A 286,107-nucleotide genomic window follows, 5' to 3' on the forward strand; every position below is an offset into this window, starting at 1 on the left:
AAATAATTTGAGGTAGTGCTAATCCCCACCCTTATTGCAGCCTTGAGTCCATTATAGATAATCTTAATTCCTATGGTGGAGGCAGGCAATCCACAGGATAACCACTGTTGACTTGCCCACGTGGACATGACTGCCACCTTGTGGGCGATTCCAGGCCTCCCATTCATGGCGCTTGTCTGCCAAGCAAACGAACCCACAGCGAGATAATTACCCACAGCCACCCGCAAAGTTAGCGGAAATTACCCGCAAATCACCAAACTGTGAGAACACAAAGCAATCATCGGCCCCTGGGGCGAAGCGACTGCAGACTGAGCCTGTGAAGCACAGCCAGGACCGGACTGGCCAGAGGGCAGCAGTCCATAGGGACAATGCCCGGTGGGCCGGTCCATTCAGGGGCCGGTTGGCCGGTCTAATGTGCACGCTTCGTTGCTTATTTACGCTCTCAGTGAGCGTTCAGTCCCCATATTCGGCAGCCACACAGATTCTTCCTTACCGGCCCCCATTTGTGTTTTTTGGACCCGGCTCCAAATGGCCCAACGAAATCGCACGACAACGTCACGCCAGCACGTCGCCACGTTGCAAATCGAGTTACTCCACAGACTGCCTTGCTCTTTTAGGATGAGGGGATTCTCACCATTGAGGAGGTAGACGTCGGAGAACGTCCGACGGAGCTTCCCCAGCAGCACGGACACGAAGCCGTGGGGCGGCAGCGATGCAGCGGACGGCGAGCGCTGGTCGTACACCACCACCACGACGCGCCCACCGGCCTCCACCTGCGTGACCACAAACACCGCTCGGCCAACGCTGCACACTCCGCACACTCTGCACACTCTACACATCCACCAAGATGCGGCTCTTTGGCTGACCCCTTACAGCTCTTTTGCTGCCCCCTTGCGGGAAGCCATTTAAAAAGCGTTTCAACTTCATTCAGTTTTTAAATCCTTTATATTAAGTTCGCTTGCTTGCTTGCTTAGGACCGTGCAAATCTTTCGGTCGTTTTTTTAACCCACTTCCCGTGATCCAATCGAGCTGACATTTTGCACACAGACTCGTTGTGCGTGACAATGCATTTTCGTGAAAAAAATTCCAAAATTTTACACTGTTTAGGGAAAAGAAAATTAAATATTTAATTACCAATTGTTTAATGCTGCCAGACAATCATCTGACCCATAGGTGGCAGCCATCTCAAGCCAGAGGACGAGAGGACTCTAGCCGCCCCGATGCCACGCATATAAAGGATTTATAGTGAAAAACTTTGTTTTTACGGGTTTACTTGTTTACACTTTCAAGCAGGGCACGGCAACCTCTCGGCTCCAGAGCCGCATGCGGCTCATTAAGGACCGCTTCGTGACGTTATTTATTAAGCAGCACACCGTCTCGTAATCACCACTTGCATTGCGGCTCTTGAAATATTGAGGTTTTGTTTGACCAAATTCTAAAAAAGTAGTCTCCTTGTTACTTTGGTTGCCGACCCCCTACACTCAGAGGAGACAGAGCGACCGTGCATCCGTAGGCGCGAAGAGTTCTTCAACACAAGGGGAGCACGAAAGCTCCGTCAGCGCACCTGAGACCCGCTCGTTGCCGCGTGCTGCACGAGCTCCAACACGGACACCTTGTCCTGCTGCAGCCGCCGCTGCACCAGCTTGGAGCAGCACACGTTGAGCGCCGACGCCACGTGGCAGCTGTTGAACTCGGCGAAAGTTCGCCCGTCGATCACGAGCAGGGTTGGCACGCTATTTGCGCGATTGGCAACACGTTCGGCATGACCATCGGCAACGTCAGCGGGACTATTAACGCCGTCAGCTGCAGGATCGTCGCCGCCGCCGCCGCCGCCACCGGCATCGCCGAAAACACCAAAAAAATCAACCCCCGCTATTGTTGACGTCGGCAATGTCGTCGTTGCCGGCGCCGCCAACGTCGCCGCATTCGCAAGCGCCGCCGCCCCCGCCGCCACAACCGCGGCCGCTTGAGTCCACCACCTTGCCACCAAGAACCGCCCTCTCCAGCATGGACGCGAGCATCTCCACGCTCATCCCCCGCACGCCCTCCCCCGACATCGCTGTCGCTCCTCTCTCTCTCTCGTCGCAGCGAACGTTTCCCTTGATGTCACCACTTCGATTGCAGTTAACGATTGCACATTAGGCTGCTGCTGCTGCTGCTGTTAATGGGGTCAATGCCGTCGACGGTAACTGATGTTTTTGGGGCTGAAAGTACTGCTGCCGTTTGCGATGCCGGTCCGACTTGTTGATGCTGACGATGATGATGATGAATGCTGCTGCAATTGCTGATATCGCTGCCGTTACAGTTCTGCTGTTGCATTGGCGGCGGATGGTGCTGTTGCTGCCACTACTGTTGCATTCACCGCTGCTGAGGCTGCAGCGACACTGCCGAAGATGCAATTGTCAATGTTGACGATGCTGCTGCTGCTGTTGTCAGTGATGTTGTTGGTATTGCTGCTAATTGCTGTTACTGTTAACGCTGCAACCAATGTTGCTGCTGCTCGTGTTCTGTTGTGGGTTGCTATTGATTATTATATTTAAATGGAATATGTCCATTGAAGAGGCTGATACATCGTAAATGCAATTTAACTAATTTGATGACATCTTGAGTTAAGATTCCATCAAATGAAGGAAATTGAAAAAGCTGCATCTGGAAAAATGTTTTTTTACACCAAGATATTTCAAATAAAATTCATATTTAATCAAAAGTATGTGCTGTTTAAAACAATTACATGTTGTATATGCATTGTATACAAATGCCATTTAATTATTGCAATTATAAAATGTTAGACATCTTTATTAATGGTTTTTATTTAAAAAACTAAGTTATCCCTTATGTCTTCAACATTTTCGAATAGCGATTGTAGTTTTTGTTATTTAAAACATGTGCAATAGGCTGAACAGAAGAAAAAAAAAACTCAGATGAGTCGCAAAAGGAATCTACAAACACTTTGATAAGGTGATAGATTTTTTTTTTGAAAAACCACAATTCACGCGAATGTCAAAGAGCGGGACTTTCAAGATGTTATATTTGAGGGGGAGAGAAGCGAAGATATCAAATCAACTAATAAAATGTTAATTTAGATTAATTATACACTTTTTCTTTTGAAGGTCGGTATTATTGACTGTGTTGAATGTTTAGTTAATTGTGCTTGTTCAGCGCTGCCAATGTAATAGCAGCGGCGGCAGCAACGCCAAATAATTTGTTAAATTTTCGGTTGCAAAATATTTGACGTTTGGGGAAAAACGTGAGATTGACAAGGTAACTTTCCTTCTTTTTTGGGTCGCAAACATCGTGTTGCTCAAGGTGGTGCACTGTGGAGACGCAACGGGAGACCGCTCCCGACGTCACTCCCACGAGCCGCTGTCCCTGGGGGTGGCCCCGTCTCCCCCCGTCACCGTGTCACCGTGTCACCGTGCCACCGGGCCCACCGCGTGCAACTCCGCTACGATCGCTGCTCCTCGTCCGCACATTCTGCAATGCGAGAACCGGTGGCAGATCGCTTCTGTCGGTCAAACATTCGCGCCGACCCGCAAACATTTTTTGTAAAGGATCCCAGCCTATCCTGATTTAAACGCAAGCACCATGCATTCATATTCTTAGGTTTTTTTCGGTAAAGTCACGTAGGTAAAAAAATATTATAATAAATGAAAATAACTAAATTAAATCACGACGTTTCGGAAGCAACACAAGCCTCCGTCATCAGGTGTAACTGCTCCAGTAAAATTACTGTAGCGTGGTACAATTTTTACTGAAGCAGTTACACCTGATGATTATTATTATTTTTACCTACGTGACTTTACCAAAAAACCTAAGGGTATGAATCCTTGCAGTCACGAAAGCCTCAAATCTAGAACCATGCATTCATTCCATCCATTCGGCGGTGGCCGTTCTACTCGTACCAGAGGGATGATGCGCACAGCGGTGATAACAAGCCCGAGTCAACTCTGTTGCCGGATTTGAACCCCATTGCAAGACCAGAAGCCAGAGGTCGCAATTGGGTACCCGATACCCGTACCCTACCCGATACCCGGCTACCCGTACCCGGCCGGGTACGGGTACGGGTAAGCCGTGAGTAACTGGTGAGTCACCGTTTGTCACTCATTTCCCAACGTCTTGTCTCTTCTCACAATTCTAGTTCCTAGAATCAACCCACCCGCGCCTGCAACATGGCTTCATCCCAGAGGTCGCAATCGGTACCCGTAACCGTACCCTACACGATACCCGGCCGGGTACGGGTAGCCGGGTAGGGTACGGGTACCCGTTTGCGACCCTGGTGCGGCCGGGTACGGGTACGGGTAAGGAATCAAAACCCGTTTGCGACCTCTGCCAGAAGCCCCTACACTTGTTTTGGCAATGGAGCTGCATCACTTCTCAGCACTGGCGGCAGGCCCCAAGCCAGTGGTGAAAAGTCAACATTTTCCGAGGGCCATTCTCTCTACACGTTGAAGAATGACCACCGCTGACTTCCCACACAAAGTGGTGCTCACTCCAATGACCCCAGAGGAATGATACCAAGCCAAGTCAACCTTCAGAGTATCATGCCAAACCTAAGGTGATTAGTTGAACACAGACCACAGCACATCATATATTTATTTAAAGACTCCTATAGTAAAGCTTCACAGAGGTAAAGTGATGCAATTGCTTGCTCCTGCCACTAACAGCGGAAAAGCCTTCGCTGGAGAAAGCTCTAGAGCCCCTCTAGACTGTAGTTGGCCTACTCTTCCATATCAGCCACACGTGTTGGCAGAGGTGGGAGTAACCGACACCAATCGACCAACTGTGCTGTAACCGTTTTTTTACTGCTGGGTGTGGAGATGTTGGGGTATAATTTGTGTCTTATTTCAGGATGGGAATAACTATTACTATTTTCAATTTTTTATTTGACCAGGTAAGGTCCACCGAGCTTTTAGCTCTTTTTCAGAAGCGACCTGGCCATAAATGATAGCTCGAGAAAGTGGTTTATTATGTGGAAATTTATAGCAGCCAATTACTAATCTCAATGCATGTTTTTAAATGCGGAGGGAAAGCCCAGAGGACCCAGAGAAAAATCCTCGCAAACACAGCTAAACCTACACCCACAGTGGAACAGGAAGTGGACAAATCGCATGGAAATGCCGAGAGACATCGTCTGCAAATGACTCTAATTGGGATAGCTCAACGCAGTGGCATATCACGTGGGAATTTATAGCAGCCAAATACTCAAAGCGCACGTTTGTAAATGTGGAGGAAAACCCGGAGAAAAATCCACGCGACCAGGGGTAGAGAGAGAGACACGCAAACTACAAATATACAGCAGCAGCAGCAGGCGTCAGGGTCGGGATAGAACCCACTACCCCCTGTATACCAGGCGAGGTAGTTAATATCTCGCCACCGAGAACTGGAGGAACACCATGGATGTGAATCAAGGCAGGGACATGCTCCCAATTTTTTGATTAATTCACGAAATCCGAAAGTTAGGCCCAGACACGAAATTTAGGATGATACCAAAAAAAAGTTTAATTGATCCAAAAACCATCAGTTAATTTAATAACGGCGTCACTTTCGCGAATTTCCTGCCACAAGTGGTGTCAAGTGGCCTTGGGCGACGTCACTATTGTTGGCAAGAAGATATTTTTCATTACAATCTAACGGAAATAATGCGAACAAGACCCGAAATTGTATTTGAAAATTCAAAACATTGAAAACCGAAACTCAGTCGTGCACGTGCTGTGCTAACAAGACAGTGGCAAGCTTGCAGCATTGAACTCACGTGTTCACCCCATCTGCGTCTGATCGGGTTCACGAATTCTGATCCCTGCCCTCTTCCTTAATTGCTCATCCCGGATGGGTTTTTAAATCCTTTATATTAAGTTCGCTTGCTTGATTGCTTGCGTGCTTGCTTACGACCGTGCAAATCTTTCGGTCGTTTTTAACCCACTTCCCGTGATCCAATCGAGCTGACATTTTCCACACAAACTCGTTTTGCGTGACAATTAATTTTAGTGAAAAAAAATTCCAAAATGTTACACTGTTCAGGGAATTTTTTAAAATATTTAATTACCAATTGCTTAATGCTGGCAGACAATCATCTGACCCATAGGTGGCAGCCATCTCAAGCCAGAGGACGAGAGGACTCTAGCCGCCCGTTTCAAAGACCAATGTGGGCTGGGTTGTGGCCCATTGAACACGCATATAAAGGATTTATAGTGAAAAACTTTGTTTTTACGGGTTAATTTTTTTACGTTCCCTCTTCGCGTCAGGATAACCTTGCCGCCACGCGACCCCGATTTGACGGCTTGCGAGACGTAAGAATCGGCTTAGCCAACTTTTTTTACAGCCACCAAGAGCCCCCAACCACGTTGTGTGTAGATGGCGAGATGTTGACTACCTCGCCTGGTACACAGGAGGTCACGGGGTTCGCTCCCGACCCTGACTGCTGCTGCTTGTGTATTTGGAGTTTGAATTTTTCTCCGTGGTCGCTTGGATTTTTCTCCCGGGTCCTCAGGTTTCTCCTTCCACATTTAGAATCAACATCACAACGCGTTTAAGATTATTTGGCTGCCGCTAAACATTTTTTGCTGTTTTTTCCTGGATTTTTCTGTTTTCGCAGCCACTTTAAAATTCTAGATTTGAAGCTGTCGTGACTGCAAGGATTCATACTCTTAGGTTTTTTTGGTAAAGTCACGTAGGTAAAAATAAAAAAATATATAATAGAAATAATAATAGAAATAAAATAACAAATCAGTGATTTTTTTTATTTCTATTATTATTTCTATTATCTTTTTATTTATCTTTAAGATTTATTTTTAAGATGTTTCTTTTTCATATTTTAGTTTTTTTGTTTGTTTGCGGTTGCACCCGATTCAAGATGCCGAATGGCTCACAGGGCTATACCTAATAAATGAAACTGAAAACTGAAATGAAACATGATAAGCCACTTCGTTGAGCTATTATTTGTGGCCAGGTCGCTTCTGAAAAATATCTACACAGCTCAGAGGGCCTTGCCCGCGGGGTTTAAGCGACAACAACGCGGTTGGGACATGACCAGCGAATTATTTCTTTTTAAACAAAAGTTGCTTATTCCATAGCTGTCAACCCCTTATTAATGCCCTACCTTATTACAGACCAGATTCAGACCTTATTGATCACCCCGTGCACCTTATACATCTCAACGTTCACCCTACAAAGTCCATCACCACAAGGTAGAAACACAAATAGACAGCTTGTATTGAAACGTCTGTACGTCGTCTGGACCTGAAAACGCAATGTCCCTGTTACAAGAATAAGGGGGTTAACCCCTGTGAGGCATTCCCCACCATCGCCCTCGTTATCGATAATCGATAATCACGCGTCGACAGCACCCCCCCCCCCATCGATCCGACTGCTCCTCCGTGCGATGAAGCCAAGGAGGATGATGAGGATGAGGATGGAGGAGGAGGCGGAGGATGAGGAGGATGAAGGAGGATGATGATGATGGAGGAGGAGGATGGAGGATTGAGGATGAGGATGATGGAGGATGAGGAGGATGATGTAGGAGGAGGTTGGAGGATGATGATGATGATGGAGGATTATGATGATGATGGAGGAGGAGGTTGGAGGAGGATGATGATGATGGAGGAGGAGGTTGGAGGAGGATGATGATGATGGAGGAGGTTGGAGGAGGATGATGATGATGGAGGAGGAAGAGGAGGAGGATGGAGGAGGATGATAGAGGAGGAGGATGATGGAGGATGATGATGATGAGGGAGGAGGAGGAGGATGAGGACGAGGAAGATGATGATGTGGGATGAGGGGGAGGATGATGAGGGGGGGGGGGGACAACAGCCGAGCTGAGGGAGACGAGAAGATAAAAAGGCGACACGGACGTAACCGAACTCACGACGCGAATAATCGATCTCTTATTGTTAAGCCCCAATCGATTAGAATCGATCGCGGTGGTGGTGGGTGGTGGGTGGGGGGGGCGGTGATCGACATCTCCTCACCTCTGGAGTAAAACATCGATTTGAAAAAAAAAAAAGTTTCGTGAAGAAATCAAAAGTTTCTAAAGAAGTCGACGATCGTTCCGGCAAACGTGTGACGGCTGTGGGCAGGGTCTGTGGGGTCCGCGGGAGAGGATTTTGACGTCGGACACGAAGCGGACTTATTTTCGCGAGCACCGCGGAACGATGGCGGTGGCCGCGCAAGTACACGGGCACACTCGGGAGGTGAAGCGGCCGCGCCCCGGGGGGGGGGTGGTGGTGGAGGGGGGGGACAATCACCGCGCATTTATTTGGTGACGTCACCCTCGGTGACGCACTTCGGTCGCCATCTTGCGTAGGGAGGAAAGAGGGTGGGGGTAGAAGTGTGGGGGGGGGGGCAAATCTTTCTGGGGGGGGGGGGGGCCCCAGAAAAAAAATCTAAATTTGAAAACTAATTTCCTGACTAAAATATAAAAAAAATTCACTAACACATGGGATGGATTTTTTTAATTTATTTTTTTACAATAATGTCTAACAGTGTATTGTATGACATTGCTGTGTTTTTACTTTTTCCCCCCCCCCCATTTTTTGATTCATTGTATGTAATGGCAGAGATTAGGGATTGGTAAAGTACAACCATAACTACAATCATATGAACAGAAATCTATGCGTTGATTTATATGAAGACAAGTCCAGATATTGTGGCCAATGTTTAGCAAATTGTTGTTTGTATTTACATAGCATTGCGAAAAAAAATTATAGCAATGTATTGGGGGGGGGCATTTTGAGGATATTTGAATATGGGGGGAATGTGACCCCCCCCCCCCCAACATTAAAATTATAATTACGGCCTTGATAAGGACGATTATTTGGGTCTTTCGTTGAAGCCACGTAGTTAGGAATAAGGATTGGTTTTAACCTTTGTGGCAATAAAACAGGAAGGTGTGAAAATGTTCAAACATCAGTCTGCATTAAACCACACGCGGTACTGGTGATGAACATGTAAACAAAAACATGCTCTGGTAATATATATTTGGCATTATATATGCAGGTCAAGCGTATACTGTACAATAATGTGCCGTATTCGTATATACAATAGTAACTAATCTTAACACGTTTGTCAAAAGCACTACATTATATGTAAATCGCACATTATTTTAAAATAGTTTTAAGGCCGCACACACCGGTGTTATTTTGAGAGGGAACGTGTTGAGTTTTGTTTGTGCTTATGTGCTACCACTGCATTATGATAAGCCACTTCATTGAGCTATAACTTGTGATAGGCAGGTCGCTACTAAAAACACATTCCTGCGGAGGGAGCTGGTAGGAACGTTGGGTTGCTCGGTCAATGGCCAGGGTCAACGGCGGCGTGGTGTATTCCGCAAATATGCCCGACTGTGAGGGCGGGCACAAGCCGGCGTGAGTAGGTTAAACGTTGAGTTTTATATAGGCACCACGGGGTGACCAGCCCCTCCCCACCCAGCCCCTCCCCTCCCACCCCCCACCCAGCCCCACCCTCCCCACCCAACCCCTCCCCACCTCCCCACCCAGCCCCTCCCCACCCTCCCCACCCAGCCCCACCCTCCCCACCCAGCCCCTCCCAACCCTCCCCACCCAGCCCCACCCTCCCCACCCAGCCCCTCCCAACCCTCCCCACCCAGCCCCACCCTCCCCACCCAGCCCCTCCCAACCCTCCCCACCCTCCCCACCCAGCCCCTCCCAACCCTCCCCACCCTCCCCACCCAGCCCCTCCCCACCCAGCCCCACCCTCCCCACCCAGCCCCTCCCCACCCTCCCCACCCAGCCCCACCCTCCCCACCCAGCCCCTCCCCACCCAGCCCCACCCTCCCCACCCAGCCCCTCCCAACCCTCCCCACCCTCCCCACCCAGCCCCTCCCAACCCTCCCCACCCTCCCCACCCAGCCCCTCCCCACCCAGCCCCACCCTCCCCACCCAGCCCCTCCCCACCCTCCCCACCCAGCCCCACCCTCCCCACCCAGCCCCTCCCAACCCTCCCCACCCAGCCCCACCCTCTTAATAGCCTTAACAGACTGTTGGGGCAAGGGCTGTTAGCGAGCACCTATGAAGGTCGACATAGGTACTCGCGAACATTTGCCCCAACAGCCGAAGGCTATGCGGGGGATCGTTGTCTTTGTTTGTGATTGTGTGAGAGTGATTGTGTGATTGTGTGCGATTATGTCGGTCATCTCAGTCAGTCGACCCGTGGCACCTGCTGGGTCTGCCCCGTGACCTCCTGCCAGCGGGCGTTCGACACTTCACGTGACCTCAAGGTGCACATGGCCTGGCACAAGCGTCGTGGTGACGTCACCGCCACTTAGTGGCGAATGGCCGTTGTTGTTGTTGTTGAACGTGATTGTGTGTATGAGTGTGATTTTACGTGTGATTGTGAGTGCTTGTGTATGATTTTGTGTGTGAGCGTGATTATGTGTGTGAATGATTGTGTATTATTGTGTGTGAATGATTGTGTATTATTGTGTGTGTGTGGGCGTGATTGTGTGTGGAATGGAGTTTGTATGCTTTCATCCCCTTCGGTAGACATGTGTGTGAGCAAAAGAGTTTGATTTTAAGCGAGTGTGGAGTCTGTGAATTCCTGCAGTCACGAAAGCTTTAAGTCAAGATTTTCTCACGTCTGTTGTTTGTTCATGTTTGTTCATGTTTTTTTTGTTGTGGCTGCACCCGAGTCAAGAGCCGCATGGCTCACAGGGCTATCTCCATAAATATACAAGGCAACGTTGTGAATGTGTCTGTTCAAAATGTTTAGCGTACTTCCCGACATGCGACAAACTTGAAATTTGCCATGTGGGTACTTTCCAGACTGTACACCATGCAAACATTATAAAATTATACTTTTTTTGGGGGGGGGGGGGGGAGCTAAATAATGCATATAATTTTGCACAGCAAGTGAGTTGTGACGTCACATCTGTCACGTGACCCGCGCACGTGGAAGCGTAACGCATTGTAGTGTAGTGGGTAGCGCGCCGCGCTACGAACCCGGCGACCCGAGTTCGAATCCCGCTCACGGCCACCACCGGTGACGATTATTTTAACCGCTCCTGGGCCTCCCCTAGGTCGACTCAGCCTCAAACGAGTAGCTGGTGTGGTGTGTGAACATTGCCACTGCGGAGTACAGCTAGTACCTAATAGATGAATCGGAGTCTTCCTCTTGGTTCTTTTGGTAAAGTCATCACGTAGAAGGGAAATAATAAAATAATAAAAATAAAAACATTATAAAATAATTCTCACGACGTTTCGGCCACAATGCAAGCAGCCGTCCTCAGGTGAAGAACAGGTCTGTCGGAAAGACAGCATTGTGGCCGAAACGTCGTGAGAATGATTTTATAATGTTTTATTTTTATTATTTTATTATTTCCCTTCTACGTGACTTTACCGAAAGAACCAAGAAGATGAATCCCTGCAGTCACGAAAGCTTTAAATCGGAACTGGAGTCTGTGCGTTCTCTCCACCTGTTCTGCATGGTCCTCTGGTTTCCTCCTCCCATAGCGAATCCCACACCCCACAGTGTTAACTGGTAGTGGTCAAACCACAGCTAAACCCTCACCCACAGTGGAACAGGAAGTGGACAAATCGCATGGGAATGCCGAGAGACATCGTCTGCAAATGACTCTAATTGGGATAGCTCAACGCAGTGGCATATCACGTGGGAATTTATAGCAACCAAATGCTCTAAGCGCACGTTTGTAAATGTGGAGGGAAAACTCGTAGAAAAATCCAAGAGACCAGGGGTAGAGAGAGAGAGACACGCAAACTCAAAATACACAGCAGCAGGCGTCAGGGTCGGGATCGAACCCACGATCTCCTGTATACCAGGCGAGGTAGTTAACAGCTCGCCACCACGGCGCCCACACACACACATAGGGACCGTCCATAAATGACGTCATGCGATTTTGGACGATTTTTGCCCCCCCCCCGCCCGCTCGTCACACGGCGTCACAAAAAAGTCAGACCCCCCCCTCAAATATGACGTCACAAAGCTCTGCCCCCCCCCCCCCCCAAAAAAAATAAAACATGGTTCAAATCGCTTTAAACCATTGTCATTGTAGTGCGTATTTAATGCGGCTCTGCACTCTGATGTTGTAGGAGAAAACATTTATTAGAAAGTCTATTTAATTAAGTAGAACGTGTTGTCTATATTTATTTAAAGTTGCGCATTTTGATGTGACGTCACATTTAACCCTCCCCCCCCCCCCCCTCGTCACACATCGTCACAAATGTCTGACCCCCCCCCCCCCCCTAGGTGCGTGACGTCATTTATGGACGGCCCAATAGCAGCAGCAGCAACGTCTCCGAGTGCGAAAACTCTTGAGGCTCTGTGATGCTTTCGTGGGTAAACGAGCACAATCATAAAGTAACTAATATAGACGTTAGCAGATCGTACAACTTTTCGATTTAAAGCTTTCGTAACTGCAGGGATTCATATTCTTGGTTCTTTCGGTAAAGACACGTAGAAGGGAAATAATAATAAAAAAACAATAAAATTCTCACGAAAACCACACCTGATGACGATTGCTTGTGTTGCAATCGAAACGTCGTGAGAATTTTATCATCCATCAGGTGTGGTTTTCGTGAGAATTTGATTGTTTTTTTTTAATGATTTCCCTTCTATGTGACTTTACCGAAAGAACCAGGAATACGTGTATTTTATTGTTTTATTTTTATTATATTATTTTCCTTCTACGTGACTTTACCGAAAGAACCAAGAATACGTGTATTTTACTGTTTTATTATTTTTATTATTTTACTATTTCCCTTCTACGTAACTTTACCGAAAGAATCAAGAATACGTGTATTTTATTGTTTTATTTTAAATATTTTATTATTTCCCTTCTATGTGACTTTACCGAAAGAACCCAGAATACGTGTATTTGATTGTTTGAATTTTCATTATTTTATTATTTCCCTTCTACGTGACTTTACCGAAAGAACCAAGAATACGTGTATTTTATTGTTTTATTTTCATTATTTTATTATTTCCCTTCTACGTGACTTTACCGAAAGAACCAAGAATACGTGTATTTAATTGTTTTATTTCCATTATTTTATTATTTCCCTTCTACGTGACTTTACCGAAAGAACCAAGAATACGTGTATTTTATTGTTTTAATTTTATTATTTTATTATTTCCCTTCTACGTGACCTTACCGAAAGAACCAAGAATAAGATCCAAACAACATTAATAATAAATAATTATACGTAGCGCTGAAACCAACACTCGCGTGCTCGAAAACAACGTCACGTGACCGATCAGCTGCTCGCGAGTCACGCGCCCACGGACTGAACCATCGATCACCGCGGGTTCGACTAAAGGGGGGGTGTACACGCGTGTGTAAATGTCTAAAATTCGACAACTATTGCCACCGAAGCGCATTGCTCTCCTTTCGATTTAAACAAACAGTCAACTCTTCACCTCATCTCCTTTTAATTCATCCACGTTGTAGTTATCCTCCTCGTTAGTTGAGTTTTTACGCGGTTGTTACTAAACCACCCCCCTCCCCCTCTTTACCCGTCGTTCGGGCCCAGATGGTCTCGCCCGTTCCGCTGAGTCGGCGCTCCGTCGGTGATCCGCGTCTCGCCTCCAATTCGGCGTGGCGGAGGCTTTATTATTTTATTATTCTTCGCATTATTGCGATCTCGGAACAAAGTCCGCCGCGACGATAAGGAAAAGTAGGAACGGTTTTTAAAAAAAAAACATTTTAAAGACGCGGTGGTTTTCGTTATTTATTTATTTAACAGCGCGACCGCGGACTTTCGACTCCCGTTCACTGGGGCAGAGCGCGGCGGCGAGGTTGAAACCAAAGGAACCTGCTCACAGCGGTAACGCGTGTGTCTCTGTGTGTCTCTCTGTGTGTCCCTGTGTGTCTCTGTGTGTCTCTGTGTCTTTGTGTCTCTGTGTGTGTCCCTGTGTGTCTCTGTGTCTTTGTGTCTCTGTGTGTATCTGTGTCTTTGTGGGTCTCTGTGTCTCTGTGTGTGTCCCTGTGTGTCTCTCAGTGGGTCTGTGTGTCTCTGTGTGTCCCTGTGTGTCTCTCTGTGTATCTCTGTGTGTCCCTGTGTGTCTCTCAGTGGGTCTGTGTGTCTCTGTGTGTCCCTGTATGTCTCTCTGTGGGTCTCTGTGTGTCTCGGTGGGTCTGTGTGTGTCTCTGTGTGTCCCTGGTGTCTCTGTGTGTCCCTGTGTGTCTCTGTGTGTGTCCCTGTGTGTCTCTGTGTCTTTGTGTGTCTCTCTGTGTGTGTCTCTGCGTGTCTCCCACGTGTCTCTGTGTCTCTCTGTGTGTCTCCGCGTGTCCCCGTCACCTTGCCTGCCTGTCTCTTTGCCACTGTGTCTGTCTGTGTCTATCTCTGCCCCCGTGTCTGTGTCTGCCCGCTGGTCTCCGTGTCTGTCTGTGTGTGCGTGTCAGTCCACGTGTCTCTGCATCTCGGTGTCTGCTCGTCTCTGACCCTCTTGTCTACCTGCCCCTGTCCCCGTGTCTCCCCCTCTAGAGATGACGTCGGCGAAGTTGTCAGAGCTGTACCTGGACCACGTGACGCAGGTGTGCAGGGCACGTGCTGTCAAGGTAAGAGGGGTGGGTGGGGGGGGTGTCAAGGTCACGGGGGGTCACAGTCAAGGTCACCTTGGTGGTAAGGTCAGAGAAGAGGTTTCAGAAGGAGTCGGTGCTAGGGGGGTAGGTTTAGGGCTGGAGGGTTTAAGCTTAAAGCTCGTGCCATTGTTAGGGTCAAGGTTGGAGTTTTGTATGGTATGTGCGTGTGCTGAACTTCTTTCGCACCGTACGTAGCCAACCGAGTTGGCGTTATGGTTTGAGTTGGGGGCCAGGTATAATGTTCGAGCTGGGTAAGGGTTACGGACTTTGGTTCGGGTTGTTATGAGGGTAGTAGGAGTTGGGGTTAGGGAATGGGGTCAGGGTTTGTGTCAGGGTTACAGTTAGAGGCTAGGGTTAGTGGTTAAGTCCTGATTTGAAGCTTTCGTGACTGCAGGAATCCATACTCTTTGGTTCTTTCGGTAAAGTCACGTAGGTAGAAATAAAATAAAATAAATCACGACGTTTCGGGCGCAACACAAGGTTGGCGTTATTGTTTGGGTTGTGGCGAGGACTAGAGTTCAGGCTCGGGGTAAGTGTTAGGATCAGACTCGAGTTCAAGTGTTAGGATTCGGCCTCTGCCATATAGTCGGGGTTATGAGTCTGGGTTTGGCGTCAACGGTTGCGTCAACGTTATCCATCACGCTCTCTCCCAAATGGTTAACGTCACGTCTATTGGTGCCGGTGTGGTGACTGTGACGTGGCCTTCGTGAACGTTTCATCTAAATTATCTCTGACCATTATGAACCCCCCCCCGCCCCCACCGCGGCTTTTCCTGCACCCAGACGTTCGTGCGTGCCCAGTTCAACTTTGACCCAAAGTCGCAGGGCGTCCTGAACCGTCCCCACGACGGTCTCGCCTTCCGCAGCGGCGACGTCCTCCGCGTGAAGTCGCGCGCCAAGTGGGACTGGTGAGCCTCGCGACCTTGTCTCCACTGCTGGATGAAGGTCTCCCCGCGTCGTCGCTGCCGACGCCGCCATCCGTCGGGCTCTCGCGCGTACAAACCGAATCTGTGGCTTCCGTCGGCCACGGTGGCTCGGAGATGTTAACTACCTCACCTGGTATACAGGAGGTCGTGTGTTCGATCCCGTCCCTGACGCCTCCTGTATATTGGGAGTTTGCATGTCTCTCCCTGTAATCGCGTGGATTTTTCTCCAGGTCCTCCGGTTTGTCCCTACGCATTTAGAATCATCATGCCTTTAGAGTTTTAGATTTGAAGCTTTCGTGATTGCAAGGATTCATATTCTTAGGTTTTTTTCGGTAAAGTCACGTAGGTAAAAAATGTAAATTAATAAAAGTAAAATAAAAAATAAAATAAAAATCAAGACGTTTCGGAGGCAACACAAGCTTCCGTCTTCAGGTGGAACCGTCACAGCACGACTGCTGTATCAAGTGACGGTTCCACCTGAAGACGGAAGCTTGTGTTGCCTCCGAAACGTCGTGATTTTTATTTAATTTTTTATTTTACTTTTATTAATTTTAATTTTTTACCTACGTGACTTTACCGAAAAAAACAAAGAATATGAATGCCTTTAGAGTGTTTGGCTGCTATAAATGTCCGCATGATGAGTCACTTCGTTGGGCTATCATTTATGGCCAGGTCAATTTTAAAGAAGAGCTATATAGCTCAGTGGGCCTTACCTGGTTAAAAAAAAAGTAGTTTAAAAAAAAAATTGTGCTTTGCGCACTTTCACACTTTTGCTCCGTTTTCTTTGGTCGCTGTCTGTCAGAATTTTGATCCAAATTTCATAGCTTGTCAATCCACTTGCCTGCTCACCTGCGTATCTGCGCGCTCACCTGTTCACTTGTTCCTTAATCTGCATGTCTACTCACCTGCTCAAGCACTTCCTTATCTGTGTGTTTACTCACTCACCTGACTCACCCCCTCACTGCTTGTCTGAACTTTCACGGCAACGTTCAAAGATGTTTTCCCAACATTGGATTGGAGAAGCCAAAGGCGTAAACTTAGCAGCGAAAACATTGGCTGTCTTCAGGTTTTGCTTGAGATCTGGCCATCGCGACCTGGCTATCGCGAAGTCCGTGGGAGACGAACGGCAGCACACGAGAGAGGAGCTCGACAATGAGGGCTGGGGAGCGTGACATAAATCTGAGCAAATTTCAAGTACAACGAGTTCGCTATCCAAATGGAGACATTTGATCACCTGCAATGTAAATTTAAACCGGATCTGCTGGCCTGCCTGGTAGGTGGTTCCTTTGGGTGTTTCTGTAATGGAGCTGCCTAATGGCTACGATCGGTGTAACTATACACGTGGTAACTTTTTTTAACTTGTCACCACGGAACATTTCTAAAATTGTGATTCTCATCAGGGCTCCATGGTGTTAACAAGTGCAGTCTCCAACTCGTGTCATCCACACCTCTGTGTTTTAGCTCTGAAAAATTTAACCCGTAAAAACAAAGTTTTTCACTGTAAATCCTTTATATGCGTGGCATCGGTTTTATTTTATTATTCATTTCTGTTTTTCTTGAGTAAGAGTTTCATTTTTATCACATTGGTATTTTAAATTAAATCTGAAATTTTTTTTTTCCTAAAAAGTGGAAAATTTTGGAAAAAATTTTTTCACGAAAAAAAATTGTCACGCACAACGAGTCTGTGTGCAAAATTTCAGCTCGATTGGATCACGGGAAGTGGGTTAAACGACCGAAAGATTTGCACGGTCGTAAGCGCACAAGCAAGCAAGTGAACTTAATATAAAGGATTTAAAAATGACCATTGCCTGAAACATCGCCTATTCGTATAATTTAAGGCCGCAATGTTGTTGACGATGTCTTTGAGTGTTGTTGTATAATCTGGGTAATTTTCGCATCGGATCACTGAAAACAAATATGTGACCAAGTCCAATCGTGAATAAATTTGGCATGGTTGTGGGTAACAGGGAGACACGATACAGCTTCAGAATGGGGGGGTCACTGCGTCCAACGGCTTACAAGTTATGGGTCATTGCAAACAAAATATGTTTTCAAGTTCAACATTACAGGCCATTGGAGGTGGTCAGGTTTTGGGCCCCGAGTGAGTTGACATGAAACGACCCAAATGTGCCTCTACTCCAGGTTGGCAGAGAGTATCCCCAAGGGGCAGATGAAAGCAGTTACTATTTTGTGGATCGTCTAACAGTGGTTGTGTGTGTACGGACCTCGGCGCTTGTCGTGGGCATATGAAAATACCAGCAATGGGCGTTGAGTGTGACCTGACATGTATAGACACGCAGACAAGGACACAGAGACACTTGGACGCACGCACGAGAGAATAGAGACACATCTGAATAAATATTAAATTTCGATTTAAAGCTTTCTTGACTGCAGGGATTCATCTTCTTGGTTCTTTCGGTAAAGTCACATGTTTCGGACGTCTTTCCGACAGCCCTGTTCTTCACCTGAGGGCGGCTGCTTGCGTTGTGGCCGAAACGTGGTGAGAATTGTATTTTATTAAGTTTAATTTTATTATTTTATTATTTCCCTTCTACGTGACTTTACCGAAAGAACCAAGAAGATGAATAAATATTATACCTCGCTAACCTCGTCAGACTGTTGGGGCAGGTGCTGTTAGCGAGCACCTATGAAGGCTGGCACGGCACACGTGGGGGTGGGTACCCAGCACCATGCCCAGCCGCCTTTGTCTCCCTGGTAGCGATGTTTGCACACTGCACATGGTACTCATTTGAGGCTGAGTCGTCCTAGGACCGGTTCAGATAATCATCACTGTTACACACAATCACGTGCACATACACACATACACGAACGGACAGACACACACACACACAGATGTGAGGACTCTTATAACGAATGTTCTCAATCAACTTGTTTTGCAGGTGGGAGGGTGAGAAGGAAGATGGTTCGACCGGGATGATACCCTCCCGAGACCTGGTGGAATGGTACAGTCCAACAGATTCAGACTTGCACACAGACAGATCCCCCCCCCCCACCCACCATTGCCTTCTATAAACTTTTGAGCCAAGTACTGTTAACATTTGCCTATAAAGACTGCATGGACTATGAGTGGGGTGGTAGAAACACTCTTCCCAGTACTGATGTTTACACACATCGCACCGGATACTCATCGAAGGCTGCGTCGACCTAGGGGAGGTCCCAGGACTGGGTTGGTATATCACTGGCTTCTGTTGTGTTAGTGTACGCGTGTGTATGCATGTTTGTGTGTGAATGCGGGGAGTGGTGGTGCAACGATTTGCACACTGTACTACTGAACCCCACAGTAGCACAGTAGCTAACATCAGTGTCGTGAAATATCTGAACCGGACCTGGGCACAATCCAGGTCAACTCAGTCTTAAAATAAGTACCTGGTATGGGGTGAAAACATCAGCATTGGGGACACTAAACCAATTTTTTTGGCTTGTACCAGGTAAGACCCACTGAGCACAAATGATAGCTCCAGACCTTCAGCTCAAAGGAGGTGACTGACTGTGTGGTGGTTATGTTGTCGTGGCTTTGTCATAATTGGGACTCGTCAGTACAAGGACGTCCAGCAAAGTTCGTTGCTGCCGTATTAAAAAAAACGAAAAACAATATTTATTTTACCCGGTAAGGCCCACTGAGCTATATAGCTCTTTTTCATAAGCGATCTAGCCACAAATTATAGCCCAACTAAGTGGCTTATCACGTGGCAATTTATAGCAGCCAAATAATCTAAAAGACATGTTTATAAATGTGGAGGGAAAAACCAGAGGACCCGGAAAAAAATCCACGCAACCACGGGGAGAGAGACACGCAAACTCCAAATATACAGCAGCAGGCGTCAGGGTCGGGATCAAACCCACGGCCTCCTGCATACCAGGCGAGGGAGTTAACATCTCGCCACTGCGGCACCCCGAAGGCGGCCGTACTGGCCTTTCGAGGCGCTCGCTCACAGCACTTGGCCCGATGGTCCATTAAAGGCTACACGGGGGGTCTTTGTCTTGTTTGTCTCTCTCAGTCACAGCGTGAGCTCCAAACCTGTCGAGCCTCAGCCCAAGTCCAGCTTCCTGGGTTTGATCCGGGCCAAAGGCTTGCGTGGACCCTACATGGCCCAGCACTGCTCGGGTACAACTGCCCTTGCCCACCCACTTGCTCACCCACTCACCTCCGTGTCTACCCACCCACTCACCTGCGTGTCTACCCACCCACTCACCTCCGTGTCGACCCACCCACTCGCTCACCCACTCACCTCCGTGTCTACCCACTCACCAGCGAGTCGACTCACCCACTCGCCAGCGTGTCCACACACCCACTCGCCTCCATGTCTACCTGCCCACTCACCTCCGTGTCTACCCACCCACTCACCTTCGTGTCTACCCACCCACTCACCAGCGAGTCGACTCGCCCACTCACCAGCGTATCCACCCACCCATTCACCTCCATGTCTACCCACCCACTCACCTCCGTGTCTACCCACCCACTCACCAGCGTGTAGTCACCCACTCACCTTCGTGTCTACCCACCCACTCACCTCCGTGTCTACCCACCCACTCACCTCCGTGTCTACCCACCCACTCACCAGCGTGTAGTCACCCACTCACCTCCGTGTCTACCCACCCACTCACCTCCGTGTCTACCCACCCACTCACCTCCGTGTCTACCCACCCACTCACCTTCGTGTCTACCCACCCACTCACCAGCAAGTCGACTCACCCACCCACCAGCGTGTAGTCACCCACTCGCCAGCGAGTCTACTCCCGCACTTGCTTACGCACCTAGTCCTCGCTGTACGTAGCCGACCGATTAGCACGGTTGGTTACGTGCTGTGCATACATCATACATCATTTGCTCGCTCACCTGCGTGTTTACTCGCTCACCTACTCGTTTATTCACTTGCTGTCTCGCCTGCGCGTCTCCTCGCCTGCTTGCCTGCTCGCTCACCCACTCGATATTTGCTTTCTGCCCGTGCGGTGCGCGTGCGGTGCGCAGTGTTCGACGATCTGGACACGCTGTCGTACGAGGAAGTCGTCAAGCTTCCTCCGTTCCCACGGAGAACCCTCGTGCTGCTGGGTGAGATGAGCACAGCCCACGGATATTTCGCTTGCTGCGACGTCAGGCTCAGAAACCCTTCCTCTGTTCCTCTCTGCCTATGCCTGACTGCCTCCCACCCTCTCTCTTTCCCCCTCCCCACTCCCCCCAGGAGCTCCCGGTGTCGGCAGGAGTCATATTAAGACCGTACTGCTCTCCACCGACCCTGACACGTTCAAGACTCCGGTGCTCTGTGAGTAATGTGCCTTGCCTACAGATACAGTAGTCCCTCGGTTAACGTTTTTAATTCGTTCCACGAAAGCTACTTTTAACTGAAATTACTATGAATCGAATAGAGGAATTGCATGTTGATAGCATTAATCCATTCAAAGCCAGAGAGCCGTTTCTGCTGCCAACGCACAAAACGTAATGTCAATAAAACCAGTCTCAAGGCCTAAAGCTCATAAATGGGTGTCGCTGATTGGCTGAGGGCATGGCTCAGCCCACTTACGAGCGCTCTGATTGGCTGAAATTGGCACCCGCGTATCGTAAAGTAAACATGCCGTTAATCAAAATGTTAAAATTTGTCGAAACCATGGAGTCCTATGGGAGGCGGAAACAAAACCCGAAAAACTGTGAACCGATGTCGCTTTTAACTGAGGGACTACTCTACCAAACTAAACTTAATATTTATTTATTTTACCAGGTAAGGCCCCACTGAGCTATGTAGCTCGTTTTCAGATGCGACCTGGCCACAAATGATAGCTCAACAAAGTGGCTTATCACGTGGACATTTATAGCAGCCAAATACTCTAAATGCACGTTGATTCTTAATGCGGAGGGAAAAAACGGAGGGCCCGTAGAAAAATCCGCGAGACCACGGGGAGAGTGAACATGCAAACTCCAATTATATAGCCGTCGTGAGTTGGGATCAATCCCACGACTTCCTGCATATCAGGCCGCGGGTGAGTTAACATCTCGCCACCGTGGCGGTGAGGAACGCGAGGTTATGGGTTGGTTTGAGGGCAACGCCGAGTGAGGCCCGGTTGCTCAGGAGATGTGGAGCCGGCACTGCTGAGATGCCGAGTTTGGATTCCGATTTCATCGGCCCCCAGCTGATTTAGACAGTCAGGTGTTGTCAGACCGGTCGCCTACGACTGCACAAAAGAACCGTCACATTCATTTTTTTATTTGAACATGCATCTCACAGGGTGTGGAACGGATGTCACATGACGAAAGGATAATGGTGGAAGCTCTGTGACGTCCACTTCCACGGGCTGTTTCACTAACGCCAAAGGGTCGCGCTGCCCTCTGCGAGCGTTCCAAATGGATTCGTTGGCTCGCGAAGACGCACTGCTCATTGCGCAATCGGGATAAATCTGGAGAAGGGAGATCACTCCGCAAGTGGACAGGCGGCATTCTCTATCTCGGCTGCAGAGCCCATCGGCGACCAGCCTGTAACTGTCAAAGAACCGCCAACGGGCTCGCTGCGTTGACGCCAGCGGGATCGGTCAAGTTTATTTTTTTCCCCCGAACTCCCTCAGACACGACGGAGCACCCGACCTCTCCGAACGGCGACGCTGCCCCCAACTCCGGGGCAGGGGCGGCACCGGGGACAGCGGGTGGGGCTGCGCAAGATTCCGGCCCGTATCAGCTGGTGTCGGACGTGGAGATGCGTGGGTGGGTGACGCGTGGGGAGATGGTGGAGTACGGGAACCACGGGGAGGCCATGCTGGGACTGCGCCTCCAGTGTGTGCGTGACATCATGCAGGGAGACGCCGTGTGCGTGCTCGATGTGCAACCGCAGGTGAGCGCTGCCCTGCGCACCAGCCGTGAGCTCACTTCCTATGGGTGCCGTGTGAGGTCACTTCCTGCGCGCGCAGTGAGGTCACTTCCTGCGCGCGCAGTGGGGTCACTTCCTGCGTGCGCAGTGAGGTCACTTCCTGCGCGCGCAGTGAGGTCACTTCCTGCGCGCGCAGTGAGGTCACTTCCTGCGTGCGCGCAGTGAGGTCACTTCCTGCGTGCGCGCAGTGAGGTCACTTCCTGCGTGCGCGCAGTGAGGTCACTTTCTGCGCGCGCAGTCAGGTCACTTCCTGCGCGCGCAGTGAGGTCACTTCCTGCGTGCGCTGTGTGAGGTCACTTCCTGCGTGCGCAGTGAGGTCACTTCCTGCGTGCGCAGTGAGGTCACTTCCTGCGTGCGCTGTGTGAGGTCACTTCCTGCTTGCGCTGTGTGAGGTCACTTCCTGCTTGCGCTGTGTGAGGTCACTTCCTGTGCACGGTGTGTGAGGTCACTTTCTTTGTGGACCATGTGAAGTGAATGTGCGTGGTGTGAGGTAATTTCCTGTGCATAGCATGCAAGGTCACTTCCTGTGTGCTTCGTGAGATTCCTTAAAGTATGACATCACTTCCTGTATGTGATGATGTAGTGTCACTTGCTGCGAGCATTAAATAGAAGGTGCGTATGTAGGAGATGGAGTGCCTGTGTGCGCTATGAATCTGAAGCCATGTGCATCTTTATTGCATGGAATTCCATGAACCAGTTCCCTTGGATGCTGCGTGTTGTCCTAGGTGGTCTCTAATAAAAAAAATTGCATTTATGTCACAAAAGAAAATAAAGTACTCTCCCCGCGCGTTTGTCATTCATATACAGATGATTCTTGGTTCGAACCCAGCGGCCGTCCTGGTTAATAGTGCCACTGTTTCATAGTTGACGTTCAGAATTCCGTGACGTTACTCGAAGCCACTGTGTGCTGAGGTCATGGTCTAGACACGAAAACTCTCATTTTACCTCATTGGGTCAAAGCCCCATACCAACATTGCCCCGCTACTGTGAAACTACAGCAGACTAATACTCTCCTGTGAAACACAGCACCTTCGTGATAGCCTCGTGCTGTAAGAAAGCGCAAATTCAATTGAATTTAATTCCAGAGGTTCTGCTTGACTTTGTGAGGTGAGCAAGCGAGCGAGTGAGGGTCAGTCGACCCCCTGGTCCATGACCTGGAGTTGCGTGTCATGTCCCCAGGCCCTGAAGGTTCTACGCTCGCCCGACTTTGCGCCCTTCGTCGTGTTCGTGGCTCCGCCAGCCAGCATCGGCGAGGCCTTCCAGGTACCGGCGTCACGTGACCAGTCCCCCGACGGGTCACACGATCGCACCTCGTGAGCCGCCGTTCGTTGACGTGGCATCACACGACATAGGGAGAGGCCGAGACTTTTAGCCTGGGTGCGTAGCTGCTAGAGAGGAGTTCTTGCAGGTTTGCATTGTGTGTGTGTGTGTTGGGTGAAAGGGACATTGTAGTTGCTCCAGGGCAAACGAGGGTTAAGTAAATATCGAACATTGCATCTCGTGTTTCAAATGACTCAAGAACTGCATAGTATGGTATTATTTTACCAGGTAAGGCCCACTGAGCTCTATAGGTCTTTTTCACAAACGACCTGGCTATGTATATTCTTGGTTCTTAATATAAATATAAAACATTGTTTTATATTTATATTATTTTATATTATTTTTATTATTTTATTATTTCTCTTCTACGTGACTTTACCGAAAGAACCAAGAATATGAATCCCTGCAGTCACGAAAGCTTTAAATCAAGACCTGGCTATGATAAATGATAGCTCAACGAAGTGGCTTATCATGTGGAAATTTATAAAAGCCAAATACTCTAAGGGCATGTTTCTAAATGTGGAGCGAAAAACCGGAGGACCCAGAGAAAATTCCATGCCACCACGGGGAGAGAAACATGCAAACTCCAAATACACAGCAGGCGTCAGGGTTTAAACCGAACCCACGACCTCCTGCATACCATGCGAGGGAGATAGCATCTTGCCACTGTGGCATCAAAATACTTTTGCACGAATGCGACACCAGCGACCGACACCAGCAGTGACACAGCTAGACAAGAGGACCATAGTGCACTGGGTCAGGAACTGCTGATGGCTTTTACATAATGCACAGAGGTCGTGTGTGCGTTACGCATGTCTGTGCACTATTATTCCATTATGATTATGGCTTTTTCTCGTCATTTACAGATTTCATTACTGATTCTTGTCCGCGAGAATAGATTATTCAGAGTCTAGCCAAATGATACCCATCGGCTAATGGAGCTAGCGAGATCGACGGTACAAACGGAACGGCGCGAGATGGACAGCACAAACCAGGCAGAACAGATGTACAGCAGGAACGGTGCAAACGTTTCTATACGGTAGAAACAGCGGATTAAAGGTCCGTGCGGTGATCGATTCAAGTTCTCTGGCGGTTAAATACAGGTGGCCGCGGTGCAGAGGTCGCAAACGGGTTTTGATTCCTTACCCGTACCCGGCCGCACCAGGGTCGCAAATGGGTACCCGTACCCTACCCGATACCCGGCTACCCGTACCCGGCTGGGTATCGGGTAGGGTACGGGTACCCGATTGCGACCTCTGGGATGAAGCCATGTTGCAGGCGCGGGTGGGTTGATTCTAGAAACTTGAAATGTGAGAAGAGACAAGACGTTGGCAAATGAGTGACAAACGGTTACTCACCAGTGACTCACGGCCTACGAGTAGCCGAGTATCGGTTAGGGTACAGGTATCGGGTACCCGATTTCGACCTCTGCCACGGTGGTGAATTCTGGGCGTCCACCCCCCCCACCCACCCACCACGCGCGCGTGCAGGCGGAGTCCCGGGAGCTGCAGGCCTCGGTGATGCACCTCGTCGACCTCGTCGTGGTGAACGAGGTGACGCACGACAGCGCCACCCTCATCGCCAGCGCCGTGCGCACCGCCGGGGAGACGCACAACTGGGTGCCACTCTCCTGGCTCCTGTGAGGGGCACCCAGCCTGGCACGACACCACCCGGCACTGCTCAGTACCGCCTCGCACTACCTGGTATTGCCCAGCAATGCCTAGCAAATGCATGGCATTGCCTAGTAATGCCAAACAATGCCTAGTATTGCAAAGTAGCGCATGGTATTATCTAGGAATGCGTTACATGGCCTAGCAATGCCTGGCATTGCCCCGTTGGCACTGCGTGACATTGCTGGGGCGGTAAGCGTCGCTCCGCTGGGTGGTACCGCACCGTCTGCCTCCGCACCACGCCGCGCGCTTCTCCTGCACGCTCGGAAACTCGGCTCTCTGCTCCGGCAATCCCCCCAGCCGGCAAACCCCCGGGGGCGACGCTGCAATCGCCCCAGCGCCGACGGCCACTGTTCTCCCCGCACCCCCCACCCCCCACCAGCACTGCTCTGCGTTGTTGTGTCCCATGTTCTGGGGCGTTTAGCGGCCAGCCGCGTTCGTTCTCACGGTCTCTTTCACGCCGCTTCGTTCCCAAATCGCATTTCAAAAATGTTCGTTTCTCATGGCTTGTCTGATGTCGTTGTTTTTTGTTGCGCAAGTTTCAAATGTTTAACATTACTGCCGTTGTTGTTGTTGTTGTTGTTGCCGAATTTGATATCTCTCGCTCCCGCCATGGGAATGTGGAAATTTCCACAGCTGGCTCAGGGTCACAGACAGGGGGAGAGAAGACGGGCGTTTAGCTGTTCAAACACCAAATAGGTGCCTTTCGCAAGGCATCAGGTCTGCATTAACCACACGTACTTGTGGAAAAACATTATCTCGTAATATAGTAATTGTCTTTGAAACTGATTGGCCTACACCAGAGGCAGCATTCTTTATGGCAGGGGTGGGGAACGTCCGGCCCGCGGACCGTATAAGGCCCGCAAAATCATTTGGTCTGGCCCTGCCAAGGCAACTGCACGACTCGAAATTCAATAAATCTAGGAGCTTTTTTCATAGCAACATGATGTTATAAATATCCAAATTGCCCTTGGCAGAAAAAAGGTTCCCCACCCCTGTTTATGGCCTTGTCTCACCAGTGTTAGACCAGAGAACGCCAAAAGACAGTAAAAAGTAATCATTTTGGATACTGGAAAAAAGCTCCCATAGACATAGGGGAGGGAAGATTTGACATTTCACTTTAAAGAAACACCAAAAAAAGACGTGGTCCAGAGTTTCACAGCTGAAAGCAATGCCGCGGCGGGTTTCGAGTCCTTAACGGGAACTCGTGGTGCCGTGCCGATTCGGGCTTCTGTTCTGCTTGGTTTGGCACGGACTCGCGCACCACCACTTTACTTACTCCCTCAAACGAGGATCCAATCAAACTCTGTATATCAAAATTTCAAAAGTGCAATTTGCGCGCAATGTTTTACACGGCACGCGCACAGCGCGTAATGTCGCTCTTTATCCGAAGCTGTTTTGTCCGTCGAACTTTGAGGAACTAGAGGGGGCACTGGGACAGGCGAGTCTTCATCGCAAGATCTATGAACTACATTCGAATTTTCCCGTTTCCAAAATGCACGCGTGTTTGTATCATTTGAGAGTGCATACAACGTGATCTGGAGCGGGGACAATAAGCGTTTAGCGGGTTTTTTTTGTCTCCCAAGCACGTAGCGCGAAACGCCGGACATCGTGCTGAACAGCACGTGGTGATGGCTTGCTGAAGCCATTCCGCGAACGCCTCACGCGGCGGTGAAATTAGCGCCGAGTGGAGGGTCGGGTATCGACGGACGGTCGAATTAGTGCGTAAACGAACTCCGTGTCGCCACAGTGGTTGTAACCGATCCGATCCATTTGGGGCTAAAATCCAGGTCGTGGGGGTTGACTTGCCTCTGCCCATCGCCCCTTTGGGGGGTCAATAAACCCGTACCACAGTCTGGCCCCCACCATAGGAATGTGGAATATCCACTCTTGGCTCAGGGATGTAAACAGGAGAAGGGGTCGCCCTCTCGGCACTTGTTTTTTGTTGTTGTTGCTGCAGACTCCGTTCCTCGTGCTCCCACCACTCGAAACTGAACTTGTCGAACACGCCGCGCGCGTCAGATGATTGGTAAATTGACGAGTCTGGGGGGGTGGGCTGACGAGTTACCTCTTGAGGTCTGAAGTACGTAAACCCTTTTCACGATCTACCACACATTTCCACCTCGACGTTATCAAACGCGGAATATGATTCGCTCTCACCTTTTACGGGTGACCGAGGCGCGCCGAAATTTCGATACGCGACCCTCTTCTTCGCGATCGGCGCACCCACGCTGCTTGGTGGTGACGTCGCTGTCGTCGTTTGCAGGGGGGGGCCATTTGCAACGTAAGTCGTGTAGTCCCCTCCGTGGCCCGTGGGCCGTAGCAGGTTACCCCACCCCCTCCCGGCGCAAAAACTCACGTGGGCTTCACCGACAAGCCTCAACGTTTATAGCACAAAACTGCGGCCGACTTTATGAACTTAAGCACAAAACGTTTCTATGGCAGTTGGTTGACGGTGGTCAGGAGTTTGTGGCGGCGGCGGCGCATGGCAAAAGCACGCTCCCCGTTCGGCCCAATAGACCCTGCGTGCGTGATGCAGTAGCGTGGCCTTTCATTGGCCTGTCGGTGTTACCACCGCTAGCAACGCTTCAAAAGGGGAAAGCCAAACGCGACGTCGAGCCGCGCCCGACGCCTTGAACTGCCTTTGCGTTTCACCGTTGTTAGCGATCATCAGCATGGCAGAATGGGCCTTTGCCTGTCTGCCACCTTGTTCACGTGGCGTCCACCTGCCGAATCTGGGGGGGGGGGTGTGATTCAATTTAAGAATCAACATTTTTTTCTCGGCATCGCTGTGAATGTAGCGGTCTCGAGTGGCTGCGGTGAGTTGACGTGTTGGACCTATTTCGTAGGACGAATCGACAAAACGTCGACTTGACGCACGCGCGCGCCGTCCATTGCAGGCAAGCGAACGCCGTGAGCTTAAGACAATCGATATATTGATCCACACCAGTGCATCGCGAACTCTCCCAGCCGACGTGTTCACACCCAGCGCCCCCTTGACTTTGGCGTCTCACGATGCCTTGTTTGGCCCCGTGCGCTCGTGTCGAGTGCGGGGAGCTGCGTTCTTGCTGCCGACTCGAGCCTGGTGGTGGTGGTGGTGAACGCGTTGTGAACGCTCGCGGCTCGCGTCGATCAAGGGCCTGGGTTCAATTCCCGTCTCGGTGCGCCTTCCCGCTTGGGGTTTGTGCATTCTTCACTAACCGCCCCCCCCCCCCCCCCCCGCGCCTGCTCTGCGTGGGTTTCCTCCTCGTTCTCCGATTTCCCCCCGACCATCGCGAAAAGAAAATGAACAATGCAACCGGTATCGGCCAAACATCCCAATGCTGAAACATTGCCTGCATATTTACTGGCAGGCAACATCGTCCCCTTTTTGCAAAAAACTTTACAGCTGATTTTTTTTATGTCTGTGTATGTTGAACTTCTTTTGCACCATACGTAGCCAACCGTGCTAATCGTAGGTGCGGGGGGGAAGGACAAAAAACGTAAGCACAAAACGCCGTTCTAAAGGAATGAGTGTCAATCTAAAATCTAGATGATGATTTCAAAGTGCACCGCTCCAGTGGCCCCTAATATAGGAAGGAAGAGCGTTCCAGACGGCCGCAGAAGCACATCTGAAAGCGCCGCGCGATGCGGTGACCGTCTTTTGTTTCAATGGTTCGCCAAAAGCCGCCGCTGTTCCGAGGATGACCGGAGTCTTTGAGACTCGGGGGGGTGGGTTCCTGGAAAACAAAAAAACACTGTTGTGTCTTTAAAAGTTCTCGATCTGACATCTCGTTTTGATTGGGGACAGACAGATGACTCGCTGCTCCTCGAGAGGGGTGGCCTGAACTCCGCACTTTTATCTCACGGAGCTCTCGCGTTTTTCTTTTTTCTAAGGACACGGGTCGCGGTTACCAATGAGTGGCATCTGCGATTTCTCCCAGAGGCACTCCGAGCGGCAGCTGCTCTTTCACAGAAATGCTTCCGAGTAATCGGTCAAGACAGCGCCGCGGACAAAGTAAAGTTTCGGTGTTTCTACCGACCGAGCGAACGTTTCTTATTGCACGTGCGCATCGCTCGCGTGAAAGTGTTGGCAGGGCCTTGGCTTCCAATGCTTTATGTTGGAACCAAATGTTCTCGAAAAGAAAACGCAGTTTCCACTAACGCTAAGCAGGCCCCACGCGTCCAGTGATGAGAATTGCATTGAATTGCTTGCGGAAGAGGGAGGCGGTAGTGATGGTGGCAGTGGTGGCTGCGATACTGGTGATGTCGACATTGATGGGTGTTGGAGGTTGACGGTGGAGTAGATGGGGGTGGTGATGATGATGGTGGTGGTGGTGACATCACCGCTCCAGTGACCAAAGACGGGTGGCCGTTTCTGCCCACTGCGACGTGTTTGAGGAAATAATTTTTAACCGAATCTGAAACCGCAAACTGCCACTTGTGTAATTTTAAGAGCGGCAGATTTGTTGTTTTGCTTCTGTATCTTTTGTGTTGTAAACCGCTCGCTTAACGATCGTATTTTCTCACTTGATCATTTTAGAGACGGGCGTTATATACTTGTGATTGTACTGGCGTGGGGGGTTCATTTGGTGGGGGGGAGTGGGGTAGCTTCTGAAATTGCCCCCCCCCTCCTCATTCCTGATTAGCCCCCCCACCGTCCCTGGTTCTTTAACTTAACCACTGGTGTTGCGACAAGAAATGATATCACTTTATAAACCAAAAAAAAGTAAAAAATCAATGTTTTTTGTTCAAAACTTTAATGTGCATTTCGTTGTGTTTTAGTCCGTGGTTGTCGTCATGCATCTAGGATTTCCTCTGCCTTAATACGAGAGACCTGCAACGAGAGACAGAATGAGAACGCCCTCGCTCCGTGGGAGGTTACTCCTGCTCTTCTGCTGCCCCCACTGTCTGGAAATGCCCCCGCCCCCCACCAGCCATCCGTGCTGACGACTCCCTGCTCGAGATTTTCCTCTTCTACTTTGCCTACAATTGATGGCCACTCTCTACAAAATAAATATGGCCACTGCTTGTGTACGACATCTTCAGATCAGAATGAGAATATTTATCTTGGAGGAATCTGATGAACTATGAAGATCTTTTAAACAGATGTCCAGACGCGGTCGCATTTAGACACCGCTCTATACGTCCGTGTTGTTATTGACTCGGAGACAGCCAAAGAATCGTAGTTCCGTAGACTCACCATGGAGACCCGACCCTTACACACACAGACCCACAGAGACACGGCGAGAACCTCAGACATACATATGACTACCTCTGGAATAAAACACATTTCTGCGGAGGGAGCTGGTAGGAACGTTGGGTTGCTCGGTCAATGGCCAGGGTCAACGGCGGCGTGGTGTATTCCGCAAATATGCCCGACTGTGAGGGCGGGCACAAGCCGGCGTGAGTAGGTTAAACGTTGAGTTTTATAAGGGCACCACGGGGTGACCAGCCCCTCCCCACCCAGCCCCCACCCAGCCCCACCCTCCCCACCCAGCCCCTCCCCACCCTCCCCTCTCCACCCAGCCCCACCCCTCCCATTTTTGGATGCACGACGGACAGACGGACACAATAATCCCCTGTGGGCTGGTGTAACCAAGAGGTTCCTACCAGTATAATCCCACCACAGTGGACTAAGATTCCGTTGTATTTTAGACACCAGACTCAGACGATTTATTCTGGAGGAATCCGATGAGCTACAAAGCGAATTTTTCACAGATGTCCAGTCGACGCCACCGTGTAAATCCAAACTGTAAATGTTGCTGAGAAAAGTCCGGGGGCTTGAGCCGGTCATGGCTACAGGGAATGGCGGCCAATGAGTACGTCCGCTGCAGAGATGGAGCAATGAAATCGGTTTGTCTGCAGGAAGGAGAGAGTGCGATGCATTGTGGCATATCAGGACTGAGGGATGGTGAGTGGTGACTGTGTTGGGGATGCCTGCATCCGGCAGTAGAAAGACCACACGGCTCACTGAATCTACAGCCGTTTAAATCTGTAGAGTCGTGTCAGTGCGCTGTACGTGCAAACGGACAAAACATCGCATTTCCATCGATTCTGATACAATTCAACGCATCTCTTAGAAGCGATTTTAATGAACGAATTGCACAATTAGAAAAGGATGGCAATGTTAAATGTGTTTCGGCCCCCCCCTCACCAAAAACAGACACAGCGACGCGTACAAAACACTTTGCCTTTGTGCACTATGCAAAAACCATCAAGAGTTCCTGAAGAACTGCATTGTGGTCCTCTTGTCTTACGTCACCATCAAAATATATTCGAGCAAACGTGACCGCCGCGACAGACAGCGATGAGACGGAGAGAGACGACTGTGGATTGCCAGCACGGTAAAGTCACCGATGCTCACAGCTGCAAAGTCTGCCTCTGGGAGCCATGTATATGGAGACTACACTCTGGGGGCCATTAGCGAGACTAATGCCAAACACAAACAATAACATCTGTAACTGACGAGAGAAAAAGCCCCCACCCTAACAGAGTAACAGTACAGGCCAGAAAGCCATATGTTTTGAAAACCACAAAAGAATAAAACCACTCGACCCTATGTGCATTACTGTCAGCAGTTCCTGAAGAAGTGCACTTGTTCAAAATCATTTCGTACAATTCCATGGAAACTTCAGAACCTAAATCTGGCATCGACCACCTTTCCTCAAATGCGGGTAAAACTACCACCCCCCCCCCCCCCCCTTTTTAAAATATAAAATGAAACTTAAACCTAAAACCCACGGCAAACAGTCCTTTCCGCCAAGACTCATTTAACCTCATTGACCGATGTAAACGGAAACCATGGCTCCCTTTCACCTAAAACCCACGGCAAACAGTCCTTTCCGCCAAAACTCATTTAACCTCATTCACCGATGTAAACAGAAACGGTGGCTAACAAAAAAAAACGGTCTTTCCTCCTTAACTCACTCCAGAAATTAAACCTCACAAAATCGGCAGAATCCGCATTTGCATCGAAAACAAACCACGGAAAAAAAATCCCCCAACTCTTCCTCCACCAAAAGCATGACAAAAGAAACCATCCGCTCTCCACCAAAAAAACACATTTCAACCGCCGTTCCACCAAGCAACGAGCAGGGAAAAAAACTGCGATTTCCTGCCGGCACGCCAGCGAGCGGGCGCAGATCAATTCGCTGGGACGGCCTCCGGTGCCGGGAGCGCAAGCTGCTGTGCGTCGTTTATGTCGCTGTTGTCGTTGCGTTGGCGTCGTCGCCGCAGCTGCAGCTGCAGGTGGAGCTTGCTGGAGAAGAAGACTTTCTTCCAGCCGATGTCCGCAGCCAAGGCGCGCAGAGACTCGCGATGCGAGGACGACGACGACGAGCAGGAGCCATCGCAGCCGCAGCACACAGCCTCCCACAGCGCGTCACTCTCACACAGCTGATGGACACACACGCGCACACACACGGGACACGCGTGCCCCATTGTATTGTGTGTCCCATTGTATTGTGTGTCCCATTGTATTGTGTGTCCCATTGTGCCTTCCCCCTTTTGTCTCCCTTTGCTCCCCGTGTGCCTTCCCGCATCCCCTCTGTGAGTCTCTCGCTGTGTATGATTTTGCCCCCTAAAATATAAACTTTTTAGTTTGACAGATAAGGCCCAACTTAGCTGTGCAGCTCTTTCAGAGGCGGCCTGGCCACAAATGATAGTTCAACGAAGTGGCTCTTGTGGAAATGTATAGCAGACAAATACTACAAACGCATGTTAAGTCTGAATGTGGAGGGGAAAAAACCGGATGACCCGGAAAAAAATCCACGCGACCACGGCAGAGTGACACGCAAACTCCAAATATACAGCAGCAGGCGTCAGGGTCGGGATCGAACCCACGAACTCCTGAATACCAGGCGAGGTAGTTAACATCTCCTAGCCACCGTGATGATGATGAGAGACACACGCAAACTCCAAATATACAGCAGCAGGCGTCAGGGTCGAATCCACGACCTCCTGTATAGCAGGCGAGGTAGTTAACATTTAACCACCGTGATGATCGAGATGCACGCAAATTCCAAATATACAGTGGGCACCGTCAGAGTCGGGATCGAACCCACGACCTCCTGTATAGCAGGCGAGGTAGTTAACATCTGGCCGACCGCAGTGCCCATGTCTTCCCTCGTCTGCTTGTCTCCACCGTGTCCCCCCCGTGCAACCCCCCTCCCCGTGCCCCCCACACCACCCTCGAACCCCCCTCCCCGTGCCCCCCAAACCACCCTCGAACCCCCCTCCCCGTGCCCCACACACCACCCTCGAACCCCCCTCCCCGTGCCCCCCAAACCACCCTCGAACCCCCCTCCCCGTGCCCCAAACACCACCCTCCAACCCCCCTCCCCGTGCCCCCCACGCCACCCTCGAACCCCCCTCCCTGTGCCCCCCACACCACCCTCGCACCGCGTGCAGGCGCGTGCACGTGCGCGCCACGCTCTGCAGGTCCTCGAGGCGAAGCAGCGCGAGCACGCGTACGCCGAGCGGCGCGGGGAGGCGCGACAGGAAGTCGTGGCGGCCCGAGCACGCGTCCTGGGCTCTCGACAGCAGCTCGGGCCCGAACACGGCGAGCACGCGGCCTGAGGGACACACATGTCAGGGCGTTACGGGAGGACAAACAAACACACGGGGTGGTTACGCCCGCACGCGTAAGGGTGCCTACATCCACGTCCGCATCGGTTAGCCCTGGGGGGCTGTAACGGCGCTGTGATCCCCCACGGCCCCACCCCTCGGGGAGGAGTTGCTATATAAGGCGGAGAGCCGGTGGTATTCAGCTTAACCAGTGAAGACTGGCTAGATAGGCCCTGGTACTCCCCTGGCTCGCTGTCCTTCTCAGGACCGACCAGGGCAAGCCAGTGGCGTGGCCCCGAGAGCCCAGAGCCGATGCTCTTGTAAGAGCCGGTCTGGTTGGCTAAGGGTGCCGTGATCCCAGCTTGGCCAGAGCTGGATCAGCGAGCCTCCCCTAGCTCTCGAGTGGAGGACCTGGGAGCAGGCTAGCCGGGCTAGTGTTAGTGGGGTCTCCCTGTTAGACGGGTGAAGGGGCCGTTACCCCTTCAAGTGTTGTATACATTGGCCTGCGTTGAGTGTAAAGTTATAATAAATAAGTGTGCCTCAGAGAGAGAGAGAGGAGAAGAAGACAAAGACCGCCCATTGCCGTTGATGAACTGTTGGGGAAAGTTGCCGTTAGCCGAACACCGATTATGAAGGCCGGCGCGGCGCACGAGGGGGCTGGTGTGGCCAGCAACCACGCGCGGCCGCACTTTGTCTCCCGATCGCCAAGTACTCGTTTGAGGCCGAATCGACGTTGAAACGCATCGCCCGCTTTCAGACGCGCTTCTGCGGCCGTCTGGAACGCTCTTCCTTCCGATGTTAGGAAGCCACTGGAGCTGCGCACTTTGAAATCTACATTGAAGACTCACTTCTTTCGAACTACTCTCTGCGTTTAATTTGTTGTTTTTTCTTTGCCGCACCTCCAATTAGCACGGTTGGCTACGTACGATGCGAAAGAAGTTCAACATACACGGTACATACTAAGGGAGGTTCAGGACCGGTTAAAAATTTATTTGCAACTGGTGTTGGCCGTGAGCGGGAATCGACGGATTCGGCGCCCACCACTACTCACGCACACAAAGATACTCCGCCCGTATAACCTACTATACGGTTCACCTAGGAGGGAGGTGGTTTGGTCAGCAGCTACCACGACCAGCCGCCTTTGTCTCCCCTATGCTGATGCCTGTGTCTCCCTCCGTGTTCCCTCGTTTTGTCACCTGATTGCGTATCTCTGCATCTCATCGTCTCTCGCTCGTCTCCCGCCATGTCTCTACCTCAAGTAGTCCCACGTCTCCTCGTGTCCCACCGCTTCTCGCAACGTGTCTCACAACGTGTCTCACGAAATGTGTCTCCCCGTATTGCGCTGTGTCTCCCCCGGTGTTTCACCTCCCCCCATGTCTCCCCGTGTGTCCTCACCCTGCAGGACTCTGTCCTCCAGAAACTCCGCGTGAGTCTCTTTCGTCTCCCCGGGTCTTGTGCTCCGACCCACGTGACGCAGAGAGACCTGCCACCACCTCCATATCACCTGCACCACCATCACCAACCACCATCACCACCACCATCTAATATTTGTATTACCTGCACCACCTCCATCTAATATTCATATTACCCGCATCACCACCAATTAATATTCATATCACCTGCACCACCATCACCACCACCATCTTATATTCATATCACCTGCACCACCATCTAATATTCATATCACCTGGACCATTTCCATCGTCACCACCATCAACACCATCTAATATTAATATCACCTGCGCCGTCACCACCATCAACACCACCATCTAATATTCATATCACCTGCACCATCAACACCACCATCTAATATTCATATCACCTGCAACAACAGCCCACAGACGCGGTGACGTCATCACTGCGATTGTGCCAGGCTAGGTTGCACTCTGAGGACGTGACGTGAATTCATAGGGACAGAACCACCCAGGTGTTATGGGTTTAGCGAGGTTTCCATATGGTAATAATGTGGTGTGTTAAGAACTATGACATTGGGTGGGGGGGGGGTCGGCTGATTGATGTGTATCATCTGTTACCCTCATGGTGCTCAAGTATATCAGGATAAAAAGACAGATATAACCACATCACCTTCACCATCAGACAGATATCCACCGTACATCCTAAATACACTGTTGGGGCAAGTTCTGTTAGCGAGTAGCACACCTATGAAAGCCGGCACCACGCCCGGCCGCCTTTGTCTTCCTAGTGTCAATATTTATATATATAGCACCAGGTACTCATTGGAGGCTGAGTCGACCTAGTGGTGGCCCAGGATCGGTTGAAATATATCGTCACCGGTGTTGGCCGTGAGAGGGAATCGAACTCGGATCGCCAATTCGCAGCGCAGCGCGCTAACCGTTGCACCACCGCTCCCCCCATCGCCGGCACCATCAACATCACCGCTATGAACACAATCCCCTCAATCACACACTGATCGACAAGATAATATCAACATCACGACGACATGGCATCATTGTCATCATGTCAACACAATTACAATTAAGTTGTTAGAACAATCATCACAAGGCACCTCGTCACCACCCCACCCCCCACCCCCTACGCGTCGTCTCCTCTTCACCACAACCATCGCGGTCACCACAACGACAACAACCCACCTCGTTAACTCCTCCTCTCGTCAACACGATCTGACAGAAACTTCTCATCACCACCAACAACAACGACAACAACAACAACACGGTAAAGATCCCGTTACAAATCATCACAAACCACTCTCCTCCGTCTCCTCTCTCCATCGTCTTCGTCCCCCCCCCCTCCTCCTCTACCCTGTCTCCCCGCCTCGTCACCCCCCTCGTTCACCTCGCTCCTCGTCACCACGATCTGGTAGAAGTCTTTGAGGGGAGCCCGCGCCTGGTCCCGCGCCTCCAGCAGCGGATCGGGCAGCAGCGCCGCCATGAGACACACGCCAACAAGACGCCGCCCGCGTCTCCAGGGGCAACCGTGGAGACGCCGGGGGGCGGGGCGGGGGGAGGAGACGTTGGGGGGCGGGGGGAGGGGCGGGGGGAGGAGACGTTGGGGGGCTGGGGGAGGGGCGGGGGGAGGAGACGTTGGGGGGCGGGGGGAGGGGGGAGGAGACGCCGGGGGGCGGGGCGGGGGGCGAGGGGAGGAGACGTTGGGGGGCTGGGGGAGGGGCGGGGGGAGGAGACGTTGGGGGGCGGGGGGAGGGGGGAGGAGACGTTGGGGGGCGGGGCGGGGGGCGGGGGGAGGAGACGTTGGGGGGCTGGGGGAGGGGCGGGGGGGAGGAGACGCCGGGGGGCGGGGCGGGGGGCGGGGGGAGGAGACGTTGGGGGGCTGGGGGAGGGGCGGGGGGAGGAGACGTTGGGGGGCGGGGGGAGGGGGGAGGAGACATTGGGGGGGGCGGGGGAGGAGGACGTTGGGGGGCGGGGGGAGGAGACGTTGGGGGGCGGGGGGCGGGGGGAGGAGACGTTGGGGGGAGGGGGGCGGGGGGAGGAGACGTTGGGGGGCGGGGGGAGGAGACGTTGGGGGGAGGGGAGGGGGGGAGGAGACGTTGGGGGGCGGGGGGAGGAGACGTTGGGGAGGGGGCGGGGGGGAGGAGATGTTGGGGGGCGGGGGGAGGAGACGTTGGGGAGGGGGCGGGGGGAGGAGATGTTGGGGGGCGGGGGGAGGAGACGTTGGGGAGGGGGCGGGGGGAGGAGACGTTGGGGGGAGGGGAGGGGGGAGGAGACGTTGGGGGCGGGGGGAGGAGACGTTGGGGGGAGGGGGGCGGGGGGAGGAGACGTTGGGGGGCGGGGGGAGGAGACGTTGGGGGGAGGGGAGGGGGGAGGAGACGTTGGGGGGCGGGGGGAGGAGACGTTGGGGGGCGGGGGGAGGAGACGTTTGGGGGGAGGGGGCGGGGGGAGGAGACGTTGGGGGGCGGGGGGAGGAGACGTTAAGGGGCGGGGGGAGGAGACGTTGGGGGGAGGGGGGCGGGGGGAGGAGACGTTGGGGGGCGGGGAGAGGAGACGTTGGGGGAGGGGGGAGGAGACGTTGGGGGGAGGGGAGGGGGGAGGAGACGTTGGGGGGAGGGGAGGGGGGAGGAGACGTTGGGGGGGCGGGGGGAGGAGACGTTGGGGGGCGGGGGGAGGAGACGTTGGGGGGAGGAGACGTTGGGGGGAGGGGCGGGGGGAGGAGACGTTGGGGGGAGGAGACGTTGGGGGAGGGGCGGGGGGAGGAGACGTTGGGGGGAGGGGCGGGGGGAGGAGACGTTGGGGGGAGGGGCGGGGGGAGGAGACGTTGGGGGGAGGGGCGGGGGGAGGAGACGTTGGGGGGAGGGGCGGGGGGAGGAGATGTTGGGGGGAGGAGACGTTGGGGGGAGGGGCGGGGGGAGGAGACGTTGGGGGGAGGGGGGAGGAGACGTTGAGGGGAGGGGCGGGGGGAGGAGGAGACGTTGGGGGGAGGGGCGGGGGGAGGAGACGTTGGCGGGAGGGGCGGGGGGAGGAGACGTTGGGGGGAGGGGCGGGGGGAGGAGACGTTGGGGGGGAGGGGCGGGGGGAGGAGACGTTGGGGGGAAGGGGGAGGAGACGTTGGGGGGAGGGGCGGGGGGAGGAGACGTTGGGGGGCGGGGGGAGGAGACGTTGGGGGGAGGGGCGGGGGGAGGAGACGTTGGGGGGAGGGGCGGGGGGGAGGAGACGTTGGGGGGAGGGGGGAGGAGACGTTAAGGGGCGGGGGGAGGAGACGTTGGGGGGAGGGGGGCGGGGGGAGGAGACGTTGGGGGGCGGGGGGGAGGAGACGTTAAGGGGCGGGGGGAGGAGACGTTGGGGAGGGGGCGGGGGGAGGAGACGTTGGGGGGAGGGGGCGGGGGAGGAGACGTTGGGGGGCGGGGGGAGGAGACGTTAAGGGGCGGGGGGAGGAGACGTTGGGGAGGGGGCGGGGGGAGGAGACGTTGGGGGGAGGGGGGCGGGGGGAGGAGACGTTGGGGGGCGGGGGGAGGAGACGTTGGGGGAGGGGGGAGGAGACGTTGGGGGGAGGGGAGGGGGGAGGAGACGTTGGGGGAGGGGAGGGGGGAGGAGACGTTGGGGGGGCGGGGGGAGGAGACGTTGGGGGGCGGGGGGAGGAGACGTTGGGGGGCGGGGGGAGGAGACGTTGGGGGGCGGGGCGGGGGGAGGAGACGTTGGGGGGAGGAGACGTTGGGGGGAGGGGAGGGGGGAGGAGACGTTGGGGGGAGGAGACGTTGGGTGGAGGGGGGAGGAGACGTTGGGGGGAGGGGCGGGGGGAGGAGACGTTGGGGGGAGGGGCGGGGGGAGGAGACGTTGGGGGGAGGAGACGTTGGGGGGAGGAGCGGGGGGAGGAGACGTTGGGGGGAGGGGGAGGAGACGTTGGCGGGAGGGGCGGGGGGAGGAGACGTTGGGGGGAGGGGCGGGGGGAGGAGACGTTGGGGGGAGGGGCGGGGGGAGGAGACGTTGGGGGGAGGGGCGGGGGGAGGAGACGTTGGGGGGAGGGGCGGGGGGAGGAGACGTTGGCGGGAGGGGGGAGGAGACGTTGGGGGGAGGGGCGGGGGGAGGAGACGTTGGGGGGCGGGGGGAGGAGACGTTGGGGGGAGGGGCGGGGGGAGGAGACGTTGGGGGGCGGGGCGGGGGGAGGAGACGTTGGGGGGAGGGGGGAGGGGAGGGGCGGGGGGAGGAGACGTTGGGGGGAGGGGCGGGGGGAGGAGACGTTGGGGGGAGGAGACGTTGGGGGGAGGGGCGGGGGGAGGAGACGTTGGGGGGCGGGGGGAGGAGACGTTGGGGGGAGGGGCGGGGGGAGGAGACGTTGGGGGGAGGGGCGGGGGGAGGAGACGTTGGGGGGAGGGGCGGGGGGAGGAGACGTTGGGGGGAGGGGCGGGGAGAGGAGACGTTGGGGGGAGGGGGGAGGAGACGTTGAGGGGAGGGGCGGGGGGAGGAGACGTTGGGGGGAGGGGGGAGGAGGGGGGGGGGCGGAGGGAAGAGACGCCGAGGCGGGGGGGGCAGGGGAGACGCAGGGGGGGAGGGGTTGAATTCTCGAGTGTTCTGTGACCAGCCTAAAACTCCAGAGTCGTCTAATTTTGCAAGAACAATCTGAGATCACCGCAATGACAAATTAAATGAAGAACAAAGTCGAGCATTTCTTCTACATTTGAAGTTTTTCGTGACTGCAAGGATTCATACTCTTTGGTTTTTTTTGTGAAGTCACTTAGGTAAAAAGCTTTTGTTGACTCCGAAACGTCGTGATTTAATTTATTTTAATTTTTTACCTACGTGACTTTACCGAAAAAACCAAAGAGTACAAAGTCGAGCAATGAAGCAAATTTAAATCAGAGCAAAAACAACCGCGTTACGGAGGAAATCGGACACAGTGCACAAACTTAACCTTAATTACCGTATTACATTTTCAAAAGTTTTGCTGGCTGGTTGTTGCGCGGGTGGGCCGTCTGGAACACTCTTCCTTCCGATATTAAGAAGCCACTGGATCTGTGCGCTTTTAAATCATCACCTCGATCAGGGGTTGATAGCCTGCGGCGCCGAATCCGCATACGGCTCGTTGGCTTCTCCCTTGCGGGCAGCCATGAAAAAAAAATCTAAAATCTTAATAATAATTTAACGTGAACATGATTGACTAAATATGGCATGTCTTGGTGACAACAGCATGCACAATCAAACTGTATTGTTAACCATAACTAAGGGGAGGGAAACAAACGAAATAGACGCCGTTTATTGAGATTAAAGACCATTGTTTATCCAGGCGGGATCCCATTCAGACTTAGTTCTTTCGGTAAAGTCACGTAGGTAAAAAATGAAATTAAGATTAGTAAAAATTAAATAAAAATCACGACGTTTCGGAGGCAACACAAGTCTCCGTCATCAGGTGGGACCGTCACAACCAGATTTGCTGCATCAAGTGAAGAGATCTCTAAGAGAAACGAGATTATACTGGTAGGAACGAAGTGAACCAGCCTACAATAGATTATATCGTCCGTCCGTCCGATGTCCGATTAGGTGTAGCAACATCGCCCCCTACTGCAAACACTTGGCAGGACCCTACAAAAACCTTTAGACTCAGTGAGGCTTTCCTGGCTAAACAAGTGTAACATTCCCTTATAATTCCCTGAGATATTTTTTAAATAATTCCCTGAGATAGTTTTTAATTAAAACATTTAAATTTAAAATTAACTCACAGCGGCCTAAAGCCTACAGCTCGGCCTAAAGCCTAGAACTAGGCCTCAAACTCTCCCTTCGTATCGTACCCCAGCCATTTAGTTTTATTATAGCCATTCATTTGTTCGTTGTTACCAGCCCACCCCGCAGGGACCTGTTTTGTACACAGGTTAAGAAGGGGGCGGGGGGGGGGTGAGCCAGGATGTACCTCGTGTGCAACAAATCTGGCTGTGACGGTCCCCACCTGATGACGGAGACTTGTGTTGCCTCCGAAACGTCGTGGTTTTTATTTTATTTTTTACTAATTTTAATTTCATTTTTTACCTACGTGACTTTACCGAAATAACTAAGAGTATGAATCCTTGCAGTCACGAAAGCTTCACATCTAGAACCCTGAGTGTCACCTACGCGTGAGCATGTTCAGGTTTGATGTCCTTTCTTTCACCACGTGGGAGCAGCAACACTGAGATTGCACTTTCGTGTCGCACGGTGTCCGTCATTCATTTTCAGAGGGGAGGGGGGGGGGGGTCCACTTTTCGCTAAGGGGCCGTCCATAAATGACGTCACGCACCTAGGAGGGGGTGGGGTCAGACATTTGTGACGATGTGTGACGAGGGGGGTGGGGGGGGTGAGAAATGTGACGTCACATCAAAATGCGCAACTTTTAATAAATATAGAATTGTTATAACAACACTAATAGTTATAACAACACTCCTACAACATCAGAGTGCAGCATCACATGAAATACGCACTACAATGACAATAGTTTAAAGCGATTTGAAGCATGTTTTATTTTCAAAATGGAAATATGTTTTTTTTTTGGGGGGGGGGGGCAGAGCTTTGTGACGTCATATTTGAGGGGGGGGGTTCTGACTTTTTGTGACGAGGGGGAGGTCAAAAATCGTCCAAAATCGCGTGACGTCATTTATGGACGGCCCCTAAGACATCATCAGCTGCGTGAGGGCCGCCACACCGTTTGAAACCATTGTTGGGTTTGTGACAGCAGCAGCGACGATGATGGTGATGGTGGTGGGATGCGTCAGGGGCCGCACGAAAGGCCACCAGGAACTTCACACAACGGAGAACGTCATGAACAGTCGCCCCCCCCCACCCCCTCCCCCCCCTGGTGGGACAACGAAAGTTCATTCACATCCGATGATGATGATGTTGATGATCGTGATGTTGACCGGATACCCACGGAAATGTTTTCGTGTTACTAGAAAATAGAAGACGTTACTCTTACACTCAGCCCGAACCCCGCCACTCGCCTTACCTCGAACCCTACCGATACCCATTACACTACCCCGACTGCTAGCACAAGCCATACCTCTAATACTAACCCCTAACCATAACACTACCCATACCCCAAACCATAACACTACCCATATCCCTAACCATAACAACTACCCCTCTCTATAACCCTACCACTAACATCACTAACTACCCATAACACTACCCATACCACTACCCATAACACTACCCACACCACTACCCATACCCCTAACCATAACACTACCCCTCTCTATAACCCTACCACTAACATCACTAACTACCCATAACACTACCCATACCTCTAACACTAACCCCTAACCATACCACTACCCATACCCCTAACACTACCACTACCTCCTAACACTACCCATACCCCTACCACTACCCATTCCCCTAACACTACCCATTCCCCTAACACTACCCATAACTAGAACGCTACCCATACTCCTAAAACTACCACTACCCCTCTCTATAACCCTACCACTAACATCACTAACTACCCATAACACTACCCATTCCTCTAACACTACCTATACCCCTAACACTACCACTACCCACACCCCTAACACCACCCATACCACTACCCACACCCCTAACACGACGTGGCACAGGTGACCTTCAATGCACCTGTCCGCATTCCCACGCCCCCCCCCCCTCTCTCCCCCCTCGCTCTCCCCCCCTCTCTTTCCTCCACCCGTGAACTCTATCCACTCTGCTACCCCCACCCACCTCCATAATCACATTTCTCCTCCCCCTCTACTCACTTATATACCCAATAACTACGCCCCCACCTTCTCTCTCTGCCCCCCCTCCCTCTCCTTTATCTCCCCTCCTCTCCCTCCACTCTCCTCCCCCCCTCACCGCTGCCCCCCTCTCTCTCTTGGACTCTCGCCTCCATCTCCCGCTCCTCTCTCTCTTTCCTTCTGTCTCTCCGTGTTTCTACAATTCTCTTCTCGCGCCAACTCACGTGTCTCCACGTGTCTCCCCCCTTGTCTCCTGTCTCCCCCGTATCTCCACGTCTCCCCTAGTACCCCCCCCCCCCCCAACCCCTTGCGTCTTCTCTATCTCCACGTGTCTCCTCCGCCTCCCGGTGTCTCTCCGCGTGTCTCCGCTCCGGGCTTTTCCATCCCCATTGTGCGTCCATCCTCTCGTCGCCCTCGTCAGCCCGTCACCTCATCACCTCACCCCCACCCCCCTCAATCTCCCCACCACCTCGGCACCATGTCTCTGAACGTGTGCTTGGGCTCCCTGCTCGTGGTCGTGGCGTCCTGCGCGCTGCTGCTGCGCGCGCTCTCGCTCCTGTGCCGCCTCTGCTGCCCCTCCTCCTCATCCTCCTCGTCCTCGTTGCTCCGCTGGGCGCTGCTGGCGACGCGCGAGTCGCTGGTGGCCGCGCAGTGGGCCGCGTGCGCCCTGGAGGTGCGCGCCCTGGCGGGCCCCGCCGAGGGCAGCGGGGCCCGCGGGGTGCGCGCCGTTCTCGAGCTCGCCACGGGGGCCGCGGGGGCCCTGGCCGTGGCGCACGCGGGATCGCACCCCCTCACCCAGGTGAGCGGAGCGGAGGGGAGGGGGAAGGTGAGGGAGGGGGAAGGTGAGGGAGGGGAGGTGAGCAGAGGGGAGGGGGAAGGTGAGGGAGGGGAAGGGAGGTGAGCGGAGCGGAGGGGCGAGGTGAGGGAGGGGAGGTGAAGGAAGTTGGTGGGGGGGATTAAAGGAAGTGTGGAAGTTGAGTGGAAGGAGGTGAGGGGAGAGGTGGGAGGGTAGGTGAGGAGAGCGGAGGGGAGGCGAGGGGCAAGAAAGGTGAGGGGAGTGGAGGTGTAGGAAGTTGGTGGGGGGAATTAAAGGAAGTGTGGAAGTTGAGGGGAAGTAGGTGAGGGGAGAGGTGGGAGGGGGGGAGCGCTACGAGGCAGGGTTGTCACGCATGGAGGAGCTGTAGCCGAGGATAGAAATTTCACGTGGGTCGGAGAAAACTCCACGCGACCACGGGGAGAGAGAGACTTGCAATCTCCACATATACAGGCGTCAGGGTTGGGATCGAACCCACGGCCTCCTGCATACCGGGCAACTTGAGTAAACATCACTGCGCCACCGCTCCCCTCACCGCCCCCCCCTTCCCCCCCAGGGTCATCCAGTGCTGGCCCTGGTGTCCACCCTGGACGCATCCCTCCCGTGTCTCCACCTCGCGGTGCTGCTCGTGGCCCAGGCAGTGGGCGCCCTGGTGGGGCGACTCTGCGTGTTGCGCCTCTGGGCGACACAATTCTCCTTCCACCACGTCATCCGCCACATGCTGGCGCGCGCCGGCGAGTGCGTGGTGACGCCGCCGCCGGCTGTGGTGGTGGCGGCGGTGGTGCCAACCACCACAACCACCACAACCACAGCCGACGGCGGCCACCAGGCGCTGATTGAAGCCATGCTCACAGAGGCGGCGCTGTCCATGGTGCTAGCGCTGGTGGTGTTGAGGCTCGGGGTGCCCTCCTCCACCTCCTCGGCCAAGGCTGGTGGAGCATCTACCACCGCTACCACCAGCAGCAGCGGTGACGTCGGCACAATCACAAGCACTAGCAGCAGGAGCAGCAGGAGCAGCAGCGGCAGCGGTAGTGTCGACGTGGTTCCCGTGTCACGCACGCGCGCCCTGCTCGTCGCGGCCTGCGTGGCGACGCTCAGCTGCATCGGTGAGTCTGGTGCAGCGTCACCCGTTCAGCCGCCAAACTCCCCGTTTATCCGCAAATCGACTCGTGAATGTCTTTGTGTTGAACTTCTTTGGCACCGTACGTAGCCAACCGTGCTAATTGGAGGCGCGGGGGAAGGACACGGTTCGCGTGCTTGCGATTTGGATTGGCAGCTATGTGATCATGTATATATGTCTCTTTTTTAACATCTGAGAATCTTCATAATAAACGTTTTTGGGTTAGATCGCGTTATTTATAAATGTGTCGTAACCCTCCACCACCCGACACGGCCAATCAGCAAAAAAATTGTCATGTTGACAAAAAACAAATAGTTCACTACTTTAGCCCACCGGTGTGTTAAGAGTGAATCCACAACTTTACAATTTTTGAGTAGTATGACGTTTCGCTGGTAATTACATCCAGCATCATCGGGCAGATCGTCATCATTGAACTCATTCAGGTGCAAGGATTTGAGGCGGGGGGAGGGGGGGGGTATTGTAATTATATAAGATATTGGTAATCAGTCAATTGTTACGATTAGTAATGAGTTGTAGATTAGTAATTAGTTGTAATGTGTGTTATTGTAATTATATGATACGTTAGTAATCAATTAATTAGTATGTTTCCCCTATAAGGAATTGTAATCTGCCATTTCACAAAGCTGTTCATCCGCAAATTGATTTACCGAGTATTCAAACCCGGGTCTATCTGCAAAGCAGGAAGAAGCCGTGCTCAACATATACAGCTGCGGCTCTGCGTGTGCGCTGTGCAGTCCATACGGTGTACATCCGTTTCAATACGGGCAACATAAAAAAACGTGTTTTTTAAAATCCTTTATATTAAGTTCACTTGCTTGCTTGCTTGCTTACGACCGTGCAAATCTTTCGGTCGTTTTTTAACCCACTTCCCGTGATCCAATCGAGCTGACATTTTGCACACAGACTCGTTGTGCGTGACAATTTATTTTCGTGAAAACATTTTTCCGTAACTTTACACTTTTTTGCAATTTTTTTTATATTTAATTACCAATTGCTTAATGGTGGCAGGCAATCATCTGACCCATAGGTGGCAGCCATCTCAAGCCAGAGGACGAGAGGACTCTAGCCACCACGCATATAAAGGATTTATAGTGAAAAACTTTGTTTTTAGGGGTTAATTGTTTTAATTATTAGTTTGTGTTTCTCCCTTGTGATGGGACTTTGTAGGATGAACGCTGAGATTTATAAGAGGGCACGGGGTGACCAATAAGGTCTGAATTTGGTCTGTAATAAGGTAGGGCACTGACAAGGGGTTGACGGGTATGGCAACTCAAAGACTGACTGATGAATGTGGTGGTGCGATGTTGTGGTCTTGCTGTGCGCTGCGCAGTGGAGTCAACGTCTCTGGGCGTCTTGAACCCCGCGGTGGCGCTGGCCCTGATGTGGGGATGCTCCACTCCGTCCCCGTCCAGGCTGGGACTCGTCTACCTGCTCGCACCTGTGCTAGGTACTCAACCACTGAGAGAGAGAGAGAGAGACAGCGATCGCCAACCCACTCCACTGTAATCAGCCTCGCATGGATTGCTGGGGCAAGTGCTGTTAAGTATGTCTATGACGGCACAGTAGGGGGCACGCCTGGTGCATCTGCCAGTCATCTCAGTCAATCCACGGCACCTCAGTCTGTTCCGTGGCGTCCCGTCCGCGAGACTTAAGACACTTTACGTGGCCTCAAAGTGCACCTTACCTGGCACAGGTGCCGTGGTGACGTCACCGTTATTTCGTGGCAAATGGCGAGTATTGGAATTGCGTGGCTGGATTAGAGGCTTTTGCTGACATGGGACGCCACGGTGTTGAGATGGTCTCTCGCCCGGTGTGCAGGAGGTTGTGGGATTTTTTCCGGGTCCTCCGGTTTTTTCCCCTCCACATTTAGAATCAACATCACGCGTTGCATATATTTGTCTGCTCGAAACTTCCACGCGAAAAGCCGCTCTGTTGAGCTTTCATTTGTGGCCAGGTCGCTTCGGAACAAAAATGAGCTACATAGCCCAGTGGGGCCTTACCTGGTAAAATAAAGTCTTTTAGTTTCAGTTCACAGGTGTCTTCTCCCCACCACCCGTGTCCCCACGCCCCACGCAGGCGCACTCCTCGCCGTGTTCCTCTACCGGGGCCGCGTCCCTCTGCTCTTCTCGCGCCAGCTGCTCTACCGCACCAAGCCGCGTCCCGGCCCTCCGCCCCGGCCAGCACTGCCCGCGGCGCCGGCCGCGACGCAGCTCCGGGCCAGGCCACAGGGAGCAGGCAAGAAGGCGGCGGCGGCGGCACCGGCGGTGACACCGGCGGTGACACCGGCGGTGACGCCGACAGGCAAAGTCGCGTCGCTCAATGCGGGCAAGCGGGGTAAAGCGCAGTGAGGCGGCGGAAAACGACCTACCCAGCACGATGCAGCGGGCACACGACCCCACTCGCACCACGACCGCCAATCGAGGTCCAGGACCGACTATCGAGTTCTGTCCGCAACCCTGTGTGCTGCTGCGACGACGCAGCGATCCACCCACCGAGCGCTCCTGCACGCGATCCCATTCCGGCGCTCCGTCTCTTGCGGCGGACGCAGCCCCTCTCCGGGCACGTCTCCCCCTACCCCTTGGCTGCCACTCGGTTTGCCGGTGTGAGAATCGGTGTCGGTCGACGGATCGTTACGACCGCGGCTTCGTCGTTGCAACTATTGGCCAGAGGGGTAACCGCGCAGGTGGGTAGAGTTTAACGTTGCACGCGCTCGCTCGCTCGCTCTCTCGTATGCCCACATGCACGCATCCGCCACAGCTCGCGACAAGACCTCTCGAGTGCGAATGTGAGAATTTATTACGAGGTCACAGTCCCCCCCCACCCCCAAATAAACGCCTCCGTGCCCTTGCTGCAGAGCTGCTCCTCCTTGCTTCCTGTGTGCGCCGAGTGCGAGCAGCACTGCGGCACTGCATCAGTGCGCCTGTGTGCGCCTGTGTGCGAACGCGTTCGTGTCACAGTTGGGATTGCGAAGGGCGTGGTGCACGTGGGTTTTGTGTGTTTCGTGTGTGGAGTGTGCATACGTGTGCAGTACGTGTGTGGTGTCTGCTGTGTGGTGTATCTGCGGTGTGTGCACACGTGTTGTACGTGTGTGTGTGGAGTGTGCACGTATAGTTGCGTGTGTGCGGAGCGTGCGTCTGGTGTGTGTGCACATGTGGTGCGCGTGCTGAGTGTGCGTGTGGTGTGTGCGCGCATGTGTGTGGTGTGTCTGAGGTGTGTGCATGTGTGGTGAGCGTGTGTGGAGAGTCCTCGTGTGGTGCGTCCTCACGGTGTGACATGTGGGACGTGTGACGTGAGTGGTATTTGTGCGGTGTGTGCGGTGTGTGCGGTGTGTGCGGTGTGTGCGGTGTGTGCGGTGTTTGCGGTGTGTGCGGTGTTTGCGGCGTGTGCGGTGTGTGCGGCGTGTGCGGTGTGTGCGGTGTGTGCGGTGTGTGCGGTGTTTGCGGCGTGTGCGGTGTGTGCGGTGTGTGTGCGGTGTTTGCGGTGTGTGCGGTGCGTGCGGTGCGTGCGGCGTGTGCGGTGCGTGCGGTGTGTGTGCGGTGTGTGCGGTGTGTGCGGTGTGTGCAGTGTTTGCGGTGTTTGCGGTGTGTGCGGTGTTTGCGGTGTGTGCGGTGTTTGCGGTGTGTGCGGTGTGTGCGGTGTGTGCGGTGTGTGCGGTGTTTGCGGTGTGTGCGGTGTGTGCGGTGTTTGCGGTGTGTGCGGTGTGTGCAGTGTTTGCGGTGTGTGTGCGGTGTTTGCGGTGTGTGCGGTGTGTGCGGTGTGTGCGGTGTGTGCGGTGTGTGCGGTGTGTGCGGTGTGTGCGGTGTGTGCGGTGTGTGCGGTGTTTGCGGTGTGTGCAGTGTTTGCGGTGTGTGTGCGGTGTTTGCGGTGTGTGCGGTGTGTGCGGTGTTTGCGGTGTGTGTGCGGTGTTTGCGGTGTGTGCGGTGTTTGCGGCGTGTGCGGTGTGTGCGCGCCTCCCGCGTTCTCAGAAGAACAGCCCCCGCATGCGCCGCCCCACGCCCTGCCGGTCGTACAGGGTGTTGAACTTGTTCACAAAGAGGTTTCCTGTGTTGCAGCTGCGAGTCACAGCTCCGAGGTACGCCATGAGTGCCACGTCGTTGCATTGCTGCTCACGCAGAGAGACAAAGAAACCCCATGTAGCCTATACACACTGTCGGGGCAAGTGCTGTTAGCGAGAAGCTAATTAAGACTGGTGCGACGCACTATGAACAACATCTGGTGGTGGTGCACTGGTCGTGGTGGTGTTAACTACCTCGCCAGGTATACAGGTGGTCGTGGGTTTTATCTCAACCCTGACGCCTGCTGCTGTATATTTGGAGTTTTCATGTCTCTCCCACTCTCCCCGTGGTGAAGTGGATTTTTCTCCGGGTCCTCCAGTTTTCCCCTCCACATTTTGAATCACAGTGCGTTCCAGAGTATTTTCGCTGCTGCTATTAATTTTCACGTGATGATGAGCCACTTCGTTGAGCTATCATTTAAGACAGTCAGATCGCTTTTGAAAAACAGCTATGTAACTCGGTGAGCCTTACCTGTTAAAACAACAAGTTAAGCCTATCGTTAAGTATCAGTGACTGCGGATTGAACTCCTCAACGTCATCTTCCGGGGCATATCCCCTGACGGCCGGCCCGCTGCGGTGAAACCAGCGTTGTGACCGAAAGGGTTCCAACAAAGGACGGTTTCTGCCCGTGGCGATGGCGCGGCTGACGAAGACACAATTGTGCGAAGACGACTTACGTCGAAGAAGTCCTCCTGGAAGGAGGTGGTGCTGATGACAGGCAGACGGTGGCACAGGCTGTTCGCATCGCGCAGAATCTCGTGAACTACTGGGAGCTCACCTGCGAGGGCAGACACGCGGACACACGGACACGCGGACATGTGGAGACACGGACACGTGGAGACACGTGCACGCAAACAACGCAAAACAAAGGTTCCACGGTATGGCCGTGAACAGACGTATGGCAAAATGAGTTGTTAGCGAGCAGCTATGAACACCGGCAAATGTGTCCGTGTGTGTGTTTATTTACGTATGAGGAGCGCGAGTGTAGCAGTTAGCGCGCTGTGCTACGAACCCGGTGAGCCGAATTCGATTCCCGCTCACGGCCACCGATGCCACCAGGGAGACAAAGGCGGTCGGGCGTGGTGCTGGCCACCCACCCCCTCGTGTGAATTTTTACACACAAGGAGGTGTCGGGCAGAACTTGCCCTAACAGTCTGTTAATGGCGATATGGGAGGGATATTTGTCTTTGTGATTTTTATGGCAACCATCTTAATTAACCCATAATGCCTGGCTCTGTCTGGTGACCTGATCATTGAGCCTTTCTCACTTCACGTGACAGCATCAGTGTGCATCTAGCCTGGCACAAGTGCCGTGGTGATGTCACGACCACTTAGTGGGGAATGTTGTTGTTGTTGTGTGTGTGTGCACGCACGAGTACCGGCTTGAATGGCGCGCATGTGCTGGAGGATGACCCTCACTCGGTTGTGCAGCATCTTGATGGCGCTGTGCTGTGCCAACAGGTGCTCAGCCACTACCGCGCAAACCACAACAACAAACACAGCAACGACAACTACAACCACCACCACCACTGTGCACTGCAGAAGCCAACAGACATTCAACAATAAATTAATCTTCCGACCAGCAATTATATAGACTCTGTGTGGGTGAGCGTGTAGATGAGTATGTGAGTGAGTGAGTAAGTGAGGTAAGTAGGTGAGTGAGTGTGTGAATGAGTGTCGTCTCAGTCAGTCGACCCGTGGCACCTGGGTCTGCCCCGTGACCTCCTGCCAGCGGGCTTTCGACACTTCACGTGGCCTCAAGGTGCACACAGCCTGGCACAAGCGTCGTGGTGACGTCACCGCCACTTAGTGGTGAATGGCGGTTGTTGTTGAATGAGTGAATGAGCGGGTGATTGAGTTCGTGAGCGGTTTTGACTTGTGTGTGGTGAGTGAGCGAGTGAGGAGCGAGCTTGCGGGTGAGTGAGTGATGAATATGAGGGTGAGTGATGAGTGCGGGTGAGCGAGTGGGCTAGTGGGCAAGTGAGTGATGAGTGTGAGGGTGAGTGAGTGATGAGTGTGAGTGAGTGATGAGTGTGAGTGAGTGAGTGATGAGTGTGCGGGTGAGTGAGTGATGAGTCTGCGGGTGAGTGAGTGATGAGTGTGCGGGTGAATGAGCGAGTGAAGAATGTGAGGGTGAGTGAGTGATGAGTGTGTGGGTGAGTGAGTGATGAGCGTGCGGGTGAGTGAGTGATGAGCGTGCGGATCAGTGAGTGATGAGTGTGCGGGTGAATGAGCGAGTGAAGAATGTGAGGGTGAGTGAGAGAGTAACGAGTGTGAGTGATGACTAGCGTGCGGGCGAGTGGACTAGCGTGCGGGCGGGCGGGCGAGCGAGTCGGCTAGCGGGCGAGAGGAGCTTGCATTACCCGTGGAGCCGTCCCCCGAGTCGGTGCTGCTCATGCGCGCGACGTGGTCGACACCGATCCTCTCGGCCTCCTCGGTGGCGAGTGTGTATGGCAGCTCCACCAGCAGCATCGTCGCCTGGTCCGCATGACGCGCAGCACGGTGACGATACGCAGGCGATACACACGCGCACACCGCATGGTTGCGCACGGAGAACAATTAGATACGCGATACATGCACATGACGATACAGTATAAGAAACGCGGTGTGACGTACACACACAATATGTCTGCGTGTGTGTGGTGTTGTGTCTGTGCGCGGGGTGTGTGTGATGTGTGGTGTCTGTGTGTGATGTCTGTGTGATGTGCGGTGTCTGTGTGGTGGATGTGTACAAGGTGTGTGTGGTGTCTGTGTGTGATGTCTGTGTGATGTGCAGTGTCTGTGTGCAGTGTCTGTATGCGGTGTCTGTGTGCGGTGTCTGTGTGCGGTGTCTCTGTGCGGTGTCTCTGTGCGGTGTCTGTGTGCGGTGTCTGTGTGCGGTGTCTGTGTGCGGTGTCTGTGTGCGGTGTTTGTGTGCGGTGTCTGTGTGCGGTGTCTCTGTGCGGTGTCTCTGTGCGGTGTCTGTGTGTGATGTCTGTGTGCGGTGTTTGTATGTGGTGTCTGTGTGTGATGTCTGTGTGATGTGCGGTGTCTTGTGCGGTGTCTGCGTGCGGTGTCTGTGTGCGTTGTCTATTTGTGGTATCCGTGTGCAGGCTGTGTTCAAGGTGTGCTGCGCACAGGTCTCTCTCACCTCTCCGTTCACGAGGTCAATCACCGACTCATAGACACTGACCGGCAACTGTGGCATTAAGACAGACACACACACACACGTGTAAACACATACACATAGACACATAACAACAACGGCAACCATTCGCCAACTTAGTAGCAGTGACGTCACCACGCCGCTTGTGCCAGGCTCGGTGAACTTTGAGGCCATGTGAAGTGTGGAAGGTTCACTGCTGTCGGCAAGAGGTCACAAGATGTTAACTGCCTCGCCTGGTGTGCAGGAGGTCATGGGTTCGATCCCGACCGTGATGCCTGTATATTTGGAGTGTTTTCCCCGTGGTCGTGTGGATTATTCTCCGGGTCTTCCGTTTTTTTCCTCCACATTTACAAACAATGCCTTTAGAGTATTTGGCTGCTATGAATGTCCACGTGATAATCCACTTCGTTGACCTGTCATTTGCGGCCAAGTCGCTTCTGAAAAAGAGCTGTATAGCTCAGTGGGCCTTACCTGGTATAATAAACTATTTTAATTTTATTAGGTAAGGCCCAACTGAGCTATGTAGCTCTTTTCAGAAGCGACCTGGCCACAATTGGTAACTCAACTAAAGTGGCTTATCGCGTGGAAGTGCATAGCAGCCAAGGGGCGGTTTCATCTTCTTGGTTCTTTCGGTAAAGTCACGTAGAAGGGAAATAATAAAATAACAAAAATAAAACATAATAAAATACAATTCCCACGACGTTTCGGCCACAACGCAAGCAGCCGTCCTCAGGTGAAAAACAGGGCTGTCGGAAAGACAGCGTCTGAATGAACACCACCAAGCTTAAGGGGCGGTTTGTCAACCAAAATAACAAGGAGAGCCATTTTTCGTTCTTCAGAATTTCGGTTAAAAAAATCAACGTGTCAAGAGCCGCCACAATGCAATGTGAATACGAGACGGTGGTCATTCGTAAATAAACATCACGGAGCAGAAACCCCTAAAGAGAGCCGCCGCATGTGGCTCCGAAGCTGCAGGTTTGCCGACCAATGCTCTAAACCCCGGTGCCATGGGTTGACTAAAAAAAACGTAACCTCTGTTATGAATGAATGAGACGACTGGCAGATGCACCACCAGTGCTGTTCGACTCGCTGTGTGTGTTTGTGTCTTTGCCTTGTCGCTGTTGTGCGAGACTCCGGGTTGTTGTTTGAGTATCCCTGTACGTGGGGGGAGCGGCAGCGAAGCGGGTTAGCGCACGGCGTGACGAACCTGCGACGACCCGAGTTCGATTCTCGCTCAAGGCCAACGTCGGTGACGATTATCCTCGCTGGTTCTGGACCTCTCCCTGGTCGACTCAGTCTCAATCGAGTACATCATATGCGGAGGGGAAATACAAACGCACATCGGCCGTATGTACGCCGATTGTTTTTAGGGGCGTTTATATGGAAGTACGTTGAACTTCTTTCGCACCGTACGTAGCTAACTGCATTAATCGGAGGTGCGGGGTTCCCCATGTTATCCCCCCCCCCCCGCCCATTCAAATAACGCACCCTCTCTCTGTCGTGATGCCTCCCGTTTACGGCGGCCACGGACCCCATTCTCCATAACGCCCCCCCCCCCTCCTATTAAATGGTTCAGCTGCCTTGGGATTGTATCACGCGAACAATATCGTCGGTGCGGCGTGTAAACATCAGTACAGGGAGACAAAGGTGGCCAGGCGCGGTGCCCTACCCCCTCGTGTGCCGTGTCGGCCTTCGTAGCTGCTCACAAACAGCACAGGCTGTTAATGCTATATATGGTATCTTTGTCTCTGTGTGCACGTATATACCTGTGTGTGTATGCGAGTGCGTTTATGTACACCTGTGCACGTGTGTGCGTGCGTATCTGTACTCACGTCCGTGTGTTTGGTTTGAGGGTTGAGCTTCAGGAATATCGGGCTTTCGTTGATTTCACAAATCTGTGCACAAACACAACACAAAGTGTTCGGGTGGTTGGGGATTATAGTTAGAGCATACACACATACAAACAAGATAGACAGGACAAACGAGAGGGAGAGTACAAACGACACAAACAGTACAGACGAGACAGAAACAACGTCTGACAAGGGACACCTGAAATGTATATTGGACACTGCGTGACTGTTTGTGAATATAGATGTAATGGGTGAGTGAGTGGGTGGGTGAATGAGTGGGTGAGTTAGTGGGTGAGTGGATGAGTGGGCGAGTGGGCGAGTGGAGGGTGAGTGAGCCCCACGTGCCTGCTTGTGGATGTAATGGGCGAGTAGGTGAGTAAGTGGATGAGTGAGTAGGTGAGTGTGTAGGATGTAGTTGAGTGGGTGAGTGAGTGGGTGAGTGGATGAGTGAGTGGGTGAGTGGAGTTGTTAGTGGGCCTCACGCACCTGCTTGTGGATGTAGATGTAACGGACGAGTAGATGAGTCAGTAGGTGAGTGAGTGGGTGAGTGAGTGGGTGAGTGAGTGGGTGAGTGGAGTTGTTACTGGGCCTCACGCACCTGCTTTTGGATGTAGATTTAATAGACGATTAGATGAGTCAGTAGGTGAGTGAGTGGGTGAGTGAGTGGGTGGGTGAGTGAGTGGATGAGTGGAGGGTGAGTGAGCCCCATGCACCTGCTTGTGGATGTAACGGGCGAGTAGATGAGTCAGTAGGTGAGTGAGTGGGTGAGTGAGTGGGTGGGTGAGTGAGTGGATGAGTGGAGGGTGAGTGAGCCCCATGCACCTGCTTGTGGATGTAACGGACGAGTAGATGAGTCAGTAGGTGAGTGAGTGAGTGGGTGAGTGAGTGGGTGGGTGAGTGAGTGGGTGAGTGGAGGGTGAGTGAGCCCCATGCACCTGCTTGTGGATGTAGATGTCGGAGGGGTTTGGTGTCTCCCCCGTCGTGTACCAGCCCAAGAAGTCCAGGTCCTTGAACACCTGCTTGACTTCACAAAGAGAGATGCACGCGGCACTCATTACACACACTCACTACCACTGTGTACATGGGTGCGTGTGTGTGCTAGGGGAGAGGTGCGCGCAGTGGTTGGCACACTGTGCTATGACATCAGGGAACCGAGTGCGATTCATGGCCATGGATAATATCAGTGGCGATCATCTGAACTGGCATTGGGCCTCGACTCAGCCTCAAATGAGGACCTGGTGCGGTGTGTAAACATCGCCATGGGGAGACAAAAGCGACAGGGCTTCGTGCTGGCCACCCACCCGCTTGTGTGCGGTGCTGGCCTTCATAGGTGCTTGCTAACAGCACTTGCCCCAACGGTCTGTTAAGACTATAGGGTGATCATTTGGGTGTGTGTGTACATTTACATGTGTGTGTCCGCATACATATGTATATGTCTGTATACATATGTGTGTGTGTGTCCATGTGTGTGTTTGTCTGTATACATGTGCGTGTCCGTATATGTATGTGTGTCCATATACGTGTGTGTCCGTATACATATGGGTGTGTGATGCCCTACACTGTTCCTCCTTGGTGTAGTAGTACTCCTTGTCGATGTCCGTGCGTCCGTCCGTCTCGGTGAAGAGGAGCTCGAACGAGTTCATCACCTCGATGTTTCTCCCCTCCTGCTTCCCGATCAGCGCTCCCACGACTGACCCCACGCACAAAGCACAACGGATCACCCGCGCGCAAGCGGACTCCGTAACGCTCGCCAATGCACGGCTCTGACCCCGGCAAGCCACTCAGTCGTGGGTAGCGATCGTTACGTCTCAAGCCACGCGAGATGACGACATGCAGCGCACGATATCATCGCGATGAAAGATGACGTCACACTGATCCGTATATGCTTCTGGGGTCAGGCCACGTGGTAGTTTTACACCGAAACTCTTGTCATTAACCCTCCACCACCCGACAAGATTGTCTCGTTTACACATATATTGGCCAATGTGGCGATCGGATTCTTACCAATGAAGTGGTTCCTCCACACCGGTGGTGGTGGTGGCGCTGTTGGCTTAAGACTTTTCCCGACTGAATCCAACATAAACACACGGTGACTTTTCACCGAAACTGCTTGGAGCTTCATCATGTACGGTAGAAAGCTTGAAAATCGAGTGGCCTCGCACGTAATGACGGCACAGAGAGTGGGCCTGACAAGGGTGAGGTTGAGGAGAAGCTACGAAGAGGAGTGCGAGAAGAAAAATACGAAATTATGAAGAGGGAGAGATCATCAGGAAGGAGGGATGAAGGAAAGATAGGATTAGAAGAAAAAGGAAGATGAGGAAGTTGATGTGTAAAACTAAACTTGTTTTTATTTTACCAGGTAAGACCCACTGAGCGAAACAGCTATTTTTCAGAAGCGACCTGGCCACAAACGATAGCTCAACGAAGTGGCTTATCGCGTGGAAATTTCCTCGTGGCCAAATACTCTAAACGCGTGTTGATTCTAAATGCGGAGGGGAAAAACCGCGGGACCTGGACAAAAAGCCACGCGATCACGAGGAGAACATGCAAACTCCAAATAAACAGTCATCAGGGTCAGGATAAAACCCACGACCTCCTGCACATCCCAGGTGAGGTAGTTAACATCTCGCCGCCGGGGCACAAGTACGAGGAGGAAGATTATGATTTTAAGGTTAACAATTCTGAGAAGATTGAGGATCAAAAAGGATGACGTTAAGCATAGAGAGGAGGATGAGGAGCAGGATGATGAAGCGGAGCAGGCACCTTGCATAGGCCGCCCCTCCTGGGCTCGAAGTCGGGTCCAGTGCTCGGAGATGTTGAGGATGACGAGGGGGTGGAGAGACACGGAGACGCTGCCCGTAACCGCAGCCACTGCCATCACGCTCACCCCTGCAGCCATCACCAACATCACCACCGACATCATCTTCAACATCAACAGCGCCGACATCACAACAGTCGCATCGCCGACGGCACCATCTGCACACTGCCGCAATCAGTGTTATCACCCTGACATCACGATCACTGCCATCGTGCTACCAAGTGTACCATCACCATCACCACCATCACCATCGACATCATCACCATCACCAACAACAACATCACCACTCTGGTAACTCAGGGTTTGCACACTCACAACATTGACATCACCATCAACATGATCATCACATCACCAAGAGCACTACCATAACCACGATCAGCACTACCACCAACATCACCACCCACGATACTGCCATAACCACCATCACCACCACAAACAGTACTACCATAACCACTACCAGCATCACTACTCTAACCACAATCAGCATTGCCAACACCACCACCACCACCACAAACAGTACTACCATAACCACTACCAACATCACTGATATAACCACCATCCACATCACTACCATACCCACATTCATCCACAGCACTAGCATAACCACCACCAGTACTACCATAACCACCACCAGTACTACCACAACCACCACCAGCACTACCACAACCACCACCAGTACTACCACAACCACCACCAGCACTACCACAACCACCAGCAGTACTACCACAACCACCACCAGTACTACCACAACCACCACCAGCACTACCATAATCACCACCAGTAACTACCATAACCACCACCAGTACTACCACAATCACCACCAGTACTACCACAACCACCACCAGTACTACCACAACCACCACCAGTACTACCACAACCACCACCAGTACTACCACAACCACCACCAGTACTACCACAACCACCACCAGTACTACCACAACCACCACCAGCACAACCATAACCACCACCAGTACTACCACAACCACCACCAGCAACATCACTACCACAACCACCACCAGTACTACCACAACCACCACCAGCAACATCACTACCACAACCACCACCAGTACTACCACAACCACCACCAGCAACATCACTACCACAACCACCACCAGTACTACCACAACCACCACCAGCAACATCACTACCACAACCACCACCAGTACTACCACAACCACCACCAGCAACATCACTACCATAACCACCACCAGTACTACCACAACCACCACCAGTACTACCACAACCACCACCAGTACTACCATAACCACCACCATCCACAGCACTACCATAATCACCACCATCCACAGCACTACCATAATCACCACCAGTAACTACCACAACCAGCACTACCACAACCACCACCAGTACTACCACAACCACCACCAGTACTACCACAACCACCACCAGTACTACCACAACCACCACCAGCACTACCACAACCACCACCACAACGACCACCGCCACAGCGCGCACGTTCAACCCACTATTTGAGTGAACAAAACCTCGTCACAAATCACTCCACGGATCCCTGCGGCGCCTCCTCCGCCTCCTCCCCTGTCGGTGTAAACAACAACAACAACAGCCCCGCCGCGAAGTGACTGCGACGTCACCGCGGCGCCCGTGCCAGGCTGGGTGCACCTCTGAGGCCACACCGGGGGAAGCGTCGGGGGCTCGCTCGCCGGCGGCGGGAGGTGACGGGACAGACGCGGTGCCATTGGTTGACCGAGTGAGTTCACGGAGCGAGTTGACGAGTTGACGGAGCGAGATGACGGAGCGAGTTGTGAGTTGCGAGTTGAGACGGAGCGAGTTGACGGAGATGACGGAGCGAGATGCGAGTTGACGGAGTTGACGGAGCGAGTTGACGGAGCGAGATGACGAGTTGACGGAGCGAGATGACGGAGCGAGTTGTGAGTTGCGAGTTGAGACGGAGCGAGTTGACGGAGATGACGGAGCGAGTTGACGGAGCGAGATGACGAGTTGACGGAGCGAGTTGACGGAGTTGACGGAGCGAGTTGACGGAGATGACGGAGTTGACGGAGCGAGTTGACGGAGTTGACGGAGATGACGGAGCGAGTTGACGAGTTGACGGAGCGAGTTGACGGAGATGACGGAGTTGACGGAGCGAGTTGACGAGTTGACGGAGCGAGTTGACGGAGATGACGGAGTTGACGGAGCGAGTTGACGGAGATGACGGAGCGAGTTGACGGAGATGACGGAGTTGACGGAGCGAGTTGACGGAGATGACGGAGTTGACGGAGCGAGTTGACGGAGTTGACGGAGCGAGTTGACGGAGATGACGGAGTTGACGGAGCGAGTTGACGGAGATGACGGAGTTGACGGAGCGAGTTGACGAGTTGACGGAGCGAGTTGACGGAGATGACGGAGTTGACGGAGCGAGTTGACGGAGATGACGGAGCGAGTTGACGGAGATGACGGAGTTGACGGAGCGAGTTGACGGAGTTGACGGAGCGAGTTGACGGAGATGACGGAGTTGACGGAGCGAGTTGACGGAGATGACGGAGTTGACGGAGCGAGTTGACGAGTTGACGGAGCGAGTTGACGGAGATGACGGAGTTGACGGAGCGAGTTGACGGAGTTGACGGAGCGAGTTGACGGAGATGACGGAGTTGACGGAGCGAGTTGACGGAGTTGACGGAGTTGACGGAGCGAGTTGACGAGTTGACGGAGCGAGTTGACGGAGATGACGGAGTTGACGGAGCGAGTTGACGGAGATGACGGAGTTGACGGAGCGAGTTGAGACGGAGCGAGTTGACGGAGATGACGGAGTTGACGGAGCGAGATGACGAGTTGAGACGGAGCGAGTTGACGGAGATGACGGAGTTGACGGAGCGAGATGACGAGTTGAGACGGAGCGAGTTGACGGAGATGACGGAGCGAGTTGAGACGGAGCGAGTTGTGAGTTGACGGAGTTGACGGAGCGAGTTGACGAGTTGACGGAGCGAGTTGAGACGGAGCGAGTTGACGGAGATGACGGAGCGAGTTGACGGAGATGACGGAGTTGACGGAGCGAGTTGACGAGTTGACGGAGCGAGTTGACGGAGATGACGGAGTTGACGGAGCGAGATGACGGAGATGACGGAGTTGACGGAGCGAGATGACGAGTTGAGACGGAGCGAGTTGACGGAGATGACGGAGTTGACGGAGCGAGATGACGAGTTGAGACGGAGCGAGTTGACGGAGATGACGGAGTTGACGGAGCGAGATGACGAGTTGAGACGGAGCGAGTTGACGGAGATGACGGAGCGAGTTGAGACGGAGCGAGTTGTGAGTTGACGGAGTTGACGGAGCGAGTTGACGAGTTGACGGAGCGAGTTGAGACGGAGCGAGTTGACGGAGATGACGGAGCGAGTTGACGGAGATGACGGAGTTGACGGAGCGAGTTGACGAGTTGACGGAGCGAGTTGACGGAGATGACGGAGTTGACGGAGCGAGATGACGGAGATGACGGAGTTGACGGAGCGAGATGACGAGTTGAGACGGAGCGAGTTGACGGAGATGACGGAGTTGACGGAGCGAGATGACGAGTTGAGACGGAGCGAGTTGACGGAGATGACGGAGTTGACGGAGCGAGTTGACGGAGCGAGATGACGAGTTGACGGAGCGAGTTGAGACGGAGCGAGTTGACGGAGATGACGGAGTTGACGGAGCGAGTTGACGGAGCGAGATGACGAGTTGACGGAGCGAGTTGAGACGGAGCGAGTTGACGGAGATGACGGAGTTGACGGAGCGAGTTGACGGAGATGACGGAGTTGACGGAGCGAGATGACGAGTTGAGACGGAGCGAGTTGACGGAGATGACGGAGCGAGTTGAGACGGAGCGAGTTGTGAGTTGACGGAGATGACGGAGCGAGATGACGGAGCGAGATGACGAGTTGACGGAGCGAGTTGAGACGGAGCGAGTTGTGAGTTGACGAGATGACGGAGCGAGTTGAGACGGAGCGAGTTAACGGAGATGACGGAGTTGACGGAGCGAGATGTGAGTTGACGAGATGACGGAGCGAGTTGTTAGTTGAGACGGAGCGAGTTGACGAGTTGAGACGGAGCGAGTTGACCGACTGAGTTGACCCGCGGATGCAGCGGCCGCCGGGCGTGATAAACACGACAGCATCGAGCCCGAACATCGCCCGCCTCTCATCGAGCCTCTCCCGTCTGTGCCCGGTGTGCTCGTGGTGGTTATTGTTGTTGTTGTTGTTCTCTGCTTGTTGTTGTTGTTGTGGTGGTTGTTGTTGTTGTTGTTACCCGGGGTGCCCGTGTCGACTTCCATGCTGACGGGAGCCGCCATCGCTGCTGCCGCTGCTGCCATCGTTGACCTCTCGAATGTCTCCCGATTGGGCGGCTTCACATTCGCCACTGATGAATTGGTCCATTGGGGTGGTACAGATACTTGTAAATCTTTACAACTTCATTGCTGTCTTGTGTTTAAATATTTTTTTTAAATGAGGTTGTTATTTAAAACAAGTTACTGTGCAAAGGAACAATTAAAATCGTGTGGGTGGTTGATTAATTGGTGGGGTCACAAGACATCTGGACATTGCTATCCTGGATGGATTGTACTTACTCGGGTGGAGGGCCATTGCCCGAAACGTCGCCTGTTATATTTTTTTTACTTTTAAGGAGGCCACACACACGTTGTTGTTGTTGTTGTTGAAGAATGTGTTGAGGTTTTTTTTGTGTTTTTGTGCGAACCACTGTCAAAGCAGCATCACCAAAATGATGTTACCGTATAAATAGTATTAATATTAACATTATTCCCCAAAAAAATTAAGCGAGCTTTGTTGGCCGCTTGCACGCGTAATATATTCCATAACTTTAATCGATAAACGCATCGATCTTAAAAATTATGGGGGCGCAAGAGTGCGAATCTGTCAACAACGGAAAGCGGTAATGCGTTTACGCAGCGAGGTGATTGTATTTGGTAGCTTCGATAAACGCACTGACTGGGAGAGCTTTTGTAATTGCTACTGCTGACAAGTATATGATTCGTGAGTTTGTGAAACTGTTGGTTCGAATCCAAAAAAGGTTGTTTGTGATCGCCTTTACCTAACCCTCATCCTCATCATCGTCTCTTCTTGGTCGGTAAAATGAGTACCACCTACCGTGGGCTGCTTAACGCAATTGCATTACGCGTCAACCCATACGGTTTAAAACCCCGTATTTGTATACAGTACATGGGAAATAAAAAAATAAAACTACGTGAATTTACCGAAAGAACCAACGAGTATGGATTGCTGCAGTCACGAAAGCTTCAAATCAAGATCGTACATGGGAATTTTAGTTTTCGGGTCCATACTAAGTACAGTTTCAATATGGGCAAGAAAAAAAATATAAATGTTTCGTCTATTTGTGATTCTCGCTTGTCATGGGACTTGTAGGATGAACGTTGAGATGTGTAAGGGACACGGGGTGACCGGTCAGGTCTGAATTGGGATGTAATACTGGAAGGAACCTCCTGGTTACACCAGCCCACAGGGGATTATTGTGTCCGTCCGTCGTGCAGGGAGGGGCTGGGTGGGGAGGGGCTGGGTGGGGTGGGGCTGGGTGGGGTGGGGGCTGGGTGGGGAGGGGCTGGGTGGGGAGGGTGGGGAGGGGCTGGGTGGGCTGGGTGGGGAGGGGCTGGGTGGGGTGGGTGGGGAGGGGCTGGGTGGGGAGGGTGGGGAGGGGCTGGGTGGGGTGGGTGGGGAGGGGCTGGGTGGGGAGGGTGGGGAGGGGCTGGGTGGGGAGGGTGGGGAGGGGCTGGGTGGGGTGGGTGGGGAGGGGCTGGGTGGGGAGGGGCTGGGTGGGGAGGGTGGGGAGGGGCTGGGTGGGGAGGGGCTGGTCACCCCGTGGTGCCCTTATAAAACTCAACGTTTCACCTACTCACGCCGGCTTGTGCCCGCCCTCACAGTCGGGCATATTTGCGGAATACACCACGCCGCCGTTGACCCTGGCCATTGACCTAGCAACCCAACGTTCCTACCAGCTCCCTCCGCAGGAGAAATGTGTTAAGGCAAAGCACTGATCAGAGGTTGGCAATTGCGAAGTAGGAAACGACTGTGACTCAACATTGACATGGATTCATCCTCCTCCTCCCCACTACTAGCTCGCAATCAGTCGGCATCAGCCACGATCTATCCACTGCTGGGTGAAGGACCTCACGATCTCCCGTGACCCTGCAATTAATCAATCTCGCTCCTGCACGCACGAGCCTAACGCATCGCTCCATCTCCCTTTGATCGCACCGTCCTCGTGGACGTTTCGACACCTTTGGCTGCTGCTCCGTCGTCTATCTCGGCCATCGCACCTGCTGGCGACCCAATTGCGTCCGAGCCCATTCGCACGCTGCTTTTCTGAACAGACGACGCGTTGATGCTTCTAGTTCTGTTCAAATCTCCCGTAAATATTAAAAAAACACTCGAGTCGTGTGACCACCTCCATTCTAAATCCCTCCACTAGCCCCGCCCACTGCAAAAACCGACGCCATTCGGTGCAAGCTCACTTCCCATTCTCCGGTCTGTCATTCATTCTCCTCGTTCCCCCAGCGGCTCTTCCTGATGCTCGTCTTGTGCCATCCCCCCACTGTGTCCATCTTAAACACATTGTCCTGCGGAGGGAGCTGGTAGGAACGTTGGGTTGCTCGGTCAATGGCCAGGGTCAACGGCGGCGTGGTGTATTCCGCAAATATGGCCGACTGAGGGCGGGCACAAGCCGGCGTGAGTAGGTTAAACGTCGAGTTTTATAAGGGCACCACGGGGTGACCAGCCCCTCCCCAACCCACCCCACCCTCCCCACCCAGCCCCAACCCTCTCATTTTTGGATGCACGATGGACGGACACAATAATCCCGTGGGCTGGTGTAACCAGGTTCCTACCAGTAGACTTCCATTCCCCTTTCCAACTCGCCTGTCTGCCTCTACTCCCCTTCTCGTAGTGTGCCACAAATAAATGGTTTAGTTTCTCGAATCCCCGTCCCGTGTAAATTACAAGCCTGGCATATCTTCTGGCCTCTTTGTAGTTTACACAGATCGTTTTCTTGGTCAATGTGCATTTATCCGATCCATGTCGTAGCAGGGAGTATCGCCCAAATTGATAACGTTAATTTGAGCGAATTGGCATGTTGCTGTTATTGTAGCTCAGGCGTGACTCACCCTTGTACTCTTACTGGTGTGTAACGCCAGCACAGTGGTGAGCGCACTGAACTTTGAAGCCACAAATCGGAGTTAAATTCCAAGTCACATGAGCAGCAGCGACGTCTTAACCGAACCTGGACCACCATCCGTTGCCAACCCCACACCATGTAGTCAGTCTGAAGTGTGGTAAAAAAAAAGACTGACGCAGCATGGAGAGGCCTTCATCCTGCAGTGGACTGACAAAAGGCTATTACAAAGTATTCTTGGCGCTAGATGGACTGTTGAAATGCAGGATTGGAGGGTGGCGACAGCTTCGTAAAATTCAACAGAGAATAGATCCTTCGATCCGCACAATATCATACCTCACGTACTGTTGAGGGAAGTGCCGTTAGCAAACACCTATAAAGGCCAGCCAAGGCACACATTAGGGTGGTTAGCAGTACATGACTTTGTCGAATGGTGAAGTTTATACATTGCATCGGGTACTCATTTGAGACCAGTTAAGCCTAGGGGAGAGTGTTGTGCATTTAGGGAATCCGACTCGTGACGCCGGGTTTGTAGTGTAGCACGCTAACCCCTGCACCACCGCTCTCCATATCTAGACATTAACCCTGGGTCGGCAACCTACAGATCCAGAGCTACATGCGGCTCTATAAAGACTTAAGCGACGTTATTTAAGGACCGTCTTGTATTCACATGCTCTTATAATAGCTTTAACGTGATTAAAAAAAATGCTCTTCTTGTTGTTTTGGTTGCCAACCTCTGTACTAGCCCAAACACCACCACCAGAAACCCACAAAGAACACCACACCACTCAAGCACTCCTCTTTTCCAAAAACGTGGAAGTCTTTATTGACGGCACCACATGCAGACGCACGCAAATGCCGGCGGTGACCGTGACGACGGTGGTGATGCTGGCGGTCGCGTGGACTGTCCCGCCGGCACACGGTCGCATGGCGGTGGCGCTTAGCTCTCCTTGTCCAGCACCACCTTGGTTCCGCGCAGTCGACCCGTGCGCCGCGCAGCGATGAGACCCACTTTGCGACCCGCCGGCGCATCCCTGCGGATGGTGGACGGCTTGCCAATGTGCTGGTGGTTTCCTCCACCGAATGGATGCTCCACGGGCTGTGGTGGTGGTGGACAATACAAGCGTTGAGTGAGCACAGATCGATGGTTTGGTAAACAACCAACCAATATTGAATTGAACATTTTTATTTTGGCTGTTCAATAAATAATTTGATATTTCAGCTGCGTTCAGTGTGTTCGTTTCCGCGCTGACTTATTGAGAATGTGCTAATGTGACAGTGGGGAGCGGGAGTGCAAAGGTTAGCGCACTGTGCTACGAATCGGTTCTGGACCTCCCCTAAGTTAACTCAGACTAAATTGAGTACGTATGTTGAACTTCTGTCGCAGCGTACGTAGCCAACCGTGATAATTGGAGTACCTGGTATGGTGTGTAAACATCGCCAATGGGGAGATAAAAGCGGCCAGGCATGGTGCCGCCCACTCACCCCCTTGTGTGCCGTGCCAGCCTGCAAAGATGTTCACTAACAGCACTTGCCCCCCCAGTCTGTTGAGACTGAACTGTGGATTTTTGTACGTGTGCTCACCTGTTTGTATATACGAATGTATATGCAAGTGATTGTGCTTGTGTTTCAATGCGCACGTGCACGAGTGCTCGTGTGCAAGTACGTACGTTCATGGCCACACCCCTCACGCGAGGCCAGCAGTTCCTCTTGGCCTTGTACTTGTGGTAGGCCCGACCGGCCTTCAGGATCGGCTTGTCAATGCGACCACCCCCGGCCACAACACCTGGAAGCAACAACGGAGACCACACCACCAAACACATCACACCCAACATCATCAGTGACACCGCAACATGGACTTACCACACACATCACACCCCAAATCAGACGACACAAAATACGCACCACACAGTACACAAACCATAACAGAGGTAAATTAATTTCAGGTAAGGGCCGTTGATTTAAGATTCAATTTTGAGACACAAACACGTACCCATAAAAACACATGTACACACTCTACACAGACATGAAAAAAGACACCACCCTCACCCCACAGACAAAAATCCCTCGTACATCCTTAAGCTTTTGGGGCAAGTGCTGTTTGTGAGCACCTATGAAGGCCGGCACAGCATGCGAGGGGGTGGGTCGCCAGCAACACGCCCGGCCGACTGCCTGCCTAGTGGCGATGTCTACACACCGCACCAAGTACTCGTTTGAGGCTCAGTCGACCTAGGAGAGGCCCAGAACTTGTTCTGATAATCGCCACTTGTGTTGGTCGTGAGTGGATTCGAACTCGGGTCGCCGGGCTCGTAGTGCAGCGCACAAACTGCTACACTACCGCTCCCCACGCACACCACAACCGGCACACACACAAGACATCACATACACAAAACCTAGTGCCCACAAACTCCACAAACACCTCGCTCCGTGCACATCACACCAGCCCCCCCCCACGTACCCACGACGGCGCGGTTGGCAGAGGAGATGACCTTCTTGGCGCCCGAGGGCAGCTTCACGCGGGACTTGTGCGTGTCGGGGTTGTGTGAGATGACGGTGGCGTAGTTCCCCGAGGCGCGCGCCAACTTGCCCCGGTCTCCACTCTTCTCCTCCACGCAGCACACAATGGTGCCCTCGGGCATCGCGCCCACAGGCAGCACGTTCCCCACACTTAGCTGGGCTGCAGGTGGCAAGAAACAACCACAGTAATCACCGCATTGGCAATAACCACCGCATTGGCAATAACCACCGCATTGGCAATAACCACAACATTGGCAATAACCACCGCATTGGCAATAACCACCGCATTGGCAATAACCACCGCATTGGCAATAACCACCGCATTGGCAATAACCACCGCATTGGCAATAACCACCGCATTGGCAATAACCACCATTATTCACAGTACTCACCGCATTTAGTGTCAACTATATTCAGAGAAACCATCACATTCACAATTACCAACCAAGACAAATATCTCCCATATCAGCCTTCAACAAATTACCCTTATGGCGGTACCCCGGCGTACCATAGTACCCCGGCTCTCGCATAATGTCCGTGATGCAGTAATTTTTATAGTATGTTGATGGTCGGCGATGCGGCGATCGACTCATCTCGACGAGCTGTACACGATGCACCACCACAGTGCGTACGAGCGTTCAGGGTTTCAGCGCAATCGTCCTCACTGCGTTTCGATATCGCAGCGTAGCACTGATTTCGGAGTTAAGTACACCCCTGGAAAAAATTGTGCCCCAGAAATAAAATATCTAATTGCCTCGTCCATCATGTATTATTTGGTCCCGCCATAATGATCAAATGGGCAAGTGCTGTTAGCGAGCATCTATAAAGGCCGAGACAGCACACAGCGGGCCGTCTTTCTCTCCCCAGTGTTGATGTTTACACAACACACACACCTAGTACTCATTTAAGGTTGAGTCGATCTAGGGGAAGACCAGAACCGGTTCAGATATTCGCTGTTGTTGGCCGTAAATGGAAATCGAACAGTTGCCATCACAGTAACAGACGTAACCAACCCAAGCACGATAACCCCATTCATAGAGCGCATCAGCATCCATCACATCCACAGTAACCACTGCGCTGACAGCGTCCAATCACAGACCGCATACTGCCCACCCAGCTGGGCTAACTGATGGACCAAACGACAACCCCATTTACTAAAGCTACTGATGTAGCTCTTCATAAGAGCAACCATGCTCAGCTGGGCTAGTGGGCAACACGTACATTACAGGGCTGGTACTGCTACTATAGGGCGAGAACTACTGTCACACAGTCGGACCTCCGCTTAGGACGGGTTGGCTACGTACGGTAGTTCAAAATTCACGCTCCCCACGTAGCACTACAGTGTATGGTAACATTTAATTTGCACAAACGTGCAATTGAATATGCCACAATCACCATCCCAGTGTGGGTGAAAGTCAAGTTTGTCCCGAGTACGTACAGCAGCATGGTATTTAGAGACATTAAATTAGTGAGGTGAGCGTCGTGATGAGTGATATAGCAAGCCTCGTGATGAGTGATATATTGAGCCTTGTCACGAGCAATGGAATGAGTGACAGGGTGAGAGGCACAGCGAGTGGTTTCGTGAGCATTGTGGTGAAGCAGTATAGTGAACGTCGTGGGGAGTATAGCGAGTCATGAGTTTAATGGTGAGTAGGAGAGTGAGTGGTAGAGTGAGTGGTAGAGTGAGTGGTAGAGTGAGTGGTCGAGTGAGTGGTCGAGTGAGTGGTCGAGTGAGTGGTCGAGTGAGTGGTCGAGTGAGTGGTCGAGTGAGTGGTCGAGTGAGTGGTCGAGTGAGTGGTCGAGTGAGTGGTCGAGTGAGTGGTCGAGTGAGTGGTCGAGTGAGTGGTCGAGTGAGTGGTCGAGTGAGTGGTCGAGTGAGTGGTAGAGTGAGTGGTAGAGTGAGTGGTAGAGTGAGTGGTAGAGTGAGTGGTAGAGTGAGTGGTAGAGTGAGTGGTAGAGTGAGTGGTAGAGTGAGTGGTAGAGTGAGTGGTAGAGTGAGTGGTAGAGTGAGTGGTAGAGTGAGTGGTAGAGTGAGTGGTAGAGTGAGTGGTAGAGTGAGTGGTAGAGTGAGTGGTAGAGTGAGTGGTAGAGTGAGTGGTAGAGTGAGTGGTAGAGTGAGTGGTAGAGTGAGTGGTAGAGTGAGTGGTAGAGTGAGTGGTAGAGTGAGTGGTAGAGTGAGTGGTAGAGTGAGTGGTAGAGTGAGTGGTAGAGTGAGTGGTAGAGTGAGTGGTAGAGTGAGTGGTAGAGTGAGTGGTAGAGTGAGTGGTAGAGTGAGTGGTAGAGTGAGTGGTAGAGTGAGTGGTAGAGTGAGTGGTAGAGTGAGTGGTAGAGTGAGTGGTAGAGTGAGTGGTAGAGTGAGTGGTAGAGTGAGTGGTAGAGTGAGTGGTAGAGTGAGTGGTAGAGTGAGTGGTAGAGTGAGTGGTAGAGTGAGTGGTAGAGTGAGTGGTAGAGTGAGTGGTAGAGTGAGTGGTAGAGTGAGTGGTAGAGTGAGTGGTAGAGTGAGTGGTAGAGTGAGTGGTAGAGTGAGTGGTAGAGTGAGTGGTAGAGTGAGTGGTAGAGTGAGTGGTAGAGTGAGTGGTAGAGTGAGTGGTAGAGTGAGTGGTAGAGTGAGTGGTAGAGTGAGTGGTAGAGTGAGTGGTAGAGTGAGTGGTAGAGTGAGTGGTAGAGTGAGTGGTAGAGTGAGTGGTAGAGTGAGTGGTAGAGTGAGTGGTAGAGTGAGTGGTAGTGTGAGTGGTAGAGTGAGTGGTAGAGTGAGTGGTAGAGTGAGTGGTAGAGTGAGTGGTAGAGTGAGTGGTAGAGTGAGTGGTAGAGTGAGTGGTAGAGTGAGTGGTAGAGTGAGTGGTAGAGTGAGTGGTAGAGTGAGTGGTAGAGTGAGTGGTAGAGTGAGTGGTAGAGTCAGTGGTCGAGTCAGTGGTCGAGCGAGTGGTCGAGCGAGTGGTCGAGCGAGTGGTAGAGCGAGTGGTAGAGCGAGTGGTAGAGCGAGTGGTAGAGCGAGTGGTAGAGCGAGTGGTAGAGCGAGTGTCGTGGCGAGTGTCGTGGCGAGTGTCGTGGCGAGTGTCGTGGCGAGTGTCGTGGCGAGTGTCGTGGCGAGTGTCGTGGCGAGTGTCGTGGCGAGTGTCGTGGCGAGTGTCGTGGCGAGTGTCGTGGCGAGTGCCGTGGCGAGTGCCGTGGCGAGTGCCGTGGCGAGTGCCGTGGCGAGTGCCGTGGCGAGTGCCGTGGCGAGTGCCGTGGCGAGTGCCGTGGCGAGTGCCGTGGCGAGTGCCGTGGCGAGTGCCGTGGCGAGTGCCGTGGCGAGTGCCGTGGCGAGTGCCGTGGCGAGTGCCGTGGCGAGTGCCGTGGCGAGTGCCGTGGCGAGTGCCGTGGCGAGTGCCGTGGCGAGTGCCGTGGCGAGTGCCGTGGCGAGTGCCGTGGCGAGTGCCGTGGCGAGTGCCGTGGCGAGTGCCGTGGCGAGTGCCGTGGCGAGTGCCGTGGCGAGTGCCGTGGCGAGTGTCGTGGCGAGTGTCGTGGCGAGTGCCGTGGCGAGTGCCGTGGCGAGTGCCGTGGCGAGTGCCGTGGCGAGTGCCGTGGCGAGTGCCGTGGCGAGTGCCGTGGCGAGTGCCGTGGCGAGTGCCGTGGCGAGTGTCGTGGCGAGTGTCGTGGCGAGTGTCGTGGCGAGTGTCGTGGCGAGTGTCGTGGCGAGTGTCGTGGCGAGTGTCGTGGCGAGTGTCGTGGCGAGTGTCGTGGCGAGTGTCGTGGCGAGTGTCGTGGCGAGGCCGTACCCTTCTTGCCGCAGTAGACGAACTGCCCCGTGTGGATGCCCTCGGCCGCGATGAAGAGCTCCGTGCGCTTCTTGAAGCGGTACGGGTCCCGGAACATGACCTTAGCCAGGGGAGCTCCGCGGCCAGGGTCGTGGATGATATCCTTTGGTTAGACACACAGAAAATTTACAGCTTTAAAACATTTTTCGATTTAAAGCTTTCGTGACTGCAGGGATTCATCTTCTTGGTTCTTTCGGTAAAGTCACGTAGAAGAAAAATAATAAAACATAATATAATACAATATAATAATATATAATACTTATTTTATTATGTTTTATGTTTATTATTTTATTATTTCCCTTCTACATGACTTTACCGAAAGAACCAAGAAGCTTTAAACACTTTCCAAAGAATATTTAATGCGTTCATGCGTAGGCTCCATTCGGCTGCAAAAGGGGGGACAATAAATTCAGTCAAGAGGATTCAAATTGAATGAAACGAGAGTGTAAAGTTCTGTTGCTATTAGGGACTTATCCCATTCAAGCTGAAACAGAGCGCCAAGAGGATTCATTGGATATTTGTAAACACATTTTTCCCAACAGCTTCTGTACTGCCAGTGAAAAACTTTCGAAGACAAAAGCGTTTTGGAAAGCATCACATGTCCTCATGGAAAGTTTTTCCAAACCTATTTTCTGCGCGGCACCAACTCCTACAGGCTCCACCTCATAGCACCACTGAGTGACAACACATCACCATCAGTGACAAGCCTTACCCTCGCCGTGTGGATGTATGCCGTGTGCCAGTATTAGTGGTGTATTAATTATGGTGCGTTTTGGCCACTGTATGACTAATTGGGGTTGCTGTGGTTGTGCACGGTGGTGTTGTAGTGCAGGGGTGGGGAACGTCCGGCCCGCGGGTCGTACGAGGCCCGCGAAATCATTTGGTGTGGCCCTGCCAAGGCAACCGCAGGCGGGACTCGAAATTCAATAAATCTCTAGGAGCAAACTTGGAAAAGCAGTTGCGAATAGCAGCAACATCAATACCAGCTAACATCACATGCCTCACCAAAGAGAAGGAATTCCAGCCATCACATTAGGGGCGAGTTAATTAAATTTTTAACCTAATATAACAGGCACATTTTTAAGCTGATAATTTTGTATGGCCCGCAAATGATGTTATACATATCCAAATGGCCCTTGGCAGGAAAAAGGTTCCCCACCCCTAGTGTAGAGGCTCGTGAAGAACGCTACTGGGTAGTTGGGAGGCTGTCGCCCTCAAGCAACAACAGAGGACGAAGGGGCGATGCTCACAACAACGAATAGAACGCCGGGCAGCTAAAATACAGCGAGGAGCACAGGTGGTGGATCTGCCAGTCATTTAAATTAGTCAACCCCGAACACCTGGGTCTGTCCTGTCACCTGTAAGCAGTGAGCCTTCCTAACTTCGCGTGGCCATAAACCGCACCTGGTGCATGCGTTTCGAGTCGTTAGTGCGGTTGCGTTCAATGTGGAGCGTGCAGCAGCCGTGCGCCCACCTTGACGATGCCCTTGATGTATCCGTGCCTCTCGGCGTAGTCGATGGCGCGGAGGCGCGCAGGCCCCTTCTTGTGTTTGTTGTGAGCTCGGAACACGGACCCGGCGCCCTTGCGCTGACTGCGAATCACGCGCCCCATGGCTCCTACAACACACAGCAGAGAGAGAACACTTGTTACAGCCGGCGTGAGGTACGAGTCTTCATCGCCGTAGAATGTTCTCCAATCCACCGCCCACAGAAAGTTTAGTCGTGACTCTATATCCTAGTTTTCACTGGCACACAACGGGGTCCTTCACGGTGAAGGCGATTTCCCACTGGGTAGATGTCTCTTCATTGAGGATGTTTATACACACTGCACCGGGTTACTTAATTTAAGTGCCCAGTGGGACCAAGCGGGAGGTCTGGGCCCAGACACGACGACTTGCTGCTAAGCACTGCGCCACCAATCCCCACACACACGTGCACGTACACAGAACAAGATCCCCCGTATAGCCTTAACAGACTGTTGGGGCAAGTGCTGTTAGCGAGCACCTATGAAGGCCGGCACGGCACACGAGGGTTTTCTGGCCAGCACCACGCCAGGCCGCCCATGCACGTACAGTCAAACGAACACACGCGTACGGCAAAAACACCATGAGATCAAAGTAGTGCAAGTACTCGGAATGGGAGACTGCCTGGGAGTATATAAATGTGCATGTTTGGGGCTGCGAGGTGGCATGGAAATACCAGTGCGGCAATATTCCTTAATCCATCTGTGCAGATTTATGTTTGTTAAAGCCTTCAACCCCTCGTTGGATGCCGGGTGCGATATCCCAATGTGTCGCAGAGCCCTTCAAGCGAGGCTCTCATGGGCAAGTACGCACAAGCCGTTCTTACATGTGGTATTTAACCACTCAATCGCTTAATGTAGAATTCAAAGACTGTAGCCATCAATTCAGCCTGGTGTGTACTCTGTCTCGTTTGTCTCTTTAGTTCGGAGGCAATGGACAAGACAATTCACCGTCTCAATTCACTCCTGGGCGAGAGGGCCTCTCTGTGGTGGTTATACGATCAATAATTCACCACTGCCGGACAGTAAAGAGAGGGGAACATTGGATGTGGGCGCATAGGAGGTACTGCACAACTGAACTTGCTGCACTGCGCTCCCATGCCGACAACTTAATGTGGGCCACCTAAAACACCCTGTTATGCACAGCAGTCGCCCATACAACTACTCTCCAGAATCAACCCCGCTTAGCTTTAATAACATCCGATGAGGCCTGGTGCACTGCCCAGTGATGTCGTCGCAGGCGTTTGAGTAAGAATCGACACATTTAACCAAAGTGCAGTACTATATAGAAATCTATGAAGCGATAGGCCGAGCGTGGCCTACCGGTAAAACACTCTTAAAACTAATGATCAAATAAGCCAATTGTGTACCAAATCAGAAGAACATTAACAGCCGAAACTAAACCACAAAGTGCAAACATTAATAACTCGGGCTCTAACGAAGACTGAAGCCTCGCTGACATAGGCCCGAAATTCACAGGCCTCCCAACACAACGAAGTCGCGTTAAGTGGGTTCGTGTCCAAAATCGCTCATCGCTGAAACAAGAGCGAGAAGAAAGGTCCCCCTCGCCATCGCCGAGCGATTCGCGCGCAAACGTCGCCCCGATGGGGGCGGATGGCAGAGATTGACAACGGATTGAGGGCGCCGAGCGAGGCGACACACAGCCATTACCTGTAGATCCCGGAGGAGAAAGGGAATCTCGTTGGAAATCTCGCGATATTTCGAGCCTGTGACCCCCGCCCCCTCCCCCCCCCCGCGAACTCTCGCGAGATCTCGAACCCCTCCCACTCAGCCCCGCCCCCCACCAAACTTCCCACGACTCGCGAAAACGGAAGTGACGTCATTAGCCGCGCGCCGTAACCGGACGTTATTACAATTTACACCAAAAACCTTCATTAAACATTATAGATTAATTATGATTTATTATAAGCACTTGGATATCTTTTAAGGGTGAAAACCTCGTAATTTAAAAATAATTGTGGTTAGAATGTTATTGTGCGCGCGCTATGACGTCAACTTCCCCTCGCCACGTGAGCCCGGATGTCGTAAAACTTCTGTTGATAAAAAAATTCAACATTGGCTTTATTTGATCATTCAAAAGTATCTACAAAACCAATACCAATTATATGTACACCGCGGCACGAGTTACAAAAGATAGAGAGAGAACAAAAAAACATGTTTATGCAAAAAAAAAAATGAGTCCACGTTTCACGAACGGTAGTGACGTCATTGGGCTTCTGTTGCCCCGGGAGACGCCCGCTTTACATTTCGTAGTACGCATGGGCGCGCGGCTAGGAGCACGTGACCAGCAACGGGTGGCTCGACCAATCAGCTTCGTGCTGGCGCCTATACGGACTGGGAAAAGCAAGCGGACGGTAAGGATGTTTAAATGAATTGTTAGCGTCAACGTCGTCCATAAAAGAGGTTTTTTTGGGGTTAAATCGCGTAAATATATAAATGTGTCGTTAAAACTCGCCACGAATTGCCACGTTCTGTTTACGCGACAACCCTTACTAGTTGGCTATGTTAAAAAACGTCTACGTCGTGAGTAGTTTGGGCTGTTATCGAAACGTCAGCTAAAGCCGTAGACGAACGCGCAAGCTTTGGCGAGTGTGAAGTTACGTAGAAGGGAAATAATAAAATAAAACAATAAAATACACGTATTCTTGGTTCTTTCGGTAAAGTCACGTAGAAGGGAAATAATAAAATAAAACAATAAAATACACGTATTCTTGGTTCTTTCGGTAAAGTCACGTAGAAGGGAAATAATAAAATAAAACAATAAATACACGTATTCTTGGTTCTTTCGGTAAAGTCACGTAGAAGGGAAATAATACAAATATAAAAATAAAACAATAAAATACACGTATTTTTGGTTCTTTCGGTAAAGTCACGTAGAATGGAAATATTAAAATAATACAAATTTTACAATAAAATATACGTATTCTTGGTTCTTTCGGTAAAGTCACGTAGAAGGGAAATAATAAAATAATACTAATTTTACAATAAAATATACGTATTCTTGGTTCTTTGAGTAAAGTCACGTAGAAGGGAAATAATAAAAACAATTAAACTAAAACAATAAAATACACGTATTCTTGGTTCTTTGAGTAAAGTCACGTAGAAAGGAAATAATAAAATTAGAAAAATAAAACAATAAAATACACGTATTCTTGGTTCTTTCGGTAAAGTCACGTAGAAGGGAAATAATAAAATAATAAAAATAAAACAATAAAATACACGTATTCTTGGTTCTTTCGGTAATTGTCGAAATTAATTTAAAGTTGCGCATTTTGATGTGACGTCACATTTCTCACCCCCCCCCCTCGTCACACATCGTCACAAATGTCTGACCCCCCCCCCCCAGGTGCGTGACGTCATTTATGGACGGCCCCTATGGGGGGGGGCGTCTACTGACAATGCACGCTATGCCTGTGGCGAATACGAGATGTTAATAAATAACGTCACGAAACATTCCTTAATGAGCCGCGTGCGGCTCCGAAGCCACAGGTTGCTGACCCCTACCCATGGTGAACTGAACTTCCATGGTGAACTGAATTTCCATGGTGAACTGAATCTCCATGGTGAACTGAATCTCCATGGTGAACTGAATTTCCATGGTGAACTGAATCTCCATGGTGAACTGAATTCCATGGTGAACTGAATTCCCATGGTGAACTGAATTTCCATGGTGAACTGAATTCCATGGTGAACTGAATCTCCATGGTGAAATGAATCTCCATGGTGAAATGAATTCCCATGGTGAACTGAATCTCCATGGTGAACTGAACTTCCATGGTGAACTGAATCTCCATGGTGAACTGAACTCCCATGGTGAACTGAATTCCATGGTGAACTGAATCTCCATGGTGAACTGAATTCCCATGGTGAACTGAATCTCCATGGTGAACTGAATTCCATGGTGAACTGAATCTCCATGGTGAACTGAACTTCCATGGTGAACTGAATCTCCATGGTGAACTGAATTTCCATGGTGAACTGAATTCCATGGTGAACTGAATCTCCATGGTGAACTGAATTCCCATGGTGAACTGAATCTCCATGGTGAACTGAATTCCATGGTGAACTGAATCTCCATGGTGAACTGAACTTCCATGGTGAACTGAACTTCCATGGTGAACTGGACTCCCATGGTGAACTGGACTTCCATGGTAAACTGGACTCCCATGGTGAACTGAACTCCCATGGTGAACTGGACTTCCATGGTGAACTGAACTCCCATGGTGAACTGGACTCCCATGGTGAACTGGACTCCCATGGTGAACTGGACTTCCATGGTGAACTGAACACCCATGGTGAACTGAACTTCCATGGTGAACTGAACTCCCATGGTGAACTGGACTCCCATGGTGAACTGAACACCCATGGTGAACTGAACTCCCATGGTGAACTGAACTCCCATGGTGAACTGAACTCCCATGGTGAACTGGATTCCCGTGGTGAACTGAACTCCCATGGTGAACTGAACTCCCATGGTGAACTGAACTCCCATGGTGAACTGGACTCCCGTGGTGAACTGAACTCCCATGGTGAACTGAACTCCCATGGTGAACTGAACTCCCATGGTGAACTGAACTCCCATGGTGAACTGAACTTCCATGGTGAACTGAATTACCATGGTGAACTGAACTCCCATGGTGAACTGGATTCCCGTGGTGAACTGAACTCCCATGGTGAACTGAACTCCCATGGTGAACTGAACTCCCATGGTGAACTGAACTCCCATGGTGAACTGAACTCCCATGGTGAACTGAACTCCCATGGTGAACTGGACTCCCATGGTGAACTGAACTCCCATGGTGAACTGAACTCCCATGGTGAACTGAACTCCCATGGTGAACTGAACTCCCATGGTGAACTGAACTCCCATGGTGAACTGGACTCCCATGGTGAACTGAACTCCCATGGTGAACTGAACTCCCATGGTGAACTGGACTCCCATGGTGAACTGAACTCCCATGGTGAACTGAACTCCCATGGTGAGCTGGACTCCCATGGTGAGCTGAACTCCCATGGTGAACTGAACTCCCATGGTGAACTGGACTCCCGTGGTGAACTGAACTCCCGTGGTGAACTGAACTCCCATGGTGAACTGAACTCCCATGGTGAACTGAACTCCCATGGTGAACTGAACTTCCATGGTGAACTGAATTACCATGGTGAGCTGGACTCCCATGGTGAACTGAATTCCCATGGTGAACTGAACTCCCATGGTGAACTGAATTCCCATGGTAAACTGAACTTCTATGCCGAATTAAAAACAGATCAAACATTTCTAACCAGGCCCCGTGGTGTAAACAAATGCAATTAAGTATCTAACTCTTCTCCACTTTATCTGGTGCTGTGAAGAGCTATGAAGGACAATTGCCCGAAACGTCGTCTGCTTAATGTTTTCTTTTAAAGCCACCGTGTTGTGCACGAATATTGAGCTGTGTTACGAGTGTACGTGTGTCTGTATGTGTCCACCCCCAGTCTGTAGTGTAGCAGTAAGCGACCCGCGCTACACTGCGAACCTGGTGACCCGCGTTCGATTCCCGCTCACGGCCAACACCAATGGCGATTATCTGATCCAGACCTGGGCGTCCCTTAGGTCGACTCAGCCTCAAATTAGTACATTGTGCGGTGTGTAAAAACATCGCCACTGGGGACACAAAGGCTGTCGGGCAAGGTGCTGGCCACCCACTCCCTCGTGTACCGTGCCGGCCTTGAAAGGTGCTCGCTAACAGCACTTTCTCCAACGTTCTATTATGGCTATACGGGGGATTTTGAAGAAAAAAAATGTCTTTGCCCTCCCCACCCCATCACAGCCCATGCCCCCCCACGTGCCGCTGCGCTGTGGGGTGCGGCTGAGCCCCCCCGCGCTCGTTCTCGACTACGCGGAGCACGACTCGAGCCGCGTGCGGCGCAGAATCGTCCCGCTCCGCGCGTTCTCCGCGTTCTCCGGTGAGATTTTAAAAAACACACAAAACACCCCCCTCCCTCCTCATTCGACATCGCACCTCATCCTGGCTTTTGACACTCCTCCTCCTCGAAGGCGACGGTGGTCACAATTGTCAAGCGCATCAGAAAGAACATCAACGGGCCGATGCGCACATCTCCTTCGCGAGTGGAATCATCTGTAGAATGACGAGCGTGGGGGTCTGGGGGTCCCTTGCCCTGCCCCCCCCCCCCCCGGTTGGAACCGCCTTGACAACCACCGTGAGATTCGTTGTCAACAAAAGTGTAAAAGAACAAAAACTTACTTCGCGAAGATGGAGCGCCCCTACAGCGTTGAATGTTCGAGACCGTGAGCAGTAAAGATTGTGGTTAGGCAAGAGGAGCCGCGATATAAAATAGTCTCTAGGTGCGACCCAGCGAGACAACTCAGATATTGGGGCTCCACCTCATCGATTGCCGCACCCCCTGAGCTGATAGTGTTGTTACCACACTGGGAATCATACACGGAAAATTAAAGACACAAGTCAGAGTAGTACGATTGTGGCCATGCAACCCAGACGAGACAACTCTCTAATGAAGCCGTCTCGTGGCTAGCAGACCTCGCATTTGGCATTTCGCTGCGCATATTGCCTGTACGCAAGAGTAGAATCCGGTGAGGATTATGAGTGAGTCCTCCCTGGTTACGTCACTCCTCTTACCCTCAGCTTAACTTAGCTTATCCCTCCCCTCCTCTTACCCTATATAATCATGTGTCTTCTTCTTGGTTCTTTCAGTAAAGTCACGTAGAATGGAAATAATAAAATAATAAAAATAAAACATAATAAAATAATTCTCACGACGTTTTGGCCACAACGCAAGCAGCCGTCCTCAGGTGAAGAACAGGACGGCTGCTTGCGTTGTGGCCGAAACGTCGTGAGAATTGTATTTTATTATGTTTTATTTTTATTATTTTATTATTTCCCTTCTACGTGACTTTACCGAAAGAACCAAGATGATACCTGAAAATTACTCAATTGGAATTGCACAGTGAGGCTTTCCTCGGTAAACAAGCGGCATGATAGTGAGTTGTTAAGATGCTGATGTTGTGTGTGTGTGTGTGAGGTAGATGTCCCTCAAACCGTGGAGAGACTCAAGGAGAGTGAGCGACATGGAGAGTTGATCCGACAGCTGTCCACCACTCAACTCACTCGCCTGCTGCTGAAAATACGGGTGAGCACACATCGACACACACTCAGCGATCCGATGTGCATTCGAGACGTTGCAGTTCGCCCAGAGTTTGTCTCCAGTCTTCTATCGCGTGGGATCCAGAGCTGCCGAGAACCTCCAGATCGGCTCGCATATGTAATGCGAGCGTAAGCGAGGTTTCGCTGCTCAGCTCTGGGGCAATCGGACGCCCGGAGTATTGGGGGCGGGGCACAGTAAGGTAGGCGTATGGGGAGGTCCGCCGCCCACCTCCGGTCCAATCGGATGCCCGGATGATCAGGGGCGGAGCCTAGGGGCGGAGCCGGGGGGGGGGCGCTAAGTAGGCCTCGGCAAGGTAAGGTAATTGTACCCTTTTTACCGGGTAAAAGGGTAAAGGTGTCGACATGCCAAGGGGTAAGGGTAAAGGGTAGGGTAAAAGGTAGGCTCGTTGATTTTTACCTTTTACCTTACCTGCTAAAGGGTAAAAGGTAGGGTAGAGTGATTGTATTGTGGTAAGGTAAAAGGTAGCGTAAAGGTAGGCTCGTTGTTTTTACACTTTTACCTTACCTTGCCGAGGCCTAGCGCTAAGTGAAGGGCGTGATCTGGAAGGTTCGGAAAGGACGTGGTGGAAGGTGGAGACGGGATGACGAGAGAGGGGAATATAAGGGGGGATCCGGAAGAGGCTCGGGGCAGTTGGTATAGACTCGAAGCGGGACCACGTCGAGCCGTGGGAGGTCTCCAGCGCCATCGGCCACGTGGCGGCTGGAGACGGCTCCAAGCACACCGTCAGCCAACGGTGTGCGGGAGTGCAACTGACAGAAAGAGCGCGCGGGTCGCGCCAATGGAACAGCCGGTCCACGGTCGGGTCCGGCGGAGTGTGAGCGGCATAACAAGAATAAAGACAGAGACGGAGACCAAGCTGTGTGTCGTCAACGTCCTTTATTACACATGGACGGGATTCACACTGTTACCGCGTGGCCGGCAGGAATCGCTGGGCGGGTGCGGCGAGGACCTCAATGCCGTGAGCGACGCGGCGCTGGTGCTGAGCAAGCGCGAGATGGACCACGGCTTTGAGCGGCGGCGCTTGAAGCCCGGCGACGCAGGCTACGAGTACGACGTGTCGCGCGACTTCATGCCGCTTGCACCCAGCGAGTGGGACAGCGACTGAGCTGTTGCCAATGCCCCCCCCCCCTCCCCCCGCACGGTTCTATCGAGCATCGGCAGATTTATCTTGCGAATGCGTTTTGTAATCACTGTATCCGCGGTGGGGAGATGTTAACTACCTCACCTGGTGTACAGGAGGTTGTGGGTTCGATCCCGACCCTGACGCCTGCTGTATATTTGGAGTTTGCGTGTCTCTCCCCGTGGTCACGTGAATTTTTCTCTGGGTCCTCTGGTTTTTCCCCTCCACATTTAGAATCGTGCATTCAAGAGTATTTGGCTGCTACAAATTTCGACAGAAGCCACTTCATTGCTTTATAATTCTGGTTAGGTCGCTTCTGAAAAAGAGTTAAATAGCTCAGTTTAGTTTTAGTATCCGTGCAGGACAGGAGGACAGACACAAACTCCACGCAGGAACTCCTTGCTGTGAGGCGCGAGCGTTACCACTGCGTCACGCTGCACATGCAATGGCTCTCGACCATTGGCAGTCGCACGATCGGCTGTCGAGGCTGGTGGCCTAGGCGAGCAAAGCGTGCTGCTAAATCCACTTGTTTGGTTGTGCGGTGCCGCTCGCTCTCCGATGTGGTTTCAGGTCGCACCGAGTGTTTCTGCAACAAATCCAGTTGTGTCGGGGGGGAAAAATGTTGAAAAGTAACTACTGATTATTGTCAATGTTGTTGGATCCTGTGTTAATCTGTTGGAAGTTACAAAGTTTACATCAATTATAATGCACATAAAATGTAACACAGAGTTGAAACACTCTGGTTCTTTCGGTAAAGTCACGTATAAAGAGAAAATAATAATAAGAAAATAATAAATTAAATATTATTTTCTCTTTATACGTGACTTTACCGAAAAAACCAAAGAGTAATTCCTGCAGTCACGAAAGCTCCAAATTAAGTTTGAGTTGAAACAGGCGATTTCTGAGGTATAGCCAGTCCTCCCAGGTTGTGTTGTTGATGAGGCCAAGTTTCCAAACCAGGGTCTCGTTTTTGTTGCTCCGCAACCTGAAAGTAGACATGGCAGCATCCACTGATGCTGTAAGCACCTTCCTCCTTGATGTCTCTGCCCAGTGGCCGGTGTTTGGCCCAATCTCCGTCGATCTCGTCCGATCTTAAACTTTTCTCCATGTGACCGTAGGTTCCCCCCCCCCCACGCCCACACACATCCTCCCACTTCCTTCAAATCGAGCAGCATGTCTGCTCCTGCCTCTTTGCCAAGTTCCTTCATCAGGCCTCCACTTTGCAAAATGTGCCCAGACCACATCGCTTGCCTGGTCGAGATGTTCTCATGAGGCTTCTCCGAGTCAGATCTCAAACTCCCTCAATTCTCTTCTTGGTTCTTTCGGTAAAGTCACGTAGAAGGGAAGTAATAAAATAATAAAAATAAAATAATAAAATAATTCTCACGACGTTTCGGCCACAACGCAAGCAGCCGTCCTCCAGGTTTTATTTTTATTATTTTATTACTTCCCTCCTACGTGACTTTACCGAAAGAACCAAGAAGATGAATCCCTGCAGTCACGAAAGCTTTAAATCGAAATTTCCCTGATTCCTCTTTCTATTGCTTTTTCTCATGCGGTGGCACACAATCCCCACATCTTAGATGTTCCAGTCTGATAATTGTTTTTTTTTACCCTTTTATCTGGCAACAAAACTGACACCTTTTTTTTACAAGGAGTCATGTTTGCATAGACCACAATACCTGCAGTCATAATGCAAACAAAAAACATAACTCTGATAATGTATGCACTGTCCTTGAAGTTGATTGGTCCACACCCGAGACAGCTTTCCTTAGAGCCTAGTCTCACATGGTGTTGGACCAGATGACGCCAAAAGGCGCAATCAACTTCAAGGACAGTGCATACATTATCAGAGTTATGGTTTTTTTTGCATGACTGCAGGTATTGTGGTCTATGCAAACATGACTCCTTGTAAAAAAAGTGTCAGTTTTGTTGCCAGATAAAAGGGTAAAAAACCAATTATATTTTTTACTGACAAATGAGGTTCCAAAGATGTTCCAGTCTCTTAACGTCTGCCCTTTTTCACGGGTCAACGGTTCTGAGCATATTACACTATACTCCGTACCAGCCTTCACGAGTCTTTTCTTCAACTCAGTCCTTGTATTTGAGTTGCGCGACTTCCATGTTTTAGTTGTGCAATTCATGTAGTTGATGTGACAGATGGGGGGGGGGGGGGTTAACAGCCTCAAGAATCTCGACCTCGAGAGGCTGCCCCAAACAGGCTGTCAAAAATTTGGCAGGAGTTGGGCAGCAGGGTGGGACTATGGGAACACTTGCACATCGCTGCAAGAAGGGCCTGCGCGTTTGATTCCTGACTCTGGTGCCCTTCCGCGTGGAGTTGGTATGTTATCCCCCTGTTGTGCATGGGTTCCTCACACAGCTAAAACATATATACTGTGTAAATGGTATTGACCAAACATCTCAATGCTGAAAGGTTAACTGCAACATTCAAGTTGTGATTACACAAAGCAAAATGGCACCCGACTGTGAAAACATGGCAGGAGTCTTCTGAAAGACAGCCTGAAGAACTCCGCGAGGCTTTCTTGAATAAACAATAACAAAATGAGCTCCAGGCTGTTCTTCGTGTTTCTGGTCCAATGGAGCAGGACGCGTGGAGCTGTATTCTCCAGATTACTCCAATAAACAAAACTCACCCCAGACCTGTTCCCATTACCAATAAAAAATGATAAAAAAAAAATCTGTCTATACACGCACGCTGCTACCTGAATAAAAGACACACTCCCAACTTTTTCTTTAAAATACAGGGTGAAGTGTCTTATAATCCAGAGAATACATGTAACTGTGAAGTTCAATAAAATACAATATAAAAAAAATACCTAAATGTTTACTTTGGATACCACTTTTTTTCCGGAGCGTCCACATAGTTTAATTCGGCAAGTAGTACGAACTTAACTCAAACAGCTGTAGATGGTTTGATAAATCACATCGTGCTATTCGTTGCAAGTATTGTGACAGGGTTGCCGAGCATATATGGAAATATTTTTTTGGATTCTACAACTGCTAAAACACACTTGTATAACAATCAACTCAACTTTTTATTTTACCAGCTAAGGCCCACTGAGCTACGTAGCGCTTTTTCACAAGCGACCTGGCCACAAATGATAGCTCAACGAATTGGCTCTTAACGTGGAAATTTATAGCAGCCAAATACTCTAAATGCATGTTGGTTCTAATCAATTGGAAATCCAGATTTCCAATTCATCAGCCACATGACAACCAGCTAACTCAGCAGATAAGACAACAGATTTGTTAATTAACTAGATTAAAATCATTTATGCAGAACACACGTGTTTTAATTAATTACATTCAATATAATAATAGTCGATGGACAACCCCAAGTTGATCCGATATATTATTAGCGTGTGCTTGAAACGAGCCGTGCGTGTGAGCGTGCATGCATGGCCAACAAAAATGTGTCCACGTGTGCATACGCATCGACATGGGAGTCTCTTTTTTTTCCAGCGTCTTTATTAACTTGGGGAGGGGGCGGGCAAAAAAACAATGCGCGTTTCAACAGCACAACACGGAAAAGGGAGGGTGGGTGGGTGGGTAGGTGGGGGAACGAAAACGTAAAGAGTAAGAAAAAACAAACTCCACCTGCGGCCACGGTTGCCGGAACGGTGCATTGCGCGTGACTCTGCGGGCGTTTGCACCACGAAACCCACCCCCCCCCCACCCTCGTTGGCGCCTCACACAATTATCAATCGGTCGATTGTGTTTTTTTTTAGCTATTCGCCGACCCGCAACAAACCGCGCGTACGTGGCTCTCGCAGAGCGTGCGCGCCTCGATAGTGAAACAGTGGGAAGGAGTTGGGTGAATAATCCATTCATTCGTTCCATTGTTCATGCATCAGTTCAGTAATCGGTTAATTCCGCCTTTTTGCGCGACTACATTTTTTGTTGGTCAACCTCCCGAGTTTAGTTGGGCCAGCCTCTATAAACTTAAATGGGAACGCACCGTGAGATAGCCATAACGAAACACCACACACACTCCCCCCCCCCCACCCCTTTGGGTTAACTGAAGTTGCTGCGGTCCTGCGTGTATACTCACCACACAGCGGGAGGGTGTCGTCTTACTTGACCCACACGCTTAGGATTAATAACATCAGCAACGTCGTCGCCATTATCGCCGCCGTGTGAAATTCAAGTAAAAAAAAATGTCAGGCGTACACGGTATCAATTTTTCCACTGTGAGGGTGCGATCAACAAATAACGATTCTTAATATTACTTTAGTTTTTCCTTTTAAAAGACGACTGCATGGGGACTTTGCTACGTTTATTATTATTTTTCTTTAAACTCTGTGCGTGCGTACGTACGTGCGTGCATACGTGCGTGCATGCGTGAGTGACGTGTTCACACACTGAACAAGGAGGAGCGCCTTGCCCTGGCCTGGCGATTTTGAGCCAGATCGAAGAGGGCCCATCTTTTGTGCTGAACGTGAGACCGAGTGATAGAAGCTGCCGATCAGGAAATTGATCCTGTAGCCAGGCAACTTACTAAATAACTAACTAACCAGCCAACCAGCGATACTATTGCACTAACCAACAGCTAAACCAGCCATATAGCTCACCAAATAGCTAACTAATCAACGAGTTAACCAACCAGTAATAGTCACACAACTTAATCCAGCTAACCAATTGACTAAGGTAACTGACCAGTCCACCAGCCACATGACCAACCAGCTCGCTCGGCAGACAGACAACCAATTGGTTAATCGACCAGATTACTTACCAACCAACTTAATCAAACAACAGATGTATCAGAGCCAGACGGCTCGCAAATCCAGATAACAGCCAACCTGCTTACCAGTCGGTTTAACGAGCTCGATAAACAAACCAACCGGCAAGTTACCAGACAACCAATTCGCTTGGCCAATCCACATCAAAGAACCAATTACCCTCGGTAGCTATCCAAGCAACTCGGCAGCCAGCTAAACAACCGGACAATTTCCCAAGCAGAAAACCATATAACCATCCGGTCGACCAGACAGCTACCCCCTCCTGCAGCTGTTTCAAGAGCTATCCATCTAGTGAGCCAACCAGCCAGTTTTTGCAAGCCAGCCAGCCAGCCAGTCAGCCAAGCCGTTAGCCAGCAAAACCAACCATCGGCTAAAATGGCCTGCCTAGAGGCAAGTTTGTCTTTCTGGCAGTTTTCCTGTCTGGGAAGCAGCTTTGTCTGCCCGCCCGTGTGCCCGTGTGCCTGACAGACCGACCACATGTGCGTGAGGGAGGGGAGGCTCTCGCTTCGCTACTGGGTTTACGCGGCCGTGGCACGGCGCACGGCGCTGCCACGGACGGGCGCGGACGACTCTTACCGTCGCGTACCGAACGGATTGCTGCTGCTGGCGCGGAGGGCGTCGAGAGAAACTCCAGTGAGGTGGGAGAATCCCAAGCGAGAGGGCTGCGTGGAGGCACTGGAGCACTGTTTGGGCTAGGGCCAGCTGTAATTGGCTATTATTAATAATTGGTTCATGTGGTTAGGGGAGGATCAGGGCGATGCTCCGCTGGGCCAATGAGGGTTAGGGATAGTTTCAGGGCGAGGGATTTGGTTGACTAGTGTGGTTATGGCATCGATTTGGTTATCGTTGGAATTAACCCTAACCGGGTTATGGCCAGGCTCTGCTTGAAAGCAGTGAGGCTCCTCCCCTAAGAGTGCCCAATCGCTGCCCTTTTCACTTGTCGATTCCCCCCTCCAACTCAAGGAGTTTACACAGCTCCCCACACTGCCTTAAAATCTCCTACGCCGTCGTAATCTGGTGCACAATCATCAATATGTGCACGAGACCCCCAAACTACGGGGGGGGGGGGCAGGAGGGGGGCGGGGGGCGGCGAGGTGGCCGAAGGCGGTACAATAAACAGGATATTTCTGTCATATCCGATTGCCTTGGCCTAACGTCCGAATGTAGCAGGACCCTCCTGGAAGCGAGTCACAGCTCAGTGAGGCTTTCCTGGGTAAATGAACGACGGACTGCGGTTTTATTGTCGTCATTGCAGGAGTCGCACAGGCGACCTCGCTCACTCGCCCGCCCGCCCGCACACTTAAGCGTGTTGTTTTTACGTGATCCGTCTCAAGTTACGACAAACGCGCAAATAATAGTTTTGCATTTTTTTTTCCTTTTTAAATTAAGTCACAACTCCGTAGACGTTCGAGCCATCTCGCTTTCGTTTGTCTCGCGCACCAAGTTGAACGAGTCCGTTAAAACTGAAATGAACTTATCCTCGCTCGCGGTCCTTTCCCATTTCCGCTGTTACCGTCGACGAACCGAGCGACAGAAATTTGTGGAAAATAAAAAAAATCACCGTCCTTACGATAATCGCCACCAAATTGTCTCGCTGTCTCTGCCCAATTCCAGTCAACGTTTATGTGTGCCACCGTTTGCATATTAAATGCACGTAAAAAGCACCTGGCGAACAAAGGTTCTTCTGTTAAACGGCATCCATGGATTTCTGCACAACTGCTGAGGATTTATTTTATACCTTATATATTTATGTGTATTTATAGAGAGGTGTCTTACATAGGGCCTGAACTCTTTAATTCAAACGCAAGTCTGGACAGGGACTGGGCTGTGAATCTCGCACTTGCCTCACATACTTACTCTACACCAGCCCAGCACGAAAGGTAAAACCGGGTTGTGGTTTACAGCAATAGCCCTTTCCCTGACTCTAAACCTGACCCAGCTCAACACCAGGTTAAACCAGGTCAGGGATTATGGTAATATCCCTAACCCTGCCTAACCCTGACATAGTTTACCAATATTGCTGCACCACGTCAGGGTTAGGGGTCGTAGCCCTAACCCCGACTAACCAACACCAGCCCCATTCAAGTCTCTAATTAGCCAAATTGTCTGCAGGGTTGGGGGCTCGGTGGGTGGCCCAGTGGCAATCAGACAGCCACTGCTGCCATTGAGCATGGTTCGACTACAGGTATAGCCATACGTCGTTCGGTTCACGAGGGAAAATTTTCTGTTTTGCCGAAGCCCGCAGCCGGCTGTAACGTAGATGTTTCGGAACCCCGTGACACCATTCGCAAGAGCTGGCCATTGTGTAGCCTGTGCGTTAATGTAGCCCTCGACTGGGGCTAAGAATTAAAACGTCAGTAACCGTCCTTCTTTAAGCGTCTCCAACCCATCAGTGCCTCCCCTTGCAAAAAAAAAAGATAAATCCAAAAGGGCTCTCACCTAATTAAACAAAGGATGCCATCCACATGTTAGGCAATCGCTGCACGCATGCACGCACTCACGCACGCAGGTACACACCGCTGGGCCGTTTGTCCAGACTTGAGTGTGTGTGGAAAAGGGATGCGGGAATAATAATAACTTAACTTGCCCGATGTGAACTTTCGTGCCAGCTTCTTTAATTTCATCTTTAAACACCCAACCTCAACTGTTTACCCTGAACCTTTGAGCTCATGGGAACCCGACCTCATGAAATAAATTAACATTTTCTCGTTCAGATGACGTGAAACACAGGAGCCGCAACAACGTCTGTAAATGAGCAATCGCGCAGTTGAACAAAGTTTGCATGTGGCCCACGGTGGATTGCCGATGAGCCACTTAACTGTGCCCAGTGTATCGCCGATTGTAAGCCAAATCAAAACACTTTTTCGAAGCCAAACCAAACTTTTTCACAAAGTTGGCAACGTCTCAAGATTTTGCATGAGGATGACGACTCATTAATTCAGCCAAACCAGCGGTATAACTTGTGGGCTGAGCTAAGGCAGACTAATGAGATGAGGAGGGATACTGTAGTAGATTATGATGCAGGGTTCTGTATTTGATGCGACCTGGATTCTGTAGCAGATAGGTCAAGGATTCACTATTTCATTTGATGATGGTGCTAAATTTTAAGGGCTAAGAGTTCTATATTCGATGGATCAAACGTTATGAATCGGATGAGATGAAGGCTCTGAATTTCATGGGGCTAGAGAATCTGTCCTGGATGAGATGAGGATTCTGTGTCTGATAAGGGTTCCGTTTTTGGAGTTCAATATTGTACGTGATTAGGGTTCTGTATTAGATGTGGTGAGGATTATGTATCGGATGAAATGAGGGCATCAGAAGTGACGAAGCTTCTAAAATCAACGGAATTAGGCTCCTGCACCAATTCTCGACTACGACTTAAACTCGACAAGCATTCTATCATACGCTCCGTTGATTCTATTCCGGGGTGGGTTCTCGCGCTGGGATAGCTCTGGTCGTTAGAGACGCCACTCTCGCTTCCAACAACGACAACTACAAAAGCTCAGCCTTAGCAAAGCATTTTGATGCCGACGGATTAAATTTGTTTGAAGGCAAAATCGTCGCAGCCGAGCTTAACGTGGAACGAGGCAGCGCTGCTCTGCGTTACAAAAACACACGACGCGGGTTCCACGGTGGCGACTGTGGCCGTGAGGTCACGGCAAGGTCACGCGCACGCAGAAGAGGTCGTGGGTAGCCTGACCCAAACCCCGCCCCCCCCAAGCCGCTTCTCTCCAGTTATTGGGTTTTTTTTTTCATATAAAAATAAAATACCACACTCGCAACGCCCAAACCACCCCACGTCGGCTTCTCAGCTTAGGTGCAAAAAAATAAATTACAATCTTTGTGTTTCATCGTACAAAAAACGGCAGCTTAAAAAAAGGAGGTTAATTGTCTTTATCGTTCTCCATACGTTTTTTTGTTTTAAAATTTAGAAAAAGTATGAAGTGTCTCCCCCCTCCTCCCCCCCTCCCCGATTGAATGAGCATTGGGTGGCGCTCACTTTCTGTTGGTCAAACCCTGAGCCAGTAATGCAAATTCCACATTCCTATGGCAAAAACCTGTCTTCCCCATCGACTACCCAATGAGCGGTGTGCGCTCGTTTTATCCGCTCGTTTTATCCGCCACGGCAGAGACGATGATGATAATTAGGCCGAGTCGATCCGACAGGGCGTTTTGGTTGTGATAACTCGTAATGCCCTGCTAACAATCGGGACTGCACGGGATACAAATGCAGCATGGAGGAGTGGGGAGGTAAATGAGAGTTAATGCAAGGGGCTTGGTCCCAAGGCTCAAACGCAGAGATAAGAAATCCGACCTCAAAGGTAAAACTCCCTATGGGGCACAGATTGGCTGCACGGCAGCTCAGGCCTCAATGTTAATGCACACGCTTGTACGCACACACCAAAGTGTATGCACCACGCACAGTGCACACCACACTCCCCCGAGTGTATGCAATACACACCACACAGTGCACGCACACTCGTACACACGTGCACACACCATGGCGTATGCACGATGCACAGCGCGCGCACACTCTTACTACACCTCGTAGTGCACAGACGGCACCACACCAGACACCATACAGCTTACGCAGCCACCCACACGACCTCACACTCAGCGTATTGCACACACTGCTACGCGCACGCGCGCAAACACACCCGTGTACGTGTGTGTGTATAAACACATGCACTGGGCTGTGCAAATGTACACACGCGTGCACATGTCATGTGCAGTGAATTGTTTTGCATGTTGGAGTGTTGACCACTTAAGTCTCGACTATACGGACTCCCCAGTTAGCGAGTTAAATGACTTTCGTGTTAAAATGTCAACGATCTTGGCAGTCCTAACGTGAAGTCTTTACATTCGGGCACTGCTCTAATGCTCAACCATAACCTCTACCCTGAATATAACCCTAACGACGCAAGTCCTAGTCATAATACTAACACTAGTAACATTATAGTTAACCAATACCCCAAGTCCTAACACTATTAAAACATTGAGCTTACCCTCGTGTAATAATCCTAACACTCATACTATAGGTCCTAAATCATAACCCAAACACCTTCATATCACCAGGTAATAAGTATTAACTCTAACTTGAATGTCAATCCTAATCATATCCCTTACAATACAACCCTTCCCCCAACATGACCATTCACAAAAACGCTCCTCCTATTTTCTCCAATCTTAACGCCAATTGACTCCTACCCTATGAATACTATTCTCAACACCAATAACTTTAATCTGAACACTACCATCATACGAATCAACAACGATAAGCCTATCCCCTACCCTTAAAACTAAAAACCCTATCCTTCCATACAACCATCAGCGCCAACTCTCCCCCAACAATTATCGGCACTGACCTTGCTAATCATACATTAAGACTATGAACTCTAACCCTAAGACTAACAACGCCAACAACCCTAACCTAGAGATCATTGCCGTCACGAGCTGTCAATCATCCCGAGGTGGCAACACAGCAAGTTGGTTCGCCAAACCCGTCCGTATAGCGGAGCTTTTTCAAGCGTCATTACCCCCCCCCCCCCCCATCGTGTGCACACGCGGGTGGGGATTTCTCCGGGCTCTCCGATTTCATAACGCATCTTGAAGCCAAACCACTCGTCCAATTAAACATACATTACAATAACGTTAAATCGGCAAAAACATCCCAACATCGCAGGACAACTCCTATGAAGAAGGGGAGAGCCTTGAGACTCGGTGAGGCTTTTTCAGATAAAACAAATGAAATTATAATTATCACTACTCTTAAATACCCTCCACAGAGAGGCTTTCAAGAGCTCCCGTGAGCGGAGGTCCTTGTACAGCCAAGCAGTGGCGTGAGCACCTTTTAAGCCTTTTTTTAAAATTACCTTTTGTAACGATTGGCACCACATTAATCTTTCGTCGCTCTCCGATGACGCAGTCTGGCAGGAAACTTCTATCGAACGCAAGGTCGGGCCCGCAAGCTTAAACAACGGTGTGTGCGCACATAATAAAAGGTCACTTCTCGAAGCAGCGCAAGGTCGAAGGTTAAAGGTTAAACCCAATTCAAGTAAGTTGACGTCTTCCTCCACTTTAGCTTCCAATAAAAAAAACATTCCGCGACGATATAAATACTCGCGCTCTTAAAACAAAATGTGGTTGCTGGTTTTGGAAATAGTCAACGCTCGATTATCCGGGATAAGGGGGAGGGGGGGCCGGGGAATCCAGGATAAGGCGGCGGTTGCCAAAGGTATGGAGATTAGGCTGTTCCGAGTGTTTACCGATGTCGAATGAGGGGGGTTCTTAAAAGTAATCCGTTTATGTGCGTGCTTTGCGGTCACGTGGGTGCCAATTCTCCTGAACCCCCCCCCCCCATCATGCGAAAGCAGGTAATGGTTAAACCAGGCCAAACTTGTAAGCGCATTTTAATCTGGCGCCTCAATAATGTGCCCACGGATAATCGAGGTTTAACTCCGCGTAAAAATTACCACTGCGGAGGATTTATTTCTTTTGGCCAAGAAATAAACTAAACGGCTCAGGTGATGATGAACCCCGCTTGTCCCACTTACGTCTAGCCGCCAATTTTTTTTGTTACGAAGTTTCAGATAAATTTTTGCATCTAAACACAAAATATGACATCATCACCATTCTTATTATTGCTTCGACTAACTACACTAACGTTGCCGACTTGGAGAGACATTCACATCTCTACCCCCACGCACCGCCGACGAATCGATGAATTGTCGCGATTCGATGACCGGTTATTTTTGTAAACATTGCGGTGAACGCGTCCTCAGGAGGTTGCAGGGGAATCACGTCATCCCAGAACGTACAAAGCATACGGATCGAGACGCATCGATCATCTACAACAGACTCGGCACGTGTATTTATCGCGACGGCGAGAATCGATTTGTATTGGTGCATCGTTTACACCTCCCGCCTCCTGGTCGTGCTTTTTGGAATTTGTTTTAAATTATCGCGCAATTTATTAATTATATTGTCACATTTCAGTTTTCGCTATATAAACAGGGAAGGGGGGTGGGAAGGGATGAACGCAAGTTCACGCATTAGGCCGAGTGTAACAAAAAAAAATCGCTAACATTTCCAGCTAGATTTTATTTCCACGATATTAACGAAAAAAAAACAGACGGCGCCTCTGCGTCAAACCCACAGCAGCTATCATAGTTTAGCATTAATAGCCTCTTTAAACCTTTTACACAAACTTAACGCAAAGTAAACTAATTCAAAACAGGCAGGCCCTTTCGTTGACACGTTTCAGAAATGGAAGTGCATTTTTGTTTTGTACGTGCCAAGTCATCGGTGACCGGGCTGAGACACATCGACTCACTACACTCCTACAATCGATGACGATGATGACAAAGGACATAATTTCTCGCTCAACATTTTCCGAGTCGCTGGTAGGCTGGAGCGGGTGGCACGTGACTAGTAGTAGCGAAGCATACTCCACGTGTTACAAGGGAAAGAGCAAAGGTCAAAATGTCACTACAGTGCCCCCCCCATTCTAGCGAGTAGCATTATGCAGTCGCATATGTACAACAAGCATTCGCGACTCAGGAGATAAGAACCTGTCAGCATACTGATTTGACACAGACCCTACTCCCAAGATATCTAGCGGTCCCGAGAACTCCAGACCCACAGGTGCAAACCTAATAATTACACGGAACCGCTATCGATGCTCACTTTTGTAAACCGAGACTAATCGCGTGTTCTGTAGCAAATCGCAATAAGTCACAAACGACGGGGAAAAAAACCCCCATCTCTCACGGGCACATTTGCTTAGGGCCCGGGTTGATTACCGCCGCTCACCGGAGACAATCGGAGAACTCCTCAAGCCAAGCTAAGGCACCTAAAGCATGAGGATGGGAGGTGTCAGTTGTCCCATATGAGCAGGGTCGATTGGTTCTTCAGCTCGCTGTAATTTTAACCCTTTCGACCAAAGATGCAAAACAGGCCAAGCATTAAGCCTGTCACGGAATAAGGCAACTTCCACCCGTCACGTTAGTTCTGGGTTTCTCCGAGCACCAACAGTCCATGGCTCAGAAAAATTGGCGCTTTTGTAAAACCGTCAGGACTAAAGGGTGACGTTCAGCTATAACCAAAACTAATGCTAGAAAACAGAATCTAAAATGACCAGAATTGTCTAAAATGACCAGAATCTTGCCAGAATTAATGACTTCATGGGGTCAACCGGTGGGAAGGGATGGGGGGGGGTCTCTGTCGTCATCATCGTCATCGTTAATATTAATTATTCTATTCACTCGCACGTTTGTTCGCGGTGAACGCGGGTGCTCCGAGTCGCTTGTTAATCTTTTCCCCACCGACGCAGCAGAGCGGCAGACGGAGAAAACGGAGGGGATGCGGTTCGCGTGGTAACACTTCCATTAAATAGGTTTTCCTTCCGTGGTTTGAGTTTTGCGGAAAGAAACGTTGCGGACACTCGATAGTCTCCGACGGTCCCTGCCCTCGGATCGCATTTCATTCCCACCGCCTTGCGTTTACATGTCGCGTTTTAATTCCACATTGTATTATTCCGCGCACTTTTCCGTTAGGTTTTGCTTACATGTTTTTTCGTAAAATTATTTTTACCTATTATTTGCGGATGCATTTAAAGCGTCCATTCCAACACCACATGTGGTATTTTCCCGTCTTGACCCTTGTTTGTTTAAGACACCTAACTATAGCCCCGTGTGTGTGTGTGTGTGTCTAAACCTGTCTGTGCATACATGTGTTAGTGCCATCACCTAAGACACGCCCCCTTTCTCTCTCTTTAACGACCAAACACGGTGAAACTCTTACAAATGAACACAGCCGCTCTCTGGCAAGGTCATCGGCCGCAACATCGGCCCGAAAAGTTCAAACACATACCCTTACGACGCCACACGCAGCGTCACAGCTTTGGACTCTTTTTAAAAACAGAACAAAAACTTGACGACATACAGAAAAAAACCATCGCACCATTAAGAGTTGTGATCAAAGTTCCCATTAAAAGAATCGATTATCATTTTTCTTTTCTTTTAAAAGCTCTGTGTAATATGGAGGTGCCGTTAAGTCGCGCTGGCAGCAAAGTGCGCACGTTTTATCTCGCCCAAGAAAGTAAAAAAAAAAACACATCCGCGGATCTAAACCGCGGACGGATACAACTTGACCGCGAACCCAAATCCTCCGGCGATTCGACTCGCCTTGCCCGATAGACAACTCCACGGACAAGAGACACGCACACACCTCGGCGGAGACAGCCGGCATGTCGACAGCGGCAGACAGACACTTGCCTGACCGCATACCAACTATTCTCACTGACAAAAAAACGCCCAAGCGGGGCCTGCCGACCAAAAACCGTCGGCACAAGCATAAACTCACTTCGCTAACCAATCAGAAAATCACCACCACCACCTCCTCACCCGCTGTGGCACAGGCTGTCCACCACGCACCTCACCTGGAACTGCAAAATGCAAGACAGCTTGAGATACAAACGAGTGCCTGGAAAACTCCCCACTCAGTCACCTGCACGTATTACCCACACACCCAAACATCGTGAACGTCCTGTCCTGCTTGACGGCGTTCCTGGTGTGAGTACAGGGTGTGCATGTGTGTGCGTAGGTGGATGCGGAGAATTCCGAGGGAGACGAGAGTGTGTGCGTGCGTCGGCACGAATTGGCGCCCGATCGCACCACCACCATCACCTCAATGCTACCGCCGCATAAGCGCGGCAGAGGAGTTTTTTCCGGGAATTTTTAGAGTTCACGGGTGTTTGTTCCTGCCGCCTGTTTACCGTTTCAACAAAACCCAACATTGGTAACGTGTGAGAGGAGAGAGAGGTGCTAGCAGAGCAGTAAGAATGGCTATTCATATATATAAAAAAAATCTTCACATAGCCAATATTTGCAATCGACAGTTGCACTCGCACAGAATTGTGGATGGACGTGCTGTGTGTGTGGCGTGTCCCATGTGCTCTTTGTGTGCGTTTATCTTTAGTGAGTGTTTGTGTAGTATGTGTGAGTGCCGTTTGCGTTATCCTGTATCTAATTCTATGCGTGTGTGTTTGTGCATGCCCAGGTCAGTGCATGTGTGTGTGGTCAGTGCATTTATGCCTTGTGTGTGTGTGTGTGCTCCACGCTATGTCACGTGCCTGTGCATCCTGTATGTCTGTAGAGTGCAACTGCCTCGGACTCTCTCTCTCTGGTTTGTCTTTCCCTTCTCATTAACGCGAGCAAACGAAAACCCTTTGCTGAATTTTGTTTTTAATTCAGAGCCGCTGGGTCAGACCCAGTGTAGAGGATGTGGGCCTGTTTGCCGCTATAATCATACGAGACCAAACCAGCTCCGTGTTAGACAATGAGGCTAAGCTGGTTCGGGCTGCTTTGGGTTTAGGATTAGAGATACACAGGTTAGGGCTTTGTGGGGACAGGGAAAGGTCAGGAGGTCAAGATATCAAGACATCCCCGACCAACGAGGAACATCAGTGGGAGCGACGCTAAATCCCGGCGCCTCTCTACGTCAATCGAACTTTTAGACAGGCGGAACGACGCTGAAAATTGTTTCCCCGTAACGTGACGTGGTGTGGGTGTGGTGGTGCTTTGGCCCATTCGGTCCACTCTGCGTCGTGTCGTGGTGCCGGGCTAAACCCTCTCCCCCGAGGTGCGAGTGCATCGGTTGGATTCCCATGCAAAACCTTTTTCGACGTTTCATCGAAGAGAAAAGAATCTAAGAAGAAAATAAAAATTCTGTCCCCTCGTCGTTATGCCGCTAGCGAAACGCGTTTTTTTTTGTAATCACTTAAGGAACCGCTACTCTAACCTCAAACGCAGCTAAGTCAATGTAACACTTTAATAAGCAAATCAGAATTAATCATCAAGAAGAAGAGAAGAAGATTAGGAGTCGGTACTTGTTATACGTTTAAACTATGTCTTGTTAAACACGAGTACAAGGTCGGAGGGGAGCCTGTGTGCGCGCGTACATGCAAGTATTTGTAAAGGTGTGTGTACGTGCGAGTGCGTACGCGTGTACGCAAGTGTGTACGTGTGTGTAAATGTGCACAAATGCGTGGACACGTGTGTGTGTGTGTACTTGCGTGCGTGCGCGTGTACACAAGCGAGTACGCATGTAAGCTAGTAAGCTTGTGAGAACGTGTGTACAAGCCTGTGTTTACACATGCGTACATACACACGTGTGCGTCTGCTGCACTCGTGCGTCAGCCTCGTATACCTGCACTGCGTGCCCATGTCCTACTACGCAACTTGTGCTTGCACTACCACCTGTGAGTGTGTACTCACGTTATATGATCGTATACTCATCCCACCGTGCACACAATATTAATCCTGCTGTGCTAGCTTGCGTACTCGAGCTATGTACAAGCTGTTGCTGTGTGCTCATCTCGCTGTGTACTTGTGTTGTTGAGGCGGTGTGCTCGTGTTGTTGTCATGTGTGTCACTACTGTGTACGCACGACGTGTGCTCGTGAAATTCATCTCTCTCGTGTACTCTGGCTGTGTACTCGTGCCATGTACCGGGCCGGCCTAACTGGTCCACCAATCCATGGGGGCTCCGTACGCCATAGGGAAACCGCCTGGCATAGGCTGGGGGGCAAAGTGGCCAAAGTTCCCATAGCCACCTGCACACACAGATACACAGACACATGTATTATACTCCTTTACACACGAGCGCATGTATGGACACAAGCACACATTTAAAAAAACACGGCGACACAAACAACAACAAATGCCATTCAACACTGAATGCCAGCGACGGTCAACAATGCACTTGTGCCAGGTTAGGTTCACTCTGAGGGCACGTCAAGTGTTATGGGTGAAGTGAGATAGACAGCTGGCAAACGCACGCATAAAAATTAACCCGTAAAAACAAAGTTTTTCACTATAAATCCTTTATATGCGTGGCGGCTAGAGTCCTCTCGTCCTCTGGCTTGAGATGGCTGCCACCTATGGGTCAGATGATTGCCTGGCAGCATTAAGCAATTGGTAATTAAATATAAAAATAAATTCCTAAAAAGTGTAAAATTTTGCAAAAAAAATTTCACGAAAATTAATTGTCACGCACAACGAGTCTGTGTGGAAAATGTCAGCTCGATTGGATCACGGGAAGTGGGTTAAAAAACGACCGAAAGATTTGCACGGTCGTAACGCGCAAGCAAGCAAGCAAGCGAACTTAATATAAAGGATTTAAATAAAAAACGACCGAAAGATTTGCACGGTCGTAAGCGCGCAAGCAAGCAAGCGAACTTAATATAAAGGATTTAAAAATGCATGTAAACGCACATGCACGCACATGTCTGTGTATGTTCCTGTATTGTCCATGCATGTGCGTGTGTGTGTGTGCGTGGGGAGCGGTTAGTGCACTGCGCTACAAACACGGCGGCCTGAGTTCAAATTCCACTGATGGCCAACACCAGTGACAATTATCTGATTCGGTCCTGGGTCTTCCCTAGGTCTACTCAGCCTCCAACGAGTACCCGGTGCAGTATGTAAACATCGCCACTGGGGTGACAAAGCACAGTGGATGTGGTGCTGTGGCCACCTACGCCCTCATTTGCCGTTCGGGCCTTCATAAATGCTTGCTTATAGCACTTGCCCCAACAGTCTGTTAAGCCTAAAAAAGGGATCTTTGTGTGGACGTGGGCCTGCCCTCCCGCCTCACACAACAATTAATCCCTCAAACGTCCCTGTATGTGTCTTTATCTTGGTCCCCGTGTCTCTGTCCCTGTACAGCAAGTCCTCGTTGAACACGCTAAATGTGTTCCTGAAAAGTGCCAGGTAAAGCGAAAAACAATTCCCCATAAATAATGTCGCGATAAAGTTTGGCGCGATACAATATAAGCACACACGTTAAGATGGTGGGACAAATAACGGAGGGTACGCGCTGTTACTGTATCATTCCCCATACTGTGTCGTACTGCTCAGCTGAGCAGCTCAAGAAAATAGTCCATCGTTGGACCGCTCAGAAACCGCGTGATAACGGTGTGCGCGTTCCGCGTTATAACGGTGCGTTTTCCGCATTGTGCGAAAAGTGTTCCCCAAATGGAAGAACCGCGTTTTAGCGAAAACGCGTTGCGTGAACGCCACACGTTAAAGTGAGGACTTACCGCACGTGTGTCTGTATGTCCGTGTGTCGATCTCGATCGCTGTTCTCTGTACCAGTGTGTGAATATATGTGAATGTGTTTCTGTCCGCTGTTCCCCCACCACCAACTCTCCCCCCTTCTCTCACCGCGGTTGAACCCCCGTGTGGGCTGCCCAGCCCCGACCCCGCGCACCATGCCCGGGTTGCACACGGTCGTGGTCCCTGGCGCCCCCCGCGGGCCCCCGCGCTGGTGAGCGTTGTACGTCCCTCCGCCACTACCGGCGCTCGTCTGCCGGTAGTCTCGCCCACCAAATCCTCCGGCAAAGCTGGTGGTGGTGGAGGAAGAATTGTCAAAACAAGAAGGGGAGGACACATGGGTTGGTGATGACACCGGGCACCGTGTATCACAGTTCACGCACGCCACCACCATCAGCGGACATTCAGTGAATTGTCATGCGAGCGAGCTGTGAGTAATGCATTATATTGCGAGCACAACGGCTGATGTTGCGAGTGTTGCGGTGTCGGTGGTTGGCTGTTTGGTGTGGTGGTCACCGCTTGGGGCGCCCGCGTGCCGGCTTGCTGCGGTGCTCCTGAGCCATCGTCTCGAGCCACGAGGGGACCTCCTGGTGCGCCTCTACCAGCAGGTGCAGCAGCTCCCGCGTCATGTTCTCATTCTTCTCGTTATAGAACGACGTCGCTTGGCCTGCACGGGGTGGCGGAGGTGTGTGCGTGAGTTTACAGCAGCTGTGTGCATGTACCTGTGCACGCCAGTGCAGCGCGTGCAGGAGCTGTGGATGTGTGTGCACGTGCGCGTACCCAGGTTGCCGACTCGTCCCGTGCGTCCGATGCGATGCACATACTCCTCAATGTCGCTCGGGAGGTCAAAGTTGATGACGTGCTTCACGTTCGGGATGTCCAACCCACGTGCTGCCACCTGGGGGAGAGCAGGTGGGTGAGGTAAAGCGGAAGTCATGTGACCATTCATTTCCTCAGCGATTGGACAATTTGTCACGATTTGGAGGGTCTCGATTTAAAGCTTTCGTGACTGCAGGGATTCATCTTCTTGGTTCTTTCGGTAAAGTCACGTAGAAGGGAAGTAATAAAATAATAAAACATAATAAAATAATTCTCACGACGTTTCGGCCACAACGCAAGCAGACTGTCTACTTGACGGACCTGTTCTCCACCTGAGGACGGCTGCTTGCGTTGTGGCCGAAACGTCGTGAGAATTATTTTATCATGTTTTATTTTTATTATTTTATTACTTCCCTTCTACGTGACTCTACCGAAAGAACCAAGAAGATTTGGAGGGTCCTCGATTCAATTCAAGGATGGATTCTTTTTGTTAATCTCGTTTTGTTCGAGTTGCTTGTACTGTCGCATCTCGTTTTCAATGGCTGCCTCGTTTGCAAAAACGCTGACTCATTTAATCCATCCAGGAAGGCCCGTGCCCCGTGCCCCACGGACACGGCGGCTGGAATGTTTACCGCAGTGGCGACGAGGATGGGCCGGCGGCCTGTGCGGAAGAGGCTGAGCGCCTCCTCGCGGTCGCGCTGCGAGCGGTCCCCGTGGATGCTCGTGCAGGAGTAGCCCTCCGAGCACAGGAAGCCCTGCAGCGCGTCCGCTCCCTTCTTCGTCTCCACAAACACCAGTGTGAGCGAGTCCCGCCCTGAGCAACGGAATAACGACGACAATGATGATGATAGCGGGACCGGTAGGTTTTACAGCAGCAGTGACGGCTACGATGCTGGCGATAATGGTTGCTACATTAGCAGCTGTTAGAGCAGCAACATCAATTACGGGAAACAACAGCAGTGGTAGCGGATGCAGCTACAGCAGGTGAGAGATTAAATAAATCCGAAGTGAGAACGGCGTGGCGAGGAGTGAGTGGCGGTGCGCGCTGAGAGGGGCGCGAGTGATTTGCATCACAAGCGGGCGGCAGCATCACCAGTGAGTGTATCAGTGAGACGCGAGAGTCGTGGGAAGGGGTGAGCAGTGATTGGCGAACAGCAGCGAGGAATGCGAGCAGCGAGAGCAGCACCATCACCGGTGGCGTTGAGGAGGTCGAGCAGGAACGAGCGCTTGTCCATCTCCTCCACCCACACGACCTTCTGAGTGATGTTCTCCGAGGCCGATCCCACTCGCCCCACCGCCAGGAAGATGTAGTCTTCCAGGAAATCACGGGCCAGGATCTTGGTGGGGGGGACGGGGGGGGCAAAGCAATGGCGGCAGTCAAAAACGTGGGCGGCGCAATGGCAACGCGTGGAGGGGTGTGGAAGGGGACAGCCCGGTTTATTGTTATCGTCAAAAGCTGTGAACATTCCATGAGAGCTACCTCTGAGATCCTTCGAGTAACCACTGTTCCAAAAAGTAGGGCTGGGCAGCACTTTCCCCCACCGAGAGTAAATGTTCTTTCACATGACAGTAAATCCAACATCGTTAGAAGCTCCAAGCACGTGGAGCGAAATGAAGGACGCAGTGCCGAACAACACTCGGTAACAAACCCCCAAAACACATCAGAAGAGCTGCAGAGCAGTCAAGAAATCCTGCGCATCGAAATTGATGATTCTCAACAACTGGAATTTAGCCATATTAAGTGCAAAAGCAAAATTAGTGGTGCAAGTGCTGTGTGCCTTACGGACATATAGATATGTTCAACGCATAAAACTCCTGCAAGCAGCCGTCCTGAGGACGGCTGCTTGCATTGTGGCCGAAACGTCGTGAGAATTGTTTTATTATGTTTTATTTTTATTATTTTATTACTTCCCTTCTACGTGACTTTACCGAAAGAACCAAGAAGATGAATCCCTGCAGTCACGAAAGCTTTAAATCGAAATCTATTTCTGTTATTTTGGGATTAAATGTTCTTTAAGCCCAAAGCTTAAAGACATTTCATCTGCTCTCCGCCACCTCCTCTAACCGTAGACTTTCAACCGTGTCCCACCTGGATCTCCTTGGGGAAGGTGGCGCTGAACATCAGGGTCTGGCGATCGCCCTTGGTCGGCATCACGTCCTGCTCCACGATACGGCGGATCTGCGGCTCAAATCCCATGTCCAGCATCCGGTCAGCTTCATCCAGGACCAGGTACCTGAGGGGAAGGGGTGGTAGCAACAACCACAATCAATCACGCGCACACTGGGATCGTTGTAAACAATAATTTATTAAATAAAAAAAACTAAAATTATTTACCTGGACAATCCCTCGACATGGAATATTTCATTTGCAAGGTTGTCCAAAATTGATTATCGACTTTTTGATAATCAATTTGGAAATTATTATGTTCACGAAATGTGCGATGAAAATAACCATCAACGACGTGCTTCGTTTTAGTCAACGTACAACTACAAGTGGATGAAAACCACCAAAGCGGGATGATGACTATGACTGCTGCCCACCAGACATCTTAGCGTGGCTGACTCGTGACGAGACGCAGTTCAAGAGTCGAGTGAAGATTGCACATTAAGATAGTTTAGAAACGCTTTAAAGAGACTGCGGGGCACACCGAGGAATACCAAACATGGCAATCTCCATATATATAAAAAGCAAAGTTGTGAATGTGTGTCTGTTCCAAATGCTTAGCGTACTTCCCGACATGCAACAAACTGGAAATTTGCCATGTGGGTACTTTCCAGACTGTACATAATGCAAAAATTATCAAATAATACTTTTGTTTTTTTTTGGGGGGGGGGGAGCTCAATAATGCATTTATTTTTTGCACGGCAAGTGAGCTGTGACGTCACATCTGTCACGCGACCCGCGCACGTGGAAGCGTAACGCATTGTAGTGTAGTGGTTAGCGCGCTGCGCTACGAACCCGGCGACCCGAGTTCGATTCCCGCTCACGGCCACCACCAGTGAAGATTATTTAAGACTACCGAGTGTGCACATTGGCTTCCGAGTGTGTAGGTGGGCTACTGAGTGTGTAGGTGGGCTACTGAGTGTGTAGGTGGGCTACTGAGTGTGTAGGTGGGCTACTGAGTGTGTAGGTGGGCTACTGAGTGTGTAGGTGGGCTACTGAGTGTATAGGTGGGCTACTGAGTGTGTAGGTGGGCTACTGAGTGTGCAGGTGGGCTACTGAGTGTGTAGGAGGCTACGGAGTGTGTAGGTGGGCTACTGAGTGTGTAGGTGGGCTACTGAGTGTGTAGGTGGGCTTCTGAGTGTGTAGGTGGGCTACTGAGTGTGTAGGTGGGCTACTGAGTGTGTAGATGGGCTACTGAGTGTGTAGGTGGGCTACTGAGTGTGTAGGTGGGCTACTGAGTGTGTAGGTGGGCTACTGAGTGTGTAGGTGGGCTACTGAGTGTGTAGGTGGGCTTCTGAGTGTGTAGGTGGGCTACTGAGTGTGTAGGTGGGCTACTGAGTGTGTAGGTGGGCTACTGAGTGTGTAGGTGGGCTACTGAGTGTGTAGGTGGGCTACTGAGTGTGTAGGTGGGCTACAGAGAGTGTAGGTGGGCTACTGAGTGTGTAGGTGGGCTACTGAGTGTGTAGGTGGGCTAGTGAGTGTGTAGGTGGGCTAGTGAGTGTGTAGATGGGCTACTGAATGTGCAGGTGGGCTACTGAATGTGTAGGTGGGCTACTGAGTGTGTAGGTGGGCTAGTGAGTGTGTAGATGGGCTACTGAGTGTGTAGGTGGGCTACTGAGTGTGTAGGTGGGCTACTGAGTGTGTAGGTGGGCTACTGAGTGTGTAGGTGGGCTACTGAGTGTGTAGGTGGGCTACTGAGTGTGCAGGTGGGCTACTGAGTGTGTAGGTGGGCTACTGAGTGTGCAGGTGGGCTACTGAGTGTGTAGGTGGGCTACTGAGTGTGCAGGTGGGCTACTGAGTGTGTAGGTGGGCTACTGAGTGTGTAGGTGGGCTACTGAGTGTGTAGGTGGGCTACCGAGTGTGTAGGTGGGCTACCGAGTGTGCAGGTGGGCTACCGAGTGTGTAGGTGGGCTACCGAGTGTGTAGGTGGGCTACCGAGTGTGTAGGTGGGCTACTGAGTGTGTAGGTGGGCTACTGAGTGTGTAGGTGGGCTACTGAGTGTGTAGGTGGGCTACTGAGTGTGTAGGTGGATTTACTGACCGACAGTGGTCGAGGCCGACCTTGCCGCGTTCCATCATGTCGACGAGGCGGCCCGGCGTGGCCACGAGCAGGTGGCAGCCCTTCTGCAGTTCACGCACCTGGTTCCCAATGTCCGCTCCCCCGTAGACCACGCAAGGGCGCACGCACGAGCGGTACGCAAACTACGCGCGCACGCATACACACACGTGTGTAAGACTCATCTTCTTGGTTGTTTCGGTAAAGTCACGTAGAAGGGAAGTAATAAAAATTAACCCGTAAAAACAAAGTTTTTCACTATAAATCCTTTATATGCGTGGCATCAGTTTTATTGTATTAATTTCAGTTTTTCTTGAGTAAGAGATTCATTTTTATCACATTGGTATTTTATATTAAATATGAAATTTATTTTTTTCTTAAAAAGTGGAAAATTTAGGAAAAAAAATTTCACGAAAATAAATTGTCACGCACAACGAGTCTGTGTGCAAAATGTCAGCTCGATTGGATCACGGGAAGTGGGTTAAAAAACGACCGAAAATTTTGCACGGTCGTAAGCAAGCAAGCAAGTGAACTTAATATAAAGGATTTAAAAAGAGACGCTGTCTCCCCGACAGACCTGGTCTTCACCTGAGGACGGCTGCTTGCGTTGTGGCCGAAACGTCGTTTATTATTTTATTATTTCCCTTCTACGTGACTTTACCGAAAGAACCAAGAAGATGAATCCCTGCAGTCACGAAAGCTTTAAATCGAAGTGTAAGACTATCCGGTAAGCACAAAGACGCACACACAATGTACATGCGTATAAAATGACACAATTACAAAGATCCCCAGACTGTTGGGGTAAGTGCTGTTAGCGAGCACCTATGAAGGCTGGCATGGCTCACAATGGGGGTGACCAGCACCATGTTTCCCTCATGGCGATGTTTACACATCTCACCAGGTTCTCATATGAGACAGAGTCGAGTTACGAGAGGCCCAGAACCGGTTCAGATGATCGTCACTGATGTAGCCTGTGAGCAGGACTCAAACTCGGGTCTACGGGTCATAGCGCAGCACGCTAAAAACCGCTACACGACCACTCCCCTCAAAATGACACGTACACATACAAAGACCCCCTGTATAGCCTTAACAGACTGTGGGGGCAAGCGCTGTTAGCGAGCACCTATGAAGGCCGGCACGGCACACGGGGGGGTGGGTGGCCAGCACCACGCCCGACCGCCTTTGTCTCCCTAGTGGCAATGTTTACACACCGCACCAGGTACTCATTTGAGGCTGAGTCGACCTAGGGGAGGCCCGGGACCGGTTCAGATAATCGTCACTGGTGTTGGCCGTGAGCGGGAATCGAACCTGTGCCACTGGGTTCATAGCGCAGCACACTAACCGCTACACTACCGCTCCCCACACGTACACATACATACGCACTCCCACACACAACGTACATGTACCAAGTGTAGGTTTTAAGCACAAGTCCACATGCACAATATTCTCTACGGTGCTGGCTTTCTCTCTATGGCCATTATGAACCTCCTGACAAAGAAATTTAGAGATCCAAAGGGCTCAAGGCCAGACCCTCAGAAGTGTCAAGCTCAGTGTCTCTGACACAGCGATTATAACCCCCCCTAACCTCTTATAGAGGCACCCAGACCCAGGTCCCAAGCCCAGTTCCTCAGTTTCTCCGGTCCCCGTACCTTGCGAGCTTCGTCGTAAATCTGCAGTGCCAGCTCCCGAGTTGGCGCCAGCACAAGCGACATGGGGTACTGTTTCCTTTGCCCATACTTCACCGTCTCCTGTGGCAGAAGCTAGACGTTGTGATGAAAACAATTTAACAGTGTCCTTGGTTTACAATGTAACAGTCTCAAGATTTTGTCGGCAGTGTCCTGCTACACCGGGATTGCTTGGCCACGATTTGCGTTAACGTGCGCTTGGCTTTGTGTGGGATTAACTGAAGAAACCCACCACACTTAAAAGATAACAAAGCTCTGCACAGATAGATTTCAAGAATCCACTTGCTGTAGTCGTATATCCTGGGCCACCTTGCAGTCCAATTGGTTTTGAGGTTCCACAATTATATGTTCAAATTGTGTTAGGGGCATTATTAAAATGTCAAATATTTGCATTTTTAACTCTTGCAGACAGCAGCGTACTACCATGTGTCATAGGACAGCCTGCTCGCGTTTCAATTAATGATCATGCTTCATGGTTGAGATTCTGATAATTAGCAGTATTTTTGCATTATGGTGAATCTAACACGTCCAGAGGCTCTACTGGGAAGGTAAAACAATTAACAGAACATATACAAACCAAATATTAATTATATAAACTATTATTACATTTGACTTGATTATTGTATGGTGAGCATAAGCATTCATTTTAATACCTGGCGAAGGGTCTGAGACCATCAGCTCAATACACTTCAGAATCCGGTTCAATCACAGATGCACGGCTGAAATTTAGGATTTTAATCCAGAGCTCTGAACCACCCAGCAGCCAAATTTAGATTTAAAGCTTTCGTGACTGCAGGGATTCATCTTCTTGGTTCTTTCAGTAAAGTCACGTAGAAGGGAAACAATAAAATAATAAAAATAAAACATAATAAAATAATTCTCACGACGTTTCGGCCACAACGCAAGCAGCCGTCTTCAGGTGAAAACCAGGTCTGTCGGAAAGACAGGTTTGTCGGAAAGACAGCGTTTTTCCTTCACCTGAGGACGGCTGCTTGCGTTGTGGCCGAAACATCGTGAGAATTGTATTTTATTATTTTATTATTTCCCTTCTACGTGACTTTACCGAAAGAACCAAGAAGATGCACCCAGCAGCCACTTAAGGACCTGTTCAACAGCAGGGGCATCTGTAACTGGGATTCCAAACCAGAATCACAGTCGTCCTGGGTTCAGTGTCTCCGACCTCTTAGTCACTCGCCAATCTCGTTAACTTGGTCTAATGTTGGGGCGGCGGCTTAAACAGAGTCCAACCGAGGGTTGAAGCAGTGCTGGCTCAGGGCTTCTGATCTCTAGGCCACGTGACGAATTCCTTTACCTGCGGGTTCTTGGTGTCTTCCACCACCTTGCCTGGCCCTCCGGTGTAGATCTGACTTAGGATCGGGAGGAGGAAAGCAGCCGTTTTTCCAGAGCCTGTGGACGAGTGTTCACCAACAGAGTTAGCGCCACTAAACGTTTGAGAAAATATGATACAGACCATTATTTTTCTTTGTCTTTTCTTTCTCCAAATATATTACACCTTGGCCACATTACAAGACTAAGAATCAAATTGAAATCCCTCAGAGCAGTGTGTCACAATGGCTGCGGAAGAGATTTTTCACGAGATTTCAACAAATAAATTATTTCAAGTGGCCTCTGTATCCTTCACACACTAAGGGGCACACTTTCCCCCACTCTGCTATGAGACTGTTTACATCACAAGTCAAGCAGATTTTATATTTTAGTGCAAAATCAAATTTAACATCATGGTTTTCTTGTGCAGTCCATTTGCAACACTCGAGAACCGGGATTCAAAACCAGGATGTCAGCGGAGCCGGCTCAAACGTTCTGCACAATGATGCATGTTCCCTCTGAGTAGAGACACACGATAATCTGGCTAAATGCAAAGCCCTCTGGGTAGAGACACCGAGAGCTTTGCCTGCGTGACGACACGGCTTGAGTCACACGGGGTAATTATGGCGATGTGAGAAACGGCCACGCACCGGTCTGTGCACACGCCATGAGGTCACGCTTGGCCTTGATGATAGGGATGGCGTACTTCTGCACGGGCGTGGGGCGCTCGTAGCGGCACAGCGTCACGCTGCTCATGATGATCTCTCCCAGCTCCAGCTCGTGGAACTGACACGTGTGCACACAGGCACACATCAACAGCCGCTCTATGCGCATACACGGCCACGTGTAAACACATGCCTCCACAAACATGCTCACACTAAGATAAAATATCTATCAAGGCCGGAAGGATGCAGCATCAGCCCAAGGGTGGGCCTTAGCCCACAGCCAGAAAAACAATTCGAGATCAGCCATCTAGCTCTGAGGCTGATACCTACCGACCAGCACGGCAAATACAATGGATTACTATTATTGCACATCGACAGAACATGGCCAAAAACGTTTGGGAATAAAATTCTGGTCGGCAAGAATTGTTGCGAAGATTGCGTAGTGTGGATTGCGCTGCGTAGACTGAACGGTGTGAACTGCACTGTGACGATTGTGATAAGGATTGTACTGTGAGCATTGCACGGTTTAGATATATGTATGTTGATGAATGTATGTATACAGAGACAAAGGCGGCCGGGTGTGGTGCTGGCCACCCACCTCCTCGTGTGCCGTGCCGGCCTTCATAGGTGCTCGCTAACAGCACTTGCCCCAACAGTCAATGTTAAGGCTATAGGAGGGATAGGTGCGAATGGCACGGAGAGGAATGCATTGTGAGAAGCAATGGTCACATGGTGAGCTACTCACACTCTCGATGTGCGGAGGGCAGTCGTTACCCGTAGCCTCCACCGGGATGTCGTCATATTTCTCAAAGTTTATTCCTGTGTTGCTGCCGGCAAACAGCTCCCTGTGGTGGGGGGGGGGGGGTTGTAACACGCACAGAAGCAAGTAAGGAGAAGTGCGATGGAAATAATCTATACCAAGGACCAACAACCGTCTCCTACCAGGCGTTGTTTCTCCATGACAGCTCTTCCATCTCGAAAGCCACCCCCCACTGCACAAATGCAGCAGCGTTCAATCAACACCTCTTAAAAGAGACACTTACATGCCCCGCCTCGTTGGCCAGGCTTTCCGAGTGACGCTGAGCTTGTTTCCGTACCTCAAAGTTATGGTTATTTAGATCTGTTAAATATTTTGTGTGCTATAAATTGCAAACAGTTCTGCGACATCTGCTTCTGTGGGCCCCTAACACGGGGTAATGTACTCCTTTGTGAGACTCTCAATGGACAATCTGGTATCGGGATATAAATCCCAACAGCAGGATCAGGATAAGTTGTTGAGAGTTGGGTAGAGGGCACAAATCTTTCAATAAATCAATAGAAGCACGATGACAAATTATCGATTTGTACAGGCACGGTTCTATAAATATCCGACGAACATAATAATCAATGTTATGCATCACTGAAATCCCTAAAACAGTGTCCGTCACTCTAACACTAACCTTATTCCAAATTTTAATACTAACCCTTCACCCGAGCCCCTAACGCAAGCCCCAAGTCTAACCCCAACACCTAACACCGAAGCTCTAACCGTGTCGCTATCCCATAACTCCAGCCCAAGCAATTAACCCCCTAATCCTTAACCTGAACCCAAACAATAACCCAATGCTTAACCTTATCCCCACCCCTCAACCCTACCCCTAGTTGGGGATCTCACTTCTCAATACGGTCATTGCGAGGGAGAGGCTTGGTCCAGTCGTCCCCTCCGGGGCCGCCCCCTCCTCCTCCACCGCCGCCCCCACCGGCCGCCGTGGCGGTGTCACGAGGCAGCGGCGGCTGGAAGGAGCTCACTCCGTCACGGGCTGGTGGCTGGTACGAGCTTCCACTGCTAGCCTGAACCACAAGGGATACGCGGCACAGGGAGGCAATGTTAGAATGGAGGAAGACGCACGAGGGATAAGTTGGGAGAGACAGGCAGAGACAGTGAGAGATACTGGGATGCATGCAGAGTATCACAGGTAGAGATGGACACAGTGAGAAATGGAGACACGGGGCAACACAGGGAGGGATACAGCGGGAGACACTAGAATGAGTGGAGAGAAACATGGGTACAGATGGAGACACAGGGAGAGATGGGAGGGAACATAAGGAGAGGTGCGTAGAACACACGAGAGGCAAGGAGTGAAACAAGTAGGAAACACACGCAGAGACATGGAGAGACACACGGAAAGCGACGGAGAGCCACACAGGGCGAATAATTCTATGCCGACATGACGGGCTGTACCTGCGGGGGCTGATATGTGTTTCCATCTCTCGCCGGTGGTGGCTGGTACGTGTTGCAGTCCAGGTGCTGCGCCGGCTGCTGCTGTTGTTGCTGCTGCGCCGCCGCGCTGCGGTCGAAGCGATTTCCGGGGAAGGAGCCACGGTAGACGCGCTGCTGGTCGCCCACTCCACCACGCGAGCCCTCGTAGCTGCAGGCCAAGCGACACGGCCGCTTAAAGATCACTTACAGCTGTTCCGTACCTCTTTTGCACTGGAACATCGGCGAACCGCTGGGGTGGCTCGGAATGGTCCCGGCCAAAGGTTGGATGTCTATTTAACTACTCTGTACATGCGAACGCGTGTGTATACATGTGTGCGCGTCCCTCTCACCGTGTGGGGCGCCCTACTCCCCCACGTCCGCCGCGCGGGGCACCGCCAACCCCCATGCCCCCTCCCATGCCCCCTCCCATGCCCCCACCCATTCCCGCGCCCATGCCACCTCCCATGCCACCTCCCATGCCGCCACCGATGCCTCCGCCGACGCCGGGGTAGTTTGCGAAGGGCTCGTTAGGAGCGCCCCACGCGGCCGTGCCGTTATCACGTCGCTCGTACACCATGTAGCCTGCAAAAGACAAACACAGACACGGTTACACACCATCATTGCCAGCCACGACCTAACCACTGTTGAAGGACTTTCCCCGGTTGACAGCATCCCTCAGTCACGCGATGCAACGATATACACCTTGCACCTGCACAGGAGATTATCTACATCGCTCAACCTCCACAGTCCATGTTCTATTTGGTGGGCTGCCTCTTTCACGGAGTGGCAGGTGTAGAAGTGGGGGTGTGGTAGGTGCGGTTGGGGAGTGTATGGAGAGTGACGACTGCAGTGTGTGGATATGGTTTTGTAAAGTGGATTCAGTGATTCTTCTGGGCGTGGTTGTAGTATGGTGGGTGTGGTGTCTTTGCTGTGTGTAGTGTGCTGTGTGGCGGTGTCTGTGCGTGACAGAGATGTGGCTGGGTGTAGTTGCCATGTGGCTGCATGTGGTATGGATGTGTGTTGTTGTGGTGAGGTTGCGTGTGGTTGTGGCTGACACTGGTGTGGCAAGCCTTACCGGTGTTGGCGGGCGCTCCGTGCTGGTATGCCACACGGCCACGGAAACCCCCACGGCCCCGATCCCCTCCGCGCCCCCCACGCCCGCCATATACAGCTCCCCGCTCGAAGCCGTTGGTCAGCATCGTTACGTCCGGGCCATAGCCGTTGATGTATATGCCACCACTGCCCGCGTCGCCCTTCGCTTCCCAACTACCATCTGGTAAGGGGGGAGGGGTAAGGGGGTGTGTGGTTAGTGTGACATTGTACATACAAATATATGAACAGAGAACCACAACAAAGACAAAGATCCCCCGTATAGCCTTAACACCTTTGAAGGCCAGAATGGCACACGAGGGGGTTGGTGGCTAGCACCACGCCCGGCCGCCTTTGTCTCCCCAGTGGTGATGATTACACACACCAGGTACTCATTTTGAGGCTGAGTCGACCTAGGAGACGAACATGACCAGTTTTGATAATCATCACTGGCGTTGGTCGTGAGCGGTAATCAAACTCGGGTAGCCAGATTCATAGCGCAGCGTACTAACCACTGCGCCACCACTCCCCACCACACAAACATAACCATACACCCACCCACACACAAAGATCCCCTTATTACCTTCAACAGACTGTAGGGACAAGTGCTGTTAGCGAGCACCTTTAAAGGCCGGCACAGCAGACGAGGGAGAGATGTGGCCAACCCCACACCCGCAACCTTTGTCTCCCCAATGCTGATGTTTACACATTGCACCAGGTACTCATTTAAGGCCGAGTCGACCTAGAGGAGGTCCAGGACCGATTAAAATATTCTCCACTCTTATTGGTCGTAAGAAGGAAATTGTGCTTACGTCACCACTACATTACCACTCCCCAAGAGACACAACATACACAGAGCCATCTTAATACATACACTCACACAACAGGAAAAAAAACTTCATCCAGCCTTTATCAGACACAGACACTTGGACATTTGCACACTTATTATGTACAGACATGCATATACCGAAAAATCTGCACACAAAAGGATACGCATACACATACATGAAGACAGACACACACATGCATACATACATACCTACACATGCCCATCTACACACAAAGTTACATAACCACCGCATGCACACACACACACAATCCAAGGCAGTGCTTACCTTGTCTCGGCCCGTCACGTCCGCGGTAGTGCGTAGCCATGTAGCGCCCGCCTGCAGGAGGGAAAGGGGAGATAGGGGGTGGGAGGGGAGGAGGAGTCAGAGGTAGAGAGAGGAAGGAGTGGGAAGATTTGAGAGGGTGGAGGGATTGGGTGAAGTAGGGGGTAGAAGGGAGAGGAAATGGAGGAAAAGGATTGGGGATGGGGAAGAGGGGAACAAGGAATGAGAGGGGGTGGGGGAGCACAGCAGGGAGGGAGGAGGATAGGGGGGGGGGAGAGGGGAGGGGAAAGGAAGGGGAGGGTAAGCAAGAGAAAGATGTGCATTAGACAATGACTCACACTCCCCCGATCCTAAGGACTTGACGTATCAGGGGGAAGAGGAATCATGGTGAGGACGTGAATGGGGTGTAATCAGGATAAGAGGTATCTGGAAGGGGCGGCGATAGAAGGAAGAGGGAGATGTGGAACCACAATGCGGTGGAAATCAGAAAGAGGATTTAATGGACGATGCGACATCAGGGTGAGGATGTATTACAATAGGGTGATAGATGAGGAGGTATTATGATGAGGTGGTAGTGGAAGCGATGTTGAGCGCCACTCACGGGGAGGCCCTCCTCGGCCACGTTGGTCTCCCATCTCTGCCACTGACATCGCCATGAACTGTGGAGAGACACAGAACACGGTGAGCGATCAACAGACGTGGCCGCCCCACCACAGGACTCCATTGTGCACCCAGTGGCCCATAACAAAAGTTCCACTGTACCTCGAACTGGCACTGATATTGATGTGATACACTAAAATAACAAAGATTCCCCCGTATAGCCTTAAAAGACTGTTGTGGAAAGTGCTGTTAGCGAGCAGCACCTATGAAGGCTGGCATGGCACACGAGGGGGTGGGTGGCCAGCATCACGCATTTGTATCCCTAGTGATGAGTTTCACACACAGCACAAGAGAAAATTTGAGGCTAAGTCGACGAAGGGGAGGCTCAGGACTAACTGTTTCAGATAATCATCACTGGTATTGGCCGTGAGCTGGAATTTAACTCGGGTCGCCGGGTTCGTAGCACAGCGCCAAACACTGCACTATCACTCACCCCATCCACTGAAATAGACAGTGTAGCACATACACTTACATACACATAATAGTTAATCATTTACAGTCTCCTCGATGAAGGCCTCCGAACGCCGTGTCGATCATTGGGGTTGATTGACCATACTTCACCACACTTATCACGAGGAAGGTTTATGGTCGTGGCATGGGGTGGGGGTGGTGATATTGGCCAGGACAGATTCAGTGAAGACTCGGCACTGATGTTAGCCTGAGTCGGAAATAGAATTTGGGTTACCGGTTTCGTAGCACAGTGGTTTTGTGCCACAGCTCTCTGTCCAAGCCTTTTAAGGTAATCCGAGATTAAAGCTGTTTAATCATATTAATGCAAGGTGCAGTTCCCTGGAGGTGAACTGGTCTACTCAATGCAGGCCTGACACCTTAAACGAGCTAGGAGTACCCACACTTTACTCCAACACACACGACGTGTACAATGTATTTCAGAATTAAAGCTCAACCCCAGGCAGCTGATATATTAAAAAGCTTTGGTCAAAACTATTATAATAAAACATGAACATTCTGTCTTGTAAAAAAAAGCACCTGCAGTTATAATTTTGTTTTAACACTTTAAAGTTTAAGCAAACTGTTGATAACATTCATCAGGACCCATAAGGACTAATACACCAAATACAGGGTGATCGATCCATTTATAGAGAACACAAAATAATAATTAAAAGAACAAAATAAATAGGCTGAAATATATCTACTTCATTTATCTGTCCGTCCACATTAAAAAAGAAAACAGTATTTTAACGAGAGTCCTTGCCGATTACCATCTGGTAGTTCATTGATCATTGATTTAAGCAAGCCGACTGCTGATGAAACCCGGTACGAATGCTGCTGAAATTAGGCTGTGGGCTGCGTATATTACTTTTATATGTGGAGGAACGTATACAAATTCAGAAGTGGCTTATTTTTTTCGTAATTTATAGATTCCCCCGACAGAGTTCGACTACTTTAAGCTAAATCAATAATCGAAACGCTTGCAGGCAAATGCACAACCCACTGCTAGACGAAGCGCATCAGAGAGAGCAGAAAGTGAAGTGTTGACATTGGCGAACTTTGATAAATGTAGACGATTTGAATTAAAAAAGGTTGCCCATATACATTAGTAACTGGACTATTCTAGTGGGGCATCTATAAATGGATGGCTCTGTATTAAAAAAAATAGGTGTTGACACGTTATGGCAATAAAACATTTGTTAAGAGGTTCAAACACCAAATAGAAACCTTTAGTAAGGAATCAAGTAGTACATGAACCACACGTGCTTGTGTTGAACATGCTGTGATACACTACAAGGCATCGTCTTTGAAACTGATTGTCCGACAACAGAGACGTTAGCCTTTTCTAATGGCTTAGTCTCACTAGCAGTGCAAGATCCAGAGAACACTTTAAGATGTTTTCTTGTTCACGTTCATGTTTTTTGTTCGTTGCGGAGCCGAATGTCTCACAGGGCTACACCAAATTAATGAAACTAAACCAAAGTACAAAGACAATGGCACTTTACGAGCATTCATAGCTCGGGGTAAGCAACACAACGAATGGGACCTTATTGCCAGTATCATAAAAGGGTCACAATTTAGTAGAATGTAGTTAGTTTACGTTGCAATATCAGTAAGCCTAAACGCCGCGTTTAAGGTTGGTTGAGGTCTTGTTACAACTGAAGCCTCCGCGTCCATTTTGTGCTCCCACCCCCCTCCACCTCCTCCTCCATCTCTCGCTCTCACAAACACAAGGGAGATGTCACCCTGCCCACCCCGACGATGTTTCTTCTTCTTTGTCGTCGTCGTCAACCCTCCCCCACCGAGCGTCTCTTCCCTTCGATATGAAACGCGGCGATTTTCTTAGGCCCGATGCGCTTGTGCTGGCAATGGGTGCCGAGATCGAACAATGAACGCCACGCACATTCGTCAATAACGACAGGTGTGTGCGCGCGTTTGTGGGGGGCCTTAATATTATAATTAAATATGTTTACGTGCCTCTTATCCCCTTTAGTTATTTTAAGACAGGTGCTCTTGACGAATGTGAGGAGTTTATTTGAATTGATGATGTCTACCCCCCCCCCTCACCGCTTCAGCCCCAGCTACACCCCCAACGCGACCACGTGACACGCCCCGATCCCCCCGCCCCCTTCCCCCTGGTCACGTGACGCCGTCGCCGTCCAATCGCAGCGCGCGAGGGGGGGGGGAGCAACTTGGGCGGCAAAACCCAAATGGGTCAAGTGGGCGGAGCCAAACCAACAACGGGGCGGAGCTAAAGTAATTTAGGGGCGGAGCTAAAAAAAAGTAGGCGTGGCAACAAGCGCGAGAGAGAGGGGGGGGGGGCTCCCTGAGCCGGTCCCCCTCCCCCCGCCCCTCCACCCCCCCCCGCCCCTCCCCCCTCCCTCCCTCCCGCCCGCAACCCTCGAGGCCTCAGCCGCCATCTTAGAGGCCCAGGCCCCGGCTCGGCTTTCGGCAGCCGTCGCCGCCTCGCCGCTCCCCTCCCCGTCGGAACGCCGCGCGCCGCGCGACCGCACTCGCCTGCTGCTCCAGACTCATCGCGGCGAAGGGTTGTGGCCCGGTTGGGCGGGCGCGTAGCTTGTGAAAAAGATGTAAAACGTCACGAGTTAGACGGAAGCTGCGGAGGCCAGCCCTGCTCTCCGCGTCTTGGCAGCCGGAGGGGAGGGGCTGTAGAAGAGGGGGAGGGGCCATAGGGGGGAGGGGGGAGGGGTCATGTGACCACTCCTCCTCCCCCCTCCTCCCCCGGAAGTCTCGCGAGAGTTGGGGGGGGGGGGGCTACAGAGCACGAGATTTGGTGATTAGACGTGGGTTTGGATTTCATAGACTGGATTAGTTGCTGGAGGGTGAGAGGTGTTTTTAATTCGTAGACGAGATTGGATGTGGGTTAATTTCTAAGTATGGGGTGATCTTTATTTTATTTTTATTAATTTTGATGTTTTACCTACGTGACTTTGCCGACAAAACCTAAGAATATAAAAAAAACAACCACAACACATCTTCTTCTTGGTTCTTTCGGTAAAGTCACGTAGAAGGAAAGTAATAAAATAATAAAAATAAAACATAATAAAATAATTCTCACGACAGACCTGTTCTCCACCTGAAGACGGCTGCCTGCGTTGTGGCCGAAACGTCGTGAGAATTATTTTATTATGTTTTATTTTTATTATTTTATTATTTCCCTTCTACGTGACTTTACCGAAAGAACCAAGAAGATGAATCCCTGCAGTCACGAAAGCTTTAAATCGAAATTTAACCACAACACATTCATCAATGGTAATGTCTTAAGGAATATATAATAGGCTAAGCTTAGGGCTGTGTGACACTCTTCACTGCACATCAAGTTCAAGTTCATTTATTAGCTATAGCCCTGTGAGCCATTCAGCTCTTGAAATGGGTGCAACCGCAACAAACAAAAACATGAACAAAAAACATCTTAAAGTGAATATGTGACTAAGTGCAAACAGAAAATTCAAGAAAAGACAGCAAAATATTGCATAGAGAGACCAAAGAGGTAGAGTCATTTATGTCTTTTTAAGAACCATTGCCCGAAACGTCGCCTATGTTTTTTTTTCTTCCCATTTTAAAGCCACATCCGTTGTTATTGACGAACATTTCGGCTTTTTTGGGTTGCACACAACTGCCCTTACCCAAGCAACGTCATGCAAATGTGTTTCCATAATGCACCAGGGATACTGGATGTTGTTGTACCGGGTTCTGAAGAATATTCTTCGTGTTGGTATCCGGCTGAAATGAATCCTCGCCGCGCACACACAAACAAAAACACACAATACGTGACTTTACCGAAATAACCAAATACTATACAATACGTGGTTTGAAATTCGTAGTCGTGATAGGACGAGATAAGAATTCGTACACCTGATAGGCGTAACTTGATTTTGCAGTGCGCTTAAGCGTCATTAATAGGACTTTTGATTGCACTGACCGGCGGGGTGAAGTATGGTTGTTCAACAACGACTCCTCATCCAACCGTGGATTGACACGTGGCTGGAGAAGTATCGATCCGCACAGCAGATAACTGATGGAAACCGGGCTGTTTCAAAATGCTAGACTGGATAGGACCCAACGACTTAAATTCCCACATCGGATAAGCGTAGCCTTTGTATTTCGACGCGTGGTCAAGCTTGTTTAGATTCCACACACCGGATAAGCTACGGAAGACGGATGCAATTGGAATTCATAGACCGCATGCGCTCCATCCACGATCACTGTACAACTTTGGACGCGACGCTGAACGTGGCCCAATGTGGCTGCGACATCTCTGAAGCTAAGCAGGGATAATAAGTAAACCCGTAAAAACAAAGTTTTTCACTATAAATCCTTTATATGCGTGGCGGCTAGAGTCCTCTCGTCCTCTGGCTTGAGATGGCTGCCACCTATGGGTCAGATGATTGTCTGCAGTATTAAAACAATTGGTAATTAAATATAATATTTTTGTCCTATAAAGTGTAAAATTTTGGAAAAAAATTTTCACGAACATTAATTGTCACGCACAACGAGTCTGTGTGGAAAATGTCAACTCGATTGGATCATGGGAAGTGGGTTAAAAAACGACCGAAAGATTTGCACGGTCGTAAGCAAGCAAGCAAGCACGCAAGCGAACTTAATATAAAGGATTTAAAAAAAAACCGAGCCTGATTTTAAACATTTCTGTTTATAACCACCGTGTTATTGTACGGGGAAATTTAGTTTTCAGGTTCATACGGGGTACAGGACCTTTCAATAGTCAATGTGGGCAAAAGAAAGCCCTCCCACCCACATAGTTTGTGTTATTCGTTTGGTGACCAGTAAGGTTTCTAATAAGATAGGGCATTGATAATTGGTGTGGGTTTAGGAGTGACTACCACGCAGTCCAAAGCGATGTCCCTCCCCACATCCATTGAGCAGCATTGAGGCATTGGTGCCCATCTCCCGCATACGGCCTCGAGGCAGTGTTGGAAATTCCACATTCCTATGGCGGGGACGATGCGTCCATCACAACCCACCGATGATTGGGCAGTCAACCGCTGAGCCATCTGCTATCCGTAGTGATAATAGCAGGTCGTATAGGTTGACCAGCGTGGTGAAGTATGGTGAAATAACTCATCCCGCGACTTGGCACGGCGTGGGTCGTCATCCAGCAGCGGATTAACGAATGAAGCGTTAATACCATCGATTCCAAACTTTTCTTCTCTCTCTCTTCTCTCGACTATACACACAGCAACGAGGTTAATCGTGAACGCAGTGATCGAATGCATACTCTTAGGGGTTTTTTTCGGTAAAGTCGCGTAGGTAAAAAGAATAATGAAATAATAATAATAAATTAGAAATAACTAAATTTAATCACGTGACTTTACCGAAAAAACCTAAGAGTATGAATCCTTGCAGTCACGAAAGCTTCAAATCTGATGGAATGCAATCGCGGTCCAGTAAACATTCTTTTCACAATCCACTGCTGGATGAAAGGACCTCCCTCCCCACGCCGTTTTGACCATACTTCACCACACCGGTCAAAGGGGAGGGCAAGCGTAGCAACCGGTCCAGGCTTTTCACCCGCCACTGATGTTGGCCGTGGCTGGGAATGGAGGAGTTGTACACCCCTAGCTGCCACTGCTATTACTGGTAGGAGCCTCCTGGTTACACCAGCCCACAGGGCATTATTGTGTCCGTCGTGCAGGGTGGGGCTGGGTGGGGAGGGGCTGGGTGGGGAGGGGCTGGGAGGGGAGAGTGGGGAGGGGCTGGGTGGGGAGGGGCTGGGTGGGGAAGATGGGGAGGGGCTGGGTGGGGAGGGTGGGGCTAGGTGGAGAGGGGAGGGTGGGGAGGGGCTGAGTGGGGAAGATGGGGAGGGGCTGGGTGGTGAAGGTGGGGAGGGGCTGGGTGGGGAGGGTGGGGCTGAGTGTGGGGTGGGGAGGGGAGGGTGGGGCTGGGTGGGGTGGGGTGGGAGGGGTGGGGCTGGGTGGGGAGGGGCTGGTCACCCTGTGGTGCCCTTATAAAACTCAACGTTTAACCTACTCACGCCGGCTTGTGCCCGCCCTCACAGTCGGCCATATTTGCGGAATACACCACGCCGCCGTTGACCCTGGCCATTGACCGAGCAACCCGACGTTCCTACCAGCTCCCTCCACAGGAATGTGTTCAGTGGCCTAAAATAAAATGTTTTGCTCCGGATGACCGCTGCAAAGTATGATCTGTGTTTTGATTTAGTGTGCTGATCTTAAAGGTGCATTGAACATTTTTGATACTCCGACTGATGCTCCTGCTGTTGTAGAGTGACTCATGCAGCCAGCTATGGCTGCAAGGTTTGGTGGTAAATGTTGTTTATGTCGTTTATTGTGAAAATTCGGTCACAGTTCCTATGATCACTGTTACATTTCTTTTATGGCTTTATTTTGGTGATTTCGAAAACTTTTTTGTTTGGCCATGTTTGTTTGTTGTAGTATGGAGTTAGGCTGATGGCCTTAATCTAAGTTGTCTTGTGGTTGTTGTTGTTGTTGTTTGACTTGCATCCCACTGGGATTTTTGCACACAGCGTTGCTTTTTATCTGGAATTTTTGCTGTTTTTTTCCTGGATTTTCTGTTTGCACATAGCCACATAGTCACTTTAAGATGTATTCTTGTTCATGTTTTAGTTTTTTTGTTCGTTGCGGTTGCACCCGATTCAAGAGCCGAATGGCTCACAGGGCTATACATATCAAATAAATGAAACTAAAATCGGGTTTTGTTTTTGCTTGGCGGGTTTTAATAGTGTGGCGCGCTAACCATTGCGCTCACCGCTCCCTACGTTGAGACTGCTCTCCGTTTTTATTTCGTAACGCGGATAAGCGCGGCGGGATCGTCGACTTTAACATTTCCCAATACACACGCGTACGACGGGAGAGCTTTGGAATTCGCAACGCGCAAGCGACAGCGTGCCGCGTATTTTCTAAATCGGATAAGCGTGGCATACATTTAAATAAATAAAAAATACTTCCAACCAAGGCTGTAATTATAATGCATATTGGGGGGACACACCCCACCCCCCCAATAATCAAATATTCTCAAAATGTCCCCCCTTAATATATTTCTATAATTTTTGTTTAAAATAATAATTGCGATGCTATGGAAATAAAAAGAACAATTTGCTAAACATTGGCCACAATATCTGGACTTGTTTTCATATAACAATGCATAGATTTCTGTTTATATGATTGTGGTTATGGTTGTACTTTATATCTGTGCCATTACATACAATGAAACAAGAAAAGGTAAAAAAGAGAAAAAACAGCAATCTAATACAATACACTATTAGACATTATTGTAAAATATAAATAAAAAGTCCATCCCATGTGTTAGTGATTTTTTTTATTTTAAGCAGGAAATGGCAGAAAATTCGTTTTCAAATTTAGATTTTTTTTTTTCTTCTGGGGGGAGGGCCCCCAGACCCCCTGGAAGATTTGGTCCTCCCCAATGTTGACTCCATGGCTACGGCAAAAGCGGTGCGAGGAGCGGTTAGTGAAGTGTTTAGCGCGCCGCGGCTACGACTCGGCCTCAAATGAGTACCTGGCGCGGTGTGTAAACATCGCACACGAGGGAAACAAAGACGGGCCGGGCGTGGTGCTGACTGACCAACCCACCCCTTCATGTGCCGTGCCACTTGCTAAACAGCACTTGCCCCAATAGTCTGTTAAGGCTACACGGGGGGATCTTTGTCTGTGTTCAGGACACTCACACCTGTCAACCCCTTACCAGTGTCTACATTATAGACCAATTCAGACCTCATTGGTCACCCCGTATGCCTTATAAATGTCAACATTCAACCTACGAAGTCCCACCACATGACGTCACGCGATTTTGGAAGATTTTTTGACCCCCCCCCCCCCCCATCGTCATACGACGTCACAAAAAGTCAGACCCCCCCTCAAATATGACGTCACAAAGCTGTACCCCCCCCCCAAAAAATATAAAACATGCTTTAAATTGCTTAAACTATTGTCATTGTAGTGCGTATTTAATGTGGCGCTGCACTCTGATGTTGTAGAAGAACACATTAATTAAAAAGTATATTTAATTAAGTAGAACGTGTTGTCTATATTTATTTAAAGTTGCGCATTTTTATGTGACGTCACATTTCTCAACCCTCCCCCCCATCATCACAAATGTCTGACCCCTTCCCCCCCCCCCTAGGTGCGTGACGTCATTTATGGACGGCCCCTTATCGGCGAAAGTTGGCCCTGAAAATGAGTGAAGGACGCCGTGCTGCATGAATGTATAATCTCAATGTTGCTGCTGCCACGTGTTTAAATAAAGAAGATCAACCGCATTGTGCTCAAGCCTGGTTGAATAAAGGACTTCCATCTGAACGCACTCACGCGTGGTTAATGTCTAAATGGAATCCGAATTAGACATCGTGGTCATTAATCTCAACGGCCTTTCCACATGGTTAAATGCAATACATTGCTGGACCAGTGTGATCCAGATGTCTCGTGACCCTCAATTAATTGACCCCTAACATTTTTGTTCCTTTTCATATTCATTCCTGTTTTTAAATCTTGCTTTAAAAAAAAAATCTACACATTACATTTTAGAGAATTAAATGGGGGGGGGGGGGGGGGTCACAAGACATTTGAACCACGCTGTACAATAGGCACTCACCAGGTTGGACACGTGCGAGCCTTTGCGTCCCAATCTAATGCTGGATGAACTCGTTCCCGCACCCAGGGAGAACCCGGCTCAGTCTCATTGCCCTTGTTCAGCAGCAGGGGGCGATGATTCATCCGGGCAATGGTGGCTACTACACACGTGGCCTGGAATCCAGCTGCTTGCCGGCAACGGGGTTGGTGGATCACAACCACGCAGACGTTGTAAAACTCCCTTCCTCGTTGGGCGTCGAAGAGGTGCCGAACTATCGGAATATGTATTTGTACTGGAGGAATCCGATGAGCTATAAAGCTCTTTTTTTATTACTCTTTGGTTCTTTCGGTAAAGTCACGTATAAAGATAAAATAATAAATTAAATAATTAAATAACTGCATACTACTATTATTTAATTTCTTGATTAAATTTTTATACGTGACTTTACCGAAAGAACCAAATAGTATTTCCTGCAGTCACGAAAGCTCCAAATTAAGACTCTTTTTTTTATTATTACCCTGCCTCGCCAGGAGTTCAAGTTCAAGTTCATGTATTATGTATAGCTCTGTGAGCCATTCGGCTCTTGAATCGGGTGCAACTGCAACAAAAAAAAACAAAAACATGAACAAAAAAACATCTTAAAGTGAGTATGTGACTGAGTGCAAACCGAAAATCCAAGAAAAGACAGCAAAATATTGCAGAAAGAACACCGTACACCAACGCTGTGTGCAAAAATCCCAGTGGGATGCAGAAGGCGGTACAGCGGATGTGTGGACTACGCCTGTTCCGTCTCGAAGGGATAGAGTGGTGCTTTTCTTGTGAGTCCATGAGTCTACATCTACTCGCTTGGTTAATAAAGGAGATCAATCTCAATCTTAATTTTGGAGCTTTCGTGACTGCAGGAATTATTATTTGGTTTTTTCGGTAAAGTCACGTATAAAGATAAAATAATAAATTAAATAATAGCATACGACGTTTCGATTGCAACACAAGCAATCATCATCAGGTATAATGAAATAGCGACATAGAATCTAACCAGAAAACTATAGACAGACATATAAGCAGACAGACATCACCAAGATACACAGAGAGAGCAATCCAGGTACAGAGAGAGGTGATCGTCTCTGTGGGGTGGCCTTAAATAGACAGAGGGGGGCGGAGGCAGAGAGAGGGAGGGGGTAGGGAAAAATTTACATGTCAATGAGTACGAAGGGAGAGGAGTAAGGTAAGCAGGCTTAGAGGGAGACAGAACACACTAAATTAAACAACCCAGCAAAGTATCGAAATGTTATGTAATACGACACAGAGAGTCGGTCAACACACAATTAACGCATAGCCTGGTCGATTACGTATTTCAAAGATTGCTAAGTTAGAATTTAAGTGTGAAAATTCCAAAGAAAGACAAAACATAAAAAAAACAAGAGGAACGGAGACACACAGACAGAGCAGAACCTAAGAACGATAAAAAAACGAGTGTAGACAGAAAAAATTACACTAAATATACAGGCAGAGAGAGAGAACAAAAACCCAGAGAGAGAGAGAAAAAGGTAAACTTGGAACTTCCCCGTAGAAGTGGTTCAATCTTAATTTTGGAGCCTTCGTGACTGCAGGAATTATTCTTTGTTTTTTTCGGTAAAGTCACGTATAAAGATAAAATAATAAATTGGTTCGTTCGGTAAAGTCACGTAGGACGCTTGTGTTGCGCCCGAAACGTCGTGATTTATTATATTTTCTACCTACGTGACTTTACCGAAAAAACCAAAGAGTATGGATTCCTGCAGTCACGAAAGCTTCAAATGAAGATGAAAGGAGATAAATCTCATTACTTGAGCCCGGTTAAATCAGGTCAATCAGGAAAGCGGATAAGCTGGAGGAATCGGAAAAAGAGTTAGGCCTAACGGAGAATGGCTTGATGACGACATCAGAGATTGGTGACAGAAATATGTGCGCACTAATTCGGCACACTGGATTGGCACAAGGCAAGAGGAAAGTGGAAATAAATGACGAAATTTCGATTTAAAGCTTTCGTGACTGCAGTGATTCATCTTCTTGGTTCTTTCGTTAAAGTCACGTATAAGGGAAATAATAAAATAATAAAATATAAAACAATAAAAATTCTCACGACGTTTCGACTACAACTCAAGCAATTATCATCAGGTGTGAATTCCACAGCAAGAAAATTGTTGCAGTCGAAACGTCGTGAGAATTTTTATTGTTTTATATTTTTATTATTTCCCTTATACGTGACTTTACCGAAAGAACCAAGGATATAACTTAGCTGCGTGTTAGTTCACCGGTCTATCCATTCAAAACCTGTTAATTTTTCACAGTGTTTATTAACATGGCCAGATTTTCGCAGGGCCCCACAGAGTTGAAACAAAGCGACTTGGAACTACTGTAAGTGAGCCAATTTATAATTCCCTCTCTCCTCTGTGAATTTGGGCTATTGCCCGAAACGTCAGCCTATTCCAGATTGATCTGTAGTACCTCTGACTGTCGGAACAAGTGCTGTAAGCGAACACCTATGAAGGCCGGCACGGGACACGAGGGGGTGGGTGGCCAGCACCACGCCCGGCCGCCTTTGTCTCCTTTGTGGCGGTGTTTACACACCACACCAGGTACTCATTTGATGCTGAATCGACCTAGAGAGAGACCAAAGTCCGGCACAAATATTTGCTACTATTGGTCGAAATCCGAAATCGAACTCGTCGTAGCGCAGTGTGCGAAACACTACACGACCGCTCCCCACACACTCACACATGCTCACTCACACACCATGCATGCATGTTGAACTTCGTTCTCACCGTACGTAGCCAAGCGCGCTAATCGAATGTGCGGGGAAACCATTCCATACTTTCACACACTGCAGATCGGGGAGAGGACATACAAACTCCACAAGTCGGAAATCGAACCCAGGAGAGACCATCAACTCACTGGATACGAAGACCCGATTTTATCATGGGCAGCTGAAACTTGAAACCAAGTTCAATGCAAACTATGTGATTGTATGGGATGTTTGTGACTATGGGTCTCTGTGTAAGTCGATGGATTTCTCTGCGAGTCCATGAGTCTCTATGCGAATCACTGGTGACCGGGCTGGGATCACCAACTCACTACACTTGAAACCCGGGTTTAAGAACAACTCAGTTTTTGTCAACCGATGAGTCTCTAAGTAATTCTGTGTGGGTCTCTATATGAAACTATGGGTCTCTGCGTTTCAGTTTTTCAGTTTCATTTATTTGGAATAGCCCTGTGAGCCATTCGGCTCTTAAATCGGGTGCAACCGCAACAAACAAAAAACAAAAACATGAACAAGAAAACATCTTAAAGTGACTACGCGCAAACAGAAAAATCCAGGAAAAAAACTGCAAAGTCTTCTAGAAAAAAGCACCGTACACCAACGCTGTGCAAAAATCCCAGTGGGATGCAAGTTAAACAACAACAATAACAACAACCACAAGACAACTTAGATTAAAGCCATCATTCTAACTCCGTACTACAGCAAGCAAACAAACATGGCCAAACCAAAACACTTTTCGAAATCACCAAAATAAAGCCATAAGCAATGTAACAGTGATCGTAGGAACTGCGACCGTGAGTCGTTGGTGTGTGGGCTGCGGTGTCACGGCGGCGAGATGTTAACTACTTCGTCTGTATTCTTTGTTTATTTCGGTAAAGTCACGTAGATAGAAACATAATAATACAAAAATTAAGTGAATTAAATTATTAAAATAAAATAAAAAACACCAAAAAACACTAAAGGAGACTGTAGCCTGGTTCTTAATCGGAGTGAATGTACTGGCAGTCTATAATGTAGACTGTAGCCTGGGTATTAAGTTTGGTGAGTGTACTGGCAGTCTAAAATGTAGACTGTAGCAATGGCTATTAAGCTGGGTGAGTCTACTGACAGTCTATAATATAGACTGTAGCAATGGTTATTAAGCCGGGTGAGTGTATTGGCAGTCTACAATGTAGACTGTAGCCAGGACATTAATTCCGATTAAGAACCAGGCTACAGTCTACATTAGTGTTTTTTGTTGTTTACTATTTTATTATTCTTTTTATTCACTTTATTTGTTATTATTATTTTTTTCTACGTGACTTTACCGAAAGAACCAAAGAATATTAATTCCTGCAGTCACGAAAGTTTTAAGTCAATACTTCGTCTGTATATTTTGAGTTTGCGTCTCTCTTTCTCTTTCCCCCCGTGGTCGCGTGAATTTGTCTCCGGGTTCTCCGGGTTTTCCCTTACACATTTAAACACAGTCCTGCGGAGGGAGCTGGTAGGAACGTTGGGTTGCTCGGTCAATGGCCAGGGTCAACGGCGGCGTGGTGTATTCCGCAAATATGCCCGACTGTGAGGGCGGGCACAAGCCGGCGTGAGTAGGTCAAACGTTGAGTTTTATAAGGGCACCACGTGGTGACCAGCCCCTCCCCTCCCCTCCCACCCCCCACCCAGCCCCACCCTCCCCACCCAGCCCCTCCCCACCCTCCCCACCCAGCCCCTCCCCACCCTCGCCACCCAGCCCCGCCCCATTCTCCCCTCTCCACCCAGCCCCACCCCTCCCATTTTTGGATGCACGACGGACGGACGGACACAATAATCCCCTGTGGGCTGGTGGAACCAGGAGGTTCCTACCAGTAAAACATGTTTCGTTTAGTTGTATCGACTCGTCAAACTTTAGAACCCTGTATAACCACGGGCGGTGAACGGGAATTCTAACCCAGACGATCTCGACCAATGTTGGCTGATTGTCCCAGGTATAGCCATTAGTAACTCCCTAGAGTCACTCAATTACCTCAAAGATGGAACTATTAAAAATATATTTAAATAAGTGTCACTTTTCTTTTAAAATATCTGAGGGGGCTCGTGAGGAGGAGTGGTGGGGGGAGTTGATGGCAGGTGATAATTGGGCGACTCATAATTAACGAGACATTTTTTTTGAACGGGAAATGGAGCCATAATTTGGCTGTCATCGCCTTTTGACGAGAAATGGTCCCAGGAGACTGGGTTCCTTGTCCAACTCGTGCCATATAAGCGTGGGTAAGGCCGGGCGATGCTTCTGTGGCGAGAGAGAGAGAGAGGGGGACAGACACAGAGAGGGACAAAGGCGGACGAGGTATTTAAGTGGGAGGTTTGAGGGTGAACGCTGTCGCATAAGGCGCGGGGGAAGAGGTTGAGAAGAAATCCGAGGGAATTTGCAGAGGTGGAAGGTGAGGAATGGTGAGAGAGAGAGAGAGAGGAGATGAGGGATGGTGAGATAGAAAAGAGGTGAGGGAGTGAGGTGAGAGATTTTGAGAGCTGTGCGATGGCGAGAGCGAGGAGGTGAGGGATGATGCGTGGGAGGAGGTGAAGGATGGTAAGAGAGATGAGGTTAGGGATTTTGACAGAGCGAGGGCTGGTGAGATAAAGAGGTGAGGCGATTGAGAGAGGAGGTGGGGGTGAGAGAGAGAAAGAGGGGTGAGGGATGGTGAGAAGGAGAGGTGAGGGATAGAGAGAGGATGTGAGCGATGGTGGCAAAGAGGCGTGGGATGGCGAGAAAGAGAGTAGGTGAGAGATGGTGAGAGAGATAGGGGTGTGGGATGGTGATAGAGAGAGGAGGTGAGGGATGGGTGACGAAGAGGTATGGGTGGGAGGAGGTGAGGGATGGTGAGAGAGAGGGGTGTGGGATGGTGGTAAAGAGTGGAGGTGAGGGATGGGTGACGAAGAGGTATGGGTGGGAGGAGGTGAGGGATGGTGAGAGAGAGGGGTGTGGGATGGTGATAAAGAGAGGAGGTGAGGGATGAAGAGAGAGCAATGAGGTGAGGGATGGTGACAGAAAGAGAGAGAGAGAGTAGGTGAGATATAGAGGACATGAGGGATGGGGAGGGTGAAAGGGGATTCGGGGTATTGAAAGAGGTGAGGAGTACATAGTTTTGGTTCTTTCGGTAAAGTCACGTAGAAGGGAAATAATAAAAAAAAATAATAAAAAATTCTCACGACGAAAGATTTTCTTGCAGTGGTTTTCACACCTGATGATGATTCCTTGTGTTGCAAACGAAACGTCGTGAGAATTTGATTGTTGAATTTTTATTATTTTATTATTTCCCTTCTACGTGATTTTACTGAAACAACCAAGAATATGAATCCGTGCAGTCACGAAAGCTTTAAATCGAAAAAAGGTGAGGGGTAGTGATGCGGTGATGGTTGTGGTGATAAGAGTGGTAATGTAACAATTGTGTTTTGCTGATACAGGTGATGTCCATCGTATTGGTAGTGGTGATGATGATCGTGTTGTTGATGATACTGCTGCTGCTGATGATTGTGACGATGATGGTGATTGCGAGGACGTGATGCTGATGCAACCGTTACTGCTGCTGAGCAGAATATTACTGATAGAGATAACGCAGTTGTTGAAGTAGATGATGACTGATGAGGATGAAAACGATGACGATCATAATAAGGGGCGCCTGGTATGTCGGAGGTCATGGGTTCGACCCCGACGCCTGTATATTTGGAGATTGAATGTTCTCGCCGTGGTCGCGTGGATTTTCATCCGGGTCCTCCGGTTTTCCCACCACATTTAGAAGCATGCGTTTAGAGTAGTTTGTCTGATGTAAATATCCACGTGATAAGCCACTCTGTTGAGCTGTCATTTGTGGCCAGGTTGCTTCTGAAACAGCTCAATGGACCTTATCTGGTAAAATACAATTTGTATCTAGTTTAGTTTATAAAATAATGATGATGACTATAAGGATTTTGATGATGACGATGTCGATGATGCGAATGATGTTGGATTAGTAGTTCCCAACGTTTCTGCACCGCGGGCCAATGCCATCCCTCGACACACATCCGCGTGGCATCACCACGCAGGAAAAAACAATCTAGGAACTCAACACAACCGTCAATAACGTGGCCGTCAGTACACACATATGCATGCTATGGGATGTTGGCTACCAACAACAAGGCAACTCCTATGACTAATTGGGAATGGGACGCAAGCGTAGGATTGATCACCCTGTCGCTGGCCGCCTTTGGGGAGGGTGTATAGTATGAAAGGCCGAAACACCCTAGGAACCAAAGGGTCACTACTTACGATGCGCTCCCCAAATTTCACCAGGCTCACTGTTCATGAACTCTTGGAAGTGCTTGCACAAAGGATAGTAACATCTCATCCTGTGTTCTTTGGAATCTGAAAAAAGCTTAAGCCTTCCGTAAATCACGTGGATTGGGTGTGGCAACTCCTACTCCGATCCTATCCCCTCTCATCGCCGCCCCCTTTAAAAACAGACGCCGCTCCGTGCAGCAGCGTCGGGGCCATTTCTAGCCTCTTGTCCCGATTCTCAACTTTCCTAAACCCTTTGCTCCCGTTTCTCCGTTCCATTTCCACAATGCTCATCTTCTCTCTTCCCTCTGCGTAACTTGATTATAATATTTTTTTCATGCGTTACATCCTTGACTCTACGGGTACAGCAGTTGATAGTAAACATATGACGAATATAATGATGCTTATACAGGGTGTTTAAAAGATTGACCCAAATTCAAAGTAGGATATTTCACGATGGCGACATGTTACAATTAATCTTAATTTTAGAGCTTTCGTGACTGCAGGAATTACTCTTTGGTTCTTTCGGTTAAGTCACATATAAAGATAAAATAATAAATTAAATAATAGCATACGACATTTCGATTGCAACACAAGCAATCATCATCAGGTATAAATGAAATAGCAACAATAAATCTAACCAGAAAACCATAGACAGACATATAAGCAGACAGATATCACCACTCTCTCTCTGTGTATCTTGGTGATATCTGTCTGCTTATATGTCTGTCTATAGTTTTCTGGTTAGATTTTTTGTTGCTATTTCATTTATACCTGATGATAATTGCTTGTGTTGCAATCGAAACGTCGTATGCTATTATTTAATTTATTAATTTATCCTTATACGTGACTTAACCGAAAGAACCAAAGAGATGTTACAATTACACAAAAAGTTGCAAATGGTTTAATGAGTTATCACGTTTTACTAACCATTTTATAAATGCTCTATGTGCCCTTCACCTGCTGTACGGACAACATCGAGACGATAGTTGAATTGGTCCCAAACGCCTCTCAAAGTGGCTTCTTCCACTGAAGTCACCGCTGCCGTGATTCTGTTTTTGAGGTCATCCAGATTAGTCGCTAATGGTGGCAAAAAAACACGGTCTTTGACGTATCCCCACAAGAAAAAGTCGCAGGGTGTGATGATGTCTGGGGATCTTGGGGGCCAAGAGTATAGCGCCAAGGCTTGAGGTCCCGTGCGACCTATCCAACGTTTAGGCAGTGTTGTCTTGCGAATGACTGAGGCTAGGGGCTGTTTGTGCGCTGGGAAAGGCATCGAACGGTAATCATTTGAAACTCTATGCGCCGCCCTTTCAAGTGGTAAGAGTTTCATTCATGGGCAGTTTGTGGTTGCAGAGATATAGCGATTTCAAATCGGGTCTATCATTTTTAAACACAATGTACTATGACGATGATGATAATTATTAAGTGACGTTTCGGGCAACCGCCCTTCTTGACAGCACATACATTCTCGACAGGACACAGATCCTCTGTGTGCTACGAAGGAGGACCGTAGTCCGAAACGTCGCCTATTATACACACAGTGGCATTTACGAATGTGTTGAGTGTTTTTGTTGTTGTTGTTAATTGTACTTGCGCGCCTTTGCTATCGCAGCAGCAGCATCACCGAGGAATTTGGGAACAGCATTTGGTACGTAGTAACATTAATTTGCATCTGCAACAGTTCCCCAGAACCACTGGTGTGTATTATTCTGATGGCCACTGCACTGATGATGGATAACGATCATGCGTATGGTGATGCTGATGCTGCTGATGATGATGCTAATGTCGATTATAAAAGTGATGATGATCGTGTCGATGCTGCAGCCGATAATGATCCTGATGCTACAGCCGATTACAATGTTAACAACGTATGCTGATGTCGCTGCTGTTGATGCTATCGTTGCTGATGCTGCTGCTGAGGGTGCTATACTGATTCTGCTGTCGATGATAACGCTGATGACGATCCTGATGCTACTGCTGACAATGATTCGAATAAATGATTTTGCTACTGCTCATGGTGGTGATTCTGCTACTGCTGATTCTAGCCGGGCGGATGGCGGCTATGCACGTGGGTTTAAATCCAGCACTGGGGGCTGCGACGGTGGGTGGATCTCACAAATGTGAAACTCACTTCCACTTTGCGCGTCGAAGGGGTGCCATACCCTGGCTCGCCAGGAGAAGGCGGTAGCGCAAAACTGCGAATTCCACCTGTTCCGTTGGTATGGGATAGAGCGTTTCTCCGTCGCGCGCGTTGGTTTTTCTCAGAGTGTTCCGGTTTTCTCCCACATGTAAGCGCTCACGAATTGGCCGGTAACACCTTTCATACCTCCCGCACCTCCGATCAGCACGGTTGGCCACGTATGGTGCAGGAGAAGTTCAACCAGTTACTCAATTGAGGCTGAGTGGACCTAGGGGAGGCCCTAGGTTGCTTTCCCTCTCGTCTGTGACTCCTCCTCGCGTCTCAGAGTCGTTCTCTCTCTCTCTCTCTTCGAGAGCGAAGACTGTATGCGTGTGTTTAATTTCTGTGCACATTTTTACGTCTTATTATTATTATTATTATGGTTTTCACCTGAGGACGGCTGCTTGCGTTGTGGCCGAAACGTCGTGAGAATTATTTTATTATGTTTAATTTTTATTATTTTATTACTTCCCTTCTACGTGACTTTACCGAAAACCCAAGAAGATGAATCCCTGCAGTCACGAAAGCTTTAAATCGAAATTATTATTATTTTTTGCTGATAGAGGAGAGATGAACGGGTCCAGGCCAGACCCCCCGTGGCTCCCACCGGCCGCGATTTGCGAGGTCGGGGACTTCTTCCTCAACTGCTCGGTCGCCTCCTCGCCGGCTCAGGTCCGCGCCGTCATCCAGGGCCTCCTCACTCTCCTCATCACCGCCACCGTCGCGGGCAACCTCCTCATCATCATCGCCGTGGCCACGTCGCGCCAGCTGAGGACCCAGACCAACGCGTTCATCGCCTCCATGGCCGTGGCGGACTTCCTCGTGGGGCTGACGGTGATGCCCTACAGCATGATGCGCTCCGTGCACCAGTGCTGGTGAGTGTGCACACCCACGAAGTGACGGTGACGTCACCACGGCTCCTGTGCCAGGCCAGGTGCACTTTGAGGCCACGTGAAATGTCGAAGGCTGGCTGACAGGAGGTCACGGGGCAGAGCCAGGTGCCATGGGTTGACCCCACTGAGATGACTGGCTGATGTGCCAGCTGTGCCCCCTGCTGTTCCAACTTGCTGCATTTGATCCGCCCGGTGCTCCACTCGTCGTTGTGAGCGTCGCTCCTCTGCCCTCGGTTGTTGTTGGAGGGCCACTGCCTCCAACTGACCAGTAGCGGCGTCCTTCAATAGCCTCACCCATAGAGGCCGATCTTGACACGGCTGGTAACAAAGAGCGATACATACATATAGTTACTAACACCATATAGATACACTTAGATAGATATATATCGATACACACATAGAGGTGAAGATACATATAGATAGAACATGATGCACTCCGTGCACAAGTGTTTACGTGTCTACGTAAACCAAACCAAAGATAAAGATCCCCCGTATAGCCACAGGGTGTCGTGGCAAGTGTTGAAAGCGAGTCACAGCTATGTAGGGGGCCGTCCATAAATGACGTCACGCACCTAGGGGGGTCAGACATTTGTGACGATGCGTGACGAGGGGGGGGGGGGTGAGAAATGTGACGTCACATGAAAATACGCAACTTTAAATAAATATAGACAACACGTTCTACTTAATTAAATAAACCTTTTAACAAATGTTTTCTCCTACAACATCAGAGTGCAGCGACACATTAAATACGCACTACAATGACAATAGTTTAAAGCGATTTGAAGCATGTTTTATATTTTTTTTGGGGGGGGGGGGCAGAGCTTTGTGACGTCATATTTGAGGGGGGGGGTCAAAAATCGTCCAAAATCGCGTGACATCATTTATGGACGGCCCCTACTACCAAACAAAAAAACAAACTTCAACACATTTGTCAATAACAATGTGGCCTTAAGAATATCATAAATATATAATTCGAACAAACACATACACATAATAGGTTACGTTTCGGTCAATAGCCCTGCTCATAGCCACATGGAACGCATCATCGCCCAATGATGTCCTCGCCAGGTACTACGGGCGCACGTTCTGCAAGGCGCACACGTGCCTGGAGTACGTGTTCACCACCGCCTCCATCCTGCACCTGGGCGCCATCGCCTTTGACCGCCACACGGCCATCTGCGACCCGCTGCGCTACCGCCAGAGGATCACTCCACGCCGCGTGGCCCACCTCCTGGCCGCCTCGTGGCTGCCTGCCGTTCCTCTACGTGCCGCCCGTGTCGCTGGGCTGGAACGTGGTCGGCGTGGAGGAGGCGGCGCGTCGCCTCTCGTGCCCCGACAGCTGCGTGGTGCTCAAGAACGTCGGCTTCGCCCTCGTCGACACGTGCTGCGCGTTCTTCGCGCCCACCGCGCTCATGCTCGTTGCCTACGCCAGGATCTACCGGGTGGCGCGCAGGCAGGCGAGGCAGATCGCCGCGTCGAGTACCGGCACCGTGTCGGTGGTGGCCGCCAGCGTGAAGCTGCAGCAGCAACAGCAGCAGCAAAACCACCTCCAACAGCAGGGCAATGAGCAGCAGGCGACGTTTAGGAGGACCATGAGGCGCGAGCACAACGCCACCAAGACGCTGGCCATCATCCTGGGCGCCTTCGTAGTCTGCTGGTGCCCGTACTTCGTGGCGAGCGCCGTCGACCCGTTCGTGGGCTTCAGCACGGAGCCGACGCTGCTGAGCGCCACGCTGTGGCTCTGCTACGCCAACTCGGCGCTCAATCCCGTGCTCTACGCCGCCTTCAACCGCCGCTTCAGGGCCGCCTTCAGCCGCATCTTCTGCCGAGGGAAAGGGAACGCGGCGGTGGTGGTGATGGTGGCCGCGGCGTGGAGGGACAGACGCCGGCCTCGACCTCCTCCGCCCGCGTGCCTGGAGGAAGAGAGCGACTCCTGATGGAGACGGGGGGGGGTTCCGGTGTCAGGAGGCCTGCTTCGGGAATGAGTTTCCGATGGTCAACATTTCAGAATGTCGGAATAATTTCGTATTGGGTCATCTCAGTTTCGGATTTTCCGGATTCGGAAAAAAAAAACAGATCCTTCTTTTTTCTTGTATGTATGTATGTATGTACGTTGAACTTCTTTCGCACAGTACGTGGCCAATCCTGTTAATCGGAAGTGCGGGGTGAAGGACAACAAACTTGACGCAAATAGGTGTGTGTGGTCAAATGTTGCGTGTGGTAAAATGTTTTCAGGAACTCGAGGCCAACGTCGAGATCTTGCTGGTCACGACGAGAGGGCTTCAGGAGAGAGTTGATGTAGTTTTGCTTTCCCTCCTCCTCCTTCTCCGTTGAAAGAGCCCAGACTACTATCGTTTTATTATATGGGCCATGGTTTGGGGTGCGTGGCCACCATCGCCCGACTTTGGTTTACCTTCAATTTTCCGTCACGTAAACTGATGTCAACAGTGTTTCTGTGCGACCATTAGCGACGTCACCGATGCCACGCGCCACAAACTTATGTCCAGAAAAACGTGGTCATGACTTCATTTTCGTGAAATCACTCCCAGTTTTCCGATCGATCCAAAAAAAACAACGTTCTTCGGATCGTCCGAAATCTAGTTAAATGTAAGCCTGATGCTGCATTGGGATGTTTTTCCTATTCATCCCAAAAACTTGGGAGCGTATCCGGAGGGCCGACCCACATATTGCTGAAGCGGAATAACCTTGGGCAACATCAACGCCCACTCACAGACCGGTGCTGAGTGACCCTTGTGATGCACATGGACAGCTGCCATCAGGGAGTCCTCGAGGCTAAAATAACAACACCCCCCCCTCCTCACTCAACTAAAGTTGCGGTATTCGAATGAATGAGATGAGGAGTTATATAACTGCTTGATTATGCTGCTTGTTAACTATCAATGAAACATCGATCCAGATTATTACGCGCGTGTATGGGTCGCTTTCCGGGATAACACCGGTGGTGCTGATGAAGCGGTAATACATTGGCGCCGTGGTGACGAGATGCTAACTACCTCGCCTGGTATACAGGAGGTCGTGGGTTCAATCCCGACCCTGACGCCTGCTGCTGTATATTTGGAGTTTGCATGTTCTCCCCGTGGTCGCGTGGAGTGTTTGGCTGCTATACATTTTCACGTGATAAGCCACTTCGTTGGACTATAATATGTGACCAGGTCGCTTCTAAAAAAGAGCCATATAGCTCAATGGGCCTTAGCTCGTAAAAAATAATAGTCACGACCAGTGAAACGTCGAACCAGACTGTTATGTGTGTGTGGATCGCTTTCCGGGATCACACCGGTGGTGCTGATGAAGCGTTTATACATTGGCACGTTTTTTCATCAGATGACAACTTTATTAATTGGTGGAGGAGGGGTTTAAGACGCAACATTTTACTTAAGCGGCGAGCTTGCACTAACATCAGTGACGAATGTTGTTAAGCACTTTGAGATATAAAGGAGGCGTTTACGCACCCTATGAATGCAAACCTTATCCTTGAAATCGCCATCCTTACTCAGGACTAGATTATATATACAGGATAGAGAGATTGTGTGGAAATACTGCTTTCTAATAGGTGACACGCAATACCGGTGGCCTGTAGCACTCATAAGTCATAGAGATTAAAGCTGAAGCATCATTACTATGCGTGGTGTTGCCCGAGCTTAATTTCAGCCGGAGTTGTTTGGGGCTGAACTCCGGAAAATATCCACGCCGACCACCCCCTCCCCCTCCTCCTCCCTCTCCACGTGGGCGTGTTGGTCGGCATGGCTCCAATCGTGGCGTATGAGAAGAGGAACAGTCGTGGATGTTTGAATGCTCTCTGGATAATACAAAACTACACTTTAAAAAATATATCTATACCAGGTAAGGCTCACCGAGCTATATACTCTCTCAATTATCCACCAAACTACACCGCCCACCTGAGACCATCGCCTCTCCTCTCACCTGGGCGATTTCCTCCCTGTGAGCCGCCCACACCACCAACACCCACCCCCACATGTCCCACCTGTCTGTCCCACGTCGCCAGTGACTAGAGGCGTGAACTCGCCAGGGGCGTCCCTCTAATTAGTGCTAATTGCCTATTAGCGCATGGATGCAGGGTGGAGGAGAAGGGTGGGCGTTAGAGGGTCGGATGGTAACTGTGGTGGGGGGGTGGGGTCTGTTTATGCATAAATAAGAGTGACCTAATAGTCACTCGCAAACATCAGGACAAGGTGAGTGGGAGTTTAAGAAGGATTTTGACGGGGGAAGTTTGTGTCTGTTTGTAATGCTTCAGGGTTTATCAATGCGTGTTGAACGTATATCACGGGTAGAATACAAAGATGCATGGTACAAATAAAAGCATACCTAAGTTAATGAAAAAAAAATGAACAGTACGAGATGTTAACTACCTCGCCTGGTATGCAGGAGGCCGTGGGTTCGATCCAGACCCTGACGCTTGCTGTATATTTGCGTGTTCTCTCTCCCCGTGGTCGCGTGGATTTTTCTCCGGATCCTCTGGTTTTCCCTCTACATTTAGAAACATGCATTTAGAATATTTAGCTGCTATGAATTTCCACGTGATGAGCCGCTTCGCTGAGCTAATATTTGTGGCCAGGTCGCTTCTGAAAAAGAGCTGTGTAACTCAGTGTGCCTTACCTGGTAAGAAAAAAAGAGAAATAAAATAAGCGTTAATGATCAGATTATACTGATGCGTGTGCCGGTTATGGGACTCAATCAGTGACTGAGCACTCTCAGTTTATGAATTTCACAGAAATGCAATGACCCAAAGCCTTCAACGCTGCTGCTGCGGCAATTGCTGAAAGCGAACACCTCTTAAAGGCCGCAACCGCTAGCATCACGACAAGCCGCATGTGTCTCCCCGCCGCCAATGTTTTAACCACCACACCAGCCACTCATTGACACACATCCGATGAGCACGGTTGGCCACGCACGGTGAAAACGAAGTTCAACATCGAGTACATTTAAGGCTGAGTCGACCTATCGGAAGCCCAGGACCGATTCGGTTATAAACTCGCCATTGATTTTTATCTGTGGCCGAGAAACGAATTCAGGCGACGGGATTCGTAGTGCAACGCACCCAACCCTTGGGCCACCGCTCCGCAACATGAATAACAAAGCCAAAGATCTCCCGTATAGCCTTATCAGACTGTTGGGGCAAGTGCTGTTAGCGAGTAGCCCCTATAAAGGCTAACACGGCACACGAGGGGTGGTGAGAGTAGCACCACACCCGGCCGCCTTTGGCTCTCCAGTGTTTTTTTAAACACCGCACCAGATACTTATTTAAGGCTGAGTTGACCTAGACAAAGATCTCCCGTATAGCCTTAACATACTATTGGGGCAAGTGCTGCTAGCGAGTACCTATGAAGGCCGGGACGGCACACGATGGTGGCGATGTTTACACATCTCACCAGGTGCTCATTTAAGGCTGAGTCGACCTAGACAAAGATCTCCCGTATAGCCTTAACAGACTGTTGGAGCAAGTGCTGCTAGCGAGTACCTATGAAGGCCGGGACGGCACACGAGGGTGGCGATGTTTACACATCTCACCAGGTGCTCATTTAAGGCTGAGTCGACCTAGGGGAACTCGCACACCCGCATACTCCTTCATGGACCCAGGCTCACGGCCCGCTCTCCCACCCCGCCTGGACGCCGTCTCGTCGTTTGACCGTTGAGCGGTTGTAACCTCCTCCGGGTAAATGCTGCCAGCACCGAATCGCTCCTCCAGGTTCACGCTAAGTGACGGCTCAAGCTGCCAGCACGCGGCAGAGAGGGCGCACGAAAGCCCGGAGCCGTCACGAATCCCGAGCGCTCGTTCTCGCCCCACGTGTCTCAACACCCGCAGGGCCTGCGCGCTGGCTACCTCCTTCCTCCAGCTGCCGCTGAGAACCTCGTCCATTCCTCCATCACGTCCCTCACCTCCCCGCGTCCCTGGCCAACGAATGATAGCTCAATGAAGCGGCTTTTCATCCGGAAATTTACAGCAGTCAAATAGATTTGAAGTTTTCGTGAGCGCAGGGATCCATACTCTTTGGTTCTTTCGGTAAATTCTAGATTTGAAGCTTTCGTGACTGCAATGATTTATATTCTAAGGTTTTTTAATTTTACTTTTATAAATTTTCATTTTCATTTTTTACCTACGTGACTTTACCGAAAAAACCTAAGAATATCTTTCGGTAAAGTCACGTAGGTATAAAAAATAAAATAAATTGTTTCTTGCTGTGGTTGTCCCACCTGATTGACGGACGCTTGTGTTGCGCCCGAAACGTCGTGATTAAATTGATTTTATTTTTTATACCTACGTGACTTTACCGAAAGAATCAAAGAGTATAGCAGTCAAATACTCTACTAACCTGGTGACCCGAGTTAAATTTCCGACAGCGACCAACATCAGTGGATAGTCATATATACAAATCGATCATTGGCCTCCCCTAGGTCGGCTCAGTCTTGCATGAGCGCCCGTAAGGTGTATAACACATTAGCAATGGGGAGACAAAGGCGGCTGGGCGTGGTGGTGCTGATCGCGCCACCCGATAGAATGTGCGGTATTCTAGAGAGGAGAAATGAAGACGCGAGATATAGCGGGATACGTTCAACGAAGACACACATACAGCATGTAGGTAGGGAGATGAGAGAACAGAGATGCTGGGCAAAATTGGAGCTCGTGTTAATTTGCTGTCACGTTCGTTTGTGTTTGACTTTGAGTGAGATGACAGATGATAGATAGTGGAGCTCTATTTTAATAAAATAAATCTGGAACTCACACTTGAGCCGCGCACTTTTATGTATGTACGTATGTTGAAGCCTCTTTCAATAATGTTTTTTTTCATTAGGTCGCGTAAAACTGAATGTGTCGCAAACCCGCCACCACTCGACACAGCCACTAAGTAAGGTTTGTCACGGAAACAAAACGTGCCAATTTGTTACAACCGGTGTGTTGGAAGAGTACACCCACAACATCTATAATTTGAGTACGACGTTTCGCTGGTGATTGCAACCAACTTCATCAGGCGATTTGCCAGAATTGTTTATGCAATCTAACCCCCCCCCCCCCAAGAACACATTTTACGGATAATATTTCTTGCGAAAGCCTACGTGTTAAATTTATTTCGCACCATACGTAACCAACTGTGCTAATTGGAGGTGCGAACGATACTGTGCACTAGGAGGTAGGGAAATTACAGATTAAAGGATTTAGTTTAATTTTTTTTACAATTTTGGATTTTAGTTTTTGGGATATTTACATTTTGTGCCACGTTCAAATGTATTTGTGCTAGCAGTAGTGAGGTCACCCGATGCCACGTGACGCATGTATGTTTTTTAAATACTCTTTAATCACAATTTTCAAATTAATATAGGGAAGCGCTTGTCATTTTTTTGACCAACACGAAGGCTGATCTGTTCTTTTCCCTTCCTTTTTATCGTCTTAATGACTTGTTTTAAAATGTTTTTATTGTTAAAGCTTTTATGTAACAACTTTTGAGAGCCCATGACTGCCAGTCGCGCGTTATCGATTGAAGGATCTTCCTCACAAAGAGCTGACCCAACGCGACGAATGCATGCGCGTGTGTATGCTGAACTTCTTTCGCACCGTACGTAGCCAACCGTGCAAATATGGAGGTTGCGGGGAAGCAAAGGACAAGGAACCAACACGCCGGCCGCACTTGGTGGTGCTGGGGGTGGGGATCGGTTGCCGTAATCGTTTGCTCGCTCGGTGTGTGCCGACTCATATAGCGCCTCCTCTCCTCGGGTTCAACCATGAGCTCGGAGGAGCACCCCACGGGCCCCGCGTGCTCCCTCTCGCACGGCCTCAACTGCTCGCTGCCCGCCCACTCCGCGCACGTGGCCGCCGCCGTGGCCGCTCTGCTCGCCGCGACCACGTGTTGCACGGTGCTGGGCAACGCCGTCGTGGTGACCGCTGTGGTCACCTTCAGGTAGCCACAGAAAAGGTTCATTAGAGGGGGCACGTGCCACCACACCCCCCAACTGGCTCCGCCAGTGACGGTGGGGATGGTTTAGTTGTATTTTGTTTGGGTAATTTGTTTAGCTTTCTTGTACTCTGCACGACTATCATGTTTTTGTATTGTTCTATGTTGGAACATTCTTATTCTCCCCTACTGGACATCTATGAAAGATATCTTAATAGCTCATCGGATTTCTCCAGTATAAATACGTATTCTGATTCAGTGTTTGTGTATGTTGAACTTCTTTTACACCGTACGTAGCCAACCGTGTTAATCGGAGGTGTGTATGTTGAACTTATTCCGCACCGTACTTAGCCAACCTTGATAATCGAATGTATGTAGAACTTCTTTTACACCGTACAGAGCCAACCTTATAGGCGTTAATAGACTGGTGGGGCAAGTGCTGTTCTTGAGCACCTATGGAGGGCCGCCTTTGTCTCCCCAGTGGCGATGTTTCCACATCGCACCAGGTATTAATTTGAGGCTGAGTCTACCTAGGGAAGGCCCAGGACCGGTTCAGATTATTGTTACTGTGGTGTTGGTCGTGAGCGGGAATCTAACCCGGGTCGTCGGGTTCGTAGCGCAGCGCGCTAGCCGTTGCACTACCGCTCCCCACCAGACAAAGACAAAGATCTCCCGTATAGCCTGAACAGATTGTTGGGGCAAGTGTTGTTAGCGAAGATAACTTATGAAGGCCGGCACGGCACACGAGGGTGTGGGTGGCCAGCACTACGCCCGGCCGCCTTTGTCTCCCCAGTAGCGATGTTTACACATCGCACTAGGTAGTCGTGAGGCTGAGTCGACCTAGGGGAGGACCGTTCACAGGTGTTGGTCGTGAGCGGGAATCGAACCCGGGTCGCCGGGTTCGTAGAGCGGTGCGCTAACTGCTGCACAACACACACGGTGCCTGGTCCGGCCAGAGCTTTGCAGAAGCTCCCCAGAACGTGAAGCGAAACGTCGGACTTTGTGCCCGAACAATACTCGCTCCACGGGGTAGAGCTACAGGGATAGGCTTTGCCGCGACGTAGTTTGTTCACGATACGATATGAGATCGCGATGTCAGTTTCCCATCGCTCTCCAAGAACAACTTTGGATGAGGAGTGTGTGTCCAGCGAGGAATTCAGCTCCGTGTTTGCGGGCCCCGGGCGGGAGGATTGGGGCCATCGCACGATCGCGATAGGCGGTGACAGCGGGGGCTTTGGGGGAGAGGGATTCATCCAACGATTAACCAGGGCGGCCGCTGGGTCCCGATCCGCAAACCTCTACAACAGGGGTCGGCAACCTGCGGCTCCGTAAGGGTTGCTTAGTGACGTTTTTATTAACGACCATCTCGTATTTACATGCGTTGCGGCTCTTGAAATAGAGTTTATTTTTACCAAATTCGATTTTTTTTAATCTTGCTAAAACAAGCGGCAAACGCCCCAGCGTTCGTCCACGTGCGGTCAAACCGGACAATCGTCTGGATGGGTAACCACCACCCGCAAAAGCCGGGTGGCAGTCGGCGCCGTGGAGAGCAGAGTGACATCCTCCACCCCTTGCTCTGGGCTACCCTCCCCCAAACCCCCTGACCCTCCCCACCGACCTCTAGGCAACTCCAGACGCGCACCAACGCCTTCACGCTGTCTCTGGCCGTGGCCGACCTTCTGGTGGGCCTCCTGGTCATGCCGTTCAGCGCCACGCGCTCGCTGTACGGCTGCTGGTTCTTCGGGGCGACCTTCTGCAAGGTGCACACGTGCATGGACTTCCTGTTCACCACCTCGTCCATCTTCCACCTGTGCGCCATCGCCTTCGACCGCCACGTGGCGATCTGCGACCCCCTGCGCTACGGCGCCCGCGTGAGCCGCCGCACGGTGGCTCTGCTCGTGGCGCTGTGCTGGCTCGTGGCTCTTCTCTACGTGGTGCCCATCATGCTCGGCTGGAACCTGGTGGGGATCGAGGAGGAGGTGGCGCGCTCATCCTGCCCGGGCAACTGCGATCTCTACCTGAACACCGCCTTCGCGCTCACGTCCGCCGCGTGCGGCTACTACGCGCCCATGGTGGGGATGGTGGTGGCCTACGCAAGGGTCTACTCCGTGGCGAGGGCGCAGTCGCGACGCGTCCGCGCGGAGGCCAACAGAGACCGCGGCGTGGGTGAGTGTCAGCATGGCGATGATGCTGCTGAGAATAAAAACACAATAGCGTGTGCAGGGATGTTTCGGTATACGCTTTGGTTCTTTCGGTAAAGTCACGTAGGTGAAAAATGAAAATAAATAAAAGTTAATTTATTTTTTATAAATAAAAGTTTATTTATTTTTTATTTTTCACCTACGTGACTTTACCGAAAGAACCAAAGAGTGTGTGGATCCTTGCAGTCACGAAAACTTCAAATCTAGAATTTTTCGGTACAGTGAACTCTGGATTTTTTTTACCATTATTTTACACGTAAAGATAAACATAAATAAAATATTAATTACATACACTGAAATTAACAAGTAAATAATACATTGGGCAATATAAATATTCTCCAGGTCCTCCGGGTTTTCCCTCCACATTTATAAATACGCATTCATAGTATAAATTTCCACACTATTAACCACTTCGTTGAGCTATAATTTGTGATAGAGATGTATAGCTCAGTGGGCCTTACCTGGTAAAATAAAAAAAAAATCAGTCTTATTTATATATATATATATAATAACTGATTAATTTACCTTTCCTAACTTCAAACTAGATTCGAAGCTTCCGTGACTGCAGGAATTATTCTCCGGTTCTTTCTGTAAAGAAATTAAATAACAATAGAATACGACGTTTCCTACCTTATCGTGTTTTTGGTATTGTTTGTTGTTGCAACGTTCTGACCCCCGGTGCCCTCCACTGGACGTCTATGATAAAGAACTTCACGTCAGATTCCTCCTCCAGTATAAAAATACAGATTTCCGATTCTCATCAGACGAGCGGGCTGGAGGCAAACGAAAGGCGAGGACGTCACTCAAGCGCGAGCACAACGCCACCAAGACGCTGGGCATCATCATGGGCGTCTTCCTCGTCCTCTGGCTCCCGTACTACGCCTCGAGCATCGCGAGCGCCTTCTCCGCGAGCAGCGCCATCGACCCCGTGGCGTGGGACGCCTTCTTCTGGATGGGCTACTCCAACTCGGCCATCAACCCCGTCCTCTACGCGTGCTTCAACCGCAGCTTCCGCGCTGCCTTCCGCCTCCTGTTCAGCCGACGCGCCTTCAAGGCGAGCGCCAGGCGGCTAGACCTGAGCGAGTCGTGAGCAGAGATCACAACCGGGTACCCGATACCCGGCTACCCGTACCCGGCCGGGTACGGGTATTCGTTTGCGACCCTGGTGAGGCCGGGTACGGGTAGACCGTGAGTCACTGGTGAGTAACTTCTTCTTGGTTCTTTTGGTAAAGTCACGTAGAAGGGAAGTAATAAAATAATAAAAATAAAACATAATAAAATAATTCTCACGACGTTTCGGCCACAACGCAAGCAGCCGTCCTCAGGTGAAAACCAGGTCTGTCGAGGCGACAGCGTCTGAATGAAACAGCACACGTGCTTGGAGCATATATATAAGCTGGGTTGGAAGGGGGGAAAAGGGCGCCTTGACAAAAGAATATGCATATCAAGAGGCATTTAGCATATTTATGGGAAATGCAGGTATGTGATTAGTACTACTCATGCCTGTGCATTATGCAGGATTAGCAGCATCAAAGGGAGGGGATATGGGAAATGCAGGTATGTGATTTGTACTACTTATGCCCGTGCATTATGCAGGATTAGCAACATCAAAGGGTGGGGATATGGGAAATGCAGGTATGTGAATAACTGTTTGTCACTCATTTCCCAACGTCTTGTCTCTTCTCACAATTCAAGTTCCTAGAATCAACCCACCCGTGCCTGCAACATGGCTTCATCCCAGAGGTCGCAATCAGGTACCCGATACCCGTACCCTACCCGGCCGGGTACGGGTAGGGTACGGGTACGGCCGGGTACGGGTACCCGTTTGCGACCCTGGTGTGGCCGGGTACGGGTAAGGAATCAAAAACCGTTTGCGACCTCTGGTCGTGAGACGGCATGTGGTAATGATGGGGTATGGGGGCGGGGGTTTCGGCTCCCAGGTTGACTTTGTTCAACCTGCGGCTGAAGAACTCAGAATCAGATTATTTTATTCATACTGGAGGAATCCGATGAGCAACGAAGCTTTTTTTCCACTAAACTCACAATTTGTATTTTGCGAGGTAAGGCCCACTGACCTGTTGGCTTCTTATCCAGAAGCGATAGAGGTCACTTCTGAAAATGAAGTGATGAAGGTTCATGGTGGTGGTGATTGTGGTGAGTGAGAGGTCTCTCAATCTCCGCTACTGCCCCCTTCGTGTTTAAAAAAATAATCTGCGTGAATTGAGCACTTTTATGCCCCAGCATCGCCAAGCTCCTTACATCTCAATAATTCCAAACAGTCGGTTTGATCATTTTATCGCGAAACTAAACTTTTTCTTTTACCAGGTAAGACCCACTGGGCTATGCTTTTTTTCAGAACCGACCTGGCCACAAATTATAGCCCAACAAAGTGGCTTATCGCATGGGAATTTATAGCAGCCAAATACTCTATAAACGCATGTTTCTTCTAAATGTGGAGGGAAAAAAACCGGAGGCACCAGAGAAAACTCCACGCGACCACGGTGAAAGAGAGACACCGCAAACTCCAAATATACAGCAGCCGTCAGGGTCGGGATCGAACCCACGCCCTGCTGCATACCAGGCGAAGTAGTCAACATCTCGCCACTGCGGCGACGACCTCCCGATGACAGCTGTCCCCGTGTGCACAGAACCGGCCTGCAAGTGGACATCAGTCTGGCGGTAGAGGGCGATGTCGATATTTGTGAATTGCAATTCGTTTGCGAGTTCTTTTTTTCCAAAATTGGAAAACTTGGACCACGACACCGGCTAACAAAAATGGCGCCTCCTCCTCTCTCCTGAACAATGTGACGAGACCGTCTATGTAGGGTATGTTGAACTTCTTTCGCACTGTATACATGTACAAATGATGGGCCACTTTGTTGAGCTATCATTTGTGGCCAGGTCGCTTCTGAAAAGTAAGCTAATACCTCAGTGGGCTTTGTCTTTTACGGTGGGCGATGGCGGAGCCAGAATTTTCAGGTAGGCGGGGCAATGCCTCCAGCAAAGAAAAATGATAGGAGTTGTTAGTAAGTGAGGACTTGTCCCTTGCTTTTTATTCGACGCGTGTGCGGCGATGGCGCAGCCGTCGATCGAGGGTCGAATTCGACTGTGTGTGATCGACATCGCGCTCGCTGAAGATATGCCTTCAGGAAAGTCATGTACTGTACAATTCTGCGAGTCACTTATAACTGCTTTGCCATTACTTATTGCCAGTTATGGACTCAGACTATTGTTCTATCATCTCATAGAGTCCCTGGCACATAATAATATGCTACACAGTGGCAGTGGGGGTCGCAAAATGCCGATTTATTACTAATAAACCCCAATGATCCGATCGAAATTAGGAATTTCGATCGGATCATTGGAGGGGGCACGTCCACCCCACCCCCACTGGCTCCGCCAGTGACGGTGGGGATGGTTTAGTTGTATTTGTTTGTGTAATTTGTTTACCTTTCTTGTGCTTTGCACGCCTATCATGTTTTTGTATTGTTCGTTGTTGTAACATTCTTATCCACCCCTAATGGACATCTATGAAAGATATCCTAATAGCTCATCGGATTTCTCCAGTATAAATACGCATTCTGATTCAGTGTTTGTGTAAGTTGAACTTCTTTTACACCGTACGTAGCCAACCGTGTTAATCGGAGGTATGTATGTTGAAGTTCTTCCGCACCGTACTTAGCCAACCGTGATAATCGAATGTATGTAGAACTTCTTTCACACCGTACAAAGCCAACCCTGCTAATAGGAGGATCATACTCCCTCCCATACATCAAAAAGAAGGGAGAGTAGCCGGTGGACACGTGAGTGATCATCCCATAAGCAGCGAGAACCGCAGGAATATGCAGTCCCAATCGAATTGTGACTCGCTGACAAAGTGACTCAACATGGAGGTCAGAGTCCGGTGTAGGCGCTCGACCATGCCATCTGTTTGCGGGTGGTATGGCGACATGCGTACCTTTTTCGTCCCCAGCAAATCGCAAACCTCACGCAGCAGCTTGGACGATTTATTTTGCCTTAATCCGTCAAGAGGCGCTCGGGGACACCCTTATCCAGAACATAGCCATTGAGGAACGCCTCTGTAATAGTCACCGCCAATTGATTCGGGAGCAGCCAGGGCATAGGCCAGCGTGAGTACCTATTTCCACGCGTGGAAGTAGGAAACGGCCCGAGAATATCGAGGGCAACAATTTAATTTACATGCGACACCTGGATAGATTGCAGTGGAGGGCAACAGGATCTCGCTGGGCACATTGTACGCAACCCTTAAGCAGATCCTCGACGTCGGAGGCCATGGCTGGCCAATAAAAATCCAATTTAAGAGCGGTCAGCGTCTTTTGCACTCCGAGATGCAACAACCGTTTATGCACAGCCCATACAACCTCGCCACGCAAGGCGGTAGGGACAACATTTGCATAACGGCGCAATCCTCCATCCCAATACAGGAGCAGCCCGCCCCCCAGGACAAACGAGGCGTACCATCGGCAGTCTCCCTGACACGCTGGCGCAACTTAAGGAGGGACGCGTCCTCTGCCTGCCAGAGTCCCCATATCTCGTAATCCAACCCCAAAATCGCATCCCGTACATCAGGGACGTCGCCCGTCCCTCCCATCATGTCCACGGCGGACGCAACGAGAGGGGAGGGGGAGATCGAGCCAGCCGGTCGACAATGACCGGAACCCGAAAAACAAGCAAACTCCCCGCCCGCTGGCAATCGTGATGGGGCATCGGCGTTCTTATGGCGAGAACCCTTACGATACGTGACATTGAACGAAAAATCCTGCAGGATTTTGAGCTAGCGTGATAACTGACCGGAGGGCTGATCCACACGCAGCGCGAACTGGAGCGCTGCGTGATCGGAGCGCACCTCGAAATGTCGCCCGTACAAGTAAGTCCGATATTGTTGCACAAAAACCACAATGGCCAATAGCTACCGGCGCGTTACGCAGTACCGCTGCACGGCCGGAGACAGCACCCAGCTGCCATACGTGACCACGTGCTGTTGTATACTAACCCTTCTTCCAAAATTGAGATTAATAATATTTGATGATATTTTTATATATTATCTTTTTACTTGTTTTTTTTAATGAATGAAACACACCAAAGCGCAGCAAACTGCAAAACACCAGGTGTTGTTAAGTAATGAACTGGAGGAGGGCTAGGATGGCAGAATTTGCAACCTTGCTTCAAGGAAAGATAAGGCCTGATGAACGGGCACATGTCACCCGTGCAGGCGGCAGAGACAGTGGGAGTGTCAGCCAGACATAGTTAAGGCAAAAAGCCCAACCATCCTGCATGGTTTTAAAGTAACGTCAAAATTCGAAATTCAACAACAGAGTAGGCTAAATTATCGATCCTCGCGCTCGCTCAAATTGGAGACCAGGCTGCGAGCTACATCAATGAACCATTGCCCATTTGCTAATCCAATACTGAATGTTAATATTACTGAAGTCAAAACGAATTCTATGACCTCAGCACATGGGCAAATAATAGGGCAGTGTCGACTCAAAGGCAATGGAAGAAAACAGAGGCGCCTTTGTCTAAATCACAACCACAGAAAGCCAGGAATCATCACTGATTGTGTGTTTAGGGATTCCGAGCTAGTTAGAACACGTGCACACAGGGGGGAGGTAGAAGTACGCCTTGTCCTCCTGCAGCTGAGGGAGCAAAGATAAACCCAAGAAGGCCAAGGAATTAAAATAAGTGGGTCAGCTCAAGGCTGTGTGCACAGGGGAGGGAGCTGATTTAAACAACCCTGCACGTCTGAACGTGAGGGGGCCTTGGACCTGAAATTAAGAATAACACTCCCAGAGCAGAAGGTTGGATGGCCACAGTGAGACAAGAATAAGAGGGTTGTATATCTCTCAAGGAGGCAGACCCAGCTGAACAACAAGGCTGCGGGGGTCACCAGAAGTTCGCGTTCGCCTAGTTAAGACAAAAAGCTCAATTATTCTGTATTGCTATTAAAGTAACGTTAAAGTCGGAATTTAACAACAGGGTAGGCTAAAGTTTGATATTCACACCCACTCCAATTAAACCAGGTCACAAGTTACGCCTACTGAACCATCACCATCATTAAGTCAATATGAAATGTTATTTCCATACTTTAATACTTTCTATACAACTCGACCCGAAGCATATGCATGAAAAGACAAAAGTAAAACTTATGGAAAAGCCAGGATAACGGGATGAATCACCACCAGGTCGAATATAAATACATAATAAAAAACGATGTTAAACCCAGGGTCGGAGAGGAAGGGAGATCCCGGCCGTCTTTGTATCTCCGCAGCGCGGGATAGGAGTGTGTATACGCTCGGGGAAACACCTCCACTTGAGTCAAGCACCACGATGGGAAACGACAGACCTTAGGTTACATACAGAATCATAACTGTGAAATAGTAAGGGACAAATGTTAACTTAAAACTTCTTAACCATTTCTTTGTGCGCCGGGTCGGAGAGAGTGTTGCCCCTCCCTCCAGGTGGTGCAACACGAACAAAGACGCCTATGAGACGATTTGTAACGTCTGTGTTTTGGGTTCATGAAGAAGGCCAGACAAGAGATAATATTGCACCCAGACAGAGAGACGACCTCGAGGCAATTTGTAACATCTGATTGTTTGCTCGTGGGTTTTATGGAGGGAGTGTGACAACGGAATATACAGTGGGTGATGCACACAAGGACATACGGACATACGGACACACACATGGACACACCTGCCTACGGACAAATCCTGACAGCAAAAATCGAAAGAAGCCCCGCCTTGTGGGCGGAATCCAGGGGGATTTTTCGGCATAAAGGAAAGGATCCTGAGCATTGGAAACTAGTGCGACCAGCGGGTCGACTCAGGAGTGCGACCAGCGGGTCGACTCAGGAGTGCGACCAGCGGGTCGGCTCAGGAGCGAGCTCGACCGGGAGGGTCGGCTCAGGAGCGAGTGCGACCAGCGGGTCGGCTCAGGAGCGAGCTCGACTGGGAGGGTCGGCTCAGGAGCGAGTGCGACCAGCGGGTCGACTCAGGAGCGAGCCCGACCGGGAGGGTCGGCTCAGGAGCGAGCTGCGACCAGCGGGTCGGCTCGACTCATCTTCAGCTCGTCTGGGACTCAGCCGAGTTCGATCGGCTTACCAAAGCCGGCTCTCGGGGCTCGACTCAAGCGGCTCCCCATCTCCTCTGCAGGCGGGCAAGACCCGCTTGACAGCTCAACTCGGCCTGCGTGGGTCAACCTCTGCCGAGTCGGAGGTCTCTGCTGCCGCCGGAGTGGTGAGGGTCGCGGTTTGGCGACGAGGCTCCGTGCACACCCTAGTCGACGACCCAACACTGCACGCTGCGAGCGAGTTGTGGGCGCCACCTACCGACCGGGTTCCGAACTGCGACAGCGTATCAACGGGCATCCGAACCAGTTCACCACGGTGACAGGGGAGCGACTGATACGTATGACGCGCACCGCCCCCTCACCACACGACCACCAGGCGTCTGTTTGACATAAAGAATCGACTCCGAACACTGACTATTCAAGACAACTCTTACCACTCAAACACACTCGAACCCATAAGCCATCCGTGGCTGGGAAGGCATCACAACGAGACCGAGTGATGGCCATCCGTCGTTTATAAAAGTATTCGTAATTTTTATCTTTAATATTTAGTGGGCTGTACTCTTAATCGCATAAATTCCCAACAGATCCATCAATACGAACTGATTCTTGGCACCTCCTTCCGCCGAGCCACGCTCACGTGGGGAGTGGTGGCCCACCGGATCCTTATCAGGTGATCTGGTCCCCAATTAGTAAACTTGGTATAAGATAACGATCTTCGGAAAAGGAGCACCGTCGCAGGCCCTTACTCCGAGCCGTTCTGTTGTCAGATAACCTGCCGATGTATCTGTTGAGATTGATGCCTTTAAGAATAATAACTGTTTTTGATTGTGTTTTTTTTATCGCCGTATAATCTTTCAAGTATCTCTCAGTCATAATCGCCGCACGTACTCGCATCCTCTACAGAATATTCAACTGTCCCGTGACCCAAGGTGCTAACAACGTGATAAGGGTTGCGTATGATCAATAAGGAGTGCGGTACTGCGTGAACAATATTGAGTATAATCATTCATTAACGTTAAGGTTTTCTTAGCATAGTATTTGCATATTTTAACGACTCTCTCTCTCACTAACAACCATAGCGTTATGCGGGATCCATGTGCCGTTGTCAAAGTGAAATCAGACAATCGTTGATGATACTGTATTGATGCCGTGTTGACGTTCCGGGATTGAGAGTTCGCATACTATATCATAGTTAAGGTTGAATTAGTAATAAATTGATCAATACAGAAGTGGTTGTGTGATTCTTTCCTGAAATCTATGCATAAGATCTGCTTCTGCGTTGAGATCTGAACTTGGTGACCTTAATAAACACACTAATACATACTCAGTAAATGTTAAAGCGATAACGGGGTGAACCGGGGACCTAAAATATAACCACGAATACACACTCTGGGAATGTTAAAGCGAGAATGAGACGAACCTAGACAACGATGCCGAGTTAATCTAAGTTAATCTTGCATACTTACACCACACCTGCATAACTGCATACGATTAATTGCCTTATTCCGATCGATAACCCACCCTCGTCACCGAGGCGGGGTCTGGTTATCATAACGACTTGCATTATCATAATTACACCCACTCGCATAATTAATACGATTACCTCTCGAATTGGCATAATTAAAATGTGCATAATTACATAAATTAACATATTTCCGGATAATTACACATTTGGCCAAATTTCATTTAATTATTATTATTTTCACTGAATATTCATAACCCACATATACAACATAATAATTTCACCCACGCACGCATACAACATAACAAATTTTGATAACCAACATATACAACATAATGGGTGGCGTCGTCCGGGATCTCTCGCAGACAGTTTATGCATGAATTCAGGAACGAATCACTGTTGTGTTAATCAAAGTGTTGTGAACTAACGTTGCCTTGTGATTGTAAACGGGGGTATACAAACAAAACGCGCTCTGAAGGGAAATACCAGAGTAGCAGAGTAACAAAGACAGCTGGGCTGAGATTATTTGCTCGAGTTGAACTGACGCATCCTGTGATACAATTGTTTATATGTGCTCTGAAGGGGAATTCTAGAGTAACTCACGACGCACATGAGATGTTAGAATTAAGATACACTCTTAAGTCTATTAACCACACTACATAATAGAGATGGCACAGGATCCACAACATTCTGAGTTTGACACACCAACGCATAACACTGATACAGAGTGGACCTCTGAGGAGGAGATGGAATCTATGGAAAAACAATATCGGGAATTTGTGTTAAAACGTACTGGACGGACTGCTAGCCAGCAGACGGAGCAGAGAGATATATGGGAGGGGAGCCATACAGAAGATGTTAAGGCCCATAGAAGGAAACTACTTAAGGACGTGATGAAATGTGGCAAAGCCAAACGTGACGTAAAAATTGCAGAAATAGCGAGGGTAGACTCGTATCTCCTCGCACAGACAGACAGAGAAAGATTATGGAATGAGGAAAAATTTGAAAGGGAGAGACAAGAGAAACTGTCCTTAATGGTGCAGGTAGAGCGTCTGCACGCCCTCGTGAGAGAGAAAGAATCCGCACTAAATGCACCAGTGAAACACCCAGACGTTGATATACAGAACACATACGGGAGTAACAATTTACCACACTCCGAGCCACGTGGACGTAGCCCAGGGCCAGATCTCACAACGAGTATGGCTACTATGCAAAGCAATTTTGATAAAGTAACACCCTCGCAAATCGAGGAGAGAGAAGAGGAAATAATAATACAAACGGGAAAACATGAGGCCGACCACCCCAACGTTAGAGAGAGACAAATAATTAACCCTAAGTCATCAGGATACACTGTAATGATAGAGCGGAAAAGGGCGGAGCTGGTGCAAGACGGGAAACATGACATAAACAGCACACCAGGCAGACGCACGCTACGCAAGTATGGCCGACATGATGCAGATGACAAAGACAGCTCACCAGAGAAACGCACCTCGCACAAACACGACCAACACGACACGGGTAACAGGAGCTCACCAGAGAAACGCACCTCGCACAAACACGACCAACACGACACGGGTAACAGGAGCTCACCAGAGAGGCGCACATCACACAAGCATGAGCCTTGGGTTAAGCAGAAATCACCGAGCCAAGTTGACCCACGTAACAGGTGCAAAAGGCACTACAAAAGTTATGTTAAGCAGAGCCACCGTGATGGTGACGGCTCATCTGACACTGACTCCTCTGACGATGACCAACACGACATGGGTAACAGAGAGAGCTCACCAGAGGGACGCATGACATGTAAAAATCACCCACGCAAAACCACCCGCACCACAGATGACAGAGACAGGAATCCCGATAACCATGAAGCACGAGACAAACATAAATACAACACCTCACCTAGCAGGCACCACACACGTAGTAGGCAGCATGAAGGTCAAGGACAAAAACACTCACCACATAGACACCGCTCAAGGAGATCACGCACACCAACCCACAAGCACGAATCACAAGACCCACATAAGGAAAACAAGAGACACAAGCAACGGGACAGATACGAATCCTCGGACAGAGGGAGATCACGACACAGACACGGGACACATGACAACAGTGATAGTGGAGACAAGGGTAGCTCAAGGGAGCACTCCTCAGGAACCGACACCACTGATGACGAACAACACACTTTTAACAGTAAGACACTAAAACTAATGGACAAAGCACTCGTGAGAATTCCCTATTTCGATCCACATAACAAGAACAGGGATATACACACTCACATAGCTACAGTAGAACAGGAGGCTAAGATCCGGGGTCTGGGTAAATCAGCAGAAAAGGCATGTTTATTATCAAGGAGCCTACATGAACCCGCCAGACCATGGGTAGCCTCCCTGCCAAATAGGGTGAAGAGTGACTTTAAACAATTGAGCCGAGCAGTAGTTAAGAGATTTGGGGAATACTCCACACTATCCGAAGGATTGAACGCGGCAAAGTTGATGACCCAGCGTGTAGACGAAGACCCACGAGATTATCTCCTACGCCTTAAGAAAGCATATTACGCAGGGGACGTGGACAATGCCCAGGGAGATAAGACAGTCTTAAAAGTGATGTTCTTCCAATCATTGAGACCTGAAATAGTGAGAATAGTAGGAATGATGTTGGACCCCGAGACTGCCTCCCTACGCCAGATTGAAAGCAAGGCCCACACGGCCTGGGTGAACGGACGGAAAACCACTGGCATAGCCAAAACCCACATCGTCACCAGAGATAAAGAATGCCTCGATCTGGAGGGAAGCGAATCTCCAAGGAATAATATTAGCGCCACACGGGGTGGACATGAATTCCCCCAGGAGAGGGCGCCTAACCCAATAGAATCAACACCCGTCCACAACACGCTGAATAACGTTCCACGTGGGGGGAGGAACGAGGCCAGAGGAACCTGGCACCCACAGCCGCCACCACCATGGAATGCAGAAGAGGGCGGAGGCTGGAATTATGGAGGAGGAAGAGCGAGTGACGGGCCATACCTACCCCGCGGAGGCCGACGCCCACCAAACCAGTTACCATATCGTCCCCCACTGCCGCCTCCACTAACAATAGAGCATAGACCACCGTTAGCTAACAGGAATCGATATGCTCACCACATTAGGATGGAAAAAGAGCTCCTAGGGAGTATGAAGACTCCCATGCAAGTAGCGAAGGGAAGAATACCAACTATACCCACACAGGAGGAGGACACACCCAGCGCAAAGGTAGCCCAAGTGAACGTAGGGAAGACAAGAAGCCTCGAAGCAATCACCGAAGTGGTACCAGAGGGAAAAGGGTACCATCTGGGGGAATTGATTCCCGTAGGACCAGTCGGACGAGTCCACGTGGAAGTAATACTGCAAGACACCCTGACCAGCCAGGGCCTTTGTGATACTGGAGCAGAAATATCCATGATATCCAGAGAATTATTTGACGAACTCCAGACTGCCCTCCAGAGGAAGAATGAAACACTACAAATGATGCCAAGTAAACTTACCTACTCAGGATGTGAAGGGACCCACATGCGACCATTGGGCAAAGTTATGACGAAGTTGACGTTCAACAAAATCAACATGAACCATCCCCTATATGTCGTACGGAACCCCGGAAAAGAGCTGATCATTGGGATAGAACTACTGAATCGCCTGAAACCCATTATGAACCTTGAATCCCGACAAATTTGGGCACAGTCAATGCCGGAGCAACAAAGGGACTCAGAAGATGAAGACGTTATGAGAGACTCCACGGGAATCCAAGTGATAACACAAGAGCTCGACGACCTATCAACGACAATCAGGAACGAAGACGAGCTCCCAGCAGGAATTCGAATCACTCAGCTAATGACTAACAGACTGAGAGAAGACCGAAAGGAAGCCGACTTAGAGTCAGTATCACCAAATGACCGTCCCCTCATGGAGTATATACCGCCCCCTGGAGGCCAAACCGACGAACTGCAAACTGATGAAGGAGAACACAAGGGCAAGAGCGTATTACCCTCGGATGAAGCCAAGGCAACTCAACCGATAGTAACGCAAAAGGAACTTTCAACCGAGCCGCCCGAAACCACGAAGGCCTTGGACCCAGACCCAGGACAAGGAGTCTCCCTAATAGAAGAACAAATCGAACAACAAATTGAAGCAGCAGACGCCCTCGAGAACGACACTCAACGAAATGAGCTTCGTCAACTGCTCCACAAATACCACTTCCTGTTCTCAGAAGACCCCTATGATTGCGGCAAAACCGGCCTACACGTGGTATCTATTCCCACACTGGAAGGAGCGCCAGCGGTATATGTGAAACAATACAAGATTCCACTGGCTGCCTACGAATCAATCCAAGAAACCTTGGAGAACCTACTCAAGAAGAATATAATTCGAGAATGCAACTCAACCTACAACTCACCGATTTGGCCTGTATTGAAACCCACAGGCAAGTGGCGACTCACCATCGACTATAGGCAACTCAACAAAACGGTTCCCCTATCTCGATGGCCAATGGCAGAAATCGACCAGAATCTCAACCAAATAAAAGGCGCAAAAATTCTCACCACCATGGATCTATCAAATGGCTTCTGGACCATGCCCGTGAAAGAAGCGGATCAATACAAGTTGGCATTTACATTCAATGGAATACAGTATACTTGGAACCGATGTCCATTTGGATACTCAAATTCACCTGCGGACTTTAACATATTCCTACACAAGGCAATGGACGACGCAAAAGAGCGAGGTACCATCGTCTATGTCGACGACATACTAGTCAAGGACTCCTCATGGGAAGAACACCTCGAGAGCCTCCAGCATACCCTCGAGCAGTTAAAGGAAGCAGGCGCAAAGATTTCAATACAAAAAGGACAGTGGGCACGCAAAAGGGTGGACTACCTCGGGCTCCAGGTCGGCACTGAGGGAATGTTACCCCAAACCAAAAGACTTGAAGCCCTCCTCGCACTCAAATCGCCCACCACAGTCACGACCCTTCGGAGCTTCTTAGGGATTTGCAACTACCTTCGACAGTTCGTGGACGACTACGCAGGAATCGTTCGACCCTTAGTCAAACTACTGCAAAAAGACGAACCATGGGAGTGGGGACAGGAACAGGAAGCCGCAGAAAAAGAATTAAAACGACAGATCACAGATGCATCCTGCCTAGCATACCCAGAGAAAGGGAAAGAATACTACCTGGAGACCGCATACTCAGATCATAGTATCAGCTCGGTATTGTACCAGAGACAGGAAGCAGAGAAACGAGTTATTGCCTATGCCAGCAAAGCCCTCCGGGGAGTGGAGATGAAGTTCTCCGAGTGTGAGAAGGCGATATTTGGAAACATCTGGGCCATACAACATTTTCGGAACTTGTTGAACGGAGAGAAGATCATCCTGGAAACGAATCCTGAATCCTTGGCATACCTCAACAGTAAGAAGATTCGAGAGGGCCGCGTAACCAGCAGCCGAATAGCCAGCTGGGCACTGACACTCCAAGGCCTACCAATCACAGTGAAATACGCAAAAAACAAGAAAAGTCCAATGGCCCAAGGTCTTGCCGATTTACATGATTGTACCTTTGACAGCATAGAAGCAGAGGACGAAAAGATACCTCCGGAGGACAACAGGTACCTGCCCTTCAGGAAGGAGACATGTGCCGACCTACCGGTGGTATACATCGATGGATGCTCCAAGATGAAGGAGAACAAGCTTCACGCTGGGTCAGGAGTCATTTGGGAAACTGGCCCACTCACAGGGATTCAAGAGGGATTTCAGCTGGGACCAAAGTCAAACCAGTATGCAGAGTTGGTTGGGGTACACATCGCTGTCCAAATGGCATCCGATAACCAAATACGGACCATGGTGGTGTGCACTGATTCCAACTACGTACAGCACAGCTTCCTGCACCACCTACCCATATGGAAAAAAACGAGATGAAGAACCATAGGAATAAACCAATTCACCATCGAGAACTATTCGAGGCCATAGATAAGATGGTTCAGAACAAGGATATGAAGATATTTTGGAAGAAAGTCAAAGGGCACTCCAAGATACCTGGTCAAGAGAAAACTGGGAACGACCAAGCAGATGCCATAGCAAAAGTGGGAAGCCTGGAAGGCACCCCGTGGAAGCTAGAAGACCAAACCGACAGAGACGGACAACAAGAGTCGACGAACCAAGACATCGCCGTGATAAGACTGGTCACAAGAAGTGGGAAGAACCCGGCAGAAGCTGGAACCAGAGCCCAATTGAACAGTGCCCATCCTTCCGAAGACCTGGTCACAATACCAAGAGGAACATTCGTACGCATAGGGGACAAGGTATTATATAACCTAGACAAAAGCCTACACCAAGCGGAGGTAGAAATAGTAGACACATTCCGAGGCCACAAGTTTGAGATAAGCAGCACTCTGTCCAACTTGTTGAACAGTAAAGAATTCCATATGGTGAAATTATCTCTCAGCGAATCAGAGATTAACATAACAGATCTTACTTGGGCGACCGAAGAGGCTGGATATCAGCGAAATCAACAGATGGGGATGGGAATCACAGGGGCAACAGGGATGATCATACTAGTCCTGGCTATTCTAACCTTAACATACCATGTGGCCAAAATGAATGCCGAACTTAAAAGACTAATCGCAGGCACAAGCCACCTACCATTCAAGCCCAGGAACAGGGATAGAGCCAAGGCCTGATGATGCCACCCAAGAATAACCGTAGAAACTATCTTTTTAACGATATCTCCTATAACACGTAGTCAATAGAATAATTTTTCCCTCCCTTATCGTTTTACCTTCCTTTAGAATTTTTTTCTTTTTTTTTTCCTCTCTCTTGTCACATATAACCATGTTAAGTTGTGACACGTACGCGCGCGTTGTAAGGAATAGCAGCAAAACTTGAGGACAATCGATGGTTCATGATGGAAGAAGGGTATACATATTTTTTTTAAAAATAACCCGTGGCCATTTGACCACTGGTCATTTTTAAAAGGGCGGAATGTTGTATACTAACCCTTCTTCCAAAATTGAGATTAATACTATTTGATGATATTTTTATATATTATCTTTTTACTTGTTTTTTTTAATGAATGAAACACACCAAAGCGCAGCAAACTGCAAAACACCAGGTGTTGTTAAGTAATGAACTGGAGGAGGGCTAGGATGGCAGAATTTGCAACCTTGCTTCAAGGAAAGATAAGGCCTGATGAAGGCACATGTCACCCGTGCAGGCGGCAGAGACAGTGGGAGTGTCAGCCAGACATAGTTAAGGCAAAAAGCCCAACCATCCTGCATGGTTTTAAAGTAACGTCAAAATTCGAAATTCAACAACAGAGTAGGCTAAATTATCGATCCTCGCGCTCGCTCAAATTGGAGACCAGGCTGCGAGCTACATCAATGAACCATTGCCCATTTGCTAATCCAATACTGAATGTTAATATTACTGAAGTCAAAACGAATTCTATGACCTCAGCACATGGGCAAATAATAGGGCAGTGTCGACTCAAAGGCAATGGAAGAAAACAGAGGCGCCTTTGTCTAAATCACAACCACAGAAAGCCAGGAATCATCACTGATTGTGTGTTTAGGGATTCCGAGCTAGTTAGAACACGTGCACACAGGGGGGAGGTAGAAGTACGCCTTGTCCTCCTGCAGCTGAGGGAGCAAAGATAAACCCAAGAAGGCCAAGGAATTAAAATAAGTGGGTCAGCTCAAGGCTGTGTGCACAGGGGAGGGAGCTGATTTAAACAACCCTGCACGTCTGAACGTGAGGGGGCCTTGGACCTGAAATTAAGAATAACACTCCCAGAGCAGAAGGTTGGATGGCCACAGTGAGACAAGAATAAGAGGGTTGTATATCTCTCAAGGAGGCAGACCCAGCTGAACAACAAGGCTGCGGGGGTCACCAGAAGTTCGCGTTCGCCTAGTTAAGACAAAAAGCTCAATTATTCTGTATTGCTATTAAAGTAACGTTAAAGTCGGAATTTAACAACAGGGTAGGCTAAAGTTTGATATTCACACCCACTCCAATTAAACCAGGTCACAAGTTACGCCTACTGAACCATCACCATCATTAAGTCAATATGAAATGGTATTTCCATACTTTAATACTTTTTATACAACTCGACCCGAAGCATATGCATGAAAAGACAAAAGTAAAACTTATGGAAAAGCCAGGATAACGGGATGAATCACCACCAGGTCGAATATAAATACATAATAAAAAACGATGTTAAACCCAGGGTCGGAGAGGAAGGGAGATCCCGGCCGTCTTTGTATCTCCGCAGCGCGGGATAGGAGTGTGTATACGCTCGGGGAAACACCTCCACTTGAGTCAAGCACCACGATGGGAAACGACAGACCTTAGGTTACATACAGAATCATAACTGTGAAATAGTAAGGGACAAATGTTAACTTAAAACTTCTTAACCATTTCTTTGTGCGCCGGGTCGGAGAGAGTGTTGCCCCTCCCTCCAGGTGGTGCAACACGAACAAAGACGCCTATGAGACGATTTGTAACGTCTGTGTTTTGGGTTCATGAAGAAGGCCAGACAAGAGATAATATTGCACCCAGACAGAGAGACGACCTCGAGGCAATTTGTAACATCTGATTGTTTGCTCGTGGGTTTTATGGAGGGAGTGTGACAACGGAATATACAGTGGGTGATGCACACAAGGACATACGGACATACGGACACACACATGGACACACCTGCCTACGGACAAATCCTGACAGCAAAAATCGAAAGAAGCCCCGCCTTGTGGGCGGGATCCAGGGGGATTTTTCGGCATAAAGGAAAGGATCCTGAGCATTGGAAACTAGTGCGACCAGCGGGTCGACTCAGGAGTGCGACCAGCGGGTCGACTCAGGAGTGCGACCAGCGGGTCGGCTCAGGAGCGAGCTCGACCGGGAGGGTCGGCTCAGGAGCGAGCTGCGACCAGCGGGTCGGCTCGACTCATCTTCAGCTCGTCTGGGACTCAGCCGAGTTCGATCGGCTTACCAAAGCCGGCTCTCGGGGCTCGACTCAAGCGGCTCCCCATCTCCTCTGCAGGCGGGCAAGACCCGCTTGACAGCTCAACTCGGCCTGCGTGGGTCAACCTCTGCCGAGTCGGAGGTCTCTGCTGCCGCCGGAGTGGTGAGGGTCGCGGTTTGGCGACGAGGCTCCGTGCACACCCTAGTCGACGACCCAACACTGCACGCTGCGAGCGAGTTGTGGGCGCCACCTACCGACCGGGTTCCGAACTGCGACAGCGTATCAACGGGCATCCGAACCAGTTCACCACGGTGACAGGGGAGCGACTGATACGTATGACGCGCACCGCCCCCTCACCACACGACCACCAGGCGTCTGTTTGACATAAAGAATCGACTCCGAACACTGACTATTCAAGACAACTCTTACCACTCAAACACACTCGAACCCATAAGCCATCCGTGGCTGGGAAGGCATCACAACGAGACCGAGTGATGGCCATCCGTCGTTTATAAAAGTATTCGTAATTTTTATCTTTAATATTTAGTGGGCTGTACTCTTAATCGCATAAATTCCCAACAGATCCATCAATACGAACTGATTCTTGGCACCTCCTTCCGCCGAGCCACGCTCACGTGGGGAGTGGTGGCCCACCGGATCCTTATCAGGTGATCTGGTCCCCAATTAGTAAACTTGGTATAAGATAACGATCTTCGGAAAAGGAAGCACCGTCGCAGGCCCTTACTCCGAGCCGTTCTGTTGTCAGATAACCTGCCGATGTATCTGTTGAGATTGATGCCTTTAAGAATAATAACTGTTTTTGATTGTGTTTTTTTTATCGCCGTATAATCTTTCAAGTATCTCTCAGTCATAATCGCCGCACGTACTCGCATCCTCTACAGAATATTCAACTGTCCCGTGACCCAAGGTGCTAACAACGTGATAAGGGTTGCGTATGATCAATAAGGAGTGCGGTACTGCGTGAACAATATTGAGTATAATCATTCATTAACGTTAAGGTTTTCTTAGCATAGTATTTGCATATTTTAACGATTCTCTCTCTCACTAACAACCATCGCGTTATGCGGGATCCATGTGCCGTTGTCAAAGTGAAATCAGACAATCGTTGATGATACTGTATTGATGCCGTGTTGACGTTCCGGGATTGAGAGTTCGCATACTATATCATAGTTAAGGTTGAATTAGTAATAAATTGATCAATACAGAAGTGGTTGTGTGATTCTTTCCTGAAATCTATGCATAAGATCTGCTTCTGCGTTGAGATCTGAACTTGGTGACCTTAATAAACACACTAATACATACTCAGTAAATGTTAAAGCGATAACGGGGTGAACCGGGGACCTAAAATATAACCACGAATACACACTCTGGGAATGTTAAAGCGAGAATGAGACGAACCTAGACAACGATGCCGAGTTAATCTAAGTTAATCTTGCATACTTACACCACACCTGCATAACTGCATACGATTAATTGCCTTATTCCGATCGATAACCCACCCTCGTCACCGAGGCGGGGTCTGGTTATCATAACGACTTGCATTATCATAATTACACCCACTCGCATAATTAATACGATTACCTCTCGAATTGGCATAATAAAAATGTGCATAATTACATAAATTAACATATTTCCGGATAATTACACATTTGGCCAAATTTCATTTAATTATTATTATTTTCACTGAATATTCATAACCCACATATACAACATAATAATTTCACCCACGCACGCATACAACATAACAAATTTTGATAACCAACATATACAACATAATGGGTGGCGTCGTCCGGGATCTCTCGCAGACAGTTTATGCATGAATTCAGGAACGAATCACTGTTGTGTTAATCAAAGTGTTGTGAACTAACGTTGCCTTGTGATTGTAAACGGGGGTATACAAACAAAACGCGCTCTGAAGGGAAATACCAGAGTAGCAGAGTAACAAAGACAGCTGGGCTGAGATTATTTGCTCGAGTTGAACTGACGCATCCTGTGATACAATTGTTTATATGTGCTCTGAAGGGGAATTCTAGAGTAACTCACGACGCACATGAGATGTTAGAATTAAGATACACTCTTAAGTCTATTAACCACACTACATAATAGAGATGGCACAGGATCCACAACATTCTGAGTTTGACACACCAACGCATAACACTGATACAGAGTGGACCTCTGAGGAGGAGATGGAATCTATGGAAAAACAATATCGGGAATTTGTGTTAAAACGTACTGGACGGACTGCTAGCCAGCAGACGGAGCAGAGAGATATATGGGAGGGGAGCCACAACATAATAATTTCACCCACGCACGCATACAACATAACAAATTTTGATAACCAACATATACAACAGTGCTCCACGCCATTTACGACTTTGGATAATACCGCACCAATGCCGGTATTACTGGCGTCCATGTTCAACACAAATGGCAACGAAAAGTCAGGATAACGCAAGGGAGGGGCATTAACCAGCCCATCACGAATAGAAAGGAACGCAGCTTCATCCTTCTCCCCCCAATGCAATTTTTGGCCCTTAGCTGTCAAGGCGTGGAGAGGTTTTGCTATAGATGCGAACCCCGCGACAAATCAGCGATAATAAAAGGCAAAGCTGATAAAACGGTGCACCTTGCTGGCCGAGGTGGGGGTCAGCCACGTCCGAATGCAAGCAGTTTTCTCCGGATCTGTCGCAATTCCCGATTTGCTGACAATATGGCCCAAGTATCGAACCAATTTTTGGAGTAGGTGACATTTTTGGGACTTGAATTTCAGGTCAGCCACACTTATCTTAAGGAAAACAGCCCGCAGGCGATCCAAATGCTCATCGAACATGCGACCGAAAACAATGACGTCGTCGAAATATATTAGGTACGAATCCCACTGGAGGCCCACTAAAACCAACTCCATCATACGCTGAAAGGTGGTCGGCACGGAATGGAGCCTCATCAGAAGCCGGTTAAACTCGAACAACCCTTGTGGTGTTCGAAAAGCCGTCTTGGGCCTTGGAAGCCTCATCAAGCGGCAACTGCCAAAAGCCCGACAGAAGGTCAAGAGTGGAAAAGAACTGCGCGCCCGCCAAAGCGTCCAACGAATTGTCCAGGCTAGGGGTATGTTATCCGCAACGGAAACCTAGTTAAGCTTGCGGAAATTGACACAAAACTGCAAACTGCCGTTGTGCTTCTTAACAAGGACGATCGGAGCACCCCATGGACTGGTGGATGGCGAGATGATATCTGCAGCCAACATCTCATCAACCGCTGCCCAAACGTGCTCCTTTTTGGCTGGGCTCAGGCGGTAAGGATTCTGCCGAATGGGGGCGGCATTTCTCATATCGATATGGTGGCTCAAAAGGGACGTATGACTGATATAAAATTAACTTTTAATAAAAATGTCGGAAAACTCCCGCAGGAGCGCTCTCAGATTCCCCATTTGTCCTGCGGATAAATCGCCGCATTCAGAGCACAGTCTATCCATCAAGCCCTCATCCACATCCCGAGGTCCGTGAGCCCGAACGACGACCCCGACATTTCCAACGACATCCGCCTCCGGACACACCAGAGACGCATGTGCGATCACGGAACCCTCCTGAATGACCGTCGTGTCCGACCGGCTTAAGGACTTGGATAAATGATGCCTGGTCCCGGGACACCAGTGTCTGAGCCGCTACGAGTGATATCCCCCGACTAAGCTTATTGGAGGGACCCAACACAATACTGTCCACCACAGCGTGCACATCGAGCGGTTTACGCAACCGAAGGGGCACCAACATTTGCACGCTGGGCGGAATTCGCACCGTTCGGCATGCAAGCGCTTGCACCGTGGCGTTAGCAGGATACATGCGGGTCGGAGACGGGAAAAATGCCATACGCCGTCCCGATGGCAATTCCAAACAGCCCTGGTCGATACAAATCTTCAGAGACATTTTACCGAGAAAATAAATCCCCAGCAAGCGTGGAACAGCCAGGGCTGTAGAAACCAAAACACGGCCCGACAATGTGACGCAACAGTTATCCAACCGATTATCCCCAACGATCTGCCGTTGGCGGCGAAACACGGAGCATCCATCAGCTCTAAAACCTGACACCGGGGGGGGGGCAAAATATTGTAAATGAGGTCGTAAATAATGGTTGAAGACGCGCTGGTGTCAACTAGCATGCGAATTCCAACCCCCTCAATGAACCCAAGAACAGCCGACGAGCCCGCAGCGGCCGCAACCACTCAATGTGCCAGCTAGAGGCTTAATTCTAGATTTGAAGCTTTTGTGACTGCAAGGATTCATACTCTTAGGTTTTTTCGGTAAAGTCACGTAGGAAAAAAAAAGAATAATAATAAATAATTGAAATAAAAGAAATAATAATAGAAATAAAATAATAAATCACGACGTTTCGGAGGCAACACAAGTCTCCGTCATCAGGTGGGACCGTCACAGCTAAATTTACTGTATCAAGTTAGGAAAAATCCAAGAGACAAGCTCCTAAATACAAGTTAAGGGGGAGGGGGGGGGGCTTATCTGAATGTGGTAGCCAGAGAATGGCGCGGTGGGGGGGGGGGGGGGCGCGAGACTAAAAGAGAACAATGGTGCACATCGACTCAGGGTTGTGGCCGGTGTTGGCTGATAATAAGCATAAAAGAAAGCGGTACTGTTAAACGCTGGAGATGTCAACACTCGGTAAAGTAGAATAGTACCTGTCAAATAAGATCGTACAAATGTGTAGTTAAATCTTTTTTACATGGTTAATAATATCTTTCCAATGATTACTCAGTTTGTACCCATCATCACGGTTGAAGTTATGTCCGTGTTTGTATATCTGGACTAGCTGTACTACCCGGCTTCGCCCGGGACTTGTATCTACCACGGCCGGCCGCCTTTGTCTCCCCAGTGGCGATGTTAATACGCTACAGCAGTTACTCGTTTGAGGCAGAGTCGACCTAGGGGAGGTTAAAATAATCGTCACCGGTGGTGGCCGTGAGCGGGAATCGAACTGGGTTTGCCGTGTTGGTAGCGCAGCGTAGCGTTAAGCACTACACCCACCGCTCCTCACACACCACACACGCACACACACAGACACACACACAGACACACACACAGACACACACACACAGACACAGGCAGCACGCTAAGCACTACACTACCGTTCCCCCTACACAACACACGCGCGCGCGTCCATAGGTACACATACACGCGCTTGCTGCAGACACACACGACTTTCAGGGTGCGTACGGCAGTAAACGACTGAAATAATAAAGCGGCAATGCTGTGTAAGGAACGCCTTAGACCCGCATTACACATTTGTGTAATGCGAGCGTAAACACACAAACACACACGAACACATACACAATACACACACACATACATGCAGACACACAGACAGACACATAACACACATACATACACACACATACAAACACAGAAACACATACACACACATACATAGACACACACATACACATCCACAGACGTACATACACACATACATACAGGCACGCAGACATACACATAAACACATACAAAAAAAACCCACATACATACACACACACATACATACACACAAACACATGCACACACATACATACACACATGCATACAGACACACAGACATACACATAAACACATACACACATACACATGACCCGGCTTCGCCCGGGACTTGGATCCACCACGCCCGGCCGCCTTTGTCTCCCCAGTGCCGATGTTAATACGCAACACCAGTTACTCGTTTGAGGCTGAGTCGACCTAGGGGAGGTTCAAATAATCGTCACCGGTGGTGGCCGTGAGCGGGAATCGAACTCGGTTCGCCGGGTTGGTAGCGCAGCGTAGCGTTAAGCACTACACCCACCGCTCCTCACACACCACACACGCACAGACACACACACAGACACACACACAGACACACGCAGACACACACAGACAGACACAGACAGACACACACACACACAGACACACAGACAGCACGCTAAGCACTACACTATCGCTCCCCACACACCACACACGCACACACACAGACACACACACAGACACACAGACACAGACAGCACGCTAAGCACTACACTACCGTTCCCCCTACACAACACACGCGCGCGCGTCCATAGGAACACATACACGCGCTTGCTGCAGACACACACGACTTTCAGGGTGCGCACGGCAGTAAACGACTGCAATAATAAAGCGGCAATGCTGCGCGAGGAACGCCTTAGACCTGCAACACATTTGTGTAATGCGAGCGTAAACACACAAAGACATACAAACACATACACACACACACATACACACAAACACACACACACACATACACACACATACATACACACAGACATACACATACACACAAACACACACATACATACACACAAACACATACACAATACACACAGACATACATGCAGACACACAGAGACACACATAACACACATACATACACACACATACATACACAGAAACACATACACACATACATACACACACACATACACACATACATACACACACACATACACACAAACACATACACACACGTACATACACACATACAGACACACAGACATAGACATAAACACATACAAAAAAACCCACATACATACACACACAGACATACACACAAACACATACATACACACATGCATACAGACACACAGACATACACATAAACACATACACATGACCCGGCTTCGCCCGGGACTTGGATCTACCACGCCCGGCCGCCTTTGTCTCCCAAGTGCCGATGTTAATACGCCACACCAGTTACTCGTTTGAGGCTGAGTGGACCTAGGGGAGGTTCAAATAATCGTCACCGGTGGTGGCCGTGAGCGGGAATCGAACTCGGTTCGCCGGGTTGGTAGCGCAGCGTAGCGTTAAGCACTACACCCACCGCTCCTCACACACCACACACGCACAGACACACACACAGACACACGCAGACACACACAGACAGACACAGACAGACACACACACACACAGACACACAGACAGCACGCTAAGCACTACACTACCGCTCCCCACACACCACACACGCACACACACAGACACACACACAGACACACGCAGACACACACAGACAGACACACACACACAGACACAGACAGCACGCTAAGCACTACACTACCGTTCCCCCTACACAACACACGCGCGCGCGTCCATAGGTACACATACACGCGCTTGCTGCAGACACACACGACTTTCAGGGTGCGTAAGGCAGTAAACGACTGAAAAAATAAAGCGGCAATGCTGTGCGAGGAACGCCTTAGACCAGCAACACATTTGTGTAATGCGAGCGTAAACACACAAACACATACAAACACATACACACACATACACACAAACACATACACACACATACACACACATACATACACACAGACATACACACAAACACACACATACATGCACACAAACACATACACAATACACACACACATACATGCAGACACAGACAGACACATAACACACATACATACACACACATACATACACAAAAACACATACACACACATACATACACACAAACACATGCACACACGTACATACACACATACATAGAGACACGCAGACCTACACATAAAGACATAAAAAAACCCACATACATACACACACACATACACACAAACACATACATACACATACATACACACATACATAGAGACACACAGACATACACATAAACACAAACACACATACACATGACCCGGCTTCGCCCGGGACTTGGATCCACGATGCCCCGCCGCCTTTGTCTCCCCAGTGACGATGTTCACACACGACAGCAGTTACGCGTTTGAGGCTGAGTGGACCTAGGGGAGGGCCAGGTCCGTTTCAAATAATCGTCAGCGGTGGTGGGCGTGAGTTGGAATCGAACTGGGGTCGCTCAAGCAGCTTAATGACTGTTTGTACAAAGAACATATAAAGAATCGATTATAATAACCAGGCTACAGTCCACATTATAGACTGCCAGTACACGCAGTCAGCTTCATAAGCAGGCTAGAGTGTACATGATAGAGTGGCAGTACGCTCACCGAGCTTAATAAGCAGGCTACAGTGTACATGATAGACTGGCAGTACGCTCACCCAGCTTAATGAGTATTTGTACAGTGAACATTAAAGTAATCGATTGTTGGCGCGTTGGGTTTAAAAGTAATATTAATAGCACACATTGTGGTGGGGGTGTAGTGAAGAGTAGGAAAAACTTTGATGAATTTACCTCAGAGTGGCGTGGTGGGTGTCGAGGCCTAGTAGCGTGCAAAGCCTGCGGCCTCGCCTAAAATTGTCGGCTTGGAAGAGGCAGGGTACGGGTGGTGTTCCTTCCCCCCCCCCTCAGCGCTCCAACAATACTGTGTAATGGCTATTATTTAATTAAATACGGAGCTTATGAAAGTGGCGAAGGCGTGGCTAGCCGTTGGCAGAAGCAACCGCCGTCCAATGAAACTGCAGCCCTTGGCGAAGGCGTCGCTAGCCGTTGCCAGGTCCAATGAAAGCGGCGAAGGCGTGGCTAGCCGTTGCCAGGGGCAACCGCCGTCCAATGAAAGTGCGTATGGGCCGAAATACACACACACACACACAGACAGACAGACATGAACGATTTTATATATATAGATGGCTTCGTGTACAAACCTTTGATGGTAGCCAGAAGGTTTGCAGAGAACCTTGGTCTCGGAAAAGACAATATCATGAGAGCCCACAGCGTTGTAGCAATGATCGGCAACGGCGGAAGACTCAAGCTAGAAGCTTGTTAATCGCTACCAATGCCAACTCATTACTGGTTGAGTCATAGCCCCCTCGTCAATCCACTGCTGTATGAAGGCATCCCCACGGCGTATCGTTCGTGCGGGTTGTCCGACCATACTTCACCAAGCTGGTCAATGCATGTGGTGAGGGGGTGGGGCAAGGGTTTGTGGTCCAGTACCGGTTCAGATATCACGCGCCACTGATGTTAGCCGTGATCGGGAATCGAACTTGCGTCGTTGGGTTTACAGAGCAGTGCACTAACCGCGTCCCTGTCCACTCGTATGTTAAACAAATTTGATGTGAATTTAAATCGAGCATTTTCGTTTTATGTTAATACAAAGATAAAGACCCCCCGTATAGCCTTCACATACTGTTGGGGCAAGTGCTCTTAGCAAACATCTTTGAAGGCCTGCACGTTATGCGAGAGGGTGGACCACGCCCGGTCGCGTTTGTCTCCCTAGTGATGATGAGCACCAGGTATTCATTTGAGGTTGAGTCGACCGAGAGGGAGGCCCAGGTCCGGTTCAGATAATCGTCACTGGTGTTGGCCGTGGGCAGGAATCGATCTCGGGTCGCCGGGTTCGTAACGCAAAGCCCTAACCACTAAACTACCACTCACGTAAACATACCGTGTACTCGAGGTTGGGGGAGATTTCAGATAAAAATAATATATTTTTTAACAGTTTAAGATTTTATTTGGGATACACCCACGTTAAAATGTCTTCGTGCTAACCTGAGTGACGTCGACCGATGCCACGTGACACCACTTTTGGCGGGAAAGTGCGGTCGGGGACATCACTATTATGACGTCACTTGCCATGGGGAAATTTCGTATCTCGCTCCCCATTCTCGGATTATTCCGAAAATCGGGAAGACGCTCACACAATACAGAACACCCGTATGATACAGACAAAGCCGCTCCTTGTGAAACCGATGTAGAATGTGTATTGAAAGTGCCGTAAATGAGCACAGCGCATGAGGGAAGGTGGGGTGGCCAACAGAACACCCAGATGCCTTTGTCTCCCCAGGGCAAATGTTTACACACACACACATGCACATGGCACCCGGGATTCATTTAAGCCGAAGTCGACATAGGGGGAGGCTTAGTAGTAAAGCACTCGCCACTGATGACATTAAGCATCGCCGGGAATCAAATCTCGGTTGTCAAGTTCGTGGCTCTTTGCGCTAAGGGGCCGTCCATAAATGATGTCACGCGATTTTGGACGATTTTTGACCTCCCCCCCATCGTCACACGACGTCACAAAAAGTCAGACCCCCCCTCAAATATGACGTCACAAAGCTCTGCCCCCCCACCCAAATAAAACATGCTTCAAATCGCTTTAAGTTATTGTCATTGTAGTGCGTATTTAATGTGGCGCTGCACTCTGATGTTGTAGGAGAAAACATTTATTAAAACGTCTATTTAATTAAGTAGAACGTGTTGTCTATATTTATTTCAAGTTGCGCATTTTGATGTGACGTCACATTTCTCAACCCCCCCTCCCCCGTCGTCACACATCGTCACAAATGTCTGACCCCCCCCCCTCCCCTAGGTGCGTGACGTCATTTATGGACGGCCCCTAACCACTTCGCGTGGGCCAGGCTAGGTGCACCTACAAAGACAAATATACCCCGCTTGTTTGCCCGTTCACGGACGGAAGCTGTAATATTTACGAAAAAATTGAGCAGAGTATAATTGTATCTTGTGTAAATGTAATGGCAGTGAATCTTGCACAAAAAGTACGTCACCAAACACTTCACTGCAGTTCACTGTAGCACTGTATATAAGTGACCTTCAATTTGTTCAAATTCACCGCTCTGATACTTTATTCTCTTCTGCTTTCAGTCGCTGGAGTTGAGATAAATTGGAATTCGATATAATATCTGGAAAATCACCGAGAAATCTCTATTTTACCATAACGTAGAAGCAAAAAAATTGACTTACCTTTTGTCTCAAGTGCTGAAGACATAAGTAAAGACACCAACTCCACTTTGTTGCAGCTTAGAATAAGAGAAACATTTTTTCTTTCCGCTCGACCTTCTGCGTGAGTGGAAAAAGCCACCCGCTCATGAATATTAATGACGGGGCGGGGGGGGGGGCATGTGGAGTGACGTCACGCGCGTTACACACAAACAGAAATTCTTGGCTCATTATAGTACTGTAGTAATAGCCTTAACAGACTGTAAGGGCAAGTGCTGTTAGCGAACACCCATGAAGGCCTGCACGGCACACGACGGGGTGGGTGGCCAGCACCACGCCCGGCCGCCTTTGTCTCCCCAGTGGCGATGTTTACACACCGCACCAGGTACTAATTTTTTGAGGCTGCGTCGACCTAGGGGAGGCCCGGAACCGGTTCAGATAATCGTCACTGGTGTGGGTGGCCGTGAGCGGGAATCCAACTCGGGTAGCCGGGTTCGTAGCGCGCACCTACCACACACACACGTACAAGGGGTGCATAGAGAGGTATAGTGACCTGCGCCCGTCACCTGTTGCGCTCACCGATGCGCGCCTTGCGGGGTTTCGGTGCAAGTTGGTGGAGGGTGGGAAGGGCGAGGGGGGAGGAGAAGAGGGGAGGGGCCCAACAGTGGGGTGGGGGGGGGGGCTTTTAAGGCACTTTAGCGCCCCTGCCCCACAGAAGCTTCTCGCCACGTTAATTGGAAGCAACAGATACTGTTTCCCCGCTGGTAACACTATGTAACACGATTTTTGTTCCTGGGTAGTAAGTGTTATTTCGTAATTGCTTATGCCTTAAAAGTATAGAAAATGGCTATTATTCCCCAAAAACTTTGCTTTTGTGACCAGGACAGTGATATTTTGAAATTGACCTATTGTCAATGAAAAAACGGGCGAATTTTTGTCTGTTCGTTCACATAAAGTCAGAAAAAACAACATATGAATCAAAATTAACATGTATTTATACTAAAGTAATACAAAAATGACTGCAAAACATTTAAAAGTGAGTAGTTTTTCGAGATTTACGATTATACTGTAAATCACTTTCACGAATCAGCCCCCAAATGTAGTCTCCCATCATGTTCTCGTTATACTGTCCTTGGTAGCAAAGTTCAAAGTCCAGTATATCCTGGTGGAAGCGCTCGCCATGCTCCTCCGAGTACGCTCCCATGTTCTCCTTGAATTTATCAAGATGAGAATCAAGGATATGGACGTTGAGGGACATCCTACAGCCCAATGTGCCATAGTTCTTCACCAGAGCCTCAACCAGCTCCACATAGTTTTCGACCTTGTGATTGCCCAGGAAGCCACGAACCACTGCGGCAAAGCTGTCCCAAGCCACGTTTTCCTTACTAGTGAGCTTCTTGGGGAATTCATTGCACTCCAGGATCTGTGGTCTTGGGGAATTCATTGCACTCCAGGATCTGTGGTCCGACGAAGACACCGGCTTTGACCTTTGCCTCAGACAGCTTAGGGAAGTAGTCTTGAAGGTACTTGAAGGCTGCCGACTCCTTATCTACATCTCTGACAAATTGTTTCATAAGGCCAAATTTGATGTGCAGTGGTGGCATCACCACCTTCCGGGGGTCCACCAGTGGCTCCCACTTGAAGTTGTTCCTCCCCACAGAGAACTCAGTCCGCTGTGGCCAGTCCCGCCTGTGGTAGTGCGCCTTGGTGTCCCTGCTGTCCCAAAGGCAAAGATAGCAGGGAAACTTGTTAAACCGCCTTGGAGACCCATCAGGAATGCCACCATTTTGAAGTCTCTGATGACCTCCCTGCCACACTCATCATACTTCAAGGCGTCCAGCAAGGTCTTGATGCTGTTGTAATCCTCTTTGCACCGAGTGAGCCAGGGGAAGAGACAGGTACTTGTTACCATTATGGAGCAGCATGGCTTTGAGGCTCCTGGATGAGCTGTCATTGAAAAGGCGCCACTCATTCTGGTTACAGGCAATTCTGATTGCCTCGAACAGACTGGTCACATTGTGGCAGAAGCAGAGCCCATCTTGACGGGTGAAGAAGCTGCAAAAAGGTTGGTGACGCTTCATTCTGATCTGCGACTGTTACACTTTCATCCAACAAGTTCCACTGCTTGAGCCTAGACATCAATAGCTCGGCATTGGACTTGGTGAGACCAAGATCTCTGAGCAAGTCGTTGAGGTCTTTTTGGTTGGGGTAGTATGGGTTTCTTTCTTCAGCTCCACCTCTGAAATTGTCGTTTTCCTCGCTCTCTGACTTTCTGCTCTCTTCTAAAGACGGCTGCTTTCTTTCCGGAGGAGTGGGTACGGGGAGCTCATGGCAGTATGACAACGGGGTGATGGATGAAGGAAGGTCCGGATACGTGATAGCAGGTGCATTCTTGCCAGTCCGTTGTTTGGAAGGGTCCACTATGCAGAAGTAGCAGTTGCTTGAGTGGTCAGTGGGTTCCCGCCAAATTCTTGGGATAGCGAACTTCATGGCTCTTTTTTCCCCTCTGTACCATCCTACAAAAATACATTTATTTCACCCATGACTAATGTGTAAGAGATTCTCGCAACATTTTTCATATATGATAGATTTTTTCAACAACATTGAAAATTATAAAACATTTTAAAATTAAAAACTTTAACAATTGTAAAATTTTTGACAAATTTAATAACATAAAATTCTGAGCAACAATTGTCTATCTTACCTTCCAGAGTTTTTTTGCATTGCTCGTATGTGAAATTAGGTGCCCAGGGTTTGTCTTGATCCCCAACAGGCATGCCGAAATATGCATTGTCGGCCTCACACATCTTAGCAGATGCTTTCACAGAGTACTTTTTTGTTCTTGTCTTGATAAATTGGACGCAGACATAGCAAAATGCATCTGCTGGATGCTTGCAGCCTCGTGATGCCATCTCAGAAAAATGCAGATATGTATCCCCTTAGGCAGCTGGAACTAAACTGAACTGGTGGGCTTTAGACCTCTGTATTTATACTACTATTTATATTACTGGAAAGTAAAAAAATTTTCTATAAGTTACTCCAAGTGTACTCAGCACTGAATCTATCTGGAATGTTCTGGAAAATAGGTACATTTCTAAATATCAATGTCCTGGTCACAAAAGCAAAGTTTGTGGGGAATAATAGCCATTTTCTGTACTTTTGAGGCATAAGCAATGAGGAAATCACACTTACTACCCAGAAACTATAAATAATTATAATAAAGAGCAATAATTCCATTAGCAAATATTCTCCACGCACCTCCCCCCACCCCCACTCTCTCCCCCCATCCCTCCTCCTACCTCTCCCCCCACCTCCCTGGAGGTGGGGGGGGGGCGGTCCCTTTGGGGAGGGGGATAATTAATTGCGTCACGTGGGACTACTTTGGTTAGGAGGCGTGTGCACTTGTGTGTATGTAGAGATGTGTGTATGTAGAGATGTGTATGTATATGTTTACACATGTGCGTCTGTGTGTGTATATATAGATACGTGCTATCTTTGGGTGTGCGTGCGTGTGCAGAGAGAGATATAGATTTATAATATATTTATAAAATAACGATTATTATTTCCATTGTCAATCTATGTTTTTGGTTGATATGCTGTTGCGTGTGTATGTGTGACGCGTGTGTGTGTATTTTGGGATGCGGTAACGGAGTGGTTAGTGCCCTCAGCGCGCTCGTGTGAACAGCCTATTAAAGGCTATACGGGGGATCTTTGTCTTTTGTATATAGGTGCAGGTACTATGTGTATAAATAGCGGTGTGTAGGAGTGCGTTGGGATCACAAAGCGATGCAGGTAAGTACGTTGCAAATACTAACACGGACAAAGACGCCCACTCGTAGAGACCATCACATACTGTTGGGGCAAGTGCTGTTAGCGAGAACCTATTATGGCAGGCACGGCGCACGAGTGGGTGGTCTGGCCAACACCACGCTCGGCCGCCTTTGTCTGCCCAGTGCTGACGGTTACATATTACAGCAGGTGCTAATTTAAAGGCTGAGCCGACATGGGCAGACCCAGATCCAGTCGGATATTTCACTGAAGCTGGTTGTGAGAGGGAATCAGACCTGGGACGCCGTTTGTCCTAACGCAGTGCGCTAACCACTACGCCACCGCTCCCAACTACAACAAAGACAACTATCCCCCGTAGAGCCTTTCAAAGACTGTTGGGGCAAGTGCTGGTAGTGAGTAGCACCTATGAAGGCCGGAATGGCACACGAGGGGGTGGGTGGCCAGCACCACGCTGGCCGCCTTATAAACGCTAACATACATCAAGATCGTCAACCATGCTGAATCCACTGCTGGATGAAGGCCTCCCGAAGGCGCCCCTACCGCCTCTCGCGATCGTGCAATTTATGATTATCCACCCAGAACATGCACACGAGCGGGTTGCATCGCTCCATCTCCTCGGTAGACGTTCTCTGGAACGCGATCCATTCCTTGACTACATCCTACTGGAGATCTGTGAAAAAATAGCTTTATAGCTCATCGGATTCCTCCAGTGTAAATAAATATTCTGATTCTGATCATTGTTCTAGGTCACCGTCTATCATCCCTGTGTAGCAAGTGCCCGTCAGAGTGTTGCTCTTCTCTTCATTAACCCCCCCTACCGCCCTCTCTAACCAGATTCTCTCTCTGTCTCGTGCACCTCTTCTCCATCCCTGATGTGACAAGGTTCCAGCCACGACCAGAATCTCAACAAGATCTCAACAACCATCAACCACTACCAAGATCCTAACAAGATCTCAACAACCTTCAACCACGACCAGGATCCTAAAAAGATCTCAACAACCTTCAACCACGACCAGCTACCCAACAATATCTCAACAACCATCAACCACGACCTCAACAAGATCTCAATAACCTTCAACCACGACAACTTTCAACCACAACCTCAACAAGATCTCAATAACCTTCAACCACGATCTCAACAACGTGGCTATCACCACCCCAGCCACAACCACGACGTCCACCATTGCTCCAACCACAACCCCTCTATCCGCACCACCTTAGCCGCAACCACCAACTTAAATTGACCAAAACGACCCACGATGGACACTCCATCCTCCAGTGCCGCCGCGCCCCCGTCGCCTGCCAGCAGCAACTCGAGCTGGGAGGCACCTCCTCCTCTTCCTCACTGCGCACTGGTGCAGGGCTCCTTCTCGTGCCGCGGCTCGGCGCTCAGCTCCGCGCAGAGGGCCGCGTGTTTGGCCACGATGAGCGTCGCCATGGCGTCTGCCATCCTGGGCAACCTCCTCGTTATCGCCTCCGTGTTGCACTTCAGGCGGCTGCAGACTCGCACCAACGCGTTCGCGGTGTCGCTCGCCGTCGCCGACCTACTGGTGGGTCTTCTGGTCATGCCCTTCAAGATGACGCGCTCGGCCTACGGCTGCTGGTTCTACGGGACGGCCTTCTGCGTGGCGCACACGTGCCTGGACATCGCACTGTGCACCGCCTCCATCCTGCACCTCGCCTGCATCGCCTTTGACCGGCACGTGGCCGTGTGCGACCCGTTGCGTTACGCGCAGCGGGTAGCGGCGCGCCACGTCACCGCGATGGTCGCTCTCTCGTGGTGCTGCGGGGCCGTCATCTCGGTGGTGACCGTGTCGCTGGGCTGGAACGTGATCGGAGTGCCCGACGAGGTGGTGGCGGCGTCGTGCGCCGACAGCTGCGACTTCCTGCTGGGAGCGCCCTACGCCGTAAGCTCTTCATTCTGTAGCTTCTTCGGGCCCGCGGCCTTTGTGGTGGTGGCGTATGCGCGGATCCTGCGGGAGGCGCGCCGGCAGGGGAGAGCCATCGCCTGTGAGCAGCAGAGGCATCAGAGGCAACAGGGGAAGCAGCAGCAGCAGCAACAGAATGAAGATCAGCAGCAGGGGCGACAGGAGGATCGGGCTGGAGGAGGACGAGGAGGGGCGAGAAGAGAAATAACGGGAAGTGGAGGAATCGTAGGAAAAAGAGATGAAATTGGAGGACTAGAAGAAAGACGAGGAGGAAGAGCAGAAGGAGTAAGAACTGTTGGAAAAATAGGATTGGAACTCGAAGAAGGAATACCAACAGCAGCAGCAGGAAAATCGACCCGGGCAGTAGGACGGGCGGTGGACGCGAAGAGCGAACGCAACGCCACGAAGACGCTGAGCATCGTGGTGGGCGTCTTCCTCGCCTCGTGGCTTCCCTTCTTCCTCATGAACGTGTCCGACCCTCTCCTCGGCTACTCCATCGACCTACGCGCCTGGGAGGCCGTCACGTGGCTTGGATACGCGAACTCGGCCGCGAACCCCGTCATCTATGGGATGTTTAGCCCGAACTTCAGGGCCGCGTTCAGGGCCATCGCGGCCAGGAGCACTTTTCGGGCCGGCTCGAGAGACGCGCAGCTCGGCTTCTGATGATCATGACCATGATGCTGATGATCATGGCCATGATGCTGATGATCACCATGATGCTGATGATCATCATAATGCTGATGGTCATCATGTTGGTGATCATGATGCTAATGTTCTTGATGATGGTGATGATCATGATGATGCTGATGGTCATCATATTGGTGATCATGATGCTAATTTTCTTGATGATGGTGATGATCATGATGATGCTGATGGCCATCATGTTGGTGATCATGATGCTAATGTTCTTGATGATGGTGATGATCATAATGATGCTGTTGTATATTGGGAGTCCGCGTGTTCTCTCTCTCTCCCTGTAGTGGTTGCGTGGAAATTATTTCTGTTCCTCCGGTTTTGCCCTGCTCATCACACGCTTAGATTATTAGGCTGTGACTATACATGAGCCACTTCGATGATCTATATACAATGAGGGAAAACGTATTTGATCCCCTGCTGATTTTGTACGTTTGCCCACTGACAAAGAAATGATCAGTCTATAATTTTAATGGTAGGTTTACTTGAACAGTGAGAGACAGAATAACAACAAAAAAATCCAGAAAAACGCATGTCAAAAATGTTATAAATTGATTTGCATTTTAATGAGGGAAATAAGTATTTGACCCCTCTGCAAAACATTACTTAGTACTTGGTGGCAAAACCCTTGTTGGCAATCACAGAGGTCAGACGTTTCTTGTAGTTGGCCACCAGGTTTGCACACATCTCAGGAGGGATTTTGTCCCACTCCTCTTTGCAGATCTTCTCCAAGTCATTAAGGTTTCGAGGCTGACGTTTGGCAACTCGAACCTTCAGCTCCCTCCACAGATTTTCTATGGGATTAAGGTCTGGAGACTGGCTAGGCCACTCCAGGACCTTAATGTTCTTCTACTTGAGCCACTCCTTTGTTGCCTTGGCCGTGTGTTTTGGGTCATTGTCATGCTGGAATACCCATCCACGACCCATTTTCAATGCCCTGGCTGAGGGAAGGAGGTTCTCACCCAAGATTTGATGGTACATGGCCCCGTCCATCGTCCCTTTGATACGGTGAAGTTGTCCTGTCCCCTTAGCAGAAAAACACCCCCAAAGCATAATGTTTCCACCTCCATGTTTGACGGTGGGGATGGTGTTCTTGGGGTCATAGGCAGCATTCCTCCTCCTCCAAAGACGGCGAGTTTAGTTGATGCCAAAGAGCTCCATTTTGGTCTCATCTGACCACAACACTTTCACCCAGTTGTCCTCTGAATCATTCAAATGTTCATTGGCAAACTTCAGACAGGCATGTATATGTGCTTTCTTAAGCAAGGGGACCTTGCGGGTGCTGCAGGATTTCAGTCCTTCACGGCGTAGTGTGCTACCAACTGTTTTCTTGGTGACTATGGTTCCAGCTGCCTTGAGATCATTGACAATATCCTCCCATGTAGTTCTGGGCTGATTCCTCACCGTTCTCATGATCATTGCAATTCCACGAGGTGAGATCTTGCATGGAGCCCCAGGCCGAGGGAGATTCACAGTTATTTTGTGTTTCTTCCATTTGCGAATAATCGCACCAACTGTTGTCACCTTCTCACCAAGCTGCTTGGCGATGGTCTTGTAGCCCATTCCAGCCTTGTGTAAGTCTACAATCTTGTCCCTGACATCCTTGGAGAGCTCTTTGGTCTTGGCCATGGTGGAGAGTTTGGAATCTGATTGATTGATTGCTTTTGTGAACAGGTGTCTGTTATACAGGTAACAAGCTGAGATTAGGAGCACTCCCTTTAAGAGTGTGCTCCTAATCGCAGCTCGTTACCTGTATTAAAGACACCTCGGAGCCAGAAACCTTTCTGATTGAGAGGGGGTCAAATACTTATTAACCTTATTAAAATGCAAATCAATTTATACATTTTTTGACATGTGTTTTTCTGGATTTTGTTGTTATTCTGTCTCCCACTGTTCAAATAAACCTACCATTAAAATTATAGACTGATAATTTCTTTGTCAGTGGGCAAACGTACAAAATCAGCAGGGGATCAAAAACTTTTTTCCCTCACTGTATATAAGTTTCACCCTTTCTGGCAATCCTTGTTTGGTGTTTTAACATTTCACCTATTGTTATATTTTGATACTGGCAAGAAAGGTCCCATGTTGTAGCTGCTCACCCCGAGCTATAAATGCCCTGATAGTGCATTGTCTATTTGCTGTTCGCCCTTTTGCATTCTCTGGTCTAACACTTTGAGACTAGATTGAGAGGCTAGGCTGAAAAGAAATCTGTCTTTGGTGTGGAACAATCAGTTTCAAAGACAATGCTTATATTATCGGAGAATGTTTTTTGTTTGCATTTTTACCACAAGTACGTGCGGTGAATGCATGTAGGATTCCTTGGGGGGAAAAAAAGGATGATCTTTGGTGTTTTAACATCTTAACAACTGGTTTATTTCCAGAATGGGTAAAACCTATTGTTATATTGTGACTGATGTTGATAAGGCTTTGGATGTCGAAACCGATCCAGAGTTTTTTTTTTACTTGAGTTGAAACCAACTAAACTTATGCACTCCCAGGCGTCCGTGTGGCGGTTAATGGGATGTGTAAACATTTTATTGGTACGTGGAGAAACATAGATGTGAAGGAGACGTCGTCTGATCGTGTATTTTGTTCAATAAAATAGTAATATTAAAACAAACTTTTTTAAAAACACGCTTTAGTGAAATGCAATGTACGAGTAATGGCAGAACTCCACGACTCCAGGAAGTGGCCCCGAAGCTTGCCATAATGTAAGGGGCCGTGGCCAAATACAGCCAACGTCAGTTGATCGTGGACAATTAGACCCAAGCTGAAACATAACATGTAAAATAGAATGTTTAAAAATATATATGATAGAATATAGTATTGTCATCAGTATGACATAAGTATACCAAGTTTGCAGTCGATACCACATTGGTAAGTGGGTTAAAATTGAGTTACAAAATTTGAGGATACAACAACGACAATAACAACGACAACAACAGACAGAGTTAATAAAAAAAAGCGTGTAATCAGACTCGCCCTTGAACTCCGATTCTCTGTGTCACGAAAGTGAAACCATTCCACTCCCATGCTGTCCGCATAGTTAACGAGCCAGAGGGTGGTCCGTATGTCTTGTGACCCCTACATTGAATTCTCTAGAAGGTAAACTATCTTTATTTACATAAGGTTGATTTAAAACATAAATGAACATGCAAAGGAACTTTTTTTAAGGGGTCAATTAATTGGGGTTCACGGGACATGTGGACCACCCTGTTGTACAGGAGTTGCTCACGAAGGTAATTTTGTTATTAGCTACATCAATATTCAAACACATATAAATCTTCATCCTCAACTGCATAACCATCGTCGTGCTCACAAATCGTAGTGGCATTATTATCAGCAGCAGCCGCAGCATGATGATTTGTACGGTTGGCTACGTACGGTGCAATAGAAGTTCGACATCATAGTACATTTCATTACCATCATCAACATCAACTTCATGAATATCCTGGTCATCATCAGGAACATCAGCATCATCAGCATCATCATTGATTTCATTACTATTGTAAAGACAGTGCAGAGCATAGCGGGACAGTATGGTTCCCCCGGACCATAGTTACTAATTGACGTGCTAATGATGATTGATGGGACGAGCGTTGACAGGGTCACGTGAGGGGGAGCACGGGATCCAATGGCAGGAAAGTGTAATTAGGGCGGTGATTGACAAGAGCAGGTGTGGCGAGGAGAATTCGGGAATAAGGGCGTGGCCGGACCGGGCGAGGATGAGAACCAACACCAGCCGGAGCTGTGGGCTGTTTGGTGTGGGAAACCATCGTCGTCGTCGCCTTGGATCGGGTCGTCTCCATCGTCTGCGAGTTGTCTTGAGACTAGAAGCTATGTGGTCTCTGAATAGAGTTGTTTCATTACCCAAGTGTACAGAGTCACTCGCGGTTACTTGTTGAGTTGTCAGTGGACTTTATTCATAATAAATATACAGAAGACAAGACGGCGTCTCTGAGAGCTACATTACACTATCATAACATAAATTTCTATATTATGAACATTGGCAGCGTTAGCGATAAGGGAAATAAGAGGGTGGAAGCAGTGGGGGGGATTGGCGGGAGTGGTGATGGGAGATGGAATAATTCCCCCTTCACCCCACACTTAGCCCCCCCTCCCTTTTCCTCCCCCCCTCCCTCCTCCTCCCTCTCCTCAAGGCCTCCCCCACGAGGCTGGTAATGGGTGAGTGATAATTGAAGGTGTGACGCTCAGGGATTATGAGTATCGCGAACCAATTAGGAGTTAATTGGTTTGTGTTAGAATACAATATGGGCTATATTTATATCTGTGTGTGTATTTATCGGTGTGTGTGTGTCAGTGTGTATTATAAGGACAGTAAGGAGTCGAGTGGTCTTAAATAATAATTTAAGCAACAGGGACAGGAAGGGTCAAATGAAGCGAGAGAGAGTTTGGGAAAAGGGGCATGGCTGAGTCGAGGGGCGTGGCTGAGCCGGAGGGGGAGATAAAAGGCAGCACGGAGCGGGGCTCAGGGCTGCTGTGGGGATTCAAAGTTGGACTGTCGTCGTTGTCGTCATCTTGGAGTGGATCGTCCTCACTGTCTAGGAGCGGGTCGCCTTATCATCTTGGAAGACATACGGGGAGATCTTATACCGTCGCCATAGCTGCTACTCCATCGGCTCCTATATAGTCAGCCAGCTTTATAGGTGAACGTCGTGTCTCAGTTAGATATAGTTACCCACTGTACATAGTCGACTCGTGTCTACCCATTAACATATCATCGAGTCGGGCGGACTGTAATAGACAATATATATAAACATACTTGAACAAGACAGTGTCTCTGGGTGCTACATTACAGTGGTGTCAGAAGTGGCCATTATAAAATGCCGAAGAGAGGGAAGCGCGGGAACCCACCTGTAGCATCTTCAGAGGAGGAGGAAGAGGACGACCAAAGTGATCCCCCAAGCAGCCCCGGGAACCGGGGTCCCGGTGACAAACCCCGCGGGCGCGGGAAAGAGAGCGCCCGTGACGGAGGTGGTGGCCACCACTCCGCCCAAGCAACAAGTTTTAGAGAAGTTGTGGGTGCCACCGGCAATGGGGAAGGCGGGAACCCCTCCTCCCCAGCAAAAAGCCACGGAGGGATGGCCGCAGCTGGTGGCGGAGGTAGACTTGCTCCGCTCGCCCATCGCTCAGCTCGTGGCAGTGATGGGAGTGGCGACATCAAAAGCTGATGCGTCCGAGGACAAGCCGCAGATTTGGCTGGGGATGGAGGAATTGTCACCTGCGGTCGTGGTTCCCGCACTGGGAGCCACGCGGTCATCAGCCACCATTTTGCAGGCGGCAACGCGACCTTTGGTCGCCATTTTGTGACCTGCGCGAGAAGCAGCGGAGGTGGTGTCAATTCCTGCGGCGAGGATTTACGGCGGTGTGGGGCGGGGGGGGGGGATTGGAGTGCCTTCACTCGCCAGTTTGAAGCGGCATACCTCTCCGTCGACTGGACGGAAGAAGAGGCATTGCCGGCATTACCCACGGCTCTTGACGGCAATGGCCTCGCAGTGTTCCTGGCCATTTCTGAGGAGAAGAGGGCCACGCTCCGGGATGCCTACAAGGAGATGGCTGCAGTGTATGACCCACCATCTGCTACATGTGGCAAGTTTCTCCAGTGGAGTCGAAGGGAGGCTGAGATGCCTCTTGCCTACCGCGGTGCACTAATGGCACTGGGGCTGGTGGCCTACCCATGGTTGGATCAAGCGGCGCTCGACTCCCTCGTGATGGAGAAGATGTTGAAGCTGGCATCCGAAATGGGAGTCATGCTGCCGGTGATCTATGAGGACGCGCAGACGTCCTTGTGGGCCGCCAGGTGCCTGCAGGCACACAAAACCCTATGGAAGCGGACTCGGGTGGCGGCGTGGACCGGGAAACCTCGGTCGGGGGATGGTTCTGCCGGCCAACCAACTTGGTGGACATGGGTGCCTCGGCTACCATCGAATCCGAAGTGATTTTTGAAACGTTGCCCTTTAAGAATCGTTGTGTATCGCCGGTGGGGAACGCGTGCTTGGCGGCCAATGGGGAGAGTTTGGGAATTGTAGGGCAGGTAGAAGCTTGCATCAGATTTGGGGAGATTGAGATGTCAGGGCCAGTATTGATTTCAAAGATGCTGGCTGTGCCCTGCCTATTGAGCAGGATGTCCCTGCAAATTTTTACTGACAAGGGATGTGTTCAGATGCCAACGGGGCAACAAGTGTTTTTCTTGGGTTCCCCGCATCAGCGCGCAGCGCAGAACATCCCGATTCAGGCTCTTGTGAGGGAATCTCTAGAGATCCCGCCCAGCACGCAAGCATTGGTCCCATTGCGTTATCGCAGGCTTTTGGACCTAGCAGACCCGGAGGCAGAGGTCCTCCTTACCCCATCTAAGGCAGTGAAACGGAGGCTTATGCTAGTCGGGGCGCAATCACTGTTGAGGAGAAATCAAGAACCGTTCTTGCAAGTCCTTAATGTGGGTGTTGGAACAGTGGTGGTTTCGGCCCATGCGAATGCAGCAGGGAGCAAGGTGCAGAAACGGTAGTAGGAGGGGTGGTGCATGCTGTTGAGGCTTACGAGGCATGGATTGGATTGATAAACTGTGTGAGAAGAACCATAAGTTGTCCCAAGCGCAGCGGGCTGAGTTGTGATCTCTTTGCTGCAACACCATATTGACACGTGCACTGCAGCTTCTATTCGACAGAATCCGTATAGGTTGAGCCCGCGGGAAAAATAAAGTGTACAACTGGCGGTCGAAGAAATCTTAGCGGCGGACATTATTTTTCCCTCCCCTAGACCTTGGGGTGCTCCTGTAGTATTGGTAAAGAAAGCTGATGGCACGCTGTGGTTTTGTGTCGACTTCCGGAAATGAAATAAAGTATCAGTCGCGGACGCATACCCACTCCTGCGAATGGACGACTCCCTGGACGCATTTTGGCAACTTCCCCTGGATGAGTCATCCAAGCCAAAAACAGCATTCCGTATGCTGCAAGGGTTGTACCACTTTAATTGCTTTCCTATGGGCTTACATTCAGCCCCCGACACTTTTTAATGGTTAATGGAATTAGTTCTAGCAGGCTTGCAGTGGGACTCATGTCTCATTTACCTTGACGATGTTATTGTGTTTGGCCGCACTTATGAGGAGCACTTGTAATGGTTGCGTTCAGTGTTATTTAGGGTGCGGTCATCTAATCCTGAATTCAAACCTGCCAAGTGCCACCTGTTGCAAACATCAGTGCGGTACTATGGCCACATCATGAGTGATTCCAGGATAGCGATGGACCCCGACAAAACGGTGTGTGCGCGTAACTGGCCAACTTCTAAAATGGTGGGGGAGGTGCACAGTTTGTTCGGGTTCGCGTCCTATTACCGAAGGCTTGTTCCGCATTTTGCGACAGTTGCCAAGCCTCTCCATGCTTTGACGGCAAAGGGCCAGAAGTTTAGATGGGAGGAGGCGGAGGAGGCTGCATTTGTTGCATTGCGCGAGTGCCTTACCAACGCACCTCCCCTGGAGTATCCGGATTTTTCCTTGCCATTCATTTTAGACACATGCTAGTGACACAGGCATAGGGGCTTGTCCTGTCACAGGTTAAAAACGGTATCTAAAGAGTAGTGGCATACAGGAGTCGCGTCTTGTCAACCACAGAGCAGCGTTACTGCGTAACCCGGAGGGAACTATTGGCTATGGTGCACTTCGTGCAACAATACAGGCCCTACCTTTACGGAAGGATCTTCGTGGTCTGTATGGATTACGTGGCCCCCCAGTGTTCCCTGCAGGTAGACCAGCCTAACCGGCCAGTTCTCACGCTGGCTGGAGTATTCATTCCGGGTGGTTTACCGGAAGGGGTTACGGCACAGTAATGTGGCCACGCTATCCCGATTGCTGTGGGACGAATGTTGTCTTCATTCGTCTCGTGCGGGGTGGTGTAAACTGCCGGGAGCGAAGCTGCCCTATATTGTGGCAATGGTGGATGATACTACACCTGTCCAGGAGGTCTGGCAAGGGGACAAAACGTTGGGCCTCACGCATGCCGAGTGGGGGCAGCTACAAACGAAAGATACCTCCTTATTCAGGTTGCGGGGGCACGCAGAGTTGGAATAGACGAACCCTGCCCCTGCGAGGGTCTTGCGGATAATTCTTAAGGAGGGTCTGCCTATGAGGTGGGATGTGGGGTTGCAACGTCATGACATGGTGGTTCCCTCAGCCCTGCGAGGTACGTTAACTCGGGTGGTACACGAGGATAAACTGTTACACCTCTGGGTTCGGAAAACGTTGCTAACCCTGCAAAGGGACTTTTTTTGGCCAGAAATGTCAGAGGACGTGTACCACCTTGTTAAGGGCTGCACCGATTGTGTGCGCCGCAAACCACCGGCTAGAAAGTCTCAACCCCCCTTGCAGTCCATCACCGCGTCCCGAGTTAATGAGCTATTCACGCTTGACATTCTGGGGCCCTTCCCCACTACACAGAAAGGCAATAAATTCCTTCTGGTCGGGGTAGAGTATTTCTTCCGGTGGCCAGTGGCTTGGCCACTACCCGACCAGACAGCAGCGTCTATAGCCGATGGGTTTTTGCACGGCTATGTGATGGATGAGGGGGCTCCTGAGCAGCTCCTTACGGACCAGGGCAGGAACTTCTCTTCTAAGTTGTTGTGCAAGGTATGCGACATGCTAGGCACAAAGAAGATTCGGACGTCGCCTTACCATCCTCAGATGGCATGGGAGAATGCCTCCACAAGACCCTGACATCAATGCTTTGCCAAGCAGTCGATGAGGTGAAAACAAATTGAGACTTGCACATCCATGGGGTCCTGGCGGCATATAGGATGGCCCCTCATGCCTCCACGGGATTTTCCCCGTTTTTCTTAATGTTTTTGCCGGGTAAATGAACCCCCAATTGATACCCAATTGGTTCTGACCTCCAGGAAAAAGAGGCCTACCCTGCCAGTAACCCTGCAGGTCACGCTGAATCGGGTATCAGAAGCACTCGAAGCAGCCAAGGAAAACACTGTCAGGGGGCAAGCCGCAAATGAAAAAAACGTGTGCCACCATGTGCACGTGCTGCCATGGGCGGTAGGGGACAGAACATGGTTGCACTGCCCGCAAGGGCCGTTGCATACGTCTCCCAAATTGCACCGGCCGTGACAAGGGCCGGTGGAAATGATAGAAGCTCGGTAGCCACAGTGTGTGCGAGTGCAGATGGGACGTCACCACTGGTTTGTCCACCGGTCGTGCTTAAAACCTTATGTGCATCCCCAACTAGATAACTCATCTCCAGTGTCTGTGCGGCCGGGGTCTTGTGTGTCTGACAAGTCAGGGCGGTTGGCCAAAGTAATCGGATGCCGAGGAAAATGTGTTGTGCCACCCGCAGTTCTCGAGTCTCTGATGTCAGGGGAGCCCCAAAAGTCCACCATGTATGATGGACCGCCGGCAGAAGACCTTTCAGGCACTTCCGAGAGAGGCTCTTCAGAGAGGACCGCCGATGAGCCCACCCCTCCCGGGCTTCAGTGCGAGCCCCCGTTGGCCAGAGAAGGACAGGAACCCACCCGGAATGAAGGACCGGCATTGAGAACTCGATCAAAGTGCTCAACATTCCGTTGACGGACCACCAGAAATGTTGTCGTGTTAAATTACGATCGGTTGTTCAAAAATGTTTGTGAGTTCTTGTAGGTATTGGATGTGTTCACATCGCGTGCGTTGTAAGAACGCCTTGGTGTTTACCAAGGTGCGGGTGATCAATCTTAAATTCAAACCGCAGAAGTGTCATCTTTTGCAGACATCGGTTTGCTACTTGGGTCACATTGTCAGCGATTCTAGGATAGCCACGGACCCCAACAAAACTGCATGCGTGTGCACATGGCCAACCCCTATGTCGGTGGGTGAAGTTCGCAGTTTTGTCAGATTCGCGTCATATTACCGCCATTTTGTACCCAAGTTTGCGACAATCACGAAACTGCTGCACGCTCTCACCGTAAAAGGCCAAAAATTTCGGTGGGGGGAGGAGGAGGAGGCTGCGTTTGTCGCGCTGCGCGACGGCCTCGTTAACGCACCTCCCCTTGTGTACCCCGAATTTTCTTTACCATTTGTGATGGAAACAGACGCCAGCGACACCGGAATCAGCGCTGTGCTATCACAGGCGGTAACAAGGGTAGAGAGGATTGTTGCTTATGGGAGCCATGTACTGTCGCCCGCAGAGCAGCGTTATTGTGACGCGCAGTGAATTATTGGCTATTGTAAATTTCGTACAACATTAGCGTCCGTACCTTTATGGTAAACAGTTTGTTGTATGAACGGATAACGCGGCTCTTCAAAATGCGCTACGGGTTGACCAGCCGTCCGGCCAGCTCTCCTGCTGGTTGGAAATTTTACAAGATTATTCCTTTACGGTCACCTACAAGAAAGGTACTTGTCAATGTAATGCGGACACATTGTCGCGATTGCCGCCGAGGAGTCAAGGTGCGTGTTTGATGGGTGACAGCCGATGTAAACCTGTGGTTGCAGGATTACCATGCACTGTCATAGCGTCGGTTGACGTTTCACCGTCTGCAGCAACCGTTCCCTGTGACAACCCAATTGTACTCACGCTTGCGGAATGGGGACGCCTCCAGATGGAGGAAGCCTCCCTCTTAAAATGGTGGCATCCTGTCGGAATGAAGGGCGGTAGAAAGGGTCCAGCGGGAATGTCCCTCGTGGTCCTCCGTAATGGGTTGCTGATGAGGTGGGATGAGGAGGTGCAGCGTTATTGCATCGTTGTGCCAACTGCTCTGTGGGGTAGAGTTACGCGGGCTGTCCATGTACCTTGGGTTGCAGAAAACTTTGACCCTGAAGCGCAACTTATTTTGGCCCGGAATGTCAGAGGATGTACACAACATGTTTAAGAGTTGTTTTGAGTGCGCTCACCAAAAGCCAATGCCGAGGCAGGCCCGACTACCGTTGCAATCCATCAAGGTATCCCGTGTGAACGAGCTCGTTGCTCTTGACATCCTCAGCCCATTTCCCATTACTCCGAGGGGAAACAAATTTTTGCTCGCACCTGTCTCAGTAGCCGGTGGCATGGCCTTTGCCGGATCAGTCGGCCGCATCCATCACGGTCGCATTCTTACACGGCAATGTTTTAGATAAGGGAGCCCCGGAACGTCTCCTTACAGACCAAGGTCGGAATTTTTCTTCCAAATTATTAAAAGTGTGCGACTCCCTGGGTACTAAAAAGATCCGGATGTCACCCTACCATCCCCAGAATGACGAGATGGTAGAGTGCTTGCACGTAACTCTTACGTTCATGCTCTGCCAACAGGTCAACGAGGCGCAGTCCGATTGGGATTTGCACGTTCCGTGTGTTCTCACTGCATACAGAATGGCCCCTAACGCCTCAACTGGGTTCGCCCGCTTTTTCCTCATGTATAGGAGGGAATGTGACCCCCCCCCCCCCCATGGAGGCTCAATTGAATATAGATCCGGGCAAAAAGAAGGTCGCTGTGCCCATGCCCATGCAGGTTTCAATCAGGCGGCTGATGGAAGCACAGAAGGCAGCTTGGGATAATTTAGACAAACGGAAAGACGCCAATGAAAAGCTTGCAGCATTCCATGAATCCGGAAACCCATGGAACCCTGGGGACAAGGCATAGCTGCATTGCCCCCAGGTGCCCTGGGCATGTCCCCTAAATTGCACAAGTCATGGCAGGGCCCGGTTGAGGTGATTGAAGTCAGGAGGCAGCAGTGCGTGTGAATCCAGGTCGTTTGCAGGCGTTGGTATGTGCACCTGTCACGGCTGAAACCCTATTTCCCACCTTGTGATATCGCTTCATCCCCACTATCTGAAGGCCGGGTGTCTGATGTGTCCCACGAGCCCAGGCGTACGGTCGCGGAGGATGCGCCTCGGTGGGACTCTTTTGCCTACAGGATCCCAACGCCTGACACCCGAGGAACCACCGGCGGCGCCGTCCACAAACGGACCAGGGATGAGGAACGGTCACCATCCGCTTCTGCTTCTTTTTCCTCTTCATCTTCTTCCCGGGAGGGGCCGGGCCGTTAGGCCATTTACAAATCTTGTCCCGCCTTTGGGCCCGGTGACGAGGACCCGTTCCAAAACTGTTCGGTTTAAATAACCTGCCCGATCCCGTTATTCTATTTATTCCGACGCCGTCTGGCGGGTGGCCGCAGACGCGAGCCGGACTGTGGTTGTCTGTTGATTTGAGGTCCTTCCTGTGCTCGCGGGCTGTGACACGCTGATGGTCGTCGGGTATTGTTGTATCCCTGGGGGGCAGGTTTATTGCCATGCATTTCACGATTGTAAATTGTTCCGGTTATCATTGTTTTTGCGATTCGTGGGTGGGATGGAGGTTGTTGTTTTCGTTGTCCCGCTACGTGAGGTATGTAGGTCAGCCGGGACGGCTGCATTTTTTTTCACAGGGGGGGGGGGGGTGATATAGTGACATTTAATGGGTCACTATGGTGCATAGCGCTGGTTGCTGGCAGAGAAGGGGATCTGCAGTTGGAGCAGCCCTGTCTGCCAGCAGGTCATGTGATAAGCCAGACAGAGGGATGTGGGGCAAAGGCGATAGAGGGGGCATGTGAGGTAAAGACCGGAAACCTTCTAGTAGGTTCTAGAAGGGGATGTGGCTGAAGGTAGAGCAAGGCCATGCTGGGTGGATCAAAGGGGACTTCGAGCGAAGCTTCGGGGCTGTTGATTGGAGTGGATCCTGTCGTGCTGCTGGAGTCTTCATCACCGTCTTCACCTCCTCGGCATTGTTAGACAGGAAGCCTGTTAGCTGTCCTGACCATAGTGTAGTTACCAGAGGTGGGACAAAGTCATTGTTATGCAAGTCCAAGTCGAGTCTCAAGTCATCAAATTCATGACTCGAGTCTGACTCGAGTCCAAGTCACATGACTCGAGTCCACACCTCAGAGGTGGGACAAAGTCATTGTTATGCAAGTCCAAGTCGAGTCTCAAGTCATCAAATTCATGACTCGAGTCTGACTCGAGTCCAAGTCACATGACTCGAGTCCACACCTCTGGTAGTTACCCCATGTACCTGTGAAGGCTGTAATAAATAGAGTTCTTCCTACTACCAGTGTCTCTGAGTGACTCACTACACAGGTGTAATGACTCACGGACAACTTCTTATATTGCCCCTTGCTTGGCCTCGCCCCGCCCCCGGCAACGCCCTATTTCCCAAACTGGCTCAGCCAAACCCAAACATGCCCCCATGGTTCTCTCCTGTACTTATCCCTCGTGACGACCTGGCCACGCACTGTCCATATCCTCTCATTGTCTCCACTCACGCACTGTCTCTCTCTTTCCACGCTGTCCCTACACAGGTATCGTGACCAGCGCCGTCACCTGTTGAACTCACCGATGCGTGCCTTGGGGCGTTGTGGTGAAAGTTGTTGGAGGGTGGAAGGGGGGAAGGGCGAGGGAGAAGGGGGAAAGAGAAGAGGGGAGGGGCCCAACAGTGGGGTGGGAGGGGTTTTAAGGGACTTTTGTGCTCTCCCCACCTGCCCCACCAAACCTCCTTGCCACGTTAATTGGAAGCAACAGGTACTGTTTCCCCGCTGGTAATTAGACAAATTATTCCATTAGAAAATATTCTCCACGCACCTCCCCCTACCCCCCCATCCCGCCTACCCCTACCCCTCCCTCCTCACTGGAGGTGGAGGGGTCCCTTTGAGGAGGGGGATAATTAATTGGGTCACGTGGGACTGCTTTGGTTAGGAGGCGTGTGCACTTGTGTGTATGTAGAGATGTGTATGTTTATGTTTACACACGTGTGTGTATATATAGATAAGTGATATCTTTGGGTGTGCGTGTGCAGAGAGAGAGAGATGTTATTTTATAAATATATTATAAATATGATTATTATTTTCATTTTCACGTTATGTGTTTGGTTGATATGCTGTTGCGTGTGTATGTGTGACGCGTGTGTGTGTGTGTATTTTGGGATGCGGTAACGGAGTGGTTAGTGCCCTGCGCACGCTCGTGTGAACAGCCTATTGAAGGCTATACGGGGGATCTTTGTCTTTTGTATATAGGTGCAGGTACTATGTGTATAAATAGCGGTGTGTAGGAGTGCGTTGGGATCACAAAGCGATGCAGGTAAGTACGTTGCAAATACTGACACGTACAAAGACGCCCACTCGTAGAGACTATCACATACTGTTGGGGCAAGTGCTGTTAGAGAGGACCTATTATGTCTGGCACATCGCATGAGTGGGTGGTCTGGCCAACACCACGCTCGGCCGCCTTTGTCTGCCCAGTGCTGACGGTTACATACTACAGCAGGTGCTAAGTTAAAGGCGGAGCCGACATGGGCAGATCCAGAACCAGTCGGATATTCACTGAAGCTGGTTGTGAGGGAATCGAACTCGGGTCGACGTTTGTCCTAACGCAGTGCGCTAACCACTACGCCACCACTCTCAGCTACAACAAAGACAACTATCCCCGTAGACGTAGAGCATTTCAGAGACTGTTGGGGCAAGTGCTGGTAGTGAGAATTACCTATAAAGGTCGGAATGGCACACGAGGGGGTGGGTGGCCAGCACCACGCCGGCCGCCTTATAAACGCTAACATGCATCATGATCGTCAACCATGCTGAATCTACTGCTGGATGAAGGCGCCCCTACCGCCTCTCGCGATCGTGTAATTTATTATTAATCCACCCAGAACATGCACACGAGCGGGTTGCGTCGCTCCATCTCCTCGGTAGACGCTCTCTGGAACGCGTTCCATTCCTTGACTGCAGCTCCATACATATTCTGATTCTGATCATTGTTCTAGGTCACCGTCCATCATCCCTGTGTAGCAAGCGCCCGCCAGAGTGTTGCTCTTCTCTTCATTAACCCCTTCACTGCCCTCTCTAACCAGATGCTCTCTCCGTCTTCTGCACCTCCTCTCCATCCCTGACGCGACAAGGTTCCAGCAACGACCAGAATCTCAACAAGATCTCAACAACCGTCAACCACTACCAGGATCCAACAAGATCTCAACAAGCTTCAATCATTACCAGGATCCAACAAGATCTCAACAAGCTTCAACCACTACCAGGATCCCAACAAGATCTCAACAACCATCAACCACGACCAGGATCCTAACAAGATCTCAACAACCATCAACCACGACCAGGATCCTAACAAAATCTCAACAACCTTCAACCACGACCAGCTACCCAACAAGATCCCAACAACCTTCAACCACAACCTCAACAAGATCTCAATAACCTTCAACCACGACAACCTTCAACCACAATCTCAACAAAATCTCAATAACCTTCAACCACGATCTCAACAACGTGGCTATCACCACCCCAGCCACAACCACGACGTCCACCATTGCTCCAACCACAACCCCTCTATCCGCACAACTCTAGCCGCAACCGCCAACTCAACTTGACCAAAACGACCCACGATGGACACTCCTACCTCCAGTGTCGCCGCGCCCTCGTCGCCTGCCAGCAGCAACTCGAGCTGGGAGGCACCTCCTCCTCTTCCTCACTGCGCACTGGTGGAGGGCTCCTTCTCGTGCCCCGGCTCGGCGCTCAGCTCCGCGCAGAGGGCCGCGTGGTTAGCCACAATGAGCATCGCCGTGGGGTCCGCCGTGCTGGGCAACCTCCTCGTGGTCGCCTCCGTGTTGCACTTCAGGCGGCTGCAGACTCGCACCAACGCGTTCGCGGCGTCGCTCGCCGTCGCCGACCTCCTGGTGGGTCTCCTGGTCATGCCCTTCAAGATGACGCGCTCGGCCTACGGTTGCTGGTTCTACGGGACGGCCTTCTGCGCAGCGCACACGTGCCTGGACATCGCGCTGTGCACCGCCTCCATCCTGCACCTCGCCTGCATCGCCTTTGACCGGCACGTGGCCGTGTGCGACCCGTTGCGTTACGCGCAGCGGGTCACGGCACGCCACGTCACTGCGATGGTCGCTCTCTCGTGGTGCTGTGCGGCCGTCATCTCGGTGGTGCCTGTGTCGCTGGGCTGGAACACCATCGGCGTTCCCGACGAGGTGGTGGCGGCGTCGTGCGCCGACAGCTGCGACTTCCTGCTGGGAGCGCCCTACGCCGTCGGCTCTTCGGTGATCAGCTTCTTCGGGCCCGCGGCCTTCGTGGTGGTGGCGTACGCGCGGATCCTGCGGGAGGCGCGCCGGCAGGGGAAGGCCATCGCCGGCGAGCAGCGGAGGCACCAGCGGCAACAGGAGAAGCAGCAACAGAATGAAGATCAGCAGCAGGGGCGACAGGAGGATACGGCGGGCGAAGGAGGACTAGGAGGAGCGAGAGGAGAAATGACGGGAAGTGAAGGAATCATTGGAAAAGGGGATGGAATTGGAGGAATAGACGAAAGAATAGGAGGAAGAGCAGAAGGAATAGGAACTGTAGGAAAAATAGGATCGGTACACGAAGGAGGAAGACCAACAACAGCAGCAGCAGGAAAATCGACCCGGGCAGGAGGACGGGCGGCGGACGCGAAGAGCGAACGCAACGCCACGAAGACGCTGAGCATCGTGGTGGGCGTCTTCCTCGCCTCGTGGCTTCCCTTCTTCCTTGTGAACGTGTCCGACCCTCTCCTCGGCTACTCCATCGACCCGCGCGTCTGGGAGGCCGTGACGTGGCTGGGATACGCGAACTCGGCCGCGAACCCCGTCATCTACGGGATCTTTAGCCCGAACTTCAGGGCCGCGTTCAGGGCCATCGCGGCCAGGAGCGCGTTCCGGGCCGGCTCGAGAGACGCGCAGCTCGGCTTATGATGATCTTGACCATGATGCTGATGGTCACCATGACGCTGATGGTCACCATGATTCTGATGGTCATCATGATGCTGATGATCATGACCATGATTCCGATGATCACTATGATGCTGATGGTCACCATGACGCTGATGGTCACCATGATGTTGATGGTCATCATAATGGTGATGATCATGACCATGATTCTGATGATCATGACCATGATTCCGATGATCATGACCATGATGCTAGTGTTCTTGATGATGGTGATGATCATCATAAAGCTGATGGTTATCATGATGCTGATGATCATGACCATGATGCTGATGATCATGACCATGATGCTGATGATCATGACCATGATTCTGATGATCATAACCATGATGCTAGTGTTCTTGATGATGGTGATGATCATCATAATGCTGATGGTCATCATGATGCTGATGATCATGACCATGATGCTGATGATCATGACCATGATGCTGATGATCACCATGATTCTGATGATCATCATAATGCTGATGGCCATCATGATGCTGATGGTCATCATGATGCTGATGGTGATAATGATGCTAGTGTTCTTGATGATGGTCATGATCATCATGATGCTGTTGTATATTGGCAGTCCGCGTGTTCTCGCTCTCTCCCTGTAGTGTTCGCGTGGAAATTCTTTCGGTTCCTCCGGTTTGCCCTCATCACACGCTTCGATCATTGGGCTGCGACTATACATCCCCCACGTGTGATGATATAAGCCACTTCGATGAGCTATGATCTGTGGCCAAGTTGCCTCTGAAAAAGAGCTAAGAACTCAGTGGGTTTTACCTGCTAAATACAATAGTAGTTTCGTTGATTGATGATGATGCTGTTGATATTGTTGCTGATGCTGCTGATAATTCTGTTGCTGATTATTGTGCTGCTGATGATGCTGCTGATGATCCTGCCGAGGATTCTGCTGCTGATAATTGCAATGCTGCTGATGCTTTTTCTGCTGCTGATAATGCTGCTGCTGATGATTACAGCGGCGGTCGTAGCATGTATGTATGTTCAACTTCTTTTGCACCGTACGTAGCCAACCGTGCTAATCGGAGGTGCGGCTAAAGGACAACACGTAGCAGCAGCAGAAACAGCAGGAAACAGAAGCAGCAGTTGTTTAACAATCACCAATGCGGTACCGTATTCTCCCGATCGTAAGATGCCGCGTGGAAGAATACAACGCAAAGCGTTGCCGTGGTTGTGTAGAGAATATGATTAATGAGATATAGGGACGCACACAATAACTTTGTGTGTGAAAAACACATTTATTTTGTATGTGGAGAGAAGGAGACATTGCGGATATATTGTGTCATTTAACCAGCAGCCAGCCAGCGAGCAATCATTTAAAACAGATATTTATAACGCGCCAGATTTTGCAGACAGATCAACAACTCAGAGGCGCGGAGCCAAGCTCACGACTCCTCGAAAGCCTGCCTCAAACAGGAGGTGTTTCTTAAAAGTCAGAGTGCATTCGATGTTACGGATGTACAACGGGACAGAGTTCCACACCGAGAGGGCGACAGCAGAGAAGTGACGTGAGGCTGTAACAGTTCGAGCCCTTGGTGTTCGAAGCAGATGTTGAGTGATGCTGCGTAGGGTTCTACAACATAGCATGATTCTTCACCACGACCCGAGTGGTAATTTTAATTTGTGTATTACGTTTCTAGTTTCGCGTGGATCTAGGACCCATATCTAATACATAGAGAGAGATAGAGAGACGTGGAAAGGGAGAATGTGTCCTTGCCTATAAACATCTGGAAGATCACTCGCATTGACCCGAGCAAACGTGACTTATGCTACAATATGGGACCTTTCTTGTCAGTATCAAAATATAACAATACTGTATGTTTCGATTTGAAGCTTTCGTGACTGCAGGGATTCATATTCTTGGTTCTTTCGGTAAAGTCACTTTACCGAAAGAACCAAGAAGATAACAATAGGTTTCACCCTTTCTGGCAATCCTTGTTTGGTGTTTTAACATATAACCTATTGTTATATTTTGATACTTGCAAGAAAGGTCCCATGTTGTAGCTGCTCACTCCGAGCTATAAATGCCCTAATAGTGGCATTGTACTTGTGCTGTTCGCCTTTTGGCGTTCTCTAGCCTAAAACGTTGAGACGAGGCTGAGAGGCTAGGCTCAAAAGAAAGCTGTCTTTGGTGTGCAACAATCAGCTTCAAAGACAATGCATATATTATTAGAGCATGTTTTTTGTTTGCATGTTCATGCAGGATTCATTGGGAAATAAAAAGGATTCTGCTTCGTGTTTTAACATCTTCACATTTGTTTTATTGCCAGAAAGGGTAAACCTATTGTTGTGACTGATGTTGATGAGCCATTGGATGTCGAAACCGGTCCAAAGTTTTTTTTTTAACTTGAGTTGAAGCCATCTGAACGTAGACACTCCCAGGCCTCCGTGTGGCGGCTGATGGAATGTGCAAACATTGTTTTAATATGTGGAGAGACAGAGATGTGAAGTAGACGTCGTCTGCTCGTGTATTTTGTTAATTAAAATCAGACTCGCCGTCGAACTCCGATTCTCTGTGTCACAAATGTGAAACCATTCCACTCCCATGCTGACCACGTAGTTAACGAGCCAGAGGATGTCCGGATGTCTTGTGACCCCTACATTGAATTCTCTAGAACGTAATCTATTTTTTATTTTACATAAGGTTGATTTAAAACATAAATTAATACGCAAAGGAATTATTTTTAGGGGGAAATTAATTTGGGGTTCACGAGATATGTGGACCACCCTGTTGTACTGGAGCTGCTCACGAAGGCAATTTTGTCATCAGCTACATCAACTGCAGAACCATCACGTAGGTATAAAAGGAAATAAATTAAGACGTTTCGGGCGCACCTAATGATGTGTTGCGCCCGAATCGTCGTGATTTATTTTATTTTATACCTACGTGACTTTACCGAAAGAACCAAAGAGTATGGATTACTGCAGTCACGAAAGCTTCAAATCAAGATTGCATAACCATCGTCGTAATCACAAATCGCCCTGACATTATTATCAGCAGCAGCAGCAGCAGCAATTTCATGAATTTCCTGATCATCATCAGAAACATCAGCATGATGGTGATTTGCACGGTAAGCTACGTACGGTGCGATAGAAATTCGACATTCATCATCATCATGAATTTAATAACCATCATCAACATCAATTTCATGAACACCCTGATCATCATCAGGAACATCAGCATCATCATGGATTCCATTACCATCATAACGTAAAATTCTATATTATGAACATCGGCAGCATTATCATGATTGCTATCGCTTAGCGATGAGGGAAATAGGAGGGTGGGAGGAGTGGGGGGGGGAGGATTGGGGAGAGTGGTGATGGGAGTCGGAATAATTCCCCCCTCGCCCCACACTTAGCCCCCCCCTCCCTCCTCCTCCCTCTCTTCACGGACCCCCCCTCCCCCCCGAGGCTGGTAATCGGTGAGTGATAATTGAAGGTGTGACGCTTGGGGATTACGAGTATCGCGAACCAATTAGGAGTTAATTGGTTTGTGTTAGAATACAAATTGGGCTATATTTATAACTGTGTGTGTGTGTGTTTATTTATAGGTGTGTGTCAGTGTGTATGTATGGGGAGCGGTAGTGTAGCGGTTAGCGCGCTGCGCTATGAACCTGGCGACCCGGGTTCGATTCCCGCTCACGGCCAACACCAGTGACGATCATCTGAACCGGTCCTGGGCCTCCCCTAGGTCGACTCAGCCTTAAATGAGTACCTGGTGCGGTGTGTAAACATCGCCACTAGGGAGACAAAGGCGGCCGGGCGTGGTGCTGGCCACCCACCCCCTCGCGTACCGTTCCGGCCTTCATAGGTGCTTGCTAACAGCACTTGCCCCTACAGTCTATTAAGGCTATACGGGGGATTTTTGTATAGTGGTAGTGGAGCGGTTCGCGCGCTGCGCTACGAACCTGGCGACCCGAGTTCGATTCTCGCTCACGGCCACCAACACCAGTGACGATTATCTGAACCGGTCCTGGCCCTACCCTAAGTCGACTCAGCCTCAAATGAGTACCTGGTGCGGTGTGTAAACATCGCCACTAGGGAGACAAAGGCGGCCGGGCGTGGTTGCTGGCCACTCACTCTCTCGTGTGCCGTGCCGGCCTTCATAGGTAATCGCTAACAGCTCTTGCCCCAACAGTCTGTTAAGGCTAAACGGGTGATCATTGTCTTTTGTAAAGAATCTGTGCTTGTTATGGAGGGCGGTGGCGGAGCGCAGTGCGCTTTGAACCCAGCCTTCCGAGTTGGATTCCCGGTCACGGCTAAAATCAGTGGCGAATGTGACATCTGCGTCCGACAGGGGCTTTGGGAGACCTTCACCCAGCAGTGGATTGATAAAGGGGCTGGTAGGTTATTACGAAATCGATGTCCAAATCAACTGCAAATGTTACATTCAGGCCGATGGCGAGCAAGACGAATTATCCGGCGATGCGGCTGCTGCTGCTACGTCGGCAGACTACAACACAACTCCACACCTTCCCTGTCAATAACGCTTCGTGCGTGTGATTTAAAAACGAATCATCTCTAATAGGCGACGTTTCGGGAAATGGTCCTTCTTGACCCTTCGTGTGCTAAAAATAATGCCTATTCACCAACACGTCGCCTGTTGTATATATTTTTCTCTTTTAAGGCCACACTTTGTATTATTTCCAAACGGTATTGATTTTATTTTGTTGCGAATAACATCAGTGTAGTTTTTCACCACATGGTACGATCTTAATTTATACGATATGACGATTATCACGATACCAGTCTTCCCACACGTTTGTAATCGAAATTCACGTATTTTGTATCATATTTTTTCTGCAGCCGGTAATGCAAAGCCTCACCGAGTAGCTATTTAAACACATTCCTGCGGAGGGAGCTGGTAGGAACGTTGGGTTGCTCGGTCAATGGCCAGGGTCAACGGCGGCGTGGTGTATTCCGCAAATATGCCCGACTGTGAGGGCGGGCACAAGCCGGCGTGAGTAGGTTAAACGTTGAGTTTTATAAGGGCACCACGGGGTGACCAGCCCCTTCCCCACCCAGCCCCACCCCTCCCACCCCCCACCCAGCCTCTCCCCTCCCCACCCAGCCCCTCTCTGCACGACGGACAAAATAATCCCCTGTGGACTGATGTAACCAAGAGGTTCCTACCAGTATTACACATTTAACAATTGACTGTTATCACATAAATGTTCCGGTCAGGAAAGAACACACTTCATTTTCTTAACGGACGATAATGTATTTACGTTGAACTTCTTCATAATCTCGATATGACGATATTTACGATTATTTTGCGTCTTGTACCATCTATTATTTTATTGCTTTAACTACTACTATCATACAGCCGCTCTATTGACCCCCCCCCTCCACTGACCCCACCCCTGCCTCTACTTCGCACCCCCTCCCCCACATTCCACAACCCCCACCTCTACCCAAACCGACCCGACCCCGTGTCCAGAGGAAGGGGCGAAACCTAACCAGAAAGAGGCAGGGCCTAACATAGAAGGGGGCGGGGCATAAACATGAAAGGCGCAGAACCGAGAGGCTCCACCCCGGAAATAATGTATAAGGGGCGGGCCCAAAAGAGGAAGGGGCAGGCCTATAGAGGTTGAGATTCCCTGTTGATAGTAATAGGTTTTTACCCTTTCAACTGGTACAAAAACTGACACCTTAATACAAGGCATCATGTTTGGAATAACCACAACACAAGCAGTCAAAATGCAAACAAAAAGAAAGATGATGATAATGATATGCACTGTCCTTGAAGTTGATTGGTCCACACCCGACACAGCTTTTCTTAGAGCCTAGTCTTCATTGGTGTTGGACCAGATGACGCCAAAAGGTATACAAAAGGTATACAACTTTTGGCGTCATCTGGTCCAACACCAATGGAGACTAGGCTCTAAGAAAAGCTGTCTCGGGTGTGGACCAATCAACTTCAAGGACAATGCATATCATTATCATCATCAGAGTTGTTTCGCATTTTGACTGCTTGTGTTGTGGTTGTTGTGGTTATTGCAAACATGATGCCTTGTATAAAGGTCTTCTTGGTTCTTTCGGTAAAGTCACGTAGAATGGAAATAATAAAATAATAAAAATAAAACATAATAAAATAATTCTCACGACGTTTCGGCCACAACGCAAGCAGCCGTCCTCAGGTGGAGAACAGGTCTGTCTTATTATTTCCATTCTACGTGACTTTACCGAAAGAACCAAAAAGATGAATCCCTGCAGTCACGAAAGCTTTAAATCTAAATTGTATAAAGGTGTCAGTTTTTGTACCAGTTGAAAGGGTAAAAACCTATTACTATATTTTGCCACTGGTAAAGGAGGTCTCATAGTGTAAATGCATACCCTGTTGATTTCAACAAAGAACGTGTAGAAGGCACAATACCTTTCGTGCCGGAGATGCAAACTTGCCCCAGTGTATTGGGAAAGAAACCGTGGCCTTTTCTGTGACACGAAGACACGTGTACACACACTGCTCACATTACGTCGTGTGCTCTTCCATAGGCGAATAGATAAACCAGGCGGAGTAGACACATACACACGCGTAACCAACAGCATTACTACTCTTTGTTTTTTTCGGTAAAAAGTCACGTAGGTAAATTTTTTAAATAAAGTAAATAAAAACAACTAAATTAAATCACCACGTTTCGGAGGCAACACAAGCTTCCGTCTTCAGGTGGAACCGTTACAGCCAAAATCACTGTTGTAAGTGAAGAGAGCTTACTTGAAGATGGAAGCTTGTGTTGCCTCCGAAACGTCTTGATTTAATTTAGTTGTTTCCATTTATTTTATCTTATTTTTTACCTACGTGACTTTACCGAAAACACCAAAGAGTATGAATCATTGCAGTCACGAAAGCTTCAAATCTAGAATCAACAGCATACTATCACAAACCAAGAGCTATCCGTTGCTGAATGACATAAGACTGAAAAATTGTCATCATCTGGCATGGTCTTGTGATGCAACAATCCATATCGCGCCTACATACGCTCTGATTGTATCGCTCCATCTCCTCGGTGGATGTGTTCCGCTCCTCTCGGATGTGTTCCCTTCTTTCGCAGCTAGTCCCTCGTTAGTTTCAAGCACCCGTCACCTCGGTGTCCGTTATACCCATGACGTGTCCTGCCTAAGCCCACTTTTTTTTCTTAAGCTTTCTATTGCATGTGTTCATCACTATGTGTCTCTGTGCAATTTCCATCTTACACATCATCCACTGATCGATGAAGTTTGACGCGTCGCTAACGTACATATGTCATCCAATCTGTGCTCCTCTTCCTGTCTCTTAAGTCGAATTCCAAAGCACGCACCTGACCACTTTTCATATTTCTATTCATCTCCATTTCCCCGTGATTCCACGAATCATCGAACACCCCCCTCACCCGTCTCGGTCTCTGTGCATCACGTACGGGACGTGCGGTTCACAATGGCCTCTGCCACAGACGAGCGAGTTACCGAAACAGACAAAGGAGTGGCAACCCAGAGGTAGACGCGCAAGAGGAAGGTGCTGGTGGTGGTGACATTGGAAGAGGGGTCCTTGAAGGACCTGTCGACTGTGCGTGGAGAAGAAAAACCCAACACCAGAATTGTGATATACGGGACGCATTGTCTATTCGCCAAGAAGGTGATCTAGACTAGAACCAAACAGACATGGCAGTGGTGACAACAATGTCAGAGTAAGACCTTGACAGACGGTGAGAAGGAATCGATGGTGAGGCGCGCCCAGACCCTCACTCGGCCAAGTCCGCACGCCTCACGTTCCGCGAACGCCACGCACATGTGAACACCAGGCAGAAGGCTCGACGGAAGGCCCGGTTGAAGGCAGGATAGAGGATGGGATTGAGCGCTGAATTCACATACCCCAGCCATGTTGCAGCCTCCCACACCCAGGGCTCGGCCAAGAACCCCGTGAATGGGTCGAGCAAGGTGAGCGAGAAGAAGGGCAACCAGCAGATGACGAAGGTGCCCATGATCACGCCCTAAGGTCTTGGTGGCACCGCGCTCCCGTCTCTGGTCCCGTCCCTGCTCCGGTGTTGAGTCGATGTCGCAACGTTGCCGCGCCACGGACGACACCGAGACGACGTTGCGAACGGCCCGGGCCTGGCGCAGTGCCACCCGGTAGATGCGCATATACGTGACCACCATGATGAAGCTCGGCCCAAAGAAGCTGCAGGTGGAGCCGGCTATGGCGAAGGGGGCATTCATGAAGAAGGGGCAGGCATCTGGGCAGGACAACGAGGCCACCAGCTCCTCGATGCCCACCGTGTTCCACCCGAGCAGGATGGGGCCCACGGCCAGCAGGGCCGAACCCACCCAGCAGAGGGCCACCAGGGCGGCCGCGCGATTGCCTGTGAGGCGCTGGTGGTAGCGCAGAGGGTCGCAGATGGCCGTGTGGCGGTCGAAGGCGATGGCGCCCAGGTGTGCGATGGAGGCCGTGCTCAGGAGGACGTCGAGGCACGTGTGCACCTTGCAGAAGGTTCGCCCGAAGAACCAGCAGCCGTACAGCGAGCGCGTGGCGCTGAACGGCATGACCAGGAGGCCCACGAGAAGGTCGGCCACGGCCAGAGACAGCGTGAAGGCGTTGGTGCGCGTCTGGAGTTGTCTGCAGGTAGACAGACGGGAGGAGCTAGTGTCGGGGTTATTTGTTTTTGGGAAAGCTGCAGAATTTCTGGAAGGCTTAACTGGGACTCGTGTTGAGCTGCAAACCTCTCCCTCTGCCCTGCCTACTTCGTAATGCCCACGCCCACTTCATCACACGCCCCGCACACAAAGAGAGTGGCTTCTTCGCTGTTTCTGACATGAGACCTGCCTACTCTGCAAATTCCGCCCGCTACTCAGGGTTCAAGATCAATTTTATGTTTTGGATATGGTGACTGGATTTTTGGAAGCGCAAATCAGGACGTTTGTTCGTATTGTTCTTATTGTAAACACGGGACAGGCACGCACGGTAACCATGCACAGATCATAGAGTCCTCAGGACACAGCGAGTCAATCAACCGAACACACCCGATGCCTCTTGGATTACTCAATAAACACATCACACAGACAACAACAAAACAACAACCGCCACTCGCCTCTAAATGGCGGTGGCGTCAGCACGGCGTTTGTGCTAGGCTATGTGCACTTTAAGGCCAAGTGAAGTGTCGAACGCCTGCTGGCAGGAGGTCACGGGACAGACCCATGTGCCATGGGTTTACTGACTGAGATGACTGGCAGATGCACCACCTGTGCCAGATTGCTGTGTTTTAGCCACCCGGCGGTCCGCTCGTTGTTGTGATCGCAGCTCCTCTGCCCTCCGTTGTTTTTGGAGGGCGACTGCCTCCAACTGCCCAGTAGCGTCCTTCACGATCCTACTACAAAGAGGCCGAACTTGACACCGCTGGTACCAGTGATTGGCAAGTCCACTCAGCTCCATATCGTACGAGGGGCTGGTAACCCCTCCACCTTCAATTTACTTACCACTACACCACTTAAAAATATATCCAACTAAATGCACACAGACAAAGATCCCCCGTATAGCCTTAACAGACTGATGGGCCAAGTGCTGTTAGCACTAATGAAGGGCGGAACGACACACGAGGGGTGAGTAGCCAGCACCACGCCCGACCGCCTTTGTCTCCCCAGTGGCGATGTTTACACCCCGCATCAGGCATGCATTTGAGGCTGATTCGACCTAGGGGAGGCCCAGGACTGGTTCAGATTATTGTCGCTTGTGTTGGCCGTGAGCGGGAAATGAACTCAGACCGCTGGGTTCATAGCGCAGCGCACAAACCATACACCACCGCTCCCCATATGGAACACACACAGACACATACACAATGGGAAGGGGTCAATGTTGTTGAATAGCGACGTAAATGACTCCTGTTAAATCGACAGTTACAACTAAACATTCCTGGCTGAGACGACAATCACGTTACCAGATGTCCTTAGAGGCGAGCTTTACTAAAAGTGGCGATCCTTCGGTGCCGCTGCTCGCTGCCACGTCTCGTCCTCGTCACGTGAAAGTTGTAAATTCTATTTAGTCTTATACGCAATATGTTCAGGGGGTGGATGGCAATCTCGATGTCTGCTGGCCATGAGAGGACTTCAGGAGATTATTCGTTGGGTTTTGGTATTCAGCCGTTGACGGAGCGCAGACAATTGTAGTTTACGATACGGTCAAAAATTTCGGTTACATTCCAACAATTACACGACTGTGGTTTGTGTCTTTAATTTCGCATGCATGACGGAGCTGTGCGCATCGGTCTGTTGATTTCCTGATGTGGTTAATGGCACAGCAATGTCTTCAAAGATTTCAAAGCCAGGAGGTGTGATATTTTGGTCACGAATGAGGCATTTTTTGGTTTGTTCTGGACGTCTATGTTGTTCTATTCCGTTTTCCAGCGTTCTTTTGGATCTGGGTGAGATTCTAGGATGGTGACCATGCGATCCAAGAAGGCTGATCGGCGCTTAAGTCGGCAGCGACGGTGCTCGTATACCGAGCACTGTTCATCATTGCGGCTGCGAAAACCGGCGAGTTGTACCCTGAAAGAATACAATTGGTGCCCCGTTGAACGACATCTGATAATTGTGGGAGGGAGATGGTAGCCTTCTCGCGGCCAATCTGTCATGTGTTTTCATGACACAGTAATACCCAGATTTACGTCTTCCCCTTGTATGTCGTTTCGCAAATACGCCGTCATTTTATCAATGCCACGACCTGAATTGGGTCGCCTCAACTCACACTTACGTCGCTGACAACATCATCCGTCCTTTCTCATGTCAGTCTTCGCCTCCACCTACTCTTTAAATCGCTTTAACGTCGTTTCAATATTCCGTTGTACATTTCAGGAACGCCTCCTCGATGTATTACTGTTCCTTAGGGGCGCCGCACTAGCGAGATGTTAACGACCTTGCCTGGTATACAGGAGGACGTGGGTTCGAACCCGACCTTGACGCCTGTATATTTGGAATTTGCATGTCTCTAGCCCCGTGATCGCGTGGATCTTTTCTCCAGGTCCTCCGGTTTTCCACATTTAGAATCGACATATGTTTGCATTTAGCTTTTGTAAATGTTTACATGATGATAAGCCACTTCGCTGAGCTATCATTTAAGATAGCTAGGGTCGCTTCTAGAAAAAATAAGCTATAGACACTCAGTGGGACTTTTCTGGTAAAATAAAACGTTTAGTTTCAACACGTTTGACCCTCACCTGAATAAGGCGATGGAGGTCATCACGAGGAGGTTGCCCATGACCGTAAGGGCGGCGAGAGAGAAGCAAAGGAAAGCCAGCGCCCGGCTCTCCTCGGGGCCCAGCGATGGCGCGGAGCAGTTGAAGCGGCCATCCTGGCTCAGTGAGCACTGCACTGCCAAGGTCATGACCTCCTGCCTTGACCTCTGACCGATAACCTTGAACTCCTAGCCGACCTGCACTTCACCCTTCACTCGCAACATTTCCGCCTCCACCTCAAACACGCTAACCTGTAAGCTCTGAACCTTTCAACGTTTTAAGTCAAATTATTTCAGTGTCCTGAAGATTTCAACTTTGAAACTTTAACGTTTGACATTTCATCTTTAACCATTAACCTTCCACCTTCCAGCCTTAACTCAAATTTTAACCTCTCGCTCCATTATCTTTCGACTATAAATGTTTAACCTTCTTTCCGATTCGTCCCCTATTCCACGTAACGACTCAACCCTTATCTTGTCACCTTAGAACCGCATAACAACTCAACCTTTCAATGGTAACAGTGAACATTTCACCAACGACCTTCAACGTTAACCTCGATTCTGATTACGACCTGGCGTGACAATAAATGTACCCGAGTCGGATTCCAATTCAATTTGACGTGACCTTGACCCTAACCTCAATTTAGTGTGCTATCACATCTACCAGGCGAGTCTTCCAGTAGTGGCAGCAGCAGTGGCAGCAACATAAGTAGCAACAATCACATAAGTAGCAGCAGTAGCAGCGACGGCAGTAGAAGGAATGGTGGCAGCAGTAGTCGCAGCAGTGACGGCAGCAGAAGTAGCAGTAACAGCGACAACATCAGCATTGTCAGTATTAGCAGCTATAGTCGTAGCTACAAAAATACAGCAGCAGAAGTAGTAACAGCGGCAGCAAGAGCAGCAACAACCATGGCAGTAGCGACAGCGGTAGTAGCAATGGCAGCAGCAAAAGCAGTAGTAGCAGCAATAACAGCAGCAGTAGCAGCAGCAATAGAAACAGCAGCAGCAGTAACAACAGCAGCAGCAGTAAAACTGAATAAAAAGAGTATTTTCTCAATCCACTGCTGGATGAAGGTCTCCCCACGCCGTGTCGGTCATCGTAAGTTGTTTGACCATACTTCACCACGCGGATAGGTGCCGGACCAGTTCAGATATCAATCGCCACCGATGCTAGCCATGATCTGGAATCGAACCGAGGTCATCGTGTTCAGGGCGCAGTGCGCTAACCACTGCGCCACCGCTCCGCTCCCAACAGCAAGAGTAGCAGCAGCAACGGCAGTTGCAGTCGCAGCCTCGTGAGTCGGGTCTGTTGGGAAAGACAAGATTACAGAGTTAGTACTTTCAATAAGTGAGAGAGTGAATGAAAGAAAAATGAATTATTCCAATTTTAACCAGGTGAGGGCAACTTTAGATACTCCAAGAATTCGTCACCTCCTTTAAGAAGACTCGGGATATAAAAAAAGGTTAACATGGGGTGGAGCGGTGGCACAGTGGTTGGCGCACCGTGCCACGAACCTGCCCACCCAAAATCGATTCCGTGCCACGACTACACCAACCCGCACTGATCCGCCGCTGATAATTATCCGTGACCGGGAATCAAACTCAGGTGGCAGGGTTCGCAGAGAAGCACTCAAAACACTCTGCTCCTTCACTCTTTCCATTCTCGTTTAATAGCGAATGTACCCAGGAAAGTCGTAGTGAGTCCAAAGATGCTTAGCCAATGCCAGTTACATCTGTGAAAAAGAACTTTAGAGCTCATCGGATTCCTCCAGCACAAATAAGAATTCTGATTCTGACATCGTCCGTGTATGTCTTAGTCATGGTGAGAAAACCGGAGTACCCGGAGGAGACCCGTGCGGAACAGGGGAGAGAATACAAACTCCAGACGGAGAGAAGCGCTCGAACCGTCTCGTCGTTGGGCACGAGTGATGCCACCACTGCGCCACCGCTCCTCTCTTCCACCGGCGAGCGCGAGGGCTCGAACCAGGGGACGACTCGCCCCGCCAGTCTGGGACTCACCCCTCTGGCGCGGCACGCGCTTTATCCTGCGTGACTGCCCACGTGACTTTCACCCCCCCACCCCCATGACACCTCCCCACCCCCCACCCCGTCTGCCCCCCACCCCCATGACACCTCCCCACCCCCCCCCACCCCGTTTGCCCCCCACCCCGTCTGCACCCCCATGACAACTCCCCACCCCATACCCTGAGTGCCCCCCGCCTCCAAGACAGACATCACCCCCACTCTAACCCCCCCCCCCCGAGACTGCCACTCCACCGCACCCCCCTCTCTATTCTTTTTCAGCTCCCCCCCACCCTTATCAACTGAGCCCCCCCCCAACCGCCATGACTGTCACCACCTCTCCCCCGCCCATGACAGCCCCCCCACTGTTAATTTCCGTCCTCCCCCCCCCGAGACTGACTCGTCAACCACCTTTCCCCCCTTTTTCGTGACAGCCTCCGCCGCTCGTAATAACTCCGCTACCCCTAATTAACTGCGCCCTTCCCCCCCCCCCCGTCACAGTTGCCCCGACTCTGAATGTGACTAGCCGCGCTAACTATACACGCACCTCCGATTAGCAAGGTTGGCAACGTACGGTCCGTAAGAAGGTCAACATCCATACTAGCTGGACCTCACGGAACCTAAACGTGCGTTTATAGTATTTGGCTACTGCTGTTAATTTCCACGTGAACACATTCCTGCGGTGGAAGGAGCTGGTAGGAACGTTGGGTTGCTCGGTCAATGGCCAGGGTCACTGGCGGCGTGGTGTATTCCGCAAATATGCCCGACTGTGAGGGCAGGGCACAAGCCGGCGTGAGTAGGTTAAACGTTGAGTTTTATAAGGGCACCACGGGGTGACCAGCCCCTCCCCACCCAGCCCCTCCCCACCCAGCCCCTCCCCACCCCTCCCATTTTTGTATGCACGACGGACGGACACAATAATACCCTGTGGGCTGGTGTAACCAGGAGGTTCCTATCAGTATAAGCCACTTCGTTGAGCTATCATTTGTGGCCAAGTCACTTCTGAAAAATTAACCCGTAAAAACAAAGTTTTTTCACTATAAATCTTTTATATGCGTGGCTTTGCACGGTCCTAAGCAAGCAAGCGAACTTAATATAAAGGATTTAAAAATATATTCGCCTGTGGAGGACACGGGGATCGATCCGGCGACCTTTGGCATGGGAAGCGAGGGCGCTACCAACTGCGCTACTCCGCCACGGCCTGTGGAGGGGTTACGCTCTGGGCTCCTACACTGTGACGTTCAGCCAAAGCTATGAATGAGTTATATTTGAATAAATGTAAAATACATTTTTGTTGCCTAAAAAGTGTAACATTTTTGCATTTTTTTTTCACGAACATTAATTGTCTCGCACAACGAGTCTGTGTGCAAAATGTCAGCTTGATTGGATCACGGGAAGTGGGTTAAAAAACGACCGAAAGATTTGCACGGTCGTAAGCAAGCAAGCACGCAAGCACGCAAGCAAGCAAGCGAACTTAATATAAAGGATTTAAAAAGAACTGTATATCTCATGGGGCCTTATCTGGTTAAATAAAAAGGTTATATTTGTTTAATCCAACCCAAGCAGCTCCTTTAAAATGTATTAATTTATTCACACATTTTAAAGCAGCAACCGCTTTACTCACAAGTCCAGTCACAACATTGTTGCTGTCTACGAGCCCTTTAAACAAAGACCCCGTGGTACAATCCACGACGTGATTGCCAGTGTACAGCCCCGAGGCGGTGGTGGAAATTCCCCATTTTTATTACGGGAATGAGTCTCGTCTATAGGGGAACCACGGTTGACTTCCACACGAAGTGGTACCTGATTTATCGACCCCCAGAGGGATGAAAGGGACAATGTAAAAATGAAGAGACGGTGTAACGTTTCACAGCCTTGGAATGTTTATTGATTACATTTGCTTCGAGGAATCGATCATTTTTAATATTATCAACAAGACAAATATTAATTAGAAAGTAATCATCGTAGATAATTATTCCCAAACTTTTGCCTGGAGCTCATACACCATAGATTTCGATTATGACGCACTTTTCTCCCTGGATGGTACCGAATTTTTAAAACTAACTTCACATTTATAATCACAACTCTCAGGGAGGGAGGGTTCTGCCAAGTAGAAGGCAGAAATTATTAATTTGGACCATCGATTCCCACCGAGGAATTTATGGGTAAGTTTTCAAATGGAACCATGAAACTGGTAACACAATAGAGGCTCCTAAGGTCTACTTATACACTCACCTGCATCTCGCCGCAATGGCGAGATATTAACTCACTCGCTTGGTATACAGGAGGGCGTGGGTTCGATTCAGACCCTGACACCTGCTGTATATTTGGAGTTTGTGTGTTCTCGCCGTGCTTGCATGGAATTTTCTTCGGGTCCTCTGGTTTTAGCCTCCACATTTAGAAACATGCATTGAGAGTATTTGGCTGCTATCAATTATGCCGTGATAAGACACTTTTTTTAGCTATCATTTGGGGCCAGGTCGCTCAGTGGGGCCTTACCCGGTAAAATAAAAAGTTTAGTTTAAGAGTTTGAGGTAACTGGATTTCGAACTGTGAACCTCTGTTTCAAGAGGCGAACTAAATGGACGTGGTAATAGTGGTGATGACACTGAGTTTCAGTCGCAGGTCCTTGTGGTTCCTCACTCTGGAGAAAACATGTTCCCAGGGTAACGGCACAAGCAGAATAGGGCCCAGGGTGGTGTCAGGGAACGGCTCATGCTGAAAATACCCCGAGTGGACGATGGCCTTGGACTTCAGAGGCTTGGAAACAGGGGGCTAAAAGCGCCCAACAACTTGATATCTTAGCCTATGTCCTCTTCTTGGTTCTTTCGGTAAAGTCACGTAGAAGGGAAGTAATAAAATAATAAAAATAAAACATAATAAAACAATTCTCACGACGTTTCGGCCACAACGCAAGCAGCCGTCCTCAGGTGAAAACCAGGTCCGTCGAGGCGACAGAGTCTGAATGAAACAGCACACGAGCTTGGAGCATATATATAAGCTGGGCGCATTGACAAAGGAATTTGCATATCAAAAGGAATTTAGCATATTTATGGGAAATGCAGGAATGTGATTAGTACTGCATATGCATGTGCATTATGCAGGATTAACAGCATCAAAGGGAGCTGCAGTTACTGCTGCTGCAGCAGTTGCTGCTGCTGCAGTTTCTGCTGCTGCTGCAGTTGCTGCTGCTGCTGCACTTGCTGCTGCTTAGCCTATGGCCTAAGGTTATGCCAACCATTTAACCAAGAGACGGGTTGCTTTGTATTTGTCTTCCTGGGGTTTCCTGCCCCATGTCGCACCGAGTCACGGTAGCAAGTGTGACCCGTGCCCACTGTGCCTCGACCTTTCCTGGCCGTGATCGTAATCGAGGACACAGGGCGGTCGACAATAAATGATGAAATGAAAGTTTAGGTAGCACTCTGCATTGTTTTTCTTGGTTCCGCTGCGTGATCCTTCTTCTTGTCGACTGTGACACGACTCGCTCTCACTTCCAAACACCGGTCACATGCACCCAAGGACTTTTAAGAGAGGTTGACGAGGGTCAAAAATGTCATGTTTATTCGTCTGGCTCACAGCTCACAGGTACGCGAACGCGCCACGCCAGCCTTTGGCGTCCTCTGGTCTAACACCGTTTGAGACGAGGCTCAAAAGAAAGCTGTCTCTGGTGTGGACCATCAGTTTCAAAGACAATGCATATATTATCAGCGTATGTTTTTGTTGCCATTCTGATCACAAGTATTGTGGTTAATGCAGATATGATTCCTTGTAATAGGTGTTTTTTTGTTGCCAGAAAAAAGGGGAAAAAACATTCTCACAGATCTTCCTCTCTTCAAAATGCATAGGAAATACATCTCATACCATGGGATTTACATATTTAAATTTATGTTAACATATTTTCAAAAATTGAAGGATTAGCTACTTTTGCAAGTTCACGAATATCAGATATATAAAAATGTATGTGTTGATGTTTATTTTATTATTAAAGATGGCTACGAATTAAAATTTTATAGTTAAGCAAAATTTATCTACCAGCTCACCTCCTTTAGTGGTCACGTGACTCTGGCAATCGAGTCGCGTGACTGCCTATTCTGAGAGGTTGACAAAGGGCGTGGCCTATCCTAAGCCAACCGTGACCCAGCAACATACACAAGATTTAATAACCACTAATTATCTTGTACTGCTAATATATGCACCATTTATTTAATAACACAATCACAAGGTAAGAAAAGTTAGACTGATAAGCTTCGGGACTCACGAAATTGCTACTCTGGTTCTTTGTCGCATTTGCTCGGCATCACTTTCATCAAGTAGGTTGAGTTCGACTTTGTAATTCTCAGGCTCACCTGTATCTCTGGTCTCCGGATTGTTATCCCCTTGCGTATCTCGGTGTGGTCCTGTGTGTCTCATTGTGACTCACTCTGTCTCCGTGTTTCTGTCCCTACGTTCATCTCTCTCTCACTTTGTCTCTGTGTCACTGTCTCACTCTGTGTCTCTGCTTCTAGGTCTCTAGTTAATAGTTTTGAAACAATAACACGCTAAATGCCACGTCTAAAAGAAATCACTCAGGCATCACCGTGGCCAATAAAGATTTCCATATTTCGGTGCCTCGGTTGCAACTCCAGAAAATAATGTAGAACTTAAAATTCAAAACTTTATGCTTCCCACGCACACTGAGTGTGGACTGCATTGAGTGGTGCAGGGCCGATAGCCCAGGGGCAGCCGTCCTTGAGGAGACGTCTCGCAGGCAGGGTGTCCAGGCAAGCACGTGGGGAACAGGCCTTGCCAAAGCACCGTCAATGTTATCCTGGGAGGCTCGGCTAAACGCTCAGCTTTCTTCTTGGTTGGTGGTGAGGATCAGCCACCTCACTATCTTTTCCAGCTATCTTGACGGAACTTCCTCACCTGGTGAGTATTTTAACTTAAACAATTTTTCCAAGTGCAGGTTCTTCCAGCACGGGAAGCAGCACGTGATTTCCGGGCGAGGTGCTGCCACCAAAGCCAATCCCTGCCCCTTTTCTATAACACTCTCTTCTTACACTATGGGGACCTCATTTGCCAGTAAAAATATGATAATTGGTTCTTTACCCTTCTATCTGGCAACAAAACTGACACCTTTTGCAAGGAGTCATGTTTGCATAGACCGCAATACCTGCAGTCATAATACAAACAAAAGAACATAACTCTGATAATGTGCACTATGTTCTTTTGTTTGTATTATGACTGCAGGTATTGCGGTCTATGCAAACATGACTCCTTGCAAAAGGTGTCAGTTTTGTTGCCAGATAGAAGGGTAAAGAACCAATGATCACTCTCTTCTTACTTCTCCCTACTCCCTGCCTTAACGACCAGGTCCTACTTGACTGGCTGCCCCATACCCCGGACTGTGGGGGTGAAATGGTCGAAGCGGGAGGGGCTAGGAACGTCGAGGGCTTGCGACCTGAGTAGCTACCCATTGCAGCTGCCACAGTGGTCTCTGCTAAAGATGCCCGAGTTACCGAAACAAATGGGTGGCACCCAGAGGTCGGTGACGAAGCGGAAGGTGGTGGTGAGATCGTAAGATCGTAAGATCGGTCCAAAACCAAATTTTGATAAACGCAATCCATTGTCTGTTTACCAAAAGGATAATCTATACTTCAACCGAACGGACGTGGCAGTGGTCACGTTGTTAGAGTAATATCTTGACAGACGGTCAGATGTCAATATTGCATAGAAGGAAGGTATGGTGAAGCGCGCCCCATCCTTCACTAGGCCAGGTTGGCGCGCCTCACGTTCCGCGAACGCCATGCACATGTGAACACCAGGCGGAAGGCCTGACGGAAGGCCCGGTTGAAGGCTGGGTAGAGGATGGGATTGAGCGCTGAATTTATATACGCGAGCCACGCAGTCGACTCCCACACCCAGGGCTCAGCCAAGAACCCCGTGAATGGGTCGAGCAGGGTGAGTGAGAAGTAGGGCAACCAGCAGGTGACAAAGGCCCCCATGATTATTCCCAAGGTTTTGGTGGCACTACGTTCCCGTCTCTGGTCCGTTCTCTTTTCCGGTCTTGAGTTGATGTCGCAATGTTCCCATGCCACGGACGACACTGGGACGACGTTGCGAACAGCCCGCGCCTGGCGCAGTGCCACCCGGTAGATGCGCATATACGTGACCACCATGACGAAGCTCGGTGCGAAGAAGCAGTAGGTGGCAGCGGCAATGGCGAAGGGGGCGTTCATCAGGAGGACACAGGCGTCGGGGCAGGATGAGGCCACCAGCTCCTCGATGCCCACCGTGTTCCACCCGAGCAGGATGGGGCCCACGGCCAGCAGGGCCGAACCCACCCAGCAGAGGGCCACCAGGGCGGCCGCGCGACCGGCTGTGAGGCGCTGGTGGTAGCGCAGAGGGTCGCAGATGGCCGTGTGGCGGTCGAAGGCGATGGCGCCCAGGTGTGCGATGGAAGCCGTGCTCAGGAGGATGTCGAGGCACGTGTGCACCTTGCAGAAGATTCGTCCGAAGAACCAGCAGCCGTACAGCGAGCGCGTGGCGCTGAACGGCATGACCAGGAGGCCCACGAGAAGGTCGGCCACGGCCAGAGACAGTGTGAAGGCGTTGGTGCGCGTCTGGAGTTGTCTGCAGGTGGGTAGGCGGGAGGAGCAAGAGTCGGGGTTGTTAGTCTTTTGGTAAAGCTGCACAATTCCTGGAAGGCTCAACTGGGACACGTGTTGAGCTGCAAGCCTCTCCCTCTGCCCTGCCTACTTCATAATGCCCACGCCCACTTGATCACTGGCCACGCACACACAGAGAGTGGCCTCTTCGCTGTTTCTGACAAGAGCCCTGCCTACTCCTCTGTAAACTCCGCCCGCTACTCAGGCAGCTCTGCCTGTATGGGTTCAACATGATTTTAAAACTGGGGACAAAATACCTATTTTCCCAATAACTTTTTTGGGGGATTTGGAGACAGACTTTCTGGAAGCACTGGGACAAACCAGGACGTTTGTTCGTATTGTAAACACGGGAGTTGAACAAGCATGCACGGAACACTGCACGGTTAATAAAGTATACGCGACTACAGGACACAGGAAGTCAAGCAAGCATACAAACCCTCGTGGATAACTCAATAAACACATGTACACACACAGACAATGGGGAAGGGGACACTGTTGTTGACGAGCTATGGAGATGATTCCTGTTTAATGCATGGTGGAGGTTAAACATTCCTGTCCGAGTCGATAATCACGTTTCGAGATGTCCATAGAGGCAGGCTTTACGAAGAGTGGCGAATTACTGGTTCCCATGCTCGCTGCCACTTCTCATCCTCGTCACGTGAAAGTTATGAACAAAGGCCATGAATTTGATGGAGCCACCCGTGCCAATGCGTGATCCATCACCCATCCACGGTTCCTGCGGCTAGGGCAATTTGGCACAAAACGGAATATTTTAAGAGCCGCACATGCACGTGAAGACATGCATACATATATAGCGTCACGAAGCAGATACGTAAAGAGCCGCACGTTGCAGACTTCTGGGCTATGGGGCACAGCAGGGCCGCAACGAGCCACTTGAGTGGAGTGTGGCCAATGAACCTCCAAGCGAGCCAGCAGTGGGACCTGCTCCAGGCTGCCAGATGCCCTCAGGAAGGAGTGGTCACTGCCACAGTTCCCACCAAGAAACAATACAATGGCACCAGGCCGTTTCTGCTTAAGGGTCAACAGTCAATCAGCAGAAAACTTATATAATGCCACCACCCAGAATATTAACGTTAAACCTATCAGGCGTATTATGCGCCTGTATGGATGGATGTTGAACTTCTTTCGCACCGTATGTAGCCCACCGTGCTCATCGGAGGTGCGCCTGTCAACGACGTTTGGAAAGGGCCCACTTTATTGTCTTAAAAAAAAGCCTGAAATTAATGTGGCAGATATGTGGTCGGGATATATGGTTTATTTTGGCTAGATGTATGTAAAACACAACATCGTTGTTCTGATGTCATGGGAGGGATCATTGTCAAAAACATTGATGTATCGAGAAAAATCGAGTTAATGGATGTATCCTTGTTTTTGCCCATCTCTCAAACAGGGCCACCTGCCAACCAAGGTATGCCACTGGTAACGGAGGTGAGTATTTGGTTGCTGTAAATTTTCACATGATAAGCCACTTCGTTGAGCTATCATTTGTGAAATCCAGGGCCTTAGCTGGTAAAATGAAAACAAAATTTCGATTTAAAGCTTTCGTGACTGCAGGGATTCATCTTCTTGGTTCTTTCGGTAAAGTCACGTAGAATGGAAATAATAAAATAATAAATTTAAAACATAATAAAATAATTCTCACGACGTTTCGGCCACAACGCAAGCAGCCGTCCTCAGGTGAAGAATAGGTCTGTCGAGAAGACAGACGACGTTTCGGCCACAACGCAAGCAGCCGTCCTCAGGTGAAGAATAGGTCTGTCGAGAAGACAGACTCTGACCTATTCTTCACCTGAGGACGGCTGCTTGCGTTGTGGCCGAAACGTCGTGAGAATTAATTTATTATGTTTTATTTTTATTATTTTATTATTTCCATTCTACGTGACTTTACCGAAAGAACCAAGAAGATGAATCCCTGCAGTCACGAAAGCTTTACATCGAAAATTTCCTCTCCCAACTTTGCCTTGAGAGACTCGAATGCTACTCAGCTCTTGACTTAAGGCTTTCGTGACCGCGGGGATGCATATTCCATGGGTCTTTCGGTAAAGCCACGTAGGTAGAAAAATAATAAAAATATCAGATGATTGCTTGTGTTGTGAACGAAACGTCGTGATATTTGTATTATTTCGATTTAAAGCTTTCGTGACTGCAGGGATTCATCTTCTTGGTTCTTTCGGTAAAGTCACGTAGAAGGGAGATAATACAATAATAATGAGAATTGTATTTTATTCTGTTTTATTTTTATTATTTTATTACTTCCATTCTACGTGACTTTTACCGAAAGAACCAAGAAGATGAAAACAAAAGTTTAGTTTAAACACGTTACCCCTTTGACCCTCACCTGAATAAAGCGATGGAGGCCACCACGAGGAGGTTGCCCATGACCGTGAGGGCGGCGAGAGAGAAGCAGATGAAAGCCAGCGCCCAGCTCTCCTCGGGGCCCAGCGACGGCGCGGAGCAGTTGAAGCGGCCATCCTGGCTCAGTGAGCACTGCACTGCCAGGGTCATGACCCCAACACTTCCTCCTGCCTTGACCTCTGACTGATAACCTTAAACTCCGAGCACGATCTGAACTTCACCCTTCACTCATTTTCTCCGCCTTCATCCACAAACACGCTAACCTTTACACCCTTAACATTTTTACTTTCAAAGTAAAACTATATCATCCGAACCTAAATATTTCTGTAAGTTTAACATTTCATCTTTCACGTTTCACCCTATATCTTTCACACTTACCGCTCACTTTAATGTCATCAATAACCTTTCAACCTTCACCTCAGACCTTCTACCATTTAAATGTTCACCCTTAACCTTCTAACTTTCCGCCTTAGACCATACCGCACTTAACGTTTCATCCTCAACCATTCACATTTCACTTCAAATGTATATTCTCGCTCCTTACCCTTGATCTTTAAATGTTCAACGTCCAACTCTATCTTCTTTATTTAACGCTACACCACGTGACAACTCATCCCTTCACGTTTGACCTTAGACGTGTCCACTGTTAAACGTTGAAAGTGAACATTTCACCAACGATGTTTCAACTTTAATCTAAATTTGACTTTGACCTGCCCTTGATCCGAACGGTCTGATCGCGACTCGACATGACCTAAAATTTACCTCAACCAAAATTGAATTCAACTTGGCCTGACCTTAACCCTCGCCTCAATCTAGTGCACTACCACCTCTATCAGCCAAGGATTCCAGCAGTGGCAGCAACAGTAGCAGTAGTAGCAGTAGCAACAGGAGGAGCAACAATGACATACAGAGCAGCAGTAACAGACAGCAACAACGGTAGGAAAAAATGTCAGCAGCAGTAACAAGTGACAGCAGTAGTAGTACGTATGTATGTTTAACACGTATTAAGTATGTATGTTGAACCTCTTTCGCACCGTACGTAGCCAACCGTGCTAATCGGGGGTGAGGGGGAAGGACACACCAAATTAGTTCTAAAAAAAAGAGTTTTCAATCGAGATTATTTAAAAGTGCATAGCTACAGTAGCTTCCTAAAGTCGCAACGAGGAGCGTTCCAGACGGCCGCAGAAGCGCATCTGAAAACGCCCAATGTAGTGAAAGCCTTCGTTCGACGGTTACCCGAAGCAACAGTAGCAGCAATTGTCGCAACAGCAGCAGTAACAGCAGCAGTAGCAGCGACAGTATCAGCAATAGCGGTATTAGCAGCTATAGTCGTAGCTATAATAACACAGCAGCAACATCAGCAGTAGCAACAGCAGCAGTAAGCACTAGCAACAGCAATACCAGCAACAGTAGTAGCAACAATAACAGCAGCAGTAGCAACAACAGCAATAGAACCAGCAACAACAGCAGTATCAGCAGTAGTAGCACCAACAACAGCAGTAGCAGCAACAGTAGTAGTAGCAATAGCAGCAGTAGCAACAACAGCAATAGAACCAGCAACAACAGCAGTAGCAGCAACAGCAGCAGGAGTAGCACCAACAACAGCAGTAGCAGCAATAGTAGTAGTAGCAATAGCAGCAGTAGCAACAACAGCAATAGAAGCAAAAATAGCAGCGGGAGCAGAAGTAGTAACAGCAGCCGGAGCAGCAGCAATAAACATGAACATAAACACCGTCTTTTCTCAATCCGCTGCTGAATGAAGGTCTCCCCACGTGACCACGCTAATCGTTCGGATATCGCTCGCCACGGATGCTCGCTGTGGCTGGGAGCAGTGCGCTAACCACTGCGCCACCGCTCCGCTTCTGACAGCAACAACGGCAGTTGCAGACACGAGAGCCGGGTCTGTCGAGAAAGACAAGATTGCAGAGTTAGTGCTTTAATGAGTGAGTGAATGAATGAAAGTGAATGAATTACCTATTCCACTGATTAGTGTGGTCAAATATGGTCAAACACCGCCACAACTAGCAACGGCGTGGGGAAAATCATCATCCAGCAGTGGATTTTGACAGGGTTGTACACCATTCGAGCATTCGTTCGATACTGCGTACTTATTATGCAGGTGAGTTGTCTTATGCCTGCATTTTTATTATGTTCATTACGACCACCAGTGTTCATGTTTGCTGAAATTACAGACGAGAACATTCCATGACGACACCACGACGAGACGAGACTCGTGAGCGTGCACAACGACGCGGGCTGAGCGAGAAGCACCGGGTTGGATTCGAAACTCGGGCGTCTTTCTGACGTGGAGTTCGTAGGCTCGCCTCCTGTTCTGCAGAGTGTGAGTGTGTGAGAGTGAGTGGAGTTTGTGTGTTCTCCCCCTGTCCTGCAGAGTGTGAGTGTGTGTGAGTGGAGTTTGTGTGTTCTCCCCCTGTTATGCAGAGTGTGAGTGGGTGTGAGAGTGAGTGGAGTTTGCATGTTCTTCCCCTGTTCTGCAGAGAGTGAGTGAGTGGCGTTTGTATGATCTCCCCCTGTTCTGCAGAGTGTGTGTGGAGTTTGTATGATCTCACCCTGTTCTGCAGAGTGTGAGTGAGTGGGAGCGTGAGAGAGAGTGGAGTTTGTGTGTTTTCCCCTGTCCTGCAGAGTGTGAGTGGAGTTTGTGTGTTCTCCCCCTGTTCTGCAGAGTGTGAGTGTGCGTGAGAGTGAGTGGAGTTTGTGTATTCTCCCCCTGTTCTCCAGAGTGTGAGTGAGTGGGTGTGTGAGAGTGAGTGGAGTTTATGTGTTCTCCTCCTGTCCTGCAGAGTGTGAGTGAGTGGAGTTTGTGTGTTCTCCCCCTGTTCTGCAGAGTGTGAGTGTGTGTGAGAGTGAGTGGAGTTTGTGTATTCTCCCCCTGTTCTGCAGAGAGTGAGTGAGTGGAGTTTGTATGTTCTCCCCCTGTTCTGCAATGTGAGAGAGTGAGTGGAGTTTGTGTGTTCTCCCCCTGTTCTGCAGTGAGAGTGAGTAGAGTGGAGTTTGTATGTTCTCCCCCTGTCCTGCAGAGTGTGTGTGTGTGAGAGTGAGTGGAGTTTTCTATGTTCTCCCCCTGTTCTGCAGTGAGAGTGAGTAGAGTGGAGTTTGCATGTTCTCCCCCTGTTCTGCAGAGAGTGAGTGAGTGGAGTTTGTATAATATCCCCCTGTTCTGCATTGTGAGAGAGTGAGTAGAGTTTTTATGTTCTCCCCCTGTTCTGCAGTGAGAGTGGGTGTGTGTGAGTGGAGTTTGTATGATCTCCCCCTGTTCTGCAGTGAGAGTGGGTGTCTGTGAGTGAGTGAGTGGAGTTTGTATGATCTCCCCCTGTTCTGCAGTGAGAGTGGGTGTGTGTGAGTGAGTGAGTGGAGTTTGTATGATATCCCCCTGTTCTGCAGTGTGAGAGAGTGAGTGGAGTTTGTATGTTCTCCCCCTGTTCTGCAGTGAGAGTGGGTGTGTGTGAGTGGAGTTTGTATGATCTCCCCCTGTTCTGCAGAGTGTGAGTGGGTGTGAGAGTTTGTATGTTCTCCCGAAACTGCATTGGTTTTCTCCCATAGCCCCCCCCCCCCCCACACACAAACACACGTGTTGTGGAACCGATATTTGACAAACATCCTAATGCTGAAGCATTCCAGTACAGTACCTGCAAATTACTCGATTGGGATCACACGCAGCAGCAGCAAAGATCGCCAGCAGTCCTCCTTAAAATAAAGCATCACGCGACTCAAGAGAGGTTTTCGTGGGCGATTCTGAACATTTCCTATCGCGAATGCGCCCATCGCTCACCGCGAGCCAATTGCGGTAACACTTCTTTTTTGCTCCGTTCAACGAAAAATTGCCTCGGGCTCAATAATGCATTCCCGTGAACAATCTGCTGCCCGGTTTTCCGGTGTCCACGTGCTCGGCCTGGGGACCTCGAAACGGAGGGGGGCCGTATCTGGCTAGTGGAGCCATGAATACAACGTAGCGTTCTTAGAGACACACCGAGTCCGAAGACTCGTGTTTTCAGGAGGGTCCTGCATTGGGATGCTTGTCCAATGCCAGTTGCACCTGTGAAAGAAATAGCTTCATAGCTCATCGGATCCCTGCAGTACAAGCGAAGATTCTGATTCTGACATCGTCCGCGCGTTTATTTGTGTAATGAGAGACAACCCGAGAACCCGGTGCAGAACAGGGGGGGGGGGGGGTAGAGGAATACAAACTCCGAGTCGTGTCGTCGTTAGGCGCGAGTGGTGCGACCACTGCGCCACCGCTCCTCTCCTCCAACGGCGATGGCTCGAATCAGGGGACGACTCGCAACCCCTCTGGCGCGACACGCGCTTTATCCTCCGTGACTGCCCACGTGACAGTCACCCCCCCCCCCCCACGACACCGCCCCCCCTTCCACAACCCACTCCCATGACACCTGCCCACCCCCCGTCAGCCCCCCAACCCCATGACAGACCCCCTCCCCCCGGGACTGCCACTGCACCCCCCTCTCTACTCTGTGACAGCTCCCCCCACCCTGATTGACTTAGCTACCCCCCCCCCACTTTTAATTGCCTACCCTCCCCCCCTCCCCCCTTCCACCCCCCCGGGACTGGCACTCCAGCCCCCCCATCCCAACCGCGTGAAAACTGCCCCCACACGCATCATTAATGAACTGTCAAGAATTGCCCCCACTCTGAATGTGACAGCCGCAGTCTCTCCACGCCCTTGTCCCCACTTCCAATTCACTGCCCCCCCATCTGCCCCCCCCACTACCCCGGCGATGTCCGTGACTCTAGCCCCCCCCCCCCTCATGCCCCCCCCCCACCACCATCACCCCCCTCCCCACCGGTCCTCGTGTGTTTCCGAGGGTGAGGTCGTGCTAATTGGGGGACGGCGTTTTAATAATTGTGGCACCACGGTGGCGACGAGTGTTCGATGGCTGGCCGAACCGCGAACACATCGTGAGGTCGCGCGCTCATCGTGACTCGTTGCGCACAAAGTGCTCGCCACGAACGAACTGCGACACCTCGGCTCATCTCGTCAAGGAGCATAAAACGTCGTCACGCGAACTCCGCTCATCCTCGCAGCAGCAGCAGCAACAGCAGCAGCAGATTTTGGCTTATCCTTCGAACAAAGACGACCACCGCGTCGCGCGCTTTCAGATGACTTTTAAATCTCGATTGAAAACTCATTTCTTTAGAACTGCTTCATCTGTTCAATTTGTTGTCCTTCCCTCGCACTTTCGGTGAGCATGGTTGGCTACGTACGGTGCGAAAGAAGTCCAACATACACTCATTTACCTCGCCTGGTATGCGGGAGGTCGTGGGTTCGATCCCGACCCTAACGCCTGCTGCTGTATATTTGAAGTTTGCGTGTCTCTCTCTCATCATCATCACAATGGCTAGGAGATGTTAACTACCTCGCCTGGTGTACAGGAGGTCGTGGGTTCGATCCCGACCCGAACGCCTGCTGCTGCTGTGTATTTGTAGTGTTCAATGTGTTCACGCTCCCCGTTGCTTCACAACGTCTGTGCGATCCACAAAACCCTCGCTGCCTCCACAGTGATGGATCACATGCCACGTGCATTGCCAGCACCACTCAGCCGGTTAAAATTCAATTTGCTTCTGGACTTGGTTTGGCAGAAGTCCAGCTCCGAGATTGATTTAAAAAAAACATCGGGTTGGCGGTCACGAGACGAACTTTCCACGTGGCAGGGAGAGTGGGAGGTCACTTGAAGTGATTATCGGAGGTAGCTCTGCGACATCCGCTTCCGCAGGCTGTTCTCCAACACGAACGCTGCGCTGCTCTGCGAGAAATCCGAACGGATTCTTCGTCTGATAACGCCGGCATAGACGGGATTAAACTGTAGTACCTCAAATACCACGTTCTTCGGATACTGACGCCATCTCCCTGTGTTCCACGCCTGTTACCCAGGAAAACCTCGCAGAGTCTGATGGCTCCATCAGAGGAGGGCCCTGACAAGTTGTCACAGTTGGGGGGGGGGGGGGGGTTGCCGCTCTTGCGAGCGTGTACCACAATGTGCCACGGTGGCGAGCTGTTAACTACCTCGCCTGGCAGATACAGGACCTGGGTTCGATCCCAACCCTGACGCCTGCTGTATATTTGGAGTTTGCATATTCTCCCCGTGGTCGCGTGGGTTTTTCTCCGGCTTCTCCGGGTTTTTTTTTCCCTCCACATTTCGAATCAACGCGCATTTAGAGCATTTGGCTGCTATACATTTCCACGTGATAAGGACATTTTGTGGAGCTGTCATTTGTGGCCAGGTCGCTTTTGAATAAAAAGAGCTAAATAGCTCAGTCGGGGTCTTACCTGCTAAAATAAAAACACGTTCCTTCGGAGTGGGCAGGTAGGAACTTGGTTGGACAGCGCATTCGTGCACGACAGACAGACAAATAATTCCTACCTGTATGTATAAAAGATAACTTGACTTTAGGTAGCCAGGCAGACAGCCCCCTTAACTATCGCCCCCCCCTCTCCCTTAGGCCCCTCCCGTGACCCCCTTTCCCTTAGGCCCCTCCCCTGAGCACCCCCCCCATATCTTTAGGCCCCTCCCCTGACCCCCCCCCTTCCTCAGGCCCCTCCGCTGACCCCGCCCCCCTTCCTTAGGCCCCTCCCCTGACCCTCCTCCAATAGGCACCTCCCCTCTCCGTACCCGGCAGTAGGTCTCCACCATTAAAAGAGCTGTTTATGTTATATATTTATTTATGCACGACAGACAGACAGACAAAAAATCCCTGGTGGGCAGTGTGGAACATTATTCCTACCTGTAAAAATCCCTAGTGGACAGTGTGGAACATTGTTCCTATCTGTATAAAAACTTGCGTAGTTTTAATCCGGTATGTGCATGTGTGCGCGTGACCATGACGTTTATTGACACTGGACACAAATTAGTGGCGTCTTATTTTCCAGAGCACCGCATCATCGACAGAAACACGGTATTCAAAGCACGGATTAACGTCAACAAACACCATGGAGACGCCACGAGACGGACACCAGGACATACATTGCCCCCCACAACCCTACCACAACACTAACGAGGAAGCCATTATGTGATTTAATTTATTTTATACCCACGTGACTTTACCGAAATAACCAAAGAGTATGGATCCTTGCAGTCACGAAAACTTCAAATCTAGATTGAAGCCATTTTTAAAACTATTTATTTTTAACCAGAGCTATATAGCCTTTTCAGAAGCGGCCTGGCCAACAAATGATAGCTCAACGAAGTGGCTCATCGTGTGGACATGTATAGCAGCCAAATGCTCGTAAAAGCGTGTTTCTAAATGTGTGTGTGGGGGGGGGGGGGGGGGTGAATCCGAAAGCCCCTGAGAAAAATCCACGCGACCACGGGGAGACACGCAAACTCCAATTATAGAGCAGGTGTCAGGGTCGGGATCGAACCCACGACCATTAGCACGGTTCGTGCAGCTCGAGTAGGTGGGATGAATCAAATTTACGAGGAGGTACGGCAAGTAGGATCGGTGCCATCCGTGTGTAACAGAGTGCGAGGGTTACTATCCCACCTCGTCTGCGTGTGTCTGTTGGTGGGCTTTTCTCCGGGGGGGGCTCTCTGGTTTCCTCCCCGCGCGAAGTTCAACTCTCATCGGATCCAATCCTTGGCCAACACATCCCAGCGTAGCAGCACGCTCCTGCGAACGAGCCTTGGGACATGGCGACGTCGCAATGCGTGACAATGCCACCGTCCGTCAAAAGGTTTGTGTAAAGATATGCGGGCGGTATTAAAATGCAGTACAGCAAGTGGGACGAGATGACGTTGTTGAAAAATGGCTGAAAAAATGCTTAATATCGATTGCATCTCTGTTACCCTCTCGGGGCAAAGCGGGGGGGGGGGGGGGGTGCTCCCAAGATATCCCTCTGGATACGGCTCTTCTGACAGCAGTGGCGTGAGCCAGCAATGCCAGGGCTGCACCTTTACCTATTACAATGTAACCCCTCATAACGACAGCAATAGGAAATACAGTCCACTGATAATACAGGTAGGAATAACAGGTTCCACACTGCCCACCAGGGATCATTTGTCTGTCTGTCGTGTATACACGGAATTCCGCCCACCCATGCACCTCCCCACCGAACACCGAGCTACGCGCGATTGGTTGACGATGTCGGGGAGGGTGGTGAAGGGTAAACATGCCCACTCATCCAACTGCCGCCCCCCCCTGAACGCCGCACTGTCCAACCAAGTTCCTACCTGCCCACTCCGAAGGAACGTGTTTCAAGAGATGTCTCCACTTCAAAGCGCAGCAGAGGCTGAATGTAAACAATGCCCCAACGCCAGAGGTCGCAAACGGGTTTTGATTCCTTACCCGTACCCGGCCGCACCAGGGTCGCAATCGGGTACCCGTACCCTACCCGATACCCGGCTACCCGTACCCGGCCTGGTATTGGTACCCGATTGCGACCTCTGGGATGAAGCCATGTTGCAGGCGCAGGTAGGTTGATTCTAGGAACTTGAATTGTGAGAAGAGACAAGACGTCGGGAAATGAGTGACAAACGGTTACTCACCAGTGACTCACGGCCTACCCATACCCGGCCGCACCAGGGTCGCAAACGGGTACCCATACCGGGCCGGGTACGGGTAGCTGGGTATCGGGTAGGGTACGGGTATCGGGTACCTGATTGCGACCTCTGCCCAACGCTCATGAATGGACGTCGCTGACTGGCGGTGGTTAGCACGGTGGCGGTGCGCTAACCACCACACCGCCACTCCCCCCATCCCCAACCAAAGCCACCAATGACTGCGCACAAAAACATACAATTACACACATTGTCAAATTTATTCACGCGTGAAATGGAACATCATGTAACAATTCAGTGAAATGTTTCCTAATTCACACTCTTGGGATGAAATCGTCGTGGTGAAATGTATATATGTTGACAGAGCCAATAAAATCAAGTTGTCAAGTCACGGGGGCCAATTGTGCCAATCGATTTGTTATTTTTTCCAGCAGACTGGAGGAAGGAGTTTGCGAAGCAAAGCGACGTCGACACCGCTGTACGATGTCACCTCCAGCGACGCTGTCGCGGAAACTTTGACCAAAAAAATTTGTGGTTTGCTTTACATCCCCATCGCCTGGTTCGCCGAAAAGACCCGAAGCCGCTTGGCACGCGAGCCCACGTGACAGCAACTAGGCTGGTCTGGCCGCGTCGGGTGGTAGAGGGGACAAAGCCTCTGGTTGACTTGATGCCCCAAACGATGTAACCCGTAAGAAACCGGTTGCAACCGTACGTTTATTCGCACACAGCTCGGTCACTTCTCTGTCAGTGCATGGCCACAAGTGAACCACAATACCTCACCGATCTCGTCAATGAGCATAAACCAACATCGCACGAACTCCGGTCATCCTCGCAGTAGCAGCAGCTTTGGGCTAGCCGTCGAACCAAAGGCGGGCGGGTCAACCGCATGGCGCGCTTTCAGATGCGCTTCTACGGCCGTCTGGAACAGCTCTTCCTTCCCATATTAGGAAGCCACTGGAGCCATGCATTTAAAAATCAACTAGATTGAAAACTCAGTCCTTGAGAGCAGCCTTTTGTGCTTAGTTTGTTGTCCTTTCCCCGGCACCTTTAGCACGGTTTGGCCACGTACGGTGCGAAAGAAGTTCAACATACTTATATACAGCTACCTCGCCTGGTACGCAGGAGGTCGTGGGTTCGGTTCCGACCCCGACGCCTGCTGTATATTTGGAGTTTGCACGTCACTCCACATACATTCGTACAAATGCTGCCTCTTACACATTATTCTCTTTAAAGGCCCCACACCCGGCGCGAGCATGGCGTGGCGGTTATCATCAACGAACGTGTCAACTTCTTTGCGCGTTGTTATTTCAAGGCGGCGACGGCGACGCCAGCGACGGTGACACCGGTGACGGTGACGCTGGCCGTCCCGGCGGTGCGGTTCGTGGTTTCGGCGACGGCGTTGTCGTTTGCGACGTCAGCGGTTGTTTCTGCGGCGCCGTCGGCGTCTTGCCGGAGACGAGCGAGCGGCGCCAGCAGGGCGAAGCGGTCCTTCCCCTCCTCCTCGTCGCTCTGGTAGAGGCCGTGCCGGGAGATGTACTCGGCCACCGTGTCCGGCACGAGGTAGCGCACGCTGGCACCGCGGCGGAGCGCGCGGCGCACGTGCGTTGAGCTCAGCTCTGTGGTCACCCACTCCTACTCGGGGGGGAGAGGAGAAAGGAAGGATGGGGGCGGGGGTGACGCATTGCAAAGAACAGTGTTTTTATTTGGGGCAACGCGGTGGCAAGATGTTAACTACCTAGCCTGGAAGTCGTGAGTTCGATCCCGAACCTGACGCCTGCAGTATATTTGGAGTTTGCGTGTCTCTCTCCCCGTGGTCGCGTGGATTGTTCTCCGAGTCCTCCGGTTTTTCCCTCCACATTTAAAAACAGTTTAGAGTATTTTGCTACGATACATTTCCACGTGATAAGCCACTTTGTTGAGCTATCATTTGTGGCCAGGTCGATTCTGAAAAAGAGCTATATAGTTCAGTGGGCCTTATCTGGTAACATAGAAAAAGTTTAGTTTATTTAACTAGCCTGGGTGTGCAGGTACAAGATATATTCTCATAACGACGCTACGGATTACTTTCAGTTGTTGCATTACATAGTTTTGCATCGAGGCGGGGTCCTTGCCGCGCTTTCCCATCTGAAAGTTCGCCGGCATTGGTTGAAGCAGGCCTGGCTGAATGTCTAAACTGGCGTTTGCATGGGTTGAAGCAATGCTGCTGATATTATGCACTCCCATGAAGGTCATGTGAGTTGACCAGATGCAAGGATGGGAGAGGTGGGAGAGGGGATGCGGTAGTGTCGCGGTAAACATGCTGCGCTATGAAACCGCCGACCCGAGGTTGATTCCCGCTCATGGCCAACACCAGTAACGATTATCTGAACCGGTCCTGGGCCTCCCCTAGGTCGACTCAGCACCGTAACGAGTACCTGTTGCAGTGTGTAAAAACATCGCCACTGGGGGAGACAAAGGCGGCCGGGCGTGGTGCTGGCCACCCACCCCCTCGTGTGCAATGCCGGTCTTCATAGGTGCTCGCTAACAGCACTTGCCCCAACAGCCTGTTCAGGTTATACGGGGGATCTTTGTGTTTGTGGAGGGGGGGGGGGTCTCATCCGCCCAGTCTCGCCCACCTGCACCAGGTGGATGGAGTTGCGGTGTTTCCACAGCAGATCCGACTCGTAGATAATCTTCGGGCAGTCGTAGCCAAAGCGCGACACGCACACGATACCAAACCGACCCACGATCTCGGCCACGTCGGCCAGGTCCCAGAGGCCCGGCACTTGGAACGACTTCAGCAGGTCAGCCCCGCACAGCAGCATGACGCGCGGCTGGCCTGGCACACGCAACGCAGCTACATGTCACGCCACAGCGGTCCACACGGCAGAGATCGCAACCGGGTACCCGATACCCGTACCCTACCCGATAACCGGCTACCCGTACCCGGCTGGGTACGGGTACCCGTTTGCGACCCTGGTGCGGCCGGGTACGGGTACGGGTAGACCGTGAGTCACTGGTGAGTAATTGTTTGTCACTCATTTCCCAGCGTCTTGTCTCTTCTCACAATTCAAGTTCCTAGAATCAACCCACCCGCGCCTGCAACATGGCTTCATCCCAGAGGTCGCAATCAGGTACCCGATACCTGTGTAATAAGAGCCATGTATGGCTCACGTGGCGATCGGCTTGCTGGTCCCGCTTTGTAGCCAATGAGGGGAGAGCCCGGGAGCATGGCCTCGGCGTGATCACGGCATGTTAGCTAAGGTGATTGGCTTGACCGATCTTGGCCTCAGCTAATGGGAAGCCGGATCAGAGGCGTGGTCCCGGGAATTGACGGGGAGTGATCTGGAGCGGTCAACGCTGACTACTGAGGATTGGCTTAGGAGTACCACGTGACCCAGGAGTTAAGAGGGGGAGAGACGGAGGAGTCGGGAGCAGACCTGGGAACGAAAAGAGCAGGAGCCACGTGCGTACGGGGCTCTGGGTGCCACGTGCGCGGGGAGCGACTTCGCTGGCTGTCTGCCCGCTTCCCGTTGCCTGTCAGCAACGGGGAGTGTGTGTAACTGTGGAAGTGGAAAATAAAGGACTGATTCCAGAAGTCGTCTCGAGAAGGTTTATTACACCTGTACCCTACCCGTACCCAGCCGGGTACCCGTACCCTACCCTACCCGTACCCTGGCTGGGTACACGTACCCTACCCTACCCGTACCCGGCTGGGTACGGGTAGGGTACGGGTACGGCCGGGTACGGGTACGGGTACCCGTTTGCGACCCTGGTGCGGCCGGGTACGGGTACGGGTAAGGAATCAAAACCCGTTTGCGACCTCTGCCACACGGTGGCACTCTCTGGACATTGCGACCACCGACGGTGCCGAGTGAGTTGCCGGTGGTTCCCTCACCGGCCAGCGCTGTCTCGCCGCCCGTTGGCTCCGTCACCACCACCGCCGACTCCGCCTGCTGCTGCTGCTCCACGCTGTCGCTGCCCGTGTGCTCGTCCCCTGTCACGGTTTTAACCCTCTTCCCCACACACCCGCCGCTCTCCCACTTCTGCTTCCGTTTGGCGCCACGAGGATGGGATCCTAAGAAACGCAGGAGATGGGGGCGGCACGGGGGTGGTGGGTGTTCAAGGTCCTTGAGCCACTTGTTATATCGGTGCCATATTCTTAGGTTTTTTCTGTAAAGTCACATAGGTAAAAAATAAAAATTTATAAAAGTAAAATAAAAATAAAATTAAAATCACGACGTTTTGGAGGCAACACAAGCTTCCGTCTTCAGGTGGAACCGTCACAGCACGATAGCTGTATCGTGCTGTGACGAAACGTCGTGATTTTTATTTTATTTTACTTTTATTAATTCTAATTTAAATTTTTTACCTACGTGACTTTACCGAAAAAACCTAAGAATATGAATCCTTGCAGTCACGAAAGCTTCAAATCTAGAATATATCGGTGCCACCCAAAAAAGGTGGCATATTTCAAAAAAAGATTTTTTTTTTAAAGCATTTTTTTGGTTTGTTATCCGGCGAGTGATCCCCCACCCCCCCGCCCCCTTTCTACGACGGTCAAAATCTCAAGACGAGGGCGCAGGTGGCGGCGGTGTTCCTGGGAGGCCTCACCGTCAACCAGGTCCTCCTGCTTGGTCGTGGTCACGCCCGAAGTGGCAGCTTTGCCCAGCACAATCCCCTCCTCCAGGATGCGGTTGTGGTGGTGTCTGGGCGCAGGGAAACGTGCGTTATTAGAAGGAGACGGTGTGTGGAGAAGCCAGTCCAGTAGAGAAGCCAGTTTCATCACAGCTCAGTCTCTGTGAATCGATGGGTCTCTCTATGCGCAACTGTGGGTCTCCGTGAGAGTCTATGGGACTCTGTTTGACTGTATGGGTCTGTAGGAGTCTTCCAGTGTCTATGCAAATCTACGCAAATCTGTTTCGAGTCTATGCGCCTCTTTGTGGATTCATTTGGAAGCCTTTGGTCGCTGGGCCGCCAACTCGCAACGCATGAGAACCACGTTTAATAACGGCTGTGCCGCCGAAACCCAGATTCAAATCCATCCTCTATCACGGTGTTCTTCATTGCAAGGCCTGTGGGCCACTGGTGGCTGCTGGTGGCCTTTAGTGTGGCCCCTGGTGGCCTTTAGAGCGGCCCCCGACGTACGGCCGCTGACAATACACAAAAGTAAAAACGCCACCCCGTCATCATCGTGCTGTCAAACCCCAATAGTTTCAAATGTGTGGCGGCCCTCGCACTGACGATGTCTTATCGGTGAAAGTGCCCCCCCGCCCGCCTGAAAATGAGCGAAGAACACTGCCCGAATCGGCGTCGCCTCAGCATTGCTGACAGGGGCCTCTCCCAGCTGCCCATGATGAACCACGCGAGCCACGTCAATCACCACCTGAGGATCTTGACGGTTTCAAGCCAGCTGCCCTGCTCGCTCTCCCATGGGTCGGCGCTGAGCCACCCGGAGGTCGCCACGGCCTTCTGCACCATCGCCATGCGGTGAGCGGTCGCGACCAACCCGGGCTTCCCATACTCATCCCCCACAGGAGAGAGCAGCCCCTGCACCACACGGTACTGTCCTGGGACGTGCCATGCGAACGTGGGTCGGGCAGGCGGGCGGAGGGGAGGGAGGGATGGACGGGAGAGTGTCATTATCAGCATTATGATACAAACCCCTCGTTATTCGCGAGCTCTGGATTGGCGAGTTTCGCATATTCGCGAGTTACCAAATGTATAGTGAGTTCTCCAATAATGCCGCGTGTTTTCATAACGCGAATTGGATATAACGCAATTCATTCATTAGGGAACACATTTTTTATAACGCCGATGCGAATTGGATATAACGCGATTGAGTGAGCAGAACTACGCTTCGCAAGTAGGAGTAAGCGGTTATACGCCTGCCTCTGCGTAGCATCACACAAGATGGGATGCTGCTGGTTGCTTCTAGATGCTTCTCATGTACCCTTGGTCTTTGTTCAGCCTGTTTACGCATCTCGCACTTTGTACCAGGAACGTAACCCCATTTTTTTCCCATTGGAACAAGGTTTCTGCGTTTTCAAATTCTGCAGCCGCGAGTGTTTTCAAGACCGTAAACCCTCGCTGTTAGAGAGGGTTTATTGTATTTAAAGGGTCGAACATCAACCGACGTACCCAACCCCAAACCCCCTGCATCACATCGTTAAGTCGTGGCACATGCCATGAGGATACACACAGTAGGGTAATGGGGGGGGGGGGAAGTTAGGGGAAGAGTTGTTCCACTGCCCTAGAGGATTATCTCTCTCTCTTGCTCTCCCACCTGTGGCCTGCAGGTGGTCGCGAGCCAACTCGAACATGCGAAGATGCATGTTGGTGATCGGGTTGAAGGAACCGCAGGAGAGGAGAACCACGGGCACCGGGGGACCCATCCTTGCACCAGCTAACATCGGCGGCTCAGTCACCCAACCAGAAGCCCAGAGGTCTCCGTTCACGAGGAATCTGGGGACAGAGAGATAGAGAGCGCACAAGGTCAGGTGACGCATGTCATCCCTGTCTCTGAATGATCACGGTATTGTCAACGGACGGACGCAAAACAATTATAAAAAAAAGCAGTCGCAAAGTCCGCGAAGAAATATGAAATGCTGCTGAATCTATTATATTTTTCTTTCACCAGCTGGAGCCCACTGAGCTATTTAGCTTGTTTTCTGAAGCGATCTGGCCACATTATTATAGCTCAACGAAGTGGCTTATCACGTGGAAATTCACAGCAGCCAAATACTCCAAACGTACGATTCTAAATGTGGAGGGATAAACCGGAGAACCCGGAGAAAAATCCACGTGATCACAGAAGAAACATGCAACATACAGACATTAGTTGGGATCGAACTCACCACCTGCATACCAGGCGAGGAACGTAACATCTCAACACCGTGTTTGATGACTTGAAGGAACGAGATCCATTCAGTGAAATGAAGAAAGCTCAAGCCTGGACAGGATGGAGAGTTTGAGCCGTAGACTTGCCAATGGGCAGGGGACTAACAGAGCACGCAACAAAGCCTGGAGAGTGGCACACCTTGGCATGATACTGGGGGGCACAGGAAGAGGGACCCGCGGACCAAGAGAACACACGGAAGTTCGAGGCAGAGGTCGCAAACGGGTTTTGATTCCTTACCCGTACTCGGCCGCACCAGGGTCGCAAATGGGTACCCGTACCCGGCCGGGTACAGGTACCCGTTCCCTACCTGTACCCGCACCCAGCCAGGTACGGGTAGCCGTTCCCTACCCGTACCCTACCCGAAATGAGTGGCAAACGGTTACTCACCAGTGACTCACGGCCTACCCGTACCCGGCCGCACCAGGGTCGCAAACGGGTACCCGTACCTGTACCCGGCTGGGTACGGGTAGCCGGGTATCGGGTAGGGTACATGTATCGGGTACCCGGTTGCGACCTCTGGTTAGAGGCATCACATTGATCTTGATTTGAAGCTTTCGTGACTGCAGGAATCCGTACTCTTTGGTTCTTTCGGTAAAGTCACGTAGTTAGAAATAAAATAAAACAAATCACGACGTTTCGATCGCAACACAAGCGGGTGTCATCTGCGATCGAAACGTCGTGATTGATTTTATTTTATTTCTAACTACATCATATTGATATTCATCCAGCAGTGATGATAAGCGCGGAGAGATGATGCACGCCTGAGATTTTTACTGACAGAATGAAAGAGGAAGTCGTGGATTAGAGAACACAGTTTGGCTGTGAAGCAGAGTAGGTTTTGACGGGACACATCAACCATTCGGCGTGGTGGTGGTGATGGCCGATGGTCGAGACGAACGATGTAGTAGCAGCTCAAGCAGGGAACGCTCCCAAATAGGATGGCCACCAAGGCAATGGATTAGATCAGCTCACGTGCAGGATCTCGATTGATAGTAGAAACGGGACGACTATTCACACAGTAGCATCGCCGCAATGTAATGTTGAACTTCTTTCGCACCGTACGTAGCCAACCGCGTTCATCACACAGACGACACCACGCACGATATCACCACCACCACCACTATTTCAAACAAACATCATCACACACACACAATCCACCACCACCAAATGTATATTTTATGTAGAACTTCTTTCGCACCGTACGTAGCCAACCGCGCTCATCACACAGACGACACCACGCACGATATCACCACCACCACCATCTCAACCAAACACCATCACACAACAAAACCATCACCACCACCACTAAAATAGATATTTAACGTGTATGTATAGACGACTTGAGAATGTTGGGCTATTCAGCCCGACCCCGCTGCTGATGTTTATACACTCCACACCAGGTCCTCATTTAACGCCGAGTAAACCTAGGGGAGGCCCAGGACCCAGGAAAGGTTCAGATATTCCGTCGCCGATATTAAACCTCGTGAACAGGAATCGTCATCGGATCGCCGAGTTCGTAGTGCAGCGCGCTAACCGCTCCGCCACCGCTCCCCACCACCACTGTTAAGCAAAGACAAAGATCCCCCGTACAGGCTGAACAGACTTGGGGGCAAGTGCTGCTAGCGATCATATCACACGAACCACCACCACCATCATCACAACTACAGGCTGAACAGACTTGGGGGGGGGGGAGTGCTGCTCGCGATCACAACACACGCACCACGACCACCACCACCACCATCATCACCACCATCACCACCACCATCATCATCACCACAGCGCACGTTAAAGACCCACCTGTGGACGTCTCTAGCTAACAAAACTCGATGTCCAATTACCGCTCGCTGAGCCCTAAATTATCGCTGAATTACCACCGCGAAGAAACTAAAGTCGCCACTGCCGGCGAGGTTTGTTGTGCGTCTTTCTCGCCAAGTTTCACTTCGCTTCTTCGACTGCGTGCCCGGTCGTGTCAAACGCGGAAGTGTCGAGGGGGGTGATGGGGGGGGGTGGAGACGACTATGGCTGTGGATAGAGGAATCCAGAAACGTCGCCAATTCAAGGGAATGATGAGCGTGCCTGCATGCCTGCCTGGCTAGGCGCACACGCGAAAAAGGATGAATATACAAGATACGCGCTTCGCGAATGCACCACTGCGAAACGCGACTGCGTAACCAACGCACGAGTTTAATCGGAAACCTAGCGATGCGTTAGCGCTCAATGTGTTTTAATCGGAAACCAAGCGACGCGCGAGCGCTCAATGTGTTTTAATCGGAAACCTAGCGACACGCGAGCGCTCAATGCGTTTTAATCGGAAACCTAGCGATGCACTAGCGCTCAATGCGTTGTAATCGGAAACCTAGCGATGCGCGAGCGCTCAATGTGTTGTAATCGGAAACCTAGCGATGCGCGAGCGCTCAATGTGTTTTAATCGGAAACCTAGCGACACGCGAGCGCTCAATGTGTTTTAATCGGAAACCTAGCGATGCGCGAGCGCTCAATGTGTTTTAATCGGAAACCTAGCGATGTGCGAGCGCTCAATGTGTTTTAATCGGAAACCTAGCGACGCGCGAGCGCTCAATGTGTTTTAATCGGAAACCTAGCGATGTGCGAGCGCTCAATGTGTTTTAATCGGAACCCTAGCGATGCGCGAGCGCTCAATGTGTTTTAATCGGAAACCTAGCGATGCGCGAGCGCTCAATGTGTTTTAATCGGAAACCTAGCGACGCGCGAGCGCTCAATGTGTTTTAATCGGAACCCTAGCGACGCGCGAGCGCTCAATGTGTTTTAATCGGAAACCTAGCGATGCGCGAGCGCTCAATGTGTTTTAATCGGAAACCTAGCGATGCGCGAGCGCTCAATGTGTTTTAATCGGAACCCTAGCGATGTGCGAGCGCTCAATGTGTTTTAATCGGAAACCTAGCGATGCGCGAGCGCTCAATGTGTTTTAATCGGAAACCTAGCGATGTGCGAGCGCTCAATGTGTTTTAATCGGAACCCTAGCGATGCGCGAGCGCTCAATGTGTTTTAATCGGAAACCTAGCGACTGCGCGAGCGCTCAATGTGTTTTAATCGGAAACCTAGCGATGCGTTAGCGCTCAATGTGTTTTAATCGGAAACCTAGCGATGCGTTAGCGCTCAATGTGTTTTAATCGGAAACCTAGCGACGCGCGAGCGCTCAATGTATTTTAATCGGAAACCTAGCGATGCGTTAGCGCTCAATGTGTTTTAATCGGAAACCTAGCGATGCGCGAGCGCTCAATGTGTTTTAATCGGAAACCTAGCGATGCGTTAGCGCTCAATGTGTTTTAATCGGAAACCTAGCGATGCGTTAGCGCTCAATGTGTTTTAATCGGAAACCTAGCGATGCGTTAGCGCTCAATGCGTTTTAATCGGAACCCTAGCGACGCGCGAGCGCTCAATGCGTTTTAATCGGAACCCTAGCGATGCGTTAGCGCTCAATGTGTTTTAATCGGAAACCTAGCGATGCGTTAGCGCTCAATGTGTTTTAATCGGAAACCTAGCGATGTGCGAGCGCTCAAGGAAATCGACTTCGACTGTAATCGGAAAACTTAACTCACGAGCGGCCTCCCGAGACGATGTCAATCGGCGTTCTACCGACGCGCGCTGTCACAGGCTAAAATGAACCCGTGACAGAATAAATTATAAATTATGTTAATGTGAAGGAAGCCAATCAGCGTCAAGGGGCGGCGTGATGTCGGCTTTTTCGATCCACGAATCGTCTCTTTAGATCCAGGAATCACTTTAACGATAAAAAAATGTTCGATCACGGATCAAGCTTTGTATCGTTCAAAATCGGTAGATTCCCATTTAATCGAGCCTTGAATCGTTAAAAACACGTCGATTCCCGTGCCAGACTTCCTTATATACGGACAAAGCCACGCTCCATTACTCCATATATGGGCTTCATGTATTAACATAATTTATTATTCATTCTGCGGATTCAAGCGATGATCACGTTACCAGCGCGAGCGCTCTCGGAGTTGCAATCGGAAACCTAGCGATGAGCGAGCGCTCCCACTGAAGTGTAATCGGAAACCTAGCGATGAGCCAGCGCTCCCACTGAAGTGTAATCGGAAACCTAGCGATGAGCCAGCGCTCCCACTGACGTGTAATCGGAAACCTAGCGATGAACCAGAGCTCCTACTGAAGTGTAATCGGAAACCTAGCGATGAGCCAGCGCTCCCACTGACGTGTAATCGGAAACCTAGCGATGAGCGAGCGCTCCCACTGAAGTGCAATCGGAAACCTAGCGATGAGCGAGCGCTCCCACTGACGTGTAATCGGAAACCTAGCGATGAGCGAGCGCTCCCACTGAAGTGTAATCGGAAACCTAGCGATGAGCGAGCGCTCCCACTGACGTGTAATCGGAAACCTAGCGATGAGCGAGCGCTCCCACTGAAGTACAATCGGAAACCTAGCGATGAGCGAGCGCTCCCACTGACGTGTAATCGGAAACCTAGCGATGAGCGAGCGCTCCCACTGAAGTGTAATCGGAAACCTAGCGATGAGCGAGCGCTCCCACTGACGTGTAATCGGAAACCTAGCGATGAGCGAGCGCTCCCACTGAAGTGTAATCGGAAACCTAGCGATGAGCGAGCGCTCCCACTGAAGTGTAATCGGAAACCTAGCGATGAGCGAGCGCTCCCACTGAAGTGTAATCGGAAACCTAGCGATGAGCGAGCGCTCCCACTGAAGTGTAATCGGAAACCTAGCGATGAGCCAGCGCTCCCACTGAAGTGTAATCGGAAACCTAGCGATGAGCGAGCGCTCCCACGGCGATGTAATCGGAAACCTAGCGATGAGCGAGCGCTCCCACTGAAGTGTAATCGGAAACCTAGCGATGAGCGAGCGCTCCCACTGAAGTGTAATCGGAAACCTAGCGATGAGCCAGCGCTCCCACTGAAGTGTAATCGGAAACGTAGCGATTCGCGAGCGCTCCCACTGCAGTGTAATCGGAAACCTTGCGATTCGCGAGCGCTCCCACTGCTCTCGTAGTCAACGCCTACCGCCTCGCGACGTCGGCAGAGGGCGTGGCTTCAAGGAGCAGTGGGCGGGGTTAGAGGATGAGTAGGCGGGGCCAACGCCCAGGCAAAAATTAATGGACAAAATGAACAAGTAAACCCGTAAAAATAAAGTTTTTCACTCTAAATCCTTTATATGCGTGGCGGCTAGAGTCCTCTCGTCCTCTGGCTTGAGATGGCTGCAATCTATGGGTCAGATGATTGTCTGCCAGTATTAAGCAATTGGTAATTAAATATTTAATTTGTTTTCCCTAAACAGTGTAAAATTTTAGAATTTTTTTTCACGAACATTAATTGTCTGTCACAACGAGTCTGTGTGCAAAATGTCAGCTCGATTGGATCATGGGAAGTGGGTTAAAAAACGACCGAAAGATTTGCACGGTCGTAAGCAAGCAAGCAAGCACGCAAGCAAGCAAGCACGCAAGCAAGCGAACTTAATATAAAGGATTTTAAAAATACAGAATGAATCCGATGAGCTATGAAGCTTATACTCTTTGGGTCTTTCGGTAAAGTCACGTAGATAGAAAAATAATAGATGTCCAGTCGGGGCAGGTAACAACGTTGCAACCATCACAAAAACACGATAGGAGTGCAAAGTATGGGAAAGGTAAACAAATCACTTAAAACGAAACAGTTTTTTTTTTTATTCTACCAGGTAAGTCCCACTAAGCGAGATAGCTCTGATTTAGAAGCAATCTCACATTAACATAGCCACTTCCGCGCCCTTGTCACCCTCCGATCTTACATTAACATGCTAATTTATCAGATTAACATCACTAGCCCCGCCTACTTTGTTTATGACCATTGGGCTACACCCATTTTAAACCTTTAAAACAGCCTGCCTCGGCAGCTTTCCTCTTTTCTCCTCCTGATGACAATTGCTTGTGTTGTGATCAAAACGTCGTAGTGTTTTGTTATTTACTTTCAACCTTCAACCTATCTACGTGACTTTACCGAAAGACCCAAAGAATATAAAAACACCACAAATAAAAAATGCGTCCACGTGATTCTTACAATGCGTGTGCGTAGTTCGCGATCGTAAGAAACAATTTCAATCGATTCACCGGTACATGCTGAGCATTCACCAATCAACAGGCGTAGGCAGCGTGTAACGATGCCACTTGCATCATTTGTATTCAAGCATATTAAAGCAACAGCACAATTATACATCTCTTCGTAATTGTATGAAACGGTAGAAAAATAACATTAATCATTAACACCATTGCGATTGATATTGCTTGCATAGCACAGAATAAAACGTCAGCTCGTATGTTGTAGCTACTCAACTCGGCTGTCTGAAATGTTCGGCTTCATTCACGAAAAAAAAAACTCAAAACCACGGTTAAAATATTCCACCACAGCTCCTCGGTTGACATCACTGCACAGCCTGTCCAGGGACGAGTTGCCGTGACGCTCACTTGACCCTCATCAGGAATTCGCCACTGACCCGAGTCGCGGCATTCGCCAGCCATCAGCTCACCCGACCCTCAGCACTCAATGCAGAACTGTATAGGGGGGAGCCCAAAGAGATTTAACAGCTTCTGAGGAGGCCCCGTTGCTCAGAGGTCAGAACGCTGGACCGGCACTGCCGAGATTCTGGCTTTAAATATCCGGGTGTTAGCCACCTGTGATTAGAGCGGGTTCTCTAACGAGTCGATGGTCTCAGCCCGGTCGCAAGTGATTGCACGCAAATTTTTTTTTAATTTGACTCTTTGCACTTGCTTTGGCAAAAATTCCATCTCTCAAGAAGTTAAATATTGTCTTGGCTGCCATGCGACGAACTGCAAAGCGTACGCAGAGCGGTGTGTGGAAAGTGCTGTACCCTACTCGATGGACCAGAGGTTCCTTGAAGAGATAACAAGCTGTAGCTCTGTGCTATCCACTTCCGTGGGCTGTTCTCCAGCAAAAAGGGTTGCACTGCTCAGCGAGCGATCTGGATGGATATTTCCTGTAATGACTTGGTGCTGATAGCATAACGGGGGTACATTTCAGGAACAAACAAAAAAAATTACAAGATAAAACTAATAGCTTTCATAGCTGCCTTTTGTACCTGCAAAGACAAAGATCCATACAGCCATAACAGACTGTTGGGGCAAGTGCTGTTAGTGGGTAACACCTATGAAGGCCGGCACGGCATACGGGGTGGGGGGGGGGGCCAACACCACGCCCGGCCGCCTTTGTCTCCTTAGTGATGTTTACACACACCAGGTGCTCATTTGAGGCCGAGTCGACCTAGGGGAGGCACATTAGCAGTTCTGTTGGCCGTGAGTGGGAATCGAACTCGGGTCGCCGAGTTTGTAGTGCAGCGTGCTATCCGCTTCACTACCGCTCCCCACAAACAGACACACACACGTGCGTCTCCCATCAGTGCACACATATTATATGATTTTGAAACGGGGCTCGCAAACACTATAGGAAATGTTAGAAAGGTAAAGCAGTCCAGGGATTAATAACCAAAGATCGTACTAAAAAGTGAAAACGTGTTTTCCTATTCTATCATTTTAACCACGTTCACATACGTGTCTATATACACACACGGCAAATTTTCTAAATTAGACTTCATTCATTGATATCGTTCAGTGGGTTACTGCGAGATAGACAGAGAGCTGAGAGTGGGGGTAAGAGGTGGGGGATCAGAGAGAGGTGGGAAGGCTGATGGGGAGAGCGATAGAAGGGAAACGGGAACAGGGAGAGGGGAGCAGGGAGGGGAGAGATCGTTGAAAAGTGGAGCAGGGTGGGCGATTATTCAAGGTGGCGGCTCTGTGTCCCCTCTGAAGGAGGCTGTTGTTTCCTCCGTCTGTCCACTGCATGTGTTCCACGACGGACAGCCTTGTCCTGGAGGACCTAACCTAGACAGACAGACAGACACACAATGACCCCCCGTATAACCTGAACAAACTGTTGGGGCAAGTGCATTTAGCGAGCACCTACAAAGGCCGGCACGGTACACAAGGGGGTGGGTAGCCTGCACCACACCCGACCACCTTTGTATCCCTAATGGCAATGTTTACACACCGCAACAGGTACTCATTTGAGGCTAAGTCGACCTAGGGGAAACCCAGGACGGTTCAGATACTTGTCACTGTTGTTGGCCGTGAGCGGGAATGGAACGTGGGTCACTGGGTTCGTAGTGCAGCGCGCTAACCGCTACACCACCGCTCCCCACGCACACATGGGCACAGACACACGCACACAGATAAACAATAGGATGGACGGACCGAGACATGTACAGATGGATGGAAAAATGGATGGATATCTGGACACTGTTATGAAGAGGGGGAGTGATGTACGGGGGCACTTGGAAACCTGCTTTCATCACGGTTGGGGAGATGAATCCGGGTTTTTAACCCAGGAGTGGTGGTGGTCAGTGGCTCTCATCTATGACCTCTCAGCCACCCGGCCATGTCATGATTTCTTACACGTCGAGTGCAGGGCACTCAGTTCCACGAGCAAGTCGCTCTCTAGATCGTGCGACTCAAGTCATCACCTGCAATTACTTTGTCCACATTTGAGCGAGTTGTTACGCAACAAGGAAATTACAGCCAATCGTAGTTCACAGGTGTCATGTAAACGGATTGCTCAAAGGCAACGTCCGTCTCTACGGTGAGCAATCGGTGAGGCAACTCCTCACATCTGGATGCAGAAACGTCCACATATGGGCGATTCAGTTGCGTGCAATTAATAAGTTGCAAGCAACTGACGTGTGGACCCGGCCAAAACCCCAGTCTATGCCGACTCCGTGAGCCCCATGCCTTACCTTCTTCCCGTGCCACAGGATAGCTTGTGGTGGGCAGATGCAGTTCGTTGTCATTTCCCACGATTGAGTTCGTGATGGTGGAGTCGTAGATGCTGATGTATGTGACTGTGGAATCTCACGAAAAACACAACACAGATCGCTCATTTATGAATCCACTGAAAAATGAAGGCCTTCCCCCTGTGGGGTAACTACATTATCAGCTCAGGGGGTGCAGCAATCGGTGAGGTTGGGCCTCAAGATTGTTAATAATCTAAATTTGTATTTAACCAGGTAAGGCCCACTGAGCTATATAGCTCTTTTTCAGAAGCAATCTGGCCACAAATGATAGCCTAGTGAAGTGGCTTATCATTTGGAAATGTATAGCAGCCAAATACTCGGGAAGAAGAATTGTGTCAAGGATGTAATGTATGGAAAAAGACAATTGGGGAAAATAGAGACGCAAAAGAATGGGAAATAGGAAAAGGATGGAAAAGAAAAAGACAAAATGGTAGCAATGGTTAGGGAAAGGGGGCGGCAGGGAGAGGGGAGGCATTCAGAATGAGATTGGCCAGATCTCCATGAGGGCACCACAGCCGTGTGACGGAGCTCCGCGAGGGCACCACAGCCGTGTGACGGAGCTCCATGAGGGTACCACAGCCGTGTGAAGGAGCTCACCCGAAGGAGCAGTGGTGGTGGCCGGCGTTTGTGGATGTATCTGCGGTCTTCTGGCTGTTGAGACAGAGACGAATAACAAGCATCGTTAGCCTCAACTCGTGAATGCCAACTAGCTTTACACTTACCCATCCGCAATGAGCTATCGCGTGCTGGAGCGAAGGGTTGTACAATGCGGGATAGACGAGAGATGAGGGAGGATACATCGGCCAGGGCGCGACAACTATTGGCAATCTTAATATTTATGTGACAGTGGGAGAAAACGAAACTAAAACAATTTATTTTACCAGATAAGGCCCACTGAGCTATACAGCTCTTTTCAAAAGCGACCTGGCCACAAATAATAGCTCATCACGTGGAATTTTGTAGCAGCCAAATACTCCAAACATCCAAACACCACGTTTCTAAATGTAGGGGGAAAAAAACGGAGGACCTGGAGTATAATCTACGCGACCACGGGGAGAAAGCACATGCAAACTCCAAATATAACGGCGTCAGGGTCAGGATGTAACCCACGACCTCCTGCATACCAGGCGAGGAAGTTAACATCTCGCCACCGTGGGTGGGTGACCAGTGTAGGGAACGAAACCCTCTTTAGCGTCCCATCGACCCAATGACCGACCGACCGATCATCAGACTTCACAGGGCTACGAGATCGAGCGACCGAGCGACCGAGGGAGCGAGCGAGCGAACGATCCAAGCACCCTTGATTCCCGTGAGCTGCTCGTAGAGTGCTGGGTCGCACTCCTCCAGCGCGCCGTAGAAGTTCGGGTAGGCGGAGGGACCCTTCCGCATCATGGTCGCCGTGAGGGCCGACACCTTCTCCAGCGGCGTGGCCTTGGCGTGCACGGCGTCGCACTCGTGGCGGTTCAGGACGCCGGCGCTCAGCAGGCTCTGTGTAATGCTCAACACCGACGTGTCTGAGAGGCTCATGGCCAGCGTGTACGAGTGCGAGCGGAGCAGGTCTCCAGACCCTGGGGAGGGGGGGAGGGGGGCAGGTCAGAGGTCAGGACCGAGGGTGCATGATGTCAAGGGTTAACGGGGTATTTGGTAGGTCGGGGAAAGGGGGGTGCGGGGCGAGTGAAGATGACGGCTTGCAGGACAAGTGGATTATGAATTTGGTCTTCTTGCATCCGATTGGCATCTGGTTTAATCTGATATGGTCTGATTTGACCTGTTTAATCTGATATATACTCTAAATCTGAGCTGCTCCAGCTTGTATATTATACCTGATCTAAACTGGCTAATAAGGTAGCTGATCGAATCTCAGCTGTATCACTTTGAAAGCTGGTCTAATTGGAACTTATCACGTGAGCATTATAATCTGGTATCTGGTCGAATTTGATGCAACTTGAGCCGTTGAATCTCACATCTGTCAAATGTGTGCTCTGATCTTGTAGCCAGCACAGTCGTATCACAAACTCCGTGTCTTGTCTTTCAACGAGTTTCTCTCCGCCCCCCCCCATCTCAAGTCTCTTTGGGGAACCACAGTGGGGAGATGTTAACTACCTCGCCTGGTATACATGAGGGCGTGGGTTCGATCTCGAACCTGACGCCTGCTGCTGTGTATTTGGAGTTTGCGTGTCTCTCATCATCATCACCACGGTGGCTAGGAGATTTTAACTACCTCGCCTGGTGTACAGGAGGTTGTGGGTACGATCTCGACCCTAACGCCTGCTGCTGTATATTTGGAGTTTGCGTGTCTCTCTCTCATCATCATTACCACGGTGGCTAGGAGATGTTAACTACCTCGCCTGGTGTACAGGAGGTCGTGGGTACGATCTCGACCCTAACGCCTGCTGCTGTGTATTTGGGGTTTGTGTGTCTCTCATCATCATCACCACGGTTGCTAGGAGAAGTTAACTACCTCGCCTGGTATACAGGAGGTCGTGGGTTCGATCCAGACCCTGACGTTTGCTGTGTATTTGGAGTTTGCGTGTCTTTCATCACCAGCATTACCACGTTGGCTAGGAGATGGTAACTACCTCGCCTAGTATACAGGAGGGCGTGGGTTCGATCTCGACCCTGACGCCTGCTGCTGTGTATTTGGAATTTGCGTGTCTCTCATCATCACCACGGTTGCTAGGAGATGTTGACTACCTCACCTGGTGTACAGGAGGTCGTGGGTTCGATCCAGACCCTGACGTTTGCTGTGTATTTGGGGTTTGCGTGCCTCTCATCATCACGGTGGCTAGGAAAAGTTAACTACCTCGCCTGGTATACAGGAGGTCGTGGGTTCGATCTCGACCCTGACGCCTGCTGCTGTATATTTGGAGTTTGCGTGTCTCTCTCTCTCTCATCATCACGGTGGCTAGGAGATGTTAACTACCTCGCCTGGTATACAGGAGGTCGTGGGTTCGATCCAGACCCTGACGCCTGCTGCTGTATATTTGGAGTTCGCGTCTCTCTCTCTCTCTCTCCCCGTAGGTCGCGTAAATTTTTCTCCGTTGTTTTGCGTCCACGTTTAGACTCATAGACTCAACACGACGCGTTTGGAATATCGCTGCGGCTATAAATAACCCACGCGGTAAGCCACTTCGTTGTGCCGTCGTTTGTGTCCACGAGTGTTAAGACTCCAGCGCAGCGGTCGGGAACCTTTTTGACTGGGAGAGCCATAAAAGCCAAATATTTCTAAATATATTTCATTGACAGCCATATAGTATTTTTAACGTTTAATAAATTAAATGTCTTACTTTTAATGCGACTTCTGGTGCTGCATGGTTTTGCTGATGGCCTTGTAGTCTGGTTCGTACGTGGTGAGGTTGAGCTTCATGCATGCGTGACCCGTGAAATTTATCTTCAAAACTAATTTCTGTTTACTTTAAAATGACACAGTATTATGAAACAATATCACAAGTATTTTAAAATAAGTTCCAAACTGATTTTTTGTTTTTTCATTATTTTTTTTTCAACTCAAAATTGTCTGGGAGCCATATGCCGTCACTGGAAGAGCCATATATGGCTCGCGAGCCATATATGGCTCTAGCGGGTCTCGCGAGACGAGTGAGACTTTAGCGAGACGACTCCAGTGAGAGTGAATGCGTGAGTCAGACAGAGAGAGACAGAGAGACACCACCGCCATCGTACCCGCAGGTCGCGCCATGTGGAAGGCGGAGACGACGCTCCTCGCACAGTGCGGGGTTACTTCCGCATCCTGCCGGTACAGCGAGCGGTGACGTCACGCCCCCCCAGCCCCGCCCCCCGATCCCCAAGCCCCACCCCCCGATCCCCAAGCCCCGCCCCCCGATCCCCAAGCCCCACCCCCCGATCCCCAAGCCCCGCCCCCCGATCCCCAAGCCCCACCCCCCGATCCCCAAGCCCCGCCCCCAATCCCCCTCCTCCTCCTCCCCCCGCCCCTCACAAGGAGGTAGTTCAAGTTCATTTATTATTTCTAGATCTGAAGCTTTCGTGACTGCAAGGATTCATATTCTTAGGTTTTTTTCGGTAAAGTCACGTAGGTAAAACATCAAAATTAATTAAAATAAAATAAAACAAAAATCACGACGTTTCCGAAACGTCGTGATTTTTGTTTTATTTTATTTTCATTTATTATTCTTTGGTTCTTTCGGTAAAGTCACGTATATAAAGATAAAATAAGAAATTTAATTAAATACTAGCATGCGACGTTTCGATTGCAACACAAGCAATCATCATCAGGTATAAATTAATGTATTAGGTATTGCCCTGTGAGCCATTCGGCTCTTTAATCGGGTGCAACCGCAACAAACAAAAAACAAAAACATGAACAAAAAAACATCTTAAAGTGAATGTGTGACTGAGTGCAAACAGAAAATCCAAGAAAAGACAGCAAAATATTGCAGAAAAAACACCGTACACCAACGCTGTGTGCAAAAATCCCAGTGGGATGCAAGTCAAACAACAACAACCACAAGACAACTTAGATTAAGGCCATCAGTCTAACTCTGTACTACAACAAACACACATGGCTACACCAATACACTTTTGGAAATCACCAAAATAAAGCCATGAAAGCAATGAAACAGTGATCATAGGAACTGCGACGGAATTTTCACAATAAATGACATAACAACATGTACTACCAAAACCCTGCAGCCATAGCTGGTTGCATGAGTCACTCCACAACAGCAGGAGCATGAATCGGAGTATTATAATTTTTCAATGCACCTTTAAGATCAGCACACTAAATCAAAAGGTAAAGGCGCAAGTCCTGCAACTGCGGGCGAGAAGCAGCCACCACCACCACCACAGGTAGCTCTCGCGAAGAACCAGCCACCCGGCAGTGTACTTGGTCTACTCTTCCACGCTGGCCACGTGGTCTTGGAAGAGCCAGGGCTACACCCAAACGTTACCGACACTTTACCCCACCACGTGCCAACACGAATGTGTTCCCTGCAGTACAGCAAAGTCGGCTCGTGCAGATTGTACCGACAGACCGATCGATCGATCGATCCGTGGTTACTTTGATACAAATTAGCGGCAGAAACACCACACACACGCATCATACACTCCACTCACACATCATACACTCACTCACACTACCACTGACTCACTCACACATCATAACACTGGGAGTGTCATGCTGCCAGCTATGGCTGCAAGTTTGGTCGTGCATGTTATGCATATCGTTTATTGTTAAATTTGAATCACAGTTCTTATGATTACTGTTGTTACATTGTTTTTATAGCTTTATTTTGGTGATTTCGAAAACAAATAGTTAAGCCATGTTTCTTGCGGAAGTGCGGAGTTGGCCTGATAACTTTTATCTAAATTGTCTTATGGTTTATTGTTTGACTTGCATCACACTGGGATTTTTGCACACAGCGTTGTAACACGGTGGGTTTTTTTTGTGTGAAAGATTTTCTGGTTTATCCAGGACCTTTCTGTTGCGTGTCGTCGCTTTAAGATGTTCTCTGTTCATGTTTTTGTTTGTTGCGGTTGCACCCGACTCAAGAGCCGCATGGCTCACAGGGATATACCTAATGAATTAAATAATAAATTAATAAAACCATTGTTCCAAACCCGTGAGCATACAGAGAGATAGACACTCTTTGCTTCTTACGGTAAAGTCACGTAGAGAGAAAATTAATAGATCACGGACGTTTCGATCGCAACACAAGCGGCCGTCTTCAGGTGAGAGAGAGAACTGCTGAGACACGAGGTCTTATATAGGACTGAGATGGGTAAAGCCTCAGGGTAAGAGGGCAGGGCTAGAGATGGTCTCCCTGAGGCTGTGGAAGTGGCTATTGTATTGTAAGAGATTAGCATGTCAATGCATGCGCTTAGCCATCCAGATATATAAACACAGACACAACTTCAACCGAGAAGATGGGTACAAATTGAGCAACCATTGGAAGGACAAATTTCGATTTAAAGCTTTCGTGACTGCAGGGATTCATCTTCTTGTTTCTTTCGGTAGTCACGTAGAAGGGAAATAATAAAATAATAAAATAATAAAATAAAACATAAAATAATTCTCACGACGTTTCGGCCACAACACAAGCAGCCGTCCTCAGGTGAAGAACAGGTCTGTCGGAAAGACAGCGTCTGAATGAGCACCACCAAGCTTGGCAGCGTATATTTAAGCTGGGTTGGAGGGGGAAGGGCGCCTTGACAAAGGAAGAACATTGGAAGGACATTATTATGTTTCCATCCTTCCTGCGATTTTAGCCGACTCTCTTGAGTTGCATTATGAGGTTGGATGTCTTTGTATTGACGGGTTGGATGTCCTTCTCGATCACAGCGAGAAGGATGCCCACAAATTCGAAGGTGACATCATCGCAGTGATACAACTCTGCTGCTGCTCTTGACACCGTTGTCTGTTGGCTTGACCCACCTGAGCGTGAAATTGTAGTTGTAGCTCTGCATCTACATCACAACTGTCAATCCCTTAAATTTCGATTTAAAGCTTTCGTGACTGCAGGGATTCATCTTCCTGGTTCTTTCGGTAAAGTCACGTAGAAGGGAAGTAATTATTTTATTACTTTCCTTCTACGTGACTTTACCGAAAGAACCATGAAGATGTCAATCCCTTATCAGTGCCCTACCTTATTGAAGACCAATTCAGACCTTATTGGTCACCCCGTGCCCCCTTATACATCACAACGTTCATCCGACAAAATCCCATCACAAGGGAGAAACACAGATAGACAAAACATTTTTTTTTATTTTTGCCCGTATTCAAACGGCTTTACGCCGTATGGACTTGACAACTCATTTCTCCCGTACAAGAATATGGGGTAAACCGTATGGGTTGACCGGTATGATCTACATCAGCAATACGAAATATGAAGAAATCTGCAGCGATCACGACGCAGTTACAGGTCACCTTTAATCTAAATAGAAAACGATGACCTCACGTAACCAGTGTGTGATCATAATTGTTTTTTTACCCTTTTATCTGGCAACAAATCTGACACCTTTTTTTACAAGGAGTCATGTTTGCATTGACCACAATACCTGCACACAAAAAACACGACTCTGATAATGTATGCACTGTCCTTGAAATTGATTGGTCCACACCCAAGACAGCTTTTCTTAGAGCCTAGTCTCACATGGTGTTGGACCAGATGACCGCAGGTATTGTGGTCAATGCAAACATGACTCCTTGTAAAACAAAGTGTCAGTTTTATTGCCAGATAAAAGGGTAAAAAAACCAATCATCATATTTTGCTACTGGCAAAGGAGGTTCCAATAGTGTCATCAGTTAAGGGGAGGCTCTTGTACAATGCATAGGAGGAGCTGTTCAATTCAAAATCAGAATATTTATTTCTACTGGAGGATTTTTTTCACAGATGTCCAGTCGGGCCACGGGGTAAGAACGTTACAAGAAACAGTACAGGAGTGCATAGTACAAGAAATGTGAGCAAATCACTGAAACGCGTACAAATACAACCAAACCATCCCCATCCTACCAAAGCCCACCGAGGTATTCACTTACAATACATTTGCGTTCATTAACTCTGCTTTTTTCAACGGTTTTACTTAACTTGATTCCTGTTTGTCGTGGTCAAATCTTGTTATCAAAATTTCGCCCACTTCCCGTTGTCCAATCAATTCCACATTTTGCACACGTACTCAGATCCGGTGACAATGCATGCCTGTATCAAAATCGGCATCAATTAATCAATTACCTAGATACTTTAAAGCCATTTACATTTTGTATGGACGGCTTATTATTTATATATATTTGTGTAGGTCAAAAACACACAAAAAGCAGGTGCCACGTGTCTCAGGTGCCATTGACGTACTTCTCGACCGTGAGTTAAACAAAGTTGTTAATAAAACCGTTGTTTAAAAAAAAACTTTTGAAAGGAGTTTATTGTGTTTAGTTTTGTCTCCTTCACCCGCACCTCCAATTAGCACGGTTGGCTGCGTACGGCGCGAAATAAGTTCAACATACTGTATATATTTTTCTCGCAAACATTTCGTACGAGGAGATAAAACGAGTTCTCAGTTTAAGATCTCCATAATTACGGAATGCTGCTTCTGCTGGCTTGGAGTAGGGATTGTTGGCGCAAGGCACTACTACTACTACTATAGTGCAAAGCACGTCTGTCTGTTATAAGTAATTGTATTGAGCGGGGCATGGATGTTACTGGGTGTCAAAATAATTATCGGAACGACTGAAATTAAAGCATCATCTCCACCAGCAGCAGAATATCATGGCAACAGAATAGCTGCCCCTCCACCCAGACGGCCAGCAGACAGAGACATCTTTAGTTAACGACATATTATCCTCAAACTTTTTCTATTTTACCAGATAAGGCCCACTGAACTATATAGCTCGTGTTCAGAAGCAACCTGGCTATAAACGATGACTCAATGAAGTGGATTATCATGTGGAAATGCAAAGCAGTAAAATACTTTAAACCCCAAATATACAGCATGCGTCAGGGTCAGAATCGAACACACGACCTCCAGTATACCAGGCGAGGTAGTTAACATCTCCTAGCCACCGTGGCGTCCAAACAAACAATCGCTCCGACTCCAGCTCAGTGACTTGACTTCTTTATTCGGACAAAGACAAAGGCTGCATCGGCAATCGAACCATAAGAATTTCGTACGTGTCTTAAGCTCAAGTTGTACGATTGCAAGTTAACTTAATTCAAATAATAATACAAATAACAGTGCTACGATATTACTCAAAAGAGCTTCGGCGAGTGACGAGACTGTTGTGTTCGGAGGGTCCCCTGCCACACTGGAATGTTTGGACAATTCCATCGTCAACGTGGGTTTGCCTTCCATGTGGAACGCGGAAACCTGGGAGAACTCCCACTCCACGTTACAGTCCTCGTCTGCGATTGCTCCCTCACTCTCTCTGCGAGAGAAATACTGTGCGGCGCGTCTACAAGTTGAAATCATCTTCATCATCAGTCTAATAATTAAAGTGAACGGTAGCATTTAAAAATAAAACACATTAAAGCGTACGTATTTAGTTGCGTTTGGTAATTGATTTAAATGTGCATAATTTAATTATCGTTAGTGCTGTGTGGGTGCTGGTAGGTGAACGGTTGAGGGTGTATTAGGGGCTACACGACACGGGGATGTTGGGAACCACTGGCTACGTAAGAAAACATCAGTCAAGACGAAAGCACAGACAATATTTCCCAGGTATACAAGTTGCTCGTCGGCTCTCAAGAGATTTGGAGCGAATAATCTCGATTTATTTATCGTTTTAGCGAGTGATATTTTTTGTTTGTTGGTTTTATACATTTTCATTCTCAAGAGCTGGACTTTAGCAAAATTTCATTGCGGCACCAAATGTAATGGGATGTGGGGGTTTGCACAGTCATTGGTGACCCGCCTGAACACCACTTATTACCACCAGGGTTGACATATTTTGTTTAATCTGACAAACCTTATTAACTGCCTGTGTTGAGTGGTGACGAGGTTAACGACACAATTATATTTTACGCGATCGAACCCAAATAAAATCTCTTATTGATATTGGTCGCGAAAGCCTACGAGTTTTACCGAGTGATATTTAATTTAGTTTTATTTGATCATTTCGGCCTGGCGTCGTCACGACACGAAGAATCCGTTCAGAAACTCTCCTGCAGAGAGCAACGCTAGAAACAAGTCACGGAAGTGGATATCACAGAGCCACCTCGGAGAGCCCTTCTTAAAGGCGACCTCTGGTCTACGCAGTAGAGGGCCGCACTATCTCACTTGCCGTACATACGAGAGGGAGGTAAGTCGCATGCATGTCAAACCGATATTTTCATTCTCAAGAGCTGGACATTGGCCAAATTAATTTCAGCACCAGATATCATGTGATGTGGGTTTGCACCGTTATTGGTGACCCCGCTGAACATCACTTATCACCAGGTTTTCCACGCTACGATATAAATTTTCTTGGCGATTACTGCGGGATCAGTTTTCCATATACAGTAGACACCTTTGATTATCCGCATGCAGTTTATCCGATTTGCGGATTACCGAGCACCTGAGATTGACGTACATTAATAACTCATAGAATTTTGATCAAGCCCAAATAATCTAAAAACAATCTTGATTTGAAACTTTCGTGACTGCAGGAATCCACTCTTTGGTTCTTTCGGTAAAGTCACAAATAATAGATCACGACGTTTCGATCGCAACACAAGCAACCGTCATCAGGTGTGAAACAAACACGGCAGGAGGACTGCTGACGTAGGAGAAACAGCTGCTGCAACAAGAGTTTATATAGGATTTTTGGTGGGCCCAACCCCAAGGTAAAAGTGGGCCGAACTAGAGAAGAAATTTGTACGTCAATCTTGATTTGAAGCTGTACATGTGAGAGATTACCGTGTCAATGTGAGACGGCCCAACCACCGGAGGCGTGCCAATGAGAAGATTAGCGCCCGGCTCTCTGACAGTGACTTGCTTTACTGAAAGAACCAAAGAGTATGAATCTAAAACGGTGAAACATTGTTCTTCTTGAAAATGGTTATCACAAGTCACGTTCTTAAAACGAACAAATGTGTGTGCCGGTTAATCTGAAATCCACGCGATTGCCTCTACAGTACAATAGTTGCATATCTTTACAACAGCGGAGTTTGATTTTGATTGGTGTGGTTCTGCTATCCACTTAATGGATATTTTTTAATTATCCACGGCCATCCTCCCTATCATCAGTGCAGATATTCAAGTGTCTACTGTATATTCGTAATTGCATTTCACATTTTGATTGTATTGATTTTGTGCTTTGCTGAACTTCCAGGTACGAACAAAGATTCATTTTAAAACATTTAAAGTGCAGTTCACTCAATGTAAGACTGTCGCCACAGGACTCTACAACCCGTAACGATTCCATTAGGCTAGTGGACTGAACAAAAAACTGTGCAATCGTCAAAAAAGAAAAATCCTTCGAGACACAATACAAATGAGACAAGGAACCGATTCTTGAATTGGATCGCGATCCTCAATCAGGACAATCGAATGTCGTCCCGCTAGTGAGACGACATCCCAGTAAAACATGGAACGTTAGGGGCCAACGGTTTCCGACCACAAGCCAACATTGGGATAATGTTGGACACGTACCACTGGGGTGCAAGAGAATGGATTGTGTTTGTTAAATACAGTCCTGTGAATTTTCACACGACGGGAAGTGCTGCGTGCTGGTGAAGGTCGTCTTCAAATCGGGAACTCGCATCTTGTAGAGACTACGCAGCAGGGCTGCTGCATCTGCTGGGTTGTCCGACGAGGAGTTTAAAACTTCTCGAGTCGGGAAATGTCAACGAGGTGAAGGAAGAGTGAATAGTCCACGACTGGCGAGCTTGCGATTCATCAAAATGCATAGACCGCTCGCTCGCGATTGGGAAATTGCATTCCGCCTGTGATTGTTCAGTAATTTACACTCGGCTCAAACGTGATTGGTCAAACCTTTTGATTCCCGCTCAAGATTGGTCAATTGTTTTAGACTGCTCCCCTGTAATTGGCTTACATACAAGACCGCTTGCACGTGAATGGCTGTCATCGTGTGCCGTCAACTTCGTTGTCAATGTCGTCGTCGTCGTCGTCATCGCCATCCTCGTCACCAACCTCTGCGCCGCACGGGCCCTCCTCCTTGTCACCGCTTAGGGCCCCCTCCCCCCCACCATCTCGAGGGGCCCCCTCCCCTGGAGTCCCCTCCCCCCCACCGCGTGGGGCATGCTGCAGGGATTTCTTCCGCGCCTCTAAGCGCCGGCACTTGGAGCACACAGTGGCGTTGTCATAGTAGCAGTCCCTGCAGCAACAGACAAACACGCTCACACTCATCATCGTCTTCGCCGTCTTCACCATCGTCACAATTACCCACCATCATTGTCATTGTTGTGATATATCCGCTGCTGGATGAAAGCCTCCCCGATGATTACGATGCTGCTGCTAATGACGACAATGATGATCATGGTGCTGCGGATTACGATGATGCTGGTGCTAATGCTGGTGCTGCTGATGATGCTGATGATGGTGAAGCTGCTGACCTGTGGAAAACAGCCGAGCAGTTGGGACACACGGCCGTGTGGTTGTCGAATGCAAAGAGCGCCTCCCCCTGGCGGCAGAGCTCACAGATGAAGCCTTTGGCCTGGCATCGCTGAGAAAGAGAGCGTGTGAGAGGGCGCGAGAGAGAGCGAGAGAGAGCGAGATAGAGCGAGAGAGAGCGAGAGAGAGCAAGAGAGAGCGAGAGAGAGCGAGAGAGAGAAAGCGAGATAGAGCGAGAGAGAGAGTGAGAGAGAGTGAGAGAGAGCGAGATAGAGCACGAGAGTGTGGGTGTGTGTGTGAGAGTGTGAAGGATGGCTCCTGGGCAGTTGGAGGTAGTCGCCCTCCAACAAAACTGGGGGGGGGGGTGGAGGAGCAACGCTCACAATGGAGCGCATCATAGTTGGAACAGTGGGGAGCACGGGTGGTGCATCTGCCCGTCATCGGAGTCAGTCAACCCATCGCACCTGGATCTCTCACGTGACCTCCTCCTACTGGCCTCAACGTGCGCCTAACCTGGCACGAGCGCCAGGGTGACGTTACCTCCACACCGAGCGCTGAACAGCGTCCGTTGTTTTCCCATAAACACGTGCGTGTGTTGTACATTAACGTGTGTGTATTTCGGGGCCGTCCATAAATGACGTCACGCAATTTTGGACGATTTTTACCCCCCCCCCCCCCCCGTCACACGGCATCACAAGAAGTCAGACCCCCCCACCCCTCAAATATGACGTCACAAAGCTCTGCCCCCCCCTCCCCCCCAAAAAAAAACCACATGCCTCAAATCGCTTTCAACTGTCATTGTAGTGCGTATTTAATGTGGCGCTGCACTCGGATGCTGTAGGAGAAAACATTCATTAAAAAGTCTATTTAATTAAGTAGAACGTGGTGTCTATATTTATTTAAAGTTGCGCATTTTGATGTGATGTCACATTTCTCAAACACCCCCCCCCTCGTCACGCATCGTCACAAATGTCCGACCCCCACCCCCCCCCCAGGTACGTGACGTCATTTATGGACGGCCCCATACACCCAAGTGTGCGTGTGTGCACCTGGCAGTCGAGTTTGATGTGCTTGGCGAAGGTCGTGTGGACGTCTGTGAGGGTGGAGCTCAACCGCCCCACGACCACGTCGATGAGGTCCTGCATGGAGTACATGTCCACATTCTCCACGAAGTGCTGCCTCTCCTGCAGCTGGGGACAAGCAGCAGCAGCAGCAGCAAGAACAAGAATAGTCATTACAAGCCGCCAAACTGGTCCAACGAGAGAGCCTCCAAAACACATTCCTGCAGAGGGAGCTGGTAGGAACGTTGGGTTGCTCGGTCAATGGTCAGGATCAACGGCGGCGTGGTGTATTCCGCAAATATGTCCGACTGTGAGGGCGGGCACAAGCCGGCGTGAGTAGGTTAAACGTCGAGTTTTATAAGGGCACCACCGGGTGACCAGCCCCACCCCTCCCACCCCCCACCCAGCCCCACCCCTTCCACCCCCCACCCAGCCCCACCCTCCCCACCCAGCCCCTCCCCACCCCTCCCTGCACGACGGACGGACACAATAATCCCCTGTGGGCTGGTGTAACCAGGAGGTTCCGACCAGTAATAGTAGACAATGACAAATCATTGCAAGTTGCTAAATCAGGTACAATGAGAGAGCCTCCAGTGAGCAGGGAAAACGAATTACAAGCTGCCAAGGCGATTCAGTGACAGTGCCTCCATAAAAAAAAACTACATACTGTAGTGTACATACAATAGATACGTTACAAGCTACCAATTAAATCCAATGAGTGGGGCCTCCAAAAGAACAACATTTACAAAGTAGATAAATTGCAAGCTTGCAGACGCCACCGTGATGCCGTGGTGAGCATACCAGAAGCGCACTCCAGTGGGTCCGCATTTGCATTTGATTACCCGGTGCGGCAGTTGAAACAACATATACAGGTTGAACTTCTTTTGCACCATACATAGCCAACCGTGTTATTCGGAGGCGCGGGGGGGGGGGGAAGGACAACAAACTAAGCACAAAAAGCAGTTCTAAAGAAATTAGTTTTCAAATCCAGATCATTCCAAAGTGCACTGCTCCAGTGGCTTCCTAACATCAGAAGAGCGTTCCAGACGGCCGCACAAGTGCATCTGAAAGCGCGAGACACGGTGGCCGCCTTTTTTTAGATGGCTTAAGTCAAAATCCGCTGCTGCGAGAATGACCGGAGTTCATGTGGATGATGGTTTATGGTGGAGGCCGTTCTCCCAGCAGTGGCACGAGCAATGGCAGAGCAAGCGAGTCCAATGAACGAGCGTCTGCTGCGTTACGGGAGTACACGATGGAAGTACTCGTGCTTTACCACACGCGACCTGCCGGTCAATTCACTGCGATGCATCCATTGCTACTGTGGGGTGGAAAGAGGTGGCAGGGGTGGGGGGTAGGGGGTTAACTCCCTCGCCTGGTATACAGGGTCGTGGGTTTGATCTAGACCCTGACGACGCCTGCTGTATATTTGGAGTTTGCGTGTCTCTCACTCCCAGTGGTCACGCGGATTTTTCTCCGGGTTCTCCGTTTTTTTCCCCCTCCACATTTAGAATCAACATCATGCGTTTTGAGTATTTGGCTGCGAGAAATGTCCACATAAGCCACCGCTCGTTGAGCCATCATTTGTGGCCACGTCGCTTCCGAAAAGGGCAAATAATAACCAACTTGCACCGTCCTTTCAACTGCCGAGTCAGGAGATGGAATCGAACCGGCCACCACCTCTGGATCGCAGGCCCGACGCTCTGCTGACCGTTGCACCACTGTGGCAGCAGTGCCTTCAAACTGAATTTGGGGGGGGACCCTGAAACGAAATAACTTGGGCAACCGCTGGTGCCGACCTCCAGGAGAATTCGCGACTCCAGCGCGTCTGTGCAGGTGACGAGGTACGGCTTCATCTTCAGGATGTCCGATCGCAGCTTCTGTTGTCCGCACACAGGAGGAGGTGGGTTTAGAGAAGATTTATAGAAGTGGTGGTGGTTATATTTATTTCCCACTACAGAACAAGAGCCGTGCCGAGCCAGCCCTGGCATCGATCACTCGAAGTAACCTCATCGCTAGCCCCACCCCTGGCTCTGCTTGACCGCCCCCCCCACCGAGCCAAATTTGCATTTGCATATCCCGTCCCCAACTTTCCCCGTGCCTCACCGACGGCTCACCTTGATCTGCGCCAGTTCCTCGACGTGCTTGAAGAGCAACGGGTTGATGTGCCTCACGTTGAGCACCGGGCGGCCCTGCATGAGCGTCAGGAAGCGCAGACTCGACCGGCAAACCTGGGCCACAGCGGCATCACGCAAACGCACGCAAATGCACGCACACATCACTCGCTCAGTGCTCTAGCCCTTCTAGAACATTCATATAACTTACATTTGTCACGCAGCACTCTCTTGGGCTTCATCCACCCAGTGAAGGTGGGGGGATTCCTCCCCTGGCCACCACACCTGACCTGCACCCCCCCCCTCCTCTCCACCCCCTTCACCTCTGGCCGTCCTCACCTTCTGAGATTCAAAGTCCCAGTTATGCAGGGCCCGTGCTGGGATGACCATCGCGTCGTTCCAGTGGCAGTTGGGGCAGTAGTAGCGGCCAGAGTAATCGCACAGACGGGCCTCATTGGCTACCAGGCCTGCACCCACACACACAGAGACAAAGATACCCCAGGTAGCCTTTAGCAGTCTGTTGGGACAAGTGATGTCAGCTAGTGCCAATGAAGGCCGGCATTACACACTGGGGGGTGGGTGGCCAGCACCACGCCGCCGCAGTGGTAATGCTTACACACCGCACCAAATACTTATTTGAAGCTGAGTCGACTTAGGGGAGGCCCAGGACTGGTTCAGATATTTTCATTGACGTTGGCTTGAGTCGCCAGGTTCGGAGTGGATTGTGCTAACCACTTCGCTACCGCGTCTCACAATATGCACAAACAAAGATGCTCCCTATAGTCTTAGACTGTTGAGACCAACGCTGATAGCTAGCAGCACCTATGAAGGCCGGCACGGCACATGAGGGGGTCGGTGGCTAGCACCACGCCCGGCCGCCTTTGTCTCCCTAGAGGCAATGTTTTAGTTACGCATTGTACCAGGTACTCAATTGAGGCTAAGATGGCTTTCCCCCGCACCTCCGATTAGCATGGTCGGCTACGTAAGGCGCGAAAGAAGTTCAACATACATACACACGACGCAGCCAGTCACAGGCAGAAGAGAGCGAGAGGGAGGGAGGGAGAGAGAGAGGGAGACCGTCTTGGTCCTGGTCACGAAGAAGGGGCCAGGCAGGCAGCCGGCTGGGGTAAGGAAGAGAGAGGGGGGGTGGGGGTGGAAGCTCACCCATGGCAATGGGCGTACGGCACTCGGCACAGCAGAAGCCTTGGCGGTCCAGGCCCTGCTCCGGGCAAATGCGGAGCTCAAACTCAGACTGGTGGCTAACCTTCACCCTCACGCAGCGCTTGACAATGGAGTCCAGGCATCGGCTGTGGCAGTTGAAGTGGCAGCCTGTGGCAGGAGACGTGTGTTATATACTTGTGTTGATACAGACACAATTATACGCCTTCTTGTTTCTTTCGGTAAAGTCACGTAGAATGGAAATAATAAAATAATAAAATAAAACATTATAAGATAATTCTCACGACGTTTTGGCCACAACGCAAGCAGCCGTCCTCAGGTGAAGACCAGCGTCTGTCGGGGAGGCCCAGGACTTGTCTCCCCGACAGACCTGGTCTTCACCTGAGGACGGCTGCTTGCGTTGTGGCCGAAACGTCGTGAAAATTGTATTTTATAATGTATTATTTTTATTATTTTATTATTTCCCTTCTACGTGACTTTACCGAAAGAACCAAGAAGATGAATCCCTGCAGTCACGAAAGCTTTAAATCGAAAAATACAATTATACGCATGAATATTAAGGGTGCCAGTTTGGCTTGGTGATCAGAGACGCCGTGCCGGCATTGCAGAGTTACCTGGGTTCAACTCTGGTCACGAATGACTCGCATAGACACCCACAGACTCGTATTGAAACCCATAGATTTATCTAAAGACCCATAGATTCCCATAAAAACTCACACACACACACTCGCATAGCAACCCGCAGGCACTTGTATAGACTGGCTTGTGATTAAACTGTGATCTCAAGTGCAGCGAGTTGAAGGTCTCAGCCCAGATCACCGATTACGGAGTCTATGGGTCCATATGTAGGTTAACGGGTCTCTATAAGAGTCTACAGGCCTCTATGCGAATTTACGTGTCTCTGGGCTGACAGCATCAACTCGCTTGCACTGGAGAACCCGTTGTAGTTGCTGGGGTCCACAGGGCTCAAACCCAGATTGGAACCCAGGCTCTCAGCAGTGCCAGCTGCAAGCCTCGGACCTCCGAGCCTACCCACCACCTCCGTGAAATTGTACGGTGATCTCCGCAACCCAAGCAACCCCCGCAACCCCCGCAACCCCCGCAACCTCCGCAACCCCCGCAACCCCCGCAACCTCCGCAACCCCCGCAACCCCTGCAACCTCCGCAACCGTGGCGGGTGCTGGTAAGCGGTGCGCGGATTCTGTGCTGGCGAGCAGTTGATCGGGCGGGCCCGACAGTCGATTCTGCCGGCTTCGCCCGCTCACCTGAGCAGGTGTACCAGGTCTGCAGCACGCCCCAGATGAGCGTGCTGCAACGCTCGCAGCTGTGCTTCACACTCCGGCTGTGCCGCTTGCGGAAGCGGTGATCCAGCAGCAGCTTCACGTCCGGCTCCTCGTCCTCTGGCTCCTGATGGGGAGGGGAGTGGGAGCGGTGAAGGGGTAGATAGGGGGGATGGTAGTGGGAGCGGAGGGAAGGGTTAGATAGGTGGTGGGAGGGGAAGATGAGGGAGAGGAGGGTTGTGAACGGGCGTTATTGACTATATAGATGAGCGTGGCATGCGAATGCGACCGTGGCTCAAGACGCTCCACAGGGGCAGCTACCGTGTTCCCATTACAATTCCTGATTCTGAGGTGTCCACATGAGTGCAAGAGAGCCAGTGGAGGGCTCTGTCAATTGACTGGTTCAGTAAACTAAAATAAAACTAACAATATTTTTCCTTTATTTAAAGCTTTCGTGACTGCAGGGATTCATGTTCTTGGTTATTTCGGTAAAGTCACGTAGAAGGGAAAAAATAAAATAATATAAAACAATAAAAAATTCTCACGACGTTTCGACTGCAACACAAGCAATCATCATCAGGTGTGATGATGACTGCTTGTGTTGCAGTCGAAACGTCGTTATAATTTTTTATTGTTTTATATTTATATTATTTGATTTTTTCCCCTTCTACGTGACTTTACTGAAAGAAGCAAGAATACCAATTTTAATTATTTACCAGGTAAACTCCACTGAGCCGTGTAGCTCTTCTTCAGAAGTGACCTGGCCACATATGATAGCTCAACGAAGTGGCTTCTTCTCAAGTGGAAATTCATAGCAGCAGCCAGATTCGAAGTGGGGAGAGGAAAAACCAGAGGACCTGAAGAAGAATCCACGTGACCACGGGGAAAGAGAGAGACACGCAGACACCATATATACAGGCGTCGGGCTCAGGATCGAACCCATGACCTTCTGCATACTAGGCGAGGGAGATAATATCCACACCCCCCACCCCACCCCTCCCCCCGCGTGCCTTGAGCTCCTGGATCTTGATGCGGAGCTGTACGAGCCTGGCCAGGGCCTGCTCGCGGCGAGCCGAGAACTCGGAGGCCTCCAGCACGGACACTTTGCACATCTCCACGGCGTGCTCCAGCTCCTCCAGCCGGCTCACGTGGGCCAAGCCCTGCACACACGCAGATACACACGGATATATACCTGACAAAGATCCCCCACGTGGCCTTGAACAGACTGTTGGGGCAAGTGCCGTGAGCAAGCAGCACCTATGAAGGCCGGCGCGGCACACGAGGGGGTGGGTGGCCAACACCACGCCCGGCCGCCTTTGTCTCCCTAGCTACCGATGTTTACACACCGCACCAGGTACTCATTTGAGGCTCAGTCGACCAATGGGGAGGCCCAGGACCGGTACGGATAGTCGTTACTGGTGATACCACTCCCCTATATATATGTAGTGGCATAGAATAATAGTACTGTAGCAGCGTAGCGCTGGCTGCTGGCAAGGAAGGGGATATGCAGCTTCGGCAGCCCTGACGTCAGCAGGCCACGTGATACACCAGGGGAAAGGTCACAGAAGGGGCACACAAAGAACCCGCTGGTAGGTTCTAGAAAGGGGGCGTGTCCGGTGGCGGAGCCAGGCCACACTGAGAGTAAAAGAAGGGCCCCTGTAGGGGACCTCGGGGATGTCGTATGGAGTGGGATCGCTGTCGTGCTGCTGAAGCCGTCACCATTCTTCTTGTCATCTTCACCATCCTTCTTGTCGTCGTCGTCTCAGGCAGCCTACCTACTGTCCGGACTGAGTAACGTCGCCGACCATTGACGGACTGATTATTATAAAAGTGTTCACCCCGTCGGTGCTTGTTAATAAAGAAGTGCCTCCAACTCTTAGTGTCTCCGAATTAGTCACTACATATACAACAGAGATACACACACAGATAGACACGGATATACTGTATATACAGGACACACACACATAGATACAAAGACACCCCCGTATAGCCTTAACAGACTGCTGGAGAAAGTGCTGTTAGTGAGCAGCACCTGGCACGACACACGACGGGGTGGGTGACCGGCACCAAGCCCGGCCACATTTTGGAGAGGCCCAGGACCAGTTCAGATAATCGACGCCGGTGTTGGCCGTGAGCGAGAATGGAACTCGGGTCGCCGGATTCGTAGCGCAGCGCAATTACCGCTACACTACCGCTCACGACACACGAGGGGGTGGAGGGGGGGGGATTTCTGTGTGTGGGGGGGGGGGGGATTTCTGTGGGGGGGGGGGGGGAGAGAAATATGTGGGGTATCTGTAGGGGGGGGGTATCTGTAGGGGGGGGGGAATTGTGGGGGGGGGATCTGTGGGGGGGGGGACTTCTGTGGGGGGGGGGAGAGAAATCTGTGGGGGTGCGGTATCTGTGGGGGGGGGGATCTGTGGGGGGGAGGATTTCTGTGGGGGGGGGGAATCTGTGGGGTATCTGAAGGGGGGGGGGATCTGTGGGGGGGGGGGGGCTCTCACGTGCGGGGGAGGAAAATGATTCTCCGTGAGCCCCAGTTCCGCCCCCAACTCCCACTCCGACTCCGTCTCCCGAGACTCGGAGTCGCTGGTTCCTGCAAATGCATCAGCAACATCAGCCACACCACACACTCACCACCAAGTGACGTAACCACGGCTGCTGTGCCAGGCTAGGTGCACACAACAAAGACAGTTTCCCCCACGTATATAGCCTTTGCAGACTGTTGGGGCAAGTGCTGTTAGCGAGCACTCAATTGAGGCTGACCTAAGGGAGGCACCAGAACCGGTTCAGATAATCGTCACCGGTTTTGGTGGCCGTGAGCGGCAATCGAACTCGGGTCGTCCGGGTTTGTAGCACCACCACACACACACTACATACACACTACATACTACACACACACACAAAACACACACACTACACACTACATACTACACACACACACACAAAACACACACATACACACGACATACTACACACACACACAAAACACACACATACACACTACATACTACACACACACACAAAACACACACATACACACTACATACTACACACACACACACACAAAACACACACATACACACTACATACTACACACACACAAAACACACACTACATACTACACACACACACACAAAACACACACATACACACGACATACTACACACACACACAAAACACACACATACACACTACATACTACACACACACAAAACACACACATACACACTACATACCACACACACACACACAAAACACACACTACATACTACACACACACACAAAACACACACAGACACACACTACATACTACACCACACACAAAACACACACTACATACTACACACACAAAACACACCACTACATACTACACACACAAAACACACACAAAACACCACACACACACACACCTACACACACAAAACACACACCACCACACTACACTACATACACAATACACACACACAACACACATACACAATACACACAACACTACACACACAATACACACACACACAACACACATACACAATACACACCACACTACACACACACACCACACAATACACAATACACACCACACTACACACACACACCACACAATACACACACACACCACACAATACACACACACACCACACAATACACACACACACCACACAATACACACACACACCACACAATACACACACACACCACACTACACACACAAAACACACACACCACACTACACACACACACCACACAATACACACACACACCACACTACACACACAAAACACACACACCACACTACACACACAAAACACACACACCACACTACACACACAAAACACACAAACGCCACACAACACTACACAACACTACATACACAATACACACACCACACACACAACACTACACACCACTACATACACAATACACACACCACACACACAACACTACACACACAATACACACACCACACACAACACACACAATACACACACACACAATACACACACACACTAAATACACACATACAACACAATACACATACACAACACACACAGTACACACACACAACACACACAGTACACACACACAACACACACATTACTACATACTACACACACACTACATACTACACACACACACACTACACACACACTACACACACACACCACACACACACCACACTCCACTCTACACACACAAACTTCAGTGGTGGTCACCGTGCGACTGGCCTCCTCCCTCCGCCGTCTCCTCCATGTCGCTGTTGGTGGTGGTGGTGGTGGAGTCGTCGTCGTGGGTGTTGGTGGTGTTGTTGGTGGTGGTGGTGCCGGACGACATGGAGGAGTTGAAGGGGTTCGTGAGGCTCCTTCGGAATCTCTCGAGTTTCCCCTCGTAGTCTTCAGACATGGTCCGCGAAATCGCTTCCCTTAGAAACTGCCCCTCGCCTCCCCACAGCTCACTCCGGCAAGCGACGACGCAGAGTCTATGTTGTGTGTGTGTCACTTTGTCTCCGTGTCTCGTCGGTGAGTCTGCACATGTGACCGTTTAGTCCGTTTCCGTGTGCGTCTGTCATCCCGTGCACGTAGATCTGTGCCTGCACTTCGCAAGGGTACACCTAGCCTGGCACAAGCGCTGGTGGTGATCGTCTTTATCCCACCACCACCACCAACCACCTCCTCCTCTCCCTGATCATTAAATCGCCATCGCGGTGTTCAACTCGACGCTGAAATTCTATGAGCCAACGCAGCCTGCGATCATTTTTACACGGTTCTTAATAAGGGACCGTGGTCATTTATACTGCATTGGTAAGGGACCGTGGTCATTTATACTGCATTGGCAAGGGACCGTAGTCATTTATACAGTATTGGTAAGGGACCGTAGTCATTTATACTGCATTGGTAAGGGACCGTGGTAATTTATACTGCATTGGCAAGGGACCGTAGTCATTTATATTGCATTGGCAAGAGACCGTGGTCATTTATACTGCATTGGTAAGGGACCGTGGTCATTTATACTGCATTGGCAAGGGACCGTGGTCATTTATACTGTTTAGTCCGTTTCCGTGTGCGTCTGTCATCCCGTGCACGTAGATCTGTGCCTGCACTTCGCAAGGGTACACCTAGCCTGGCACAAGCGCTGGTGGTGATCGTCTTTATCCCACCACCACCACCAACCACCTCCTCCTCTCCCTGATCATTAAATCGCCATCGCGGTGTTCAACTCGACGCTGAAATTCTATGAGCCAACGCAGCCTGCGATCATTTTTACACGGTTCTTAATAAGGGACCGTGGTCATTTATACTGCATTGGTAAGGGACCGTGGTCATTTATACTGCATTGGCAAGGGACCGTAGTCATTTATACAGTATTGGTAAGGGACCGTAGTCATTTATACTGCATTGGTAAGGGACCGTGGTAATTTATACTGCATTGGCAAGGGACCGTAGTCATTTATATTGCATTGGCAAGAGACCGTGGTCATTTATACTGCATTGGTAAGGGACCGTGGTCATTTATACTGCATTGGCAAGGGACCGTGGTCATTTATACTGCATTGGTAAGGGACCGTGGTCATTTATACTGCATTGGCAAGGGACCGTGGTCATTTATACTGCATTGGCAAGGGACCGTGGTCATTTATACTGCATTGGTAAGGGACCGTGGTCATTTTTACTGCATCGATAAGAGACCGCTGTCATTTATACTGCATACGTAAGGGACCGCGGTCATTTATACGGCATGGGTAAGGGACCGTGATAATTTATTCTGCATGGGTAAGAGGCCGTGGTCATTTATGCTGCATTGGTAAGGGGCCGTGGTAATTTATGCTGCATTGGAAAGGGGCCCTGGTCATTTATGCTGCATTGGAAAGGGACCGTGGTCATTTATGCTGCATTGGTAAAGGACCGTGGTCATTTATGCTGCATTGGTAAGGGACCGTGATAATTTATGCTGTATTGGTAAGGGACCGTGGTCATTTATACTGCATTGGTAAGGGACCGTGATAATTTATGCTGTATTGGTAAAGGACCGTGGTCATTTATGCTGCATTGGTAAGGGACCGTGATAATTTATACTGTATTGGTAAGAGACCGTGGTCATTTATACTGCATTGGTAAGAGACCGTGGTCATTTATACTGCATTGGTAAGAGACCGTGGTCATTTATACTGCATTGGCAAGGGACCGTGGTCATTTATACTGCATTGGCAAGGGACCGTGGTCATTTATACTGCATTGGTAAGGGACCGTGGTAATTTATACTGTATTGGTAAGGGACCGTAGTCATTTATGTTGCATTGGTAAGGGACCGTGGTCATTTATACTCCATTGGCAAGGGACTGTAGTCATTTATACTGCATTGGTAAGGGACCGTGGTCATTTACATCCGTTTACTCGTAAGGGAGAGTGTGTTGTTATTTATCACTGATCCCTACACCAGGGTTTTTTTTGGTCGTTTAAGACCAGCGGACTTATGGTGCTCTGCGAGGCTACCCGCGGAAAAGAATGGGACAAATAATGTTTGGGAACCGCTGATTTAGACTATTGACTCAATCAACCGCGGCGGTCACTGCACTCACGTTCAAAAGCGTCAACGACCACCCATACTCGTACAGGTCCGCGGTCGTATTCCTAGATCGTCATAGCTGTGAGAACCCCTTATCAGTGCCCTATCATATTACAGACCAATTGAGCCCTTATTGGTCATCCCGTAGCCCTTATAAATCGCAACGTTCATCCTACAATTTCCTGTACAAGAATACGGGTCAACCGTGTGGGTTGTCAGCTATGGATTGTCGTCCGTGGCCATTTGGATGCAATATTAATAAGGGACCGCGGCCATTTTGATGTAATATTGATAAGGGACCGCGGCCATTTGGATGTAATATTAATAAGGGACCGCGGCCATTTGAATGTAATATTAATAAGGGACCGCGGCCATTTTGATGTAATATTAATAAGGGACCGCGGCCATTTTGATGTAATATTGATAAGGGACCGCGGCCATTTGGATGTAATATTAATAAGGGACCGCGGCCATTTGGATGTAATATTAATAAGGGACCGCGGCCATTTGGATGTAATATTAATAAGGGACCGCGGCCATTTTGATGTAATATTAATAAGGGACGGCGGCCATTTGTATGTAATATTAATAAGGGACCGCGGCCATTTTGATGTAATATTAATAAGGGACGGCGGCCATTTGGATGTAATATTAATAAGGAACCGCGGCCATTTGGATGTAATATTAATAAGGGACCGCGGCCATTTGTATGTAATATTAATAAGGGACTGCGGCCATTTGTATGTAATATTAATAAGGGACCGCGGCCATTTGTATGTAATATTGATAAGGGACCGCGGCCATTTTGATGTAATATTAATAAGGGACCACGGCCATTTTGATGTAATATTAATAAGGGACCACGGCCATTTGGATGTAATATTAATAAGGGACCACAGCCATTTGGATGCAATATTAATAAGGAACTGCAGCCATTTGTATGTAATAATAATAAGAGACCGCGGCCATTTGGATGTAATATTAATAAGGGACCGCGGCCATTTGGAAGTTATATTAATAAGAGACCGCGGCCATTTGTATGTAATATTGATAAGAGACCGCGGCCATTTGGATGTTATGTTAATAAGGGACCGCGGCCATTTGTATGTAATATTGATAAGGGACCGCGGCCATTTGGATGTAATATTAATAAGGGACCGCGGCCATTTGTATGTAATATTGATAAGAGACCGCGGCCATTTGGATGTAATATTAATAAGGGACCGCGGCCATTTGTATGTAATATTGATAAGGGACCGCGGCCATTTGGATATAATGTTAATAAGGGACCGCGGCCATTTGGATGTAATATTGATAAGGGACCACGGCCATTTGGATGTAATATTAATAAGGGACCACGGCCATTTCTATGTAATATTAATAAGGGACCGCGGCCATTTGTATGTAAAATTAATAAGGGACGGCGGCCATTTGTACGTAATATCAATAAGGGACCACGGCCATTTGTATGTAATATTGATAAGGGACCGCGGCCATTTTGATGTAATATTAATAAGGGACCACGGCCATTTTTATGTAATATTAATAAGGGACCACGGCCATTTGGATGTAATATTAATAAGGGACCGCGGCCATTTTGATGTAATATTAATAAGGGACCGCGGCCATTTTGATGTAATATTGATAAGGGACCGCGGCCATTTGGATGTAATATTAATAAGGGACCGCGGCCATTTGGATGTAATATTAATAAGGGACCGCGGCCATTTTGATGTAATATTAATAAGGGACGGCGGCCATTTGTATGTAATATTAATAAGGGACCGCGGCCATTTTGATGTAATATTAATAAGGGACGGCGGCCATTTGTATGTAATATTAATAAGGAACCGCGGCCATTTGGATGTAATATTAATAAGGGACCGTGGCCATTTTGATGTAATATTGATAAGGGACCGCGGCCATTTGTATGTAATATTAATAAGGGACGGCGGCCATTTGTATGTAATATTAATAAGGGACCGCGGCCATTTGTATGTAACATTGATAAGGGACCGCGGCCATTTTGATGTAATATTAATAAGGGACCACGGCCATTTTGATGTAATATTAATAAGGGACCACGGCCATTTGGATGTAATATTAATAAGGGACCACGGCCATTTGGATGCAATATTAATAAGGGACTGCAGCCATTTGTATGTAATAATAATAAGAGACCGCGGCCATTTGGATGTAATATTAATAAGGGACCGCGGCCATTTGGATGTTATATTAATAAGAGACCGCAGCCATTTGTATGTAATATTGATAAGAGACCGCGGCCATTTGGATGTTATGTTAATAAGGGACTGCGGCCATTTGTATGTAATATTGATAAGGGACCGCGGCCATTTGGATGTAATATTAATAAGGGACCGCGGCCATTTGTATGTAATATTGATAAGAGACCGCGGCCATTTGGATGTAATATTAATAAGGGACCGCGGCGATTTGTATGTAATATTGATAAGGGACCGCGGCCATTTGGATGTAATGTTAATAAGGGACCGCGGCCATTTGGATGTAATATTGATAAGGGACCACGGCCATTTGGATGTAATATTAATAAGGGACCACGGTCATTTCTACGTAATATTAATAAGGGACCGCGGCCATTTGTATGTAAAATTAATAAGGGACGGCGGCCATTTGTACGTAATATCAATAAGGGACCACGGCCATTTGTATGTAATATTGATAAGGGACCGCGGCCATTTGTATGTAATATTGATAAGGGACCGCAGTCATTTACAGTCATATAAGGGACCGCAATGATTTGCCCCATAATATTGTATATACTCACAAGAAACCGCGGTCATTTACAATGCGCTGGTCTACGGCTAAGGGTCCGTGGTCACTTACACATACGGCGATTTGACAGAAGGACTGCGGCCTTTTGCGTTCGACTCTCGAAAGGGACCCGCGGTCGTTTAAAGGGCTCTGAAATTGTGAGCGAGCGCCCAGTCACTTGCGCGACGGGACGATTCTCGGAGACATTGATGGTGTGTGATGTTCGTGCGAATGATAACGAGGAGTAAATAAACAACTGCATAACGGTGCCCGCCGCACAGAGGTTAATGAACGGAAACTCGAGACACGGTCCCCCTGGGGTACTTCTTATCCACGAGAGAGTGTGTGTGTGTGCTGCTTATTCCAATAAATCTACACGGGCCGAGTCGGCATCCCGGTTCGGAATTAGCATACAATGCAGCGGACTGTACAGGGTGGTCCAGGTGTCTTGTGACCCCCCCCCCCCCCCCAAAGTTTTTTTAATTGACTCCTAACATTTTTTGTTCTTTTGCACGTTCATTTCTGTTTTCATTTCAAATAAGGTTAATTTACAGCAGAAATGAACGTGCAAAGGAACAAAACATTTTAGGGGTCAATTCATAACCTCGCAAGAAACTCATACAACACACTCGTCAGTAACGACGCGTGTGTGGCCTTAGAAGGAGATAATGTACAATATGCGACGTTTCGGGCAATACCCCCATCGCACATTTAACCAGTGGCTGAAACGTTGCCAATTAAAAATTTGATTATAATAAAAACAATTTTTAAGGGCCCACACTTGACAAGTGTGTTGGTGCGAGTGCACCATTGCCAAGCAACAGTAGCGGCAGCAGCCCCCGGATGATTGAATCCTGAAAATAAGTATATATTTTTTTAAACTCGCTTTTATGAAATGTACTGTAGTAGTAATGGAAGAACTCCACGACTCCAGGAAGTGCCCCTAAGCTTGCCATAACGTAAGGTACAGTGGCCAATTACAGCCAACGTTAGTTGAGCGTCGACAATTAGACCCAAGGCGAAACATAACATATAAAAAAGTATGTTTAAAATATATATATTTTTTATGATAGAATATAGTATTGTCATCAGTATGACATAAGTATACCAGTTTTGCAGTCGATACCACATTGGCAAGTGGGTTAAAATTGAGTTACACGATTTGAGGATACGACAACAACAACAACAAAGTGAGTTAATAGAAAGCGTGTAGTAGTAATAATAAAAAGGCTTGAGACTTTGCGAGGCTTTAATCCTTGGGTCAACAATCGGAATCATCATCAATCAATCACAATCATCTCGCTCGTAATAGTAAATCAACAAGTTGACAACACCACCACCACTGCCATACCGTGTCAACCCCGTGTTCTTGTACAGGGAAATTAAGTTTTCAGGTCCATACGGCGTACAGCCGTTTCAATACGGACACATTTTTCTGTCTATTTGTTTGTGTTTCTCCCTTGTGATGGGACTTGGTAAGACGAACGTTGAGATTTATAAGGGTACGGGGTGATCAGTAAGGTCTTAAATGGTCTGTAACAAGATAGGGCAATGATAAGGGGTTGACAGGTATGCAACTCTAGCACACGGGCTACTGTGAAACACGGATTCTAAATGGGGTCATGAACAAACAAACAAACAAAAAAACCCCAACAATAGATTGGAAGGAAAACTGAAAAGTGCGCAAAGAAGCGTGGAGAGATGCGGCGCAACGAGAGACAGAGAGGAGGGAGCGCGCGGAGGACACGGACGCAGGTTCAAGACAAGCATCTACGTCTGTTGAGAAAAGCGAGTGGGCATGGTGTGGACAGTGTCGCCTCTGACTTGGCATCCTTTATTTAACCTGCTGATGATGTGGCCTCTGCTGATGATGCGGCTGATTATGTTAGTGGTGATGATAGTGACACTGATGATGGTAGTTGTGATAATGGTAATGATGACACTGATGATGGTGGTTGTGATGATGGTAATGATGACACTGATGATGATGGCGGTGATGACGATGGTGGTTGTGGTGATGATCGTGACACCGATGATGACAATGGTGGTTGTGATGATGGTAATTATGACACCGATGATGATAGTGGTGATGATGGAGGCTTACGCGTCTCTGTCATCCGATAAGGTTGCTATCTCCCGGCTCGCCAGGATATGATGGCAGTACACCCAAGTGGATTAATTTCCATCTGTATTCCATCCGTAACACGTCACCCCGCTCGCATGTCTGGGTGCTCCAGTTTCCTCCCACAGGGATAATCACTGATGGAGTTGGCCAAACATCAACAATGTAGGACCACAGAGCTTGGGAAATTGTTCTGGCTACCTTTGCACTTTTTCGTGGCTCCCCGCACCCCTGAATTTATCTACGTAAAATGTATGCATAACACGTGAGTATTTGATTTTATGATGGTGTAGATGATAGTGATGATGCAACTTGCCAGTAAACACGCCGACACTGCCCTAAACGTTTGCACCGTGGCTGGCCCAACGTTGGCTCAACGTTCCACGTTCGCTGGGTCCCTCCTCCTGCCACTCACGGGTTCCCACGGGCTCCCTCACGCATTATCTCCACACACCTTGAGCAGGGCCTTGAGGTAGTCCCCGGACGTCTCCTCCTGGGAACACACGGGAGATGCCCACGGGTGGAGCACGATTGACCCCGACTCCTCTACCCGAGAGAACGCGGGGCTTACGTGGCAACGCGGTCTGCGCGGGTCTTACTACGCCATCCCTGTGCGAGTCTCTGGGTCTCCATGCGTGTCTGTGTGAAGTATATGGGTCTCGGTGTGAATCTAATCGAGAGCTAAATGGAGTTCAAAAGAACTTGCAAACGGACACCTCGTGAAAGACCCAACATATAAGATCCCTTGGGTTTAATCTTCCACGAAGCTCATGGTCCACCCTAAATCGCATCCACTGCACATACCTGATGAACAAATGGAAATTTTAAAACTCTCCCGTATGCGACTGTGGTCACCCAGAACAGACCGTACAACATATCATGACGCAAAGCCCGATCCACAAATACGAAGGAGACATTATGGCGATACATTCTGCTGCTCCTGACAGTTATCTGGCTTGACCACCTGAATGTGAAATTGAAGTTGTCGCTCTGCATCTACATCAGCCATACGAATAAAGAAGAAATGTAAATCCATTAGTTTTTATGCAAGTCCGTGGGCCTTTTACCTTAGTCCGTGAGTCTGTACGGAGGAAGTCATCAGTGCCGAGTCCATCATCTCGTGGCACGTGAGAAGATGGTTTCATTACAACTCGGTCAATGTGAAACCTCTCTGCGTAGTAATGGAAATATCGCGTTCACACACAGTTCTCCCCCGCCCCGCCCTCCGCTGCTATCGCGAGGCATTCGCCTTCTTCCAACGACGTGCCTCGGTTTTTTTGGACATCAGAGGTGGCAACGCTATCAACGGGCCCAGCCAGGCACCTCTCCTCCTGACATTGGTCTGTACGCTGCTAGGATGTGGAGCCACCGCGTTGCCTATTGAACTATTATTTCTTGGTAATTTTACCGGGTAAGGACCACTGAGCTTTTTCATAAGCGACCTGGCCACAAATGATAACGAAGTGGCTTATCATGTGGACATTTATAGCAGCCAAATACTTGAAATGCACGTTTGTAAATGTGGAGGCAAAAACTTGAGAGTCCGGAGAAAAATCCACGCGACCACGGGGAGAGAGAGAGAGATACACACATTCCAAATATACAGCAGGCATCCGGGGTCGGGATCGAATCCACGACCTCCTGTATACTAGGCGAAGGAGTTAACATATTGCCACCACAGGGCCCAAACCTACACACGTCTCGGCTCGTACGCCACGTGCGACGTTGACGACATTGCAGTGGGCAGAACCTGGTGCCAGGACCATGCGGAGCCAGGTCAGTGCGGCTGCGCAGTGGAAAAAAAAAGATCCGGCAAACTGTTCTCACCTTGATGGCCTGGCTCAGGGGCTTTCCGTACTTTTCCAAGTACTGGACCTTCACGTCTTGGAGGTCAATTTCGCTACGGGACACCAGCACGCGGATGAGCGTGCGGTCTTGCGTCCCGCAGCCCTGTCAGACCAAGGCGGGGGGGGGAGGGGGTGGGGCGTGAGAGGTCAAGCAGCCCTGTAGCATAGTGGGGTGGGGGGGCATGCACACTTCATAGGTGGCACGAGGGAGGCAGTGTTAAGCTGTCAGCGAGTGGTAACCGCCAAACAGATCGAGCATCGACGATCCGCGTTTTTTGTCGTGCGGTCTGGTCTGGAAGAAATGCTGTGATGCCCATCGCTTCGCTGTATGTATGTTGAACTTCCTTTGCACCGTACTTAGGCAACTGTGCTCATCGGAGGTATGTATGCAGAACTTCTATCACGCAATACATAGCTAACCATGCTAATCGGAGGGTGCGTCGTATGTATGTAGAACTTCTTTCACACCATACATAGCCAACTGTGTTCATCGGAGGCATGTATCTTGAACTTCATTTGCACTGCACGTAGTCAACCGTGCTAAGCGGAGGTGCATTGCATTCAGATCCTCACCCGGCAGCGACAGCAGAACGGTGAGATCGAGCGAAATGAAGCCGGGGGAGTTAAACGACGGGATCGATACCAACACTGGGCGTAGCGTGCGTGCAATTCCCACCTGCCTAGGGTCTCGCCAGAGCTGCCTCTCGCTGGAGGACCTGCCACAGTAGTGGCACGAGAGAAGCAATTGCAGGGCTGAGCCTTTGCCCTTTATCGAAGCAGACGATCAATGCAATTGGTGCAAAGCTTCGAGAAGATCCAAAACTGCTGTTTTTAAAAATAATTTCTGACCTGACCACAAGACTTGAAAATGGGGGCTGATCCTTTAGTAGTGGTGGGGAAGCGTGGGGGGGGGGGGGGGAACGAGGGTTTAGCCCCCCTTCCAGCTCCCCTTCATGGTCGGGTGAACTATGGTTAAATAATCCTCCGAAGCCCAGCAGCGGATTGTCAAAAGGGCTCTCTGTTCATGAACAAAATGAATGCCTGGAGTAGATTTAACAACGCACGTGCGAGTGCACGCAGCATACCCATGTACGGAGACCCTCTCAGCCTTATCCAGCCACGGTGGTGAGATGTGATCTCCCTCGCCTGGTATCCAGGAGGTTGTGGGTTCGACCTTGACCCTGACGCCGGCTGTGTATTTGGAATTTGTGTGTTCACTCTCCTCGTGGTCGTGTGGATTTTTGTCCGGGTCCTCCGGTTTTTCCCTCCCCGTTTAGACTCAACATCACGCGTTTAGAGCATTTGGCTACAATAATAGTTACACGCGATAAGCCACTTTGTTGAGCGGTAATTTATGGCCAGGTCGCTTCTGAAAAAGAGCTATGCAGCCTTAGTGAGCCTTACCTGCAATTTTTTTTTAATAACTCAAATGAACTGAATGCGTGGCAATTTTCATCGCATATATGGATTTCCGAAGCGTCTTTAAATAAATGGATGCTCCAATGTTTCCTTTTCACCTTGCATGCCGAGTTCAGTCGCTCAGCGAAATAGGTGGCGGTGTTCTTGGCACACTTCACTGCAAGGGAACAACACAGACGCAGAGGGAAAGCTGACAGGCCAGGCCGTCAAAGGGAACCTCCGCTTCATTTGCGGAGTTTAAAGGTGCAGAACATCGTGGCGTGTCCGACCGTCGCCCGATCCGCCCTGACCAATCGACTGCCCACACCCAGTCCAATGTTTGTGCATATTATTATCACTACGCTTGTTTACCCAGGAAAGCTTCATAGAGTCTCAAGACTGTTTTTCAGGAGAGTCCTGCCAATTTTTCGCCGGACGGAGCGATGCCGCCGCAGCTGCTGCTGTGTGTGTGACCCCGCATTGGAATGTGTTTTGGCCGATGCCGGTTACGTTGTGCGAGTGTTTTAGCTATGGGGGGAGGCCACCAGAGTACCTGGAGAAAAACCCATGCAGAGCAAACTCCACGCACATAGGAGTCAGGAATCGAGCCGGGGACCTTCTGGCTGCGAGGCGCGAGCGCCACCACTACGCCACTGTGCCGCTCACTGTATCCGACTTCTCCATACATCCGCCTACACCTCCACAGCGAGTTGGATGTGTGACGTTGAGATGCGCAGAGAAATGTGCGTGTTTTGCACACTTGTAGATGTGTGTGCGTGTGTGCGGGGAGCGGCGGCGCAGTGGTTAGCACTGAATTGCACTCTGGACTCAGCGACCGCCAGTTATTTTGCTGCTCACGGCCAACATCGGCGACAAATATCTGAACCGGTCCTGGGCCTCCCCTAGGTCGGTTCAGCCTTAACTGAGTGCCTCGTGCAGTGTGCATGAAACATTGCCACTGGGGCGACCAAGGCGGGCGGGCACAGCGCTAGCCATAGGTGCTCACTAGCAGCACTTGGCCCAACAGGGGTGGACAAGGTGGTGGGATGTTAACTACCTCGCCTGGTATACAGGAGGACGTGGGTTTGATCCCGATCCTGACGTCTGCTGCATATTAGGAGTTTGCATGTTCTCCCCGTGGTTGCGTGGATTTTTCTCCGGACTCTACGGTTTTTCCCTGCACATTTAGAAACACGCGTTTCGAGTATTTGGCTGCTATAAATGTCCACATGATGTGTGCCACTGCGTTGAGTTATCATTTGTGACCAGGTCGCTTCTGAAAAAGCTATTCAGCTCGGTGAGCCTTACGTGGTAAAATTTAAAATTGTTTGGTTTTTAGTTTAGTTTAGCAGTCTGATAAGTTTATACGAGGGATCTTTGTCCGTGTGTACATGTGCACGTGCGTCCGCACCTATGACCAGCAGTAGGTCTCTGAAGGACCCCGAAGTCTCGCTCTTGATGACGTCCTCCAAGTCCTTGGAACTCACCTGGCGGTACTCCTCAAACACTGTGGAGAACAAAGACACAGATCCCCGTATAGCCTGAACAGACTGTTGGGGCAAGTGCTGTTAGCGAGCACCTATGAAGGCCAGCACGGCACACGAGGGGGTGGGTGGCCAGCACCACGCCTGGCCGTCTATGTCTCCCCAGTGGCAATGTTTACACACTGCACAAGGTACTCATTTGAGGCTGAGTCGACTTAGTGGAGGCTCAGGACCGGTTCAAATAATCGTCACTGGTGTTGGTCGTGAGTGGGATTCGAATACAGGTCGCCAGGTTTGTAGCGCAGTGTGCTAACCACTACGCTACCATGTGGAGAACACATGCACACACGGGCACCGGCGTGGTGAAGTAGGTCAAACCAACCCCCATGACTGACACGGCGTCTCGTCCAGCACTGGATTTACCACGTGCTGCAAATTATTTTCATCTAAACTGAAACTGAACTTTTTCATTTTACCAGGTAAGGCCCATTGAGATATACGTGCTCTTTTTCAGACGCGACCTGGCCACAAACGATAGCTCAACGAAGTGGCTTATCATGTGTAAATGTATAGCAACCAAATACTCGAAAAGCATGTTGATTATAAATGTGGAGAGAAAACCGGAGGGCCCGGACAAAAATCTACGCGATCACGGGGAGAGTGAGCATGCAAACTCCAAACATACAGCAGGCGTCAGGGTTGGGACCGAGCTCACGACCTCCTGTATACCAGGCGAGATAGTTAACATCTTGCCATCGTGGCGAATGGGAAACCTGAACGAGGGGGATGAAGAAAGCCCCAGGGGGTGAGGAGGGAGTTGGCGTAAAGAGATGGAGGAGAATACAATTTGAAAAAAGAGACAAAAATAAAACTATATTTTTCGTTCGATAACAAAATATTCGACCTCACCAAGTCTCAAGACTCTTTTTCAGGAGGATCCTGCCACGTGTCTTTCGTGGTAAGGGAGGGGGGACAATGTTGCCGCTGCTGTTTGATCCGAATTGAATAATTAGTGGTGTAATTTTTCTGAATTATTTGACAAATACCGGTCAACAATACAAAGACTCCCCCTATAGCCTTAACAAACTCTTGGAGCAAGTGCTGTTAGCGAACACCTACGAAGGCCGGCACGGCACACGAAGGGAGTGGGTGGCCAGTGTTTGTCTCCCAGTGGCGATGTTTAGACACACTGCACCGGGTACTCATTTGAGGCTGAGTCGACCTAAGAGAGGTCCAGGGCTGATTCTGAAAATCGTCACTGGGTGTTGGCCGTGAGCGCGAATCGAACTGGGCTCGCTGGCTTCGTTAGCGCGGCGCTAACCGCTGCATACCCTCGCGCACTCTGCAGAACGGGGGGGAGAACGCACAAACTCCACGCGGAAAGACGCCTGAGTCGGGAACCGAACCCAGGTCCTAGTTGCTGCGAGGCAGCGCGAATGTCGCCGCTGCCGCGCTGCCGATGACTGGGATCGGGCGTCCCACTCACCCAGCTTGAGCTGCGGGACGCTGCGGCCACACAGCACGGAGATGAACGTATCCTCATTCGTCCCGACCTTCTTCTCTCCAGCCTCGTACAGCACCTGGGGTCCACACCACACAAAGACGAAGATCCCCCGTGTAGCATGAACAGACTGCTGGGACAAGTGCTGTTAGCGGGCACCTATAAAGGCCGGCACGGCACACGAAGGGGGTGGGTGGCCAACACAATGCCCGACCGCCTTTGTCTCCCCAGTGGCAATGTTTACACATTGCACCAGGTACTCATTGGAGGCTGATTCGACCTAGAGGAGGCCCAGGACCGGGTCACCAGGTCCGAAGCACAGCGTGCTAACCGCTACACCACCGCTCCCCACAGGTAGGTAGCCAGCACCACGCACGCACACACACGCAGGGTCCCTCTTCTTGTGAGTGGAGGTGCGTGCTGGGCTTAGGTAGGGTGCAGTCATTGCATCTTTGCCCCCAATATTAATGCAAATCATTTTTCTGGATGTCAGGCACAGGGAGCAATATTACAAATTATTCGTTGATATTTGAATGCTCTGCTGGAATTTATACAAATTAAGTGCAATCATTGCTTATTTTCTTATGTGTGCAAGCATTGGTGACCGGGTTGAAGCCATCGACTCAACACTGAGTCTATGGGTCTCTGTGTGAGTCTATGGTTCTCTGTGTGAGTTTATGGGTCTCTGTGTGAGCCTATCGATCTCTAAGTGAGTAAATGGGTCTCTATGTGAGTCTATAGTTATCTGTGCGAGCCTATGGGTCTCTGTGTGAATCTATGGGTCTCTATGTGAGTCTACGGATCTCTGTCTGAGTCGATGGGTCGTTGTGTGAGTCTTCGGGTCTCTAAGTGAGTCTACGGGTCTCTAAGTGAGTCTACGGGTCTCTGTGTGAGTGTTTGGGTCTCTATGTGAATCTTTGGTCTATTTGAGTCTTTGGGTCTCTATGTGACTCTATGGGTCTCTGTGTAAGTCTGTGGCTCTCTATGTAGTCACCGGTGACCAGGCCGAGACCATCAACTCACCACATTTGAGAGCCCGGTTTAACCACAGGCAGTTGAACCCTGGATTCGAACCCAGGTGTCGGCTCAGCGCTCTGACCTCTGAGCCACCCGGGCTCCCCCACTCTTGTTCCTCCGAGCCCCCTCTATTCCCCATGACGCTTGCTGCTCCCACCCCACAATCCGGACACGCGACCTCTTGACCTTTACCTTTGCATCCTTCTGTGCCTGCTGGGGGTCTGGTTTTCCACTTTCATCACGGCTGCCCTGTGGAGGTCATCATCATCATCAGTATAATCATAATCCGTGTTGTCTTCGTCTTACTAATCATAGTCATCATCAGTGTCATCAGTGTTGTCGATTAGCACAGTTGGCTATGTACGGCGCGAAAGAAGTTCAACATACAATAATCAGAGTCATCATCATCTTCATAGCTATTTTAGTCACCATCATTGTCGCTGCCATCATCAACCATAACCTTTACCCCTAATACCAACCCTAATTCTAATCCCAACTGTAACCTTAACACTCATTCCCTCTGACTCACCCTCGTCATCATGATCATCATTGTGGTCGTCATCACCGAGCCGTACCCAACCCATAACCACAACCCTCACAATAACCTTTAACATGCTTCCCCTCACTTGCGAACACCAACCCTAACTTTGACTCTCAACTCCGAGCCCTGTTCTTCGTGTCTCACCCTCAGCAGGGTCAGAAGTGTCTTTTCAAAGTAGCCGGTCGTATCAGAGCCAATGTCATCGTCCGGGCTAGTCTTGTACTCTGTGGGAGACGGCCAGAGACATGGGAAGACATTGGGAGACATTGGGGGAGACAATGGGAGACATTGGGAGACAGTGGACGACAGCGGGAGTCAGTGGGATACATTCGAAGATAGTGGGAGACATCAGGAGACAGTGGGAGACATGATAAGATATTAGAAGACAGCGGGAGACAGTGGGAGACATTGGGAGACATTGGGAGATTTTGGGAGACATTGGGGGACATTTATGTATTTTGATTCCTACGTGTTGTAGGTAATGCGTTTATGTGACTTCTCCAGCCACGAGAAGCAGCTACATTATGAGTGAAATTACTGTACGGTAATCTATTCTCGAATTGCATTGCGATATTGAATTATGGCCACAATTTTGATGCAGATGAGCTGGATGGTGGGGAGGAACAGGTAAGCAAGGTGACTGATAGTAGTGAGGGCCAGTGAGCTGGGTGGTGGTGGTGAGGGCCGCTGAGCTGGGTCGTGAGGGCTGGTAAACTGCGTGGAAGCGGTGAGCGCCGGTACCTTCGCGGTATGCGAGCGCCAGCTCCCCCAGCTGCTTGTTGGTCCGGGTGCCGAGGATCTCCATTAGAGTCTCCTCATTGGTACCGGCGCCCTGCGGAGGGACACGCGAGTGAACTTACTCACCCACTCATTCACCGACTCACTCACTCACCCACTTACCCACCACTCAATCACCCACTCACTCACCGACTCACCCACTCACTCACTCACTCACCCACTTACCCACCACTCAATCACCCACTCACTCACCAACTCACCCACTCACCCATCCACTCACCCATCCACTCACTCACCCAGCAAGTCCGGAGTTCATAAACTCACTCAAGAAAATGATGCACTTATCGACTCACACTCTCACTCATTTAATTATTTACCGATAGACTCACCAACCGTCTCATCCACTCACACACCCACTCGCCCTGCAGCTCACACACCTGCCATCCCCGTCTTTCACCCGCCTGTCCGTCTCGTCAGTCACCCACCCACCCCATCGCTCGCCCACCTACCCCATCGCTCGCCCACCCACCACCCACCCTGTCGCTCACCTTGATGGCATTCCGCAGGTCCTGCGCATCCAGCATGGCCGGCGTGAGCAGCAGAGACACGAGGAGTCTTCCCAGGTCTCCGGACACCTCAGATTCCACCTCCGACACCAGCGACTGTCAGTGAGAGAGTGGGCCTGAGGGTGAGCGTTGCGTGGGGGAGCGGGGATGAGCATGTAATTTAAGAAAATATTAAAATATAACCTATTTAGTAAAACCTCACGGATGTTTATTCTTGCAAAGACAGCGCTAGAGTGTTGCTGCTTTTAGGGGCTCAGGCCGGAGACAACCAGGTATATAGGTCATGGGTTCGATTTTTTATTTTGGTTTAGGGTTCGTGTTTTGGGTTCGGGTTTAAGCTGGGGTTTGTACTTCGGGTTTAGGATTCGGGTTATGGTTAGGATTTAAGTTATGGTTATTTACTCAACTACCAAATTCTTCATCAGGTAAAGCCCACTGAGCTTTTCGGCTATTTTTCATAAGCCTGGCCACACGTGATACCTCATCAAAGTGGCATCATCATCATCGACACAAACACGTGTTTGTAAATGTGGAGAAGGGAGGCAGGAACGTGGAAAGAGAGAGATCAAGCGGACTCCAAATACACATCAGGCATCGCCAGGGTCCAGAATCGAACCGATGACCTTCTGCAGAGTTTCTATGTTGAGCTCGGCTTACAGTTGAGGTTCAGTGTGGTTGTTTTTTGCCTGTATGTCGGGTTTCGGGGGTTAGGTGTCACGTTCGGGTTGTGTGCGCGTCAACTCCGAGTCTCCGTCACCTTCCCCGTGAGGCTGCGGAACGCCGCGGTGATTTGCTGTCGCTGAGCGGCGCTCCGCTGTGTCAGGACGTCGATCATCGCATCCTCGTCCGTGCCTGGCGACGCCACATGCCGCATGGTTGAAAAATAATTTCTTTAGAACTGCTTTTCTGCGTTTAGTTTGTTGTCTTTCCCCCGCACCTCCGATTAGCACGGTTGGCCCACTGAGCTTTTCTAGATTTGAAGCTTTCGTGACTGCAAGGATTCATACTCTTAGTTTTTTCGGTAAAGTCAAATACAGCAAATCTGGCTGTGACGGTCCCACCTGATGACGGAGACTTGTGTTGCCTCCGAAACGTCGTGAATTGTATTATTTTATTTTTATTAATTTTAATTTCATTTTTTACCTACGTGACTTTACCGAAAAAACTAAGAGTATGAACCACTGAGCGACATAGCTCTTTTATAAATGGACCTGGCTACACATAAAATCTCAACGAAGTAGTTTATGTTGAAATTTATATCAGCCAAATATTCTAAAAGCTTGTTGATTCTAAACGTTGAGAAAAAAACCGGAGGACCCGGAGGAAAATCCATGCGGCCATGGGGAGGATATGCAAACTCCAAATATACAAGCATCAGGATCGAATCCACAACCTCCCGTATACCAGGCATAAATCTGGTATACAGGAACATAAACCATCACGCGAACTATGGTCATCCTCGCAGCAGCCGCTTGTGGCTAGCCATCGAATAAAGATGCTCACCGCATCGCGCACTTTAAGATGTGCTTTTACGACCGTCTGGAATGCTCTTCCGATATTAAGAAGCCACTGGAGCTATGCACTTTTAAATCAACTAGAATTAAAACTAATTTCTATAGAAATAATTTTTGTGTTCAGTTTGCTGTCCATTCCCCCACACTCTGGTTACCACGGTTGGCTACGTACAGTGTGAACGAAGTTCAACATACACATATATATAAGCATTCTAACGTTGGTTCAACGTTGGCATGTGGTTGAATCCATTGGCCCAACGTTGAGCCAACGTGAGCCAACGTTGGGGTGAAAGTTGGGCCAAGGTTCCATATTTGTGGGGGAGTAGTTACCCAGGCCCCGCATCGCTTTCTTGAGTCTCTCTGCGTCGGTCTTTGCATCAAACGTGGTACTCGGACGAATGGTTCCACGCGATGGAGCCTGGGGCATAATCATCGTCATCACCATCTTAGTTAAAATCATCATCATCATTAACATCATTAACATCATTGTCAATATCAACGTCATCATAACTAAATCATTAACATTATCATCATGAACATCATTATTCATATCACCATCATCATAACGCAAATCATGATCATTTACATCTCTATCCTCAATATCAGCACAATACACATCATAATACTGTACATGTCATTGTCAAAGGCGCTATATTAAACATTTGATTGGTTGATAAACATCATCATGAACACCATCGTTAAATTCACCATCAATCTGAATTATTATTAATGCATTAGTGTCCTCAATTTCATCATCAGCAACACATTTATCACCACCATAATTTACAACATCAACAAGAAAGTTGATCATCATCATCATCGTCATATACATGAACATCTTAAGTGGCATCATCATCGTCGCGTGCAACGTGTATGTATTTGAACTTCTTTCGCACCGTACACAGATAACCGTGCTAATCGGAGGTGTGCACGTGTGGGTGCAGTGAATCGGCATTGATGTCACGAGTTTGTGATGGACGGTCAAGGATAACGATGGAGTGGCAGCCAATGAACGGAACGCGTTCGCGATGATGTTCAGCGTGCAGATGGAGGATACGAACGCAGCTCGTGCCCAGGTGCTGCGTGGATTATTACATTACTTGGACCAGTGGCTTGGGGAGGTCCTTCATCCAGCAGTGGATCGACCATGGCTGCTGCTGCTGCTACGACTGCTGCTGATGATGATGATTGTACTGGGCAGGTCTGAATGCATGGGCATGAATTGTGTGAGTGCCGTTTGCTGCTTACAGAGGGTTAACACGGAACCACGACGAGTACACGGGTGCAGTGGGTGGTAGTGGTACTCGCAGGAACTCACGGTGGCGGGCAGCATGACTCCTGCTTTGTACTGCTTGGCAAAGTCTGTGTGAGAGATAACGCATAGAGGGAATTCACTCCCCAGGTAATTTACTCATGGGGCATTCACTGCGCACTCACTAACACGCTCACTCACCAACCAATCCACCACTCAACCCACCAACTCGCCAAACTGCAGGTCACAAAACGTTTCTTTCCGTTTCTTCCCTCGCAATGCTCCCTCCACTTTAGAATTCCCTCCCGTAGCCTCTTTTCCCAAGAACAATCAGGGGCGGCCCTAGACGAGCTGCCAGCAATTGGCGCCCGAGGCGAACCATGCAATCGGCGCCACTACCCCCAAACCCAAAGGGCAGATCTCGGCTGAGGTTTTTGGTAAACTGGAAAAAAATGTGCCCATATTTTCCGTTTAATGTTTTGTTGAGGCGTATTCTTTTTAAACAGAGGCATCATTATTCGGGTTGTCCGTCTGTCGAACCAATACATTCTCAGAAATATTGAGAAATTAATCATGAATCATATTCCCTCTGTACGCGCATGGGGAATTGAAATAACGACATCTTCGTTATTTTACTTGTATTTTTATTTATTTCTATTATTATCCTGGAATTTGTCGCCCTAGGCAGAACCGGCCCTAGACCTTTGGGGGCCCTAAGCAAAATTTGGTTGGAGGCCCCTTTGATGTATGATTTTTTTCACCCACTCGCTAGCAGTGACTCTAGGGGGCCCTCTGCTGGCCACGGGGCCCTTTGCAATTGCAAGGGTCGCTTAGTGGCTGGGCCGGCTCTGGTCCCTAGGCGACCGACCCTCCAGTTCGCCGAAATGGTCGGGCCGCTCCTGACAAGAGTCTTGCTCGATCCCATCGACTCGTTAACGCTTCGGCTCTGTGCTCAACATCCGTGCACTGTAAACAGAAATCAAGTCAAGCGCACGGTTGTCGCTTGCGATGATTGATGCAGTACCGGTTTCTCCGGATTTTCCTACGCTCTCGACAAAGTAAGGCTCACCCCCCCCCAAATCGCGTTCACGATGTCAAGAAGCCGACACAGCTCTTGGTCACTCGCACCATTAATTATGAATTTTCAATTCAAAGAGGATGTGGAGTAAGGGGTGCGTCTTGTAATCCGTAGAATATAGTAATAACAGGGCGAGTCCAAACATGGCTGCCCGGGCGCGTCATTAATCTATTAACAGCAGTGATCTGGTGACGCTACCGCTGCCGCGTTGGCAGTGGTGCACAAGCGCAGCCAACAATCGCAACAACAATTCGCAACGTTGCGTCAATAGCACGGCGGCCTTAGAAAGGTAAAGCATATAAGCTGAGACGTTTCAGGCAATGACCCTTCTTCGTGGTACATCAAATAGAGAGGCCAGATCGACAGGGTGTATGACAGGCGTTGGAGTCTGGGGGGGAGGGGGGGGGGACTCATCAGGCCACGTGGTGTAAAACATGTCTCGTTAAGGAGCATAAACCATCAATCACGAGAACTCCGCTCATCCTCGCGGCAGCAAGCAGCGGTTTTTGGCTGCTGCGATCGAACCGAAGACGATCAACCCCGTCGCGCGCTTTCAGACGCGCTTCTGCGGCCGTCTGGAACGCTCTTCCTTCCGATATTAGGAAGCCGCTGGGGCTGTGCACCTTAAAGTCACTTAGGTTGAAAACACATTTCATTCAGTTCAGTTCATTTGTTAGATACTAGCTTTACTACCCGGCTTCGCCCGGGACTTAGATTCACCACGCCCGGCCGCCTTTGTCTCCCCAGTGGCGATGTTCACACACCACACAAGTTAATTGTTTGAGGCTGAGTCGATCTAGGGGAGGTCCAGGACCGGTTCAAATAATCATCACCGGTGGTGGCCGTGAGCGGGAGTCGAACTTGGGTCGCCGGGTTCGTAGCGCAGCACGCTAACCGCTACACTACAATGCGTTACGCTTCCACATGCGCGGGTCACGTGACAGATTTGACGTCACAGCTCACTTGCCGTGCAAAAAAATTGTGCATTATTGAGCTACCCCCCCCAAATAAAAAAACAAGTGTATTTTTATAATTTGTGCATGGTGTACAGTCTCGACAGTACCCACATGGCACATTTCAAGTTTGTTGTATGTCGGGAAGTACGCTAAACATTTTGAACAGACACATGTTCACAACTTTGCCCTTTATATATACAGTATGTAGATAACCCTGTGAGCCATGCGGCTCTTGACTCGGGTGCAACCGCAACAAAACAAAAACACGAACAAGAAACATCTTAAAGTGACTACACGCAACAGAAAACCCCTAGAAAAAACAGCAAAGTCTTCCAGAAAAATCACCTAATTTCAATGCCGTGTGCAAAAATCCCAGTGGGATGCAAGTCAAACAATAGCAACCACAAGACAATGTAGATTAAAGTTATCAGGCTAACTCTGTACTACAAGAAACAAACATGGCTAAACCAAAACGTCTTCAAAATCACCAAAGTAAAGCTATAAAAACAATGTAACAGTGATAAAATGTAACAATAAACGGTAAACATAACATGTACGACCAAACTTTGCAGCCATAGTTGGCTGCATTCCGTTGTCCCTTCCCGCGCACCTCCCGATTCGCACGGTTGGCTACGTGCCGTGCGAAATAAGTTCAACACACACACGCGCACACACACACACGCACACACGACGTAGCGAAACCGGTCTCGTTTCTGGACTGTCAAGAAACCCCATCGCGAACGTCCCCCGGTCAAACCGGGCACGTTGAGACTCGAGACTGCAAGTGGCGGACGGGGGAGCGGCTCGTGCTGCAATGGTTTTACGCACCGGACTTGCAACCCGGAGACTCATGACTTGTAAACAACTCTAGATTTGAAGCTTTCGTGACTGCAAGGATTCATATTCTTGGGTTTTTTCGGTAAAGTCACGTAGGTAAAAAATAAAAATTAATAAAAGTAAAATAAAAATAAAAATCACGCTTGCTGTATCAAGATACACATCAAGATATCAAGATAGAGCAAGCGTGCTGTGACGGTTCCACCTGAAGACGGAAGCTTGTGTTGCCTCCGAAACGTCGTGATTTTTATTTTTATTTTACTTTTATCAATTTTCATTTTTTACCTTACGCGACTTTACCGAAAAAAGCCAAGAATATTTTAAACAACTTTCATTGCCGCCAGCAGCAACAACACTGGAGGCAATTTCGATACGAAATGCACAAAGTCACCAGCAAATGAATGGAAATAAACGCTACAAATCCACGCGCTGTGGCGCTAAAAGCACCGCGCACAACACGAAAGAAAAGTCACGTGGTGGCGGTGGTGGTGGTGGTCATCGCGCAAACCGGGAGAGGTTCGCCGGTTCGAATCGATCTCCCGGTGCGGCATTTGAAACCACGGTGCAAAATTCTTCACCCCCTCCCCTCTTCCGCCTCCTCGCCGAGCGCTGTCCACACAGCAGTGTAAGTGCGATCCGCCGCGGTTATGGGGCCGTCCATAAATGACGTCACGCGATTTTGGACGATTTTTGACCCCCCCCTCCCTTCGTCACACGGCGTCACAAAAGTCAGACCCCCCCCTCAAATATGACGTCACAAAGCTCTGCCCACCCCCCCCCCCAAAAATATAAAACATGCTTCAAATCGCTTTAAACTATTGTTATTGTAGTGCGTATTTGATGTGGCGCTGCACTCTGATGTTGTAGGAGAAAACATTTATTAAAAAGTCTATTTAATTAAGTAGAACGTGTTGTCTATATTTATTTAAAGTTGCGCATTTTAATGTAACGTCACATTTCTCAAACACACCCCCCCCCCCCATCGTCACACATCGTCACAAATGTCTGACCCCCCCCCCCCCCTAGGTGCGTGACGTCATTTATGGACGGCCCCCTCGTCGATCTGCAAGCCGTGTGTGGTGGGGGTAGAGCGTGGGTTGCTTCCACCTCTTCTTGCTACGAAGTTTGGTCCGCGTGGAAAAGTAGGCCAAATACAACTGTAGCCGCTGCCTCCCGCAGTGGCGGTGCGCAGAGCCTTTGCCTCCGTTTTAGTTGTTCGTGCAACGCCCGTTCGTCAATCCACTGCTGGATGTGTACCCACCCTCCCTCTTTCTCCGTGTCAGTCAGGGGAAGGTGTTTGACCATACTTCACCACGTCTGTGGTAGACGCCACTGATGTTTGCCGCGGGTGGTACAGACGGGCGTTGGGGGGGGGGGGGTCGTGGCCTTCATCGAGCAGTGGATTGATCCTGACTGCTGATGATGATTATGGAACAATAAGACGCTCCGGAAAGTAAGAACGCACCCCGAACGCGGTGTCAAAGTTTATACAGATGTGGTTACTCGGAAGCACACACACACACGTACCGGATTATACGACGCACCCCAAACGTTCGCTTTAAAACATTGGTGGGGTGGGTGGGGGAGACTTGAGGTTGCGGGGAGTGCGTCTTATAATCCGGAGAACACAGGTAAATCGACGTGATCGGAGGCTCACTCACCTGCCAACCGAAGCACTTGCCCGTGAGACGTTTAACTCCAGCAGGTGACGTCTGCAATGTAATACGTTTAGCTTCTTTCGCGCAGTACGTGGCCAACCGCGCTCATCGGACGGTGCGCAGAGACTGATGCAAGCCGACGCGGTGTCTATCGCCGTGTGTCTCGGTGTGTTGATAGCTGAGACACGAGCCGTGTGGCGAGGTGGTGAGTGACGAGGTGGTGAGTGAGTCAGCGTGTTCGTGGTGGTGGTGGTTTGAGTTGTGCAAGGGATGGGTGTGGAGACTGCGCGCGGGACTGTTGGCGGCACGGGGAGGAAGAGGAAGATGAGGAATGTGGAACAATACAAAGACAAAGATCCCCCGTATAGCCTTCATATACTATTTGGGGCAAGTGCTCTTCGCGAGCACCTGTGAAGTCCGACACGGCACACGAGGGGGTGGGTGGCCAGCGACATGCCCGGCCGCCTTTGTTTCCCCAGTGGCGATGTTTGCACATTGCGCTGAGTCGACCTAATTGAGGCCCAGGACCGAGTCAGATAATTTCATCGTCACTTGTTGGCGTGGAGCGGGAATCGATCTCGGGTTGCCGGGTTCGTAGTGCAGCGTGCTAACCGCTATCCCCACCACCCCGAGACACACACCCAACCAGACACACACCCAACCAGACACAGACCATCACAAAGACAAATCCCTGTATTGCCTTAACAGACTCTGGGGGGGGAAGTGCCGTTTGAGAGTAGCAGCTATGAAAGCCAGGACGGCACACGAAGGGGTGGGTTACCAGCACCACACCGCACCAGGTACTATTTGAGGCTGAATCGACCTACAGGAGGCCCAGGACCGGTTCAGAAGTGTCGAACAACCGCTGGCAGGAGGTCACGGGGCAGACTCAGGTGCCACGGATCGACTGACTGAGATGACTGAAACGACTGGCTGATGCACCACCTGTGCCCCCTACTGTGCCAACTTGCTGTACTTTATCCACCCGGCGCTCCGCTCGTTGTTGTGAGCGTCGCTCCTCCGCCCTCCGTTGTTGGTGGAGGGCGACTGCCTCCAACTGCCCAGTAGCATCCTTCACGAGCCTCCTCCACAGAGGCCGATATTGACACCGCTGGCAAGTCCACTCAGCTCCACATCCTCCTGTACCACATCACTCCATCTCTTCTCGAGCCCGTGCCGCGCCCGTTTAGCCCCCTCTATCCGGCCGAACAAAAGCTGTTTAGGCATGCGGTGGCTGGGCATCACACACAAAGACAAATATCCCCCGTATAGCCTTAACAGACTGTAGGGGCAAGTGCTGTTAGCGAGCACCTAAGAAGGCCGGAACGGTACACGAGGGGGTGGGTGGCCAGCACCACGCCCGACCGCCTTTGTCTCCCCAGTGGCGATGTTTACACACTGCACCGGGTACTCATTTCAGGCTGAGTCGACCTAGGGGAGGCCCAGGACCGGTTCAGATAATCGTCATTGGTGTTGGCCGTGAGCGGGAATCGAACCCGGGTCGCCAGGTTCATAGCGCAGCGCGCTAACCGCTACACTACCGCTCCCCACACAC

The 286,107-nt window shown here is 50.0% G+C and overlaps 16 protein-coding genes and 1 pseudogene across 21 annotated transcripts in view; 7 read left to right on the forward strand and 10 right to left on the reverse strand.

The window, feature by feature from the left end:
- Positions 1 to 1,842, reverse strand: part of LOC133341614 (uncharacterized) — a 12,220-nt gene extending 10,378 nt beyond the window's left edge. The window contains exons 1-4 of the mRNA XM_061550221.1: positions 1,778 to 1,842; positions 1,565 to 1,733; positions 635 to 773; positions 244 to 308 (exon numbers count right to left, since the gene is read on the reverse strand). Coding sequence (XP_061406205.1) covers positions 244 to 308; positions 635 to 773; positions 1,565 to 1,733; positions 1,778 to 1,842 — 438 coding nt within the window. The remainder of the gene's footprint in view (positions 1 to 243; positions 309 to 634; positions 774 to 1,564; positions 1,734 to 1,777) is intronic.
- An 11,670-nt stretch (positions 1,843 to 13,512) lies between these two features.
- LOC133342595 (55 kDa erythrocyte membrane protein-like) lies at positions 13,513 to 30,329 on the forward strand. Its single transcript, XM_061551824.1, has 10 exons — positions 13,513 to 13,793; positions 14,454 to 14,527; positions 15,334 to 15,458; positions 18,377 to 18,439; positions 19,496 to 19,602; positions 20,467 to 20,547; positions 20,678 to 20,758; positions 22,050 to 22,312; positions 23,528 to 23,611; positions 25,159 to 30,329. The coding sequence occupies exons 2-10, from the start codon at positions 14,456 to 14,458 to the stop codon at positions 25,309 to 25,311; spliced, it is 1,029 nt and encodes a 342-aa protein (XP_061407808.1). The 5' UTR covers positions 13,513 to 13,793; positions 14,454 to 14,455; the 3' UTR covers positions 25,312 to 30,329.
- A 1,065-nt stretch (positions 30,330 to 31,394) lies between these two features.
- On the reverse strand, positions 31,395 to 36,851 carry LOC133342787 (F-box only protein 36-like). Its single transcript, XM_061552108.1, has 4 exons — positions 36,700 to 36,851; positions 35,281 to 35,389; positions 33,721 to 33,893; positions 31,395 to 32,715 (listed from the first exon to the last, which is right to left on the reverse strand). The coding sequence occupies exons 1-4, from the start codon at positions 36,793 to 36,795 to the stop codon at positions 32,464 to 32,466; spliced, it is 630 nt and encodes a 209-aa protein (XP_061408092.1). The 5' UTR covers positions 36,796 to 36,851; the 3' UTR covers positions 31,395 to 32,463.
- A 6,306-nt stretch (positions 36,852 to 43,157) lies between these two features.
- Positions 43,158 to 47,626, forward strand: LOC133342417 (uncharacterized). Its single transcript, XM_061551587.1, has 4 exons — positions 43,158 to 43,823; positions 44,395 to 44,944; positions 46,310 to 46,426; positions 47,056 to 47,626. Exons 1-4 carry the CDS (start codon positions 43,503 to 43,505, stop codon positions 47,325 to 47,327), a joined length of 1,260 nt encoding a protein of 419 aa, XP_061407571.1. The 5' UTR covers positions 43,158 to 43,502; the 3' UTR covers positions 47,328 to 47,626.
- Positions 47,627 to 47,752: 126 nt separating this feature from the next.
- On the reverse strand, positions 47,753 to 61,209 carry COPS6 (COP9 signalosome subunit 6). Its single transcript, XM_061551927.1, has 10 exons — positions 61,108 to 61,209; positions 56,793 to 56,918; positions 55,588 to 55,719; positions 54,965 to 55,053; positions 54,012 to 54,074; positions 52,165 to 52,212; positions 51,398 to 51,512; positions 50,414 to 50,506; positions 49,712 to 49,812; positions 47,753 to 49,081 (listed from the first exon to the last, which is right to left on the reverse strand). The coding sequence occupies exons 1-10, from the start codon at positions 61,169 to 61,171 to the stop codon at positions 48,941 to 48,943; spliced, it is 972 nt and encodes a 323-aa protein (XP_061407911.1). The 5' UTR covers positions 61,172 to 61,209; the 3' UTR covers positions 47,753 to 48,940.
- Positions 61,210 to 64,795: 3,586 nt separating this feature from the next.
- Positions 64,796 to 73,576, reverse strand: RPL8 (ribosomal protein L8). Its single transcript, XM_061552021.1, has 6 exons — positions 73,507 to 73,576; positions 71,788 to 71,930; positions 70,275 to 70,416; positions 66,458 to 66,676; positions 65,670 to 65,785; positions 64,796 to 65,098 (listed from the first exon to the last, which is right to left on the reverse strand). The coding sequence occupies exons 2-6, from the start codon at positions 71,923 to 71,925 to the stop codon at positions 64,940 to 64,942; spliced, it is 774 nt and encodes a 257-aa protein (XP_061408005.1). The 5' UTR covers positions 71,926 to 71,930; positions 73,507 to 73,576; the 3' UTR covers positions 64,796 to 64,939.
- A 439-nt stretch (positions 73,577 to 74,015) lies between these two features.
- Positions 74,016 to 82,724, forward strand: CEP19 (centrosomal protein 19). Its single transcript, XM_061552095.1, has 4 exons — positions 74,016 to 74,210; positions 77,664 to 77,799; positions 78,899 to 79,002; positions 79,961 to 82,724. The coding sequence occupies exons 1-4, from the start codon at positions 74,031 to 74,033 to the stop codon at positions 80,141 to 80,143; spliced, it is 603 nt and encodes a 200-aa protein (XP_061408079.1). The 5' UTR covers positions 74,016 to 74,030; the 3' UTR covers positions 80,144 to 82,724.
- A 3,985-nt stretch (positions 82,725 to 86,709) lies between these two features.
- Positions 86,710 to 114,960, reverse strand: LOC133342081 (putative ATP-dependent RNA helicase Pl10). 3 transcript variants are annotated; one of them, XM_061551019.1, is made up of 19 exons: positions 114,811 to 114,960; positions 111,785 to 111,842; positions 111,187 to 111,237; positions 110,058 to 110,255; positions 109,333 to 109,564; positions 108,965 to 109,151; positions 108,398 to 108,573; positions 107,489 to 107,588; positions 106,729 to 106,864; positions 106,065 to 106,159; positions 104,717 to 104,815; positions 103,053 to 103,213; positions 100,938 to 101,082; positions 100,041 to 100,185; positions 99,481 to 99,662; positions 98,810 to 98,927; positions 98,546 to 98,696; positions 98,141 to 98,319; positions 86,710 to 96,531 (listed from the first exon to the last, which is right to left on the reverse strand). In XM_061551019.1, exons 1-19 carry the CDS (start codon positions 114,826 to 114,828, stop codon positions 96,437 to 96,439), a joined length of 2,526 nt encoding a protein of 841 aa, XP_061407003.1. In that variant the 5' UTR covers positions 114,829 to 114,960; the 3' UTR covers positions 86,710 to 96,436. The 3 variants fall into 3 exon arrangements, with proteins under 3 accessions (XP_061407003.1, XP_061406994.1, XP_061407011.1); XM_061551010.1 differs by having other exon boundaries at positions 104,717 to 104,827; XM_061551027.1 differs by lacking the exon at positions 114,811 to 114,960 and adding an exon at positions 114,048 to 114,315 and having other exon boundaries at positions 104,717 to 104,827.
- A 15,774-nt stretch (positions 114,961 to 130,734) lies between these two features.
- LOC133341630 (trace amine-associated receptor 1-like) lies at positions 130,735 to 132,994 on the forward strand. The gene is given in 4 exon segments (XM_061550227.1): positions 130,735 to 131,039; positions 132,126 to 132,303; positions 132,305 to 132,547; positions 132,593 to 132,994. Coding segments are annotated over 4 exon segments (1,128 nt in total).
- Positions 132,995 to 138,812: 5,818 nt separating this feature from the next.
- LOC133341638 (trace amine-associated receptor 13c-like) lies at positions 138,813 to 142,273 on the forward strand. Its single transcript, XM_061550237.1, has 3 exons — positions 138,813 to 138,988; positions 140,607 to 141,152; positions 141,979 to 142,273. Exons 1-3 carry the CDS (start codon positions 138,813 to 138,815, stop codon positions 142,271 to 142,273), a joined length of 1,017 nt encoding a protein of 338 aa, XP_061406221.1.
- A 32,144-nt stretch (positions 142,274 to 174,417) lies between these two features.
- On the forward strand, positions 174,418 to 175,749 carry LOC133342360 (trace amine-associated receptor 4-like). Its single transcript, XM_061551474.1, has one exon. It carries the CDS (start codon positions 174,418 to 174,420, stop codon positions 175,747 to 175,749), a length of 1,332 nt encoding a protein of 443 aa, XP_061407458.1.
- Positions 175,750 to 191,160: 15,411 nt separating this feature from the next.
- On the forward strand, positions 191,161 to 192,489 carry LOC133341649 (trace amine-associated receptor 13c-like). Its single transcript, XM_061550246.1, has one exon. The coding sequence runs from the start codon at positions 191,161 to 191,163 to the stop codon at positions 192,487 to 192,489; it is 1,329 nt and encodes a 442-aa protein (XP_061406230.1).
- A 7,760-nt stretch (positions 192,490 to 200,249) lies between these two features.
- LOC133341659 (trace amine-associated receptor 13c-like) lies at positions 200,250 to 203,878 on the reverse strand (annotated as a pseudogene).
- A 7,203-nt stretch (positions 203,879 to 211,081) lies between these two features.
- LOC133342582 (trace amine-associated receptor 4-like) lies at positions 211,082 to 215,653 on the reverse strand. The gene is made up of 2 exons (XM_061551799.1): positions 214,757 to 215,653; positions 211,082 to 212,362 (listed from the first exon to the last, which is right to left on the reverse strand). Exons 1-2 carry the CDS (start codon positions 214,921 to 214,923, stop codon positions 211,498 to 211,500), a joined length of 1,032 nt encoding a protein of 343 aa, XP_061407783.1. The 5' UTR covers positions 214,924 to 215,653; the 3' UTR covers positions 211,082 to 211,497.
- A 7,887-nt stretch (positions 215,654 to 223,540) lies between these two features.
- On the reverse strand, positions 223,541 to 232,407 carry LOC133342545 (nicotinamide/nicotinic acid mononucleotide adenylyltransferase 3-like). The gene is made up of 7 exons (XM_061551723.1): positions 231,982 to 232,407; positions 229,570 to 229,748; positions 228,670 to 228,853; positions 227,898 to 227,992; positions 227,182 to 227,361; positions 225,920 to 226,122; positions 223,541 to 224,936 (listed from the first exon to the last, which is right to left on the reverse strand). The coding sequence occupies exons 2-7, from the start codon at positions 229,694 to 229,696 to the stop codon at positions 224,607 to 224,609; spliced, it is 1,119 nt and encodes a 372-aa protein (XP_061407707.1). The 5' UTR covers positions 229,697 to 229,748; positions 231,982 to 232,407; the 3' UTR covers positions 223,541 to 224,606.
- Positions 232,408 to 247,607: 15,200 nt separating this feature from the next.
- On the reverse strand, positions 247,608 to 261,558 carry DEF8 (differentially expressed in FDCP 8 homolog). 3 transcript variants are annotated; one of them, XM_061551303.1, is made up of 11 exons: positions 260,904 to 261,558; positions 259,191 to 259,282; positions 257,700 to 257,849; positions 256,675 to 256,816; positions 255,395 to 255,559; positions 254,570 to 254,697; positions 254,234 to 254,347; positions 253,916 to 253,996; positions 252,108 to 252,242; positions 251,061 to 251,170; positions 247,608 to 250,822 (listed from the first exon to the last, which is right to left on the reverse strand). In XM_061551303.1, exons 1-11 carry the CDS (start codon positions 261,088 to 261,090, stop codon positions 250,570 to 250,572), a joined length of 1,557 nt encoding a protein of 518 aa, XP_061407287.1. In that variant the 5' UTR covers positions 261,091 to 261,558; the 3' UTR covers positions 247,608 to 250,569. The 3 variants fall into 3 exon arrangements, with proteins under 3 accessions (XP_061407287.1, XP_061407296.1, XP_061407279.1); XM_061551312.1 differs by having other exon boundaries at positions 252,108 to 252,248; positions 260,916 to 261,554; XM_061551295.1 differs by having other exon boundaries at positions 252,108 to 252,248; positions 260,904 to 261,552.
- Positions 261,559 to 267,274: 5,716 nt separating this feature from the next.
- Positions 267,275 to 285,623, reverse strand: LOC133342650 (annexin A3-like). 2 transcript variants are annotated; one of them, XM_061551949.1, is made up of 13 exons: positions 285,538 to 285,623; positions 280,090 to 280,133; positions 279,102 to 279,189; positions 278,015 to 278,109; positions 277,240 to 277,353; positions 276,695 to 276,785; positions 276,098 to 276,177; positions 275,605 to 275,661; positions 274,381 to 274,474; positions 272,822 to 272,917; positions 271,530 to 271,588; positions 269,993 to 270,115; positions 267,275 to 268,658 (listed from the first exon to the last, which is right to left on the reverse strand). In XM_061551949.1, the coding sequence occupies exons 2-13, from the start codon at positions 280,102 to 280,104 to the stop codon at positions 268,599 to 268,601; spliced, it is 972 nt and encodes a 323-aa protein (XP_061407933.1). In that variant the 5' UTR covers positions 280,105 to 280,133; positions 285,538 to 285,623; the 3' UTR covers positions 267,275 to 268,598. The 2 variants fall into 2 exon arrangements, with proteins under 2 accessions (XP_061407933.1, XP_061407924.1); XM_061551940.1 differs by lacking the exon at positions 285,538 to 285,623 and adding an exon at positions 284,556 to 284,880.
- Positions 285,624 to 286,107: the final 484 nt, after the last annotated feature.

This window comes from Lethenteron reissneri, chromosome 2, assembly GCF_015708825.2.
Source record: "Lethenteron reissneri isolate LAM-NWPU_2019-01 chromosome 2, ASM1570882v1, whole genome shotgun sequence".
Taxonomy (NCBI): domain Eukaryota; kingdom Metazoa; phylum Chordata; class Hyperoartia; order Petromyzontiformes; family Petromyzontidae; genus Lethenteron; species Lethenteron reissneri.

Excerpts from the sequence above, each read along its gene's own strand:
- LOC133342081 (XM_061551010.1), bottom strand. Across the intron at positions 108,574-108,964 it reads ACACATATCAGCCCCCGCAG|GCTAGCAGTGGAAGCTCGTA; the intron begins GTACAGCCCGTC and ends CTTGTGGTTCAG. Across the intron at positions 100,186-100,937 it reads CCTTCCCCAAGGAGATCCAG|ATCCTGGCCCGTGATTTCCT; the intron begins GTGGGACACGGT and ends CCCCCCACCAAG.
- COPS6 (XM_061551927.1), bottom strand. The coding sequence starts at position 61,171 with ATGGCAGCAGCGGCAGCAGCGATGGCGGCTCCCGTCAGCATGGAAGTC. Across the intron at positions 55,054-55,587 it reads CTACACCAAGGAGGAACAGT|TCAAGCAGGTGTTCAAGGAC; the intron begins GTAGGGCATCAC and ends CTCTTTGTGAAG. Across the intron at positions 50,507-51,397 it reads CTCGGGGGACGGCTCCACGG|TGGCTGAGCACCTGTTGGCA; the intron begins GTAATGCAAGCT and ends TTTGCGCGGTAG.
- DEF8 (XM_061551295.1), bottom strand. The coding sequence starts at position 261,090 with ATGTCTGAAGACTACGAGGGGAAACTCGAGAGATTCCGAAGGAGCCTC. Across the intron at positions 254,698-255,394 it reads CCGTACGCCCATTGCCATGG|GCCTGGTAGCCAATGAGGCC; the intron begins GTGAGCTTCCAC and ends GTGTGGGTGCAG. Across the intron at positions 254,348-254,569 it reads GGGACTTTGAATCTCAGAAG|GTTTGCCGGTCGAGTCTGCG; the intron begins GTGAGGACGGCC and ends GCTGTGGCCCAG.
- LOC133341638 (XM_061550237.1), top strand. The coding sequence starts at position 138,813 with ATGAGCTCGGAGGAGCACCCCACGGGCCCCGCGTGCTCCCTCTCGCAC. Across the intron at positions 138,989-140,606 it reads ACCGCTGTGGTCACCTTCAG|GCAACTCCAGACGCGCACCA; the intron begins GTAGCCACAGAA and ends ACCGACCTCTAG. Across the intron at positions 141,153-141,978 it reads AGAGACCGCGGCGTGGGTGA|GACGTCACTCAAGCGCGAGC; the intron begins GTGTCAGCATGG and ends ACGAAAGGCGAG.
- LOC133342650 (XM_061551949.1), bottom strand. Across the intron at positions 277,354-278,014 it reads TCCGCAGCCTCACGGGGAAG|TCGCTGGTGTCGGAGGTGGA; the intron begins GTGACGGAGACT and ends TCTCACTGACAG. Across the intron at positions 274,475-275,604 it reads AGGCACAGAAGGATGCAAAG|GTGCTGTACGAGGCTGGAGA; the intron begins GTAAAGGTCAAG and ends TGTGGACCCCAG.
- LOC133342787 (XM_061552108.1), bottom strand. The coding sequence starts at position 36,795 with ATGGCGGCGCTGCTGCCCGATCCGCTGCTGGAGGCGCGGGACCAGGCG. Across the intron at positions 35,390-36,699 it reads TCGTGGTGACGAGGAGCGAG|GTGATATGGAGGTGGTGGCA; the intron begins GTGAACGAGGGG and ends ATGGTGGTGCAG. Across the intron at positions 33,894-35,280 it reads GGAGGACAGAGTCCTGCAGG|GCCGCGTGCTCGCCGTGTTC; the intron begins GTGAGGACACAC and ends TGTGTCCCTCAG.
- RPL8 (XM_061552021.1), bottom strand. The coding sequence starts at position 71,925 with ATGGGGCGCGTGATTCGCAGTCAGCGCAAGGGCGCCGGGTCCGTGTTC. Across the intron at positions 66,677-70,274 it reads CGTCTACTGCGGCAAGAAGG|CCCAGCTAAGTGTGGGGAAC; the intron begins GTACGGCCTCGC and ends TGCCACCTGCAG. Across the intron at positions 65,786-66,457 it reads TGCCAACCGCGCCGTCGTGG|GTGTTGTGGCCGGGGGTGGT; the intron begins GTACGTGGGGGG and ends TGTTGCTTCCAG.
- LOC133342582 (XM_061551799.1), bottom strand. The coding sequence starts at position 214,923 with ATGACCCTGGCAGTGCAGTGCTCACTGAGCCAGGATGGCCGCTTCAAC. Across the intron at positions 212,363-214,756 it reads GCCTCCATCGCTTTATTCAG|ACAACTCCAGACGCGCACCA; the intron begins GTGAGGGTCAAA and ends ACCCACCTGCAG.
- CEP19 (XM_061552095.1), top strand. The coding sequence starts at position 74,031 with ATGAGTCCACGTTTCACGAACGGTAGTGACGTCATTGGGCTTCTGTTG. Across the intron at positions 74,211-77,663 it reads CTGGGAAAAGCAAGCGGACG|CCCATGCCCCCCCACGTGCC; the intron begins GTAAGGATGTTT and ends ACCCCATCACAG. Across the intron at positions 79,003-79,960 it reads GCCTGCTGCTGAAAATACGG|GAATCGCTGGGCGGGTGCGG; the intron begins GTGAGCACACAT and ends CGTGGCCGGCAG.
- LOC133342360 (XM_061551474.1), top strand. The coding sequence starts at position 174,418 with ATGGACACTCCATCCTCCAGTGCCGCCGCGCCCCCGTCGCCTGCCAGC.
- LOC133342417 (XM_061551587.1), top strand. The coding sequence starts at position 43,503 with ATGTCTCTGAACGTGTGCTTGGGCTCCCTGCTCGTGGTCGTGGCGTCC. Across the intron at positions 43,824-44,394 it reads GATCGCACCCCCTCACCCAG|GGTCATCCAGTGCTGGCCCT; the intron begins GTGAGCGGAGCG and ends CTTCCCCCCCAG. Across the intron at positions 46,427-47,055 it reads CCTGCTCGCACCTGTGCTAG|GCGCACTCCTCGCCGTGTTC; the intron begins GTACTCAACCAC and ends CGCCCCACGCAG.
- LOC133342595 (XM_061551824.1), top strand. The coding sequence starts at position 14,456 with ATGACGTCGGCGAAGTTGTCAGAGCTGTACCTGGACCACGTGACGCAG. Across the intron at positions 15,459-18,376 it reads TCGCGCGCCAAGTGGGACTG|GTGGGAGGGTGAGAAGGAAG; the intron begins GTGAGCCTCGCG and ends CTTGTTTTGCAG. Across the intron at positions 19,603-20,466 it reads CATGGCCCAGCACTGCTCGG|TGTTCGACGATCTGGACACG; the intron begins GTACAACTGCCC and ends TGCGGTGCGCAG.
- LOC133342545 (XM_061551723.1), bottom strand. The coding sequence starts at position 229,696 with ATGTTAGCTGGTGCAAGGATGGGTCCCCCGGTGCCCGTGGTTCTCCTC. Across the intron at positions 227,993-228,669 it reads GAAACCGTCAAGATCCTCAG|ACACCACCACAACCGCATCC; the intron begins GTGGTGATTGAC and ends CCCTGCGCCCAG. Across the intron at positions 224,937-225,919 it reads ACTCCATCCACCTGGTGCAG|GAGTGGGTGACCACAGAGCT; the intron begins GTGGGCGAGACT and ends CCCCCCGAGTAG.
- LOC133341649 (XM_061550246.1), top strand. The coding sequence starts at position 191,161 with ATGGACACTCCTACCTCCAGTGTCGCCGCGCCCTCGTCGCCTGCCAGC.